Consider the following 274,280-nt stretch of genomic DNA (forward strand, 5'->3'; position numbering starts at 1 on the left):
AAGGGCGCGCAGAGTCTTGCTCTGCTCCAGCGCTGCGCTTCTCATCCCCCGCTCGCTTTCCCACCGTCGCCCCGAGGGGCGGCCAGCGCGGGAGGTAGGCGGCCCCAGAGGCAGAGAGGTGCGAAGGTGGCCCTGCCTGCCAGGTCCCTTCCCCAGCCCCGGGTGGGGTGGCGCGGGTGGTGGGGCGTGGCGCTCCCGGCCTCCGCGAGCGCCTGTTGCAGCCCAGAGCTTCCGGGCGCCACGGCAGGCACTCTCCTGCCTGCCTGCAGCCCTGGCGGCGCATTGTCGCGCTCTTGCTTGCTGTGCTGGTGGAGAGGGAAGGTGCTGCTGGAGCCCTCTCCCTGCCTTCAGGGCACGGCGGCAGGGGGGTGGGGGGCAGGCTGGCCAGCGCCCCCTCCATTTTGGCGCCCTAGGCAACTGCCTAGTTTGCCTTAATGGACGCGCCGGCCCTGGTCACAGGTGAGGGCTGAGTGGACGGGTGGGGACCAAAGGTGGACAAGCTTCCCTGGAAGGAGCACAATCTGTTCCCCACCAGAGGTGCTCCCCCCACCAACATCCTATATACCCAGGACAGTCTCTACAAACCCTCAGAAAATGGTGGAACTAGAGAAATATTAAATCCAAATGGGGAAGGGGGGGGGAAGAAAGCCCAAAATGTGTGAATGTTTTCCCCTTCTCTCTCCAAACAATCTGAAACAAGGGTCTTGAAAGCGGCAAATCCTTGCAGAAATATGGATAAGGGTGAGTTCCGTGTTGCCCAACTGGGTTCCCCAGTGGGCAAAAGAGGGTTATAACTCAGTTTGGCAGGTTTGCAAGGGAGGAAGGGATGGCCGAGACAGAGAGAGAGAAAATGCTTCTTTCTGTAAAGGACCTAACTAAAGTTGACTTAGCCTAATGGAGAAGAGAAGGATATAAAAACAGGTCCTGGTGATTTAATAAGACGTGCATGCATGCCATCTAGAGAACAATGGGTGTGGGCCATTTAGAGATCAAGGCTCCAGATAAATACCGACTTCCTGCCCACCATTAATGGAGTCGCAGGACCTCTTGGCTTCAACAGCTTCCTTGTGGGCAGAAAAGCCCCAGCTTGGGAGTCTCCCCGGCCAAATGGGATTCTTGCCTTCAAGGCAAGATTGCCACAGCTCACAGCCCTGCGGGTGAAACATCGATGCTCCATTAAAGTTTTATTTTTATTTGCATTTTGCACCTGGTTTACAACCTGCACCAACTTCCTTGTGCTCTTTTTTAAGGAGTCACTGTTTATTTTAAAACACCAAAGTTTACACAGAGAGGGCACCTCCCTCTCTCTTTTTACAGGACGAATGTGGGTGGGGTTTGCAGAAGCTGAACAAAGGTGTATAAGCACAGATTTACCGGTATGCTTTTGGAAATGTTACATAGCTTCATGCTAGCTTGGGTTGATGGAAGTTGGGCGTCCAGCAACATGGAACTGACTCCCTCAGAAAGGCTCTACTTTATTGAAGGTTTTTAAGCAGAGGTTGGATGGGGGGCCTGTCAGGGATTATTGAGCTGTGTCCTCTGTTGCTACCAGCCGAATAAAGAGCATGAAATTCACTCTCGCCTCCAAGTATATTTCACTGTGGCTCCTGGATAGCAGGGGGGTTGGACTGGAGGAGGCCCCTTCCAACTCTATTTCGGTGATTCTGTAATTCCATGATTCCATATCCTCCGACATTTCTCTGACATTCTCTTCCACATCAATTAGCTTCTCCTGCGTTTGATCTCGCTGCAAACATATACATCATATTCACATCTACATCAGTCACCTTGAGCAGCAGCGGAGCTTCATGCTCCGTCACCGGGGGCGGAGAGCAGGTGCGCTGCCCCCAGTGATGTGGCGCGTGTTCTGGGGGCGGGGGGGGGGCACCATGCGCAATGACATGGTGCACATTTTGGGGCAGGGTATGCCATGCGCAGTGACGTGGTGCACGTTTTGGGGCGGGGCGCACCACACGCAGGGGCGGAGCGCACGTTTTGTGGGCGGGGCAGGCAGCGGCGATGGCGCCCCTGGGATCACGTCACTCGGGGCGCACCACCCCCACCACCCCTATCTTCCTACACCCCTGACCTTGAGCCAATTACAACCTCTCAGTTGAACCTACCTCACAGGACTGTTGTAAAGAAAAAAATGTGCGAGCGAAGGGAATGTGTGTAATACCTTCAACATATAAATGGATTTTTTTTAAAAAATTAAGCTGTAAGCTGCCTTCAGTCCCTGTCAGCAGCTAGAATTGTATTAGCAAGGAATTGGAAATCCGAAGATATACCTACGGTGGGTGACTGGCAGATGAAGCTGATAGAATTCATGGAACTGTCTGAACTGACTGGGAGACTCCGGGACCAGGGAGAAGAATCAGTGGAAGGAGATTGGAAGAAATTGAAAGTTTATTTAGAAAAGAACTGTAAGATTAGTAATATTCAATAAAGGATTTGGAAGTATAAGGAGGTTGCAGAAGTAAGTTAGATTAATGTATTATGCGTTAAGGTTTTGATATATGATAAGATGTTATTTAGCTCTTAAGACTAAAATTAGATCATGAGGTTTTGAAAATTTTTGATTGAAAAGGGGTTAAGAGTAATATTTAGAATTGATAATTAAAAAAATAGAATGTTATTAAGATTTAGAAAGTGCTAAATAAGTGATATATAGAAACGTAGAAGGGAGGGAAAAGAGGAAGTCGACAAAGATATGGCTTATAAGATTGAGTGATGCATTTTTGTGTCTGTAATTTTCCTGTTTTTGTTGTTTGAATATGATACGTTAGTTGTTATATATACAGTATATATATATATATATATATATATATATATATACATACACATACAGAAGAAGAAGAAGAAGAAGAAGAAGAAGAAGAAGAAGAAGAAGAAGAAGAAGAAGAAGAACTGTGAGAATGATCAGGAACGTACCAGAGAGTAAATCCCATTGAACTCAATGGGACTTAGATCTGAGTAAAAATGCTTAGGATTTCAGCGTGAAGCTGCACAGTCTTTACCCAGTTACCTGAGAGTAAGCTCCATTGAATACAGTGGGACTGACTTCTCAGTAGACAGCGTAAGGCTCCATTTACAAAAAAGGAATAAACACGTTTCCTAAAAATGGCCGGCTGCCGAAGCATTGCAATTTAAAGTGGATTGGTGACATTTTCCTTCAAAATTATAGGAAAGGCTTCATACGCCAGCTTTTCACCATGTCTTTCATTTGGTGCAGGAATTTTATTTTCAGTATAAACAGGACTCTATTTTTGCAACTACACACACACGCCACTTTTAATTGTTCTCCGAGATGTGGAGGGGAGGGGAAAGGGAAATCGTGACATTGTGGGATCAAAACAGAAACTGGGACTGCTTCTGTAATTTTGGGACTGACCCTGGAAAACAGGGATACTTGGGAGGGTACGTGATTTGATCTGCCAAAGGTTGATATATATGGCTGGAGAACCGGTGGACTTCCAGATCTTGCTGGACTGACTGCAATTCCCACCATTTAGTACCAAACGCCCCCCTGAGTTTATACTCCGGCAAGGAGTGACTTGCAAGAAGCATCCTGCAACTTCTTTGTTCTCCCCGTATACGAGTCCTATAGAAGTGAGAAACCTTTCCCCTCCTGAAGTGAGAGGTGCGCCCCCCACGTAGCAGTCAAACATAGTCTTTCCGGGCATAGCTGCCTGGGGTGGAGTGCCTCCCCCCGGCCCAGTATCTCACCGGGTAAGGTTTGGTGCTCCCCTTCTGTGGGCAGTGGCAGCACAGCATGGCCCCTCCGAAGACCAGGAGGGCACTGGCTGCCCAGCCCACATAGAGCGAGATGCCCAGCTCTCGCTTCAAGGCCTCGGGCACCAGGGGGTTGTAGAAATTGCTGACGATGGTGCTGGCGGACCAGGAGATGGGGATGAGCAGAGCCAGTCCGGCCAGGATGAACCCCCCACCGGCCACTGCCGAGACTCTCCCCTTGGCCTCTGGGTCCTCCACGCAGCGGGTGCACTCGGCTCCGGTGATGGCCACGAGCAGGGCCAGGGCGGAGATGGCGATGGAGACTACCACCAGGGCGCGGGCCGCCTGAAGGTCAGCGGGGAGGTCCAGCAGGGAGTCGTATACCTTGCACTGCATCTGGCCGGTGCTCTCGTAGACGCAGTTCATCCACAGCCCTTCCCAGAAGACCTGGGCTACAATGATGTTGGAGCCAATGAAGGCCGTCACTTTCCACATGGGCATGGCACAGGCCAAGATGGTACCCAGGAAGCCCAGGACTGACAGCACCAGGCCTCCCACCTGCAAGGCCAGGACCGCCATCGTGCTCCCACCTGCTGGGGAAACAGCACAGAGGGGGGTTAGGTTGGAAGCAGGAGCCTTGGTGTCAGGAGAATGCCAGATGAAGCTTCCCAGTTTTTTTGAGGGTCTGGATTGAGGGGGTTCTGAATACAGTGGAACCTCAGTTTTGGAACATAATCCGTTCCGGAAGAACGTCCGACTTCCAAAATAAAAAATTCCTTCAGTAGCACCTTAAAGACCAACTAAGTTATTATTTTGGTATGAGCTTTCGTGTGCATGCACACTTCTTCAGATACAGTACACAGTGAAGAAGTGTGCATGCACACGAAAGCTCATACCAAAATAATAACTTAGTTGGTCTTTAAGGTGCTACTGAAGGATTTTTTTAAATTTTGCTTCGACTCAGACCAACACGGCTACCTACCTGTAACTACGACTTCCAAAATGTTTGAAAGTGGAAGCGTTTCCGTCCAGAAAACTCAATACCGAAGCTGTGTGGCATTTTTGGCTTCCGAAAAGCGTTCAAAAACAGAAGCAGTTATTGCTGGGTTTTGGGCATTCAATAGCCGAAATGTTAGACTTCCGAGACGCTCAAAAACGGAGGTTCCACTGTATATTGTCAGGAGCTGGAGTCAGGAGTAGGTCAGCAATAAAATACCTGGTTTCAGTGAAGTTGACTCTTTATTCAAAGAAGCTAAACAGCTCTAGCTGTTTACATACATACATACATACATACATACATACATACATACATGCATGCATGCATACATACATGCATACATGCATACATGCATACATACACACACACACACACAGACTGTATATATACGGTCATTTGAGCTCTGCCCTTTAGATACTTTTAGCTAATGAGATACCTTTTCAAGAAGGGCAATTTGCCAAACCCTAGAGCGCCAGCAATCATCCAAATTATTAAAGGTTTTCCAGGATTCGGCAACACAGCCCCAGGCTGCCGCCAAGAGATGAATATTAAGTTATTTACTTCTCATATCCCGCTCCATTTTTGTATACAGGTTCAAATTTGCCAGGTGGGAAGATGGAGCAATCATTTGCTGAATTATCAAAGAGATCTCAGCAAACACCTCCACCCCAAATGCCTGTTTTTCTGGCCGCCACACCTGGCAGGGAGCGGGTGCGAGGGGGTGTAGCTCAGGGGGTGTAGCTCAGCTGCTGCCGGCCCTAGGAGACCAGTCTCGGCTTCTGTCTCAGAGAGGAGGAGGCCTAAGAGCTCCCATGGAGTCTGTGTTGCATTGCCACCTCTTGAGCAATGGTGCTGGCCATGAGGGAGGAGTGCTTCTATTTGCCCTCCCCACCCTAGATGGCGGCCGATGTGAAGCCATGAGGTGGCCTGAGGCAAGAGACTGCCAGCCTGCCTGCCTCAGCCCTCTCGTGGGAACAGTGGTGTTCAAAAACATCTCCACTTAAGAAAGAAGCTGTAGGTGTGAGGAAAGAACTTGCTGTCACTCCAGAATGATGTTGCTAGACCGTGGCTCTCACCATTTCCCCTGCTGGCTGCTGGGAGTCTCCAGAAGGCCGCAGGGCCCTGCGGATAGTATGGAACTGTTTATGTGAGAAGGATGGAGACAGACTAATTGATGCATCCCAACCAGAGACTTGCCTGGCCTCCCCTCCACACAGCTCCAAATGGCTTATATTTTATAGAAACACGGACTTCTGTGGCCCCCACTATAATGCTGAAGCGAGACATCCCAACCAGTATAAGACCGGCATCTGCTGACCATGCCCCATTGACTGGTCAGGATTTCTACCGTGAATGTTTAGAGCTTCAAAAAGAGAGAGAAGGGGAGGAGAAAGTAAGAGAGAAAGCATTTCCTTTCGAGCATTTCCTTTGCTTAATTTCTCATCTGGTCTGCTGATGTGGCTTGACTGGAATGTGTAGAAACACATAATTGACTCGAGATTCGGTGAGCATCGTTAAGCTATGGAACTTGCTGCCACAGGAGGCAGTGAAAAGGGTATAGTGAAAAGGTTCAGAAAAGGGCATCTGGAATGATCCAGGGGTTGGAGTGGCTCCCCTATGAGGAAAGGCTGCTGTGTTTGGGGCATCACGGAAAAGGCGAGTGAGAGGTGGCAGGATAGACGCTTATGAAATTGTGCATGGCAAGGAGAAAGTGACGAAAGGCCATCTAATCCAACCCCATGCAATGCAGGATAGAGAAGTGGATTGAGGGGGGAAATTCTCCCTCTCTCATAATGTTGAAACTCAAGGACATGTCATGAATCTGAATGCTGGAAGATTCAGGACAAAGAAAATAAAGTCCTCCACATCACAAACAGTTAAACCATGGAACTCATTTCCACAGGAGGTGGTGATGGCCACCAACTTGGATGGCTTTAAAAAAAGGATTGGACGAATTCACGGAGGATGAGACTATTGGTGGCTACTAGCCACGGCGGCTGTGATCTGACTCCAGCAAAGCTTCTGAATGCCAGTTGCCGGAAACCCCAGGAGGGGAGAGGGCTCTTGTGTTTGGGTCCCGCTTGCTGGGTTCCCCCAGGCACTTGGATGGCCACCAGCTGGAGCTGATGGGAGCGGTTGTCTGCCAACTTTTGGAGGTTCAATCGCCAATGACATCTCCAGGGAGGGTTGTGAGAGACGACTGCAGTCTAAAATCCTGCCCATCACTTTAGACCAGGGGTGGCCAACTCCAAAGAGACTGCGATCTACTCACAGAGTTAAAAACTGGCAGTGATCTACCCCCTTTTGGGGGGTTCAGGTCAAAGTTGTTAAGCTTTTTTAGGGAGGAGGAAAGCCCCATTTTTTAGGGGTTCAGGTCAAAGTTGTTGAGATTTTTTTAGGAAGGAGGAAGGCCCATTTTTAGGGATTCAGGTCAGAGCTGTTGAGCTTTTCTGAGGTGGGAGGAAAGCCCTCTTTTGGGGGGGTGAAAGGCTAAAATGTTGAGCATTTTTTAGGGGAGCCAAAGTTGTTGAGCTTCTTTGGGGGGAGCCAGTGATCTACCACAGATGTCCAGTGATCTACCGGTAGATCACGATCTACCTGTTGGACGTGCCTGCTTTAGACCATAGACCAGGCATCCCCAAACTGCGGCCCTCCAGATGTTTTGGCCTACAACTCCCATGATCCCTAGCTAAGAGGACCAGTGATCAGGGATGATGGGAATTGGAGTCCAAAACATCTGGAGGGCTGAAGTTTGGGGATGCCTGCTTTAGACAGTGCCAAGCTAGATGAGCCCATGACCTGATTCCATACAAGGCAGCTTCTGATGTTCCTCTGGGCAGCCTGCAAACTCAAAACTTCCCCTCTTCTTGCTCAAGAGACCTATCTCAGCACTTTACCTCTCAAAACCAGTTCTATCCCCACCCCTGGCACACACGACGTGCCCCAGTCTGGTATACAGTGTCTTCTTCCTCTTCCTTGGAATTACCAATGTGCCAACACAAAGGTGGCAGAGCAATCAGGTTACTAAAAGACCCACCCGCCTCCCTGCCCGCCCACCCGCTAAGCACCCGGAAAGGTGGTTCATTCCAATTAGGAATATTTACCTGCAGTTCTTGTTGCCCCACCTAACAGAAAGGATATTGTGGAGGTGGGGGAAGTAGCTACAAAATGATTGGGGAATAATAGAATTGTAGAGTTGGTAGGAACCTCAAGGGTCATCTAGTCTAACCCTCTGCAAAGCAGGAATTGCAACCAAATAATCATTGGCCAAAGCAGGGGAGAGGGTGTTGTGGAAGGAAGAGCGAAAGTGTTTGAGGCCTATAGAGGTTCTAAACTTGATGATACAAAATGACAACTAAGGTTTATACACTCTGTGAAGAAGTAAAAAAATTCCTTCCAGTAGCACCTTAGAGACCAACTAAGTTTGCATGCACACGAAAGCTCATGCCAATGACAAACTTTGTTGGTCTCTAAGGTGCTACTGCAAGGATTTTTTTTATTTTGTTTCGACTACGGCAGACCAAAACGGCTACCTACCTGTAACTGTGAAGAAGTACTTTTGCCTAATATACACATCTTGGCAATCCACCCACCCCAATATAATGCATTTTAATATTATTTACATGAATGTTGGCATTTTTTAACGTGCCACTACACCACAGCTGGCTCCCTTAACAGGCTAAACGCCACAGCCCCAGAGGATCCTGCAACCATTAATGGGAAGGTGAATCGTTTCCCCCTCGGCACCTAAACGATGTAAAGAAATTGCATGAAAGGAGTATGTGGAATGGAGAAAGGACAGAAAGGTATATTTCTTTTTTGTTATTTATTCAAAGCATTTCTAGGCTTCTGGATGGAATTTACAATCCAATAAAAGGAAATTTGAAAATGCAAAAATAAAATACTGAAACACACACGCACACACACACCAGAATGCCTAACTTGAGACTCTCTGTCTCTCTCCCACCTCTCTCCCTCTCTTCCTAATCAGGCATCCCTGATTCAGGCAGAGGCGGAATGTTGAAAGCCTGGCTGCCAAAGGAGAGAGCAACCTCAGAGCATCGCTTGGGCCACGGAAAACAGGAGAGTTGGATGTTACCGTAGCTGATGGGAGCACACAGCCCTGCTGGCTGGGGGCACTGGTGGAAGGGTACCACACTGAGAAGGCCAGCATAGGTCAAAACACCTACTTCCCCAAAAAGATACTGATTGAATAATGGGCTAGAGCAGGCATTCCCAAATTCGGCCCTCCAGATGTTTTTGGGACTACAACTCCCATCATCCCTAGCTAACAGGACCAGTGGTCAGGGATGATGGGAATTGCAGTCCCCAAAATATCTGGAGGGCCGAGTTTGGGGATGCCTGGGCTAGAGTCACTAACCAGAGGGAAAGAGGTTCAGAAATTGACCCGGAGCATCCTTAAGAGTCTCTCTGGAGGTCCCTAGCCCCAGATACAATGTTTCTGGCAGCGACTGGTCCCTAAGCTTGCACCCTGTGAGCTTCGTGCCCAGGTGGGGATTTGAACCCTGGTCTCTCCCAGTTCCTAACCTGTCGCTCTAACCACAACGCCACAGTGCAGAGTCTTAGCACCCAAACTCTCACTGGCTTCCCCCTGCCACTCCACAGTTCCAAGCCAGGTAGCGAGATGCAGGTTCCAACGCTAGGCAAAGCCAGAAATGCTCCTGGAACACAGACACACACACACACACACACGAACCCTCAACCCCTGCCATCCCGGGGCTGTCGGTCCCATCCCTTTGCGGCTGTGAGTTGTTTCAAAGGCACAAGGAAGCTTCCCTCAAAAGCTGCAGTCCAGCTCAGCGAGCTAACATCCGCCGGATAGTTTGGAAGCTCACTCTGCTTCTGCAGCTCAAAGGCGGTGTGACGGAAGCCAGTTCCCGGCCTGCTTTGGGTAGGTGGGTGGTGGTCAACCTAGCCGCGTTCCCGTTTTAGGATTCAGTGGGCACAGCAAACAAAGGCCTGCTTCCAGAGTCAAGACACAAAAGTGTAGGGTGGGGGGAGGCTCAGGCAGCGAAGGAGGGTCCCTCTCCATCTGCAGTTGCCTTCATGGTGGAAAGGTCCCTCAGGAGAAGGGGACAGTCCTTAGACGTAGTTACTGGCAGGCCCTGACCGCGCCGCCATGTACTTTGCTGAATACGTCTTCTCGCTTTTCGGAGGGCAGTTGAGGCAAAGCAAGGCCCCGCCGATGATCAGGAGGCTGCTGGAGGCCCAGCCGATGAACAAGGAGGGTCCGAAATCCCGTCTCATGTTGACGGAGAGCAGGGGGTTGTGGAAGTCCTGGATGATGGCATGGGTGGCCCAGCAGAGGGGGATGAGGAGCAGGAATCCCGAGATGATGAAGAAGACGCCAGCTGCAACGATGACCCGGGCCTTAGGGACTTCCTCCTCCACACAGTTGGTGCACTTGCCGCCCAGGATGGCAAAGCAGGTACCCACCAGCGCCAGCACGATGGCGATGACCACCAGGGCCCGGCCGGCCTGAATGTCCTGCGGCAGGCCCAGGATGGCCTCGTACTGCGTGCACTGCATCTGCCCGGTGCTCTGCATCACGCAGTTCATCCACAGGCCCTCCCAGATGCGCTTGGAGAGCAGGATGTTGTCTTCCTGGGAGATGGCCACTTTCCACATGGGGAGAATGCAGCACACCAGGGAGCCCAGCCAGCCGATGATGGAGAGGGAGATGCCCAGGACTTGGATGCCCATGGAGGCCATGGCTTCTGGAACTCCGGTCTCCCTCGCTGCGCACCTGCAGCCGAACGGTGAGCGGGAATAATTGGGAGTGCTAGGCAGGTGGGGAAATTTGGGAAGATTATAGGCTGCAATAGTGGGTGGAGTTTCCTGGCTCCATCCTGGCTGAGAGGACCCGGAGGCTCAAACCTGTTCCCCGAGATTCCTCTGCATCATCTAGGCTGGGATCGTTGCTGCTCATCTGGGACGAGAGGGCTGAGTTTCCCTGTTCCTGTATCGCTTGGGGAAACCAGCCAGGGATAAGATGGGGCGGGACGGGGGAAAGAGGCTGGCCAGAAAAGGTGTTGCAGAGTTGGGGCATATGGCTGGCCACTGCAAGAACAGGATGCTGGATTAGATTGGCTCGATCCAGTAGGATATTCTTATGTTCTTAGGTTAACTTCTTGAATAGTTTGATTCGATACATTCGGGTCTGAATCAAGACAGCAGTTTCCTATCCCACTCCAGGGGCTGATTTACTCAGCAGTGCTAAGGTGATTCTCTTGGGTTTTGAAGGTCCACCGGGTTCATTTTACAATCATTTCAGCTCTGGCTCTATTTTCCACCACATAAAAATGATTTCTGTTGTCACAAATTACAGCTGCTTCAAATGGTCTTTTTGCTGACGTTTCGGCTCTGATCGACTTGCCACGGACCGCACCTGTTGCATGTCATTGCCATTTTGCTTCCTTATCATCCATTTGTGCATAGAGAGAGATACACCCGACAATAGAGGAACGTGTTCCTTGCCTTAGGTAAAAGTGGGCTCTAATCCACAGGAAAGCTTCTGGCAGGAGCCAGCCAGGTGTGTAGTTCAGGGGCAGAAGATTTGTTTTCAGTAAGGAAAGTCCCAGAATCGATCTCCATATCAAAAAGAATAACGTAGGAGATGATGGAAAGGCGGAGGACTGCAGCTCTGTAACTGAGCTCCTGTTTTGCATGTTGCCAGTCAGTGACTGTTGTAAGCAATACTGAACTACAGTAGATGGGAAGTTGGACTGACTCGTTCTAAGGCAGCTGCTTTCTCCATTCCTGATTGGGAAGGACTTGTGCTCTGTGACAAAAGCATCAGATTGCTTGCAAAAGCTCCCAGGTTCAATTAGGAAAAGCAGGAGCAATTTGGATGATGAAGCAGGGCGGGACAGAGCGTCTCCTTTGCATGCAAAGAGCCCAATCCCTGCTGGCATCTCTGAGTAGAACTGGGAAAAGACTCCCTAAGACCTTGGAGAGCTGCTGCCAATCAGCATAGACATAGCTGCCAAGTTTTCGCTTTTCTCGCGAGGAAGCCTATTCAGCATAAGGGAAAATCCCTGTTAATAAGGGATAACTTGGCAGCTATGAGCATAGATAATATTGAGCCAGATGGATCAGTGGTTTCACTTGGTGAAAGGCAGCTTCCTGTGTTAAACCTTTAGTCAGAATAATGAGGACTGGAGCCTTAGGCTGTTTGTAGAGGAAAGGCTGCATGCAAGAGGTCCTGGGTGCAATCCCTGCTGATATCTCTAGGTAGAGCTGGGGAATAGACTCCCTGCCTAAAACCCCAGAGGAACATTGCTGCTGCCAGCCAGTGTTACAATAGCAAGCTATCTAGGTCAATGGCCCTCCCACTTCCATGCAGGCTGCTCCAGACATCCTCTTGTCATCCTTGGAGGACGTGAGGTCCACAAGCAGCAGGGCCACGCCCCTGCCACTGAAAGCACCAAACCGGTCTGGGCAGTGAATGTTACCAGACACACCACGCAACAGCAGCAGCAGCAGCCAGCAAGCCGTCATCTCAGAGGTCTGTGGAAATACAAGCCAGGGAACACGGAGGGTGGCTCCACTCAAGGCAACCCGCTGCCATTCACTCCTTCCCTTGTAAACATCTTTAGGATCACAGCCCCCAAAGTGACACAGTGAATCGGATAAGATCTCTTTAATCAAGCGACCGCCCTAATAAGGTGAAGCACATTGTTAAGCTCACAAGCGGAGTACTGAAAAGATCTCTGCCCCCCCCCCCCCGGTATTCTCATAGGAGAAGGCTAGCAATGACTGCTACGGTAGCCCCCATGGCTCTGCTCTAGATCCACAGCTAGAGGCTTCGAACATCAGCTGCTGGGAACTGCTACGGGGGGAGAGGGCGCTTGTGCTCAGGTCCTGCTTGCGGGTTTTGAATCTGGGTCTCCACAGTCCTAGACCAACACTCTCATGCTCTAACTCTGCACATTTTCATGGAGCGACATAGACCAAGTAGATAACATTGGGGAAGGGGCTGCCCAGTATCCCCACCCACCCTCTTTGGGTTGCCTGGTTGATGTTGACCCATGACAGGGCATTTTCAGTGGTGGCTCCCTGGTTGTGAAATTATTGACTTTCAGGAGGATTTTAAAAAAAACAAAACCGTTTTACCCAGGCTTTGGCTGGCAGAAAGACACTGTCCCAGACAACACTGAAACTACTGGTTGAGTGAATGCAATTGTTTAAAGCTGTTTGCATGATGTTTTCGAACGATGTTGTTGTTGATCAGTTTCCTGCCCGCGGCTCCTTAGGGAGGAAGGGCGGGATGTACATTGAATAGATGATAAAGATAAAATAAAGGTAATGCATTCAGACGCCTGGCGAAAACAGTGTGTGGCTCACGCAGGGTGCATTAAGTGTGCCACACTCTGTTGGGGAGATTTATTTGCAAGAGCAAATGTGCGGGTGTTCCTTTCGAGGAGGCCAATTCTCAGGTATTCAAGGCACACCTATCTAGGAACATACTCCGGCAAAGGAATGTGAAGGGCAAGGGCCGAGAATGAAAAGTTCTTTGTCATGAAAGACTGGACGAGGGCCAGCGAGGGATCTGCACAGTTTGTTGGCTTCCAGAGATCTCTGCTCGGCGTTGCCTTCCATGCTTACGGCATGCAGGCGATGGAACTAAGAGCATAAGGAGAGCCTGATGGATCAGGCCAGTGGTTCATCCAGTCCAGCATCCTCTTCTCACAGTGGACATTTTCTCCGGGACCCTTGAAGGGTCTGAGGTTATCAAGGGCTACGAGCCACGATGGCTGTGCTCTGCCTTCACAGCTGGAGGCAGCAATGCTTCTGAATCCCAGTTGCTGGAAACCATAGAAGGGGAGGGGGCTCTTGTGCTGCAATCCTGCTTGTGGGTTTCCCATTGGGGCATCTGGTTGGCCCCTGTGAGAACAGGGTGCTGGACTAGATGGGCCATTGGCCTGATCCAGCAGGCTCTTCTCACATCTTTATGGGCTGTTTAGGGAGGTTCCCTCTCCCTTAGGGGTTTATTTTCTAAATATTTGTCATACTTTTGCAAAACTGGAGGTTCATGCAAGCCTGCTGATACTTCCCCGCTTGGGCTTGGGCGGTGTAGTTTTTGCTCTGAGAACCAGTTAGCAGCTAGTAGTCATCATACACCAGTAATGGTGACACCGTCCTGAGAAGGCCCATGCCGTCAGTTCTGCTTGCAAAACCACAGAGCTGAGCTAGTTATTCATTTCCATCTGTATGCAGAGTTCCCAAGGCCTTAGAACAGGCACTTTCCACAACTCAATAGGTTTTCGAAAGTTCTGCAGCACTTGTCGAGCGTGAGCTGAATCGATCCAGGCAAAGTGGTTCGCAACGCAGCTCAGGTCTAGCAAACACAGCATCTGAACAGCTTATCTTAGCAGCCAGGAAGATTGTCAACAGGAAACAGCACCAAAAGTGGAACTGTCCCACAAAAAGATAAACTGGAGAGGTCAAAGGTCAGGAAAGGAGATCAATGTGTAAGACCAGGTCACTGCCATCACTTCCACCTGACCAAGGCTAAGTCAACCAGGACAGCGCCAGGCCTAAGAGCCAGCAGCAAATCAAGGGTGCTGTCTCAGGAAAACAAAAGTGGGATTTGAGTTGGAATCTCCGTAGATCAAGAAATGTAGCTGAGCAGTAGAGCATCTGCTTTGCATTCAGAAGGACCCAGGTTCAATCCTCAGTGACATCTCAAAATAGGACTGGGAAAAAGACTCACTGCCTAAAACCTTGGAGAGCTGCTGCCAGTCAGTGCAGACAGAGGGACCAAGGGTCTGCTGAAGTATAAGGCAGATTTCTACAATCCTCTATAAAGCAGATCTTGGTTTGGAACTGGAATCTTAGCTCGGTTGTTGAGCACCTCCTTTGCACAGGTTCAATCCCTGGCATCTTCAGACAGGGCTGGGAGACCCTCCCTGGAGACACCCCTGTTCCTGAAAACCCAAGGAGCAGCTGCCAGTCGCTGTAGACAGTATTGAGCTAGATGGACCCAAGGGTCTGACTTGGTAATTCGCAGAACAAAGAAAGACTACCTGAACACACAAATGCTGATCTGGGAGAAATGACACTGGGCATTATATCAGCTGGATAGCTCAGTTGGTTAGAGCATGGTGCTGATAATGCCAAGGTTGCAGGTTCTATCCCCATAAGGGGCAGCTGCATATTCCTGCATTGCAGGGGGTTGGACTTGATGATCCTCAGGGTCCCTTCCAACTTTAAGAATCTATGTGAGCATGTGGAAATATCCCTGTGGGGTGCCAGTCTCTCTCTGGTGGGATCCCAGCCTGTCTCAGGCAGCATTTGACCCAACCCACAACAGCTGGGCCCATGGCACCAATGCCCAGAAACCTCTTCTTCCTTTGCAAAGGCAATCTGGGGTGCTTCAGGCAAACCGAAGGTTAGTCCCCTGTTTGCTGAGCCCCTGAAATGCCAAGCTGGGCCAGGACATGGCTGGGGTGGGGAACCAGGGCGAAGTCCACTCACCTGCGGAGCTCTCTGCGGCCTCCAGCGAGCGAAGGATAAAGCAATCCCAGGAGATGGCAGGGGGAGGGAGGGGACGGGAGGGAAGGGGCGGCTGCCAGGGGTCTCTCCCTGGGCATGGAGTGGAGCTGCGGAGTGAGCTCCTTGAGAGGGGAAGGCTGGGCCAGGCAGGTCGCCAGGGGAGGCGGAGAAAGCCACAGGGGATCAAGAGCAGGTGTGCGGAATGTGTGCCTGGAATCAACAGCCCGTCCTGGAGGGGAAGGGAAGGAGGCAGCTTTGGCTAAGGAGGCCCAGCGAGGACGTGAGTGCAACCAAAGACCTGCATGGCTGAGCTCCTGCTTCCCAACACATCCTGGGTTGCAACAGTGAATCCTGGAGAGAGGGGAGAGAATGTCTGTGCATGCTCAGGAATTCCTGCAGCAGCTGTCACGGAGAGTAACTCCCACCCCAGATACCTCTTTGATTATTTTGTATTTTGTGACTGATATCTTGCATTTATTTCCCACTTTGTTCTCCAAGGAGCTCAAGGTGGCATGCACGGTTCTCGCCCTCCTCGTTTAATTCCCACAACAGCCCTGTGAGGTGGGTTAGGCTGAGAGGCAGTGACTGGCCCAAGGTCACCGAGTGAGCTTCATGGACAAGTGGGGGATTTGAACCCTGGTCTCTCCCAAGTCCTAGTCTAGCACTCTAACCACTGTACCAGGCTGGCTGAAATAATAATAATGGTGAAATAATAATAATGGTGAAATAATAATAATAATAATAATAATGTTTAGAAAATAGGTAAGAGCCGGGAATGTGATATATATTGTTACATGCAGGCCAATCTCTGAGCAGCAAGAGAATCTAGGGGTTCCAGCACTTACTCAGACTTTGGTTTCTGTGGAATGAAGGTACCGTAGGTGGAGGCTGTGGTGTCATTAGGATTATACGGCTTTATTTACACATATATACATCCTGAGCATGGGATGGAAGGGCTCATACTTCCTCCTCCAGGAAACATAAGCCCACTTCTGACACCAGTGTTGCATGCTCCCCAATCTCTGAGCAGCAAGAGACTAGGACACGGGTAGGCAAACTAAGGCCCGAGGACCGGATCCAGCCCAATTGGCTTCTAGATCCGGCCCATGGTCTGTGAATCAGTGTGTTTTTACATGAGTACGTAGAATGTGTGCTTTTAGTTAAAATGCACTTCTGAGTTATTTGTGGGGCACATAGGAATTCATTCATTCCCCCCCAAAAAATATAGTCCGGTCCCCCACAAGGTCTGAGGGACAGTGGACCAACCCCCTGCTGGAAAAGTTTGCTAACCCCTGGACTAGGGGTTCTAGCACCTATCCAGGGTCAGTTTCCTTGGGGAAAGGGTCAGCAGAGACTGCAGTGTCTTTAGGATTATATAGTTTTATTTACACATATATACAACCTGAGCATAGGATGCAGGGACTCGCAGCATTAACATCCCAGCAGATCTGCCCTCCCCATTAGAGTTCTAGGGTGATCCCCAAGCCATAGCTTTTGAAAGGTCATCCAGATTGACACCCCCCCAAGCCTATAACATTATGTACAGTGGGGAGAAAGATAAGGGTTTTTTCCGCCCCTTCTCTCATATCGCTAGGATTTCAAAGGACGGTGGCATTTCGGCTTGCAAGTTATTTCACAAAACACAGATTTGCTAAGTTCTTCTTCAAATATGAGTGGGGTCAAATTTCTCCCCCATCCCTAGCAGTGACTTATAGCCCACATGGCCACTCCCCGAAAGAGAGTTCCAAAATGCTGGCAGATGTGTTGATCCTTGGTAGCCACACCCACCCACCCACCCCAAATAGCAGGTGGGCCCACTAGGAGGTCCGCTGCATACACACAATGTTGGGACAGGGCTTTTAGTGTGGTAGCACCTGCCCTCTGGAATGCCATGCAGTTACGTTTCAGACAAGTTCTTATTGTCTTTCTGGTTTCTATTCAAGACATTCCTGTTCCAACAAACTTTTCCAGTGGGGATTCTTTATCCCAGTCTGAACTCGTATTCGTTTTGAAATTGTTCTCTTATATGGAATTGTCTTGATCTGATATATGTTTGTGTGTGTATGTGAGTGTATGAAAATGTCTTAATTGCCTTTATACATAAAATTGTTTCATATATGTTTTATTTCTGAGAGTTTTTCATTGTTGAGGTGCTCCAGGATGTTTCACAAGAAGTGATTCATAAACAGATACAAACAAACAAACAAACAAACAAACAAACAGGATAATACCCAAATCAATTCAAATCTTTATTGCTGTGGTCAATGAGCAGGACCAAGCATCATATCTAATTTGTTTAGCCCAGCTGACAGTCATAAGATTGTAAACCATTCCCCTACTTCCTCTTTGATAAACTGTTTCAAACCAACTTGATAGCCTTGTTATCTCCCCAACCATTTGCCAGAGCATGGAGGGTTTCTCAGTCACCCCACTTTGGCAGAATGTTATTGTTCCTCCTCAGTAAGAATGTCTTGAACTTGCTTTCCCAAATAGCCCTCCTCCAGTAAAAGACAAAAACTGCTACTTGAGCATGTCAAGAGTGCCTTAATTGTTCGTTCAGTGACCCAGAGTTCTGCGGTGGCAATGGATTGCCACGCTCTGATGTCCTGAAATCATTTAAGCCCGCTGACGAGGAGGGATTTCCCTGCCCTCTTTCTCCTAGGCTTCTTTACCAATAAGGGAAATTACTCTCTAGACAAAACCAAACACACAAGGTGTGTCCACATGATATCTTTAACAAGTGTACAATATGTGCGCCTTTGTATACCCTAGTTGAACTGACACCTGTACAGTTATTCCCAGGTAATCGTCAATGAGTGTAGTGTCTGTGGTCCTCTGTAATCAATAGCTGAGCTGTACAACGATTTTGCACCCTTTCACACAAAAGCTTGCAGATGTGTATAGAGAAATGGCTTGTCCAGTGTCCACGAGTGAACAGGCCTACACACAAACATGCTTTTCCTCCCAGGCATGCTTTTTCCGCAGCCATCTTTCAACGGGTTGCTTTCTGCAGACCTGCCCATTTGGGTCTCCACCTCCCATAGTTACCTCCCTCGCTCAGTCCCCACATGTCACAGAACCACAGCTGGTGAGGAACACACACGGCCACGTGGGGGATGTTTGTTCTAACTGCTGCTAGTCCTCATGAATCCTCATGGGGTTCAGGGAGGTGAACCAGAACGTCCCTTTCTCTGTCCCAGTGCCTGTCTCTCTGCCATCGGTCTTAAGCAACAGCAAATCAGCCGTTACGAAAGAGTGACAGACGCAATGTTTGCAAACCAGCGCTCTAGTGAAGAAATTCGAAACCCAGGAGCAGCCGTCATGACTCAGGTCCTGGCTCTCTCATCTCCCAAATATGATACATGAAAGGAGCAGCGCTCAGAAATTCCCGTTGGGAAAACGGTGAAGTGAAACCAGGTGGGGCCTCCAGATTTCAAGAGAGGGAATGTCTTGAGTCACATTCATACTACAGATTTAAAGCCCCCTTAAAACGGTGCTGTGGGTTAAACCACAGAGTCTAGAGCTTGCCGATCAGAAGGTCGGCGGTTCGAGTCCCTGCGATGGGGTGAGCTCCCGTTGCTCGGTCCCAGCTCCTGCCAACCTAGCAGTTCGAAAGCACCTCAAAGTGCAAGTAGATAAATAGGTACCACTACAGCGGGAAGGTAAATGGCGTTTCCGTGTGCTGCTCTGGTTCGACAGAAGCGGCTTTGTCATGCTGGCCACATGACCTGGAAGCTGTACGCCGGCTCCCTCAGCCAATAATGCGAGATGAGCGCCGCAACCCCAGAGTCAGTCACGACTGGACCTAATGGTCAGGGGTCCCTTTACCTTTACCTAAAGCACTTTAACATAAAGAAAAAAGAGACTTCCCTAGGAGGAAAGGTTGCCGCATTTGGGACTTTTTAGCGTACAGAAAAGACAAGTACTGTATGAGGCAGCATGATAGAAGCTTGGCATGGTAGAACTCATGCACATCCCATGAAGCTGAATGTTGGAAGATTCAGGACAGATAAAAGAAGGGACTTCTTCACACATTGCATAGTTAATCTATGGAACTCACTCCCACAGGGGCCAGTGATGGCCACCAACTTGGATGACTTTAAAAGAGGCCTGGACAAATTCACAGAGGGTCATAGGGCTACCAGTGGCTACTAGCCATGACAGCTGTGGTCTGCCTTCACAGTCAGAAGCAGGTGAATCCCAGTTGTTGGAAACCACAGGAGGGCTCTTGTGCTCGGGTCCTGCCTGAGAGTTTCATACAGTCATGTGGTTGGCCACTGTAAGAAGAGGATGCTGGACTAGGTAGGCCACTGGCCTGATCCTGAAGGCTCTTCTTATGTTCTTAACAGTCATGGAGAATCTTGGGAACCGTGGTTTGGATACTGGGAACTGTAGGTCTGTGAAGTCGGCCCCCTTAACAAACTGCAGCTCCCGGGATTCTTTGGAGGAAGCCATAACTGCAAAATGTATGGTGTGGATGTGGCCTTAGTTTGAAGCAGCAATAAGCCACCGAGAGTCCTGTAAACACCAACAAGATGTTGCAGAAAAGGGCTTGGGAAAGGGATAGGATCACTTTAGCCTCATTTGTGCTTCTCTCCCCATCCCTTCTGGAATTCCCTGAGCTCCCATTGGTGTCTTCTAAATTTACAGAGCAAGAAGTCACCACCATGGAGGAGGAGGTTAGTTTATAAGAGACCTATGCTAAGCACACAAGATACTACTGTATTTGGAAGCTTTACTTATTTATGCATTTATTCATTTTTTAAAAAATTGATACTGCTTCAAATAATTGCAATATCTCAGCGGTTTACAATAAAATATTCGACAGCGGCAATTAAAATGCAAACAACGTCCAATGCAATTACCTTGAAAACCAGATTAATAATAAGATTAATAAACTACCACTGCATATATCTCAAATGGAAACTGAGCAATGTAGAAAAAGGAAGAGTCAGAGTCCAGGAAAGCTTGGGTAAACATACAAGTTTGTAAGAAGTGTTTAAAGGTCAGGACTGTCTCCGCCTCGTGACCCACTGAAGGGTGGGCGTTCCAGAGGGGTGTGTGCGGTGACTGAGGAGAACCGCTTCTCTTTTACCACCGAGGAATGATCCTCAGGTCATGAAACAGCCGCATGGTCTCCTCGGGAGACCTAAGGGCACACTCACTCCATAGACCAGGCATGCCCAACTTGCGGCCCTCCAGATGTTTTGGACTACAATTCCCACCATCCCTGACCACTGGTCCTGTTAGCTAGGGATAATGGGAGTTGTAGGCCAAAACATCTGGAGGGCCGCAAGTTGGGCATGCCTGCCATAGACAAACTGGCCTAATAATAATAATAATAATTATTATTTATACCCCACCCATCTGGGTGGGTTTCCCCAGCCACTCTGGGCGGTTTCCAACAGAAAAATGAAATAAAATAATCTATTAAACATTAAAAAGCCTCCCTAAACAGGGCTGCCTTCAGATGTCTTCTAAAAATCTGGTAGCTGTTTTTCTCTTTGACATCTGATGGGAGGGCATTCCACAGGACGGGTGCCACTACCGAGAAGGCCCTGTGCCTGGTTCCCTGCAACTTGGCTTCTCGCAATGAGGGAACCGCCAGAAGGCCCTCGGCACTGGACCTCAGTGTCCGGGCAGAACGATGGGGGTGGAGAAGCTCCTTCAGGTATACTGGACCGAGGCCGTTTAGTCAAGCCTTCTTCCCAGGCAACTGTGAGAATTGTAGACCTGTGAGGGAGATAGAAATCCCCTGACAATTCCTAGCACCCATAGCAGACTATAGTTCCCAGGATTCCTTGAGGGAAACCATGACTGTTCAAGTGGTATACAATTGATATAAATATATAGTGAAGCCATACACCATCTGAAGAGAGGGGGCCCATAAGACCGTTAAGTCCCAAGATGACCACATACATGGGTCTGACAAAGACCCATCCCAACCAGCGAGAACTACAACACCCAGCTGGTAATCATCGGTCCACCAGAAAAGGGCCTGGGTCCAGTTTGGCCCATGAATTAATTGTATTGAATCCCCCCCCCAAAAAAACCCACCACCATACACTTGTCCCATACATGACATAGTATATCAGGCTCTGTGGGTGAGCAGACCCTCCAAGCATCCCTGTTTTCTAGGGACGCTCCCAGATTCATCTCAGTTTCTGATCTGATGGCCCGCTTTCTCTTAGGACACACCAATTTTTACCGGAGAAATGTTGAAGGGTATGAACTAGGACGTCCCTATTTTTATCTGATAAATGTTGGCTGAAAAACACCTTTGCCCTACATTTAGAAAACTATCCCTTACGCCCCAGATTGTAAAATGTTTTTTTTTATAAGGTATCGCTCGGCCTTTCCATAAAACTCTTGGCCATGTGATGCGGAGGGTGAAACTCACTCACTTCCTGGTTCCCCACCTCAAACAAGTTGCCGTGGGGCGAGGGAACGGTTCCAGCCTCGTAAGAAAAACGGACATGGGTCATCGCCTTCTCTCCGTTTCCTGGTCCTAAGGAGGCAACGAAGCTATAGAGAAACCAAACTGTTGATAAGAAACCGCCTGGGAATATGTACTCAAGGATAGAATAAAAGCAACTGCAAACAAACAGTCTTTGCTTGGGCTGCTTTGTTAAACAAGGCTGCTGCACAGGTCATCGTTGCTTACATAAACTCCGGGGCAGAGCAGGAAAGGCTTTGTGGTCCAGTATGTTGTGACTCCAAGAATGGCCAGCCAGTTGCCTCTTAGAGCTGGGGATGGACCATAGATCACCTAGTCTCTTCCCATGGCTACCAGCCACAATGGCTATGTCCTCCCTCCATTGTCAAAGCAGGCATGCCTCTGAATACGAACCGGGAATCACAAGTAGGGAGAATTGCTGTTGTGTTCAGGTCATGCTTGTGGGCATACCATTGGGGCATCTGGTTGGTTGCTGCGAGGGTGGGATGCTGGATTAGATGGGCCACTGACCTGATCCAGCAGCCGCTTCTTATATTCCTATGCATTCCATCATGCATCTTTCTATTTCAGTTTTTATGCACTTTTTTAAAAATAAAAAATACATTTAAATTGTCTTGTGCTCATAACTAACTAAATAACTGGCAAATACGGATGCCCCGAAGTCTACCACTCGAGGTGGCAACTTCCCTTCTCCTTGTGGAGTCGGAAATGCAGCTAAATAAAAGAAAAAGAAAAATGCAACCCAATCCGGAGACCTGAAGATTGGGGAAAATCTCAGAGAAACTAAAATGGACAGATTTTGCCCATCCATACCTGGGCCTTGAATCTGGAGCCTCTTGCATGCCAAGCAGACACCCTATTGCCCTGAACTGTGGCCCTTTCCCATAGCATGCATGCGTGGGTGGGGCGGGGCGGGGGAACACCCATACTGCTGCTACCCTATTCTGTGGCATGTGGTTGCTGTTCCAGGATTTTTCTGCCCCTGCAAATGCTCCCTAGGTATGGTGTGTGAAGTAGATTGAGGGGCCAGTTGGTATTATAGAATCATAGAGTTGGAAGAAACCAAAAGGGCTATCCAGTCCAACCCCCTGCCAAGCAGGAAACACCATCAAAGCATTCCTGACAGATGGCTGTCAAGCCTCTGCTTAAAGACCTCCAAAGAAGGAGACTCCACCACACTCCTTGGCAGCAAATTCCACTGCCGAACAGCTCTTACTGTCAGGAAGTTCTTCCTAATGTTTAATGTTTTCTTGTAGTTTGAATCCATTGCTCTGTGTCCGCTTCTCTGGAGCAGCAGAAAACAACCTTTCTCCCTCCTCTATATGGCATCCTTTTATATATTTGAACTTGGCTATCATATCACCCCTTAACCTTGTCTTCTCCAGGCTAAACATGCCCAGCTCCCTAAGCCGTTCCTCATATGGCATCGTTTCCAGGCCTTTGACCATTTTGGTTGCCCTCCTCTGGACATGTTCCAGCTTTTCAGTATCCTTCTTGAATTGTGGTGCCCAGAACTGGACACAGTACTCCAGGTGAGGTCTGACCAGAGCAGAATACAGTGGTACAATTCATTCCCTTGATCTGGATGCTATACTCCTATTGATGCAGCCCAGAATTGCATTGGCTTTTTAAGCTGCTGCATCACACTGTTGACTCATGTCAATTTTGTGGTTTACCAAGACTTCTAGATCCTTTTCACATGTACTGCTCTCAAGCCAGGTATGATGCAGCCCAGAATTGCATTGGTGTTTTTAGCTGCTACATCACACTGCTGGAGGAGTTTTTTGTGGCACCCATTTGGGGTTAGCATCCATAAAGGTGTCTCATTCCCCAGGCTTTCTATAATCAGGGATTATATGTGTACGTAAGATTTCTAGCCTTTGGGAAATTCCCTTGACAGCGCTGATGCCTTTCGGTGAGTGAGTCAATCAGAGACTGACTTCTGACCTGTTTAGTTTTTTTTAAAAAAAAGAAAGTATCACTAAACGTGTGGGTGTGCATATGATGTAAATATGAACCTTTATTTATTGGCCATCTATTAAGGTCATATGCTTTGAAATCTTATTGATTCCAACGGTTTAATGTTTGAAGGCAGGGCAGGGAATACCTCTGAGCCTCTATACGGTAATTGGACTCCCATAACTCCCATCAGCCAGCATGAGCAATAGCAGGGGCATAGCTGCCAAGTTCTCCCTTTTTTTTAAGGGAAATTCCCTTATGCTGAATAGGCTTCCTCGCGAGAAAAGGGAAAACTTGGCAGCTATGAGCAGGGGATGGTGGGATATGGAGTCCAGCAACAGCTGGAGGTTCCCCATCCTTGTGCTAAATGATCTCTCAGTGCAACAGGCTCTGTAGGACAGACAAAAAGAGGATGAGGCTGGCAGTATTTATACCAGGGATGGGGGAACTTTTCAAACTCAAGGGGAACATCCCCTTGTAGGACACTTTCCATAGTCACATGCCCATGTTGGGTATGATCACCAGAGGCAATTGTGGGCAGAACAGCTCTTGTATTGTACGCAATGGTCCAGCCAGACAAAACCAGAGCTTTCTGCATCTTTCCATCGTCTATCGGGGCAAACAGGAGCTATGATTACAGTTCAAGGATGCGTTCTAGCCTGGAAAAGGTACTCAAGGGGAGCATGGAACAGGGCGGGTGAGGTAGTGGGCATGGAGAGAGTCCTGCAGGCCAGAAAGAGAAGCATGGAAGGCCAGCTTTGGCCCACGGCCTCAGGTTCCCCATCTCTGGTTTATATAGGAAGCCGAGATGAGTGAGTGGCTTCCTACTGCCTGCCAATCAGGGTGGCCAATGTGGCACCTCTCTCTATTTGCACCCATGCCTGAAGAGGGCTTCGAGTTGTTCATCTTCTAGCACAAGGCAAAAGACGTCCCTGATAGATCAGCAGCTCTGGGAGCCACATGACATGAAACAGCCCAGAAGCACACCTTTAGCAACATCCGCTTTGAAGCTGAGGTTCAACAAAGGAAGACCCACAGATGAAGAGCCGCCCCCTCCCCGACAGGTATGGCCTCTGCCTTCTGCTGCAAATGGGTCCTGCCCTTGCCTGCCAGCCAGAGCGTCACGGCAAGCAACCAGCTGGAATTCAGGGCCCGTTTCCAGCTTTGCCCTCCTTAGCAAAGCACCATCTTTCAAGCATGCCATTTCTACAAACAAACAAACGCAGAAAGAGGATGTTCACAGCATTGGAAAGGGCAGGCGGAGAGTCCGTTAGGGACGCCACGCCCCTGCCTGAGCTAACACACCCCGCCCTGGCTCCAGAACTGTTATAAATCCACCCTGATGAGCTTGGGCTCCTCAAAGGCTCTGCCCGAAACCAAGAGAGCAACAGGCCGCCGCCACCGCAACACTGTGCTTGGAGAAACAGCGACTGACTCCGCAGCAGCAACATGTCGATGGGCCTGGAGATCGGGGGCATCTCCCTCTCTTTCTTGGGCTGGGTGGGCTCCATCTTGTGCTGTGGGCTGCCCATGTGGAGAGTCACCGCCTTCCTTGGCTACAACATCGTCACCTCTCAGTACACCTGGGAGGGCCTGTGGATGAACTGCGTGGTCCAGAGCACCGGCCAGATGCAATGCAAGGTCTACGACTCCATGCTGGCTTTGGGGGCAGACATGCAAGCCGCCCGAGCCCTGATAGTCATCGCCATTGTCCTTGGGGCGTTTGGGGTGCTCCTCTTCCTTACTGGGGCTCAGTGCACCCGCTGCATCGAGGAAGAATCCGTAAAGGCCAAAGTCACCATTGTCTCCGGGGTGCTCTTCCTGCTGGCCGGCATCGTGACCCTCATCCCAGTCTGCTGGTCGGCCAACAGAATCATCCGTGAATTCTACAGCGTTTTGGTTCCCGAACCCCAGAAGCGAGAGCTGGGAGCGGCTCTCTACATCGGCTGGGCAGCCTCCGCCATGTTTCTCTTTGGGGGCGCCTTGCTTTGCTGCTCCTGCCCCCCCAAGGAGGACAAGTACAGACCCACGAATGTGGCCTACACTGCAGCACCCAGGTCAATAGCAACCAGCTACGACAAGAAGAACTACGTGTGAAGTGGAAGGGCAGCCCTGTTCGGGGGTGAAGTTTGAGGTGCCCACCGGGACTCTCCTGACCTTCACCTTTGCTTCCTCCAGGAAACAGGGAGGATAGATGTCCAGAGACATTGCTCAGCTTGCCCTTTAGGGACCGGACTTGCACCTGAGGACCTGAAAGGCGTCCTCGGGAGAGGAATGGACTTGGCTACCTCCATCGTCCTCTCCTTTTTTTGTGCGGATGTTGTTTGCTTATGAACTGAACACTCCTTGCTTCCCTTATTGGACTTCGACCCCACCCTTGGCAGACTGGACCCCCAAACCCCATGGCTCAGACTTTGCCTCTAGTCCCCATCGAGTCCAGCATGGGGCCAGGGCATAACCGTCTACGGTTTGTACAGCCTGGGAGATTCCTAGCAGATGGCTTGCCTCATGCCGTTCCACCCTCATGTTAGACCTCCATTTTCTCTACCATGGATTGTTTTGTGTGGGTTTGGGGTTTTTTTTGTTTTGTTTTCCATGGAGGGGTAACTTGAGAAACCAATCAAGGGGTGGGGGAGGGCTGTGATAATTTTCTGGCGCAGAAAGAGGACCCCCCCCCCGAAATCTGTTCCTGAGCCGACCTGTGTTGGGAAATGGTCCAATGAAGGTCGGCAGTTGTTAAGAAAACAGGCTTTGAGAAGATAAAATAGACCATCTTTGGGGCGGGCACAGGAGGAGGCTGCTGAACTGGTCTCAAAAACGGCCAGTCTTTTCCCGTAAGCAAAATGGCAGAAGGTTAGTGGCTGCAGACCTCTTCCTCTCTCTCTCTCTCCCCTTCAGGGATTAGTTTTGAAGGTGTCCACGCTGCCATCTCTTGCCCTGAGGTAATGAAGAGAAATGCAAGAGAAAACAAACAGTCCTGCTGAAGAAAAGCAGTTGCTATGAGGCAAAAAAACCAAAACAAAACAAAAAGAGAGAGGCTGCGCCTGAGCACTTGAGGCATATAGGGAAGCTCGCTGTAGGTTGCCGAGCTGAGGGGTAAAGATGGCCGGCAGCCTTTGCCTCGTCACGCCACACCCTCCTGCCCTTCACAGCGAGTTCCCTTCGGCCGCAAGGGAACAAGTGGCCCAGTAAGTCCGGCTCCTTGAGGATGCCCAGCGGTGGCCACCGTCTGCAGGGAGAGGGCAGAGGGGTGCATAAGAAGCTCCTTAAGCCAAATAAAATTCACCTTGACATGTGGTGGATCCCTGTGACCTTTCCCCCCTCAACCCTCCCCTGGAAAGGAGACGCAATGTTTTTGGTGGTGAACTTTGTTACACGTGCACGAGCGCAATTGTGCTCCCCTCTTTTGCTTTGTGATATGCTAAGTTATGTGGTATTTTCTGTCTCTCTTTCGTTCCCCCGTCCCGCTTTCTTCGCGCCAATAAAACTCTGGTGTACTTGACAATCCAGGACTGGCAAATTCCATTCTTCCGAGAACGGCGAGCTGGGCTGGCCACATTCCCAGAGCTCCCCTGTCGTTCTTTTGCTCCAACTTTGTTTTACTATTATTATTATTGCTGTTGCAGCTGTTGTCAGTGTGTTTTTATTAATTGGGTTTCTTAGCTGCCCTCCACTGTGAGATGCTAATACTAAAACCAATAATAAGAATTTAAAATCAGAAGAAAACGGTGGGTCCGCCTGGAAATATTTATTTTATTCACAAAATGTACATACCGCTTGATTGTATAAAAACAAATAACCCTCAAAGCAGTTTGCAAAAAGAATAAAGCAATGCAATGAGCAGGGAAAACCATAAATCAACTCTTTGGAACATTCAAAAGATAAAATTAGCAATAAATGCAAAACAGAATAAAACATGCATCTGCATTCTACATGTCTGGGTAGGCTTGTCTGAACAAAAATGATTTTAGCAGTCGCCGAAAAGAGTATAGTGGAGGCGTCTGCCTGATGTCAAGAGGCAAGGAGTTCCGGGGCTGCCATACTCAAATATCAATTTAATGCACATGCAGAAGGGGTCGTACGTGGCACCTGTAGCAGGGCCACCTGCGTCTCTTGGGTGTCAAAGGTCAGGGTAAAAAATGTGCATCTTCAGCTCACGATGAAAGCTATACAGTCATTGGGCCAGAGGCACTTTTATGTATGTGCGTTTGGTGAGGGGAGAATTATGCAGAAACAAACAAACAAAAATGTCCTCTATAGGGTCATCACCCCAAACTTCTGAGGGCTGTAGAACTACCAAGAGGATCTCCTCTGTCCCAAGAGGATATGTGGGGATCAGTGCTAAGCATAACTATAACTGTTGGGGAATTGAGGGAAACCAGACCCTCGCCCAATACTACTATAAGCAGAGTACAATGATGAGTTTTGAGTGTCCACAATGAAATATTCCAGTGCTAGGGATAAAAATCGGTGCACGCTGTTCACCACCTTTTACAAATGATTTAGAAATTGCAGCTTTGAGTATCCATGATGACGTATTCTGGCCCTGTTTTGCAAACAATTTAGAAATCATAAATTTGAGTGGCTATGATGAAATATTCTGATGCCGAGGAAAGAAATTGGTGTACAGTACCCACCAACTTTCACAAAGGGTTTAGAAAGTGCAGGTCTTATTTGCTATCTTGTAATCCAGCCGTAATCCAGCTCTCAATCAGGGGAGGTGGCATTGTGAGGACTTTACAGTAAGTTAAGGGTTGTAGAGTGAAAAGCCTTCAGGTCTGATCCATAGGGCATAAACCATTGCAGCCTTCCCAGCCACTGCGCCCTCCAGATGTCCATACTACAACTCCCATCGTCCCTGACCATCGACCGTGCTGACTGCGGCTAATGAGAGTTGTAATCCAAAATATCTGAGCTTCCAGAATGTCCAGTTTGAAGCAAAACTGGAGCTTTGTAAGAAGATGACCGAGGAATGTTTTCCGCCCAAAGGAAGTCAGTTTGCAAGAGGTTCAGGATAGTCATTCTCCACAGGAGGTGTAATTAACATGAGGGACTCACTGCCACATGATGGGAGGTGAGAGAAAAAGAAATTAGACAAAATACAGTGTGGGCAGGGGAAGGAAAGGGGGCTATCGGACACAACAGATAATTAAACAGATGAATGTCTCTATTTGTCAAGGATGGTTCTGAGTACCAGATGTTTGCTCATACCCTGCTTGTGGGATCCAGAACCTACCACTGGGCCAAGAGGACCCAGGATGCCAAAATGGAGCATGCATGCCCAAATGCAGTCTACCTCTGAATATTAGATGTCTGGGAATAGACACTGATGGAGGGGCCGTCACTGTCATGCTGCACTTGGAAACTTCCCAGAGGCATCTCAGTTGCCACTCTTTGGAAGACATGTTTAGTCAGAGGAGTGGAGCTTCTCAGACCCAGGGGACAAATACGGCCCCCAGGCCTCTCTATCTGGCCCTTGGGACTCTCCCCAGGCCACCACACTTCATGCCTTCCTTGAGGGTTTTGGCCTGACTGGAGTGTGTCCTTGAACTCTGACCATGCTTCTCGGTTGCCTAGAAGTAGAAAAGAGAGAGAGGTGTGCGAGTGGAAACAAGCGGAATGTACAAAGGTAAACATCTTCATTCTTTGCCCGACCCCCTTTTGCTATTGGCCACACTCTCCCCTGGAAGGTTTCTGAGGACATGAGGCCCTTGGGATTAAAAGGGTTCCCCATCCCCGAAATACCACCCCAGTCAGGCAATTCGTACATTTTGTGTGTGTGAGATGCTTTGCGGGCCAGAATCCTTAGTCTGGGTCATGGGAAGTCCCTGAATTCAAAGTTCGTTGCCTGTTGTCAGGGTGACGTGAGATATGGCTCAACTGCAGCCAACCTTTATCCTTTGAGGAGGAAGTGGCAGTGGGGTCAACGATTATATAACAAATGAAAACAGGAGCTAAATGGGTGAATTGAAGCAAGACTTGGTGGATTGGTCCCACTGTAAGTGTGAGAGGCAGAAAGGCAACTGTCTACGTCTGTTTATCATTCCAGGACTGAGCCGTGTTATATCAGAAATAGATTACAAACTGCATCCTATTAAGCCCGGGGCTTTGTTTCTCAAAATAAGAGGTTCTGGGGTGAGAGGTTGAGAGCAAGGAAATGAAAAAGGGGTGTGTGTGAAACTTTTTGAGCTCCGTACTTGTGTGTCTACAGTACACTTAGCACATGATCAGAGGCACTCTTCCCCATATTATTATTGCAATTATATCCCGCCTTTTTCTCCAAGGAACTCAAAGTGGTGTGCATGGTTCTCCTGTTTAATCCCCACACAACAACCCTGTGAGGTAGGACAGGCTGAAAGGCAAGGTCACAAATAGTGAGCTTCATGACTGATTAGGGATTCGAACCCTGGTCTCCCAGCACTCTTAAACAGCTACATCACCAGTGGCTCTATGTAATGTGATGCAATAGTATTATTTTCCCCATTCCATCCCAAATGCTGAATGCAGGTTCTCAAACAAAAGGCTCCCGCAAATGGCAATCTCGACAGCTGAACCAGGACGTGAATTGTTGGCAATATATGTCCGTTCCTTGTTTTCCTGCAGAGGGTGGCTTAAACCTGCATAGTTTCAGCCGGGACGAGGAAGAGAAGCAGCCCCTGGCCACCTTTCGCTGGTGTGTTCCCAGACGAGAGTGGGTTGAGCAAGCTTCTGTTTATATCCTTCTGTTCCTTGCGCAGGGAGATTGATGCATGATGGCTCCCACACCCTCCTCCTTGGATCAGCACACTTGCATGAGGCAATCATTGCAAGGGGGACACTGCGGAGTTGAGGGTGGGGAGAGAGAGGCAGGTGGGGCTGGGAATCCTCGGCAGAAACAGAAGCAGGGTGGAATGGTTCGGGGAGTGAAATTGCCCAGCCCCTTGTTCACTCACATTTCTTTGGGGTGGGGTGTCCATACATCACCAGTGCCAGGTTTTATTTTGGGGGGGGGGAGTGGAGTTGAGCAAGGGAGCCTCCATCAGGTTCCCCACCCCACCCCCAATCGTAGAATTGTAGAGTTGGAAGGGATCCCCCAGAGGTCATCCAGTCCAACCCCCTGCAATGCAGGAATCGCCGCTGAAGAATCCCTGGCAAATGGCTGTCTAAGCTCTCCCACGTCCCACCCTCTCTCTCACACACAAATATGCACAAAACTGTGGAGCTTCAGAGAATTCCAGTGCCCAGCCCCCCACCCCTCAAGGCAGCGGGTCTTGGCACGCACCCAGTTATGCCCACCTCTCACACCGGCCGCCTGGCATCCTTCTGCAATCTTCCCATAATTCCCCAGTGCTGCTTCTGGGGGGGCCGCCAATGTCAGCCACTCCTCAGAGGACAAACACTGATATAAATGGACTTAAGGAACTTAGCAGTCAATCAGATGATGATTTGGTAGGATAGCACCCCCTGTATTTTCTTCTTACTGTATGAAGTCTAACTTTCGGGGTTTTTTAGTTAGCCTCCATTCAGTACAGCCTGCACCAACTCCATGCCCTCCAGATGTTTTGGACTGCAATTCCCATCAGCCCCAGGTTGGCAAAGGCACTACTTTCCCTTTTTTTCTGAGAGGCCTGGTCTTTATCTGATTCTTTAGTTGCAATTTCTGCATTGCCAGGGGCTGGACTAGAGGACCTTTCTGGCCCCTTCCAGTTCTTCAATTGATTCTATGAAGTGGGCAGTGATGCTATTGGGCAATTGAACCCCTCACAGCTCAGCGTACGTTTCAAGGTGTCACCTTCATTTTTTTTAATAAAAAAAATTAATATTAAAATTAAGTCATTAATCACTTCCTAAACCACCTTCTCAATGCCCTTTACACATAAGATAATGAAACACACACACCCCCCCAAAAAAACACCACAAAAGCAAGACTAAAAACCTAAAAAGTGGACATTTGTATTTTTGGTGGAGTTTTTTTTTTACTATCACTATTTTATGAGGTCCTGAAAATACTTTTCAGGCTTTTTAAAAACAAATACAGTGGTACCTCGGTTTAAGTACACAATTGGTTCCGGAAGTCTGTACTTAACCTGAAGCGTACTTAACCTGAAGCGAACTTTCCCATTGAAAGTAATGGAAAGTGGATTAATCCGTTCCAGACGGGTCCGCGGAGTACTTAAACTGAAAGTACTCAAACTGAAGCGTATTTAAACCGAGGTATGACTGTAAAAAAATAGCAATAATTATCATACTGCTTAACCAAAGGCTCTGGAGAACTATAACAGCTAAACTCTATTTTTAAATATATATATAACTAGCTGGCCCTGCACGCGTTGCTGTGCGTTAGTCTGTCAAATGGAGGGTAATAAGCCCCCTTCAGATCCCCCTGAGCCTCAGAGTCCCCCTGTTTTACAGGATCTCGTGGCGGAGGCTGGGTTTGTGGGTGTGGCGCGTTGTTGTGGCTAATCCCTGTGACTGTCCCGTGTCCCGATCCATGATCTATTCTGTTTGTCCCTGTTTGGTATTTATTTTTGTCTTGTGGTTATTTGGGGGGGGGATTTGGGGGGGTAGTGGTGCTAAATTTTAAAGTAAAAACCCCTTGCCGTGCCCCCAAGTGCATTACTGTGGGTTATCCCCCCCCCGGGCCTAGTGGGGGCCTGGCAGGGGCCTACATAAAACAAAGGCCGTGCTGCGGCCTGCGACCCGGGCGGTTGTCCTTCCGCCCCCCCCCCCAGGCCTAGTCGGGGCCTGGCAGCCTGGCAGGGGGCTACATAAAACAAAGGCCATGCTGCGACCTGCGATCCGGGTGCTCGCCCTCTCCCCCCCCCCCGGGCCTAGTGGGGGCCCAGCAGCCTGGCAGGGGCCTAGGGGTCTGATAATGGCCGCCTTGGTGGTTTCAGTTGCTTGGTTGATGATGTCATTATTTGGTTTGTGGGTGTGGTGTAGATTTCACAGGAAGGGAGGGGGTGTAGGAGGAGGAGCTGAGGGAATAACGCCACTTGAGGGCGCTGTTTGACTTGGTGGAAAGCCAGGATTATATCTGCCCAGGTGTGAGATTTGAGGGATTTTCTTTTCCAACAACGCTTGGGGAGTGGCCTGGATCGTTGTGTCAAAATTTCAGGACAATCGGTCAAGCGGTTACGGATAAAAGTGGAACACTCACTTTCACGATCTTTACATTTTTTTATATATAGATGAAAAAATAAGGCTCGCTTATCACCATTTTAGCACCTGTTTCCCCGGCCTAATTAATATCCCTTCCAATCCAAAGCAAACATTTAACACCATGTTGTTGACATTTAACAGACAATAAAGGATGATCACTCTTAAATCAATAAGCACTTTGTGACAAATAAGTAACAGGATTTAAGTGCTTTTTGAAAAAACGAATACTCAGATTTCCCACCCACTTTACAAATATCCACTCTGGTGAATTGGATCCTCCCCATCGATCTCAGCTCCACCACAAATTACTGCTCATAGTGAGTAAAATGTACAATAAGGCACTATATCCCTAATAGTTAGGGTGACCATTATCCTAGTTCACAGAGGATAGTCCTCTATTTGAACGTGTCCTCCATTTGAGTCAGGGACGTCCTGTTTAAAGTCCTGTTTAAAGAACCCTAAGAGCGGTGGGGATAACTTGATGGAGATGTTGTTGTTTAGTCGTGTCCGACTCTTTGTGACCCCATGGACTAGAGCACGCCACTGCCAGGACTCCTGTCTGGCACTCCAGGAGTTCAAGGAAACATTCCAGCCAGGTTGTTGTTGTTGTTGTTGTTTAGTCGTTTAGTTGTGTCCGACTCTTCGTGACCCCATGGACCATAGCACGCCAGGCACTCCTGTCTTGCACTGCCTCCCGCAGTTTGGTCAAACTCATGTTCGTAGCTTCGAGAACACTGTCCAACCATCTCGTCCTCTGTCGTCCCCTTCTCCTTGTTCCCTCAATCTTTCCCAACATCAGGGTCTTTTCCAAGGATTATTCTCTTCTCATGAGGTGGCCAAAGTATTGGAGCCTCAGCTTCAGGATCTGTCCTTCCAATTAGCACTCAGGGCTGATTTCCTGAAGAATGGATAGGTTTGATCTTCTTGCAGTCCATGGGACTCTCAAGAGTCTCCTCCAGCACCATAATTCAAAAGCATCCATTCTTCGGCGATCAGCCTTCTTTATGGTCCAGCTCTCACTTCCATACATCGCTACTGGGAAAACCATAGCTTTAACTATACGGACCTTTGTCGGCAAGGTGATGTCTCTGCTTTTTAAGATGCTGTCTAGGTTTGTCATTGCTTTTCTCCCAAGAAGCAGCCGTCTTTTAATTTCGTGACTGCTGTCACCATCTGCAGTGATCATGGAGCCCAAGAAAGTAATATCTCTCACTTGATGGAGATACCCACCCCAAACATAAGAAGAGCTTGCTGGATCAGGCCAATGGCTCATCTTGTTCTCAGATCAGTTGCCTGTGGGAAGCCTGCAAGCAGGATCTCAGCACCAGAGCACTCTCCCCTCCTGTGGCTCCCAGCAACTGGTATTCAGAAGCATTGCTGCCTCCAACCATGGAGGCAGAGCGGAACCATCATGGTGAGCAGCCTCTTCTCCATGAATATGTCTAAGCTTCTTACAAGAAGGATCTACAGCGAGCACCGCCTGGGCAACAGACCAAGCAGGTACACAGCACAGCACCTGGGCACAGGTCTTCCCCACTAGGTTTGAGAGGGATGGTATTTCTATTGAAATCATAGTTGCCATTTCTAAATGTGCAGCAATTCTTACGAAGGAGGACATGCAGAATCCACGCAAATCCGAGTCTTCATGCTCGGCAAGCAGTCTGCGCAGTCACCCTACTGATGGGGCAGAAAGCTATTTGCAATTCTGCTTGCAATTCAGAGTGGAGGAGCCATAAGCTTACTAGCACTAGGAGTTGCCTGTCTGGGAAGCAGCTTAGGACGCCAGCAATCGTAGAAGTGTAGAATTGGAAGGGACCCAAAGGGTCTTCCAGCCCAACCCCCTGCAATGCAAGAATCACAGCTAAAGAGGGAATTTGTAGGCTGCAGAGGTCAGTTTGATCTTTTCTGCTCCACTCTCAAACACCCAGGGGAGCGAACTGCCCTCTGCCCTTCATGACCCCATGTTTGCTCTCAAAGCAAGCAGGGCACAGCGTGTTCCCAAAGACCTCACCCTCATCATAAAAGATCTAGTCCCTGGCTAAGCCCATTTAATGCCGATCGACAGCTAGTAAAATGCTGCAAGGTTGACCGGGAGGACTCCAGCTCAGGTTGGAAGACATGCTTTCAGTTATTCATGGCAGGTCTGCGCATCCATAAAGCACATCCTACACACACATTTAAAGCTCCTGGCTTCACCCAAAGACTCCTGGGAACTGTAGTTTGTTAAGGACACTGGGAATTGTAGCTCTGTGGGGTGTAAACTACAGTTCACAGGATTTTGAGGGGGGGGGAGTCTTGTGCTTTAAATTAGGATTTGATGGGCTTTAAATATATAGTGTGGGTCAGTTGTTCAGGGCAGAAGGTGGCCAAAAAGTCTGGAAAACGTTTTCCTGAGAATTTCTCTTAAAGTCAAGTCCTTCCCTGGAGACTATTGGGTGGCCTCAACTTCTCAGTCCTCTGAACAGAGTGGATCCAACTCACCCTGTGTGTGTGTGTGTGTGTGTGTGTGTGTGTGTGTGTGTGTGTGTGTGAAGTTGATGAAGGGTCCAGTGGTGTCCAAAAGACAAACCATTTTTATGAAGGCATGAGCTTACGTGCGTAGAATCCGTAACACGGCTCCCCTCCCCCCCAAAAAAAATATTGTTGAAGATACGCCCCCATCACACACTTTTTATTCCTCTCTTCCTTAGCCTGTCACTTTCTTCAAAGGTAGCATGGTTCAGCATTCCTCAGAAGGATTTTCTGAGGGATGTGCTGATCACCTTCTTCTTCCCTTGGAGGGCAGGATGTTCAGTGTGAAATACACACACACACACACACACACACACACACACACACACACACTCTGACCGTTCCACCACCCATAAACAGGGCAGAGAATCTGAGGAGGCCATTTTCGTCTAGCCAGATTGCACTCTGCACGTACTCAGCAAAGCTCCGTTGCTGCACACTTTTGTTAAGAGTGCTCCCCGGCAATCGCTCTTCGTCCCACGTGTTGCCTTTAAAATACAACAAGCACTTGGCTATCCTGCCTGTCTCTGCTTAGGAGCGCTTGGGTAGTGCAGGAGTTGTGGCTTTGGCCAAAAGAGCAAAGGCATCTATAGGGTGGGGGCTGCCATGTGGATGCACCCTAATAAACACACCGTAGCAGGCTAACGGCGGAGGACACAAGGACTGCTCTGTGCGACTGAGTGCAGAACAAAGAATGGGTTTGTGCGACCGTCACACCCCAAAGCACATGACCGATACCTGTGATACTGAGAGAGGTGCAAGATACTTGGCCCATTGCCACCCTCTCTGTGCATGCCGCTTCAGTTTAACCCTTTCCTGGGCCCAGCAATTCCTTCTAGGAAGAGCTGGGTGGTGCTGGCTGAAGATTAGCTGATAGTGCAGGCTACGATGCGAGGAGGAGAAAGACATCCAGCCCCCATTCTGCCCCACCTCACTGGATAAATACGCCACTGGCTTCTTTCCATAACCCAAAACACAGCAAGCTGTGGCTTACTCTGCTATTAAGAACAGAAGAAGAGCCCTACTGGCCCATTGAGCCTAGCATCCACCAGATATCTCTTCTGGAAAGCCTACAAGCAGGATCTGAGCATAAGAGCACTCTCCCACTGTGGTTTCCAGCAACTGGTATTCAGAAGCACACAATGAAGCCGGTGGAACATAGCCATTGTGGTTATTCTCTGTGCCGTGGATGATGTCCCTGGTTTTAGAACGACTGGGGGGGGGGATTTAGCCAGTTACACCAGCACAGCTTGTCACTGGTTATGCATTCCTCTTGCGCGTAAAGTTGACAGTGTGATGCAATGCCCACAAGCTGTATCTCAGCTTGACCGCCTTCCCAGTGTTGTAAAGATGGGGTGGGGGGGGGGAGGACATGTATGGTCCCTGAGCTCCTTGGATGAAACATGGAATAAATATATAAGAAATGACCTATGGCAGGTATTACACAGTGGTTTGGGACAGGCACATGGCGCATGATCAGAGGCAAACTCATTGCTCTTCACATGCCACAATGATTCTCATAGCTGAGTCTTGGCGCATATTAAGTCCCGGGAATGGGAATGGCAGAGTTTTGCGCTGAATTCATAGTTGGAGGGGACCAAATGGGAATTCAGTCAGTCCACTACTGCTCCACCCAATCCAAAGGGAAGACAGTCTACGAACCAGCCCAGACAGATCCATGTGGTCCCAACCACCAGAGTGTACAAGAAGTTGTTGCACCACAAAATAGCTCCAGGTGACTTAAGGAAGCGAGCCAAGCGGCGTTGTGAATGGGAAGATAAAAACATCCCAGACGGATCGGGCCACAGAGGTCTCTCTGGTCCAGCAGCAGCCAAATGCCTCCTGGGAGCTCACAAGCGATGGAAATGCACATTGATTGCTCCCGTCATCTGCCTTGCTGCTTCTGCACATGCAGGCTGCATTTTGCTTTTCCATCAGCTTCGGCTCACGGCCTAGCTGCGCCCCTATCTGGACAGGGATAGCCTAACTTCCATCGTGTATGCTCTGGCAATTTATAGGTTAGATTACTACAATGTGTTATATGTGGGGCTGCCTCTGAAGATGGTTTGGAAACTTCAGCTGGTGCCACATTCAGCAGCCAGGTTGCTCTCCAGGGTAAAAGGGTTTGAGCATATAGTGCCAATCCTGGCCTGACTGCACTGGCTTTCAATTACTTTCCAAGCCCAATTCAAAGTGAAGGTTTTGACCAATGAAACCTTAAATGGTTCAGGACAGCAATATGTCAAGGGCTGCCTTTCCCCATAAGGACCAACCCAGACCCTGTGATCATCATCTGAGGCCCTTCTTTGTGTGCTTCCTTTGTGGCAACAGGAGACTGGGCCTTTTCTGCATGGGCAACACAGGAAGCTGCCTCATACTGAGTCAGGCCATTGGTCCATTTAGCTCAGCATTACCTACGCACTGACTGGCAGGGAGTTTCCCAGACCTAGCAAGCAATGCAGCAGCTCTTTAGGGTTTCAGACAGGGGGACATTCCCAGTACTGCTTGGACAGGTGAAACTCGGAAAATTAGAATATCGTCGAAAAGTGCATTTATTTCAGTAATGCAACTTAAAAGGTGAAACCAATATATAAGATAGATGCATGATATGCAAAGCAAGATATGTCAAGCCTTTATTTGTTGTGATTGTAATTATTTGTCGTTAGGCAGGTCAATTATAAATGGAATGTAATTAATGAAATGTAATAGCGATGTTTATTTTTGTATTATTGTAACTACCACATTTGTTTTATTACTGTGGAACTTCCAAAAGAAAGCGTTTGTAAAAAATTTAAAGAAAAATAAAAAATAATAAGTTGCACATTACTGAAATAAATGCACTTTTTGATGATATTCTAATTTTCCGAGTTTCACCTGGAGATGCTGGGAATTGAACCTCCTTATGCAAGCCAATGCTGATCAGAAGGTCAGCGGTTCGAATCCCCGCGACGGGGTGAGTTCCCGTTGCTTGGTCCCAGCTCCTGCCAACCTAGCAGTTCGAAAGCACGTCAAAGTGCAAGTAGATAAATAGGTACCGCTTCAAGCGGGAAGGTAAAGGGCATTTCCGTGTGCTGCTCTGGTTCGCCAGAAGCGGCTTTGTCATGCTGGCCACATGACCTGGAAGCTGTACGCCGGCTCCCTCGGCCAATAACGCGAGATGAGCGCCGTAACCCCAGAGTCGGTCACGACTGGCCCTAATGGTCAGGGGTCCCTTTACCTTTACCTTTTATGCAAGCCAAGCAGATGCTCTACTACTCTGGTAGCACTCTGACTTTCCTCCCTGAAAAGCAAAAGCTGGTCTCGCTCTCCACAAGTGTGGCTGTGTTGACACTTCTTCTGAGCTTACAGGAGGTTCAGGAGAGGAAGCACTTTCTGTTCTACTTTTTTTCTGATTCGGCTACCACCTACAAAATAAAACAAAACAGAGAAAAGCTGAGTGGTGGCATGGCATCTTGCTTGGAAATTGCTTCATTCCATCAGACAGTTTTGGGAAATGATTTACAACGAGCTTAAGAAAATGTTCAAATGCTCTTTCCCTAAAAAGCCTGAAGCCTTCCTGCTAGGAATTATGGGTAACGAAATTCCAAAGAAGTTCAGGAAAGTCTTTATGTATGTTACAGTTGCTGCCAGAATTTTAAGTGCAAAAGGCTGGAAGGGGGAGGACATCCCATCTAAATCAGACTGGCAAAATAAATTAAGAGAGTATGCTGAACTGGCGAGACTATCAGCAAGGTTACGAGACGTTGCAGATGAAAAATTTATCAGAGAGTGGGACATATACAGAGATTGTCAAAATATCAATCCGTTGGCAGGTTTTGATTGAACTTCTGTGTGTAAATAGGATAATTTTATAAAATTTAAAGTAATTTAAACAACATGGAGAAAATAAAGTTAAGTGCATATTCAAGGATTCTAATTTGGGAATATAATGGGAAGAATGGAGGTCATGCCAAATTTAATTACAAAATGATGTACAAAGCAAGTACCAATTAAGGAATGAATGTTTATTTTTATTTTGTCTTTAACATCTATTGATCATTTTTATATACAGTTGTTATAAGAATTTTGAGGTCATATATATATATATAATAATTGTTCATAAAACATGTACATGAATGTACAGAAACATGTCTGAAGCAGCACAGGAAAACAGGCCTGACTGACACCATTTTGACTCTCTCTGACCAGGTGTTCCTCTGCAAGGAAGAAGGGGGGTGGGGGGAACCTTCTCATTGTCTCAGGAATTAAAGTGATAATCCCTGGCATCCTGATACCTGACTGCCAGACAAAAGGGTGTGATTAACTTGGCTGGGAAACAGGGAAATGTAAATATCTCTCAATTTTGTTGATTAGGTTCTGGGGGCAGGGGGCAGGGTCCAGGGTGCTCAGATTACTGCCACCAGACCTCCCCTTTCATGATGTACCTATGATGAATCTAGGGAGGGGGGGTCTTGGGCTACACCCCTTCTGTGACATATGGATGATGCTTCTGGGGGGTGGGCTGAAACCAATTTCAAATCTCTTTTTAAGGGCAAGACATCTTTGTTTGGGGTTCCTTCCTTGTTCTCCTGTGTGAGAGGAAGGACCCTGTTGCAACAGCAAAAATAAAAGTGCCTTGCTTCGCACGTCCTGGTTTGGTCTCTGTTATTTGGTGGGCAGGAGACGCTTAAACTTTGTCTGCTTGCCAGGATACCTGGACTCTTCCTGGGTCAAGGATCCACTTAATTCTAGGGCCGTGTAGCTCTGCAAAATTTTTACAACAGTTTGGCGACCACTTCGGGGACCCAGTTTTGCCTTGAGCTCCGGGTTCACTGAGGAAGGGGAGCCCAGCGCGCCCTTGCCTCTTTTGCAGGGGGGTAAACCAACCTCAGGACCCGAGGCACTTGGTAGTAATTGAGAGTCCAAGCGGGACCCCCAGGACGAAGCAACGTTTAAAGGGACAAGGCTGTTTTTTTTTAGGAACCAGTTGGAAGCTGGAGACAACGGGATTCGACTGAAAGGATCGGTCGTGAGTATTAAAAGGGGACACCTTGGGTGAGCTAAGAACCACAGCAACTAAAAATCTATTTCTCCACTTGGACTATCCTTTTCTACTCTCCTCTTTGGACCTTAGTTGCAGCAAGGCTGCCAGGCACAGTTACAGAGTAGAACTGAGGTCCCGGGCAACAGTCTTTACGTTAAACGCAGAGCTTAGAAAGACTGTCCCAGCTCCCTTCTGCCAAACTGAGCAGAAGTCTGAGCAAACTGTCGCTTTTCTACCAATCTGGGAATCTGGCTATCCCAGCTCTGTTTCCTATTCCTCTGCTCTTAATCTTCGGGTGAAGACGCCCCCCTGCCACGGCGACCCTTGTTGGGTAGGACCCGTGACCAGGGAATGCAAGTGCGCCTGTTCCTTTCTACTCTGTATTCCTCAGTTCCGACCTGACATTGCGTAGGCAAGCGTTCAGTAGGACCTGAGTCTAGTGTGTAAGAGGCAGGGAAGTTGCTGTGGAACCCTCAGGCAATTGATGACCAGTGGGAGGGTTCCAATAGGGTTTTAGCTGCACCAGGCCGCCTAGTAGTTAGTGCACGCGAACGGCAGGCAGGAACACCACTAGGACGTGGGGGTGAGTCATAGACTCGGGAAGTTAAGAGTGTCCAGGAACAGGGTCGGGGACCCAGAACTGCAGTATAAAAAGACAGAAGTAAAATGGGTGCAACCCACTCTAAGGAATTCCTTTCCCAGACTCCCAACCGAGGCAAAGCACAACTGAGGCTTTGCTCCGGTAAGGACTTTGAGGATGAAAGTCCACTCCAATTCGTTCTCTTAAATTGGCATGAAATCCCCGGGGCGGACAAGCTTGAAGGGAACCAATTGCAAAAACTTTGTAAGAAAAAAACATAGGGTCCGATTTACTATGGACCACCCAGATGAGGGGAAATGGCTACCAGGAGGTTCCTTTAACATACAGTGAATCTCCGCTTTAAAATTAACCCTGGTGAACTCTGAATGGGAAAAGTTTTGTGAGGAATCCTGCAAAGTATGTTATGGTATAAAATTATATATGTTTGCATGTTACATGTTGTCTGTGTTGTCTGTTACGTGTATGTGCGTCTGTTCCTTGTGTCTGCTATAGATAGTTGTTTCCTTTAAAGTAAATGAGAGATATAATCCAGGTTTAGGAAATTAGGGGTTTGTGTTTAAAATTTGGCCATGACACCCACAGACTGCCTTTTTTAAAGCATGCATAGTTTAAAATAATATAAAAATTAAGGCAAGCTTGCTTAAATAATCTTATGTAAGGGCTTGATCAACCCAAAAACATGGCAAATATTTAAAAGAGTGGAGGTAGTGTGTAAAGGTTTGTTTTAAAGAGGCTGTAGAAGGCCATTGTTTCCTCTCCAAAAGTAAAAAGAGGGGGCAGGATGAAGGAAAATAACGAGCTGTAAGTTTAAAAATGCTTGCTCAATGCTTTGAAAATATTTTAAACTTGAAAATGTTCATAAACTCCAGCTATAAGTGGATAAGAGATGTACTCAAGGTTTAGAATGTTATGGGGTGTGTTTAAATTGGCTACAACATCCATAGACTGCCTTCTTAAGTGTGCATAGTTAAAACTGCCAACTTGTTTAAATTTCTAGTATAGAAACAATGTTGAACCGATCAATCTTAAACATTATAAATATGAGAATGAGGTGTGCAAATGTTTGTTATTGAGAGAGGCTCCAAAGGGGAGTCTTTCTCCAAGTGACTAGATGAATATTGACTAAAGGAAAATTGAACAGCTATTCCAATAAAGGTGATTTGTTTGTCAAAGGTAGAGCTTCCATAGCCAGGAATTGTCTATCTGAGTCTAGTTTTAACTTCAATTGTGTTGGACAGAAGGGTTATTGTTGGGCTCCTAATATCAGTCTCTTAAGAAAAAAACAACTCATCTGCTCAAGGGTTCTGTATAAAGTTGGTATTTTCATTCAAATCTTGTGAATCCTGTATCTTAGAGGGTTAGACTAAATGACCTCAGGGTCCCTTCTAACCCCCATTTTAGAGCTATGTGAAAGGCAATGTGTCTGATGTGGTGATGGGTTGAAATTCAGCCCAGCTCTGCTTTCTGGCAAGGAAAGATTATTGGTTTTCAGAGTTGGAACAAGAGTGTAATTGTTTTTTTTTATGGAGTGATTATATAAGTTTTTATCACGTTGTCTATTAAGGTTTAAAGTTTAAGCACATATGAAAGTCTTGAACATTTCCCAATCTTTATCCAATCTTAAGGTTTGCTAAAGGCTTCTATATAACGTTGGTACTTTTAATCTTCCCCTTCCTTATTTTTCCCTTAGTACACACATGTGCTTCCGTGATAGGGCATAGCCTGTGTTTCCTTCCCAGTCAGGCGTCTGTACTCAAATGTATGTGTATCCTAAGGGCAGTGATAGTGTTGAGATCCCCATATTTCAGAAGGGGGGGACTAGATTACTCAAGATCCCTTCCAACCCTTTCCAAACTTAGAAAAAGGAGGGAGAGAAAATGTGTTTGTAAGCACTGAAAAGTGAGTTTAAACCCTGGTGGTATAGTGAAATGGCCTGAATTCAGTCAAGCATTACTCTTTGGTGGAGAAGGATGGAAAGATAGATTTTTAAAGTTTGGCATGAAGAGTTTGAGGTGCCATTCAGAAAGAGGTAGAGATGGTATATCATGCATTGAAAATGAATGTCTGGTGTTATTTTTTCCACCATATTGTCAGCTATTTTTTTTAACTGCAAAACTCCAGCCAACAGTTCAAGTAAATAAAGGGCCAGAAAATTTTGTCTGGAATTGGTAAGGCTGAAAATCAATGAGAATGCAAAGGATTTTATGAATTCTGGCTCTATGGCCATATTACCCATAGATAAAGGGGCAGAGAATTTAGTCTGCCATGGCTGTAATAAATTAATTAAAAACAAACAAACAAACGAAAACATTTGCAATTACGAATTCACCCCGAACCCTGTAGATAAAGGGGGCAAATCAAGATTTATTTTGCCTGGGGTATGAGGTGTTTATTTGGTGACTTCATTAGGACTTTAATCTGACCCAACTTTTATTGCAGCTTCCAAGTTAGTTTAAGGTTTATAAGCCTGCTTCTTAAGCAGCAAGAAACAAGAAACAATGTATCAAATTGTATTAGGACTCCAAACAAGGAAAAAGAATTTAAACTGGCTCTGAAAAAAAAAACACTGCTATGTTTCTATCTTTTGTTTGAAATCTAACCCTACTTTAAAATCTACTCTTTCCCCTTCCCTTCCTTTATTCAGATGGTAATGTTGTCAAGAGGTACAGCACTTTAAAAAAAAAAAAAGGGTATAATAGACTGCCGAATCATGAACTCTGTACATGCACAGAGGCTATGTCAGCTTGAAGAGGAAAATAGAGGAGAAAAAGGAGGTTTAAACTAAGGGGCGAAAAGGTTATAATCTGCTCATGAAATATTATTCAAATTTCTTAATGTAAAGCTTTGAACCACTGAGGGAAAACAACCTCATGTATGTTACTGGTCCATCAAAGTTAAATGGTTGCCAAGTTTCAAAATCTTAACATGCCAGATTCTTTCCACAGGTATAAATAGCAGAGTACTACTATAAGTCTGTCTCTTGAGTAGTTTATAAATTAATTAAGAGGTTCAAGGTTATGCTTTGCACATGAAACTTAAATTTAAATTTCTTTATGTAAAAATAAATAAATAGATAAAGAACCATTGAGAACCATCAACTGTTTAGAAGCTGCCAATTCCAGTTCAACATGCAAAACTCTGTACATTTTAGGAACATTTCCTGACTGATTTTCACATGAAATAATTTTCCCTTTCCAGCAGGATACTGAGATTCAGTGTGCAGAGAAATTCTTTCAGAACCTTAATGCAAAATTATCTCCCAATGGGGGGGGGGGACGCCACCTAAACAAGCCCCCTCCACACTTGGAAATTCATAGAAAATTGCTGTCTACCAGTTGACAGACTATGCAAACAAAAGGCTCCATTTCTTTCCTAGCAGGTACTCAGGATGGATACTTATCTCTCATTTGCATTTCACCCCGAAGCATTACCCTATGTTAATATAACCCTCCCTTTTCTAATGTAGCAATGATTGAGTGTTTTGCCAATTTTTTTCTTCCACAGCACAAAAAAAAAAAGAAAGAAAAAGTGAGGAGTGAGGAGATACAAACAGTAATTTCATTTCTCTTTGGCGCTTCTCTTTAGCTTATAAATAATCTGCTTCCATTTATTAAATCAGTTTTTCCATTATGTCTATGAAATTATTCTAACAATAACCAGGTATTGTTTTGTGACTGTATTTTGTCAGGTAGTCTTGCCTGAGTATTTCTTATTATGATGAATTTCAAAGCTTTTTCCGTTATTTTACCATTTTTCCATCTTAATTGGATATTTCACCTTCAGATCTTTAAGGTTCCTCTCCAATTTATAATGTCTTTGTATTATTTAATGATAATTCTTTTTTTAAAAAAATCTGATATCTTTGTGTCAAGTCCAATTTCATTTGAAAAATTGTTGTGTGAGTGGTAATCTAAATTTTATTGTTTTATTTTTGTATCTTTTTTTTGGTATTTCTACTTTTTCTTTCTGTACATACAAATGTAGCATCTAACTCATTCTTTCCTGTAAATAATAATAATAATATTAATCCCTTTCAAACAAGATACGTGAACCTCAAAGAGAATTCAGAACCACATAAGGAAAATGTTAATAACTTATCGATTGTGTCCTAATTAACAAAATTTTTGTCCTTTGTTTCCTCCACAGCCAAACTAGGTGAAGTAAATTAAACTGACTGAGCAGACAATAACAGCAGTAATTAAATATGAATGATAATAATAATATTTAGATGAATAAAATGCTTAACTATGATCTTATATTCTTTGCAGCTTCCCAAGAAGAAATTTCTAGAATATTCTCCCCTTTCTTGACTTTATCATTATTATACTATTTATTATTATTATTTTTTAACTAATTATATCTTCAGACCCCAACCCCCTGCAGGCCTATTTTCAAAAGGATGTTTTACAGGAAACCAAATTGACATTTTATCTCTTTGATCACAACCTAAGAAGGAGGACCTAGAAAGCTATAACGTTTCAGCAAGGTTTAGAAGTGCTGGCATAGAAGTACTGTTAACTTCCTCCCAGTGACTCGAAGGCAGACAAGAAAACCCCCTTGTTGGAGATACATGCAAAAGCAGCAAGAATTATCTCAAGTTCACCTGATTGCCTCAAGATATACAAGTGGCGTATAATTAATAATTTGAAGGTTTTGTGCATTATGTGTTATATAGGAACACTGAAATGTGTCAAATGACTTTGGGACAAAGGGGGAAAGTGAATTGCAAGGACATTCTCTCTCCTTGACCTCAAGACTCTGTGCCCTAGGATTTAAAAGCAGCCGGAATTGTCTCAAGATCATGATGGCCTCAAGACATACAACTGATATATGATTATGTTTTATGTTGTGTGATATTCGACAGAAACATTGAACTATGTCTGACAGTATGTTATTTCCACAAGGAGGGGGGGTGAACCAATTTTGTGTTTAATTGTTTTTTTATGTTTAATGTATAGTGTCCCAATGATTTTTTTTGTATTATTGTATGCCTTTTAAAGGATCAGGATATTGCATAGTCCAGTATTTAGATTAGATCAACTTATGACCACGTTTTCTTGTCCCACCTGGCACTCTGCAGTGTGCCAGCCTTCTTACACAATTTTAGATTGTTTTAAATCATTTTACCAAGAATAAGCCCCAAGATCCATGAAACACCAGATAAATGAAGGTATTTATGTCTTGATTTAACAGGAATGATCCCTTTTAGAGTTAAATTTGACTAATTTGGACATGTTTTATGGGGCTGTATAAATTCTAATTGGGTCAGTTCTAATTGGGCAAGTGTATCCAAGGTGCAAGTAGCTTTCTTCCTTTAAGAGCAACTGGGCAACTCCCTACAGTGCAAGGCCAGAGCCTATAATAAAGGCCCATAGGAAGCCCAAGGCAAAGGCATCTCTCTCATGACATGTCCAAACCTGTGGCAGCTATGGGGGGTGCCAGGCGACATGGTCAATATGAAAGCCCTAAGGGGATTCACCAGGGATTGTTGCTGTTGTGCCACGATGGAGGTGTGCAACCAGAGGAGAGCTAGCTTTTGACACCTGAAGAACACACAAAAGGGTAAACAAACAAACTGCACTTTCCAGTCAATATTGGTGGACCATCCTGTTAAATGAAATACGTAGACCATTTTTGAGAAATGCTTCTCCCAAAGTACTAAAACAACACATCTGGTTATTCTTTTGTGGGGCAACAATTTTTAAGAAAAATTATAGCCCCAAATGGGGGATATTGTTATAAGAATTTTGAGGTCATATATATATATATAATAATTGTTCATAAAACATGTACATGAATGTACAGAAACATGTCTGAAGCAGCACAGGAAAACAGGCCTGACTGACACCATTTTGACTCTCTCTGACCAGGTGTTCCTCTGCAAGGAAGAAGGGGGGTGGGGGGAACCTTCTCATTGTCTCAGGAATTAAAGTGATAATCCCTGGCATCCTGATACCTGACTGCCAGACAAAAGGGTGTGATTAACTTGGCTGGGAAACAGGGAAATGTAAATATCTCTCAATTTTGTTGATTAGGTTCTGGGGGCAGGGGGCAGGGTCCAGGGTGCTCAGATTACTGCCACCAGACCTCCCCTTTCATGATGTACCTATGATGAATCTAGGGAGGGGGGGTCTTGGGCTACACCCCTTCTGTGACATATGGATGATGCTTCTGGGGGGTGGGCTGAAACCAATTTCAAATCTCTTTTTAAGGGCAAGACATCTTTGTTTGGGGTTCCTTCCTTGTTCTCCTGTGTGAGAGGAAGGACCCTGTTGCAACAGCAAAAATAAAAGTGCCTTGCTTCGCACGTCCTGGTTTGGTCTCTGTTATTTGGTGGGCAGGAGACACTTAAACTTTGTCTGCTTGCCAGGATACCTGGACTCTTCCTGGGTCAAGGATCCACTTAATTCTAGGGCCGTGTAGCTCTGCAAAATTTTTACAACACAGTTTACAATCAATAAAGCATTTGAAAACTTAAAAAGGGGGGGGGAAATGCTTCATTCCACACAAACCCACTCTCTACACACCCAGATTTGTGGGCTCCTGCTTCTCAGTACTGTCTGAACAGCAGTTTGTACATGCTTGGTTGCACTGCTTGTCATAATACCCTAGGTTTGGTCCTGTATGTGGAGGAAAAGTGGAGACTGAGAGAGATTGAAAGAGGGAGATTGAAAGAGGGGTAATAGGATGGCAAAGACCCTGGTATCCAGATCTGATATTTTCCTACAACCATGCAAATCCTCTTTTCTTCTTTCCTTTGGAAAGGAAGGGCGTGAATTGCTTTAAATGTGAAATTTCCTTGCCTTTTCATTCACTACATATGTGTGTGTAGATGTATGTATGTATATATATTAGGACCCACCTTATTTTTGTAATTTTGTTTTAAGCTGTTTTTAATATTGTGCAATTTTGTCTTTTAATATTAATGTGTTTTAATTGTTGGAACTTGTCTTGGCGTTGGAGCCTTAGGGTAAAACAACAAAACAACAACAACACACACATACTGTATATTTATAATGCCCTCTGCAAGCTTTTGAATTGTGCAGCACTTTTCACGCATATATGTATAGATAAATGCCAGCTTCTGAACGACGCAGCATTCTTCTATTTAAATAGAAGCAGATCGCTGCTCGATTCTGAAAGCTGCAGATCACTCAGTCGCCAAACTGTATTAGACGCCCTCGCGCTGCTCTCTGGCTCCATCCCTTCTCGAAGCGACACTAGGGAGCGGAGCCTCCACAAAAAGCTAGAAGAGGCGGGACATCGGCCTGCCACTCTTCCCTGTAACCGTGACGACAGACCGGAAGTGATTCAGTGGCCCCGCCCCCTCCGCTTATTCGCCGCTCCTGTGTCTCCTTGGTGATCGCTAAGCCCTCCCAAGTATGCTCCGCGCTCTCTCCTTCCCGAGTTTTCCGCCCCGCTGCTCCCGGCTCCATCCTTTTCGCCGCCGCCGCACAGGCCCGGCCCGAGAAAGGAAGGGCCTCGCCAGCCACGCCGTGACGTAAGCGCTCCGGGAGGGGGAGGGGGAGGTGAAGGCAAAAGGACGCGGCGAGGGGGGAGAGAGCGGCTTTACGTTTCCCGAAATCCTCCGCGGGGGGCCTAGCCGCAGCTCGAAGCCTGCATTTGCCCGGATGTTGGGACCATAAAGTTGAAAAGCCTAGGTAGGCGCTCAGCTGTGGACCTGTAGGTTCCCGGATGGAGCCACCATATTAGAGATTAGAGCGCTCCAAAAAAAAATTCTGAATAATCTCTACTGTACAAGGAACTGAAGGACATCGCCCCCTCTTGGGCCGATGGAGGCAAGACATCCGTTTTTCGTGCTTGAGCGCGAAGGCACTCGGGATACGTATTAAAGGCTTAGGACAGGCATCCCCAAACTTGGCCCTTCAGATGTTTTGGGACTACAGCTCCCATCATCCCTAGCTAACAGGACCAGTGGTTAGGGATGATAGGAAATGTAGTCCCAAAACATCTGGAGGGCCGAGTTTGGGGGTGCCTGGCTTAGGAAATGGTGTGTTGCATAGAGAAAGCGGGTGCAGGAGAGAGATCCCCACTTTGCTTAAAACTTGCTTAATAACTTCTCCACGCTGCCTCCCGTGGCAGCGAGTTCCATAGGTTGTATGTGCTGCGTGAATAAGTCCTGTATTTTTTCTTTCCTGAATCTTCCAGCATTTTGCTTCATTGGATGTCCACGAGTTCTAATGTAATGAGAGAGGGAGGAAAAACTCTTTATCCACTTCCTCTATGGCATGCATAACTGTATAAACTGCTGTCATGTCACCTCTTACTCACATTTTCTCCAAAATAATAAGTCCCAAATGCTGCAGCCTTTTCTCATAGGGGAGTCGCTTCCCCCCTTTGATAATTTTGGTTGCCCTTTTCTGAACCAGAAGACGTCAGAATAACCTGCCACAAGTTTAGACAGATTTAAAACATGATTGAGGGGCACCTGTGGCCCTCTTCCAGCTGTTGATGGGTGGTAGCTCCCAGCAGTCCTGGCAGCCAGCATGGCCAGTGGTCAGGCTTCGTGAGAGGTGGGGTCCAGCAACATCTGAATGGCCACAAGTTTAGTCTAGGATGACTAAATTTGCTCTGATCTAAGCAGAACTCTTTTTAGAGTCCTATTCCAGTGGTGGAGCTTTTCACCTTATAGCTGTTTGCTGACCCTTGTGGCAAAGACCAGACCAGGCACCCCCAAACCGCGGCCCTCCAGCTGTTTTGGCCTACAACTCCCATGATCCCTAGCTAACAGGACCAGTGGTCAGGAATGATGGGAATTATAGTCCAAAACATCTGGAGGGCCGAAGTTTGGGGATGCCTGGTCCAGACATTCCTTTCTTGGAAGGAATGCCTTGAGGATTTTTCCTTCACATGATCTCTCTCTCTCACCTCTGTTTGCAGCCCGGTGCCCGTATCGTATGCAGTGTTTGATGGACCCTCTCCCGAGCCCCCGCTCGTTTTCCTACATGGGCTGTTTGGAAGCAAGACTAACTTTGCATCCCTGGCCAAGAAACTGGTGCTCCAAACTGGCCGCAAGGTGAGTGAGAATTGGTTTTGGGTTATATTGGGGAGGTGATTGCTGCTGGTTTGTGCTTCGGTTTGCATGCAGAAGGCCCCTGATTCAACCCCTGGCATCTCCACGTAGGCCTGAAACCCTGGAGACAGTGTTAGAAACTCAGGTATATAAGCTAGGTGCCAAATGGCACCTTAACCTAAGTTATGGTCTGCACAACAGAATGTCTTGTTCACTAGGGGGTTGGACTAAATGACTCTCAGGGTTCCTCCCAAAACTACAATTCTATGATCCCAACTACATTGTTTGACTATAGCTTGCTTTTACAACAATTCAACTGTCCTGGTATGCAAGAAGGAGAGACACACACCATGGAAATGGTATTAGCTATGAACTAAGGCAGAGATTTTTAAACTGTGGTTGCAAACCTGACACCCAGAAATCTCCATGTCGTCGTGTTTGGACCCATGCCAGTAGCAAAACGTGCCTGGTGCCTGGGGGATTTTGAACACTGCTTGGAAAACTGCTGCCAGTTGATGTAGAAGAATACTGAGCTAGAGCAGTGTTTCTCAACCAGTGTGCCTCCAGATGTTTTGGGACTACAACTCCCATCATCCCTAGCTAGCTAGCAAGACCTGTGGTCAGGAATGATGGGAGTTGTAGTCCCCAAACATCTGGAGGCACACTGGTTGAGAAACACTGAGCTAGAGGGACAGTTGCCCTGACATAGTAGCATCTTTTTGCCACCGTGCCAGGTCGGGTTGGGAGTCATTTTTATGTAGCCGGGTAGAAATCCTGGGTGCTCGGGGTGAAGCTGCAGGGCCCCCTCAAGATTTCATATTGCTTCATCCAGAGCCTATGCAAAGCCTACCCTATGCCAACCCACTGCTGTCCCTCTTCTCCTGCCCAGTTAGGTGCTGACGGTGGATGCCCGTAACCACGGCGACAGCCCCCACAGCCCGCTCATGACGTATGAAGCCATGAGTGCCGACATCCACCTCCTCCTCCGCCAGCTGAACCTCGACAGGTGTGTCTTGATCGGGCACAGCATGGGCGGCAAGACAGCCATGGTGATAGCGCTGCAGTGGGTAGGTGGAGCGTCCCTTGGTGGCCCTTCCTGTGTTCTGCTGCTAGATTCCTGTTGTGGGAGTGGGGCGGACAATGGCTTAAGGAGCAAGCGCATCTCCTGGGCTAACTGGGAACTGGTGGTGGGCACGGTGGGGACCGGTAGCTCAGAGGTGGGGAAGGTGTGGCCCACAGGCATCCCTGCTCAGACCTGCACCTGAGGCTTTCTCTGACCCCTTGGCTCCTTTGTCTTCCCTCTGCACCTTAGCCAGAGTTGGTGGAGCGCCTGGTGTGTGTCGACATCAGTCCTAGCGAGACGGCGGCCATCTCAGGCTTTCGGAACTTCATTGATGCCATGAAGGCGGTGGACATCCCCCGAGGCATCCCTCGTTCCACCGCACGCCGGCTGGCAGAAGACCAGCTGCGCCCAGCCATTCAGGTAACGCCCCACCACCACCTTGGAGGTCCAACGTCACATGGGCCGGACCAGACCCCAAGCCTTGTTTGTCTGGTGATTTGGACAGGGAAAGGGAGACAGCGAGGGCCACCAACCTAGATGGTTAAAAGAGGTTTGGGCAAATTCATGGAGGAGAGGCGTATCAGTGGCTGCTAGCCAGGCTGGCTCTGCTCTGCCTCCACAGTTGGAACAGGGTGGGGTGGCCTTTACAGGATTCTTTGGGAGCCCTGGTTTAATTTTGGCGGTGCATCATTTGTCCTGTTTTCCCAATTATATTTTTGTATTTTGTTGTTAGACCTTATTATGAATTACAAGCCAAGTGTTCAGTTTTATTGAACATTTCTTAACAAGAAGTTCTCATTAACTTACTGATTAATTTACATCTTGTTAAATTTCCTAACCTGTTAATCTCAGTGAGTCTGCTCTGAGCAGAGCTTAGTTGGGTACAGCTCTATCTAACTGCATTATATGAACTGTAACTCGAAAGATATTGTGCTTGAGCTTGCTTTCCCCTCCTCCCTCCCCTTCCTTTATCCTTGGGTGCTGTGTCTTTTTTTAGTTGTGAGCCTGGGGATGGGGACAGGAGCTGTCTTAGTAATGGATTTTGTTAGTAGCTCTGAGAGCTCTTTTTAACAGAGTGCCATAGATCATTCAGTGATGTCTACACCACTGGATAGAAACTCTCTGGGGTTTCAGGCAGGGACATTCCCAGTCCTACTGGTAGATGCTGTGGATTGGACCCAGGGCCTTCTGTGTGCAACACAGGCACTCTACCACTGAGCTACGGCCTTTCCTCCGTCCCAGGACCAAAACAGGGCAGAGTGTTCTGGTGGGTTGGGGCAGGGGTTTCTGGGGCACAGCCGAAAGGGGACTTGCAAATCCCGATCCCATGCTTAAATGGTATGTTTGCACACAGTGCCTGTTGCTGGGTCCTGTGTTTCCCCACGAGCCCCTTCCATCTTCTTTGCTCAGGATCCGACCATCCGCCAGTTTCTGCTCACCAACCTGGTGTACGCCGAGGACCGGTTTGTGTGGCGCGTGAACCTGGACGCCGTTTCCCAGCACCTGGGCGAACTGATGGGCTTCCCTCATTTCCAGGTGGACTACCCAGGACTTACTCTCTTCCTCGGGGGCTCCAGGTCTGGCTATATCAGGTGAGCTGTCGCCAGCAGAGGGTCTCCTGCGCAAACCCTTTGGAGAGTCGAAGGGGCCCTGCCAAGTCCCCATCTCAGTGTCACATGAAGCAAAATCCAGTACCCAAACTGGCTTGTTTCCTTTCCCCATCCCTCTGGCTGAGCTTTGCTTTCCCTCCCCTTCTCTGCAGCTCTGACGACTACCCTGAGATCGACCGGCTTTTCCCGGAGGCAGAGATCCAGTACGTCCCTGACGCTGGACACTGGGTTCATGCGGATCAGCCCCAAGAGTTCATTGCTGCCATTTGCAACTTCCTTCACTTTCTTCCGCTGTAGAGTTTCCAGCTGGCTTCCCAGAACAGGAAAGACAAGCGGGTCCCTCTCCTGACACTAGTCAGGATACCTTCCTTCTTTTTTTCCCAACTTTACTCCTGGGAATGGCTCCCGTTCTCCAGAACTGGCTTCCCCAACTCAAGACTGGCACGTGCTCTTTGTTAAGAGCCCTCCTGCCCCCGCCGCCTCCCGGGAGGCCTGCATAGCTGCCATGTGGAAATCCTGCGAATATGACCCTACTGGTGGCTGAGATGGCACTTAACTCCACGGAACTCCCTCACTGTACAGTATTTAATATTAAATAAAATGGTGTTCCGTTTTAAATGGGTGATCTTTGACCCTCCAGAAAGCCAGGAGAGAAACAACCAACAAGGCACCTGACCCAGAGAGGAGAGGGAGCCTGGTGAGTGCTAGTGTAGGGCGATAATACAGTGGTACCTCTACTTACGAATATTTCTACTTACGAATGGAGCTCCGTCCGCCATCTTGGATGCAGTTTAGATAGGATTTTTTCTACTTACAAATTTTCTGATAGGGTTGCTTCGACTTACAAATTTTTTCTCCCAATGCATTCCTATGGGATTCGACTTACAATTTTTTTCGACTTACGAATGTGCGTTCGAAACACACATTAAATTCGTAAGTAGAGATACCACTGTATTGATATATCATCCCAAACCGGTTTGGAGTCCATATTGTGATAACGGTTTTGCCATTTTTGACCTGGCAATATATGGCAAATTGTGTGTGTGTGTGTGCGCACTACGCAAAAATCACAATGTTGAAAAAAACCATGAAGCCAGCCAATGCTCCATCCTTATTTCAGACATCGTGATATATTGGTATATTGCTTTTTCCTTGCTTTAATGTGTCCTTGGTGATGCCTCTTGTTTGCTTGGATGGAGGAGGGAAAGGGGTCTGAGTGTGTAGAAGAGGACAGAATGCATCCTGTTCTACAAAGGTAGGCTCCACACAATTGTTCCACCCGGTACTGGCATGCGCTCTGCCCTCTGCCAGGTAGTTACCCACAAAAGAAAGTGGCCTCCATCAAGATGAATGAGCTCGTAATAGAAGTAGGAGAGAGAAGTGGAGGTTGCAGACGGCATTTATTTTTGTTCCATGGACTTTGGCCGAGTTACAGGAGGAAGGAGATGGGCACCTACCCAGCAGAAAAGGCAGCAGGTTCTTTCAAAGGAGGAGGGGTGGTGTGACTGTGGAAGGGTTCAAAGGCAAGGTAAAGCGAAGCCTCCAGATTGCTGCTGAACACGATCCCCTGTTCACAGTGGCAGACAGGGCAATGATTGCCACAGAGGACGCTGGCAGAAATGAGGAAAGAAAAAAGGAATTTAGAAATGCCTCTCTTCTCGGCCGCAGTCTTTCCCCCACATTAATACTGAAGGCGCAACATCTTATCAAGTGACCTTGAGGGTTTTACAACCCTGTACGGCACTGGCAGCTGTGGGGAGCCTCTGCCCCTCCAGATGTTGCTGCAGGCAACTCCTGTCAACCTGGGCCTTTGGCCCCGCTTGCTGGGGCTGGTGGGAGTTTTTGTTCAGCAACATCTGGAGGGCCAAAGGTCCTGCATAGCTTACAAGGACAACAAACCTGTATAGCCCATGTTGGGTGCCTTTATGGCGAGATTGGAACAGAAGGCTTCCAGATTTGTCACTCGGAATTTTAACTTAAAAGTCTTATTACCAGCAGACGGTATTGAGAGGTTTCCTACCTCTGGCAATGAAGGGATGCCCGCCCCTTTCTATCTTTTTAAAACCTTTTTTCAACCTCATAAAGCTGAATGTGCACAAGTTAAATGTGCGAAAGTTGTGGGCTTACTGTATTCCAAAAGGATCAAGACATTCCTCGCATCCATCCCATCCATGCTCTTGTTTCTGCATGGGATGGACTGGATACACAGAATAAGTCTTTGGTAGCTGGTTCACTTTTAGTGTCCACTCTCCTGTAAAAATGCCCAGTTGCAGCTAGAGTTTGAAGTGTCAGGAAAGGAGTCTTTAGCAAGGTGTGCTGGGAAGTGGGAGAGATGCCTTGGACTCCAGGGCTGCACTGCTGTGGGGGAGAAGCCCCACCTGAAATGACCATGCTGCAAGATCTGGACTTCCTCCATGCAGACTGAAGATGTAAATAGGTGAATAAAAGACACACACACACCGAAACCTGCACAGTTTAGCTAGAATTGAGTTGATTCTTTGGTTTCACATGACACAACATTTGACGCAAGTGCCAATTTGGGAAGGGAGTCTTTCACTATTTCCCTGCTTCTCCCAGATTGCTGTGGTTGAGTAACGTACTGTCAACTTAATGAACCAAGAATGCAGTTGGGAACCTCTTACCTGTTCAGGCACAGCACAGACAAAACTGCTCATTCTCCCTGGCTGGTTCAGAGAAACCAGAAGGCTCACGATTCGAGCCCACCCAGGGGCAGTTGTAGGCAAGACTCCTACACTGCAAGGGGTTGGATAAGATGACCCTTGGGCTCCCTTCCAACTCTATGATTCTATGACAGACTCACCCTTTGAAAGGATAATTTATGGAGACATTAGATGGGTTTAGCTGGAAATGGGTAGATTCCTAGCCTTCACGTTGCACAGTGTTTTGTGTGAGTGCAGATTTGGCAGACAGGATTTCACTCTTGCACAATCTACCTTTCATGGCAAAATGCTTTCAACATAAATGAAGCAAGAATGAAATGTACCTTTGGGGTTCATAACTATTAAGACATAACATGGGCAAGACTCTGCCCATTCTCCCTTGCTGGTTCTGAGGAACCTTGGAGAAGAAGATGCGCAACACTTTTCTTACTGCTTAATTAAGGAAGAATGTGTAAAACATCAAATAACTTAAATCCCAATATTAGTTTTTTTTGCAAGACCTTAGTGAGGGTACTGTACACCGTTGCCAGTACTTGTGCCCAACAACTCTTCTGTTTCAGAGGCCCAAATCCCATATTGATGGCATTTCCCCATTTGCTTCATGGTTGTGACAAATGGAATGTTGCACATGGCTCTTTCCTGCCAAGAGACCAGGGCCGTCTTAAGCATGCCCTGGCGCCGTGGTGCGACGGATCCCTCCGGTGTCCTGCCCCGTTTCTCAGTGCGGCGGGTGGGCGCCGCGTGTACTGCGCCACCCAGCCTGCCATAGGGCCAGCCCTGGGCCAGGGGGCGCTGCCTGCCCGTTGTGATGCCCCTGTGCGCGGCGGAGGCGGCCCCAGGCCCGCGCGCCTCCGGAGAGCGGCCTGAAGCCGCTGAACAGCTGAGAGGCGCGCCTGGGGCAGCCTCAGCCGCACCTCTCAGTGGGCGCAGCAGCGCTCTTGGTGGCCTGGCGCCCCGCGCCACCGGACCCGGGCCTAGAGACGGCCCTGCAAGAGACCCTATCATATTCTAACCCTTTGAAGCTTAAAGATCCACTGGAGTCAGAAAGAGCTGGACCTTCTCGTTCCATATCTAAGAAGCACCACCTGAGCTCGCATGAACCTGATCAGCAACCTGCTTACTGAAGTGCCGTATTTTTCGGACCATAACACGCACCGGACCATAACACACACACCTAATTTTTAGAGGGGGAAAGGGGGAAAGCCCCATTTTTGGGGGGACAGCTCACAGTTGTGCAGCTTCTTTTGCAAAGAGGGAAAGCTCCATTTTTTGAGGATCAGCTCAAAGTTGTTGAGCTTACTTTGCAAAGGGAAAAAATCATGTTTTTATGGTGTTCAACTCACTGTTCTGCAGCTTCTTTAGGAAAGGAAAGGGAGCCATTTCTACAGTTTCCAGACAGATAATCTAATCAGGCAGTCACATGTGCTGGGGAAACAAACAGCCTCCCTCTGCAGAACATTCAGCAATGGAGGGTGGGGCAAGGGGGCAGGCCGGGAAGGGAGCTAGCTTCCTTTATCTCCCTCCCTGATCTCTTGCAATCAGCTGTTGAGCAGCTTCCTTTAAACACACTATTTCCCTCTTGTTAGCCTTTAGCTCTTTCTTTCTTTCTTTCTTTCTTTCTTTCTTTCTTTCTTTCTTTCTTTCTTTAGCACGATCTGCTTTTCGCCCCTGGGCAATTTGGCTCCAGGGACCATGCATTCTCTCCATAACACGCACAGACACTTCATCCTACTTTTTAGGAGGAAAAAAGCGCGTGTTATGGAGCGAAAAATGCAGTAAGTTTCTCAAGGCAGAAGAGTACAATCCCACCCTTGGAATCATTGCGCACGACATGCTATATTATGGCCCTCTTTCCTTAATGCTGTTTGCAGGTCCCACAATCCAAGCACAATGTGTTCCTGAGAAATGGTTTGTTAGGCAAGCATTCACATAATGAGGTTATGATTTCCATTTATTCCAGTAGGGAAAACCACAGTGCGTTCCTCACCAAGAGGAAATGACAACATCTATAAATCCATGGCTCTCGGGTCTTGCTGCTCGCCCCTTTCCCCAATTGCTTCCTTTAAAGTTGCCATTTTCGTTGAGATTAGCGTTCCTTCCTGGGCTTATTTCCACAGTTGCAGCTCCATTTGGCTGCTGACCATTCTGCCCTTGTTGCTTCTTGGGTGCTCAATCTCTTTTTCAAGAGCGACACTGGTTGAGCCTCCATCAGGTAGGAAAAGAAGCAGAAAATCTCCCTGCCAGTTTTTCCCTTCTCTGCATCTGTTGGAATTAGCACCTTGGACTCATTTTTCACTGCCCTGAAAGGGACAGGCTCATAATGAAGCCAGCAAGCATTCAGATTTCCCCCCATCTCTCTTTAGAATCTGTTCAGCTTCATCTTCATATGGTTTTAACAGGAAGCAAAATATCCCTCTGTGTATGTATGCAATCTTGCATAATATTTGCCCTTGTGTGTGTGAGAGAGAACTTGCAAAATACCTGCTTGTGTGTGCCAGATCTCTCTCCCCCCCCCCCACGGGCAGATCCATGCACTCACATGGTGATATTTATTTTTTATTTTTTATTAATCTTTATTGAAATTTCAAACAAAATCATACAGTTAAAAAGCATACAAACAATAATTTTTAAACAATAAAATATATAAGCAAAACAAACAAATCGTACATACCTCTTTTTGCATAAATCTACTAACAAATATCAAAATCATACGTTTAAATCACATAAACCGTCTTAATGTTAATGACTTTTATTAATTTTATATAAATTCATATTCAGATCGAATTCACTTCCACTCGTCATCCTCCCGGGCTAATAAATTTACTTCTTTTTGGACTGCTTTCTTTTAATTATCATCTTGGGATCTCTACAGAATATTTGACGTAAATCCAAGTCTTTTCAAATAATCTCCGAATTTTCCCCAATTGTATTTAAGCTTTTGAATACTACCCCCTCTGATAGAATTTGTTAATTTGGCCAATTCTATATAACTAATCACCTTTTCTTGCCATTCCCTAATACTGGGAATTTCTTGTTTTTTTCAATACAGTACTTGGCGATTAATATTCTTGCTGCTGCCGTTGCAAAGAGGAAAACCTTTTCATCCTGTTTGATTATGTCTTCCTCTACCATTCCTAGTAGAATAGACTGGCTTATTTTTGATATTATATTTAAATATTTTTTTCAATTCCTCTAATACTTCATTCCAAAAGGGTTTTTATTTTATCGCAGTACCACCATATATGTGTGAAGGTCCCCACTTCCTTCTGGCATCTCCAGCAGCAATTGTCTCTGTTTTTATACATTTTATGAATTTTAACTGGCGTCAGGTACCACTTATAAAACATCTTGATCCACATGGCGATATTTAATGGGAGTAATTATTCTCTTTTTTTCTTTCATCGGTTCAGATTTTTCTCGTGTTTTTCTATAACTAGCTGTAGGTGTTTATGGTACCCTTAATCTTCTTACCTAACTTACCCCTTATTGAGTAAAATACAGGGTGACAAACCCATTATGCCATGGAACATTTGTGGTCCATCATTTGCCTTCGGGGGACAGGGGACACACCACACTGACTGTGTGGTCTGCCTTCTGAAACATCCCTATCTTGGGGATCATTACACAGTCCCCAGGCACTAAAAAATCACAAACCACAATAGCTATGCTCTGCCTTCTGCCTCTATGGTCAGATGCAGTAAATACTTCCGAATACCAGTTGCAGGAAACTGCAGGAGGAGAGAGTGCTCTTGTGTTTAGGTCATGCTTGCAGGTTTCCCAGAAGGGGCCACTGTAAGAACAGGATGCTGGGCTATATGGGCCACTGGCCTGGTACAGCAAGAGCTCTCCCCATGTCCTTATATATACTGTAGTTGTACTGTATCTGGAAAAAACTTCCTCGCCATTTAAAGGTTTTGCAAAGAGCTGCTAAATTACTGAACTGTGCTGCCACCTGGTGGACTTTTGTAACGCATTATGAACAAATAACGCTCGAAACAACTTCTTACAGTTAAAAAAAAATCACTATATAGTGGGCAATATTAATAATTTTCAACTTCACATCCTTTCCGTTATTGAGTTCCCGAGATAGTCCCTTCCTGATGTATTGCCTTGCCTTCTGCTTTAATCTTCCATGCTTATCTCCTTTCTCCTTGCCGCTGTGCGGACGGCATGTTTGTTCTTTTTGCAAATCTAAACACATTTTAAAAAATTAAGGAGGAGAGACGAGAGAGGCACACATCGCCTGCCTCTTCCTTCTGGAGCGTAGGGCGGGCATAACTATTTGCGCGGCAAGCATCCCAAAGCAAACGGCCACTCCTCGGAGTAGGCTGGCTTTGCAGGGCTTGTTTGGGCGATGCTGATGCGGATGTGCTTTCGGAGTTTGAGTGGTCAGAGCCGGCTTGCCATCGGACACTTAAGGCTAGTCTTAAGGCTCGTCACTGCGTCATGTGATCGATTATGTGGAGTGGGGCTTACCTCACCCCACCCCGCCCAATATTTTATTCAAGTTGGCACCCCTGCCACCAGCTGCGTCTTGTGCTTTGCAGTCCAGTTGGCAGCCCGGGAAGCTGCCTGGCCCCTGCTGGGCTAGAGAGAAAGGCCGGACCACGAAGAGATCTGCAGGGCTGCTTTAGCCGGGGGGGGGCAACTTGAATAAAATATTGGCGGGGGGAAGCTAAGCCCCGCCCCACAAAATCGATCACATGATGCGGCAGAAGCGTGCAGTTTGAATGGCAATGCCCATCAACTTTGGGGGTGTGTCAAACATTTGGGGGGGGGGCGAAGGGACCTCAGCCCCAGGATCTGGTTCCTATGCTTCAGCCACTCGCTTTCCCTGCGATCTCCTCCACCAGGAGGCAGCAGCTCGTCTGGGCCAGTCCCTTCCCCGCCCTTTGCTACCGTAGAAGGACTTTGTTTTACTTTCACAATCACTGTTAGAAAGAGGTGAAGTTCCTTCTCGCAGAGGCGCTGTCCCACGTGTTATGTTGAGCCTTGAGGGGCCATGGCGGGTAAGATCGCGCAAACTTTCCCCCTCTTTCCTTCTGCTAAAACGGGCGATCGGTCACTGCGGAGGGAGGCAGCTTGGGGACCAGGCTGACTCCGCTTTCTCTTTCCCTCTCTTCCTCCCTCGGCATCCTCCAAAAGATGCTCACAGCAACAGGAAGGAAACATCCACTCTCCGTTTGATCCGTTCCTTTCCAGGTCAGGCGAACGGCGGCGTTGCTCTCACCCTGGACTGACTGCTCTCTCTTACTCTGTGTGTGTGTGTGTGTGTGTGTGTGTGTGTGTGTGTGACTCCTCCCACTTGTGCACCTTGCCCCGTGTTCCTGAAACACGTTGATAACGATGCTCTGCTAGGAAGGGTCAGAAGCGTCGCACGTGTCATTTTTTTTCACTTTCTCATTTCTCCAGTCTTGGCTCACCCCATTTCTGCATACATTCTGCAAGTCAAAGCAAAAACGGGAAAAGCTTCTGCATGAAAGTGCATTTCAATGCACGCTTCCCCCTAATATTTTCTGGGGTGTTGTTGCAGCTGGCCAGGGTGGGCAATACTGAACTGGCTGGACCAGTCGTCTGACTCAGTATAATGCATTTTACTTTTAAAATCAGCCGTTGATGTGGAGTCATGAGCAGGGGGGCAGTGGGGGGAGGGCAGTGGGGGCTGTGGCCCCTGGTGCACGATTTGGGGGGAGGGGCACAAACCAGGCCCCCTCCACAGGGATCCCCATTCTGCTCTGCCTGCTGCCAGGGGTCTCTGGGTCCTGGAGCCCAGTCTGGCCTTGCCACTGCATCCTGGCCCCCTCACTGGCCAACGTTGGTGGGCCAGGGGTGCACCCATCAAGGGCTGCATCGGCCACCCAGGCCACCCCATATGCAGGCAGGCAGGCAGCGCAGCATGGCCCCGTGAACCTTCTGTGCCCCATGCCTGCCCAGTGGCAGTGAGGGTTAGCCTGGCATGGTGGGTTTTATTTACCCTCCAGCCGCTGGTCCTGCCACTGGTCATGAGGACTGGAATCTTGGCTTCATGGCGAAGGAGTTCCAGGGGAAAAGTGCCTATTTCAACCCTGGAGAGCTGCTGCAGGTCAGTGTAGTAGACATAGGTCCCTCGCTTAGTACAAGACAACTTCTTACGTTCCTGCATCTCGGTCCAAGTTTGGTGACCTGATGTTCCTTGCAGATGAGAAGCTGAAGGAAATCCGTGCTGAGTTTGTGAGCTGTGCTAACAAGACTCTCATCAGCCAGCTCCTGGATAAACTTCTCCAGGAAGGAGTCCTGAACGAGGAGGAGGCAGATGAGGTGAAGGAGAACATGAAGAAGCAGGACCAGGCAAGGATCTTGATCGACCATGTGAGGAGGAAGGGTCCCAGAGCCAGCCAGATATTCATCCATGCCCTCCAGTGCCAAGACAGCTTCTTGGCTGAAGAACTAAGGCTTCAAGTCCCTCCTCCAGGTGCTTATTTAAATAACCAGTTTAGCAGTTCATAGAATTGTAGATTTGGAAGGGTCCCCGAGGGTAATCTAGTCCATCCCCCTGCAATGGAGGAATCTTTTTGCCTACAAACATCCCTGGGTGGGCTTGAACCACCAACCTTCTGCTTAAAAACCAGACGCATGGACCAACTGTGCCACTTATTTATCTCCTTGGACTGTTTATACAGATATTTAAATTTTAAGAACTAGTCCAGCTAAATTAAAATGCAATGTTTAAACCAGTGGTTCCCAAACTGGGTGGTAGCGCCCCCTGGAGGGAGAGAGGATTACCCAGGGGGACAATAAGAGACAAGGGGGCAGCAAGGGGGAGACTATCAGATTTTGAAAAGGATCAACCGGGTCAAGTTTACTCATTTTGTTGAATTAATTAAATAGGTTAATTGGATTTTGAATAAATGCACAATTGATGGTTACTGTTTTGCATTTTATTGCAATGTTATCTAGTGGGTCATGTAAACTGCTGTCCTGCATAATGCTTTTCACAGGGCAGGAGGCACTGGGGATGAGTGTATGGAACCATCGTGGGAGGTGGTCTGAAAAAGTTTGGGAGCCACTGGTTTAAATCTATTAATAATAATAATAATAATATATATATATAAATGTAAAAGGTCCATGTTGGTTAGCAAGCAGTTTTCTCAAAAACCACTTGCCCAATTGCCTTGAAATTTTGACACAGCGTTCCATTCAAGTACCTGAGCGTTGTTAGAAACTTACATTATTTAGATGACACACCTGAGGCAGGCAAAACCCAATTTTAAGGAACTCAACTGTAATACTGTATATGACTCAGGCAGTTCATTTTCCAAGGGTGGAGGCCAAAGAATGGAGATATAGGGGGGAGGGCTCTACTCGCCAATGACTGAAATACATGACTCAGACAGTTCCTTTTCCAAGGGTGGAGGCAAAGGTATGGAGATACTGGGGGGGGCAATAATCCCCAGGGACAACAGAGAGAGGGGTATCCTACCATCCTCCACTGGAGTATGGGGCCCCTGACTGGGCCACAGCAACGCGTGGCTGGGCCAGCTAGTAGTAAATAAAGCGTGACCTGATTTTTGATCTGATGATGACATTTATACCTGAACCTTGAAGTCCAAAAGGCTCTTGGAGTAGCTTTCAAGGTCCCGATTGAAAAAGGTATGATGCATGAGGAAAAAGAGAGGAGGAGGGAGGAGGGGAAGAGCAACCTCATGCACAAGTTCATAAACTTGCAGTTCATGCAGCTGGTGCCACTGGCAGTTCTGGTTCTCTTGCCTGGGATAAAGGCCAGACATTCCCCCTTACAGTGTACTTCCCCAGCCACCCTCAAGTCCCATCCGTGCCCCAATTTTCTTTATGAGTCTGGCCAGTTTTGGGGTGGGGAAACTGATGATCAATGTGGAAAGGAAACCTCAGCACAAGTGACATTTCCTTGTGGTCTTTTCCGTACAGCACATCGCTCTTAGGAATGCACCTCTACCTGTTGAACTTTCGAGTCCCAGTCACACGAAATGCAGCCGCCTTCCCTATTTCAGTTACTTGTGACACATCGTCTCATCCTATAGGTACTCCCCTTTATTCCCCCCCCCCCGAGGCAGGAAGCAGCTCTGCATTCCCACCCACCCACCCAAAAACCCTCTAGTGTCACTGACAGGAAGAGGATCCACCTGAGTCTTGGGTGGAAAATAAACCTTGGGAAATCTGCCTGGTGTTTAAGAGTGGGGTGGTGGTGGTGGTATTCAGACTGGGCGTAAAAAAGCTCTCTCTCTCTCTCTCCACACACACACACACACACACACACACACACACACGTGTTTAGAACCAAAAACCAGGCAATGTCACACCAAAAATCGTGTTGTGGTCCACCATCTTGATCCAAAATGGCACCCAAACGTTTACAAGGACCACCTAGCTCCCACCTCAGCTGCTCTGGTGTAGAGTTTGATGACAATATCTTGAGAGGGGCCAAATCCATAGAGAACAGACGGCCAAATAGACAAACCACTTAAAAATGTATATAGTATATTATTATTATTATTATTATTATTATTATTATTATTATCATCATCATCATTATCATTATCATCACTATTACTATAATCTATATTATTATAATTACTATTGCATTCTGCCCTCCTTCCAAAAGGAAACAAATGATGTAACCAAATTCAGAATATCTACAGGTTATCTGAATATCTACTTTCCGCGATCCTCAACAGCATCCAAAGGTTTAACCCGGTACCCGAATCTCTCTTGTCTCCAGAGCAACAGGCTCGTTTGCCCCTCCAGGAAGTTGGCCCAAGGGCCGTCCCCTCAGCAAAAGCACCCCAGCTGCAGGAGACCAGCGATGGGCTCACGCTTTGCCCCCTGGACCTCTTTCAGAAAATACAAGCTGAGGAAAAGGACGAGGTGAGGAAGGACCAAGTGGGCAGTCGCAATGAGGTGTGGCCAGACCTGGCTAAATCCAGATGCCATTTCATTCTCTGCGCTCTCGCTGAAGGCGAGGGTTGTGGGGTGGGGAACTCAGGGCAGAGAGTTGAATGTGGCCCTTGAGGCCCCAGACTCTCCCCAGGCCCCTCCTGCTCTGTGCCCCTCTTGAGTGCTTTGGCCTGGCTAGAAGTGTGATAAGTCTCCTTAACCCAGATTTCAATGGACCTGACTTTTCTTCCCTGGCAGATCTACCCGATCAAGGACAAAGAGACACGCACCCGACTGGCCTTGGTAATCTGCAACATTGTTTTTGAGCACTGTAGCAAAAGGGATGGAGCCGAGGTGGATCTGGCCGAGATGAAGATTCTCCTGGAAGGGCTGGGATACAGGGTGGAAACCGAGACCAACTTATGCTCACAAGTAGGTGGTGGTGGTGGGGAGTTTTGCAAGGCGCTTTCAGTTTCCATCCTCCAAAAAGCCTGTTAACCTTCTCTTTACCCCAGAAGCCTCTGCCCTTTAAATCTAAATAGCACACCTAAATAAATAAATAGCACAGCAGTTTCATTCCTACACACACAGACACAGACACGCACACAAATCCCGAGGCCAGACGGAGAGTCAGAAACCTTGTGATGATGATACGCAGAACAGCCAGAACTGAGATGCAGAAAAAGCTCCGTAATACAGTGGAACCTTAGTTTTCGAGCGTCTCAGAAGCTGAATGATTTGGAACCCAAATGCCAAAAATCCGAAAGTAATTCTAGTTTTCAAATGCGCCTCATTTGGCTTCAAATGGCTTCCGAGGTGTGTTTCTCAATTTTTTCAATGGATTTTGCTGACCGCCCATTGATCCTCGGTTTCCGAACGTTTCGGAATAGTCTTCCAGAATGGATTACGTTCGAAAACCAAGGTTCCACTGTATATATTCTATTAATATATTCTAGTACGGTATGTCACTGAGCTGGAAAGTACCTTAGATACCACTCAGTCCAACCCCCTGTTCAATGCAGGATAAACATAGTAGAATAAGCACATTAGGTTCCCTGTGCTTAAATCCTGGCAGTGTGGTGTAGTGGTTAGTGTTGGGCAGGGCTAGGACCTGGGAGAGACCAGGGTTCAAATCCCCATTTGGCTGTGTGGCTCACTGGATGACCTTAGGGGTCAGTCACTGCTTCTCAGCCTAATCTGCCTCACAGGGTTGTTGTGAGGATAAAATGGGGGCGTGTGTGCCGCTTTGAGCTCCTTGGAGGAAGTGGGAGGGATATCGAAAACAAACAAACAAATAAATAAAGGAATAAATTTCCAATCCCACCTTTACTCCAAACATAAGGCAGGGACGACCAGTGTGGTACATTGAAGATATTATCTGATTCTCAACTCCTTGCTGTTGCCAACAGTCATCAATAGCAGTGCTAGCAGCTGGGGCTGCTGAGAGTTGGAGCCAAGCAAAGTCTGCAGGGCAGCCTTGGTCACTTCCCTGGACATGAGGGGAGTTCCAGGAGCAGAAGCCGCCCATCTTCTTCCCTTTTAGCTAAGCAAGCTGCCCTTTTGCTGCCGACCCAACATCCCCTTCTCTCTGCTTTCAGGACATGGCCAGGCGCTTAAAGAGCTTCGCAGCCCAGGAGGAACACAAGACCTCCGATAGCACCTTTGTGGTGCTCATGTCTCACGGCCTCCGGGAAGGCCTGTGCGGGGTGAAGCACGAGGACTCGTGCCGAGATCTCCTCTCCGTGGACACGGTCTTCTCCACCTTCAACAACAAGAACTGCCCGGCTCTGAGGGGGAAGCCCAAGGTCATTGTCATCCAGGCCTGCCGTGGCGGTACGTGGTGGGTGTTGAACCCGGGATTCCCTCCGCTGCCAGAGGATGTAGCGCAAGATTTAGCAGTGGTGGTCTTTGGATTGGTAGCGTGGAAAGTAGGGAGCCCAACAGTAGGGGGAGCCAGAGGAAATAATGAGCAGAGCCAATCCCTGATTGGCGGCCAGGAGGAAGGTAGTTGGCTGAGGGCAGACGGGGGTTGGTGGGACAGCGCCGTGTTTTCTCTAGCAGACCAATCCAATTGGGGGGCCCAGGCTGTTTTATTGGGTCCTGGTCAACAGGGTCGAAAGAATCGCCCCTGAATTAGTCAGTTTCTGTTTCCCCATGCAGTAATGTGGGGGAGTGGGGGCCTGTATTAACTGGATTTCATTAATTTCTAGAATAAAATAGCACCATTTCATTACAACAGAAAAGTAATGCGAGGAAGCCATTCTGAATCTCCCCTCCTGCAATAGGGAAGAGTAGTTGACGGATACCAGGGTAATTCCTCACTCGTCTCTCTGGTCTCACTAAATGGTCGCCAATAAAAGGAGCAAAACCAGCAAGCAGGAAGCTTTTGATTAAAGGCACAGCAGCCCTTCAGCACCTCAGCAGTGCTCCACGCTGCACAAGCCGGCCCCGCAATTGCATTCTGTTACAAATAAACCGCTGACAGGGCCGGTCTGCCCATGAGGCAAGATGAGATGGCTGCCTTGGGTGGCAGGATCCACAGGGACAGCTGATCTCCGGCCTTCAGGGAATGTATCGTCCGCTGCTGCTGTCGCAGTGCCAAGGACAATTGCAGCAGGTTCCTTGGAGGCTGGGTCTGCCCCCTTCCTTGGCAGCACCCCCCATGCCACCTCCACAGCAGCCTTTTGGTGCATAGGTGGCACCGCTGGTCTCCTCCCACTCCCTGTTCCTGATGTAGATCTTCACTCCCCATTTTTTTCCTGGTGGGGAGAGAACCATATTGTGGTTCCAGGTCTGGAAAGAAGTTGGGGTGTGGTCAGAACATGGAAAACACTGGGAGATGACTTCAGGATTCCCTATGAAATTTGAGCAACCGGTGGTGATGATTCCAGAAAAGAGGGGTACTGTAGAGTCCTGACAGAGGCTCGTTCCTTTTGTTTCCCCAGAGAATAAAGGATTTGCATATGTGAGCGACTCGGCAACACCTTCGGCCGCCCCCCTCAGCCCTGTCCAGTGGCCGGAAGAAGATTTTGAGAGCGATGCCATTCATAAAGTACACGTGGAAAGCGACTTCATCTGCCTCTATTCCACAACCCCAGGCAAGCTGCTCTTGTGGTCTGGTTTTTTTTAGTTTCATAAATACACTGCTTGATTGAAAAACAACACCACCTCTCACAGAGGTTTGCAAAGAATATAAAACAATACAATTATCAAGAAGAAAAATTAAGCACAATAACTTAAATGCTTTTGAAAAGTGAAAATATTCGGCATATTCACAAAATAAGAAACAAAAATTGTACTTGGAAAATGAAAAATACAACAATAAATAAGGAAGACTGTAAGAAACAGCAGAAGAATGAAGGGAAGTCGCAGATAATTTTATTTTATTTTTTTCTTATTTTTAATTTTTAATTTAATTTTTTTATTTTATTTCTCCTTTTTCTCCCAGGTTTGTTCTAGAATTGTGATATATTTGTACATTATATATATAGATTACGAAATTATATAGGTTATTATATATATTACAAGAAACAATTGAAAATGATAATTATGAATCGATTGTAAAAATGTCTGTTTTATAAAGTTAATAAAGATTATGTTGCAAAAAAAAAATGAAAATTGAAAATAACAATAGACTAAAAACAGATGAAGCTTACTAAACACCTGGGTAGATTTGTCCAAACAAAAATGTTTTTTAGCAGGCTCCGAAAAGAGTATAGTGAAGGCCCCTGCCTGATGTCAAGAGGCAGGGAGTTCCAAAGTGGAGGTGCTGCTATACTAAAAGATCAACATTTTACAAAGGGGAAAAGCACTTCTAATGGTGCCAGTTCCATCGATCAAAGCAGTGGAGTGGGCAGATAATGGGGTAAGGTAAACTGGTCGGAAGTTATCATCCAGCCCTGTTCAATGGCCACTGAATAAGCTGCCCTGGTTAGCCTGAGATGCTGTGTTAGCATTAGTCGCCCAGAGTTGCTGGCTGACAACTCTTAGAAAAATGAGGAACTGAAATAAACCAACAGTTCAGAGATTCATCTAGCCCTAAGTGTCATGTGTTTGTGTTTCCTCGCTAGATAATGTATCCTGGAGAAGCCCCAAAACTGGATCTCTCTTCATCACGCAGCTGATCAAAGATATCAAGGAACATGCCTGGAACTGCAACCTGGAGGAGATCTTCAGAAAGGTACGCCCTCCTAAGGCTGTGTCCTGCTCTGACCCCAGGCGAGGCAAAGCTCCCTTCTGCAAGGCTCAAGACGGAGAGCAAAGCTCTGATGTTGCCTCAGCCTTTCTTAATTCTTATTTTTCAGCCAACCTTATTTAATTCTTATTTAATGGAAAATAAACAAACTAGTCTTTTTACAAGAGTGCATGGAAGTTCTAGGAGCTAGTCCTTTCTTCAGCTGGATAGGGATACATTTTTTTCCCCCTTTTCATGTTTTTTCCATAAGGAATGACCTGGTGTGAACTCTCTTCTCCTCTGCATTGCAGGTCATGCAGTCCTTTGAAAAAAACCCGCGCCAGATGCCCTCTAAGGACCGAACCACCCTGACCAAAAAGCTTTACCTTTTCCCAGGGCACTAAAACTTGAGTAAGCGCCTCTGCTTCCCCTTTTCCTAACTGGATTGGCCAGGGGGTGGGTGGGTGGGGCTGGGACAGGCAAGGCTGGATGTTATATGGAAGCTTATTAGCCAGTATGGTGTAGTGGTTAGAGTGTTTGCCCTGGACCTGGGAGACCAGGGTTCAAATCCCCAGTCTGCCAAGAAGCTCACTGGGTGACCTTGGGCCAGTTACCGTCTCTTACTTAGCCTACCCTACCTCACAGGGGTGTTGTGGGACTATAATGGGGAGAACTTTGTATGCCTTAGACTTAGGGCAGGCACGTCCAACAGGTAGATCGTGATCTACCAGTAGATCACTGGACATCTGTGGTAGATCACTGGGGGCCCCCAAGAAGCTCAACAAGTTTGGCTCCCCCCAAAAAAGCTCAACATTTTTGCCCTGGACCCCTAAAAATGTGGCTTTCCCCTCCCTCCCTATAAAAAGTTCAACAATTTCAACCTGAACCCCCAAGAATGGGCCTTCCTCCTTCCTAAAAAAAAGCAAAAAAGCTCATCAACTTTGACCTGAACCCCCCAAAAGGGGGTAGATCACTGCCAGTTTTTAACTCTGTAAGTAGATCACTATCTCTTGGAAGTTGGCCACCCCTGGACTAGAGGAACGGTGAGGTATAAATGTAGAACTGAATAAAACTAAGTAAGAAACATTTCTGTAGTGTAGCAAAGAGGCAAAGGCTGTAATCCTGACCCTATTTACCCAGGAGCAAGACTCATTGTATTCAAAAGGATTAACATCCGAGTGGGCCTGGTTAGGATTGTGCTGTGTGCTGATACGTAGCATGGGGTCCCCAGTTCCAGTCTCTGCCCTGACATCATTTGGTGTATTTAGCCAAGCCCCTCTATCTCTGTCTCAGGAGTCCCCATGGGAGGATATAACACTGACCTACTTTGCAGGGTTGTTGTAACCACACAGGGCTGCTGAGCGCCCGGAATCACCTGACAAATGTCCAGCCTTCTGTATTATTGTGGAGAATGGCTGCAGAACATCAGGAGGCGTTTCTCAACTTCCTTCTCTTCTCTCTCCTGCAGGCGAAAGGGCAGCATTCTGAGTCCCTCCCAGCTGCTGTGGACAATCAAATACAGTGGGACCTCGGTTTTCAAACGTAATCCGTTCCGGAATTCCATTTTGACTTCCGAAATGTTCAGAATACGAGGATCAAAGGGCTGCCAACAAGTTCAATGGGGAAAACTGAAAAATGTGTCTCGAAAGCCGTTCGACTTCCGAGGCGTGTTCGAAAACGGAAGCATTTATCTTCTGGGTTTTCGGCGTCCGGCTTCTGAAACGTTCGGCAGCCATGATGTTCGGAAATCAAGGTTTGACTGTATTTGCAAGTTTTGACTGCAGCATTGCTTAAGCTCATTTTCAAACACCTTCCTTCCACCTCCCAAATCTCTTATTGTGGCACATCCTTGATCATGATCTCTCTCTGCACATGAGTGATGCCACCATGGCCAGCTCTAAGGCAAGCTCGGGGGGCGCAGGGCCGCCAGGGGGGCGCCGCGCGGCTGCGCCCGCCCGCCGCGGTGAGAAATGGGGCGAGGGCGCGCGCCGGAGCGATCATCGCACCATAGTGCCAGGGCACCCGACATGCTTAAGACGACCCTGGATGCCACCCACCTCTTCAGATCCCTCCTCACAGATTTAAGAAGAGCCATGCAGCTGAATCCGACCTCTAGCTCAGCTTCCACAGGCAACCAGATATCCCTTCTGGGAAGCCCCAAAGCAGGAGATAACTGCAACGGCCACACTCTTCTCACTTGCGATTCCCAGCAACTGGTATTAATCGGGGGGCATACTACCTCTGACAGAATTGCTTCGAATATATATATATTTTTTAAAGAATCTTGTAACACGGTGATCAGTGGACCTGCTTTTCCTGTGCCAGAATCTCCTACTTCCCATGCACATGATCCAAAATAAATGCATATTCTTTCCCCCTTTCCCTCTTCTCCTCCCATTGGCGCCTCTTTCCGGAGTTGTCTGCTAGTGGGAAGCACCTTAGATAATTGTGGTGGAGCCATTGCGATCCTGTTCTCAAAGTTGGCAGGGCTGCAACGAGAGAGTGACCCTCAAACTTTCATCGTGGGGTGTGTGAAACACTTCCTCGGTTTTGAGGAAGCATTTTTGATGTCGTTCCTAATGTTATGGGTCCATCATAGAACCCAAATCTGGCTCTGGTCCTTCTGTCACGTGAAACAGATCTAGACTGCCCCCTTATATCCTTGCATTGCTGCGTGTTTTAGAAATCGCTTCACAAGTTAATTGTGATCTTTTTGACCAGGTCGGGTTCCCATATCTCAGCTATGGAGACAGAAGTGATGTCAATATCAGGCTGACGTACGGAGAAGCTGTATCATGGCTAGCTGGTGATTCTTTCAATGAAGGGGTCCCTGCTCAGTTTATCTTTTTGCTTGTGTCAGGGGCTGGAGATAGGTCAGCAATAAAACACCCAGTGTAAGTGAACTCTTTATTCAAAGAAACCAAAACAGTGCAGGCCTAGTGATTGCAGCAACCTTTCCCAGTAGGTCTTGCTGCATTGAGGCAGTTGCGGGGACTTCCTAGCACTCTCTAAGTCTCCTCCCTAGGTCCTTCCCCAGCAACCTGAGGCTCCTCCGTCCTGCCTCTCTTTCTTCTGCTCTTTTCATTCCTCTCCATGTTCTGGGAGACCAGCGGGGAGGGGAGCTGGTGGCAGTAGGAGGGGGAGACTCCCTGGATTCTTCAGCTACCTCTTTAACCCTCTCCTCTCCAGCCTCTGCTTCAGCCTCAAAGTCTGAACTGCTCTCTGCCACAGTCTCTTCCTGCTCACCAAGCCCAGTTACCTCTTCAGTTTCTGATACCTCCACATCCTAGTCTGCTCCATCTTCTCCCTCCAGCACATGTGACTGATGTAAGCATGACACACACTACAGATTTTGTTGAAAATGATCAGTGTAACTATTATTAAACCAATAAAACATTCTACAAAAAAGATTTTAAAAAAACAATTTTTAAAGCACAATTAAATAATTTTTATTAAGGTTTATAAATAAAAAAACTTATTATCTTTTTCCCTTTTTTAACCAAACCGAGACTTTTCTATAGATACAATAAAAACAAAAAAGGTGTGGGAGGGGGGAGAAATAGAGAAGGAAAAAGGAAGAAATAAAAAAAAAGAAAAATAAGATTCAGAAAGTAAAGAACTTCCCATTCTTCAACTGCCTGCTATATAAAACAATATTCACTTTGTCCAATCCAATATAAAAAAAAGGTAAAGGGACCCTGACCAGTCGTGACCGACTCTGGGGTTGCTGCGCTCATCTCACATTATTGGCCGAGGGAGCCGGCGTACAGCTTCCGGGTCATGTGGCCAGCATGACAAAGCCGCTTCTGGCGAACCAGAGCAGCACATGGAAACGCCGTTTACCTTCCCGCTGTAGTGGTTCCTATTTATCTACTTGCACTTTCACGTGCTTTCAAACTGCTAGGTTGGCAGGAGCTGGGACCAAGCAATGGGAGCTCACCCCGTCACAGGGATTCGAACCGCCGACCTTCTGATCAGCAAGCCCTAGGCTCTGTGGTTTAACCCACAGCGCCACCTGCGTCCCCCCAATCCAATACCCCGCAAAGCCACTTTCTATATAAAAACAATATTCACTTTGTCCAATCCAATATAATACCCCACAAAGCCACTTTCTATAAACAAACATTATCTTCAGTCCTCAAATCCAGATGTCATTATTTTATTTTCCATGCAAAACTTCTATGAGAAGTTTCCAGTCTTTAACAAACATTAAGAATGACTTTTCTCTGATTAAACGTATGAGTTTCGCCATCTCAGCTAAGTCCGTTAGTTTCAACAGCCGTTCCTTCCATTGTTGGTAATAACGGGTCCTTCCATCTTTGTGCATACAAAAGTCCCGCAGCCGTAATTATATACTGTAACAAAGTTCCACCGCCCTTTTCTAACTGTGTATCCATAAGTCCCAGCAGGAAGTGTTCCGGTTTCAGTTGAGTATTTTCCTTATTTCTTGACAAACTCTTTGGTTTGTACCTGTGGCCATGTCTTTAAATACCTTCCATGATAATTTCATGGGACTGAATTATTCCACGTGTATTTATTTCCCACATTTATAGCCCACCCTTCACCCATAGGCCCCATGTTGGAAATGCATAACAAGAACAGCATTTTGAATTGGGCTCAGAAACTAATTGGCAGCCAGTGCAGTTGCCCCATCCCCCCCCTTGCCCCATTCTCCCTCCTCCCACTGCTATTCCCCACACTGAGCTTATCCCTAACACCACAACCCCCATCCATTAGAAGAAACACAGTTCACCTCAACTGGAAGAAGGCCTCAAGTGCCCTGGGTGCCCCCAGGATGTCCTGAAAGACCCCAAACTCCAGGCTTTGCTTTCCACAGAAATGGGCAATGGTCCTGCAAGGTCTTCGTTTCAGACAGACCCACAAAATGTTTCCCCAGTCCCATCCCTGGCCCTCCCACCCAGTGGTGGAGGGAGCGGGGTGAGCCACCCATAGGGGCGGGGTGCATCGCGGGGTCTCGGAGTCTGCCTACCTCCACCCACACAGCTGCCCTACAACTGAGGGGGAGTCAGCGGGCGGACCGTTTGGGCAGCACGGAGCCTGCGCATGCCCAATTCACCGCGTCTCTCCCAGGAGAGACACGTGACTCGGGCACGCTGCAGGCCCTGCGGTGAGTGCCGCCTGGCATTTTGCCGCCCCCCCCCCAAGTGGTGACACCCAGGGCGGACTGCATCCACCACACCCCTTCCTCTGCCCCTGCTCCCACGCCCACCTCACTGTGAGGGTAACTTACATAACTTTGCACTCACTAGAATTGCCTTGGCAGCCAGTTGTTCTGAGCTTTCTGTGCTCCAGAAGCCCCCTCTGAACATCTGCTTGACAATTCCCAATGACCCGGACCAAGAAAAGCCATGGCAGAAGTCAGGCTGACAGTTCATAGCGAGGTGACGGCTTCTCCGCATCAGAGACGGCGGAATTGGGGGCAAAGACCACGGGCAGCGGGACTGAAGGATCCAGTCCCTACACTTTTGTTTCCCCCAGTACTAACCTCAGGCTCTGGGAAAGCCTTGATGAGCTGTGGCACAACTGCAACAAGAGAAGGACATGGGGACAAGTTATTTCATCCCTTAGCAGCTTCCAAGATTATTCCAAGAGTCTTCTCCTTAATTCCCCTGCTTCTACTCTGTAGACACTATTTTTAGTGTAGACACCTGTAGACACACGATGGGCACCTGTAGTTAGTGGCTTTTAAGGGAGAAGCGAGAGATGTCACAGTGGAGGGCAAATCGTTGTTACCCACCCACTTTGACCCTGGGCCAATCTTGCCCCTCCTGATGTTTCTTCAGAACTTTGAGGCACCTGCTGTTCCGTCTGCAGGTTTGCTGAATTGTCTCTCTTCAGGGTTCATTTCTTATCATTTTTCATCCAGCCACATTTTTTAAAGGGAGACAATCCCAATACCCCTTTAAATGCAGTAGAAGACTCCTAAGTCTGGGGATGTCCATAGCACAGGATTAGACAATCTGCTTGAGCTGTGATTTCCTGCGTTGCGGGGGGTTGGATGATGACCTTTGGGTGTACATTTCTGCGATTCTATCTACCATTATAACAAGGGGAAATGATTTTTAAATGTAATGTGCTTTTTGTGGAACTATTTCAGAAGCCCTCTCAAAAGTATGGGAATAAATCGAGCATGCTTTGCTAATGATTTTACCCAGGAGCAAAATGAACTGGAGGCGTTCTAACAACATAAGGCATATTCCACCAATTTCTTCATGTTCCTGGCCAGGCTGTTGCCATATAATTATCACTGCCAAACTAATAGTGCTGAAACTTTGCTGCGAAGAAATTGCATTTTCATGAAATGAGCACACATTATTATAACAATTTGGGGATTTGCTAAGTCTTCATTACATTGATACCCAATTATTAAATGTCTTTAAGAAGCTTCAGTTTTTCATGAAAGATTCCAATACTTTGAAAAAAAATTGTTTATGAGAACTCGCATCACTTAGAAACCTGTGGTGGGCGATGGACTTCTGAACAGGAGGCAACGTGGAACTGAAAAATGAGGAATCGGAATGAGGAAGGACAAACTTAACATTTTCAGTTTCTGAAATAAGAAAGGCAGGTGCTTAGCTGACAATAGAGTGTATGTTTTATTTTAGAAAATGTCTGTTCCACATTTCAATTCAAAAAAAGCCCCCCTCTCGTGCCGTAGGTGGTTTCTAGAATCCTCCCCTACAAAAATACAGTTAAAATAAGATAAAAGTGATTAAGAATGTATAAAAACAGCTGCAAGAGGGGCATGAAACAATTGGGGGCTGTTTATGAAGACAGCAGCCTTGACAGATTTAAGGCACTACAGAATAAAAAAAGTATCTGTCAACCCCCCCAAAATCAAGAGAGAGACGATAGCCCTCTTTCAGAAAGGCCTGCCACTGCCTGGATGATGCTACCAAGAATACCCCACTTTCTGTGTCCTCATCAAGCTCATCTCCAAAGTTGATGTAACAGAGGAGGGCTTCAGATTGTTGTGAGTTTGGAGGGTCAGTCTGGATCACAGAATAATAGAATTGCAGAGTTGGAAGGGAACCCAAGGTCATCCAGACCAACCCCCTGCAATGCAGGAATCTCAACTAAAGCATCTAGGACCGATGGCCCTCCAACTTCTGCTTAAAAACCTCCAATGAAGTATACTGTCCACCATCTTCCGAGGGAATCCATTCTTCTTGCTGTCAGATGTTTAGTCAGAATCTCCTTTCTCCAAACTTGAAGCCATGAGTTTGGGACCAATTCTGGAGCAGGAGAAAATAAGCTTGCTCCACCTTCCTTGTGGCAGCCCTTTAGATAGTTGAAGATGGGTATCATATCTCAACTGTGTCTCCTCTTATCCAGGCTAAACTTAACCAGCTCTTTCATCGTTCCTCATAAGACTTGGTTTCCAGACCCTTAATAATCTTGGTCACCCTCCTCTGCACATTTTCCAGCTTGTCAATATTCTTTGCACATTGTGGTGCCCAGAACTGGACACAGGACTCCAGGTGTGGTCTGACCATGGCAGAATACAGTGATACAATTTTACTTCCCTTGATCTGGATGCTGTACTTCTGCTGATGCCCTGAATTTCTTCCAGTTCTTGGGATCCTGTATCTGGTGTGGTAGAATGTAGGAGACCAGTCCCTATGTCTAGGTAAGGGTTTTGGCTGACTAGTCCCTATGTCTAGGTAAGGGTTTTGGCTGACTAGTTAAGCACCACAATTAGCATATACAGAAAGTTACTCTGTGCCACAAAACAAATGGGTGGTGGGCCTTCTCCCAGCCACACACTGCCTCACTTAGCTGCTAGGTAGAACAATAGCCAGTGTGGGGTGTGTGAGCCGAGCTGGAAGCTGAAGACACAAGAGACATGCTTCCTCTGTCCTGGATCCAAAGCTACAACTAATGGATCTGTTGAGGGGTGTTAATGCTGTTAGCCCCTCCATGTTCTGGTTGTATATATGTGTAAATAAAAACATATATCCTAAAAATAGTCTCTACCAACCATCATTGCAAGAAAAAAAAACCTTGGTCCAGCGCCTGGAACTCCTGAACACTTTCACTGCTCAGAGATCGGGGTGGCATGCAACACCATGTTGAATGCAGTGGGATGAGCACTAGTAACGCTGCAGCCAGAGGTGCCTAGGAGGTCTGAGGACACCCCCCCCAAAAAAGTGCAGGTTTTGCTCCACCATCTTGATTCAAAGTGGCACCCAACTGTATCAAAAAATTGACAACATTCTGCTCCTTGAGCTCAGGAACCATCATGCAAAATTTGGTTATGTTACCTTAATCCAAATGCATAGACCCAGATCCTGCCCCAAATCTAGATGGAGGTCAGCCCTAATGTTTAGAATTCAGAAAAGTGCAGATTTCAAAGGCTGCTCATATTTTGGTTGATGTATTTCTTGGAAACTGTGACTTAGGTAGGTTTGCCTTTTAATTCACACTGAATTGAATTTATCCATAGAGTTGTTGTTGTTGTTTAGTCGTTTAGTCGTGTCCGACTCTTCCACTGAAATTAATGGATCAAAATTAGCCATGTATGTTAATTTCAGTGGGTCTACTCTGTGTATGACTAACAAGGGATACAACCTGAAGAAGAAGTGTGCATTCACATGAAAGCTCATACCTATGACAAACTTAATTGGTCTCTAAGGTGCTACTGGAAGGAATTTTCTTATTTTTTGTTTCAACCTGAAGATCGTCTTTGTTTTGTCAATAAATGTATACAGTGTTGTTGTTGTTTTTAAAAATGCTAGGGGTACTCTCATTTTCCTACTCATATTGAAATACTGCCCTTCAATGAGGACAAACTTCACAAAATGTTTAGGGGTATGCATACCCCCAGAAAAAGCACTGGATATATATGTTAGGGGGGGGGAAGGCAAAACTGTCCTGATGAATTAGGGAGTATCTGCATGCAAAGTGCTAAATCATCAAGCACCCGTTCCTTGCTAGGCTAATATTCATGAAATATTAGCTTATTAAGTTCCTCAATTATCATCATAATCTAATTGTTATATCAACAACAGCATTAGCATTATTTCAAAAATACAGTTACATTTCAATTATGTATATGATTTCTCTAGGGATTTTTTTAAAAAAGCGTATGAGTTAATACTATAATATTGTAAATTTATGTTTAAATTATATTGAAAGTTGCTTGGAGACCGCAGAATAACAACAAGAACAGTAATAATAATAATAATAATAATAATAATAGAAGGGTCCCCAGGGGTCATCTAGTTCAGCCCCCTGCAAGAATAATAATAATAAAGAATTAGCATTATTATTGCAATTGTTGAATACCCATTGTTATTACTGCAGTTGTTGCGTTATCTGAACTCACACCAGGGTTCATGCCTCTTATTAATATGCAAGTAAACGAGGGCACGGGGCCCCACCCACGGAGTAGCCCCACCTGGAAGGCAGAAGTGACAAAGGAGAAAGGGAGCGCCACTCTCACGCTTCCACGTGCTCCGATTGGTCCAGGCAGAGCAGCGCCCCGCCTCGTCTTTTGATTGGACTGAAAAGGAGGCGTCGTAGGGGCGTGGCGAGGAGGGCGGGCGGGCGTGGCCAATGCTCGGAGGCGCTAAAATAGTTCCGGAAGCGCCTGCCCGCCGAGCGCCTTCCAGGCGCGCCTCCCCGTTTCAGCCAATCAGCCGGCGCCTCACTTTCCTCCTCCTCCTCCTCCCCCCTTTCTTTTGACAGCGCCGAGCAGAAAACGGACGTGGGCGCGCCTTTTTCTCTTTTTCCCTGCTCCCCATTGGACAGCGGGAAGGACGCGCTGTGATTTCTCATTGGCCGCCGCGGCCCGCCCTTTCCGAGTCCTGCGCGTCCCTCCCCCTCTCTCTTCTCAGGCAAGCAGGCAGGGAGGGGCGAAGAGCTGCGCAAGGGTCGACCGACGGTGCCGGCAGACCAATCGGAGCCTTGCGCGCCGCGAACGGGCCGCCCCCTCTCTCAAGGCGGGGCGAGCGCGTGCCTCGGGATTGGCCCTCCACGGCGTTCGCTGATTGGCTGCGTGGCGGGGGGGGCGCTGCGAGGCCGGTGGGCGGGAGCGGCGCGCGGCGGCAGCTGAGGTGGGAGCAGCGCCGTCGGGAGGGAGGAGCGCAGGTGAGGAGACCCCAGCCGTCGCGCCCCCGCCCTGTCCCCGCCCTGAACTGCCCGCCCCGGTCCCTCAGTCGCAGCAGGCCCACGGGGCAGGCGGGCCGGGTGCAAAGATCGCCTGGCCCGCAGCAGGCCGCGCCTCAGGCGTAGGAGGAGGCCCAGCCCTAGCGCCGTCAGCCGCCAGTGGGCACGGAGGGAGGGAGGAAGGAAGGGGCCTCCCACACACACCTCCACACTCGCGCCAGGCCACGCCTCTCCCTGGGAACCCCCTCTCTTAAGCCCCGCCCACTTCTGCTCTCTGCACATGCTCAATGGGCGTGCGTGTGTGCGGAAGTGCTGGTCGGCACAGTAAGCTTCGTCCTGCTGCGAAACGGGTCACATTTCCCCTCCCTTAGAACATGGGCGGAGTGATTTCTCCACCCACCAACGTTTGCACTGACAGTTTCTTAATCTGCAGCCCCCTTACTCTGAGCAGGTACCCAGTGAAGTGATTTCTCTCCCTCTTGCCCCTCAACAGCCTACTACCTGTTTCTAGGAAGGATCTGTAGTCCTTACTCTGAGCATGTGCAGAGTGATTTCTTCCAGCACCCCCAGCATGTGCAGAATGATTTCTTATTTTCTCTCTCTCATCCTCCTACTAAACTGGTTATATCCCTTCCCTCTAAGCGCATGCAGAGTACTCCCCCCAACCAACTCATCCCTTGTCAGTTTGTAAGGAGCAACTGTAGCTATCCTTTTCCGAGGGAGTTTTCTGGACTCTGCAACCAGCATGGGGCAGTGATTAAGGGTGATGGGAGCTGCAGTTCAAGAACATCAGAAGAGCCTGTGTCTGGATCAGGCGAAAGGGTGTCGCTTTAGTCCAGCATCCTGTTTCCCACAGCAGCCAACCAGATGCCCCAAATGTGAAGCCTGGAGGGTCACAGGTGTTCCCTGTCCCTGTCCATGCAGAGATCAGCTAAAAGGAAAGCTGATGCTCATATGACTCAGCCTTCTGGCAGCCTGATGTGCCTTCCAGATGTTTTGGACTCCAACTTCCATCAGCCTCAGCCTGAGCGGCCTTGCTCCCATCAGCCCCATCATCACATGGCTGTGTTGGCTGCGGCTGATGGGAGTTGTAGTAAAAAAAAAGTCTTGAGAACACTAGGTTGGCAAAGGCTGATATAACTGATACACACAGAGGCATTTGCCTGTTGGTTCTAGAATGCCACCAATGCCGGGCCCCAAATTTCCAAGTGTCCCAGCTCCAGGGACTCTGCCTGTCCTGGGCATGATTCCAACATCATGGGAAAAGGAGAAGGTGCAGATATCAGCCCAGCAATGATGGAGGTTGCTCCGTGTCCTTTGGAAATGTCTGGCTGTACTTTGCTTTTAATGGCCCATAACCCCTGCCACTCTTGCCCCAAATACCACTTGGAGTGGGGTAGGGGGGAAGCAAATTTGGCAGGTGGATTCACAGTCTGGGTTTATTTGGTCTCCGAGCTTAGGATTGGTTTGGCTCCCAGCTGAAAGGAGTGCAAACATTCAAAAAATAACCCATGAGGGTTCTCTGAGTTTTGAGGTAACTCTGGGGTGGGGGACATCTGTGGCCCTCCATATCACCCCCCAGCCAGCATGGCCAAGAGTAGGGGTTGATGAGAATTGTAGTCCAGCAACATCTGGCTTCCCACCCCTGCCATAAGGTTATTTCTTAAAGCAAGCAGAGCTCATGTCTCTTTTGGTCCTAGAAGCTACACCATGTCCATGGCACACAGAATTCTGACTAAGCCCCAAGGTGGAGGGAGAAGGTATTTTGACAAGCAGGCATGGGTTCCATTGTTTGGTCTCCCCCATCCCCACGCCTCATATATTTAAATATGTTACCTCTCTCGCTCAGCATGCTCAAGGCAGTTTCGCAATGTAAAATAGTAGCTTGCGGTTAGGACTGCAAGTTTTAGGTGATCAGTCGTTAAGCAATCCATTGAGAAAACTTTCGATTGAGTCCCAGTTAACTAGACCACACTTTTAAATGCGGTAGTTAATTGTTTTTAATCATTTTCCTTAATGTTTGCGTGAAACTTGCTGATGTCTTTTTCAAAAAGAAACATTTTTCCCCTCAGAGAAGCGAAGGCCTGTTGTGATATGATTATTTGCACTCCACTGTTTAAACACAAAGGGGGTTTGTTGTTGTTCTAAACCGTTATTTTATTTGTATGCAAATTTAGGCAGATTTAATTGAACAGAAAACATTTAAATGGCAGTTCTAAGGATGTTTACTCAGAAGGCAGCCCCGCTGTGTTCAGTGGTGTGCATACAGCTTACATCCTTCATGAAAGGATGAAAATAGAAAGCTAGCATGTCAAGGTAAAGGCCTCCTTTTTCCATGGGATAGTGTTCGTTTATGCATGAAGGAGTAGTTGGCAATGTGAGCTCCCCACATTTGCTGTCTGAAGTGGTGGGGTACCAGAAAACAACATCTTGTCACTCTCCTACCGGTTTGTGAGAACTAGACAATGGCTAACTGGCTGCATGTGCCCAGTACTTCATTTTTTTGAACAAGAAATGTTCCAGTGGCTGCAAGCCTGTGTTTGAAGCCCTGCCTAAACTAAAAAAGGACAGAGTAGTCCTGCATGATACTCTATATGTGTTCAGAAGGCAGGTTGATAGTGGCTCACTTTGCATTTTACACTAGGCCACCATGGCTTAGCCCAAATGTGTGAGCATGTAGAGATCACAGCTGCTCTGCTCCTCCTTTGGTCCTGCTGCTGCAGTTCCTCTGTGAAGTAGGCCATGGTTTGTCTTAGCGTGTTGTTCAGACCCAGATGTACGGTTTGTCTCCTCCAGACAAACCCATGACATGTAAACCAAGAGCAAACCTTGGTTGAGCATTATTTTGCGAATCTGGTCATAGTAAAGTTTGTGTTCGTACCCCATGTGTGCTTCATTTTTATACTGAGAGATGGAAGAATGTACCTAAGTACAAAATTAATAATTCAGTGTGCATGTCTTCTTTATGCACCCATTTTCTTAAAACACCCACGAGCATGGACCCAGTCATTTCCCAGTTGTTGAATGTGTGTATTTTTAACAGGCAGCTACTGAAAAAAACATGCCTGTATATTTCTTACATCACCACCAGAATCACATCTATTACTGATATTATTACAATGCACACACACCCTTTCATTTCAAGAAGAAATACTTCATGGTGGAAGTACAAACAGGAGTATAAGGAACAACCAATGTCTACATTCTGCATGCACCCGGAGACTTCTTTTCACTTGTAGGGTTGAGCTGATGCTTTAATGTCACAGGAAGCTAGCTGATACCAGAGCGGCGCTCTGTCTAACCCAATAGTGTCTGCTGCTGTTGTCTGGCAGTTTTGGACTGAGTCTTTTACATCATCTCCTCCCTGGTACCTTCTCACTGGAAATCTTGGGGGGTGAATCTGGGACTTTCCACTCCCAACACTCAGCAGTGCCCCCTACCCTTGTACCCTAGTGCAGGTAAACTGTGATACACACTCACCCTTACTGGTGCAAATTATCTGTGGCTTAATGAGGGCCCTGTGGTGTAATGAGGGTGCACTGGGTGCTCACTTTCCAAAAGGAGAGGACTTGAAAGCACTCCCCCCGCCTTTCCTTCCTCAATCCTAGATGCAGCTGTGTGGGAGGGATACACTACACACTGTGAGGTGCTTCCACTTTCACTCTGCTATTTAATACACTATTGGATTGAGCTACAACATTAAAGGGAGAGGCCAAGGTTGACGCCTTCAGAGTGTGTGAGTATGAGCTTAATTTCTGAAATCTGTGTGGTAGCTGTGCGGGCCACATGCCCACGGTCCCCGAGGCATGAGGGACGTGGATTTTGTATGGTTGCCTGCTCAGTGATGATTCAGGGAAATTGCTTCATATTCTTAGAGGTGCTTTTGCTATCACTCTCGCAGCTTTCACTTCGTGCATTCCAGGTCTGATTCCATAGCGTTCAAAACAGATTCTAGGGTGGGGTCTGGCTCTGTGTGGGTGTATGCAGAACTCTGTGCTTATTTTCTAAAATGTGAAGTGCTTGGAAATGACACAGTGGAATCCTTGCCTCTAAACACAGATACGTGCCTGGGGCTAGCTGTATTTCTTGAGTTTATGAGGGAAAGGGTTCTTATGCCCTTTTATTATTAGAATTATAGAACTGGTAGACTGGAAGGTCCTGAGTAGGCAATTCACATGCATCTGATGAAGTCGGCTCTAGTCCAGTAACATTTTTGCCACAATAGATCTATTTTGTGTGTTTGCTGTAGCAGACTCTCTCTCACACCTTAATGTATTCTACATTTAAAGACTTTGTTTCAGTTTCCAGTTTCTTAGCAAAACCTTCTGAATAATCCTGATCTTGCCTTACCAGATCCTTCACTGCCACCTGATTTCCTTATCCCAACATCACTATTTATTGCCAACGTCCACCCTGTCTTGTCCAGCTGTCAGGCTGTGCTGTTTATTTTTATTTATTTATTTACTTGCACCATTTATCCCACCCAGATAATTTATCTGGATGGTAAACAATACACTCTACAAGCCATGGTGGTTTGTGTGTGGCGGTGGCAGCGGGGATTTCACAAGCAAACAAATAATCAAAATAAAAAATAGAATTAAAGCTACAAGTAACAAACTTTATAAAGAGTATTAGAAAGCACTAAAATATGAGTTTAAAATGCCTGGAAAAATAAAAAAGGACTTAACCTGGTGCAAAAAAGGGGGGGGGAGGATCATAGCATGGGTGCCAGGAGAGCATTCCTGGGAGGACATTGTGGAATGTGGCACCACAACTGAAAAGACCCTTTCTCCAATAGCCACCCATCACACTTCCTCATCTAGCGGGGTGCTCAGAGAAGGGCCTCTGAAGATTACCTCAAGGTATGGGTGGATAGATGTGGGAGGAGACAGTCTTTCAGGTAACTTGTCCCCAAGCTATTGGGGCTTTAAAGGTTAAATCCAGCAGATCGAAATGAGCTGGGCACCAGAACATCTGGAGAGGATGTTTGTCCCTTGGTATGCTTCTGTGCAGCTCTTTCTTGTCCTAATCCCCGATGGATTTGTGTGTATGATCAGGGCCGGATCTAGGGGTAGTCTGGGTGGCGTGGGGCGCCGGCCCGGTAGGGGGGCGGCATGCGGCGTAGCCGCATGGAAACTGTGCTGCACGCTGCGCCCGCCCACCAGCCACAGCAAGAAACGGAGTGGGGCAGGAGCGCCGGAGCGATCGCCGCACCACAGCGCCAGGGCGCCCGAGATGCTTGAGACGGCCCTGTGTATGATTGTGATTATTCATTGGTAAGGGGAAAGCCTGTGCTTGCAGAGGCACTCCTTCTTACTTCACATGTTCTGTTACTGAATCTGGATATTCAACCTAGATCCAGGATTGTGCACAAAATGAGTCTTGTGTGCAATTTTTTTTTACATTATTTTAAACACTTGAAAGTTTGAAATTCCCTCTCAGATAAAATCCACCTTCTATGTTTTGATAAATTATGCTGTTTTTCCACCTCACATGAATTGCCCTAAGCAGCTTACAATTCATATGTTAAAAGCAATCAAACACAATTAGAAGATAAGATATACGCAACACAAACATTCCAGGAGGAAAAGAGAAAGAGAAGGACATGTCTATTTTATCTATTGTAGTTTTCATATCCACCCTTAGTGATTGTGTTTTCATGGAATCTTCTTGAAGGAAACATAGCCACTCTTCCTTCATATTACAAATGGTTCACTAATATTCTTTAAGTGATCCAGCAAATGACCCTGCAAAAGCTACTTGCCCAGCTGCCCACCAGCCTCTGGAAATCATTCATAGCATATTGAAAACTTGAAAGAAAAAAAGGGGCATGTCTCTTTCAGTTTGCAAGTCTTAAGTTTCCACTTCCTGGTTATCTGGAGCCAATTCCTGATTGATACAGGTGACTCCTGTGGACATGCTTCAGCTTGAGAATAGCTTTTTGGTGAATCACATGTTCAGTGGGGCCTCTAAATTTCTTTTTACAGTACTGTGCCAGCGCCTGTTGATATGATGAGTATGCATGTTTCTCTACAGCAGCTGAAGTTGGTCCAGTATTCCATTTTTAATTAATAGGTTTTTGTATCATGCCGTCTACTTATAAGCTCACTTGCCTGGAAGAGCCTTATGTATCGAGGCAGTACATTTAGTATTGAGCTGAAAGTAGTGTTGACATCTCAGTCGCACATGTTTCAAATGAGCCGGCCACCACAGGTGACAGCTTGTCTCTCATAACAAGGATTTAACAGTCAAGGTATTTGAAAGGGTTTTTGTCATCCACACTGACCTGGACACATTGGGAGAGCATAATTAATCTTTGCCTATGAAGATAAGCTACGTGGCTTCTTGTGGTGGGGCCTTTCTTAGGGTGGAGTTGGTTCCACAGATGCATCAATTTTGATTTGCAATCTGGATTTTCTTTCTGCACCTTTTAATCTTCTGCTGTATCAGGAGACGAAGCAGCCATCCAGGTTTCTCCTGCATGGTTTCCCACCCCCAGGCCCCAGTCCTGTTACACTTGCCCCCTCCCACATAGCTGTATAGCACACGGAAAGTCTTGCTCCATATGGCAGGCTGAACAACACAGCCGGGGGGGGGGGGGGAGGAAAGAGATAACAGGGCTGTCTGCCTCATTTCCTTATTCAGTGGTAGATTTTAAAGATGCACAGGGAATCTCTAGGCTGCAGCCTGCCAACCCTCCCTGGCGAGCCACATTAAAAATAAAAATACACTGTGAAGCTGGTAAAGTTGCAGAAAGGCACAACCAAAATGATCATAGGGGTGTAGGCTGAAGGAGGAAGAGAGGTTGAAATGGCAGAGGCGGGGTGCAGCATTTTCAACCTCAGGGCCTCATTCCCTTCAGGACAACCTACTGAGTGATGGGCAGGGCCAGAGGCAAAAGTGAGCAGAGCAATGAATGCAGATTTTACCTTTGTGCAGCAGGCTAGTTTCTGCATACACTCCCACACCCTTCTTTGCCTTCCATTCAGGCAAGCATGATCGGAGTTCAAGGAAACATTCCAGCCAGGTAAAAACACTCAAAGAAGGGTGCAAAGCAGGGGTTCAACCTGGGGACTGTTCTGAGGGCCAAACGGGGTCAGAGGACTGCATATGGCCTCAGACCTGAAGCTCCCCACCCCTGGGCTTATGGTAATTAGCCATAATGGCTGTATGGAACCTCCATGTTTAGAGGGAGTCTTTTACTGTATGCTAGTTCTTGGGGAGCAACAGCAGGAAAGGGCTGTTGCCCTCATGCCCTGCTTCTGGACTTCCTGGAAGCATCTGACTGGTCACAGAGAAGCAAAATACATGCCTAGGCTGAACCTTTGTCTGATTCTGTTCTTATTGAATTGGAGAGTTTTGCATATTGCACTCGCACACTGATGATTGTGTACTGGGGGGGGGGGAATATCGCAATGAGAGCTCAGTAAAATGAGACTTTTAACAAACAGGCAAAATGCATCCTGACAGAGGAAGCTGTAGGTGTGAAATCTTTATTTGGCCTTAATGTTTGCTGGAGCATCAAGGCATGACCATAAAAAGTTGATGTAGCTTCAAATGAGCAGCAGCTCTTTTGTGATGCAGAGGGAAGGAACCTCAATTATAATCTTTTCTGACCCACTATTTCATTAGAAGTAATGTCAGATTTCTTATTATCGGTTCTGTAGCTTCTTATTTAAACTTCCTTGATTTTTCTTTTTCTTTTTTGGTTAACTTTGGTAAAGTTATGGACAGTTTGGTTTGAATGTTTGTGGTAACTGAGTTGCTTGGAGAGAGATTTGTGTGTGCCTATGCATCAACTAGGAATTTAAGAAGCTGCTTTATAGTGGGCGAGACCATTGGCCCATCCAAGTATAGGGCGGTATATAAATTCAATAAATAATAATAATCTAGCTCAGCACAGGGCAGCTTTACGGCATCCAGTTTGCTGCCCTCTTCTTTTCTCAAACCAGCTGGAGTGTTTCAACAGTGAAGGGAGTTGGTGTGGCATGATTTATTAGGGAGATGCAAGGATAAAGCTGTTGTTGTCCTTTGGTATTCTTCCCCACTCCCTTGATTTCCATTCACTTTTCTCTCCTCAGGAAAATGTCTATTTCCAGTACAATCGGATGCCTGCGAACTGAGGAAGACTGAGACTTTGCAAGGTACTTTTAATGGCTAATGTCTTCAGTTCTGTGTTTCATTTCTGCATTTGCCGAACAAAGACCCAGGTATAATTTCTCCTAGCATGTTGTAAATTAGCTCAATTTCCCTCGAACTAGGCATTAAGTGGCAAGCAATTATTGGTTCATCTTTTGGGGTAATATTTGAACTTCATCATTGGTAAGGGTAGAAGAAATATCCTGCTGGCAAATCCACTTAGTCCAGAGTAATCCCATTCAATGTACCATTCTATGAGGCTGAGATAGATGTGGGACTTCAAGGCCTCTCCACAGGCTTTGCTGAAACATCTGCTGCATCAGGGCCCTTCCTCATCTGTGGCTAAGGAAGTGGGAGTAATCTTCCAAACTCAAATTCCAAAGTGGATTCGTCTGATTCAATCTGGGAGAATCATGATCCGGATTGCATTGTGGGTCCACTTCAGAATATGCAGTCCTTCGGATTCCTTTATATGACAGTCCAGTGCTGCCTCTGTTCCTCAAAGATAATATTTGTCCTTTACAAAAAATACTAAAATCTGTCATCCACCCTAGAGCGGCTAGTGTGCAGGGCTCCTTTCCACCATGTATTTTGCATGCAAATCCAGCAAGTGACAAATGTCCAGAGAGTGACAGGGCCTTGCATTCCATCACTGTTAGGGGGAATTGCGCAGAAAAAACATGCCTGTCCCAATGTCTACATGGGCGTCTGTCAGATTGTTAGCCCAAGATCAGAGATTGTCTCTTCACTGATATTAATAAGCTGCTGTGGAGGTTTTTTTTGGCTGAAAAGCGGGATAAAAATGCTAATGCTCATAATAATATGACTACACTGCCAGTTTTTTATTCATTACATTTACATCTGATTTTTTCCCCACAATGGAGCTTGGGGTGTTAGAAAGCAGTTTCCCAGGCAGTCTCCCTTCCAGGCAACAACCAGACCTGGATCTGCTTAGCTTTTCACAAGGTGGCTGCATCATGTGCCTTCAAGCCACACACTGCCTTGTTGGAGTAATTTTGTGCTTCCTGCACAGCCACTTGAGAGTTCATATAGCACAGGTGAAAGTGCCCGAGTCCCTGTTTACATTTATAACCTAAATGTAGGCCAGAACTATGTCAAATTTGATTTGGCCTGTTGCAGTGTGCTGTTGTTAGCAGGACCGGTGGTCAGGGATGTTGTAGTCCAACAACAGCTGGGGACCCAAGTTTGAGAGGCACTGGCTTATATTGATTACATCCAGGAACTGGCACAGGCGCCATCAGAAGTGCCTTTTTTGTGAAATGTATCTTGTTTCCAGAGGCTGCATTTCAAAGTGTTTGAAAACTACAGCAACCATAAGAAGTGTGTAATTATTATAAAAAGGGGAGCCAGAGCCCAGCTATAAATGAAACAAGAAATCTGCTCATACACTTTCTTTCACACCATTGCATAATAGATAGATAGAGACTGCATATTTGGAGAAGGTATTGGGTGTGGTTGATACGTCAGATGGGTCCAGTCAGCCTCTCTGTGATTGATTAGGAGGCTGGGAGGCTTCCTTTCCCCCCAGCATGTTAAAAACATAAGAAGAGCCCTGCTGGATAAGGCCCGTCTGTGTTTCATCTGGTCCAGCATCCTGCTTTCAACTAGATGCTTTTATCAAGTCCACAGTCACGAAGGCAAAAGCCCTTCCTCACTGTTCCCTTGCCCCCAGAAACTGGTAGTCAGACATGCACTTCCTCAGAACATATATCCATATATACACCATGACTAATAGCCTTTGTGGAAATCTCCCCTAATTTGCCTAAAGCCCTTTGAACATAAGAAGAGAGAGAGCCCCGCAGCTGGATGAAACCAAAAGCCCTTCTTCTCCCACAGCAGCCAATAAGATGCCTCCAAGAAACTCATCGGTAGGGTAATCAGACAAGTTGCTCTTGCAGCACCAGTATTCATAGATAGCCTGCCTCTGAATGGGGGAGTTCAGTTTAGTCATTGGCAAATGATAGCTATCTCCCTGTCCATGAATTAGTCTCATTTTCCTACAACCTCACAAGGCAGCCATCTCCACACATTGTGGTGGCCATGAATTCCATGTTTTGCATAATTTGAAGAAATTTTCTTTTCATGTTGCTATTTTTCTGTAGCCCAGCCTTTCTTCTTTGGATACATTTCGGGGCTTTTTTTAAAGGTTGTATCATTGTTTTAAAGTACAGTCGTACCTTGGTTTTCAAATAGCCTAGTTCTCAAGCGTTTTGGCTCCCGAACAAGTGAAACCCAGAAGTGACTGTTCCAGTTTTCGAACGTTCCTTTGGAAGCCAAACGTCTTGACGGGGCTTCTGTGGCTTTCGATTGGCTGCAGCAGGTTCCTGCAGCCAATCGGAAGCTGTGCTTTGGTTTTCGAACACTTTGGAAGTCAAACGGACTTCCGGAACGAATTCTGCTTGGAGATTTTAAATGTATAAAACAGTTTACAACTTATTTTAAATCAACCGATAATACTGAATGTAATTGATACTGAATGTAATAACGATTCAAGATGATTAAAAAAATAGATGTGGAGGTACAATCCTCCCAGCCCCAGACTTGAACTGGTCAAGTATGAAACAATTTTCATGTTAGTAAAAACAACCCCGCATCGCTACCCTTTCCTAGCTTGGTCTCTTTCAAATGCTTTGGACTATGACTCACATCAGTTGTGACCAAAAAGCAGATGTCGAGTGCCAAGTATCTTGAAAAGAGAATCAATATTTCTCGCAAGGTTACTCCAGGTCTGCACATAACAGGCTGTATTTTCCCAGCTAATAGAATTTCCATTCTTGGCTTAATTTGTATAAAAGCCTTGCTTGATGTGGTGTCCTCCCGGTGTTTAGCAGTCCAAATCACCCTCAGCCAACATGCAGTGCAAAACATCTGGAGGTCCCAGATTGGGCAGGGCTTCGCTATGCAGATATGGAAAACTAGGATTGTTACCTCTTAAATCCTAGTTGTCAGTAGTCTGGATGGCAAGACTGGCTGAGGCAAGCATTGGGCAGGCAAGGGGTAGGGGCAGTGGTTCTCGAACTTTTTGGGGCCACTGCCCCCTTGATTTCATAAACCGAATGGGTTTGCACAAGCTGCTAAGGAAGAGAATGATGCAATAACGTTCAAAACAATTCATTGCACATTTATTGAAAATGCAATTAAAACTATTTTGTTTAATCAATTCAACAAAACTGGTGAACCTGATCCAGTGTCACCAGCTTTTCAAAGTCTGATAGTCAAATAAACCTCCAGCGCCGCACCCTCGCCTCTTAGCATTTTAGGTAATCTTATTGCCTGCTTTGGAAACCACTGGGTTAGAGTTTTCTGGGAAGCACCTCTTCATCACATCAGATTGAGACCAAAGCTTTTACATATACAAAAGGCACACAAAATGCATTCTATAGTGGACACTGATCTTCCCTTTGCTCCAAGGCACCCTCAGGTTTCCTCTAATGTTACTTATCTCTGGGCCTGCAATGTCATGTTTAGCTCTCTTATGTTTCCATACCGGAAGCACCTGCTAGGAAGATAGGCTAATATGTGGACTTTCTTCTACATGGATTATAAAACGGTGGCAGGGGTGAGGGTTGCAGGATATACATTCACTCTCCCTGGGTGCTTTCTGAGGAAGCTTTGGTACTTTGAGTCTGGGTCCAGTGCTCCTTGCCAGCTTCTTCGCATTCACACGGTTTGGCACTTTGTGTTTTTGTGTCAAGGTGCATATGAAGGAGGCCTTTGTGACAGCAGGCCCAAGCCACCATTGCTTCTGGTTGCACCCAACACATCCAGTTCCTACACAGGCTTCCTTTTCTCAAAAATATAGGTGGATCTTCAGCAGCTCCGGAGAGAGAACCGACATCTGGAGAACGACCATGGTGAGTTCTGTTTCTGTTCTGTTCTGCCTTGTCTCCATCTTGCTCTGCTGCAGATTTGTTTTGAGGTTTGCTCTGGTAGTGGCTGGAGGCTGCTGGTTCTGTGCCTGTATGGCTTCTGCAATAAGAGCTGAAGGATGCAGAAATGCTGTGCAGAGGGCTAAGGGGAAGCTGATCCGAGATCAAGTGCTGCAGAATGGAAGCGGCTGTGGCATGCTTCTCTTTGGGTAGGAAGGTCTTGCCCAGCTTTCTTGCTCCAGTCATTTATGGAGGGACATGATTCCTCTTTAAAGAGCTTGGGGGGCAGGAGGGGCAGGTCAACCTCTACCTGGTTTCATGTGGCTGGAGTCCAGAGGGAATGTCTGTGTGGTGAGGAGAAGCTGAACTGAATGGGGAGAGGAAAGAAAAAGGGGAAAGAAAAGTCCTTTGCAAGTGATCAGTTCACATGTCTTGGAAAGAGAGAGGGGTGGCCCCACCCACTGCCACCTTTGTTCTGCCCACTGCCAGTATGGTTCTCTCCACATAAAAATGACACCCCCCCAATTGCTTGACTGTCTTTTTAAGACAAGATGTAGGGAGAGACCAGGGGCTGGCGAGTAGAAGGCTTGGGAGGGACAGCTCTCTGCCCAAGGCCTTTAGAAGGAGGACCCTAGACTGTCAGCCTGTGGGCAGGACTCATTTTCTATCCTGGTACAGCCCTTCTCTAATTTATAAGTGCCGAGCCAATAATAATTCTTCTATTCTTAGGCCAGCTAGAAGCAGATGTGCTGGCTTCTTTGGTGCTATTCCCTGACCCGTACGATCGGACCCTGATTCTATGTGTTTGAATACCTTGAATTCCTGGTTTTGTTTTATAAAATATACTTTTATATTATTGTTTTATTGGTTTTTACTGTGTGTTTTAGTGATATTGTTGGTTTTTTACATTGTATGCTACTTAGAACATTTTCAAATATTAAGTGGTTTATGAATTCTTTTAAATGAAATAAAAAATGAAAATTGTTACTGTCCTGAGATCACAGGCAGGAGGGGAATAGACCAAGTTTTTCAGGGATAAGGTCCCAAGATAAGGCCCTTGGCATCTTCAGATCTTCTGTTCAAAGCTACATATGATGTTAATCCTGTGGTCTGCCTTTTAGTGGATGTGTATGGGACACGGGTGGAGGTGTATGTGGTCTAAACCACAGAGCCTAGAGCTTGCTGATCAGAAGGTTGGCGGTTTGAATCCCCGTGATGGGGTGAGCTTCCATTGCTCGGTCCCAGCTCCTACCCACCTAGCAGTTCGAAAGCACCTCAAAGTGCAAGTAGATAAATAGGTACCGCTCTGGCGGGAAGGTAAACAGTGTTTCCATGCGCTGCTCTGGTTTGCCAGAAGCGGCTTAGTCATGCTGGCCACATGACCCGGAAGCTGTACACTGGCTGCCTCGGCCAGTAAAGCGAGATGAGCGCCGCAACCCCAGAGTCGTCCATGACTGGACCTAATGGTCAGGGGTCCCTTTACCTATGCTTTCCAATAAAGTTGGGGTGGGGTAGGAGTTCTAGATCAGGAAGAGAGGGCTTTAACCCTTTGCCTTCTGCTCTTTGTCCTGAAGGGGCTCCTGTGCCTGCTATTTGCAGCTGGGGAGCTCCCATTAGAATAAATGGCAGGCAGGAGGGGAGGGATGAAAGCCCTCCCCACCCCCTATAGAGTCCTAGTCCAGACCAATGCTGGCTGTTTGTGATGAAGGAACCCACCACTCAAGGGCAAACTACCTGATGGATGCCGGGTATAGTTTGGCGTTCAGGTAGCCAAGCTGGGAGCAACCCCTGCCTCAAGGCCTCTGTGAGCCACTGATGAGTGGAGATGGCTGCAAGTGGTGAGGACAAGTGACTTGATCCCTTCTAGCTGTAGAGGAGCTAGAAGAAGCACACTAGAAGTGCCATCACACCATGCAAGTTCTTCTATGGTTGGGTTTATGAGTCGTGGGACTAACATCTGCACGGGGATGTGACGTCCCGTCTCCCCTCCCCTCCGGCCCTGTGACAATGTAGGCTAGCTGTTGTCCGGTGGAGGGTCATATTAGAAGTATGGGTGTGTTTTGATAGAACCTTAATGAAATGGCCTTCGTCTGTGTTTGGCTGGATAGCATTCACTTTCATAGCATTTGAACAACTGCTAGGCACAAGCCGCGGTTACCTCCGACATGCAGGAGCTCTGTTTCTATTGTGCTTTGGCTTGTTGTTGCTTCAAATTGTGATGGTATTATGATTCTTTGCCCACTCTTTGCCACAAGATCTCAGGGCGGGTTACAGCAATCCAGGCACCTCAAGCAGGAAGCCTCTGTCAAGGGTTCTTTAGTGAGGTAAAACGTGAATTGAGGTGAAACGACATGTCTACCTTACGTTCCTAAAGTTCCCTGAGATGTTTTATAGAAGCCTAACCTTTCCTGGGCCTAGCTGTGATCCCTGGCCCGTGCCACCCCGTCCCAGTCAGTTTCCTCCCCCACTCTGGCAAGGCTCCAGGACCTGAAATAAAAGCAGTTGGGGTGGGAGTGTTTGCAGAGAGAGCCAGTAGGCTGGTAAGAGTTCAAATGAGACAAATTGGAACTGCTTCAGAGGAGGACAAGAAAGAAGGTCACTGGCATGGAAAATAAGTCTGATGGGGGAAAGATTGAAGTGACTGGGACTGTTCAGCCTGGAGGAGGGTAGGCAGAGGAGGGAACTTGAGTATAGTTTTCAACCCCCTGAATGGCTGTCCCAGAGAAGAGGACAAGCACTTGTCCTGGTAAGAACAGCTTGAGGAGTGGTGAGCTCTCTCCTTTGTTGGAGGCCTTCAAGGAAAGGCTGGACAACTCTTGGGGATTCCCTGAAGCATCTCCAGCAAATAGGTGATTCTCCAGTTTCCCTTCTCCGGTTCTTTGATTCTAAATAACCCATTTCCCCTGCATATATATGCCCCACTCCCACCTTGAAAGAGGCAAGCAGAGAGCTGCGAATAGGATTGTTGCATAACACCTAGATTTCTCCTCAGCACCCAGCTTGCATTGCTTCATGCTTAAGCAGGACCCTACTTCCTCAGCACTGGGCTTGTGTTGCTTCATGCTTAAGCAGGACCCTACTTCCCAAGCAAGCAATGCCTGATCTAGCATGAGACCTCGAGAGGAAATAACAAGGCAGGAGCAACATAGTCCTATAGTTATGCCAGCGGAAGACTCAGGCTGCTTAGCAACATCTTGATCTTCTGCCCAAGTTCTACCATTATTCAGCATTTAACTGATTGCCGTTAAGGTAGGCTGCAATAGAATCCCTGTCCCCCAGATTGCCCCATGCAGAGTAATTGTGGTGCTTTTCAGTTTGGACAGAGTTAATCTTTGAATAGGTAAAGGTAAAGGGACCCCTGACCATTAGGTCCAGTCGTGACCGACTCTGGGGTTGCACGCTCATCTCGCATTATTGGCCGAGGGAGCCGGCGTACAGCTTCCAGGTAATGTGGCCAGCATGACAAAGCCACTTCTGGCAAACCAGAGCAGCACATGGAAACGCCGTTTACCTTCCCGCTGTAGCGGTTCCTATTTATCTACTTGCATTTTGACGTGCTTTCGAACTGCTAGGTTGGCAGGAGCTGGGACCAAGCAACGGGAGCTCACCCCGTCACAGGGATTCGAACCGCCGACCTTGTGGTCAGCAAGCCCTAGGCTCAGTGGTTTAACCACAGCGCCACCTGGGTCCCATCTTTGAATAGGTGGGGTTTAAAAAGTGTTATATTTTGCCTGGCTTTTTTTCTTTATTTGGGTTATTTTTAGATGTTTTGTAGTTATAACCTACTTGATTGCTGACAGTGTGTGCTGAGGGCTCATGGTCCCAATAAATTTAAGAAGAGGATGGTAGCATGCTGTTCTCCAGAAATGGTAGGGACATCTACTCCTGAGCACCTGACTGAGGAGCTTAAGGTGGTTTGTCACCCTCTCAGAGAATGTGGCTTTGTTAGTCCAGAAATCACCCCCCCCCCCGGCAAGGTTCAATAGATTAAGGGAGCAATTATTTGTTTGTTTAATTTATCATTGTATTTTTATCCTACCGTTTTCTCCATGGAGCTCAGGGTGACTTACTTGATTCTCCCCCTCCCCATTTAATCCCCATAACAACCCTGTGAGGTTGGTTAGGCTGAGTGGCAGGTCACCCCCATTGAGCTTCATCGCTGAGTGGGAATTTGAACCCTGATCTCCCAGGTCCTAATCCAACACTCGAACCTCTATACCCCACTTGTTCTCTCTCTTGTGCTCTCACTCCCGCAAAAGCTACTGCTTCCCCCCTAACTTGTAACAAAATAAGACTCCCCTTGTAGCCTTGCATAATAAGAGGTGGGGCTTGGGCAGCTGTCCCCTCAGCTTCCACCATCTGTCCAGAGAACCCCTCTTCTCATGCAATCAATGCAGTGATCCCTGGGGAATTCCTCCACCCATTTAGAGCTGACTTTGTTGCCCAGCCTCCCTTGGGTGCTGAAGGGGGCAGCTCCTTTGGGGCCAGAGCGAGGTCTAGGCACACTCCCTCCTTGCCTCGCTTTGGCCTGAGTCCCTTGTGTTGTTGTGCGTTATTGCGGGGTGTGCGTCTTCCTGAGATGTCAACCATGTAGTTTTTGGATCCTAGCCAGAGGAGACTGCAGGCCCCGTGTAGCCGTGCAGCAGAGCTGGCAGGCACGGCAGCGGCATGCCCCTTTTCTGCATGGACGTGAGCTCCGAGTGGAATCCTGGCCGGGTCTTTCTCCTGCCGGAACACACAAAGCCAAGCTGCCACTGCTGCTGCTGCTATTGTTCCCTGTGCATTCCAGCACATGCCTCTTGGCCTCTTTCCTTTCCGCCCCTGTAGTCCCAGGACAAAGGGGGCGGGCAAGGGTTGCGGAGCCCAGAACCCTGCTGTAAGGGACTCCATTTTCTGTGCTTGGCTGTCAGGGAGTCCCCTGGCATGGCAGAGCCTCCTTTGGCTTCTATCAGAGAGAGGTGGAGTCTCTCTCCCTCCTCCTCCTCCTCCTCCTCCTCCTCCTCCTCCTCCTCCTCCTCCTCCTCCTCCTCCCCTCCCCTCCATTGTCAGCAGCCACTGAAGCAGCCAGCGCGCACCTGCTCTGGTGGCGGCAGCGGCAGAGATGCTCTAGCCCTTTGCATGTTTTGGTGCACCTGCCCGCCTGCCTGAGTCGTTAGGGGGCAGGGGGAAGCGATGCCACTTGCCTGCCCCCGAGCCGGCGACCTCCCCGGGAAGCGACCATGACTCTACCGGGCCGTGTCTCATGCTCCATGCTCAACTGCTTTGTAAGTGGGTCTCTTTCCCTCCCCCTACCCCTTTTATTCTCTGTTCTGTCTGCCTACCTGCAAGGTTGCTTGTCAGTCTGGATTTTTCTCTTCATGTCTGATATTGTTGGGGGGGGCAGACGGGAGGGGTAGGAGGTGTCTGGAAATGGAGCATCTTGTGAACTGCCTGTCGAAGGTGTCTGGCCTTTCCGTACAGCTCTCTCTCAGCCTAGTACTTGGGGAGTGGCTCTGCTATCCCATCTCCAATTCTTCACTCTCACCTTGATCTGGTGGGCTCCCTGTCCCCCCCCCCCATAGCATTTACCTCATCCTCAGCTGGAGGTTAGAGGTCACCCTTCCAACTGGGGTTGAAAAATGGTTGTATAGACACCCCCCTGCCTCCCGCTGAGCAAAGCAATAGGAGTCAAAGATGCAGGCAGAAGTTTGATTTCCTGCCCTGCGAAATCTCTCTCTCTTGTGGCTGTGGGTCCTCTTGCTTTGTACTTCTCTCTAGGTCATAGCCACATGGTGGCTGGTGAGGGGGCCTGGCTTGCTGAGACACCGGTCTTCCCCTTAGAATCCCCCTCTTCGTGTTGATTGATACCAGGAGAGGCTCACACTGACTGCTGCTTGGTTGCAGAGGGGAAATGAGAAGGCGGCCTGCTTCACGCCCATCTTCTGCTGTCCTCTGAAAGAGATTCCCACTCCCCATCCTTCATGAGCAGCAGCTGGCTGCAGCTCCAAATGCAGTTACTCAGCATGGCGGCATGGTAACCCCCCTCCCGGCTTCCTGAGTGCATCCTCCAGCCTGCTGTCTCTTGAAGGAGGATAAGGCCTTGAGGAGCTCTGATAGAATGTCACTTGGACAGATTGTCCCCGAGAAGAGTAGAATGTGGAGCCAGCCCCAGGGGGGTGGGTGTGTATGGTGGCTCAGAAGCCAGTTATCCCCTTGTAGTATCATGCAGTACAAGTTGTACAGCAGGGGTGCCAACTTGAGTGAGATATTGTAGGGGCCGAGGCAAGCCCCACCCTGTGTAATTGATCACATGATGTAGTGCACACACACCATTTGAATGGGAGTGCCCATCAACTTTGTGGTGACCCGGCCCCCCTTAAATATTTTATTGTTGGTACTGAAGCCCCCGCGACCCCTAGGAGTTGGCTCCTATGTTGTGCAGTTTTACATGTTGTTGTCCTGACTGAATGATGCTTTGTTATCTCACACACACAGATGCCTGTAGCTTGCAGGTGTGTGTGTATATCATAGAATCATAGAATCATAGAATCATAGAATCATAGAGTTGGAAGAGACCACAAGGGCCATCCAGTCCAACCCCCTGCCAAGCAGGAAACACCATCAAAGCATTCCTGACACATGGCTGTCAAGCCTCTGCTTAAAGACCTCCAAAGAAGGAGACTCCACCACACTCCTTGGCAGCAAATTCCACTGCCGAACAGCTCTTACTGTCAGGAAGTTCTTCCTAATGTTTAGGTGGAATTTTCTTTCTTGTAGTTTGAATCCATTGCTCCGTGTCCGCTTCTCTGGAGCAGCAGAAAACAATCTTTCTCCCTCCTCTATATGACATCCTTTTATATATTTGAACATGGCTATCATATCACCCCTTAACCTTCTCTTCTCCAGGGTAAACATACCCAGCTCTCTAAGCCGTTCCTCATAAGGCATCGTTTCCAGGCCTTTGACCATTTTGGTTGCCCTCTTCTGGACACATTCCAGCTTGTCAGTATCCTTCTTGAACTGTGGTGCCCAGAACTGGACACAGTACTCCAGGTGAGGTCTGACCAGAGCAGAATACAGTGGTACTATTACTTCCCTTGATCTAGATGCTATATATGGGGAGTATATATGGGGAGGGCTGTTAGGTGTGCAAACATGTAACAGGTTAGTCCAGTAGGTCAAGTGCTTGCAGACAGGGGGGCCTGTGCAGAATTAGGTGAATCACAATGTGCCTCTTGGCATTATTATGAAAATAGTTCACAGAGCAACATGGGGGAGGGGAGAGAGGAGGAGGCATTTCCTTCCCCTGAGAAGTTTGCAGCCTAAATTTCCCAGGACATGGTCCATGAAGGCACATATTGGTGTGGATCAGGGCCTGGATGGGAGACTACCTGGGGTGCCTAGGAGCATAGGAAGCTGTATTATCAGACCATTGGTCCATCTAGTTCACTGCTGTCTATACCGCCTGACAGCAGCTCTCCAGAGTTTCAGGCGGGAGTCTCTACTAATCCTATCTTCAGATGCTGGGGATTGAATGTGGGACCTTCTGCATGCAAGGCAGATGCTCTACTATTCCTTTCTTCCTCTGTGCACTGCCTTGAGTTCTGTGATTGAAGAAAGGCAGGCTCTCAATATAACAGATGATTTCCAGCCTTTGGGAAAGGATAATGGGGAGAAGGTGAGCAAAATCAGCAAAGTGTGCTTGGACTTTAAGGCAGCCTTTACCCAACTTGGTGCCCTCCAGATATACAGGGCTACAACTCCCATTGGCCCCTGCCAGCACAGCTGTTGGATGTAGGCACTCCCATGAGTTGTATTTCAAAACAACTGGAGGACACTAGGTTAGTGAAGGCAGTGTTAGGGAGCAGAATAAGGGTTTGTACCAAAAGCTTCTCAGAAGAGGTGGTGAAGGATGGTATATACATGACCCATGTTGTGAGAGTGCACGTGCACATGTACCTATAGTTGGCAGTCGCCTAGCACTATCCATCCTGTGGTGGACATTGGTGTGTGTGCGTGCAGACAAGCAGGGATGAGGGTCATCCCAGTGCTAATTCTTAGGGATAGGGGAAGGGCAAGCTGGGGTGTGTGTGTGCAATTGCACGTATTGCTTTATATCCCACTCTTTTCTCCAAGTTGCTCAAGGTGGTGTACATTCTCCCTCCTCATTTAATCCCCAAACAACCCTGTGAGGTAGGTTAGGCTGAGATGCCCAGTGGACTTTCTTGCCAAGTGGTGATTTGAGCCCTGGTCTCTCCCAAGTCCTAGTTCAATACACTAACCACTACACAGCGCTGGCTGTATGGTTTATGGGAGCAGCCAATGTTTGCTGTTCCGTACATTGCACTTTGCACTTAGCACTGACAAGCAAATGTTGAGGCCACTTTTTTTCAAAGCCATTCAGTGGTTTGTGCCAGTGGATTAATTTTTATAAGCCTGTCTATAAAGTTGTATGTCACAGAGGGAGCCTGATTTCATTTTGGATCCCAGATTCCTTAATTTGTGGGGATAAGCTGAATTCCCATTGATATTACTACCCATGTTCAGATTTTGCTGTTATAGTCAGGTCAAAGCGCTACCCGCCACTGGAACCAAGATTGCTTGCCTGGTCAAATATGGGTGCCTAGACCACCTTCCCTCTGCTATCATGGAATGACTTATGCATGAATTTCATAACTAGGCATCCTCTCCAAATGGTGTGCTGCCCCATTGAACACGTCCACAGGTACATGGTACATGACAGGCACCCTCTGTCTTCTTCTGGCTCATGTGTGCACAATGACCATGAATGGCGCCAAGGATTGTTTGATGCTTGGTTGTGGAAAAAATTATTCTGACTCAGAAACAATATTTCCTTATTTATTTAGGTAATTTTATACTGCTTTGTACTTTAAGGAAGCTTCTGAGGGGTTTACAGCATCTGAAAAAAACACACAAATAAGATAAAATAAAAGTTCCACATTTTAGCGCAGCAGAAAACATGGAGTCATAGAATTGTAGAGTTGGAAGGGCCATCTAGTCTAACCCCCTGAAATGCAGAAATCACAGTTAAAGATAGATTTTGTTGTTGTTTAGTCTAGATAGGTTATCCTTAAATGTCAATATAAACCAAAACAATAAATAGATGGGGCCTGTAATAACTACTAGCGGAGCTGAAATGCAGCAGAGACAACCAGCCCCATCTGCCAAATACACAAGCTTTTATTTATAGGTAGCAGCAACACTCTCTGCTCGCTCCCCACCTTAAGCTGACACAAGAAAGGTGCGTGGGGGGGTGGGAATGATACACTCGCCACCCCAACCCACCCTTGGAATTCCCTGCTGTCATCAGGGAGCACCCGCGCTCTTTGAGCACCAATGAGGTGCAGTTTAGAGTGCTGGACTCTGACCTGGAAGAGCAGGATTCGAATTGCCACTTGGCCATGAAGCTCTTACTGGGTGGCTTTGGCCAGTCACTGCCTATCAGCCTAACCTACTGCACAGATGTGTTATAGGGATTATATGAGGAGAGGGAGAACCATGTACACCGTCTTAAGCTCCTTGGAAGAAAAGGTGGGATATTCATGTAAGAAATAAACAAGTTCCTACCTCGTTAAAAGCTGCGTTCAGAACTTGGGGGGAACTTCAGAGACTGGCTCCTCAGCCTCAAGACTGTAATAGCTCCATCTTGGCCTATATTTATTATGGGCTACATACACAGCCCTTTCTTTTTTTAGAATAGCAAAAAAAGAAGAAGTCATTTTCCAGGTATCTAATTTGAAGAACAGTATCTCTCTGGGAAACAAGGAATGCTCGGCCCCTGATTGAAGTTGCCTTGCAGATACCAGTCTCTGAAGAAACTGTTAGCTAGCTTCCCTAAAATATTTTTCTCCTTGTCCTATTAAACATCTCTCCCCCCTCCCGCCCAGTCACCACCACCTTCATGGGGGAAGATAAAATGTGTGCTTGATAACAGGTGAAACAGCTCATATTGTGAAGTTTGAAAGCAAGCAAAAAACCTAGTTTGGTATATTTAGAAGAACCTGCTGAACTTGAATGTCTCAGTGCTGAATTTTCAATGAGGGATGATGTCATTTTTCAAGAGAAGAAATTGTTTTAATGCATCCTAGAAATTCTGGTCTTTGTCAGTGTCTGAAGGCAGACCACAGTCATTTGGTAGATCAAGAATAGGTAAATCTAATTGGATCAGATGTTGGGGCATCCAGAATCAATATCTCCTGAGCTTAAAATGGGTTTTTGTCATGGGGCCAAAACATTTTTGGGTGGGTGGGAGAAATGCTTCAACTTCACAAGGCTTTCACATCATTAAAAAGCTTATCTCATTTTAATTAAAACTAGTTTCACTGCAGTCTTCTCGAGTATTACTGTAGGTGGGTCATAGCTGCCAAGTTTTCCCCTTTCTCACGAGGAAGCCTATTCAGCATAAGGGAATTTCCCTTTAAAAAAGGGAGAACTTGGCAGCTATGAGGTGGGTGGATTCTAGATTTGACCAATAATATTGAAACATGTGAACATATGACAGCTGCCTTTATGTGCCAGACCATCCTGATATACATCAGGCTGAAAATGCTCCCATGAACACAGAAAGCTGCTATATGCAGAGTCAGGTTAGTGGTCCACAATTTCAGCTTTTCCTGACTTGCAGTTTTGGACTACAAATCCCATCTGCCCCAACCAACCTTCATCATTCTAGCTGGGGGCCTGGGGCCAATGGGAATTGTAGTCTAACAGCTTCTGGAGAGCACCAGGTTGGGGGAACCTGATCTGGGCCAGTATGCCTTCTCTGACTATCAGTGGCTCCCCAGAGTCCTTAGTAGAGATTCATCCCGGCCCTGCTGCCTTATATCTGTAAAATGGCCCTAGAACCCGAGACCTCCCAAATGCAAAGTGCATGCTCTGCCTCTGAGCTCTGGACCCTTCCCAACATTTTAATAGGTTCAGTGCTAGGTCTAGTCAGCATAGAAAACTCGCTACAGAGTCCATGACCCCCCCCCAGTCCAAGCTTTGAAACTGTGATGTGTACATGCACCAGCCAGACCCAGGTCATGAGATAATATAAGAAAAACCTGGCTGCTGGGATCAGGCCAGAGGGCAGGCCAGAGGGGGTCAATCTAGTCCAGCATCCTGTTCTCACAGTGGCCAACAAGATGCCCCATTGTGAAGCCCACCAGCAGTGCTATCTCTACTCATGTTCCTCAGCAACTGGCATTCAGAGGTCTACCAACTCAGACAGTGACAGCAGAACACAGCCATCATGGCGAGTAGCCTTGACAGCCTTATCCACCATGAATTTGTGTAATCTCCCTTTTAAAGCCATCAAAGTTGGTGGCTATGACCACATCACATGGGAGCAAATTTCATAGCTTAGCTACGTGCAACTGTGTAAGATGCCTTGGTTTATTGGTTTCTGGGGAAGAAGTTTGATCACCCTCCTGCTTTCTTCATATTCTTCCTATGCTTCCAGTTGAGATGAGGGAACAGAACACAATCAGGAAAAGATCAGATGGGGGGAAAGGGGGGGGGAATACCCTCCATTTCTATCTGGCCTTTCAGAGTGAAAATTAACTTTTACGACTGGTCACATCATAATGGCTGGGAATTGTAGCTCTGTGACAACTTTCAGCACCCTTAACAAACTACAGTTCCCAGGCTTCTTTGGTGGGAAGCCATGACTGTTAAAGGGGTATAAGGGTGCTTTAAGTGTATGGTGTGAAAGGGGAGTCATACTGCAATTAACAAGGTTATTTCTAGTGTTAAAAAAGTAAGCTAATCCCAGGACTGGAAAGCCTGCTCTGCCCCGTTTCTTAATTTCTTGCAAGAATTTATGCTGGTTCCTAGGAATTTGAAATATTTTCCTCTTCTGGTAGTTCCTGACACTTAAAGACATGGGCATCCTTTGTGTAAAAAATGGGGTTGAAATAGAAGAGGGGTCCCTTTTCTCAAGAGACACTGAAAAAATTATTTATTGTTCAGAAAATGCTGAACAATATTCCCTATTTCTTTTGTGCAGATAATTTATGGGCAGATACTTTGAAAAAGGCTTAACCACACAACAGGCTTTATTTCATTTATTTATTTGACATGATTTATATATTGCTTAATGAATTATTATGACTTCTAAGCTGTTTAATGATCATTGCTCTGCACTGAGTGTCTGGGGCTATTGTGTTTCTGTTGATCACAGTGGCTTTGTGGAGCCTCCATGTTCAGAGGCATTCTGCTGCAGGATTCCATTTGCAGGGGACCCTTGCCTTTGTGCACTGTTTATGGCCTCCCCCAAAGTGTCTTGCTGGCCACTGAATTGTGGGGGGGGGGGAAGAGAGAGACAGAATACTGGACTTCTTTGACCTAGCTTTCCCCCCCTTATAACTCGTGATTGTTTTCAGACAATCCTCAGCATCTGAACATAACTTTGTCCCAGAGTCCCTGGTTGGGGGAGCCATGATGGGCCACTTTCAAACTGATTTAGTGAAGATGGGGCTGGAGAATTTTTAGAGACTGCACGCAGAATATGATTCTAAGAATTCTGGGATACTGAGATGAGCCTGGGAGTTGAACAGAAGCTGTCCAGACTTCAGAGGGAAATCAGGAGAGGTCTTATTTTTAAGAGAGACATCTCCCTGCTTGGTTTTAAAACAGGGGTGTGCTTAGTTTGGGAGGTGGGATTGTAGATCTGGTCCATATCTTGGGGAACACATGCTGGCTTGTGATGGAAAGCAAGGACAGTGCTTCCATACAAAGGAATTGGGATTGTTTCCTCCCCATTGCTGCTGTTAAAACCTCTTGTACATTTTTGGAATTTTTGTGCTGAGCAGCCTATTCCTGGGCAAGGCGGCAAAGGGTATTACTCTGATTTGTAGTGGTTGGTAACTGGATTGTGAGTGCTTATATTGTCAGCTGTTTGCCCCCAAACTGATTATGTTTTATTCTATACCATATTTTAGGATACATTTTAGAGAATATTAATGGATGTTTTAAAAATCTGGTACTGCATAAATCTACTAAGTAAAAAATAAATAAACAAATTAGCACTGGGCAGAATTGGGGGCAGCAGAAGGGGTTATTCCTATATATTCTGATTCCTGGACTATAGCAGATGGTTCAGTATCAGTGTGTCCTTATTATAAGCCTCCCCACAGTATGGACCCTGCCTGTCCTCTTCTTTGGCTCATCATCTGTGTCGTTTTGTGTTCTTGCAAAGTTACATGCTGTATGTAGGCAAAAGAAATATTGTTTTCCCGGGGGGGGGGGTTGCGGGGGAGGGGCAAAGTGTGACGGTGTAGCAGGAGGTGTGCAAGCAGTGTATCTGTGCTGTGTTTGGGATGTGCATCCCGTGGCGTTTTGGTCAAATGTGCTGTGCCCCTCTGAGCGTTTGCTCTTGTGTTTGGCATCCAGGGTGAAGAAGGCCCTCCCAGTCTGGAATACATCCAGGCCAAGGACTTGTTCCCCCACAAAGAGCTGATCAAGGAAGAAGATTCTTTACAGGTAAGCTACCTGGGGGACTCTGGCAGGCTGGATGGTGCTTGATGCGATTCCTTATGGCCGGGCAGGGGGGAGAGGACTGCGGGTGTGTAATAAATCTCCCTCCAGACTCCTGGAAGTGAATGTTTCCTGCAGCCTGAGTGCAAAGCTGTGTCACAGCTGCTGCTGCAAGGACACACTGTTATCACTCTGGAGCATAGCTGTCAAGTTTTCCCTTTTCTCGTGAGGAAGCCTATTCAGCATAAGGGAATTTCCCTTTAAAAAAGGGAGAGCTTGCCAGCTATGCTCTGGAGTCATTCAGACCTCTGTGAGTCCTGGTCCTTTCCCCTGCTCCTCAGAACTAGTTCTCTGTCCCTTCTAGAGCTGCACCATATTTCTTCTGCTTTTCAAGGGAGGGAACGGGGACAGTCAGAGTAGCACATACAATCTGCTGGAATGTGCAGTCTTCTGGAGACTTGTGACCAGGAAATAGAAAAGAAAAGAAATGCAGTAGTGGGAAAGAAACTGAAAATTCAAAATGTCCTTAATGACCCTGAGTTTTTATTTTTTAATGTGCCAGTCTAAGCCACTCATGGCAATGAACTGGGACAGTGAACAGCCAGAAGCAGAATCTCTTTAAATGTTGCAAATCTGTCTATCAGCTGCTGATAGCCAAGAACACAACTACCTCCCCTACCTAAGCTGTCAGGCTGGGATGGACTTTATTATTACATTACTGTATAGCTATTGTCACAGTAAAAGTCACATTGGGCTCCCAGAATGAGAAATATGTAGCAACAGAGGTCAGAACTAAACAACAATAAAAGCTTTTACATTATCAAGGGCTCAATCTTTTGGGTTACAGAGATCTTTGTGAGTGTTCAAAGCTGAAGAAAACAGCTACTGGGCTAGACTAGCATTGACCCCAGACATGTCTTGTCACTTCTTTAAATAGTTGTACAGTTTTCTGTGCATGACTTTCAAAGGGCCAACCAAGCCTTGGTTTCCTTTTGTCAAAGGCGCTTGAGAAATTTCTACATCGACCTGGGATAGTTCAGTCAGTAGATATGAGACTCTCGCAATCTCAGGGTTGTGGGTGCGAGCACCACATTGGGCAAAATTTTCCTGCATTGCAGGGTGTTGCACTTAATGTTCCTTGTGGTCCCTTCCAACTCTACAATTTCATGGTTCTAGGAGGCTGTTAATTCACTGTCCAAGTTCCCTAGACATTTATAGACTGTAGAGAAGGGAGCCTCCACAATAGAAGAGGCGAATAAATAGAGAATGTGATTGCACCCGAATTTCAACATGGGCCATGTAATTGGGCAATGTAATTGGAATGTCATATGAACAAGATCTTGTCTGGTGAACTCGATGCAGAACTAAGCAAAATCCCAAAAATACCACTGCTGAACACATTTATTATATATTAGATTAAAAAGGATGTGGGGGGGGGCAGTGATTGCTAAATATCCTGTGAAGTGACCTTAGGGAAACAGAGCCCACACAGAGAGGAATTTTCCGTGGCTCCCCTCTGATGCCGCCTCCTTTCCACCCAAATACTTGTGAGGAGGACTGTAATAATTTATTGTTTGGGCCAGCTATTGGCATGGGAGGATTACACTTCCGAATATGGGACTGAATTTTTAGCATATATTTTTCTTTGCCTTGATTTTTAAATTGTGTGCATTGACACACAGAGACTATAGATCTTAGAATATTAAATTCAAATAACCAAGTAAAATAGAAGGATGCTGCATATGGAATTGGGGCTCCCTGTCTTCTGTGTGCTCATATATATACTGTATTTTATCATGGTTATGCATGGGGGCAGTGAGAACAAATTTCAGGAGGAGGCTTTTGAGAGTATGCCCTGTGATTTGTTTCCTGTGATGTGCCGATGTGCCTTTGAGCCTTGTTCAATTTTGCTGTGTCAGTGTTGCCACAGAGTTGTAATGGGGGTGGGGGTGGGGAGACAGCCTGGGCATCCTGCTGCACGATTTCATATTCTCCTTCCCCCAGGGAATAAAATCACATTTCATAAAATCTCAGCGGTGTTTCAAAGATGCAGCCAGCCAGCTCTGAATGCTTTCTTGTTCCTTGTTGAAGCCCAGAACTTAAAAGGCCAGAGTGAGGCAGTGAGGTGTCCCTTTTTTAATGCTGCCAGCTAAATTGCACTCCAAACCCTCCCCCTCTGATTTCCACAGTCCTGTGAGAATTTCACATCCCCTGCACAATTTCACACCAGCCTTCGAGTGTTAAGCTTCCCAGTTAATCAGCAGAAAATAAAAAAGAGGAAAGGGGGAGATCTATATTTAAGCATGGGAAGAAACCCCTTGATATTTTTAGGAGGAAACAAACACAATTTAGCAGTTCAGTTCAAATGCAGTGCAGACCAACGGCTCAGAGGATCATCTCTTCCCACACCCTTGATGGGGGCAAAGTGCTGTCAACTTTCCCTTTTTCTGCGGGAAATTCCTTTATTCAGCACCCTTACTTTCATATCCGGGAGCTGACAGCCCCATAGGATTCCTTATCTTCAAATCCGGGGGTTGACAGCTATGGATGGGGGGTGGGCGAAAACTCTTAAAATGTGGTTGTATGGTATTTGTGAAGTACAGTGGTACCTCGGGTTAAGAACTTAATTTGTTCTGGAGGCCCGTTCTTAACCTGAAACTGTTCTTAACCTGAGGTACCACTTTAGCTAATGGGACTGTTGCGCCGCTGTGCGATTTCTGTTCTCATCCTAAAGCAAAACCCAAGGTACTATTTCTGGGTTAGCGGAGTCTGTAAACTGAAGCGTCTGTAACCTAAGGTACCACTGTATGTATCTTAACATAGCAGGGAGATAATTGGGAGGTAACTTTAGTTGGCTGTTCATATTAGAAACAAAGAAGCTGCCTTATATACAGAATCATCTAGTGTATCAAATGTAGACTTGTGGGGGTCTCTCTCAGCCTTCCTGAAGAAGCAGGGGCGCCATCTCACCAGATTGTAGTGCACTGCTCCAGTACCTTGAGAACTTTCCAGCTTGTTCCCAAGTGGAAGTCCTCATGGACTGAGATGTCATTATTTTTCTCTCTCTCTCAGTCGCCTGTTCAAGTGATGCTGTGGGTGGTGGCTTCCTTGGAACTTCAGCCAGAAGGTTTTAACACTCCTCCTTTCCCCTTCCAGGTTCCATTTTCAGTGCTACAGGGAGAGGGTGTGGAATATTTGGGCCATGCGAGTGACGCCATCATTGCCATTTCCAACTACCGGCTCCATATCAAGTTTAAAGACTCTGTAATCAACGTACGTCTGGGGCTACACGTTTGCTTGTCTGTTTGGGCAGAGCCTGCGATGTCTTCGATTAGGTCGCTCCCCCCCCCCTTACCATTGAAAGAGTCCTTTATTCTCTCCTTTCCAACCCTGCTGCCAAAATGGTCCTATTTGGGTGCTCCTCGCTCCCCTGTCCCCCTGCATTCCTGATCAACCCACTCAGTCTGTGCTGTTTGTTCTTCAAGCAGCCCCAGGTGACTCAAGCAAAGGGAGGGAACAACCATACCCTCTGGAGGAAGATACATGCACAAACACCCTTAGAAAGATCACTACCAATCTGGCATTTGTGGGTGAGGTGCGTGGAATTCCTTCTTGAAGGATTCATTGCAAATCGTAACACAATAAGGAAGTAAAAGAAACAATGGAAATGCAATTAAAAGTCAATATGAATGCCTCTGGACCACCTGGATGAAACTTGCAGGCAACTGGTGGTATACAGATAATCTCTGTGTTAGAATAATACAGATGTTGTTGTTGTTGTTGTTAATGTTGTGGGGCCTCTTTAATGTGACATCCCTTTGGAACTCGGCATGTCTTAATCTGGGATATTAGAAATGTGTAAAGTTTGGTTAGGTCTCTGCCCACAGAGGCTGGCATTTGCCTGCCTCATTAGTTAGTTAGTTAGTTAGTTAGTTAATTTATTTATTAATTACATTTACAGTATATCCCACGTATCCCCCAAGGAGCTCAAGGTGGTGTACATAAAGTTCTCCCTTCCCCTTTTATCCTCACAGCAACCCTGTGAAGTAGTTTAGACTGTGACTGGCCCAATGTCACCCAGTGAACTTCATGGCTGAGCAGGGATTTGAACCCTGGTCTCCAAGGTTCTTGTCTGACACTCCATAACCACTACACCACACCACCTCGCACTGATTCACTCATTTCTCGTCTTTTGTTTTAGGTGCCTTTGAGAATGATGGAAAGTGTGGAGAGTCGGGACATGTTCCAGCTTCACATTGTCTGCAAGGACTCCAAAGTAGTCAGGTAGGTGCTACCTGCCTAGGGTTACAGCAGGGGGGGGTGACTAACCTAAATGATGGGGTGGCGGAAACTCCTTCTGGCGAGGGGCCACATTCCCTTTGGAAACCTGTTGAGGTTATATATTCCAGTATTGGGTCAGGCCAGACCGACACATCTGTCTGTTGTGTCGTGACCTGCCTTGAGATCATCTACGAGAAAGGGCAGAATATTAATGTTATTGAATAAACAAAAATTAATGCACACCATCACACAAACCTATTTCCCATGGAAACAGTTGCATGTATTTAATTCTTAGCAATGCCACTCATGTTTCACGTTTTTCTTCATCAGTCTCTCTCTCTCTCTTTTTTAACACAGAGATTATAGAAAAAGCTCTTCAATACGCTTTATCTATCCTGGCTTTGAAAAAGGCAAACTCAGTAAATCCCCTTGGAAGAATGCAAATAACTTCAATGCACACAGTTGAACTACAAACTCTGCCTTACGGTTTTTGTAAACTTCAGAATGCAGCTGCATCTCAGAAATTGCACACCTGCAGTTGCAAAAAGCATGGACTCCTTTTTGCATATTTGCAAGGTCAAATGAGTCTGCCAAGACATTTCCAACATAGAAAGCCGCCTTGCACTAAGCCCAGACCTTTGGTCCATCTAGCTCAGTATTGTATACATCTGAACTGACTGGCAGAAGCCCTCCAGGGTTTCAGACAGAGATGTTCTCAGTCCTACCTGGAGCTGCCATTGGTAATTGAACCTACCGTAGGACCATCTGCACCCAAAGCAGATGCTCTACAACTGAGCTATGAGCCTTTCCACGATTTGAACTTGTAATAGACAGAGTTGCCACTGCACGCTGCATAGCATCAAAACCCTCTTCCCTCCCCAAAGGCACAGTTGAAATCTGGCTGTGAGCTGAATGCAGGGGATTCCCCACCACTCCTCTAACGTATGGTGTTGGTAGTGTGGTCTGTAAACCAGGTCCCCTCACCAGAACATAAGAATTACCTAGGTGAATTAGTCCAAGGTTAATCTTGTCCAGCTTTCTCTTTCCAACGGGGAGGAGCCCAGAAGCTGTTCGTGAAGACAGCAATGCCCCCCCTTTATTTCTCCCATCTGGAATTCAGAGGTAGACTTCCCCTATAAGTGGAAGTTCAGTTTTCTGCCCTGGCTAACAACACCTTGTAAAGACCTCTCCTCTACAAATTTGTCTTTGGGGCCATCAACCCTGATGGCTTTAAAAGAGGATGAGGCAAATTTATGGAGGAGAGGGCTAATGATGGCTACTAGCCACAATGGCTATGTTCTGCCTCCACAGTCAGAGGCAGTAATGCTTTTGAATACCAGTTGCTGGAAACCACAGGAAGGGAGAGGGCTCTTCTGCTTGGAATCTGTTTGAGGGTTTCCTACAGCCATCTGGTCGGCCACTGTGAGAACATGCTGAACTACATGGGCTTTTGGCCTGATTCAGCAGACACTTCTTGTGTTCTTAAGTGGTTTTTTAAAGTTGTATTTATATGTATGTTTTAAAAAGCAACAACACTAGGAACAAAAGTGGTTAACGGAGTGGGGGAGGTAAAGGAAAAAGGAGTTCAAACCTTGCTGTTCTTAGGTACATGTCACAGGTCCAGTAGATGTAGCATCCCATTATACAGAGTTTTTGTTTTTAAATGTTTTTATTGAGTATCTAAGCTAGTGGCCACAGGCAGTAGACATCAAAGAGATTGTGGGTGCTTATGTCTCCTTTCATTCCTGTAGTTCAGTTTGTCTGTCTTGTTCTTCTTGAGCATTACAAAGTGTGCCTGTACCCATTTATGTCTTGCAGGTGCCATTTTTCTACTTTCAAGCAATGCCAGGAGTGGCTGAAAAGGCTGAGCCGAGCCATCGCTCGCCCTACCAGGCCGGAAGACCTGTTTGCATTTGCTTACCATGCCTGGTGCTTGGGGGTTTGTGCTGATGAGGAGGACCAGCATTCCCACCTCTGCCGCCCTGGTGAGATCAAAAGGGACACCTTCTAAGGCAAATCTAAGAGGGACCTCTAGCTGCTGTTTTTCATGCCTCGCCATGCTGGGCCCCGTTAACCCCTCCTCACCAATTTAAGACAGAGCTGTGCTCTTGGACAGCCTTTGCTAACCTGGTTTCCCTCCAGAGATTTCAGATGACAGCTCCCATCAGCCCCAGCCAGCACGACTGCTCCCATCTTTTGCAGTATCATGTGGGAGTTTTGACGGGGAATGGTGGGAGCTGGAATCCGAAACTTCTGGAGGGCACTTGGTGCTTGAGTTGACTTTTAAAAAACTGCTTTTCCCTTTGCAGGAGACCACGTGAAATACCGCTTTGAAATGGAGCTGACTCGCATGGGCTTTGACTTGCAAAATGTGTGGAGGGTTTCTGACATCAATAACAACTACAAGTGAGTCATCGATTAAGGCTTCACCATCTTTAGAGGCAAAAAGAATCTGCAGCCCCTCACCCACCTTGTTACTGAAGTCCAAACTAGGCATTACATTAGCTAGGCATTTATCCCTTTAGAACAGTGGTTCCCAAAGGGTGAGATTACCTGGGGTGGTGGTGTTGGAGGTGAATATGATTATCAAACTTTGAAAAGCTGGCATCACTGGATCAAGTTCATCAGATTTGTTGAATTAATTATTTAATTGGGTTTTGAATAAATGTACAATAGATTGTTACTGCTTTGAATTTTATTGTGCTATTATCTTCCATAGTGGGTCCTCCAAACGGCTATTCTGAATAATGCTTCTTTTAGGGTGGGACATTGGGAATGAGTTTATGGAACCCAAGGGGCAGTGGTCCAAAAAAGTTTGGGAACCCCTGCTTTAGAACATAGGAACGTGAAACAAATAATATAGGAACATAGACAATGCCTCTTGCTTGTTTGGATAGAGAGAGGACGTATGTACGTGTGTGTGGTGTGTAGAAACTCGCAAAAATTCCATTTTTGTGTGATTGGAATGCATCCTGTTGTACAAAGGTGAGAGTCACATCTTTGAACCACCCACTTTTGCCTCAAGCTCCGCCCATCACTGGCATGCAGCCTTTGGACTTTCCCCAGGTCCGAAGTGCTGCCCTTGGGCTGAAAAAGGCCCCCTGCTCCTGCCCCACTTGTGACCACCTAAGATTGCCTATCCCTTTTCTTCCCCTTCTATTTCCAGTTGAAGAGCCCGTTGTTGTTGTTTGTTTGTTTGTTGTTGTTGTTGTTGTACATTTCAGAAGTTCTTCTTAGTGGCTCTCCAAACATGCATGGCCTTGCAGGTTTTTTAAAAAAATAAAGTCTGGAATTTGCTCTCATTTCTTTCACTCCTGTCCCATGGTCAGCTCCATGTGTCTTTTCTTTCTTAGGTTGTGCACCAGCTACCCGCAGAAACTCCTGGTTCCTGTTTGGATCACTGACAAGGAGCTGGAGAACGTGGCTTCCTTTCGATCGTGGAAGCGGATTCCAGCGGTTGTGTATAGGTATGAAAAAGAATGCTTCAACTATAGAAGGTTGCAAATCCAGTGGCAGCTGAGGGGAATCACTGAGATTCTGTGGGTTGAAGGCTGCAAACCATGGTCCTGCTTACATCTTACCAACCAATGATTGTTCAAATCAGATTATTCATCTGTTTTTAGTTATAGGCTGTCCTCCCTCTGACCAAGTAGACCAGACGATCTGTAGGCTCATGGCCTGATCTACAATTCTGTGTTAACCCTTACCATCCTTGTTGCTGTCTGGTTTGGTTCTAGAGTTGCTATGTTGTTGTTGTTTAGTCGTTTAGTCGTGTCCGACTCTTCGTGACCCCATGAACCAGAGCACGGCAGGCACTCCTGTCTTCCACTGCCTCCCGCAGTTTGGTCAAACTCATGTTCGTAGCTTCGGGAACACTGTCCAACCATCTCATCCTCTGTCGTCCCCTTCTCCTAGTGCCCTTCATCTTTCCCAACATCAGGGTCTTTTCCAGGGAGTCTTCTCTTCTCATGAGGTGGCCAAAGTATTGGAGCCTCAGCTTCAGGATCTGTCCTTCCAGTGAGCACTCAGGGCTAATTTCCTTCAGAATGGAGAGGTTTGATCTTCTTGCAGTCCATGGGACTCTCAAGAGTTTCCTCCAGCACCATAATTAAAAAGCATCAATTCTTCGGCGATCAGCCTTCTTTATAGTCCAGCTCTCACTTCCATACATCACTACTGGGAAAACCATAGCTTTAACTAGGTGATGTCTCTGCTTTTTAAGATGCTGTCTAGGTTTGTCATTGCTTTTCTCCCAAGAAGCAGGCGTCTTTTAATTTCGTGACTGCTGTCACCATCTGCAGGGATCAAGGAGCCCAAGAAAGTAAAATCTCTCACCGCCTCCATTTCTTCCCCTTCTATTTGCCAGGAGGTGATGGGACCAGTGGCCATGATCTTGGTTTTTTTGATGTTGAGCTTCAGACCATATTTTGTGCTCTCCTCTTTCACCCTCATGAGAGTTGCTATGGGAATTTATTTGTTATTTAGTTGGTGTTGTATGTACAGAGCCTTTGCAGAAAGAGAGTGAGTTCAGGGCTGTGTACCCTCATCTGCAGCACAAAGTCTGGTTTTTGATTCAGAACTTACCTTCTTGATAAATTTTTCATTTTCATAACTCAACTAACGGGGAGGACCTTTTCCACATGTTGCTTTGCAGATCTCTGTCCCTCTGTCCTACAACTCCCAGCATCCCCAGCCACCATAGGCAATGGACAGGGATCATGGGATTTGTAGTCCAAAACATCTGGAGGGCACGGCATTGTGGAAGGTTGCTGCAAACACTCATATAATTGTAGAATTGGAAGGGATTCTGAGGGTCATCTAGTCCAACTCAACTAGCTCATACATGCAATATGGAATAAGGCTCCATATTCCTCCACAGGATCCTGGGAAATGCTACTTCTCCCTGACCTCCCCAATCCAAAAAAATATCCTAATTATTTGACTGAGAAGCTGTGGCTTCTTGAGACAGGTCCATGTGCTCTGGGACTAGCGGGCTTCCTTGTTTTTTCTTCCAGACATTTGCGCAATGGGGCGGTGATTGCGCGCTGCAGTCAGCCAGAGATCAGCTGGTGGGGCTGGCGCAACGCTGATGACGAGTACCTCGTAACCTCCATCGCCAAAGCCTGTGCCTTGAACCCTGGACAGAGGCTGGCAGGGGGGACCCCGCACTCTGGGCTCAGCGACGGGAACGAGGCCTGTGATGCTGGTTTTGGTAAGTAAGGCAGGCATGCTCTCTTCTCTCAACTTTTGCTGCTTAAATTCTGTATCGCCCTTGGGCAGAGTTTGGTCCCTTGATCATGGTAGCATGAGCCTGGCCTTACTTCTATTGTCTTCTTGAAAAGTGTGGTTAAAATTGTGGCCCCGGAATTCTCTTTAGTCCAGTCCCTGTTCCACATAGGAATTGTGCAAATAAAGCCACAAGCTGGTTTTCTGCTGAAAGGTTCTAGGAGGGCAGCTACAGCCAGAAGCTGGAAAGAAAGACTCCAAGATTATGATCCCAGTTAGCCATCTAAAAACCAAATCATGAGAGCTGATAAGTCGTTTCCCCCCCAGCTCTGCTTTGAACACACTGCAATTGGGAGTGTTGTGAGAGCACAGAGAGAAGGCTGCAAGCCAACCTCTGATTCCCTACCAAAACAGCTAATGGCCAGTGTAACGCCATTAATGGTTGTGCCTACAGTTTTCGTTTAAAGAGTGTAGTTCATTGTCATCTCTTGTTATGCCTCTGACAGACTTGTGGAGTGCAGTTATACCCTTTCCTCATTACTTTATCCCTGAAAGCTGCTCTCTGTTTGCCATCCCCAATTACTGCTTGAATTTCTCCTCCTTGAACACTTGTTCACAAGGCCCAAACCAGAAATAGTATTCTAGATATGGCATCATGTAATGCTTCTGAGAATTATGACTGCAAAGAAGGCAAAGGCTGCTTAGTTATCATTGGGTGGTACTTTTGTTCAAGTTCACTCAGAGGCCGCTTTTTTATTTTTCTTCTGAATTCCATATTGCTGGGCAGATTGTATAGAATTAGGACATGGATCGGGAGATGGGAGACTGAACTGTCCTTTTTGCAGATTCATCTCTGACTGCGTGCTCAAGTGTGGAGAGTTCAGCGACACCTCAGAAGCTGCTGATCCTGGATGCCCGGTCCTACACTGCCGCCGTCGCCAACCGAGCTAAGGGAGGAGGCTGTGAATGTGAAGGTACGAGGGGCATTTGAGCACACAATAGGGGCACATGAGTCAAAGCCCCTAACAGAAGTGCTGGTGTTGGTTTCTGCTCCCCATCTCTGTGGTTGACTTGTCAGGAGAGGACGGGATTGGAAAGGAGTATGTGCCCAGGGTGAATCCAACCTGTTTTGCCACAGCTCAGTCACAAGGTGTCCTTTCAGAAAAGTCTCTGCTGCTATTCATTTATTCACTCACACATATGCTATTCTTTGTGAGTGGGTTGACTGTAAGGCAGGTTGGAGGGGGCATCTCATGATGTGTGGTCAGATTTTAAGCATTCCTCCCATTATTCATGCCTTGTTGTGGTTGGGTTATATAGGGTCATGTTAAAAACTTTGATATATGTAATTGCAACTCTGTAATTTGTTTTCTATGCCGAATATGTTCCGTGTATGGTTCTCTTACTGTTTACATGTTTATGTGTTAGTTTGTGACAGATCAATAACATATAGAATAAGATTTTTTTTTTGCTGTGAGATATTTCCTTTGACAGCCAGCATCAGCTTCCAGCTGACTCCCTCCCTTTCTGTGCTGTGTTTCAGAGTATTACCCAAACTGTGAAGTGGTGTTCATGGGGATGGCCAACATCCATTCCATCCGCAACAGCTTCCAGTACCTGCGGGCTGTCTGCAGTCAGATGCCGGACCCCAGCAAGTAAGTTCCAATCGATGTTTCCAGTTGGTTAATGAGACTGATAGCTTTTAACTCCAGTTTAGGGTGAGGTTTCTTCCCAGGGCCTCCTGATCAGGATGGGATAGCACAGGGGCACAGCCCAACACCTCCCCACCTGTGTTGAACCAAAGGCGAACTGTTCCAGAAGCTCTGCAAATGCCATCTTGGTAGTCAAGATGACCCCACAATTAATTGGTAGTTGTTTTAACAGTGAGCTCATATATGTTTATATTCACTTGCTTTGATACAGGTTAATTGGCTTGCTTTGATGTTCTCTTTATCTCGGGGTTTGGGGTGCTGGGCTCTGAACCCAGAAAGGGGAATTTACCTGTAAATTTTGGGTATTTGCCACCTATGCCCTCATCTGGTCAGGTGAAGCAATGGGAAGTCCTAGCCAAAGTGACGTGTTCTGCTTTGTGTATGAAGAATGCATGTGCATAAGCTTTGGCACGGGCAAGGCATATCCTTGCTGTGGTGTCTGTCCCACATTTGTAAAAGATTGGGAGACCTGGCTGGTTGATTTGCTGGAAGTCTGCACCTTCTTTAACCATTCTGATGTTTCTTGACATCCTTCTTTGGTTATCCCTGCACCCTGCCACTCCCACAAGTCCTCCTTTGGGCTTGTGGCTCAGAACATCACCCCATTCATCCTTCCAGCAACCATGAGAATTTGAGAGGAGGTGACTGTTCCAGGGTCACATGGTGAGCTTCATGGCTGAGCATGGATTTGAACCCAGGGCTTGACAGTCTCTCCACTATGTCTCAGTGTCTCTCTGGGTTGTTGTTTTTTGCAGGGCAGGGGGATCTGATCTGGCCACTCTCTTCCTAGCTGCTCTGCTTTCTCTTGCCTCCTTTCTACCCCACAGGGCAATGACCTCAATATTGATAGCTGCTCTCACTGCCCCTGCCTTTTCTGCTGTGTCTTTTTAGGCCAGCTTCATCACATCACTCTTCTTTTCCCCTGTTGCCATGGAAATGTTTCCTCCTAGCTTATTGAGGGCCAGCAGTCTGAAGAGCAGGAGGGAGCTTTCTCTGTTTCCTTGTGCTGCTGCTGGTTGCCGGCAGCTGCAGCAAGTGCCTGTCATGTCCTTGGTAGGGACCTTTCTCCTTGGAAAAAAAGGAAGGTGGCATCTGCCGTCGATCTCTCTGTGGCTTCCTTTCCAGCTGGAATTGGATCCTCACTTTCCAACCCTTGAAGCAGGGGAGGGGAGCTTGAGGTTGGAAGGTGTGCAACCTTCTAAGGGTCACATGCCAGTTGGGGGGTGGGGACGAATTGGAAAGTGGGTGGAGCAATGAATATAATTAGTACTTTTGTACAGTAGGCAAGTGTCTAAACACACTTCCACACATCTCTCCATCCTCCACCCAGGCAAGGCAAGAGGCATGAACAGGGAAGGGCAGGAGTGGGCTAGGATAGCAGTTCAGAGTGTAGGTTGGGGGGGGGGGCAGGGTAGAAGATCAAGACTGTTGGATCCGATGCAAGGCCAATCTGGTCCTGCATCTGTAAACCCACCCCTGTGGCCAACCAACTTTGTGGGCTCTGATGAGGGTGCTACTGATGGAGAGAGAAGAGGAGGCATTTCTGGACGAAGCAGGCCATGGAGGCAGCTGATAGGACAGGGATGAGGGATGGTTGTCAGCTAGAGCGCCACATTCCCTTATGAGCCACATTCCGGGGGTCACAGCCCAGTGGTGGCTGGGACCAGAGGCAGACGTGGGTAGGGCAATGGATATGGCTCTTCCCTTTCTACACCAGCGGCTTCCAGCCATGCAACAGCCACTAATTTAAACACACAGGAAAGTCCATCCAGGCAAGCCAGAAGCAGGGTCCCAGTTTGAGGACATGTTCCAGTTGGGCAAAAGCACCCAAGGAGGGAGCGAAGCTGGGCCAGTGATGAAGGGTGGCTGTGTTGGAGGGAGTGTGGCTGAGCTGAGGAGGAGAAGGTAGCATGGTGAGAGTGAGGGCTGAATTGAGGGGCCTGGAGAGCAGTTGCTCCCCCCCGCCCCGGCTGAGGTTCCCCACAGCTCCCTTAGATCTGTCAGAAGCTTAATGTTCTCCCATTCCTGTTTCCCTTTCCAGCTGGCTGTCGGCTCTGGAGAGCACCAAATGGCTACAGCACCTTTCTGTCATGCTGAAGGCAGCTGTGTTGGTCTCCAATGCTGTCGACCGAGAGGGGCGCCCTGTGCTGGTTCACTGCTCAGACGGCTGGGACAGGACCCCACAGATTGTCACCCTGGCAAAGATCCTTCTGGACCCTTACTACCGGACAATGGAGGTATCAAGTCTCTTTAGCCTGTTAACATAAGATGAAAGGGCTGTTTTCAGGAGAACCATACCTGGGTGGATGGGGCATTCTCTTGCTTTGGCCTCTTTATATAATAGTCCAAAGTGGACAAAGCACAACCTATTCTCATGCTTCTCCCAAGTCCTCTGCATCTCTTTTTTCCAACTGATAGGGCAACCCCCCACAGGAGGCAGTGAACTTTCACCTTGTTATCTCTTCCGGAACAAGCTTGTGCCTTTCTGTGAAATTAAAAAGAGCGTTCTTTTTTTATATATTTTGGAGTGTTACCTAGTCAAGAAAGTAGGACATCATCGGCCATATAAGGTTGGTCGGATAAATGGTTGTTCATTTTATTTTTAGATAGGCACATAGCACCTTACAGAATGAGAATAGTCAGGACCCTGCCCTCAAGAAGCTTACAATCTAAAACAAACAACGTGGAAGATAAAAGGAAGCTGGTGGGGGAAGGGTAGATGAGGACAGCAAGGGGGCAAATACAGTGGGCAAATATAGTAACACGGAGTTAGACTTCCTACATTTCAGGGGGTTGGACCAGATGACCCTTAGTGTCGCTCCCAACTCTACAGTTCAATGAATAGGTGACTTTTGAGTTGGGATCTGATGAGTGAGAGAAGGCACTGCACAATTTGCCCAGGAAAAGTGTTCCAAGCATACAAAGCAGCAAGGAAGAATGGATAGTGTTGTATATGGAATCAAGGGATTTTCTGGTGGCCAAGCTGGGACTAAAGATCACATGAAGCAATCTAATGGAAAGGAGAGCAGAGGAATGTGGTAGGCAAGGCTGTGGAGAACTTTCAAGGTCGGAAGCTGCTTTACACCAAGTCAGGGCACTAGTCTGTCTTCCTCAGTATTGTCCATTGGCAGTGGTGGCTCTCCAGAGTTTCAAACAGGGAGTCTCATCCAGGGGACTGAACTTGGGACTTACTGGGGATTGAACCTGGGACTTACTGTGGGTGCTCTACTGCTGAACTATAGCCGCTGAGCTAAAGCAAGGGGTTGTGCTGGAAACACCAGTGAGGGGATATGAGGAGGAATGTTACAATCTGATTAATGACTTTGGCAGCCCTAGACGCTTCCTGCCCCTTCATTGTGGCCTGCCCAGTGGGCCTCGACACTGACATTTCTCTCCTTCCTCTTGGCAGGGTTTCCAGGTGCTGGTTGAATCGGACTGGCTGGATTATGGCCACAAGTTTGGGGATCGCTGTGGACACCAGGAGAAGGCGGAGGATCAGAACGAGCAGTGCCCCGTTTTCCTGCAGTGGCTGGATTCTGTCCACCAGTTGCTCAAGCAGTTTCCCTGCCTTTTTGAGTTCAATGAAGCTTTCTTGGTAAGAGAGAGCCTGTAACAGCCTAGGGAGGGGCAAATCACAGTAGACCCATCATTTTATCACAGGCTGGTCTTTCTAATGGGAGAGTCAAGATGGCTCACAAGAGCTTAGTTTGAAGAATAAATCATGCATTCATTCATCATTTTATTTGTATAGCATCCTGCTTTTGTTGGAGAGAGAAGTTTGGAAGAGAGATTCTTACCCTTTCATAGCAGAATTAGCACAATGGCGATTGCCCCAAGGACGTTGAAACTTGGTGCCCTTATCCATTTAAATAAACATTCCCCATGAGAATACTTAGGCTAGAATAAATCAAACACCTAGCTTACAGAGTTTCCTGAAGGCCCTTCTCTAAGTCCCACCACCCTCACAGGCATGCTTGGTGGGAGGGAACTTTCTCAGTGGCAATTCCCAGGCTTTGGAACTCCCTTCCTAGAGAAGCCAGACTGACTCTGTCCTTGTCCTTCCACCAGCAGCTGAAGACTGTTCCATTCCAACAGTCCTTTGGGAACTAACTGGTTTTTCAGGAAAGGGCCTTCAACAGCGCTGTGCTCTTTTACTACCTATATTTTAAGAGATTAAATGTTTATATTCTTTTGATTCTATTAGAGTTTAATTACCTTTTAACTATAATTTTTACATGTTTTTTAGTTGCTCGTATTTTATCTGTATTCCTTTCATTTGTGTAAGCTGCCTTGAAACCCTGTCTGGGGAAAAGACAGGATAAATAATAATCAAAGAATATCAGATACTAATAATAAAAAATAATTTGAGAATGAAGAGTCCAACATTGCGTAAAATAGTACATCACAATTTTCCCTTTCTTCATGCAACACACTTTCTCCTGCCCTTGACAGTAGGTAGGCAGGTCCAGTCATTGGTTTCAGTTATACTTTGATCATGAGCATCTGAAGTGCACAGGGCCAAGAATATTCCCGGTAGTTTCCAAATATAAGTCTATAAACATTTATTTCTCATATATTTATTTCTACAGATAGTGTCCTGAGACTCTTTGCAGTGTATAATTTTTTTTTTTAATAACACAGAAGCATGAAAAGAGTTCTTCTGGAGATGGGCTCATTCAGGCTTTAACCCAAACTCCTTCCTGTCATCTCCTCCAGGTGAAATTGGTGCAGCACACCTACTCCTGCCTTTATGGGACCTTCCTGGGGAACAGTCCCTGTGAGCGCGAGATCCACAACATCGCCAAGCGCACCTGCTCAGTCTGGTCCCTCTTGAGAGCTGGCAACAAGAACTTCCACAACCTGCTCTACATGCCTGGTAGCGAACAGGTGAGTGGGATTCCCACCCCTGGTGCTAGAGGAGGGGGAGGTGTCCTGCCCTGACTGAGCTTGCTCTTCTCCACCTTACATGGCAGGTGCTGCACCCCGTATGCCATGTGCGAGCACTGCACCTCTGGACGGCTGTGTATCTCCCGGCATCCTCCCCATGCCCCCTTGGAGAAGAGGGCATGGACCTCTACCTGCCTTCTGGATCCCAAAGCCAGGAGTTTAGCAGCAGGTCTCTTGACAGGTAGGATAAAGTGACCCTCGTCTTGCGAGTTGCACCAGGGCTTCTAAGGATTAACTGTGGGTGTGGCCAGATGGCCCTTTGCGTCCCTTCAAACACTACAACTCTATGATGCTAGGTCTAGAGCAGGGGTAGGCAACCTCAGGCCCGTGGGCCGGATGCAGCCCAATCACCTTCTCAATCCAGCCCGCGGACAGTCCGGGAATCAGCATGTTTTTACATGAGTAGATTGTGTGCTTTTATTTAAAATGCATCTCTGGGTTATTTGTGGGGCCTGCCTGGTGTTTTTCCTTGAGTAGATTGTGTGCTTTTATTTAAAATGCATCTCTGGGTTATTTGTGGGGCCTGCCTGGTGTTTTTCCTTGAGTAGATTGTGTGCTTTTATTTAAAATGCATCTCTGGGTTATTTGCGGGGCATAGGAATTCATTCATTTTTTCCCTTCAAAATATAGTCCGGCCCACCGCATGGTCTGAGGATGGTGGACCGGCCCACGGCTGAAAAAGATTGCTGACCCCTGCTCTAGAGCATAGCTCAGATTTTGCCATATATTTTCCGTTTCCACTAAATACAGTGGGCCTTGTCCAAGGGAAGGTTCTGGTGCGTTCAACCTACTTTGTATTCCATCACATTATCCACTTGTATATTCTGACATTCCCCGCTGTCCTAAAAATCTTGGAAGAGTTGTTAATGTCAGTGCTTATCAAGAACCTGACATTTAAATCTAACACACCAAGAAAGGATGCTTCTATGTATGTGGTGATTTCTTTACTGGTTTTTTAAAAGCTTTGGAGAAAGGACTGTGTAAGATACGTTTTGAAATGCCAAGGTGCATTGTAAGGATTGAATGCCTCTTATCCAAATGGTTGCTGATATTCAGAGGGTCCCCTCAACCTGTTCATCCTGAAATACACAGTCTTAATTGCAGTGTACTGAGCATAAACATCTAAGAAAGAGACCATTAGAAACAGTGAGACCTCTGAAGCCCTTCCGAAAATATCTAGGTTTTTCTCCATTGGCCATAAACACTTGACGTGGGGCCAGAGATTAGTTTGGCAGACTTTCAGGTAGTGGAGACAGGCTCTGGCTACATGGCTGCTTGCGCCCATGGTGAACCCATATCCTGTTTCAGGCTCTGCAAGGGCCTCCACAGGCAGAGAAATCAATCATTCTCTCCAGTGCCTAAGATTGCCTTTTGTGGTTCCAGATTACCAAAGACCAGATCCATGGATGATCTTCTTTCTGCCTGTGATCCCAGCAGCTTGCTGACCCGCACATCAAGCGATCCAAACCTGAACAACCACTGTCAGGATGTCAGGATCAGTCTGGAGCCCAGGCATTCTGGTGCTGAGGAGACGGCAGCTGGCAAAGAGAGTGTGGGAGAGGAACTTCCCCAGGTACCTCCACAGCAGCAGGAAGAAAAAGAAGAAGAAGAAGTGCACCCCTTGCCTGTTGCCAGCGACGGGAACTCTGACAGCAACAGAATTGAGCAGCCACAGACATCACAAGACCATAGAGGGTCTCAGCAATTAAACAGTGTATCTCCCAAGGTAGAAACTGTAAGCAGAGCAAGTCCAGAAGCAGTGGAAGGTCCCTGCCCCACTCAAAACGCTTCTCAGATGAAGAAGCCTTTGGGGGACGTGACTGGAACGGAGGAGCAGCTTGGAAAATTCCTCTGCAACCAAGCAAAAGATGTTGGCTTGGAATCTAATGGCCCCTTGGACCTTGCAGAGCCCTGCTGCCCTGACACCTCCCTCCAGCCTTCAGTGGGTGGCCCCCGCTGGATTCCACCAGCTCTGAGTGTTCCAAGGCAGGATGCTCCTGGATGCCGAAACGAGGAGGAGGACAGCAAGAGTGGCCGCGTCAGGCATGGGGAAGAGGGCAGCCACACAGGGAAGACTCAGCCGGAGTTGTGGCGGAAAGGGATCTCTCAAAGCCAGACAAGCGAATTTTCTTTCCTGGGAGCCAGCTGGGACAGCTTTCAGGGAATGGGGACGTCGCTTCCCGGAGGCGATGTGGGTCCCCGGCGGCTTCTCTCTTATGGCTGCTGCAACAAGAGGCTGAGCAGCAGGCACTTCTGGGCCTCTGGACTTTGCCTCAGTGGTCAGTGGCCTTTGAAAGAGAGTGCAAAGCCCCCTGGCTGCTCCAGCCACTCCGGAACCCACTGCGCAGGCTATGCTGGGAAGTCCAGCAAGGTGTGGCTCCCTTGCCACCTGAAGCAGGCCCTCGGCTCCAAGCACGCACCACCGAGCAGCCCCTCCCCAGTGCCTCCACTCTACCTAGACGACGATGGCCTCCCCTTCCCCACAGACGTGATCCAGCACAGGCTGAGGCAGATCGAGGCCACCTACAAGCAGGAGGTTGAGCAACTACGCAGGCAAGTGCGGGAGCTGCAGCTCAGGCTGGACATCCGCCATTGCTACCCGCCTCCAGCTGAACCACAAATGGACTATGAAGATGACTTCGTAAGTGACGACTTGTGGGTGTGGTTTCTCCAGCAGCCCCTGGGGAAGGCACACAATCATTTAATTGTAGATGGGAGGAGTTGAAAGGCCATCAACTACACACCTGCCTCAGAGGCATCTCTGTCTCTTAGTGTGTTCCAAGCAGAACATAGCTACAATGCTGTGAGGTTCTGGTGGAGCAGACAAGGTCTACACGCTGCCAGATTCCATTCACATAGTTCTGAGAATCATTTATTCCTTGCTTGCGTCTTCTCTTGTGGGCGCTTTGTCTCCCCCTCTCTTCTTGTTTTCCAACAGAGGCATTTCAGAATTCCCCACTGTCTCCCACTCCTCTGTTCTGTTGGTTGAAGAGGGTCTTTAGCTCAGTGGGGGAGCTCATGATTTGTGTGTCGAAGTCCTGTCCTAGGTTCCATTTCTGGCAATTCCAGTTATAAAAAGATCAGGCAGCCATTATGGGAAGAACCCTCTGCTTAAGACTCGTCACAGTAGATACTGGGGTAGTTGGGACAGTTGGCTTGACCTGATGCAAGGCAGCTTCCGATGCCCCTGTGAGAGTAATTATTCCCAACTCACCATTAGACGATACTGAGGTTTCAGGGGGAGGTGGAAATGTGTGTGGTATGTAACAGATTAGCTAATGGCTGTTGTGGCCTTCCTTGCAGACCTGCCTCAAGGAATCGGACGGCAGTGAAAATGAGGACTTCTACTCTGATCACAGTGAAGACTGTCTATCTGAAGCAAGCTGGGAGCCTGTCGATAAAAGGGAAACTGAGGTCTGTTGCATCTCCTTAGTTGGCTAGCATGACATGGGAAGCTCAGTATTTCCATTATTTTTTTTTGTGTGTCTGCTATTGCCCCGTCCTAGATCTGGTGTTACAAACTCTCTTGCATTTCACTATATCTGGATGTATTAAGGGTTTAATGAACTGTATGTCTAGAAGTACCCCTTACTGTCTACTTTGGACTTCCTAACTGGATGTCTTTCATATGTTATGGACTGCAACTCCTATTACCTTTGACCAATGGCTGTGTTTACTGGGGCTGATGGGAGTACTAGTCCAAAACTTGTGGAGGGCACCAGGTTAGGGAAGGCTAGTCTACTCCAAGGAGCAGTTATTCTCTGACATCTTTCTGATGCTTGAAAACTCAGCATTCTTCCTATTTCTAGAGAAAACATTCATTTTATCGTTTGCCTTTTCCCCCATCTTAAACAGTCAGTGTGGCCCCTTTCCGAATTGTTTCCTGTGTGTCAAACACTTTTCTGAAACTGGAAGTGCTGGAAACACAGAACTTCAAACAAAGCTTTCAAATGTGCCAAGTACATGCTGCTCCCTGACTCTGTATACGAATATCCTTCTAACTAACAGATACACACTGTGATTTCCTCTGCAGGTCACTCGCTGGGTTCCAGACCACATGGCCTCACACTGCTTTAACTGTGACTGTGAGTTCTGGTTAGCCAAACGCAGGCACCACTGCAGGTAACAATTAGCAACTGCTATGACTTTTCCTCATCAGTTGTCTGTTTTATTTTTCTTCCCCTCAGACCCCATCAGTGTATATAGAATCATAGTACTGTAGGGTTGGAAGGGACCAAAGGATCATCTGGTGCGACCCCCTGCCATGTGTAGTTAGGATTTTTTTTTGGCCCAATGTATATAAAGTACAGGTACGTCAGCCTTACAGAAAGGGGAAAAAAGATGGAAAGGGCAAAGATGGAATTCTGTGAGGAGATAGTGGAGCACTGTAAGCAGAGCTGAAATGGAAAGCTGGGAGGACAAAATGGGAGTGGGGATGAAAGGTTTCTGAGCAGGACTTGTGGGCTAAATCAGGCGTCAGTGCTTTAGCCCAGCTTTATGTGAACATATAAAGCTGAAGGTCTTTCCCAGCCCCACTGAGATGCCAAGGACTGAACCTGGCACTTCCTGCATTCAAACATGTCTTCTGCCGCTCAGCTATGGGCACTCCCTGCAAGCAACTGCTCTTCCATTCCTACTTATAAGCCAAAAAGTAGTGCATAGCAGATGTAAGAAGCTCTGGTTAATTCATGCTATATTCCCAGTGGCCCCACAGGAGAGTCTGTTCCTTAGGCCACAGGGGCTACTGAAGAACCACTGTGCAGCAGAATACCTGGGGTTGCTTGGATGGCATTGTCTGATCCATTATTGTGCCAAACAAGATAACAGAAGCCCCTTCTCTTTAGACAAGATCCTCCCCATACCAGACCACTTTGGCTCCAGGGTCACAGCTGTCCTTGTGTTCTTTTATTCCTTGCCCAGGAATTGTGGGAACGTGTTCTGTGCCAGCTGCTGCCACCTGAAGCTGCCCATTCCCGATCAGCAGCTCTATGACCCGGTCCTTGTCTGCAACACCTGTTACGATCACATCCAGGTATCCCGTGCCAGGGAACTTATGAGCCAGCATCTGAAGAAGCCCATTGCCACCGCTTCTAGCTGAACGCCAGCAGAGGAAAACTTGTCAAGGCCTGGCCTTTTCAACTTGCAGACTGGAAGGAAAGGGGAGGGGCTGCCTCTGCTGCAGCTGAGGAGGTCGGTAGCGCAGCACTTGATCACCAAGCCTTGTATGCACTGTTGGCGATTTTCCCCACTTGGTGCCCCGTGTATTGGAGATGAGGAAATTGGATTAAAGAGTGTGATATGGCCCACCTCATGGTACTGTTTGTGGTCTGAAGACCTGAGGCTAAATCGGAGACCGCAGTGTCTTTACTTCAGAGGGCTGGCGAGGGATGTGGTGCAGATTACAACTGCCTTGTTCCCAAAAGCAATAGGAAGGTATGATCAGAACCAGACCCTCTTCTCCCCCACCTCACAAAGGCAGGCAGGTTGACTTGTGCAAGGAAGAAGACGACTGCAGCCTCAGAGTTGTACATCTGCAGGAGCTCACTCTGGCTGTGTCTGTCACGTCTCAGTTGTGTTCGGCTTGCCAACCACTTCCCTGAGTGGCTCAAGGCCAGCACTAGTACAAAGAGCAGGAGCTGGGGGGACGGGGGACTTCCACACTAAGCAGAGCATCTCTCTCTGTCCCTTCCCTGTGTCCCTTCAGGGAGTAAGACTCTTTGCCCCGGCAGCTGGGCTGTTGCTTGTGGAAAGCAGTTAAGTTTGGCTTGCTATACACTTCCTGCCCTCTGTGGGTTTTGGGCGGTCAGTTCCCGCCTAGCGTCTTCGCAGGAGACACCTCAAGCCTCCCTCTATCTACACCACAGTGTGTCATTCTCCTCCACTCCTTATTGCTGCACTTGTGTCTATTTCTGGTTGCTCTGTATCCTGAAAACCTGGTGCCTGGAGGGGGCAGTCTGTGTAGGTTTTCTTTACCTCCTGGAATGTGCTGTTTATAGTGTGCTTGAGGGTTTCAGTCCAAAATGCTGCTAATGTTATTTCTCTCTGCACTTAAAAACTGTAGTCTGGAGAACAAAAGTGGGGGGTGGGGTGGGGTGGGAGGGAAGAATGCCAATTTCACAAATGGGAGGCGGTGAACACTTGCAGACAGGGACTTCCTGTTCCTGTCACTCAAGAAGTTGCAAGGGGCAGTATAAAAGGCCATCATCATCACCACCACCACCTTCACAAAACTGCTCTCCAGCTCATTCTGACGTCAATAAACCCCCCTGTTGGAAATGTCTCTTGATTTATAGATGCTCCACTTCAGTGACTGTATCAATTACTTTTCCCTAATACTTTCTCTTCCATCCAAACGAGTACTTACATGCTTTACAAAAGGGGAGTGAGATGCGGCCAACATTTCCACAGCTTTTCATGAGCGCAATGTTCATGATCACTTTATCCTGAAGTGTAGTGCATCTGCAGGGGGGGGGCGGTGTTGTAGAGTGAACAGGGTTGTGAGGGTTTCTTCCTGCTGGTCCGAGAGCTCTCAGATGCTCCACAAATAGGCTGGGTCTTGAGACATCTTGGCTGGGTCTTGAGACATCTTGTCTCAAGAATGCAAAAATACTGCCCCCTCCACACTCAGATTGCATTCTTGCCAGCAGTCTATTCCTGGCTGATTTATATATATAAAAACTTTCAGTGAAGTTAGTGGTTCTGTCTACCTTATTCTTTCTTCCACATTTCAGCATGCTTTTGGTCATAAGCCTAAAAGCCAGCATCATCCTGACACTGGATCTCCTTGAGTTGCCCTGTGGCCTCTTTCAAGGAGCAAAAAAAAAAAAAAAAAACCAACAAAAAACCCACCATACACCTCATATTGCTAAAAGGTGGGATCTACGATTTTGCCATATTCTGACCTTTGTCCATGTGAAGTGATGGAAGTAGGAGGAAGAGTTCAGGTTTGGTTCCAACTCATTTGCACAGATGTTGAACAAAAATCCGAAAACAAAAGTAGAATAAGACCCTCCCAAGTCATGGTTAATCAAAACTGCTTTCAGCTCTCATGAATTTGTGTCACTGTCTTCAGGCAAAAAACAACTCCAAAATCAGATCAATAGCTTTGTGACAGGCAATGTGCTGTAAGAAATTCAATACAGTTGAATAAAATCTCTATATTAGTGCTGCTTTGTTGGACCGTTTTATTTAACCATGAGTGAATGAATGATCTTCCTTGAGCCGCTTTCCTAGAGGAGGATATAACCGGGGCTGCTCTGTTTCTCCTAGATGAAAAAAATGGCTGTTCAAAAGAAAAGGTTGGTGGTTAACAGCTTGGAGAGGGCCCTTAATTTAACTATGTCAAGAGCAGGCTGGGGGCACTTTGCAGAAAAATAATAATCACAGGTCCCTGGCTTGAGAAATTTCCAGCTGAATATTCAACACATGGCAGGCGATGTTGTTATATGGCTTTTCAGGCAAAACAAAGCAATTTAGATAAAATGATTCAAACAGCCTTTGGCAACCTGGTGCCCTTCAGACGTTTTGGATAATTGTTCCCACCAGCCCCAGCCAGCTGGTCCAAGGTCTACATTCACTCACAGGGCAACTTTCCAGGGGCTGTATGTATGCCAGTGTTGGGCAGGGCCACAGGCAAAAGTGGTTGGAGGAACAGTTATGACTCTTCCCTTTGGACAGAAGGGAAGCCATGTAAAAGTCAGAATTTCCACACAGACACATGCTTCCACCCTAGCAAGCAAAGCAGCAGTCACAGTTCAAGGGCGTATTCCAGACAGTCAAAAGCACTGGAAGGCCATTGCTGCAGTGACATTTTTACAGGCTTCCTAACCCATGCCACCAAGCCCGAGTTGACAAATGACTAAAGCATATTTTCGAAAAGTCATCTTAAAATGTCCCCCCCTTTTTTTTTAAATGTGGAGGCTCAGACCTACTTGGGAACCCTGCTGATTGTAAGGCCACCAAGGGGCCCTGTGCATTTCATTCATATAAAGTACCTAGTATATTTTTGGCACTTAACATAAATTGGGGTTACAATTCTAAGAACATGAGTACATTTATTACATTTAATTATTTTCAGATTTAGGTGGCAGTTACAGTTAAGGGTGGGTACCACTAGTGTGATGTTCAAACACTATGGTTTATATATATATGCGTTTTTTGCATAAGTTGGGAAAGTGTCCTGAACACATGCAGTTCTCCCTCAATCACCAAGTTTGAGAATGATGACATAAGAACTTAGGAACCCAGCTGCTGTGTTAGGCCAAAGGGGGCCCATCAAGTCCAGCATCCTGTTTATTGATGGTAACATCCTGTAGGAAAAGCCATCCAGCCACCCATTCACTGGCTCAGATCACCCTTTTTAATTTGTAAAACTTCTGGGACTCAGGCTATGTACACCACATTGAGTTCCTTGGAGGAAAGGGGATACAGTATAAAGCAGGCATCCCCAAACTTCAGCCCTCCAGATGTTTTGGACTACAATTCCCATAATCCCTGACCACTAGTCCTGTTAGCTAGGGATCGTGGGAGTTGTAGGCCAAAACATCTGGAGGGCCGCAGTTTGGGGGTGCCTGGTATAAAGGAAATACAGTAATAAAAATTGTAGATTCCGTGTCAAGTTGAGAGCCTACAGGAGTTTTATTCATGTGCTGTGTGTAGCGTATTTTAAGCCTGTTTATGAAGGTGATTCCAAGAGTGCAGAATCTTGTGCTCTTCACATGAGGACAAGGCATCCTTTGTACAGAGGCTCATTTGTTACAACCCATACCAATTTGCTGTATGTTAACTATTTCCATGATGCACATTTGTGTTTACGTAGCCAAGGTGTATATTAATTGTTTTATTTTTAATGACATTTACACATGATCTCAGGGAGGGAGTAGAAGGAAACTCTGAAAACTGAGATTATTATTTTAAAAGATGCACTTGTTCAGTTTGCAGAAATAACATGCAAACAAAACAAAGAACTGTGAGGTGCAGATTTGGGGGCGAGGGGAGGAAATGAATGAGAAAATCCAGATTTTCGCAGGTATCAGAAGACTGCAAGGGGAACTTTTTGCGAGTCGCCTATCCCAAAGATAGCCTGGCAACACACAAGGCACATGCCGCATGTGCAATACGTTATCGTGACTATTTACTTGTCAAATTATTGTTGTCGTTGTTGTGCCTATTGTCGTAAACAAAATCTGCCCTTACTCCTTTATGGGCTATACAAGAGCCCTTATAGTCTCCTTTGTATGTTCTCCATTGGTAGGAGAAAATAACAGAGGCCAACCAGAGAATATTGAGAAGCAAAGCAGCTAGTAAGCCTGGTCTTTATTAAAGCTGTTGTAACAGGGTGCTCCCCTCACATGCAGGAGAGAGGACCCAGAACAAAGGTGTGCGTGCCCTTATATAGACATTTTAAATTGCCCACCCTGGAGTCCAAGGCACCCCCCCCCCAAACCTCATACATACATCATATAAGGGGTGTAGCCCAATACTACCCAATATATCGTACTGGTCTACAGCAGAAATTTGAATTTTGTTGTTTTTCCTGTCTGCCAGGTTATCTAATAATGCCTGATCTGATTGTCTTTCCTGGTAGTCTGGTCATTCCTTTGAGATGGTAATTACTGAATTCCTGAGAAAATGGGAAGGTTTCTTTCAGCTCCTCCCTCCTTGCAGAGAAACACTTGGGTCAGCTTAGGAGTCAAAATGGTTTCAGGAATGTCTTCCTGTACTGTTTCAGACATGTGGTTTATATATTTATGTACGTGTTTGCCTTGTACATTTATGAACAGTTAACACATAGCCATAGCTGCCAAGTTCTCCCTTTTTTAAAGGGAAATTTCCTTATGCTGAATAGGCTTCCTCGCGAGAAAAGGGAAAACTTGGCAGCTATGCACATAGCTAAGACTTTAAAATTCCTATAACAATTCGACACTATATTTTTATGGGTTTGCCTAATCGCCGTTGTTGTGGGGGGTCGGTTGTGCGGTTTTGGCGGGAGAGAACGAGAGCGGCCTCGGCGCGTGCCTCGCCCGCCCGCCTCTGCCTCGACGGCGGCCCCGCGGGTGATTGACGGCGGCGGCCGTTGGGGGAGGAAAAAAAAAAAGCCGCCGGTCCCTCGCGCCGTCCGTTGGGCCGTCCTGAGGCGGGGGCCATGGGGGCAGGAAACGAGTGAAAGGAAAGGGGAAAGAAGGAGGGGTGTCTCGCTCTGAGGTGCGCGCGAGGCCTCGCCGCCCGTTTTTCCCTCCTCAGAAGCGCAATGGAGGACCCGCTGCTATCGGCGGCGCCTATCAACCCCAACAACTTCCCGGCTAAGCTGTGGCGACTGGTGAACAGCCCGCGCTTCCGCTCCATCCGCTGGGACGCCCGCGGCGAAGGGCTCCTCATCGACCAGCCCTTGTTCGAGGCGGAGCTCCTGGGCGCCGGGGGAGGAGGAGGAGCCGGGGGAGGCGCGGCGGCGGCGGCCGTTGGGGGAGGCGGCCCAGGCGGCGATGGAGGCGGCGCTTCGGCCTCGTCGTCGGGCGTCCCCTCAGGGCCGCCCGCGTCCCCGGAGCTCTTCAAGACCACCAACTTCACCAGCTTCATCCGCCAGCTCAACCTGTACGGCTTCCGAAAAGTGGTGCTGGGCCCGCCCGGAGGGGGAGGCGGAGGAGGGTCGGCCTCGTCTTCTTCGGCCTCCTCGGCCTCCTCCTCTTCCCCGGCTTCGTCGTCGTCCTCGGCCCCCGGCGGCCCTTTGCACCATTTCCACAGCCCGCACTTCCGCCGCGACCGACCCGACCTGCTGGTGCACCTCAAGCGCCTGACCAGCGCCAACAAAGCCAAGCTGGCCGCCGGGCTGGAGGTCACCAGCCGCCCGCCCAACCGCTTCCAGCGCCTCCTCAGCACTTCCCTGCACGGCGGGGATGCCCTCCTGGCGCAGCAGCACCAGCACCACCAGCAACACAACAGCCCCGCGGGGCAGGCCGCCGCCGCCGTGGCAGCAGCAGCAGCAGCCTCCGCCGCCGGGGCGGCAGCCAAGAGCAGCGACAACAAGCCCGGTGAGAGAGACGGCGCGACGCAGCAGCAGCAGCTCCTGCAAGACCAGAAGGCTCTTGAGCACGTGCAGAATAACCACAGCCTGCCAAGGGGAAGAGGGGCCGTCGAGAGAGCCTCCAGGGTTCAACCTCACATCCCCAACCACCCACAAAAAGCATTTAGTTTATTGAACAAGGGCAGCAAAAAGCTTTGTGGCACCCTTTTTATGGATCTGTTTAGGCCAGGCATTCCCAATCTTCGGTCCTCCAGATGTTTTGGACTACAATTCCCATCTTCCCCGGCCACTGGTCTTGTTAGCTAGGGATCATGAGAGTTGTAGGCCAAAACATCTGGAGGGCCGCAGTTTGGGGATGCCTGGTTTAGGCAGCAATCCTAGCTCTACTTACCTAGGAGTGAGCTCTGTGGGATTCAGTAGAGCTTACTTCTGAGTAGACATTTAAATTGCTTACAGACTGCTTCAGTAATTAAAATCCCAGTGTCCTGTGCAAAAGAATAAAAAGCATTCAATGCATGTTTTAAAATTCACCAATATAAAATAACAGCGTAAAATAAATTTTTATCTGTCACCAGTAATATATAGGTCAGGTAAATAGAAAAGGCTTAGATGGAACTAAGAAATTTTTAGTATATGTAGTTGGCATGTGCCTTATTTCCAAATATGAATTAGCGAAAGATGAGGCTTAAAATTGAAAAAGGCATAAACATTCTGCTTCAACAGAATCACCAAGTGTTCTCCACAGTTGACAGCTCTATGTGTAGATTACACATGTATATGGTCATACAGGATGGAAGTCCACAGAAGTTCATGTCATAATAAATGTACTAGTCTTTAAGATGCCACAAAACTTGGTCTGCTGCAGAAACAACACACAGTGACCCCCTGGTTCTTAGCAGCCCTTTGAAAGCTGCTGCCACTCAAAATACAGAATTGGACTGTATGTTCATGGCCCCTTACAACAAAATCCACTCATTTTTACATGGAAACTTCTAGTCCCACATAACTCTGTGAATCTGGTTGCAGTTACTCAGTGCTGATGTGGAATGCATATGACAGGCGCGCACCAGAGTTTAGTTCTAGCATTCAGATTTAAGCCCCCTATGAACACCTCCCACAAGTTGAAAGCACCTTGGTACCACCTGTGGACATGGTTCCATTCATACACATACCTCTCCCCAATTTCCTAGGGTATGAAAATAGACCCTGTTGAAATCCATCTAACCTCTTTCCAAGTAATCATGCCATTCACTTCAGTTCTAACATTCTCTGAAACAGCATTTTGCTCCAGATTAAACCTCATCCTCCCGATCTAAAATCACAAAAATGCTTGTTTGAATCTCCCACTGCATCTGTATGTACTGACTGAAAGGGCAGGAGGAAAATCCATTCTGTTCATAGCTGCCAAGTTATCCCTTTTTTACAGGGATTTTCCCTTATGCTGAATAGGCTTCCTCGCGAGAAAAGGGAAAACTTGGCAGCTATGATTCTGTTACCATCTTAAGCTATCCAGCTTCTGAGTACCATAGGAAAGTTCAGATACCTCCACAAGCATCTAATTTATATTAACTAATTTTAAACAAGCAACCTCAGAAAACAAGATCACAGGATTTTCACAAAGTCATACTCCAGAAGTTTTGTGGTGGTAACAGGTGCTCTATTTCCTTCCCTCTCCCACTCCACGTGTTTCAGCTCTGCAATGCCTTAGCTGAGAAGACTCCTCCCACCACAAACTCCATCTACGTTACTGTTGCACTCGTGATAGAGATGTGGGGCAGAATTCTCTTCTATTGCAAATCAGTGCAGAATAACTCCCCCTTCGTGATACTGTCCTATTACATAATCCATATTCTGTAAATTTCAAGTTTGCTTTCCTCAAAAGACCATGGAAAATAAAGAACCTGAGATCCTAGTCAGGGCTATAATTTATTTTAAAAAATTGAGGAGAAACAGGTGGTTAAGTGGACTGAATTTTGCTGCATAGATATGCCCACAAATACATTATCTGCTCCCTACCTTTAGGGCAAGTGTGCACCAGCTCATTTTATACATTAGTTGCTGCTATATACTGCAATTAGCAGTGCAGTTTGTACCTTGTATCATGCGGGGTCCCCCCCCCCCACAAGAGAAGGTAGAGCACCTCTAAAAAGAAGAATTGACTCCTACAATGCCCCATGAGCAAATCAGGTCTTGCTAAACAAATTGGACCATTTCTTATCCTAGCCATTGTCTCACTCTTCCTCTACTACTTTCCTCAGCACAAGGAATAATTATATTTATTTTTATAGCTGCTACAACTAAGCAACATTCACAAGCCTCTCCTCTTTTGCATACCCAGTAGGGTGCACAAATGACTACACCAGGCATCCCCAAACTGCGGCCCTCCAGATGTTTTGGCCTACAACTCCCATGATCTCTACCTAAGAGGACCAGTGGTCAGGGATGATGGGAATTTTAGTCCAAAACATCTGGAGGGCTGAAGTTTGGGGATGCCTGGACTACACAGTATTTCAAGCCCGAGCCCCAAACCCAAAGAGGATGTGTAGCTGATAGTCCTACTAGGTTAATGAGACGAAAGGAAAGGAAACAGGAGGCAAAACATTCAGTTGGAGATTGTCTTCCCTCCATTTTTAACATAATATACATTTTTATTGATATCTATCCTCCTCTCCCCCCCCCCCCAGCTCAGCCTGAGGAGGAAATGCATAAACTGCTAACCTCTGCAGGGAGATAAAGGCCCACCCTTTAGAAGAGCAGTGCATTTGCCTGAGATATACATCTTATAGACCGGGACTCTTCACACAATACACAATTCCTACACAAATGTCACATCCATACAAGAAAAGCCCACAAATACAATAGAATGTGACAAACAGGAAACTGGTCTATGCAGCACAGTATTGTCTGCGCTGACTGGCAGGGTCTCTCCAGGGTTTCAGGCAAGGAGTCTCTCCCAGCCCCTTCTGGAGATGATGTGTATTGAACCTGGGACCTTTTGCATACCACTGCGCTATGGCCCTTGTTATTTTCATTTTAAACAAATTTATTTAAAACATTAATACTCCACTTATCCTCAGTTTAGTTCAGGGAGGTGAAAAACAATGAATTAAAGCAATGTTAACTGTTGTAACTGGAAATGCTGAAGCAGCAAGTTAAAAAGCAACAGATTGACATTAAAAATATTTTAACTAGAGATCCTATAGGAATTATATAAAAATAAAAATACAAGGACAACTTCTCATGGTCAAAAAACTTTCCTGAAGAGGGTTTTATCCACCAGTAGAAGGCCATTATAAAGCAGGAAAAACTAGCCTTTCAGAGGTAGTTCCAGGGTGTGAGCGCAGCCACTAAAAAGATCCTCTCCCTGGTCACAGCTAAGCAAGCTGGGAACTTTCGGGTGAATACGAGGCTTCTGTAAGCAGGAAGGTTTTTACATGAGAAGGCAGTTGTTCAGAAATCCTGGTCCTAAATCATGAACAGCTTTAATTGTCATCACCAGCACATTGATTTGGGTCCAGAAATAAATTGGAGGCCAATGCAATTGTTTCAGTAAAGGATTTATGCCATTGGTAGGGAAACTAAGGCCCAGGGGCCATATCCAGCCCAATTGCCTTCTCAATCCGGCCCGTGGACAGTCCGGGAATCAGTGTGTTTCTCATGAGTAGAATGTGTCCTTTTATTTAAAATGCATCTCTGGGTTATTTGTGGGGCCTGCCTGGTGTTTTTACATGAGTAGAATATGTGCTTTTATTTAAAATGCATCTCTGGGTTATTTGTGAGGCATAGGAATTTGTTCATTTCCCCTCCCCCTCCCCAAATAGTCCGGCCCCCCACAAGGTCTGAGGGACAGTGGACCGGCCCCCTGCTGAAAAAGTTTGCGGGCCCCTGATTTATGCCCTCCTAACAGATGCAATCCCCTTGCACCCACCCCGGTTAACAACCTGGCCACAGACTTATGGTAGTTTCCATGCACTTCTCAAAGGCAGCTCAAATAATCTAGACATGATATAAGTAAGGTATATGTCACCATGGCCAGCTCTGCAGTATCAGCTGACAGTAATTTACCTATGGTTTAGACTACTATAATGTACTTTGTTCCCTTTGAAATAAGTTTGGAAACTCTGGTTAGTTTTAAAAAACCAAACAGCTGTGAGTCTGCTAACTGGGAGAGGGCTCTGCCTCACGAGACTGAAGGTCTATCTAGTCCAGCATCCTGTTCTCACAGTGGCCTACCAAATGCCTTTAAGAAGCCCACAAGCAGAAGATGAGTGCAACAGCACTTTATTGATTTGTGATTCCCTGGCAGCCAGCAGTTGGTATTCAGGGACATACGTACCCTGAATGGCCTGGTCTGTTTCTGGACCCAGCTCTGCATACTGGTGCTTACCTTTAGAGCCCTTCAGGGTTTGAGACTAGAATTCCTGAAAGAGCACCTATTTTCACACAGATCTGGCCATACACCGAGATCATCCTTGGAAGTCCTTCCCTGTAATATAATAATAATAATAATAATAATAATAATAATAATAATAATAATAATAATAATAATAGCAGCAAGTGGCAACCAGAAAAAGGGAAGATGATGTCCCATTTCCAAGGTATGCATGCTAGAGACGCTCTCCTGGCTTTCCACACTGATGCTGTTTAAGCATTAGTTAAAGCTCTTTCTTAGTTATTTTAATTGTGAATATTAATTTTTGGTTAAAACAAAATAAAAAAATACTTCCAGTAGCACCTTAGAGACCAACTAAGTTTGTCATAGGTATGAGCTTTCGTGTGCATGCACACTTCTTCAGATAAGTGAATTTTTGGTTAGTTTTTTATTTGCTCTTCTGTTGCTTTTAGATTTTATTGTGTTTTTATTTCTTTATTTTAAAATTTAATAACAATAGTTTGTATATTTGTTATAAACTTCCCTGAGATCTTTTTGGGCTGCAGGATTCAAATACCTTAATATATAAAGGAAAACTGTGTCCAGTTTCAATTTGCACATATAATTCAAAAGAGTTTGCAACACTGATGTAGCAGTAAAGTCAGGCTATTGCCATCATGGTCCTGCCTGCCATCTAAATGGCATCTTCTGATTCTGAACTGGAAATTCAGGCTCTAAATTCAGGCTCTAAAGTTTAAACTTTGTAGTGAGATCCTGGGCATAGTTTGATGCGAAAATTGGAAGGGCTCACAGTTAAATCCTGGATCAGGGCTGTACATATGGATGGACAAATACGTCAATTTCAGTTTCTCTGGTTCCTCATTTTTCCAATCTTAAATCCAGTTCACATTTCTGCAGCAATTTTTTTTTATAATCCTCAAGAAAATGTGTCAGCTGTTAATGTGAATTTCTCATAATAAGCACATTTCTGCATGCAGTTTTGACTATTTTTTGCAAGCAGTTTCCCAGGTGCAGAATATGTTTTTTGTATGTTATTTTCAGTAATATATGCATTTTTGTGCACACTTTCCCCAAACTCAGCAAATACAATAGAGATAAAAATCATGAAGACATTTAAATCAGAAATAACTTAAAATTCTTGCTGAAATAAAAAAAAGTCTTGCTCTCTGTAATATTTTAATTATAGCTAATATTGAGGTAGCTACTGTTTTATGCTTTTCATTAATTCAGTGAATACTTTCTTTCCCTCTCCCTATGCAGCACCACTGACTTTAGGACAGTTTCACCGGTCTTTTCGGCGAGATAATTTATCTCCATACTCATACCTGTCACCATCATCTCACAACCAAAATACCTTCCCACTCAAAGGTTCAGAACGGACTCCTCTTCCTCCAAGAACATGGCAGAACTCCCTTGGGATGCTCCCAGGGCAGGTGGAAACATCAACTTTTTCTGACAAAGGAGTTCCATTTCCTGTGCTCCAGAGGTTTCCAACTGAGGTAACTTACACTCTGCAGCCCAGCGCTACCTCAGTGCACATTCAGCAAGGACCACAGACGATTGCTGCATCATCCCAGAAGTATACCAGTTACGCAGCTTCAGCACCATACTCCCAAGCTTACTACCCAACAGGTAACATGATCTAGGTATTTCAGAAAACAACAACATACAAGTGTGCTTTAATGCAGGGTGGGCAGAAAGCAGGTGATAGATAAAGGGATTATTCAGAATAGATTGGGAAGAATTTCTGACTCCCAGTTGTTTAACAATACGTAGTGTTAACAGTAGCAATAACAGACCGCTGCCCCCCTCACCTAAAAAAAAAGGGGGGGGAGAAAAAGGCTGTTAGAAACTCTGATCTGTAGTAATTCAGATATAGAATGATATTTACGTAGGGTATTCAAGTGTAGGGCTCATGGATTATAGGGTAGACCATTTACTCTGCCCCATGGGCCACTATTTTGAATCTGGCTTCCTTCACAATTTTGTACCTTTAGCCAGTTGCAGGACATTAATTTGGTGGATTTCTCATCAAAGTAAATTCCACAGGCCTAATGTCTGTCCTGGATGAATCTATATTATATATAGTGGAAAGAAGGAAATGAAAATAAAGTAAATCCAAAACAAACCCTAAACAAATGCTTGAATTTTTTTCAAAAGATATGTCCCGTTTGAACAGTGCTTGGCCCTTTATACAAGACTTATATCACTGCAATTGAACACTGATTACAGGAGCGTTAAGTATGCTTTCTCTGTATTAAACTGGTCTGGTTATTTAGTATTGGACTGGCGTTAGTTAAAAGGCACAGGTCATTGTGGATTATTTTTTATTTCATAGTCCCATCCACTCTCCTCGTTACATATTTTGGAAGGAAACTTGTGACACTGTTGTAGGGCATTTAGTGTGGAATCACCATTCCTCATTTTCTATTTTTTTGCAGTCCATCCACACAACATTGTTACCAATCTTCTTATTTTCCTGGAGGCTTTTCGAAAAATGGTTCATAGTGCTCCTTTTCCATCTTTTCAAAAGGTGTGGTTTAATTGCTTATAGTGGGCAGAGGAATCTATCACCATTTTTCATATCTGCTGCAATTGTTTTCTGGTGTGTGGGTTGGGAACGCTGTATTGGTGCTACTTTCCCAGCAGGGAGACAAACTTCAACTGATCAATGTTACTGGATGTATTCAGAACTTACCATAATGACACACAACCAGATTCAGAAGAAGGAATATATAAAGCGAAGTGGCCTCTGAAATACAGTGGACATTATGTGAATGACGCTGTGCATATACAATATAATATGTTACATATGGGCAGAGAGACAAAAGTATGAACTTAACAAAAATATCACAACAGAAGGACAGGAAAAATTAGATACTCTAAACAAGTGTATGCCCACTAAGGAACAGGCTTGGCTTATGGCTCTTCCTTTGTTCACCTGAAAATTATGTTGCAATACTTCCCATCTTTGCCCCCCATTGTTTAATTCATTCATTCAATAATGGGGGGAAAGTTTGTATGCACAGATCAGCTCTTGTGGGAACAAAAAAAGGATGCTGCACTGGGAAGAGATTCATCTGCTAATTGGAAGCATACATGCAGAACAATCTGGCTTACACATCCTTCTCCTGCAGGCTTGTTTGGAGGAGTCCCAAGAAGAGCAGCAGGTACACAGCCGTCTCTTCTTGTGGCTTCCTCGGTAAGAGTGGGTTTTTAGGTTTTATCTGTCCCAACCATTAATGGAGCCAGGTTGGGACAGATAGATCTGACCTATTGGGACACAATTTATTGTAGAAATGTTGTGCAAACCAGCCCTGAGTCTGGTTAATCATCTTGGGCTTGGAAGCTGTTTTCCTGGGTCATATAGAGAAGTAACCCCCATGGGGTCTTTTTTGCCAATATTCAGAGCATGGTGCTTGGACTATCTACATGAGGTTTTACCTGCCGCAGGCACCTCTAGCCTAAATTAATTACTTGCCTCTTCTTTATAGTCTGCCATGCCAGCAGTGAACTTTATAGTCTGCCATGCCAGCAGTGACCTGATTTCATTTTAGTTTGGATGAGACATGCAGTTCTTTAAATTTTAGAGCTTTTGTTTACAACACAATAAGTTTGCAATTGCCACTCATTTGTTGGGCGAGTATGGATCCTGATATATCTTGAGGATTTTTCTGGTCCTAGTTAGAGTAGTAGAAAAATGTAATTCCCCCTTGAGCTGGTACCACACTTGTGAACATAAGTTGGTTGCCAAATTGCAGCAACTGCCCTGTGGGAAGGGGCCTCTGATGCCTGCTCCTGCTCCAGTGAGGCTGGTGTGGTTCTTGGGTCACCTCCAAACTGTTAGTTTTCTGAAGGGATTCAAGCACATAGCAGGAAATTTAGGTTTGCACAAGTAAAGTGGATTAAAGGGCTCTGTTTCCCCAGTGAGAGAAATCCACTTTAAAAAAAAATAAAGCTGACTTTTTGCAGTTGGAAAAGTGATGGGAAAATGTGTGGGATGAACACAGGTTTAACAGGCAACACCTCACAAGCAGATCAAAATGAATTTTCAATGTTGTATAGCCTCTCTGCAAAATCAGAACTCATGATCAATGAAGACTTGATATAGTCTAGCCTCCATGTAAGCTTTGTACTGTACAAGCAAATGTGGAAGAGCTCTGTTGTATTTTATAAGTGCTGTTAGCCACCTTGAGGACACTAGTGAAAAAGCAACTAAAAAAATAATACATGAGCGCAGCGTGGAATTTATTTATTTAACAAAATTCATGTAAAACCAAAGAAACATCAAAGTGGTTTACAAAAAAGTGGAATACGGTTGCATGATTGTTATATATCTTTTAAAGTATGCTTTGTAAGATCACTGCGAAAAGCAGTACAAATCCATACTCATCCCACTGACTGAAGTTCTAAATAAGTTTTATCATTTATGTTCATGTATGGTGTGAATGTCTTCTAAATTAAGGAAAAAAACTGGAAACAAAATAAGATAGACATTTATTCATATGTAAAAATCTAGACATTGTTCAGCAGGACCATATACTTTAAAGTAGAGCATGGGATTTTAAAAACGAAAATAGTAACAAACATCCGCAAAGCTATTCTCTCTTCTGGCAAGAGTACCCTGCTATTTTTGAAACCCTGTGTTTTTGCTTTCTATGTACGTCTTTGCCAAGCCATGCATTCCTCCTCTTTAATACCTCTCTGAAACCAGGCTCTTCCTTCTCCATTATGTGCAGATAGAATATTGCATTTTTGTGCTAGTTTGGAGCTAGTAGAACTATAGTATGTATTTAAAAATACAATCCAGAGAGGTTTCTTAATGGTTGGGAAAGTTTATTATTATTATTTTACCTTTTCTTCCCTTTTCCAGCTGTATTACAGTGTTGCTCTCCACCTACCCACATGGATCCCTTAAGTGGCTGTGCTAGTCCTACTGCCTCAACCTATACACACTGCAGTTATTTTCAGGTGAGTCAAATAAGCAAGTACATTGGCCATGATCTAATGAGCCACTTTAGGCATACCTAATGCAATATTTGACTTTGAAGAGCAGACTCTTTTGATGTGCACATCGCAAACTGTTTTTGAAGCTCTCCTCTGTTTCAAAAGTGGATTGCTATATGCCAGAGAGGAGCTGCAGATTGAGAAACACAAAACCAAAGCTTCTTTGGTCATGCAGAACAAATTGAACATGTTTTTGTATCATAGCCCATGTATCAAGAGAGTTTCATTCTAGTTCGCTACTTCGGCTACAGTACATATCAATGCATAAGAAGCGTTGTTTTGCAAAATTGAAAAATAAATGGAAAGAAAACAATTCATATAATCATAGAGCTGGAAGGGACAGTAGTAGGTTATCAAGTCAATGTAAGATCTGCAATGGAAGAGACAACTACAGCATCCTTGACAGACGTCCATCCAGTCTCTGCTTAAATAATTCGTAAATGAAAGAATAGGGTGTGAACTCTTTACATTGTTTTGGAGCCAAATGGATTGATATAAACAAGTACTCATAAATAACTAAGTTTCAAAGAGAATCAAAATTACTTTTCCTTTTAAAATCATTTTCTTCAGCGCAGGCCACAATCCTTTCCATCTGATGTGTTAATGGTATCGAAATAAAACATTTTTGTTTTTAATGAACATCAAAAATGCAGCAGCTCAGTGGTAGAACACTTCATTGAAAAGTTATCAGGTTCAATCCCCAGCTTCTCTAGCTAAATCTTTGTAAATCATCATCATCATCTAGAATGCACCAGGGTATCTGACATAGTATTAGAAGCTTTCCATGTTCATATGTTCCTAACCCAAAATGCATTAATAATGCTTCATGCCCCTTGTCTTCTCCATACTTACAAATTACACCTTATTAGACAAGGCTTATTGTTCATTTGGTTGGTCAAATGGAAGTGTTTGAAGTATTAAGCCAAACCAGAATGATAATGTTAACGTGGTTTTAATGCATGTTTGTATGTGATTTGGTGGCATTTAACATTGTTTGTGAAGGGTCCAGTTGACATTGTTGAAAGAGCATAATGTATATGCCAAAAACAAATACAGTAGATAAATGGAATAAATATATTTGTTGCTTTTACCTTGCCAGAACCCACCAATGCAATCTTCATACCCTGTTGAATTTCTGCCTTCTAACTGGTCCTGCAACACCTCTGATGAAAACAAGAAGACAGAAGTAAACTTGGAGGCTGTCTTCCAGATTGTAGATGAGATGCATTCATCCCCCAAGTTGGAAATGGTGAAGGTGGAACCAGTGGAGAGCCAGTGTCCAACTTCACAGCCAAACCGAGGCCAGCAGTTGCTAGTTAATCCAGGGAACAGTGATGCACCTTCTTCAGGCCAAGCTAGCCACCTAGAACCTCTGACACCTGTGGGCTCAGATATTACATCCTTTGTGGTGGAATCAGAGCAAGCTATAGCATGTTCCTTGCCACAGTCTCCTGAGTTTATTTATACTATCCACACCACTGAACCAGTGGAGAATACTGCAGCACAAATAGTGCAGCAGCCTGCAGCCACACAGCCAACACCAGCAAAGCTGAAAGAACAGCTGAACCAATCTTCAACACAGTCTTCCATGGTGTTTGTACAGGAGGAACTTCCCTTCAGTCAGCCGCAGGTATGGTGTAATGCAGTGCAAAGGTGTACCACATTCTGCAGTGATAACCTAGCCTGAATATTTTTATGTGACAAACCAATATTAATAATAATAATAATAATAATAATAATAATAATAATAATAATAATAATTTATTATTTATACCCCACCCATCTGGCCGGGTTCCCCCAGCCACTCTGGGCGGCTTCCAACAAAACACTAAAATACAAAATTCCATCAAACATTAAAAGCTTCCCTAAACAGGGCTGCCTTGAGATGCCTTCTAAAGGTCTGGTAATTGTTGTTCTCTTTGACCTCTGGTGGGAGGGCATTCCACAGGGTGGGCGCCACTACCGAGAAGGCCCTCTGCCTGGTTCCCTGTAACTTGGCTTCTCGTAGCGCGGGAACCGCCAGAAGGCCCTTGGAGCTGGACCTCAGTTTATTACTACCAATATAACTTATATCTACAGCATTGTTCATTTTCCAAAGTTATAAACATAAACATTCCATATTGCATGTCACATTGACTATTTAGATCAGGCACCCCCAAACTTTGGCCCTCCAGATGTTTGGACTACAATTCCCATCATCCCAAACCACTGGTCCTGTTAGCTAGGGATCATGGGAGTTGTAGGCCAAAACATCTGGAGGGCCGCAGTTTGGGGATGCCTGATTTAGATCACTGTATAGGTTTTGCCGAGAGACGTAATGCAGAAAGCTAGTGTGGTACTGGGGAGACTTAAGTTCAATTCCCCACTCATCCAGAAAGCTCTCACTGGTTGACCTTGAGACAATCCTTTTCTCTTAGTCCAATCTCACTCACAAAATTCTGAGTACATATAAGATAGGGTGTAGAGAAAACCCTAGTCACTTTCTTGGTCTCCTTAAAGTAAGGGCAGGAGATACATGTTTCAAATAAATAATATGGTGTAATCTTCAAGGGACTGTTAAAAGGACATTTATGTTAACACTTCATGGGGAATTTTTTGTGCGTTTTTTAAAGGAGGATCCCAGTATCAAGTGTCAGACAAATCCATCAGAGACAGTTGTGTCTTCAGAGCAGATAGGATTCCTCCTTTCGGAGGTGGGTCCTCTCAGCAAATGTGCCAAAGATTCAGTTTCATCCATCCAAACCAAATGCAGAGAAAGAAGGAGCAGTTCACAGAAGGGCAAATCCCCTGGTAAGAATGGCAGGTTTTAAGGATTTGTTGAAACAAATGTATTGTTTTGTGACACCCCAATCTCTGAGCTGTGTGAAATTCCTGGGTTTCCAGGTGCTTACCCAGGGGTCGTGCTTTCTTTTGGGAATGAGGCACAGCAGAGACTGAAGTGTCTTTATGATATATGGTTTATTTACACATACTGTATATACAACCAGAGCCCACAATGGAAGGGTTAACAGTATTAGCACCCCAAGAGGTTTTTGTTTCTCCCATAGCCACAGGCTTGGATTCAAACAGACATCAAACATTGCTTTTGACTCTCTTTCTAGCTTGCTGCTTTTCTTGTAGGTCACACCCCTCCTAAACTCTAAATTCTGGATTTATCTGTTGAGGGAGGGGCCCCCAAACATTTGTGTCTCCCCCGAAGCCCCCTTAAGCCTGTTTAATAGCTCATCACCCAGGCCATCACCTCACAGGAAGCTAGCTTGGCTTGATTAGATTTAAACACTTGATGGATATAGGGATTAATGGGATCTGGTACCCATAAACTCAAAGCAGTATTTATACTGAATGCTAGGAATGTGTACTAGCTATAAGATTTGACTGTTGCTTTGTGTCCCTCAGGACTGAATTAGATTTGTTAAAAATGAGGGTGTTGTGTTCTCCACATTCACTATAACGTCACCTCTAAAAATGGCTATACCTTTCCCCCTGTTTTCATAGAACCGAATAAAATTTGCAGGCATAGCAAATCATCCAGGGGTTTTGTGCAAACCACCTTTAAACTTTGATTTTTTAAAACAAAGGGAAAGTCTAAATTTTCATTTTCTGCCATAGTAGAATGCAATTTGCAGGTATGGTCACCCCTTCTGAGGGAATGGAGCCTGCCTAATTTCACAATGATGGCTGTAGTGATTCTCCTGCAAGGACAGAATTTACCATTTTGGGGCCGGTACATAGGGGATAGAATGAGGTGGTGGTGGAAGAAAGAGCATAGATCCCTAGGAATGGGGTGGGCAAAATGTATCACACCCCAGCAAGGGCTCAGTGTTAAATATGGTTAGTGCTAACAAGAGTTTATTCATAATCAAGGTGTGAAGTTGGTTAATAATCCTGGTTAGACAATGCATCCTGATTAACCTTCGTTCTAGTGTAACCTTTAACAGTGATCAGAGTGACTGAGGAAGACATTAAACATGAGAGGCGAGCAGGTAGGGGAGGGGGTGTAGGATCTGCTGACCTGCTGCTGATCTCTGGACAGTGATTAAGGGACATAGTTAAATCTCTGTTTGCCCTGTCAGTAATACATTTTTAACATGAATCACATTGTAGATGAGTAGGGCAGAACTACATGTTACATTACACTCTTGTGTTATGAAATCCTGATCCTTTGCAGAGCAAACCCTGAAAGGTGTGCACTGCACTAGACAAGAGTTTGGCGAAAAGGAAGAGCTCCATCATTCTCTGGGACTCTGTTCCTACAGAAGTTGTTGTTTAATTTATGAATCACCTTTTGCAAGTGTTTCAAGGCAGTTAACAAATATGCCATAAATACTGCTAAACAAATTTAAACCACACAAAACAACTAAATAAAGATTTTTAAATAATACAAACTGGACACCTAAGACTGAGACCTTTTCATTCAGAAACAAAAATATCTTGAAGTGCTTCTAGAATGTACAGACCCTGCGTACCTCTTGTGTGCTGTTCCACAGAACGGGCAGCCACCCTGAAAGCCCTGCTCTAAGTTACTTCTGAGTGGGCTGGCTGGATAGCTGAGCTGGTTAGAGTGTAGGCTTCTGTTACTGCTGCCAGTGCTCTGAAACCATTTTTAATTTACTGACACGGGGCTTGAACCTCCCAAGGATAAAGGCAGGTATTGGTGGGTGAGTTTCATGTGGAAAGTAACTGGCAAGGGAAGGCCTGAGCACTCATTTCTGCCTCTTAAGATGTAGTATGCATTTCCAGTGCCCTCCAAAGCAGATACTGAATTGCCCTTTCCATTCCTCCTAGATCTACATCTGCTAGTGGATGTGGCTTGCAAACAAGAACATTTTCCAAAGGAAGAAGAATTAAGGGAGTGAGAACTTGGTGGAAAGTGTGTGCAAATGCTGAGTAGTGGCCAGCTGGGGAAGAGCAGTGCCTTTCACTCCAAAAGGACTTTTGATACTTTTCCTTCGTTATTAACAAAACACTCTCCTTATCTGGTCATTTTTGTTTCACATGTAAATAGTCCCGTCATTGTTTTTATTATACCTCTTTCATAGGTTTAAATATTTTTTCTGGTCAATTTCTCCTGATTTATTTGCCCAAACTCTTTAAAAGTAGAAAACATGGTCTCTTGATAAACAGGAAAATTTAACATCCTCAGGGAGCTGTTCCAGTTGCAGAATGTTCTTTGTTTTGCACTGGAATGTCTACACTATGTTGTAGCAAACAGCAGCAGCAACACCTCCCACCCCTTAGGACTGTTTAAAATTCATTTGGAGAGCATTTAAAGGTGGAGGGTTTTCCAAAATGAACAGAACTCAAAGGAACTTGAGGTCTCAAAATCTGAGGTCCAAATCAGTCATTAATTCTAGAAAGGCATGCTCAGAATGATGAGTTCATATTCTAGGTGATTGCACAGGAAGTTTTCTTCTTTTTTGTATTTGTTCCTTTTCAACAGCAAATATTATCTTGTCTAAGAGAACAGCTGCTGCATATTTTATGTTAATGGAGCATTCTTGGGTTTTAATAATTTCCTCATTCTAGAGGCACTTTATAATAATTAGTTAAGGCAATTGTTGTTTTACCATATTGCTTTGTTTAAATATATCTTCTCAGGCTATTTCAACTTGTTTAATATAATTATATTTATTGATAATATATGTTAAAGAGCCATGTCTTTGTACTCCTATTTATTTGCGTTGTAAGTATATTGGTATATATATATGTGTGTGTATGTGTGTGTGTGTGAGAGAGAGAGAATGATGTAGCACGGTGAGAATGTGCTTTAAGCTCGTTCACTCATATTTTCAGTGTCAAAGTCTGCAACTTTGAAAAATGCACAAGAAAGTACTTGAAAAAAAGCAGAGAACAAACAGATCTGCAGCTTATTGCTCTCTTACAGTCATTATCTCCCAGTACCCGTGTGAACAGCAGGATGAACCAAGGTCAGATGTACATACTCTGCTGGAGCCTCATATTAGACAGAGATCTTAATGTTATGTCTTTTCCTTCAGAACTGCCATTGCATAGATTACCAGATATTTTGAATACTTTGAGATAGCACTCACTTAGTCTTCTGCAACCTTGTTTGTCCATCTTGAAATTCAGTATTATTTTAAGACAAGCAGGTCAAATTGAGCTGGGAAATGCCATTGTAATCAGGGACTATCTAGCAGGGTCTCTGAGATGCTGAAACTGAATGGTAAGAGTTGTAGTAGTCATGTTGCTTGAATCCAAAATAGCTTAGTGATGGGTGTTTGGCGCCAGACTAGTATTGATCCATATTAATGCAGACAAAGCTGATTTTTTGACACTCCTTCATAGGATTATTCCAAAATATCTCTAGTAGTCATTTATGAGCAATCAGTAAAGTAAGAGCTTTCACATGGGTCTGCAGTTTTAAAGCAGAATTAGGAAATTGTAGTATTCATTATCTTTCTCCTCTCCATGAGCTAATTGAAACAAAGAGGCCAAGGAGCTGGATCTCCTGCCATATTTATAGGCACAATTATTTAATTTTACTGGCTCTTGAGCATTTGTAAGATACCAAAAGAGAAAGGACATTCACACTGTCTAGAGAAATCTGCATAGAAATCTGCACAGTATCGCTGAAACTAATAGAACAGGGTTAAGTCTCCAGAACAGTCTTCTCAGTGTTTCCACAGTTTTAGCCCTAATGTATGTAGTCAATAAACAATAAAGTGCCCACTCCAAAGAAGTCTACTGTTTTGTAGTTTGTTTTAAATTGAGTAGTGAATTACAAAAACATCCCACCCACTAAGTGTGAAAGGAGACTTGCATATCCATTGAGTTGTAACCTTCTGCTGTAATGGTACAATTCTGTCTTAAAGATCCAACAGCCAAGACGCCTTAGAAAGTGATGGAAGTATTGTTCTGCCACTGAAGACGAAGCCACGCAAGTGGAATGATATGTCCACTGGCAGACCTCCCCTAGTATGTTGATGGAAGCCTCCGCCAGTGTGGATGATCTGGAGTGGACAGAAACAGGGTGCGTTGTGGGCATAAAATTGTTACCTGTATTGCTCCTCTTTATTTAAAGCAAGAAGTTAGAAACCATCGTACATAACACTTTCAACATACATAATGACAGATAATTTACTTAACAGATTACAGGTAGGTAGCTGTGTTGGTCTGGGTCGAAGTAAAATAAAAAAAATTCCTTCAGTAGCACCTTAAAGACCAACTAAGTTTTTATTTTGGTATGAGCTTTCGTGTGCATGCACACGAAAGCTCATACCAAAATAAAAACTTAGTTGGTCTTTAAGGTGCTACTGAAGGAATTTTTTTACTTAACAGAGTTCACAGAACTATAGTACAAATATCCATATTCAGCTTGCCACAATTGTACAAAAGATGAAGCTGGCTTAATGTTTGGATCTTGGCAGTTTTCCTTCTTTTATTTCAGATGATGTAGTTTTTCTCTGTACCTAAACTGATTTTATTGAAAAAAATAGATTTTGTCACAAGTTTCTGTATATCGCAGGATACTTGACTTTCTAGTAACCTGAATGCTGTAACCCAGTGGAGTATATCACATGTGAAGTTACAACTCCCACTTGCAAACTTACTCACCTCTTAGTGATGTCAGAGGAGAATAATACAGTACTGTAGTTGAATTCCAGGTCTCTGACATCACCATGACCTGAAATCTTCCTTGCAGTGGCTACAGCGGGGTGGGGTGGGGTGGCGGCAGTGGCGGAAACATCTCCTAAATCAAAATTAACAAGAGCTGAAGAAAAACTGTGGGATACACAGTTCTCCCTGCTGTGAATTGATTCTTGCTCCTGTGTGGAAGTGTCTTACAGATACTAGCCTCTGTGCTATTTAAAGTGCTACAGTGAAGCTGGTTAGTCTATGCTGGCAAACGAAGGAACCTTAACAATTTTTGTTGGACTGAACTCATTTGACTTTTAATTTCCATCTGTGCTCTTGTTGCGTGCAGTTGTTTGGAAGGGAGAAGTGAGCAAATCTGGCTTGCATAGAAGAGATGATTCGGTTGTCAGACGCGAAGTGAAGGCTGTACTTGAATGCAGTTTAGCCGTGGATCAGGAGAGGGAGTCTAGGAGCTCTGAAAACCAGATTTAGGGGGTGGGGTCGTTGCCTTTGGCTGCTCCACCCTCACTTTGTGTCAGCAGGTAGAAAGTGCTTGCAGTCCCAGGGGAGGGAGGCAGAGAGCAGAGAGCACAAGCTACGAGCCACAGGTTTTTTTTGGAAGGGTTTTTGCCTCCCAGGAGCTGATCCAGTGGTGCTGTTCGGGAAAGGAAGCTCTCCCACAACCTCTGCAGAACTGCCCAAGTCCACTCTACCCCACGGGTCCCTGCTACTCCTTTGAAGAACAAGATCACATTCTCCCTTAAAGCAACCTTCCGAAGTTTGCCGCTGGATTTCTGCTGTTTGAAGCAACTTCTTTCCTGCTCCCTGCTTAGACTTGCTTGCTGTATCTGCTGAAAGAAGGGGGGGGGTTCTGCTCAAACTCGAAAGGAGTTTTCAGAAGTGCTCCTGGATTCCTAGCAAGATTTTTTTAGCTTGCTTTGGAAGCTAGATTGTCGCCACGCCTGGCCCACGAGTCTTCAGCCTGGAGTCAATTTTTCCTTCTGATTCAGACTGGAATTTCACATTTACCTGTATAGAATGTCTCTGCAAGTCTCCTCACTCTCCCCTCACTCCCTGAAATCTGTAAGTAAGATTCAGCACACATTTTGATTGATTACTGAAATATTTTTTTGTCCAGGATTTGTAGTGAACCTTCCAGCTGTTACTTAAACCCATGGATTATCAGAAGCAAACTACATACCAGGTTTGCATGCCACTTAAAAAGAAATATTTTCCCTCCTTTTCTTGACTGAACAAACATTTTCACAGATAAATGTCTATGACTTTCTGCAGTCATGAAGATTTCCTGTGGATATTTTTTTTCTAATGTTTAGGATGCCTTTTATGTTTTCAGTAATGCACATCTAAAAGCGGATATATTAATTCCGAGATTCGCATAGGAATGGAATAAAATGCACAGGTGTCTCTCTCCGTAGTTGTTTTTCCTGTTTGGGGCCTTTTTAAATTTCCGAGATCTGAAAAACATCTAAGCAATGTCTTGTTCCTTTCGTGAATTTAGGGAGTTGCAGATTATACCATCTGGATTAAAAATGACAAACGGGTGGAAAATTCCAACCTAGAAGATTGATTTTAATACCCACAACCAGGTGACTGTGGTGTTGGCACCAGAGGCAGGTGGAGAGAAATAGATGAAGACATAGCTGATGACAGTGATCTTAATTTAACATGAAAAAAACTGGTTGACTGTTCTGACTCCTAAATGGAGCCCCTTCCCAGTCACCATTGCCTGTTCATGTGTGGCATGGAAAGGAGAGAGAGACAAGAATAGTTAACGTTCTTGGAGAGGAGTAGATGGGAAAAGTAACTCACTGGTCAGAAGTCAACAAGGGCTGCTAAGGCCATCTGATATCAGGGGATTGGCCCTGTTTGCCATCCTAGGATATAAGAGGCTAAAAGGATCTGGGAAGCAGAGATTGTCTTTCCATGGGGAACTGCCTCTCTCCAACCACCAGCTCTGACACCCTTCCCAGAAGAACCCAAGAGCTCTTTGTACCCTACGCTCCCCGAGCCCCCTTGGTTCTGCTTACAACGTCTGAGTTCATCTGGAGGAGGAGGAGGAGGAGGACGAGGACCTGACCTGATCCTTGTAATCTTGTGGAGCTTGAGGCCTTCATACACGTGGCACGGAGAAACCCTCCTAGATTGGGGAAAACCAGGAGAACCCGGAGGTAGGGACGGCAGGTAACCCTGCTCTGTTTTCTCCTCTGACCCATTGACTGCCGTCGCCACACGGAGGGCTTCTAATCCTCAACAATTTTTGCCTGTTGTTGGAACCTGCTGGTGGGGTGAGGACACATTCCTGAGCAGTATGTGTGGCCGGAGCGCACTGCTGCACCTGGGAGCATGAGTGTTGGCCCCCAGCTACAGCTGGCAGTCCTCTGGCCTTGGCTGCTAATGGCTACGCTGCAGATACGCCTGGGCTACTCAGGACTGGCTCTGGTGGCGGCCATGGAAGCTGAGCGCTCTTTGGCCCAGAAGGCAATAATCCGGGTGATCCCTCTGAAGCTGGAGCCCCTCACACTGGAAGGAGTCTTCGCAAGTGTGGCCGAGGTCACCCCAGCTGAAGGGAAACTGCTGCAGGTAAGAGGACCTTTATTCTGCTCCCCCCCCAGCCCCTCTCCCTGCCCCACTTCTGTCCAGTGGTTGGTCTGTTGAGTACAGGGGTTTTCCATTCCACCAAGAAACTAAAGCCTCAGAGCTTGCTTTCTTGTGGAGGTGCCCACCTGTCTGGTTTTCAGTGTTGTTTTTTCAGAGTGATAGATGTGCTTTGAATTAGTCCTCTTGCGGCTGCTAAGCAAGCATAAGGTTAGGGATATGTGGCTTCCGTGCAAAAGTGTGAATTCTCTTTGTGAATGAAATGTGAAGGCACCAAATACCTGAGGCTCTCTCTCTCTTTTGGATGCATCATTTTGGTCTTCCTCTATTGCGTCCAGAAACCTTTCCTTCCATTTGGTTTCTTTTGGCGGCAAGGTGCGTTTCCAAATAGTCACCTCGAAATGTGAGTGTTCTGCTCCCTTCTCCTGTCCCAAAGAGCTGTGTTCTGAAGCGATGATCATGTATCTTCTGACCATGAGTTTCTACGATGACTCAGAAACTTCAGTCATGGGTCCTCTTGTTTTGGTCATGAGAGGGAGAGATGCACGAAGGGGCTTCTTGCACATGGGAAAACCCAACGCCCCTCTTTGTGAAGCCCAGTCTATTGTGATGGAGCACAGCTGCTGCTCTGCGTTCGTGTGCCATCTTGCCTCGCAACCTGTGACTCACCTCGCAGGGTCCTCACATGACTTGAGTTCATTGTTCTCAAGGCAAGCTGTACAAAGCCCAGCCGATGCCCTGTAGTTTACAAAATCCAGTTCAGAACCCTTAATGAGTTGGAAGCTGCCGACAGTGGTTGAATTTAGCTGGGTTGAAACCAAAATTGTAAATGAGTTGGAGCAGTTGTGTTGGGTTGAACTGGTTTGAGGGGGCTACTTAGGAGACAGAGAAGAAACAAAAAGTGGCACATTTATTGGGTGGTTTATGAATGCCCATGTGAACAGAAGAAGATAAGAAGAGCCTGCTGGATCAGGACAATGGCCCATTTGGTCCAGCATCCTGTTGTTACAATGGCTGACCAGATGCCTGTGGGAAATGCACAAACATAAGAGCACCACTGTGGCTCAATGGATCAAATGGTTGAGATCCAGGAGTTGAGGGCTTAAGAATGCAACTGCCCACTAACATGAGAGAGAACATGAGTCTTCTCTTGGGTTCCTGTGTCTTCTCTTGGTGGTGTTGGTTAGAGCATCCATCTTGCATGTGGAAGGTCCTTGCTTCTTATTCTCCTAGCATCTGCATCTCAAAGGATCTGACGTGAGTAGAGCTAAGAGCCCTGTCTGTGACTTGGAGAACCTCTGCCAGTCAAAGTAGAAAATGTTAGGCGAGTTGGACCAATTTTTCAATGCAGCACCAGGCAGCTTCATATGATTAAAGGAACATGTACTTGTTTGGGGCAGGCCTATTGCTTTAAATGTGGAAGAGCCTTGCTTCATTGCTGACATCACTTATTAAAGGAACTCAAGTAACAGGCTGGGAAAAACCTCTCTCTGCATGAGATCCTGGCTGCCACTCAGAGTAAGTGATACTGGCTGCAAGGAGGAGCAGCACAAGGCAGCTTCATACATTGCATTGGATTTATTTACTTTTCGGCAATGTTCACTAGATGTCTGATGCTGACATCAGTCAATTATCATAGCTTAGATGCTAGTAGTCATAAAGTTGGCTCTGGATACTTGTTCAGAGAGCTTTGGGCAAATGATTACCTTCTGGAGATGCAGAATCTTATCTCGCAGAGCGGAATGAGATGGTTCTGGAATAGAACATCTCTGATAATTGCAAACAAAAATAAGGTTGCCTCCTGCACACTTCCAGAGCAAAAGAATATCCCATCAACTTGATCTGGCTCTCTCAATATTTTTAGAATCATAGAACTGCAGAATTGAAAGGTACCCCAAGGGTCAGTTAGTCCAACCCCCTACAATGCAGAAATTACAGCTAAAGAATCCATGCAAGAGTAATATTAATATTACTCATAGTTCTTGTATCCCACCTTATTTTGTCCAAGGCTCTCAGAGAAACCTATATGGCATACACAGTAATTTAGCTTATTTTATCTTCAGAACAACCCTATGATATAGATTATGACTGAGAGATAATAAGTGGCCCAAGGTCCCCACCCCTATTATTTATTTACTTTCATGCCACCGGTATGCTTGGAAGTCCAAGAGGACCAGTCCCTGCCTGACGAAGGAACGTAGAGGAATTTGACAACAGAGGAAGTGGAGGCAGGGAAAGAATGTCCAATTATTCAATTTATTTCTTAGATTTATTTCCTGCAACTTTCTCCAACATATATGCATATTTAGGCTTGGTGACAGACTAAGTTACAGTACAGTGGAACCTCGGTTTATGAACACCTCGGTTTATGAATTTTCGTTTTATGAACGCCGCGGACCCATCTGGAACGGATTAATTCACTTTTAATGGGAAAGTTCGCTTCAGTTTATGAACGCTTCAGTTTATGAACAGACTTCCGGAACCAATTACACCCATGCTTCAGGTTAAGTACGCTTCAGTTTAAGTACTTCACGGACCCGTCTGGAACAGATTAATCTACTTTCCATTACTTTCAATGGAAAAGTTCGCTTCAGTTTATGAACGGTTACTCCGCGGACCGTCTGGAACGGATTAATCCACTTTCCATTACTTTCAATGGGAAAGTTCGCTTCAGTTTATGAACGCTTCAGTTTATGAACAGACTTCCGGAACCAATTGTGTTCATAAACCGAGGTACCACTGTATAGCATGGCTGTGCAGAAGCTTCCTAGAAAAGTTGGGTATAAAGGGGGAATTTGAAGGAAGTGAGAGATGGCAGCCTCCATGCGTTGTGGGGGAGCAGGTCCAAGCAAAGGAAAAAAGATGGGGTCATATGAGAGAGCTGTGGGTCCCATCCATCATGTGGCTGATTCAAGGCCAATATTTATTATTCAGTCCGTGGCGCCAAGTGCATCATACCGGTTTTCAAACATCTTTTCATGAGCTGAAAGGCCCCTGCTGGGACCCAGTGCTGGAGAGAGCATGATTTTGCAACTGTTATTTGTGCCTTTCATAACTAACAGGTTAGGGTTGCTGCTATGTGCTCTGTGTGGAACTGCCTTTAAAAATGGCAGTGGCTCACATAATGATGGTCAACAGCCACAATTGCACTCTGTGTGTTCAGTATGAATTGTTTATTGTTGTTGATGCTGCAGGCAAAGTTAATAAAAACTTTTTTTTTTTAGAATAAGCTGCCAGAATGTTATCTGAGCCTATCATATGGAGCCTACAATTTAGAGGGCTGGCTTTCGCCTTTTGAACTGCCAGACCCAAAGTGGCCTATATTGCCCCTTCCGGAGGGGGCAGTGTGATTCCCTAGGGGACTTAAATTAACTAAACTACATACAGTAGTGTTAACTGGATTTTGAATATGCGTGCATTGAATTGTTGCCATTTCACGTTTTACTGTACTGTGTTTATTCTCTTCCTTAGTGTGTCATGCAAACTGCTATTCTGAATAATTCTTTTTATGTGCCTCATCCACACTATATCTTTATATCGATTTCATACCAATTTAACAGTCATGGTTTCCCCCAAGGAATCCTGGGAACTGTAGTTTGTTATGGGTGCTAGAAACTGTGAAGAGACTCCTGTCTCTCTCCCAGGACTATAATTCCCAGAGTTCCCCGGGAAGAGGGACTGACTGTTAAACCAGTTTGGCATGGATGTGTCCTATAGTGTGTGGTAAGGGACATTGCAGATGAGTGTATGGAACCAAGGGGATGGTGCCCCCCCCCAATTGGGAACCACAGATTTAGAAATCTACTCTGAGTGGGACTAACATTAGATACAATCCATAAGCTTTTCCATTGTTTGCACTGACATTATGCAACACTCTCCCAAGGGACACCAGTCTCCATCACTGTTCACCTTCTGGCTGGCAATAAAATTCCAGTTATTCATTGAGGACAGGGAGGCATTGAGATAGGGCAGGCTGATTGTGAGTAGCTTCCTTTTGACCCATCTGTTGGCTGCTGCTATTCGTTATTCCTGCTGTGTTGATTTGACCTCCTGCCCGTTATAAATTGCTTTATAATCTTTTTATTGTGGTAGTCCACCCCGGGAGGTCTTTTATTTGGAAAGTGTTTGAAGTCAATAAACAACAAGGAACTTGGGAGCACACTGATACCTGGAGGCCAATTGCCACAAATAACTTCTAGGTCAAAAGCTCAAAATCCGACAGCTACACATCTGGTAAGGCCACCTCTGAATCCATTGTCCAAGCAAGGCAAGGATTTGGTGGTGACTCAGTGGCACCTCTCAGCACCTCTCTTCTGCATGTGCCCAGGACTTCAAACAGTCTGATACCTTCTGTGCATCCTTAGAATCCAACAGGGCCTTGGGTGGCTGCACCACATGTACCAGCAATCTTCACTATTTATTTTTGAATGGATGTACCCATGTTCCCTTGAGAGAAAGTGGGTACTGAAATGGCAATAATAAAACCAATTTTTAAAGAAAGAAAATAACTATATGCCAACATATCAACTAATAAAAAAGGAAGTCACAAAAAAACACACAAAATGTTTCTTAGCTTTAACAAAGGGTGAGCAAAGAGGCGTAATTCCTCTGATCCACAGGAATGTCCTTGTTCCACAGTATCAGGGCCATGGCTGCTAAGGATGTGCTTCTAATTCTCAAACTGCACAGGTAGATGGTAGCTAAAACAAGGCCCTGTTTTTATGAATAACAATGGCAGGAGGGTTGATGCATTGACATTTCATAGGAGGTAGGCTGCAGCTTCTTGTGCTACCTGAAGCACTTCCGACATCTTCAAGGACAATCCAATAGCAAGCACACTGCAGCAGTCCATCCTGAAGACTTACACATTATGTTGCACAGATCTGTTTCAAGGGACAGGCACTTGATCTTCTGAGGGATCCCTTCCACACTGGGGGTGGGGGTGGGAGGGGAAGCTGCCATTCAGACATCCTGTCTGATTGGCAAAAGATGCACAAATCCAGGGCAGAACCTGCCAGGTTGAGCTTCTGCGACATCTGCTCAATGACAGAACAGTGTTTTAGAAAATCAAAAGCTGGTTTGGGATGGATGCCCATGCAGCTTGGGGAAAGGAGAGGCCTTTAGGTCGTTCTGAGTTGGAATTGAAGGTGTGGGCAACATGGAGTAATGCCCTGACTCTCATATTCAGGAGGGTCAAGGAGCGGAAATCAAGGACAGTGTAAATGCAAAGGGCTGATATGAGATGAAGCAGGCCAGGAGCCAAAGGAGGTCCCTTTCAGGAGGGAGGAGCCAGAGAAAACCCTGCTCCGCATGTAGATCTGCTACTCTAAGCCCCAATCCTGTGCCAAAGGGTCTGTGTGGAGAGACTGAGGTGTGTAGGTCTGTAAACCTGGGGTTTGCCTGGTCAGGTGAGGGAGCGGGGACGGGGACGACTACGACTTGCTTGTCATCCTCCACTGGCCTTGCTCTGTGTGCTGTGAGCAGGAAGGAGCATGGCGCTGGGAGGGGGTCAAAGGAAACAAGCAGGAGGCGAGGGGGTCAGAAAGGGGCTCAGTTTCAAGCCAGAGTTCTCAAAGTGAGTTTGGTAGTGCTCAACCCCCCCCACCCAATCATTGCATTTTAATCTGGGTTGTTGATGGTCCCGTGTAACACTAGATTGGACAAGTGGGGGGTGGGGGGTGGGAGAGGCTATGTGATGCCTAAACCCCAATTGTGGCCATGATTCAGAAGAGAACCCAATCCCATCCCCCCTTTTGATTTCACAAATGCCAGCCCCATTGTCCTAAATAGTTTTGGATTAAGAGTGCTTAACCAGATAGGAAGCTTCCAAGACTGGAGGCTCACTTCCTCCTTACATTAATGCAACCTGAGAGCGAATTAGAAACCTACAAAGGTTTAAACTCAGATCACTCCCAGCTTGGCTTTTGCATGTGTTATGGAAAAGTACCTGTATTCACATATATTTTACATTTATAAATTGCGTACTCTAAAGGGCCTCAGTGCTACAGTAACCTCAGAAAAAAAACACACTTTCTGCCACAGTCTTAACCTAGTGTTTTCATTTTAACCCCTTTGAACTCTCTCATTTTCTCTCGGTACCGCATTTCATTTCAGTACCCCATCTCTGTTGACCCCCTTGCATGCTGTAACATTTGCATTCTCCATCTTCCAGTAGCCTCTTTTTTTTCTTCAATCAGGTTTTCTTGTTGTCTTTCTTTTCCTTAATCCCCATCTCTTTCCCCTCCCTGCCTTCGCATCTTTCTCCTCCTCCTTGCACAGCTCTAAGGCAGAAGCACACAAGCCTTTCACTCTCCCAGCAAGTCACACTGTAGGAAGGCTAGGGTGTCTTGTATGGCAGGTTGGTTGGTTGCATTTGGCTAAAAATATTTAGTTCCGCCTCACTTTTAAAGAAAAGCACAATTTCTCCATTTTGGCTGTAAAAAGTAGGTGCCTTACCTGGTGCAGACCTTGCTTAATTAAGTGATATTATTCTAGAGGATTTGTTCTGGACTAACCAATGCTTTTTCTTTTCTTTTTTTTCAATGGGAAAGGGAATGAAACCTCATCCGGATCAACATTCCTTTGCAATATCTATAGCTGTGAAGGAAGTGGCTTGTTCACTGTGCTCTTGAATTTAGCAAGAAATTTAAGCGCGTAGTGAACACCCAGCTTCCTTCATGGCTATAGATATACCACCTGCTTGCTTTAAAGAAAATAACATGAGCAAGACAGGGGACGCCTGATCGAAATGCGCAAAACTCAGGTGCGGCTGCATTGCCACAAGTTTCACATCTGGAACTTTCCCCTCTCTTTGCTGCTGTAATATACATTTCAGTCTTTCAGTTGTGCTCTATCTTGAAACATTTAGACATGATGAGCCCCCAGCATGTACCTGCATTTCTGCCACCACAGAGGAGTGATCAGTGACTTGTGAGGCATGTTCACAGTTCATGCACAACAACCCCAAGACCTGTCCGGCACCCTGTTTGTGAGCTAAGGGTGTGCCCTAGAAATGCTCACATCCCCATAATTCTTTGCAGTGTATAAGGACTCAAACACAAAGCTCATTGGCAGCTGAAAACATTTTGACAGTTTTTCCTGAAGGCAGGAGGACTGATCTCTAACACCAGGGTAATAATAAGCAGGGCTGCTATATGTTCTCCTGCTTGGCACTGGCATGGAGAGAGAAAAGTGTAGGATGTAGAACTGGGTAAGTAAACTTGCTTTCTTTTTGTTAAAGGTTCTAGTCCTCATGGGTGCAAAACTCCATATTTGGGAGGATGATACTTAGCACTAGGGAGCACTGGATGCAGTGACCAAATTCAGGGTGTGTGTGTGTGTGTGTGTGTGTGTGTGTGTGACACAATTGTATTAGTACAGGAAATTTCACTGAATTTGGGAGTGAGGAGGCAAGTAGGAGACACCATACATTTTTTTGCTTTTTAAATGTTCATTGGCATTCATTTCCTGCATAGTCCATGTCCTTTGTGCTAAACATCCAGTTCCTTTGATGATCCATGTGTGTCGTGAGTTGACATTCCTGCTGCCCGATAAGATCACCCCTAGTTTCTTAACTCATGAAAAGATTGGTTAACCACAGTCCCATGACTGGTTTAGCATGAAATGCTACCCTTCAGTGGCTCCTGGCTGTAGGAGGAGAGCAGCAGTGAACATGGTACATTTGGGTGAACTCAAGTCTCTGGGTACCTGGCAACTCCTTGCTCCAGAACTGATGAATGAACTTCCCCAGAGGCTGAGTACAGGTGTTAAACAGCACCAGGGACAAGATCTTATCTTCCGGTGGTAAAATAATTCCTAGGGGCACAGCAGCAGTTGCCCAACACTGCCTTTGAGGACCGAACCCCTCAGGTAGGAACAGATGGGAGTACTCAGCAGTTTCCCAATATCCTTTAAGATGGTTCAGGATGAGTTGATGGTCAGCATCAATCACTATTAAGGGAGGCCAGGAGAATAATCAGATTAACATTCCCCTCCAGACACGGGTCGTTGCTTGATGTGGGTCCAGGGGCCCACGTTTATCTTTTTATTTATTTCATAAAATTTATACACTATGTGACTGTAGAAAACAGCCTCAAAGTGGTTTATAGAGCGAATTAAACAGTAAAATTATCAGTAAAAGCAACTGTTTAAAACATTCAAAAGATAAAATAAGCAAGAAACTAAAAAAGAAACATACATACACATTCTATGTATCTGGGGAGACTTGTCTAAACAAAAATGTTCTTAGCAATTGACAAAAAGACTACAGTGAAGGTGCCTGCCTGATATCGAGGCAAGGAGTTCCTGAGCATAGGTACTGCCACACTAACACATCAGTTTCTTATAAATGTGGAATGGGTATGACGTGACACCTGCAGCATTGCTTATTTAGCCTCAGAAAACAGGATCCCTTCTTTCAAAGAAGACTTTAAACTGGTTCACCTCCACACACTCAGCTTGCCTTGCCTACAAATGGTTAGATGAGCTAGTTGAGAGTTCCCTACAAGAACTGGAATGAATATACCTGGGGCTGAAGATCCTGCCACCTCCTGACTCATCCCAGGGAAGCCAAGAGCAGAGGTGTCTGGCCAATCCTGAACCGTGACTGATGCCTGTTGTGACACCCAAAATGGACACTTTAATTTGGCAGTGAAGAAGACCTGTCCTTCTCCATCTCTCTGTTTTGCACACACTCATGCGCTAAGGAAATAATCACCCACCACAATAGTTGTCGTAAAACAGGGGTACGGGAGGAAATTGGTTCAGCCTTTTAATGCAACACTACCCAATTTGCACTTTCTGAAGTGATAGACAAGCCAATGTTTAGCCTGGAGAAGAGAAGAGAAGGCTGAGAAGTGATACCGGAAGATGGAGCAGGCTTGTTGGTTTTTTTTTGCTGCTCCAGAGGTAAGGACCCAGAACCAATGGATTCGAATGACATAAAAAGGAGATTCCAGCTCAACAGTTGGAAGAACTTCCTGATAGTAAGAGCTGTTTGACAGTGGAACGTATTCCCTCAGATGTTTGTGGAAGGTTTTTAAATAGAGGTTGGATTGCCATTTGTCAAGGATTCCTTGCATGTGATTCCTGCATTGCAGCGGGTTGGGCTAGGCTACTAGCAGCTACTACTACTCTGCCTGGAGTTGGAGGCAGTGATGCTTCTGAAAACCAGTTGCTGGAAACCAAAGGAGGTGGGAGAGCTCTTGTGTTCAAATCCTGCTTGTGGTTTTCTCATTGGAGTATCTGGTTGGCCAATGTGAGAACAGGATGCTGAACTAGATGGGCCACTCGCCTGATCCAGGAGCCCCCTTTCCTGTGGTCTCATATTAGCATGACCATATAATGCTCTGGAACAGAAGGGAGCACAGGGGAGTTGTAGTCCAACACATCTGGAAGTCTGCGGACACCAGGCCGTCAACAGCACCACCCCAAAATTACCATTGTAACCTGATGGCACTGCGAAATTGACCACTGCTACTTATGAAATCTCCTTTTGCCCGATATTGAAATACATCCCGATTGCCCTGAAAGCAACACAGGCCATAAGCTTTCAAATGGGTATCTTTGGCTTCCCTTGTCCACATTTCCTTACTGCTGATTTGTATAATTATTAACGAATCAGTGGGCTTTGGGGCACAAAGTGCAATTGGCCTATGGGGAAAGTGCTTTGAAATGATGCCGCCGTGAGGCCAGACCCTCCATTTTCCAGCACACGCACACAATATATTTATAGCGATTGTATACCATTAACAGTCATGGTTTCCACCAAAGAATTCTGGGAACGGTAGTTTTTTAGGAGTGCCGGGGATTGTTGGACACTCCTATATCCTTCACAGAGCTACAATTCCCAGAATTCCATGGGGAGACGGATTGACTGCTAGACCAGATTAAGTCTGCGGTGTGGATCTTCCCTGATATGAATGTATTTGGCGTCAGTGCAGCAATCGCTGGCAAACATCCTCTATCTTACATAATAACTACGGATGCAAGGCATTGCGGCGGCTGATAGGCCACTTAAAAGCATACAGAAAAGCAGGTGAGATGTCCTCACTCTCCCAAGTTAAAGGTGTGCAATTGCAGAACGTTTCCCTCAAGCTTATTTCTTATTCTATTTATTACATTTATATCCCACCTTTTTCTCTAAGGAGCTCGAGGTGGTGTACATTGCTCACCCCCTCATTAAATCCTCACAACAACCCTATGAGGTAGGCTAGGCTGAGAGGCAGTGACTGGCCCCCGAGGTCACCCAGTGAGTTTTTGTAGCCGAGTGGAGATGGGAACCCTGATCTCCTAGGGGCTTCTTCAACAGACTAAAAACACTATGCCACACTGACTCTCTGAGTTATGGGAACAAAGCACTTTCCTGGCCTCTTGAGAGATGCAAAGCACAGTGGGAAGCTCTTGTTCATTTTACCGGGGAGCCTTTCCACCAGATTGTCCCCAAAGTGACTGGGTTAGAGAACAGCAGAGGAAAGGGAAATGTGGCTTTCTTATGCTTGCATTCTGCCCCGCACCCTCCCACTCCATAAAATCCAGGTGTACACACACACACTGTACACTATGAGCTCTTATCTTAGTTTTTCCAACAGTACTACAAGAGTAAACATGGAGCCTTGTTTCCACCTCTTGCTTCTCTTCGCTGTTCAAAGCGGCAAAAGACTCAGCCTTGGATCTGAACTGTGCCTGAGCACGTATCCTGAACAGGCCTCTAGGCTGTTGTTGTTATCCTCATCCTCATCATGAACGTAAGAAGAGTCCGCTGGATCAGACCAGTAGCCCATCTAGTCCAGCATCCTGTTCTCACAGTGGCTGACCCCAGATGCCTCTTCCTGGGAAGGCTGCAAGCAGGACCAGAGCCCAAGAGCACTCTCCCCTCCTGTGGTTTCTAGCCATCGATAGCTCTCTCCTCCATGAATTTGTCTAATCCTCTTTAAACGTCATCCAAGTTGGTGCCTCCTGTGGGAGCAAGTTCTGCAGTTTAACTATGCACTGTGTTGCTGCTGTTGTTATATTTATTTTTAAACTCACCTTTTCCCCATGGCGGCTTACAAAGCTACCCAAATAAAATGCAAAAAGCTAAAAAGCACATAAAAGAGCATCACTTAGTTCTAACTAGTAGAATTAAAAAAGCAGATATATTAAAATACAGATAATTAAAACAGCCCAGCCCTAATTAAAAGCCCTTTCCTTAAAAAAACAACCAGTCTGTTCCCAAAGGCCTATTGGAACAAAACTGTCTTCACCTGCCAGTAGAAGGACAGCAGGGAGGGACACAGTCTGGTTTCTCTAGGGTGAGAGTGCCAGAGTCTGGGAACAGCCACCGAGAAGGCCCTCTCTTGCATCTCCACCAAGTGTGCCTGGGGGCAGGCGTCCCTCAACTCATAAAAAAACAGCCTTTTAAATGTTATTATTTTATTCTTATATTTATATCCCAAGGAGCTCAAGGGGGGCACATGTACCTTTTCCTCTTCCCGTTTTATTCTCACAACAACCTGGTGAGGTAGGTTAGGCTGAGAGGCAGTGGCTGGCCCAAGGCCACCCAGTCAGCTATATGGCTGAGTGGGGATTTGAACCCAGATCTCCTAGTCCAACACTCTAACCACTACAGCACACTGGCTCTTGATGTGAGGATCGAACCTTAGGTGGTATCAAGGTTCTTTTTATTTGTGCACCCCACCAAAAGAGTCTCGATAACAACTGTATAACAACCATATCTGCTGCACACTAGGGTTGCCATATTTCAAGCTTTATGGGGTGAAGTTGTCAAGCTTTTCTTGTTTTTGGCAAAATTGCAAAAAACAATAATGCTGTTTTTGACCTGTTTCTATGAAAAATTGGCAAAAACAACACTGTCAACATGGGCTCCCATACATCTGTATTTCCCCGGATATTTGTTTTGGCTAATTTCTGCCCGGATACTGCTGCCAACTGCAGTATTTTGGATATGTCCAGGAAATTCCGGACATATGGCAACCCTACGCACACCCCCAGCCTGGTACTTTCTGCACGTTTTAGACTACAGCTCCAAATTCTAGGACTGATAGGAGTCGTAGTCCAAGATATCTGGAGGGCACTAGCTTGGGGAAGACTGGCTATGGAAATGTGGCAAGAGTTGTTGTTTTGCAGAGTTTTGTGCTTCACGTGCTGATAGCTGTTTATAAAATTACTCATGGCATGGAGAAATTTGATAGAGAACACTAGAACACCACTGGTAGACATGCAATGAAGCTGAATGTTGGAAGATTCAGGGCAGATGAAAAAGGAAGCACATTTTCATGCAGTTCATAGTTAAACTGTGGAACTCCCTCCCCCTGGAGACAGTGATGTTCACCGACTTGGGTGGCTTTAAAAGAAGATTAGGCAAATTCATGGAAACGAGGGCTATCGAAGGCTACTAGCCATGATGGCTCAGCTCTGCCTCCATAGTCTGAAGCAGCAATGCTTTTGGAGTGCCAGTTGCTGGGAGCCACAGGGGAGGGCTCTTGTGCTGAGGTCCTGCTTGTGGGCTCTTAGAATAATAGAATTGTAGAGTTGGAAGGGACCAGAAGGGTCATCTATAGCTCAACCCCCTGCAATGCAGGAATCTTTTGCCCAATGTGTGGCTGGAACCCATAACTCTGAGATTGAGAGTGTCATACTCTACCAACTGGGCTATCCCTGCTCTGGTGTTCTTAAGGTAGCAGATGCAAAGGAGTCTCAAGCTACAGATTTCGGAGCTTAAAAAATGGAAACGTTGGGAATTCCTAATGCTTGCTTGCCATTTTGGAAGCGAAGGCAGGTGAGCAGGAACTCCCAGATCGGCAGAGGAATCCAGGAAGATTTATAGAAGCATCCCTTGGTGCAGAACATGAGAGCGAGTTTTCAAAGGATGGTGCCGCCGCCGCTGTTACAAAAACATGAACAGGCACGCACAAATATTCCTCACATTTTTCTTCTCCCTCTAACAATTATTTCTTTTTCTTTTTTAAAAAAAGGCATAGGGGTCTCCAAATTAGATTTCCATCTTCTTTGAAGTTCCCAGAGATGCCTCCTTGCTAGAAACATGCTTGAGGTTGGAAGGTCAGCAAGGGGGACCGTGGTGACTGCTTAAGAAAGCTGGGGAGAGCAGGTCAAGAGTGTTTTCTGCATCTTGGGCTGCGACCCTAAACACGCACGGGTTGGGAGAGAGAACCTTGTAGAGTTCAGTGAGACTCGCTCGCAAGTTAAGACGCATAGGGTCCTCCTGGGTACGGGATTATAAACACAGAGAACACAAGAAGAGCCAGCTGGATCAGGCCAATGGCCTCTCTGGTCCAGTATCCTGTTCTCACAGTGGCTGACCAGATGCCTCTTCTGGGAAACCCTCAAGGAAGAGCACCAGAGCCCTCTCCCCTCCTGCGGTTTCCAGCAACTGGTGTTCAGAAGCATTACTGCCTCTTGACTATGGAGGCAGACCAGAGCCAGGATGGCTAGTAGCCATTGACAGCATTACCTTCCATGAATTGATCCAACCCTCCTTTTCAGCCATCCAAGTTAGTGTCCATCACTGCCTCCTGTGGGAGCAAGTGCCATAGTTTTAACTACGCACTGTGTAAAGAGGAATTTCCTTTTATCTGTCCAGAATCTCCCAATGTTCATTTTTATTGGATGTCCCTGACGTCTAGCCACTGGTGTGTGATGAATTTTTTCATAGGGGAACATATAGGGCCACAGGCGCAAGCTTGCAAGGGCGATTGGAGGGGATGATGTCATGTGCGTGAGCATTGCGCCTCCTTCCCTAAGCTGGGCAGAAGTTTCCCGGGCTTTGGGAAGGAGGTGCCAGGGGATAATTTAGGGGACTAGCCTAGTCCCCCTCCCCCCAGTCCACTGACCATACACTAGCACTATGAGAGAGGGAGAAAAACTTTCTTGCTGCATCACCTAGTCCTGGGCATATATAACCACCCTCATGAGCATGAAGCATAAGAGCACAAGAAGAGCTTTGCTGGATCAGGCCAGTGGCCCATCTAGTCCCACATCCTGTTCTCACAGGGGCCAACCAGATGCCCCACTGGAAAATCTGTATGCAGGACTCAAGCACCAGAGCATTCTCTCCTCCTGTGGTTTCCAGCAACTGGTATTCAGAAGCATCACTGTCTCCAGCTGTGGAGGCAGAGCAAAGCCAAAGGTGGAAGGGACCTTATGGAGTGCACTAGTCCAGCACACAGCTCAGTGCAGGGTCCACAATATACTGATGAGCTGCAACTTCCTTGGCAGGTCCATCCTCTGCTTTAATACCCCCAAGGAAGGAGAGACCACCTCCCAAGAGTTGGTCCTGCTGTTGGACAGGTTTCAATGTTAATAAATGCCTCCAGATGTTTAGCTGCCCCCTTCCTCTTTGCAATCCCCCCCCAAATGCTCCCAGCCATGTGGCAACAGAGAGCAAGCCTGATCCATCTTCTGTATGACAAAAATCCACCAGATACTTAAAGGTCCTTATTATCCCATCCTAGCCATGTCTTCTCCAGGTCTTTTGGTTTCCAGACTCCCTGGCTTCCTGGACACACTCAACTGGGTGTGCTCCAGTTTAGGAGTGTCAGGTGCTGCCCTAGGCTGAGTTAGACCGTTGGTCCATCTACCTCAGTGTTGTCTGCACTGACTGGCAGCAATGGCTGTGCAAGGTTTCGGGCTGGGGACATTCCCAGCCCTCCCTGGAGATAACTAGTGAATTAAGCTTTCATAGAATCATCAAGTTGGAGGTGACCCTGAGGTCAACCCCCTAGTCCAATCGCCTGCAATGCAGGAATATGCAGCCGTCCCATATGGGAATCAAACTTGCGGTCTTGGCATTATCAGCACCACGCTCTAGCCAACTGAGCTAAGCCAGAGATTGAACTTGGAAACCTTGTGCATGCAGAGGACATGCTCTCCCGGTACAGCCCTTCCTCTAAAACCAGTCTAAGGCTCCAGTCCTCATTGTTATGAATAAAGCTCTGGTTTAAATAGGAGTCTAGGAAGCTGATCTATACAGAATCAGGCCATTGGGGTCCATTCCGCTCAATATATGCTAAGAGGGGGGACATTCCCAGCCTTCCTGGAGATGCTGGGAATTAAACCTGGATGTAAAAACAGATGCTCTGTCACTAAGATACAGCCTTGTCCCTTTGTATAAAGCAAGGGTTGTGGTTTGGAAGAAAGGGCTGGTTTAAGCAGAAATATGGGAAGCTGCCTAATACCGAGTCAGGCCGGTGGTTGATTGAACCCAGTGTTGTCTACACTGACTGGCAGCAGCTCTCCAGGATTTCAGACAGGGAGGGAATCTCAGCCCTAGCAGGCGATGCTGTTGGATAACTTCTGGATGCAAAGCAGGTGTTCCTCCACCTTCCCCAACAGTCTGACAACTTCCTTAAAGAACTGGGCATCATCCTGAGCAGGTCACCCTCCTTTGCAGAAAATAGGCTGCATCCCAAAAGCAATGGTTGGAACCTGTGCTGTGCCTGCACAGGTGGAAATAAAGGACAGCTAAAATGATCAGAGGCTTGGACCGGAGCAAATCCTCTGCCAAGGAAGGTTGCAGCATTTGGTAATGTGGAAGGGAGGATGACACAGGTGTATAAAATAGTGCCCAGTGTGAAGGAAACTTGGGAGATTTTTCTCCCTTGTAATGCTAGAACTTTGGGTCATTTGCAGAAATTGCCCCGCAGTAGATTCAGGGCAGATCAGAGAAAAGACTCCTTCACGCAATGTGTGACTGGTTTACGGAACTGGCTTCCACAAGATGGTGAGGGGCTGGGATTATTGCATTGCAGGGGGTTGGGCTAGATGACCCTTGGAGCCCCTTTCAACTCTACAATTCTATGACGCTTTTAAAAGGGGATGGCAGATTCATGGAGGAGAAGGAGACAATGCCTACTGGGAAGTGCAAGGGTGCTGGATTCGATGGAGGGCATAACATATTAAATAACGGAAGACCAAGAACTGGGCTTCACATCGATTTCACAGACCAGCTGGCAACTCTGATTTTGCTGTGCCTTATTGTAAGAAGGGACTCGTCTTCTAGAACCTGTTTAATCCCATTTTTGAAGTTTGCTGGGAACATAAAAACACAAGAGCACAAGAGCCTTCTGAACCAAGACAATGACCCACCTAGTTCAGCGCCCTCTTTTCACATTAGCCACCAAGATGCCTCTTCTGGGAAACCCTGCAAGCAGGATCCAAGAACTCCCTTCCTGGGGTTTCCAGCAACTGGCATTCAGAACCATCACTTCCTCCTACTATGGAGGTAGAACATAATCATCAAGAAGGGGAGAGTTCCTGCTTGCAGGTTCCCCACTGGGGCATCTCGTTGGCCACTGTGCAAAGATATTGGACTCTTCTTCTGTTCTTAAGAAGGCATGCGCGAGGTCTTGGATCGGTCCCAGGGCTTGTACTCCAAATGAGTGAAGCAAAGATGCAAACAACCAATAAATTGAGCACGTGCAGAGTGCCTCTCCCTCTGATGCTGAATTGGCACATGTGGGATTAAGGGCAACAGGGTGTGATTGGCAGGGTGTGGCGGTGATGACGGCTACCGGCTTAGACAGCTTTGAAACGGGGATTAGACAAATGCATCGAGGAGGAGGAGGAGGAGGAGGAAGAGGAGAGGTCCATCGCCAGGTAATTAGGTTGCATAGAACTTCCATGTTCAGGAGCAGCCTAGCTCCAAATATATCACACAAGGCAAGGTGGGTGCCTTCATGCCCCAGAGAGCCCTCTGGTTGGCCACTGATGCAGCTGGCCTCTGTGGGCCACCACCCAATCTTCCTTGTGGTTTTTCGATCCCTGGAGAGCGAGCGCAACATCTCTGCCCCCCACCCCAGGCTCCCCCTGGGTGTGTGCTGGGCCCTTCCTTCCTTCATCAGGGCTGGGGAGAGAGAGAGAGACATTCCAATCCCTTCCTTTGCCTATAAAACCATTTCTTTTGTCGGTGGGAAATTTTTGCAGGGTGTGATCACCCAGGCAAAATAAAGAGCTCCTTTGAAGTGCGGGCAAGTTACTTAGTGAGCGCCTGGGGGTGAGAATCAGATTCCTCCCTCTCTGGAGCAGGGCAGGCCTGTCTGTACAAGCTGGAAGGCGAAGAGCAGCGAGCGAATGGCCCACAGCGAAAGAGAGAGAGAGGCCTGCCAAGAGTGAGCTAGCAGGGTTTCCAGTGTGTGTGTGAGAGCACCTCAACGCACCTGCCCCCGGACTCCTTTAAAAGACCCTTCCCGACCTTTGCTGCATGTGATGTTCAGAGCTAGACTGCCCCTACACAAGGAGGTTCAGTTGGAGCTTAATAATCTGATGATAAGATCTCCCCCTCCATGCATTTGTCTAGTCCCAGGTTGCTGGAGAAGCCCTGTGCAATCCCAGAGGACCATCAGAAGAATCCCGTGCAGCTGGATCGGGGCAAAGGTGGGGGACCATGTAGTCCCCCAGTATACCTGAAGGTCCAGTATACCTGAAGGAGTGTCTCCACCCCCATCGTTCTGCCCGGACACTGAGGTCCAGTACCGAGGGCCTTCTGGCGGTTCCCTCATTGCGAGAAGCCAAGTTGCAGGGAACCAGGCAGAGGGCCTTCTCGGTAGTGGCACCCGCCCTGTGGAATGCCCTCCCATCAGATGCCAAAGAGAAAACAGCTACCAGAAACCCACAAGCAGGACACGAGTGCAGCAGCGCTCTCCCTGCTTGCAATTCCCAGCGACTGGTGTGATTCAGAAGCCCAGGACACAGGCATTGTTGCTAGAAGCTAGCCAAGGATTTGCCTTATTATCTGCCATGAAATTGTCTAATTGGCTTTTAAAGCCATCCAAGCTGGTGGCCTTCGTGTGGGAGGAAACGATACCATGGTTTCAACTATGTGCTGTGCAGAGAATCACTTTTCTTTTGTCTGACCTGAATCTTTCTTCTTCTTCTTCTTCTTCTTCTTCTTCTTCTTCTTCTTCTTCTTCTTCTTCTTCTTCTTCTTCTTCTTCTTCTTCTTCTTCTTCTTCTTGACTGTTTAGTTTGGAGAAAAGGCAAGGAAGAGGCCACACGGTAGAAATGTATAAAATTATGTGTGGCATGCATACAGGAGCTAGTGGAAAGCCTTTTCTCCCCCTCTCACAACACTAGAACTTGTGGATATACAACGAAGCTGAATGTTGGAAGATTCAGGTCAAAAAGAAAAGAAAAGAAAAGAAAAGAAAAGAAAAGAAAATGACTTTTTTACGCAGCTCAGAGTTAAACTGTGGAACTCCCTCCCACAGGAGGCAGTGATGGCCACCAACTTGGATGGCTTTAAAAACGGTTTGGGCAGATTCATGTATAAGGCTGTCCTTGCTTACTGGCTCTGCTCTGCCTCCACAGTTGGTGGAAGTCATGCCACTGAATACCAGTTGCTGGAAATAGGAGGGGAGAGTGCTCTTGCATTCAAATCCTGCTTTCTAGTTTACTTATTTACTTATTTCCTAAAACGTATATACTGCCCGAGTGGTTGGCCACTGTGAGAACAGCATGCTGGACTAGATGGACCATGGGCCTGATCCAGAAGGCCCCTCATAGAATCATAGAGGATCATCTAGTCCAACCCCCTGCAATGCAGGATTATACAGTTGTCCCATACAGGGATCAAACCTGCAACCTTGGCATTATCAGAACATGCTGTTGCTGTTATTTATTAATTTTATCGGTAGCTTTTCTTGCTACCGCAACTCAACACATGCAAAATAACACATGCATATATTAAAACCAGAAATAGCAGTCTAAAAGACATACCCAAATTCAAACATCCCACCCATGTAAAAACATCATAGAGAGTTAAAAGCCCAAAAGTCTGATGAAAAAGGAATGTTTTCACCTGGGGCCTAAAGATAGGGAGAAATCGTTCCCGGCGAGGCTCCTAGGTCAGAGCATTCCACAAGCAGGGAAGCCAACACAGAAAAGGCCCTGTTCTTTTGGAACCACCCTCCATTGAGTTCTAGAATTTTGAGGGGGTGGGGAAATCTCCCTAATTTGATAATTTACACTGACCCATTTTGTATGCCTCCCTTACTTGCCTTTTATCTAAACTAAAAAAACAAAACTCCACATGTAGTGACTATTCCTTGGAGGGAAGTTGCTTCAGCCCCATAGACGTATAGAATTGTTGAGCTGAAAGGAACCCCAAGCGCCATCTAGTCCAGCCCCCCGCAATGCAGTTCCATTTACTGGGCGCTCCACTATGTTCCCAGTGTTGGGTTTTTAATCCACGTTTACATGGGCTCATCCTAAATTCAGGTTTATCCTGTCCTTTGTTATAAGGATACACCTGTATGATGCTGATCTTTCTCAAGCCCAGCTGGATCCGCCCAAAAGGGGCCCATCCAGTCCAGCAATCCTGTTCTCCCCGTGGCCAACCAGATGCCTCAATGGGGAAACCCACAATTAGGACCCGAGTGCAACAGCAACTCTCCTCCATGCATTTTCCAGCAACCGGTATTCAGAAGCATCGCTGCCTCCGACCCACCTAGGTCGGTGGCCATCCCTTCCTCCTGCGGAAGCGAGTTCCACAGTTTTGACTACTTGGTTACCCCTCTTCCAGTGATTGCAACTAAACAACAGGAAGAACTTTCTGATGGGAAGAGCTGTTCGACAGCAGGACAGGCTCCCTTGGAAAACGGTGGACTCTCCTTCACTGCGGCCCTTTGAGCAGAGGTTAATCTGTCAGGAATCCTGTAGCTCTGATCCCTGCATTGCAGGGGGTTGGGCTGGAGGACCTTTGGGGCTCCCTCCCAACTCCATGATTCGACTAGGTCCCCAGTGGCAACTGGGCACTCCTTTCCCCCTCCTGCCTAGGCGCTCCAGCCTCTGCCAAACCCCCCCCCCCAAATGCCCATCCCTGGGCCTCTGGAAAGAGAGAGAGACAGAGAGACAGAGAGACAGAGGGCCAGCCAGTGGCTCCTCCCTGCGCCCAGGCGGCATCTCTCTGAGGTGTGTTGGACAGGCTCCAGGCAAGCATCGAAAGGCTCTTTAATAATATCTGACGGCCGGGTAAGAATTCGGGCAGGCGGCCAAAGCACACAGAGCTTGTAATCGTTAACTCGGTCTGTAAACAGTTCAAAACGGCACTGTAGAGGCCATCAGTTATTACATGAGCCAGGCGGCTTTTCATCTCTCCCGCTCAACCAGGCAGGCTCAGGGCTCCCCCCCCTTTTCCTTTCTTGTTGCTCCTGCCTCCCTGCCGCAATGGCTGTAGGACCTGCTGTGGGCAGGGGTGGCGTGCAGCACTCAGGTAGGCACAGCAGCCAGACAAAGGAGCTCCAACTCCGAATGGCTGACCTTCAAGGCTGCGCCGAGCCGAGTGCAAGTTCTGAACCCGGTGGCGGGCCTAGAGGAAGCAGACAGGGCCCCTGGTGCTGAATCAGGCCCTCAGGGTCCATGTGGCTCAGTGTTGCCAACACCAGCTGGCAGCAGCTCTCCAGGATTTGAGAGGCAGGGTTCTCTCCCATCCCTACACTACCTGACGTGAGCCAGTGTGGTGTTGTGGTTAGTCTTGGACTAAGGCCCAGGAGAGACCAGGGTTCAAATCCCCACTTGGCCATGAAGCACACTTCCTGACAAGTTTTTTTGTGGAGTGACAGAACCACATATGCCCCTTTGAGCTCCTTGGAGGAAAAGGTGGGATATAAACACAATATTTATTTATTTTTAAAGATGCTGCCAGGGTTTGAACTGCGTGCCTGAAATGGCTGCTGAGGCTTAGGTCCAGCACCTATTTTCAGTGACTATGTATAATGGAACTTCATTATACTTGTTAATTCCATCCATTGTGTGCTATTATTGTTGTAGTTACCGGTATTGTTACTGTAACCATCCTGGAACTTTGTTACTTTCCTGATTAATCCCCCCAATGCAATATCCTAAAAATTAGTACTAAGCTCATTCCACAGGTTCAAGCATTGCAAACGTTTCTGCTGGCCAGATGGAACGACTTCCCCCCTGCCCACCCCCAAGTACACAGTTCTGGGGGTTCTCCTGACCCCCCCAGCTGATTAGGGAAACCCCTTGCCCCAATGGGACTTGTTGCATGGGCTTACGGTGCTCTCCCCAATTTGCGAAAGGACCAGAGCCCTAGAAACCCTATAGCGCCGAAAGAGGAGTTAAGAAAGAGCATCACTTTTCTAACTTCCACCTTCAGCCCTTATATACTTTTCTCTTTCAGCAAGCCTTTTTAATGAGAGATCTTTCCCAGTCCGCACCTGTCCTATGGTTACAGCCTCCTTTAAGGGACGCAGGTGGCGCTGTGGGTTAAACCACAGAGCCTAGGGCGACTGGGTCGAATCCCCGTGACAGGGTGAGCTCCCGTTGTTCAGTCCCTGCTCCTCCCAACCTAGCAGTTCAAAAGCACGTCAAAGTTCAAGTACGGTAGATAAATAGGTACCACTCCGGCGGGAAGATAAATGGCGTTTCCATGTGCTGCTCTGTTTTGCCAGAAGTGGCTTAGACATGCTGGCCACATGACCTTGAAGCTGTACGCCGGCTCCCTCGGCCAATAGAGCGAGATGAGTGCCGCAACCCCAGAGTCGGTCACGACTGGACCTAATGGTCAGGGGTCCGCTTTACCCTTTACAGCCTCCTTTAGCCATCCTTCCTCCATCTTTGACAATTCTACGTCCTGATTCTTTTCACTTACTGACACGTTACTGATTGACCTCCCTGGCCCAATCCTGTGGGCTTCAGTGCCAAGGTGGCTGCTGATAATATTAGATGGAATTTGTCCCCTCATGGTACAACTGGATTTTGATTTTGACATAATTCCCCCGACCCATTGTCTGGCCTCATGCATGTCTTCCCAACCTCAGTTTCCCCTCCATGAAAATGAGCACTCTCAGCTCTGAAGTGCACTCTGTATCTGGAAGGGTGAAATTCGAAAAATTCAATCTCTGTGAATTCTGATGCAATCTGACTGGATTTGGACTCATGTGAAGATTGGGATGTCATTACATTTTCACACTCCTGCAAATGTTGCAATAATAATAGTAATAACAATGCGTTTTTAGTGTTAGCCACTCTACGTTCTCTTGAGTGTATCTTTGTAATTACCCTTTCACACTTCTGCAAATTTGGCATTATGATTATTATTAGTAGTAATGATGCTGCATTTTTACTATTAACCACTCTGGCCTCTCATAAGCCGAAGGGAAAGGAAAAATAAACTATTATAATTCCTTTTACTCGGTCTGCCCTTCCTCTCATGAGAGCCCAGGGTGGCTAGCAGTAAAAAAATGTGTCATTAAAACAAAAGTAGAATAATCACAACATACACACAGCATACTTTAAGAATCTGCACTGCATTGTTCAAATGGGTTAATTCCTATTAAGTCCACATGTGAAAGAGGAATTAAAGAACCTTTTAATGAGGGTGAAAGAGGAGAGCGCAAAATATGGTCTGAAGCTCAACATCAAAGAAACCAAGATCACGGCCACTGGTCCCATCACCTCCTGGCAAATAGAAGGGGAAGAAATGGAGGCAGTGAGAGATTTTACTTTCTTGGGCTCCTTGATCACTGCAGATGGTGACAGAAGTCACGAAATTAAAAGACGCCTGCTTCTTGGGAGAAAAGCAATGACAAACCTAGACGGCATCTTAAAAAGCAGAGACATCACCTTGCCAACAAAGGTCCGTATAGTTAAAGCTATGGTTTTCCCAGTAGTGATGTATGGAAGTGAGAGCTGGACCATAAAGAAGGCTGATCGCCGAAGAATTGATGCTTTTGAATTATGGTGCTGGAGGAGACTCTTAAGAGTCCCATGGACTGCAAGAAGATCCAATCTATCCATCTTCAGATCCTGAAGCTGAGGCTCCAATACTTTGGCCACCTCATGAGAAGAGAAGACTCCCTGGAAAAGACCCTGATGTTGGGAAAGATGGAGGGCACAAGGAGAAGGGGACGACAGAGGACGAGATGGTTGGACAGTGTTCTCGAAGCTATGAACATGAGTTTGACCAAACTGCGGGAGGCAGTGGAAGACAGGAGTGTCTGGCGTGCTCTGGTCCATGGGGTCACGAAGAGTCGGACATGACTAAACGACTAAACAACAACAACAACAATGTTAGGGTGAAATACATTTAGGAAGGCATACACTGAGGTAAAATATATAAATGTGGGTTGAAATACATATTTCAATACAGATTTTGGTGCAATGTTTGCACCAAACTGATTTTTTTTTTGTTAAAATCAGATTGATGTAGAAATGGAACAGGGGAGGGAGCAATTTTTTAATGAACACATGTGGAAATGAGAGCCAGCGTGGCACAGTGGTTGGACCAGACCAGACCAGGGAGAGACCAGGGTTTGAATCCCTCCCTCGGCCACAAATCTCACTGGGTGACATTTGAGGCCAGTCAGCCTACCTCACAGGATTGTTGTGAGGCTAAACATGAGGACGAGAACATTGTTCACCACCTTGATCTCATCAGAGGAAAAGGGCATATATATATATATATATATATATATATATATATATATATATGCACGAAATAAGTAAATAAATAAATGGAGACCTGTTGGTTCATCGACCCCAGCATCTTGCTGTTAGAGCGGCCTCTCCCACTGAGGGGCACCAACTTTCCCCCCACATTGAGGGGGCATGGCATCATGTGATGGGTCCTACCCCCACCTGCCACACCAGCAATCTCCCAGCAACGGCAGGGGGTGGGGAGCGCGGAGCGTGATCGTTTCCCTCCATGCCACCCTTGCCTGGCGCATGAGCGCTCTCCTGGCAGTGGCGGGGCATGACGTCCCCCTCAATATTGGGGGGGGGGAGCTCTACCTCCCTGCCCACAAATATTGAGGGGGCTGAAGCCCCTTCCACCCCCTATAGTTGTTGGCACTCCTGGGCCTGCCAGATGTCTATGGGAAACCTGGAAGCAGGATTCGAGCATCAGAGCCCTCTCCCCTTCTGCGGTTTTCAGCTACAGTGGTACCTCTACTTATGAATTTAATGCATTCGGAACACACATTTGTATGTCGAAAAAAATTGTAAGTCGAATCCCATAGGAATGCATTGGGAGAAAAAATTCGTAAGTCGAAGCAACCCTATCTAAAAATTCGTAAGTAGAAAAAATCCTATCTAAACTGCATCCAAGATGGCGGACGGAGCTCTGTTCATAAGTAGAAAAATCCGTAAGTAGAGCTATTCATAAGTAGAGGTACCACTGTACTAGCATCCAGAAGCATGGCTGCAGCCTTCTCCTGTGTTCATGTTGTATATGCAGCCTGGATCCAGCCCCTTCATGTTGCAGATTGCATCCTCACTCCCCCTGGGAGTGCAAGATAAGCTGTCTGCCCCACTCGGAAGAGCTCCTCTATAAAAGCGTGTGCCAGTATCCCCTTAACCAACCATGGAGGGAGGCGGGAGAAGAGAGCGATGCTATCAAGCTTCCAGTGGAAGAGAGATATCCCTTGATCCTTTGCCAAGGTCCTGGAAGCAGGTGTGAGCTCACCTTTGGTCTAACAGACAAGGCTGCCCAGGAAAGCAGATGTGAGGCAGATGGCCCCTGCCGCCTGCATTCATTCATTCATTCATTCATTCATTCATTGAGAGTGTTTGTACCCAACTCCAAAAAGTCTTTGAGAGCAACTTACGTACAATAAAAACAAGAGTCCCTACTCTGCAGGCTTACAATATAATAATAATAATAATAATAATAATAATAATAATAATAATAATACATGGCACACGAGGGAAGAGGGACAGGGAGGGAAGAGGAAAAACCAAAACTTGAGCACTGGTTTCTAAATAGTTGCTATAATGGCTAGCTGGCACAGTTTGGGGGCCAGGAGGTGCCTGATGGGAGCTGTGTCTCCAGCAAAGTTGGTGGAGTGGGACTCTTGCTTCCCATCTCTCCCACTGAGGCAGCAAGATGGACTGACTTCCCCCAGGTGACAGGTGAGGGAGAGGAGGTCTGATGAGACTGGCATCTTCTGCAAATATTTGGGGCTTGGGGGGAGGTGAACGATGGAGCATCCTTTCTGCCCACCCATTTCCAACTTCTTGGTTTTGTTTCCTTTCTGGACTCCAGATACCCCAGTGAAGACAGAATTGACTCACTGACTGATCAATGGATTGCATTGATTGATTGATAGATAGACTGGTTGTGTTGGTTTCCTGGATTTCCCCCCCCCCCCAGCAAATTCAGGGAATTTGTGTTGGGGAGGGGGTTTCCCATGTTCTAGCCAGCAATCTAAATTAGTGTGTTTATTTTACTTGCGTTTAGTAAACAAAGGGGGAACCTTTGAACGTGGCCACACTTGCCTCAGATTGAATTTGCAGCTGGCGTTTTGCGAATGGTTGAGCTAAAGAACTTGTGAAATGGAAGATTTTCTGTGGAAAAAAATAAAGTGCCGGGAAGAGGTTCCATTTCGGAAAGGTTTCTGCCCTACATTACTGGATACCTGTAGTTGTTCCACCCTGAAGGGGCTCGGCATCCTATGTCCATACTGAAGATTTTGCATTTTCAACCCCCACCTCCAAAAAGAGTAGAGTTGTACAACATCTCAGCAGCCCTGGGTCTTCCGGACAACTTGGATTCTGGACCCAGCTCTCCTTCCACAGGGCAAGTAAATCACTTTGAGGGTGGTTGTTGTTTTACAATCAACCTTAAAATCTATGAAATAAATAAGTAAGTGCAATTCGGGATGAACTTGCAAGCCCTGAGGTGCTTAGTCAAAGCAGTCTCTGTCCAAGGAAGGATGGGACGAGAAATTCCAAAGTGTCCATTATGAGCTCTTGGAATAAACTTGCACAACCAATGGCTTCGAGTTGCACGAAAGGAGATTCCAACTAAACATCAGGAAGAACTATTTGACAGAGCAGTTCGATAGTGGAATGGTCTCCCTTGGGAGGTTGCGGACATGCCTTCCTTAGAGGTTTCTCAGCAGAGGTTGGATGGCCACCTGTCAGGGGCGCTTTAGTTGCGATTCCTGCATTGCAGGGGGTTTGGTGTTAAATCTGCAAGTCTATGATTCTAACCTGAGCTGCTTAGTCAAAAAACCATAACCATGAGATGAAGTCGTCCTTGTCGTCTGGGTGGGTGGGTGACTTGCAAACAGTTACCTCATCTGCAAAAACAATTCTCTGTGTGGGCTCTGTCAAGAAAATTCCCGTAAACTGGATTATTTTGTTCATCTATCAAAAAATATTTGTGTTCCACCCTTCATCCATTACTAGGATCAGTTAAACTGGAAGTGAGTTCACTCTTTTTCTCCCTCAGGCTTTTGATGATGACCAACTGTTACCAGATGGTGTTTGGATTCCCAGCTGCAATTTTCCCCTATAAGAGTGGTTTTGGTGCCCCGCCCTCAAAGGCGGATGGAAACCATAGAATCATAGAATTGTAGGGACCCCAGGGGATGCTCCTGCAAGGCAGAAATTGTTACTCACTAATCCTTGGCAGATAGCCATGCAACTGCAAGAGCGCCCGCCACCTTCTCAGGTATCCCACTGTCGAACGGCTCTTGCTATCAGAAGGTTATTCCTGATGTTTAGTCAGAATCTCCCTTCTTGTCATTTGAACCCATTTGCTCAGGAGCAGCGCTAAACAATCCGCCTCCATCTTTCGTGGGACAGCCATTTTAATATTTGAAAATGGCTATCTTTGTCATATCAAACCGAGCCGTTCCTGGGAGAAAGCTGATGATCGAGTCCTGCTTTTGCTATGGAACGGAGAGATGAAACAGGCAGCTGACACAATTGCCCCTGAGCACTCTCTGCAGCGTGGCGAAAGCCCAAGTGGCTTAAATTTGGTATTATGGAGAGCTCTGGGCGATGAAGCAAATGGCTCAAGTTGTGCTTCAAAGCTGACCAAACACTGATTAGCACACATAAAACCGTTCCTGCCATTTGACAGTGCAGGCTGTGAAAATGGCTCATTTCGTGGCTTGCATTGCATCCTTGCCAGCAGAGTTATTTTGGGCGGCCTTGAGGTTTACTGACTCCCAATGTGAGGGAGGGACCTCTGGAGCCTCCGAGGACCTGCTGTGACCAGCTAGCTAGGCATTTCGGGGCTAAAGTAACTCACCATTGGAGTGACCTTGAGTCCTCGGTCATTGATTCCAGCACACAGTGAAACAATGGAACAGTGAAACTCTCTCCTGCAGGTGACAGTAATGGCCGCACTCTTGGATGGCTTTAAAAGAGGATAAATTAATGGAGGCTGTTGGTGGCTAATAGCTCTAATGGCAGGAAATGCTCCTGAATACCAGCTGCTGGAAGCCACAAGAGATTGGAATAGTGGAATCCCCTCTTATGTGAGGCCTTCCTTGCACGATCTGGAAGCTGCAGTTAGTGCAGAATGCTGCAGCGCGATTGCTGAAGAGACTGAGATCCTATCAGCGTATAGCACCTCTGCTCAGAGATCTGCCCTGGGTGCCAATTTGCTAATGGGTCAAGTTCAAGGTTTTACTATTGGTATGTAAAGTGCATAACAACACGGGACCAGTTTGCCTGTGAGATCGTCTTACCCCATTTACACCCAGTCGACCGCTTCAATCCGCGGAACTGGCACTGCTGCAGGTGCCACATAATACCCGTTCTGCCTTTGTAAGAAACCCATCTTTTAGTGTGGCAGCACTTATACTTTGGAACTCCCTGCCTCTTGATATCAGGCAGGTGCCTTCATTGTACACATTTTGGTGCCTGCCAAAAACACTTTTGTTAGGGCAAGCCTACCCAGATGTTTAGAAAGTTGATGCAAGTTTTAAACTGCTTTTAGTCTATAATTATTTTAATTATTTTAATTAATTTGTTATTAATTATTCCTATTGATAATTTTATTGCTTTACCTTTTTTGTAAACCATGGTGAGGGCTTTTTTCCAATCAAGTGAAGTATATATTTTACGAAACAAATAAGACAAGTCTAGCTAGTGCCCTCCAGACGTTGTTGTACTACAACTCCCATCACCCCATATCATTCGCCATGCTAACTGCTGGAGCTTCTGGGAGTTGGATTCCAGTAATGCCAAGAAGGCGCAGGTATATAAACCAAGCTATGGTAGACATTTTGACAAAGCTCTAGGTCAAGTCTGTTACATTGTATACTTAGTTGCCTTTGAAGTGTTGCTGCGTACCTCGCGGCTTCACCTAATACAGTACAGTACTGTACTGCAATGCAGTTTTTCCTGCCGCATCTCCATGGTGATTCCCCCTTCCTTTCTCTCTCCGCAGTTCCACCCCCTGTCTCTGTGCAACACCAGCGAGGATGAGCACACGGTCCCAGGATTTGTCTCCATTGTCAAACTGGAAGGGCCCAACCGAGATCCCCACCCCTGCCTGTCCTTGGCCAACAAGGTATGTGTGTGCACGTCCTTGCAATCAGAGCAGACCTGACAATCTCCTTTCCTCCTACTTTGCAAAACTTCGTGATCAGCTTCCCACACAGCGGCTTCAATCTGCATTCCATTTGCATCTGCTAAATTTATATGCATAGATGGTAAGTTAAGAGGGCAGAGGCCCAGGGTCCCTCCAGCACTGCCCTTTGTTGCATATCCGGCTTCCCTGTAAGCAAGGTAAAATAGCTCTCCAATTCTTCATAGGCTCTGTTTCCTTGGGATTTCGGCTGTGAAAAGGCAGCGCAGTTTGCAGCACCATTCCTGATGGAGTCCCTGATCAGTCCCTGGTTTCCAGTTCACTGCCAGTCGCTGGAAATCGCAGGATGGGAGAGATGTTGCTGCTGCACCCAGGGCCCTCTCGCGGGTTTCCCATGGGCATCTGTTGGACCACTGTGAGAACAGGATGTTGGGCCAGATGGGCCCTTGGCCTGATCCAATGAACTTAAGGGACTCCCTCCCACTGGAGGCAGTGGTGGCTACCACCTTGCATGGCTTTCAAGCAGGATAGGATAAATTCATGGAGGGCAATAAGGCTATCAATGGCTACGATGGCTATGCTCTGCCTCCCTGCTTGGAGGGAATAATGCTTCTGAATGCCAGTTGCTGGAAGTTACAGAAAAAGGAGAGTTGCTTTTGCAGGGTTTGGCCGCTGTGAGAACAGGATGCTGGCCTAGATGGGCCCCTTTGGCTCAGTCCAGCAGGCTTTTCTTATATTCAGTAGAACAATCTCTTACGAACTTTGCACCTGCAAAAAGGCTCCGCGTAATGTTCTACAGGAATGCTGCCTCTTTCTTCTCCTGCTAAGCCCCGAGAGCGGAGCTTAGTGGATCAAAGGGAATGTGCTAACCAGCCTACCTCATGCAATTCGGCGCAGTTCCTCCGAAAGGCCTATTACCCCGTGCTTTGCAACACTTTGCAACAGCCCTTTCCCTCGCCCCCACTGCCTGCACAAGCAAGGGTAAGAGTTCCTCTCCTATTAAACCGAGCACAGGATCGATCCTGCGGCCAGGAAAGGAAGCTGTGGGCAACCAGTTGCGCCCCCGGCGGCTTGAGATGAGAAGTGGGAGACCTGTTTTCAGCAGCAAGCTCGTTTCTCGGATGCCTGCAGGACCTCACCTGCCCGAATCCGCGAATCTGGAGCTGCAGGATAGCTCGGCTCGAAGGTCTTGCCAGTTGCAAGCTGGCCAAAAGATTTACCTGCACCGCAGGGGATTCTTTAAGCATTGCTGTATGAAGAGACTGTTTGGGGCGAAGGCAATTTGGATGTAAGAGTGGAGATGGGGAGTGGAGACTTTCAGAGAAGTGTTAATCCACCCTTTGGGGTTTTTTTAGTAGCTGGCAGGAAAGGGCCGTGTTCGTGTGGGTCGCTTCATGGCAACCTTGAGCCCTCCGGTTCGGTGTGGCTCTTTCTCCGAGGGTAACCCTGGAGCCCGAAAGTGCCGCCTCCACCTTTGATCTCCCAGCTGGGAAACTCTGCTGCTGACCTCTGACCCCTCCGCTCGAGGCAGGCTCTGCAACTGCCAAGCCAGCTTGCTGGAGCGATTCTGGCAGGTACCTGCTTGCACACGCACTCCAAGGAAGCCCAGATCAAAGGCAGCCGGCAGAGGCATGAGCTAAGATCGTTCAGGCCCTGCACTTTGCTAATCAGACTTCCTCTCTTCCTTCCTAACCAGGCAGCAGTTAACTACTTCCTTGCCGGGATTTGGGCACAGGGACTGTGTGGAGCTTAGAAAGGGTGAGGGGGTCTCTCTCTCTCTCTCTCTCTCTCTCTCTCTCTCTCTCTCTCTCTCTCTCTCTCTCTCTCTCTCTCTCTCTCTCTCTCACACACACACTCCACTGGCTGAGAGAAAGCTTTCTGTACTATGCATCGTTCTGGCTGCCTCGCCTCAAAGAGGATATGGCAGAGTTGGAAAAGGTTCCGAAAAGGGCCAGCAAAAAATGATCCAGGGGATGGAGAGACGAGGGGATGAGGAATGGCTGCAGCATTCAGGACTTTTTAGTTTAGAGATAAGGAGAGCACGAGGCGGCGTGGCAGAAGCTTATAAAATGACAGGTGGCATTGGGGGGGGGGGAAGGCCAGTCACTGTTTCTCAAACTAACTTACCTCACAGGGTTGTTGTTGTTGTGGGTATTAAATGAGAAAGGAGAGAACCATGTATATGCAGCAAGTAAGTAAGTAAGTAAGTAAGTAAGTAAGTAAGTAATAAATTGGAGTGGAGTGGGTTATTTATTTGCTATTTGTTTCCACAACACCCTGGGAGAGTCACCTGGACAGGCTGCAAAACCCAATTCATTGCATTTTTTAATTGCATTCATATCTCACCTTTTTCTCTCCCGGGAGCTCAAAGTGGAATACATTGTTCTCTCACCTCTTCCTTTAACACCTCCTCACAACAACCCTGTGAGGTAGGTCATGGTGAGAAGCAGTGACCGTCTCCCAAAATCACACACAGTGAGCTGTCAACTGGGTATGTTATGGGATTTGAACCCTTGTCTCTCCCAGGTCCTAACCACTGGCTCTTTCCTAACTCTGGCAGCAGAAAAGTTTCTGGGGAATCAAGGCTGGAGGTGGGGGTGGGGTGGGGAGAAAGAGATCCCAAATTGGGAGGCCCTTCTGGGCTTCAGAGTTCTCCGGCTTTGGGAAGAGAGAGGAGCTGTTGGGTTAGCTGCGGTGTGTGTCTAATTGCAGGGAGGGCGTAAGCCAGGAGTGCCACCCGCCAGCCTCTCTCTCTCTGCCTCCTTCTCAGATGGGTCTGGCACAGCCCAGGAGTGGCCCTCTCTCTCTGCCAGCATTTCTTAGCAACAAGATCTGGGCTGCTCAGTTCCTCCTCACCCTCCTTCCGAACCCCCACCCCTTTCCATCTGCAGAAGAATGTAGATTACAGGCTGCCCTTTGCATTAAATTTCCCCAGCGGAGAGGAGGAGTTGCCACGTGTCGTCCCACGGAAGAGAAGGCCCCTTTCAAACCACCAGTTGTCAAGGGCTGGGAACGCCGTTCCTGATCTGAAACCCCATCCCTGTAATTCCCCCCCCCCCAAAGGAACAGCTCTGAGCCTTGCAGCAGCATGGTCTCCATCAGTACTCCTGAGCATGTGCAGAGAGCATCAGCTCTAGTATCAGCACCGGGCACTTCCATCAGGGCTTGGATGCTGGATTTAAATGTGTGTTTCATGCCTTTTTAACTATTGATTCTACTGCTTCGTGTTTAGTAGTGATGCCTCGGAGGTTTGCCAGCTGCCTCAAATCCTAATTTGGGAGACGGATGGGCTATAAATGCATTAAATTTATTTATTATTGCATTTATACCACCCCACCTTTTTCTCTCCAAGGCGCTCAAGGCGGCCTGCACACTGTTCTCCCTCTTCCTCATTTTAATCTGCACGACAACCCTGTGAGGTTGGTTAGGCTGAGAGGCACCTAGCAAGCATCACTTCTGAGCAGGGATTCAAACCCTGGTCTCTCCGGAGTCGTGGCCTGACGCTGTAACCACTACACCGCACCGCTATTAATAACAATGATAACAACCGTAACCTGCTGCGACCATGTGCGGAGTGCCCTATGCCTTGAGACACGGCTCTGCTCCAGAGCTAACTTCTCTGGCCCCGGAGAACCTAGAGTGAGCAAAAGAAAGCGAGTGCCTCTGAGGACGTGCAGAGGTTCCCTTTGGTGGGCCCTGAGAAGGAGGCGCGAGGCGGAGTTGGGGTTCTGCGACAGGGCTCTGTTTTGTTTGCTGCCTCCGTCTGAAAGCAGGTCTCCCGCCCCGGCTCCCTCTCCGCACCACGGCTGGCGAGAGGCCCTGGCGGAACGGCTCAGGCTGCCCCGGGCTGCAGCGAGGCTGGCCTACGCTTCCCAATCCCCGGCTTTGATGTGGAGCCAAGCGGGTGGTTTCTCTGGGGCCTGGCGAGGATCCAGTGCCAATGGGAGGCGGGGGAGGGAGGCAGGTGAGCCGGCTGGCCAGGGAGGGCGGAAGGGGACTTGAGGTAGGCCCGGGAGTGCCAGGCGTTTGCAGGGTGAGGGCGCTTTGCTCCACCAAAGGCAGGAGCAGCACAGAGCAGCCCTTTGTTCCTGCAGACAGGGCAGGGCAGGGAGCGGAGGGGAGGGGAGGGGGCCGGCCGACTGGCTGGCTGGCTGGCTGGCATCAACAGCCCTCCTTGGAACACCGTTGTCCTAGCCACACCTGGCTAGCCCTCAGCGAGGGGTGGCAGGGCTCTGGCCCACCAGGAGGCAGGGAAACGGGGACCGCTTTCTCCCTCTTGGGGTCTGCTTCGTGCATTGCACAGAGATTGGTGGTTTTCCTGCCTTTGTCCTGCCAAATGAGAACCAGAAAATCGTAGAGTGGGAAGGGATTCCCCCCCAGGGTCATCTAGCGCAGGCAAGGAGAGAATCGCAGCAAAGTCTTTCTCTCAGCCCAGGTTTGCTGGGTTCGGCTTGCTCCCCAGGGGGGTAACAGCTGGGGTGGGAGTCAAGTTCAACCGCCGACCGCACGGCTCTCCCTTTTTCCCATTTGAACATTTTAAACCAGCTAGCACGGGGAGGCTTATTCATTAGCCCGTCGAGCAATTCTGCGGTTGTATTATGTATATGCAAAACAAAGCAAATGACTTTATTAGCCTGGGAGAATCAAAGAACCGACTTGCTGGGTTTCACCAAAGCCCAGTGTCTTGTTCCCAAGAAAGGACAGTATCTGGGAAGCCCATCATGAGCAGGGCAGGGAGTCAAGAGCCCCCCCCCCCCATGGTTAAAACCACGCTCAAGGAGCCTTGCAACATGAAAAGCTTTCAGCGACTGCCAAAATATTTAAAAAGTAGCCGCGGGCGATAAATAAAAGCACTTCAAAATGTACGCGGCAAAATTAAACCACCCCCACTTATAAGTCAAAATGAGATCTAAAATTAAGGAGACCAAAAATTAATATCCGTGCAAAATCAACACCTCCCAAATTAAATCTTGACCCCAACGGAAAAGAATTCCTAAGCTATACACTGCTCCAAGAGTCTGCAGGCATCCTGAGAGGCAGGGCTTGAAGGACTTTGAGCAAAGATGGCGTCTTTCACCCAGCTGGCTGCCCTCAGGCATGGCAGGGGATGCTGCCCTGTTGCCGGCATTGAAGGAAGAGGCAACATGGAGTCTGGCTGGCTTCTGTATGTGGAGTGCTGCTGGGAATGCGGCTGCCTCAGGGGACAAAATGTCTTGGGCTGGCCCAGGTTCTGTCTGACACCAGAAGAGCATTGTGGGTGGGTGGGGGGAAATGTCAGGCCCTTCAGGACTTTGTATACGGCCCTCAGGGATCTCTCCAGGCTACACCCTCCTTGAGTGCTTTTGCCTGCTTGGGATGTGTCCTTCAACTCTGGCTTGCTTGGAAGGAGGACACAGAGGGTGGGTGGGTGTGAGAGAGGGAAAACACACCTGCTGTGCAAAAGTAAACTTCACATTCGCTGCTCCACCCATGGTTGCCTCCGGCGCCATCCATTCCTGGCATGCGGCCCCCATAAGGCTGCCAAGAAGGGAATATGGCCCTCGGGCTGGAAACGTTCCTGCTGCTCAGGCCGTGATAGAGTTGCCCAGGGGACCACAACCACTCAGCAGGCTACCTGTGCCCTCCCTGTGATTCCTGCACTACAGAGGGTTGGACTAGATGCCCCTTTGGACCCCTTCCAACTCTTCCATTCTATGATTCCCTGATTCCCCTTTGCTCTCTTTGGACAGGCCAAGCTGGCAGGGGAGAGAGGAGCTCGCGCCGTCCTGTTTGACATCACGGACGACCAAAGTGCTGTCGACCAGGTAAGGAGTCAGCTGTCCCCCCCTCTTTCTTTTTATGTTGTTCTCTCATTTTTTACAATTTTGCCAGGAGGCCAACAGCAGGTGGCGCCAGAGCCAATGGCAGGCAGAGCCAACTAAGTCTAGTGTTGTCCCCATCCTTCTCTCTGGAGGAAGAGAGGCTGGATGAGGGCTGGATGAGAGCAGGTTGTGCTTGATGAGCAGCTCCCTGTTCCTCCTGATGAACCTTCCCTCACTGCTGCTCACCAAGGCAAGAGTCAATGAATAGGGGGTTTTGTGTTTGCAAAAATGTCCCTGTTGTTAATCTTCTGTATTATTTAGGGCAGATCCAGACTAGCTATGTACTGTATATTCAGCACATGTTTAAAGCACATTGCTTCCCCCAAAGAAACCTGGGAAATGTAGTAATAATAATAATAATAATAATAATAATAATAATAATAATATATTTGTACCCCGCCCATTTGGCTGAGTCTCCTCAGCCACTCTGGGGGGCTCCCAATCGAATGTTAAAACAATACAGCATTAAATATGCCGTAGTTTGCCTTTCATAGAGCTGGTGCTTTGCAGCAGAAAAAGAAAAGAAAAATACAATTCTCAGGACTGGTGGGGTGTCACGTGCTTAAACCATAGGATTTCAGAGCTGGAAGGGACCCTGACAATCATCTAGTCCACGGGTAGGCAAACTAAGGCCCGGGGGCTGGATCCGGCCCAATCGCCTTCTCAATCCGGCCCGCGGATGGTCCCGGGAATCAGCGTGTTTTTACATGAGTAGAATGTGTCCTTATATTTAAAATGCATCTCTGGGTTATTTGTGGGGCATAGGAATTTGTTCACCCCCCCCAACAAAAATATAGTCTGCCCCCCCCCCCACAAGGTCTGACGGACAGTAGACTGTCCCTCTGCTGAAAAAGTTTGCTGGCCCCTGATTTCTAGTCCAACCCCCTGCAATGCAAGAATACACACTCTCCCATATGTGGGCTGAACCTCCAACCTCGGCATCATCTGCATCACACTCTAACCCAGGGGTCAGCAAACTTTTTCAGCAGGGGGCCAGTCCACTGTCCCTCAGACCTTGTGGGGGGCCAGACTATATTTTGAAAAAAAATGAATGAATTCCTATGCCCCACAAATAACCCAGAGATGCATTTTAAATAAAAGGACACATTCTACTCATGTAAATACATGCTGATTCCCGGACCGTCTGCGGGCCGGATTTAGAAGGTGATTGGGCCGCATCCGGGCCCCGGGCCTTAGTTTGGGTACCCCTGCTCTAACCAACTGAGCTACCAGCGCTGACGCAAAAGAAGCCCCGACTTTTCAAACCGCTTGGCTTCCCACAAGCTCTTTTGTTCCTGCCTTCAGACCTGGTATCTTCCTTAGCTCAGGCCTCTGTTGTGTCGCTGCAGTCTACCTGTCCAGGTGGCCGCTCACCTTCTCAGCTCCTTCGCTTCTGGGCCACTTTGCCCTGAGATTCTTTGCCCTTTCCCGTGTGCGTTGTTATTATCAGTGTATTTATTTATCGCATTTATATCGCACCTTTCCCTCTGTGAGTTCTCCTCATGTAATGCCCACAAGAACCCTGTGAGGTAGGTTAGGCTGAGAGGCGGTGACTGGCCCAAGGTCACCTAGTAAGCTTCGTGGCCAAGTGGGGATTCGAACCCTGGCCTCCAAGATCCTAGTCTCACACACTAACCACTACACCACACTGACTCCCAGTTCCTAAGGAGAGGGAGTGTTTCTCCTGGATGATGGGTGACTGGTTTTCCAAGCTCAGCCTTTTAAACTTCTGCCTGTGTGAGCAATGAGGATCCAGAGGAGATGGTAGGCAGACCTGCCCAAAACATTTCACTGCCCGAGGCACAGAAGTCCCTATCCACGGCTTTCTCACCCCCCAGGCAGGGAAAATGTAAATGAAACCACTGACTCTGTGCTGCCCCCACATGGCAGTGCCCAAATTATTCCACCTGAGGCAAGCGGCTTCATTTAGGTCTGGTGTTTTGGCCTGGCGTTTTCCTGTAATGAAACCCGGCGGTGTGTGCAAAGCACAATCTCCTGCGCTGCAAGAAGTGCCGGGGCTCAAATATCTCTAGGTAACCACCAGGGAATCTGCACTCCAGATCCAGATTGTGTGGAAGATTCCAGACAGACAGACAGACAGAGAGAAACCTGACTTCTTCACTCAACACTTAGTTAACTTGTGGAACACCCTGCCGCAGGAGGCAGTGATGGCCACCAACTTGGATGGCTTTCAAAAACTGGACAAGTTTATGGAAGAGGAGAGGACTATTGGTGGCTATTAGCTCTGCCTCCATGGTCAGAGGCAGCAATGCTTCTGAATGTCAGTTGCTGGAAACCGCAGGAGGGGAGAGGGCTCTTTTGCTCGGATCCTGCTTGCTTCCCAATGGGACATCTGCTTCACCGCTGTGAAAATAGGAGGCTGGACTAGATGGGCCTCCCCTTGGCCTGATCCAGCAGGCACTTCTTATGTTCTTAATTCTCAGCCTTGGGCATCAAAATACATCGAGCCGTCCATGGCCGCTGTGCTTCTTCTCACAAAAAAACTCCCAGGTTACCTGTGCAAGCATTTTTTTTTTTTGCTAGGTTGGGCAAGGCCACAGCAGAGCTGCGAATCTCGAACCCAGGCCTTGCCTGGGCAGTTGGCTGGATGGGATTCCTGGAGTTGTCCTCAAGCAGGTCACCTGGGGTGTGGAGTGGGGTCCCCAGCGCCCAACACTTCGATCTGTGGCACCTGGTGACATGCAGCTCTCACCGCAAAGGTTGTCTCTCCACAGCTGAGAAATCCGCGAGGGCTCAGTCACCCCGTTGTTCTGATTTGGGGCCACGATGCCGAGCAGCTGATGGGCGTGGTGAACAACAACCGAGAAGCCCACGTGAAGATTGAGGTGAAAGAGATGGCGGCCTGGGTGAGTTCTTACTGCTGCACCTCTCTCGACCCCTCTCTGTGCAATAAGAGGCGCCCTCTTGTGGGCTCCAGGTGCATGAGAGTTCCAAAGCTTGGGAGCAGCCACCAAGAAGGCCCTCTCCTGCGTCCCCACCAAGTCCCCCAAAGATCCCAGAGCCTGGGCAGGTTTAAATGGGAGAAGACAGTCCTTAAGATAGCCTGGAGCTAAGCCAGGTAGTGTTTATCTAACCTCTTCTCTCTCCAACAGCCTGACTATGATGTTTGGATACTCCTCACCGTCATGAGCACCGTTCTGGTGATCGTTTTAATCTTCATTGTCCGTACTCGTTGTCAGCCAAGCAGAGATCGGGTAAGAGCCCTCGGACAGAGGCCAGTCCTATTCTGGACACCCCAAACGGCTTCTCAAGAGCCCCTATCTATCTGTGCCAATATTCTTCATGCCTTGCTCAGATCAGTGACCGGTAGAGTCCCAGACCCACCTGCCCACCTGCCGTTGGAATAGGTATCTGTTTGTCCAGGCTTTTGAGACATGAATGTTTACAGAAATTTCTGCAGCTGGTATTGCTTTGTATTTTTTTATTTTAGAAATGCATTTTTAAAGGTTTTATTTTAATACTGTTCCCTGCTCGGAGCTCCCATGGGAGGAAGGGCAGTAAAGAAATGGAATCACTCAATCAACCAGCATATTTTCAACAAGGCAAGAGTCAATGAAGAGGGGATTTTGTGTTTGCAAAATGTTCCTGTTGTTAATCTTGTGTATTATTTAGGGCAGATCCACACTAGCTATGTACTGTATATTCAGCACACATTTAAAGCGCATGGCTTCCCCCCCAAGTATCCTGGGAAATGTAGTTTGCCTTTCGCAGAGTTGGTGTTTTGCAGCAACCTTAAAAAAAAAAGTACAATTCCCAGGACTGCTGGGGTGTCATGTGCTTAAATGTGCAGTGGTCCTATTAGTATAATATAGATGCTATTTGTATATATTGGAGTTATGTAGCTTGCTGTTGTAAAACTCCTGGAGTATGTATCTTTGACCCGAAACAAGAACATGCACATACATTTCTGCAAACTTCGTCAGCGAAACTGCTTTTGTCATTCTGCCTGTACCCGGGATGGCAAACCATTGGGCCCTAGAGATGCCACTGGACTCCCATCATCCCCCACTGAGGACCAGTCAGGCTGACCACTGGGAATTAGCATTCAACAACATCTGGACAGCAACGGCTACCCGCTCCCTGTTACGATCCATCATCTCCTAGCCTGGTGCCATATGTCATGGCACCAGCTTGTCAAAGAGGGCACCCTCCAAATTCTTGCAGTATGTCATTGTTGTGAGCCTGGCTCCTAGTAAAAGGTGACTTATTAGCGATTTGAGCAGTAGGTTGGTGTTATCTCCCCTAACAAGATTGTGCAGAGCCAGCTCTCATTGAATCATAGGTCCCTTGAGTTGGAAGGGTCCTTTAGCCCACCTTCTGCAATGCAGGAATCCCAGCTAAAGAATCTCTGGCAGATGGCCACCCAACCTCTGTTTAAAAACCTCGGTGGAAGGAGGTTCTTGGCATTTTGTCTTGCAATTACTTGGATTTCAACAAATACTTCCAGAACTGAGCCACTTTCCTGCCTGTCCACCAGGTAGATTCATAAAATCGTAGAGTTGGAAGGAATCCCGAGGGTCAACTAATCTGACCCCCCTGCGTATGTTGGCTCTCTTCCATTTCCACTCCCTCAACTGTCCGATTTGCCCCCGCAGACTAACGTGCAGGAAGAGACCCTGCAAGCCATCAACCAGCTGGCCACGCGGAGGTATCAAGCCCGCTGCCGGCAAGCCCCCACGGGGGACTCTGTCAGCACCTGCAGCTCGGCCCCCGTCTGCGCCATCTGCCTGGAGGAGTTCTCCGAGGGCCAGGTAAACACCAGCTCTTCCGCTCTCTGTGGGATAAATGGCCCCGGTGGGTTCTTGCAAATGAGCTTTTTTCCCACGGGGATCAGCAGAAGATGAGCTCCCAGTCATCTCCTTGGGGAGGCCCAGTTTAAGCAGTTTTGCAGTGGTGGCGCCCGACTCAGGTGGCTTTAAAAGGGGATTGGGCAAATTCTTGGAAGAGAGGGCTATCGCCGACCACCAGCCATGATGGCTTGCTCTACCCTCTATGGCCGGAGCAGTTATGCTTCGGAATACAGATTGCTGGAATTCTGTTGTGCTGGAATTCAGCTTGCTGGTTTCCCATGGCTGGCTACTTGTGAGAACAGGATGCTAGACTAGATGCCCCATTGGCCTGATCCAGCAGGCTCTTGCTAGGTTCTTGTGTGAGGTTTCCGATCATCACTTCCCAGGCAAGGCAGAAAGAATTCCAGTGGGATGTGCCACTGGAAACCAGGCAGTTGTACGACTCAGATCAGAACAACTGGTACTGCATTTCCCCTTGGAACTGGCAGCATTCCTCCCCTCTCCCACTGACTTCCCTTTCTCTGCAGGAACTCCGCATCATCACCTGCTTCCACGAGTTCCACCGGCACTGCGTTGACCGCTGGCTCCTTGAGCGCCAAACGTGTCCACTGTGCATGTTCAACATCATTGGTAAGATGGGGCAGGGGAAATGCAACCTCTGTGATTGCTGATGTAAGAATACAGGAGGACACTTGCCTGATCAGGCCAAAGGTCCAAGCAGCCCAGCATGCTGTGGCTGACCAGAGGTGTCTGGGAAGGCCAAAAGGAAATCAGGAGGCAGGAGCCAACACTGGCCCACTAATGCTCCCCAACAACTGGTATTCAGAGGTATACCTCCTCTGAACAGAGAGGTTCTAGTTTTGCCCAGTGAGCCCTTTCAAAGCAGCATAAGGAGATGTTTCAGCCATTGGTTCAGCCACAGAGCCAAGGTCTCAGCCATTGGTTCAGCCATAGACACGCACAGGCATATACATTGCCCCCAAAATGATCAAAGGGGTGGAGCAAGTCTCCTACGAGGAAAGGTTGCAGCATTTTGGGCTTTTCCATTTAGAGAAAAGGCAAGTAAGCAGTGACTTGATATAATGTTGTAAAATTATGCAATGACATGGAGAAAGTGAATGGAGGAAAGTTTTTCTCCCTCTCTCATCAGGGACATGCAATGAAGCAGAATGTTAGAACATTCAGGACAGATAAAAGCAAGCGGGGAACTTGAATGGCCTTCAAGGGGATTGGACAGATATTTGGCGGAGAAGGCTTTTGGTGGCTACGAGCCATGATGGTTATGTTCTGCCTCCATGGGTGGAGACAGTAATGCTTCTAAATATCAGTGGCTGGAAACCACAGGAAAGGAGAATGCTCTTGTGCTCAAATCCTGCTTGCTGGTTTCCCAGAAGAGGCATCTGGTTGGCCACTGTGAGAACAAGATGCTGGGCTAAATGGGCCATTGGCCTGATCCAGCAGGCTCTTCTTATGTCCCTAGGCTGGAAATGAGGTGCTGGATTTGTCAGGCTGGTTTATTCCCATAACATGGCTTTTCTGCTTAAGGCTATGTTTCACTGGTCTGTCTCCATGGGGAGAAACTGACCTCCCCATGCAGCCTGGGTGAAATGTATCAGCTGTTCCCAGTATATCCCGAGGGCTGGAATGCATCATGGGGGGGGGAGTTAACTAGTGGTGGTGTCCCCTCCCTTGGTTACGGATTCCCATGGAATCACTTCAAGAAAATTCGCCATGGTAAAACCTCAAATTCCAAGTGGGTGAGTGGGTGGAAATTCTTCTTGGTCTGAGCACAGAGCACATCCCTTCCTTTAAATGAGAGTCACACAGACATATCTAAAGATAACAGTCCCAGAAGCAAATACAGCTATGCAGAATATATTATTATTATTATTATTATTATTATTATTATATTAAATGTATTAGTTTTTTTGCTATGGCAACTCAAAACAACTTACAAAAGAGCATACATGCATTAAAACCAGGGAGGTGGAAATACTTAAAACATCCCACCCACTCTAAAAGGTCATAGATAGTTAAAAGCAAAGGTAAAGGTAAAGGGACCCCTGACCATTAGGTCCAGTCGTGACCGACTCTGGGGTTGCGCGCTCATCTCGCATTATTGGCCAAGGGAGCCGGCGTACAGCTTCCAGGTCATGTGGCCAGCATGACAAAGCCGCTTCTGGCAAACCAGAGCAGCACACGGAAACGCCGTTTACCTTCCCGCTGTAGCGGTTCCTATTTATCTACTTGCATTTTGACGTGCTTTCGAACTGCTAGGTTGGCAGGAGCAGGGACCGAACAACGGGAGCTCACCCTGTCACAGGGATTCGAACCGCCGACCTTCTGATCAGCAAGCCCTAGGCTCAGTGGTTTAACCCACAGCGCCACCTGGGTCCCAAGTTAAAAGCAAAAGGGCGGGTTAAAAAGGAATGTTTTTGCCTGATGCCTGAAGATATGTAATGATAGTGCCAGGCAAGCCTCCCTTGGGCAGCATTTCACAAACAGGGAACCACCCATGGAAGGGGCACAAGGGCCTCAGATGATAATCTCATGGTCCGGGTAGGTTCATATGGATAGAGGCAGAGAAGAGTGTTTATATATACATGTACTGTATGTATTTTTACATGTATGAGCTTACTTTTCCTTCAGTTTGCTCAAAGCCCCCCACTTCACCCTCACAACAACCCTGTGAGGTACGTTAAGCTGATAGAGAATGACTGGCTCCAAGGTCACCCAGTTGAGCTTCACGGCAAAGCAGGGATTTGAATCCTGGTCTCCAAGGCCCTACATACATGCATACCTTTATCTGTATGATGAGTTTCCATGGTTAAAACCATGCTGAAGGTGACTTACAACATAACAAAACACATAATTACAAACATAACAAAAGTAAAGGTAAAGGGACCCCTGATCATTAAGTCCAGTTGTGACCGACTCTGGGATTGCGGCACTCACCTCGCTTTACTGGCCAAGGGAGCCGGCGTACAGCTTCCGGGTGACGTGGCCAGCATGACAAAGCCGCTTCTGGCGAACCAGAGCAGCACACGGAAACGCCGTTTACCTTCCCGCTGGAGCGGTACCTATTTATCTACTTGCACTTTGACGTGCTTTTGAACTGCTAGGTTGGCAGGAGCAGGGACCGAACAACGGGAGCTCACCCTGTTGCGGGGATTTGAACCACCGACCTTCTGATCGGCAAGCCCTAGGCTCTGTGGTTTAACCCACAGCGGCACCCGCCACAAACAATAAATCAAACATCAAAAAGTACACCACCAAATTAAACAATTTACACAGAAATCATAAGATCTAAAATAAACATTCAAAAAATGATATCGAGAACAGCAGCAGCAGCAAAAAACAACACACACACACACACACACACACACACACACACACACACACACACAACACCGGCAACAAAAACCCCTAAACAACACCCCAGCCCTTGCTTGTGAAGAGATCCCATTAGAGCAGGGATGGGGAACATGCAATCCTTTGGATGTTGTCATGTTCAGATGTATTCACTCCTGTGAACCCCAACCAGGGATGGGGGGAGCTGGAGTCCAACAACATCCGAGGAAACAGTGTTTCCCCCATCACTGCCTTACAGCAGTATGGGAACTGGGAAGACAGTGCACCCTTCCTGTATTCCTGCCCAGCCCTTCCCCTTCTGCTTAGCCATGGGATGGAAGTTCTGGCCTAACTGCTGCAGCACATCGGAGGCATTCCGTGTGGGTATAGAAGGGCTTGATGGCCAGGCACCTGGGGGAGAAGTAGGTGGAGAAGTGAGAATGAAGCTGCTTGGCATCCCTTGTTTCCTGGGAGAAGGAACTTCTTGGTGGGATTACCCAGTTGTAAGGAGAGGGTTTGTTGGCGCTTAGAATCCCTGATTGAAATGGTTTCCTTCTCTCCCTCCCTAGACCGGGGTCCTTCCGCCTTGCCCAGGCATACCCACGAGGAGCCCCCTAACTCAGGACTGGGGCAGAGGCCCCGCTTCTTCCGGCAACACCCTGGGCGCGCCTTGTACCACTTCCCGCGGACGATCCCTCAGATGCCCCCTGGGAGCTGCTCTTCGACGCTCCCCCATGGGCACCCTTTCTTCCACTCCCCGGAGCTCTCCCAGCTGGATTTGGGCACCATGCATTACTTGCCCTATCGGCCGGTGGGCTTTGAGCCTCCTTGGTGTAGCCGCCAGCCCCCCCTCACCCGAGGCCTGCTGGTTCCTCAGCGCCAGGACTCTCTGGGCTGTGAGCCGGGCCTGCCCTCCCGCCGGACCTGCCTGCTGCAGCACCAGCCTTCCTGCCGAGGCCTCCGGGGGCCCCTCATGGCCAAGCCGAGCCGTGCCATTCCTCCGCACCGGGGTATCCGCCACGGGCGGCACCATCACCACCACCACAGCAGTGGCTCCGGGGAGAGTTACCTCACGGAGCCCAGCGGCTACCTCCCTGATGGACCCGGGAGTGACTCCAGCTCAGGTCCTTGCCATGGATCCTCCAGCGATTCCATGGTGAATTGCACGGACGTGAGCCTCCAGGCCATCCACGGAAGCTGCTCCACTTTCCGCAGCTCCCTGAGCAGCGATTACGACCCATTCGCCTTCTGTGGCTCCGAGAAGTCGGCCGCAGAAAGCTGCCCCACGCCCTCTCCGTCGTGGAGAGACCCACGGCCTCCGCCGGTAGACTCGGTGGCAGCAGGCCGGCCGCCGGTGGCCAGTAGCCATGTCCATTACCACCACCACCTCCACAGGCACCACCATTACGGACGGTGCCCCCCAGACTGTGCAAATGGCCAAGAACCCGGTTCGCGGAAGGCAAAACCTCCAAGGGCCAAGACAGGATCTCATGGCGCCCAGGCGCAAAAACGGACAGAGAAAATGCCTTCGTCAGAAGGCGGATCTGCCTCCCTGGAGGCCTCTTCAGCCAGACAGCCCACTTGCTTGCCGCAAAGACAGCCAGAGTTTTCCATAGCAGACAGGTCAAACCTCAAAGCAGCAGACAGTGGTGCTCTTGGGCCATGGACGTCTCAGAAACGCTGTTTGCAAATCCATCCCAGTAGAAGGAGATGGAAGTGCCCCCTCAAGGCTTCCCCATCCTCTTTGCCTGAAGACTCAAATGTGCCCCCTGTCTGCAGCGTCCCCCACCCTCCTGGTCCTGCTGCTGGAAGCTCCTCCTCCTCTGCAGAGGTCCAACCTCTCTTAGAAACTGGTCCCTCCGGGCATCATTTTGCAACCTCGTCACACTCGGCCACGGAGCCTCAGGAGCAGGCGGACAGGCTGGAATGCAAGGCCACGAGTCCTAGGGAATATCCGAGGCTGGACACCATGGGAAATGATGCCAGCTTTTACCTCAGCTGCCAAATTCTGCCAGAGCTTCGGGGTAAGTCTCAGGTCTGGGGGCTGGGCTGGGGAACCTGTTGGACTCCAACTCCCATCAGCATTACCCAGTACAGACAGTGGTCAGGAATGATGGGAGTTGGAGTCCAGCAATGTCTGGAGGGGCACAGGTTTGCTATCCTACTCCTTTAGGGTCACCTGCAATCTTGTCTTCCATCAGCAGTTGTAAACTTGACCCGACAGAAAACTGGTTTAGGGCCTCAAATATCTGAAAGACCACTTTCTTCCCTGCATAGCTTATTGGGTGATAAGAGGAGGGATTATTAGTAGTTTCTCCCCTCTCAGAAGCTTTGAGTGAGGGAGGTATGGTGACCCTGGAGAGGGCAGTCTCTGGGGCAACCCCTAAGTTGTGGAATTCCCTCCCCACAGAGGTGTGTCTGCTACCTGTACTATGCAGTTTCTGTCAGCTGCTGAAGTTGCGCCTCTTTACCTTGGCCTTTGAACACCTGAGAAGTATATATTAAAAGCACTCTTATCTTTATTGTAATCTCATTTTAACTGTCTTAATATTGTTGAAATCTGCCCTGGGACCTCATGCTGGAGGGTGGCTAAGAAATAATAATTTTTAAAAAATCACCACCACCATCTAGCATACAAATTGAGCAAATTCAGTGAAGATGATAGCATCACAGTACAACAATGAAAACTGATCCATCAAAGATAAACAATGTGGCGCATTCTAGTCTGGTTGCTCACCTTAATTTTCTAATTGCAGGATCTAAAGACGATATCCCAGATGTTTATGAACATTCGGTTTGACACGAGGTGAACTTATTTGCTGCGTTAGGCAGCTGCAGAAAATTCAAAAAACGGCGCAGAAACTCGGCGAAGAGAATGGACTTTCTGACTTTCCTTTCCTGCCCGCAGTGTGGTTGTCAGTCGTAAGAAGCTCCTTGTCCACGCAGCCCCTGCCTCATCCACTGTTAATATCATGGTTATGCATCTTGCTCCCTGCCTGCCTAACCTGTATGCAACATTTGACAAACATAAGCTGCCAAGATCACTTGCCCATTTTCAAAAAAGTTGCCATCTTTCTGGGGTAGGAGGAGGCTTGGTCCTTTTGTTCCTGGTGTCAGGAGGAGCCAAATCATTCTGAAGTTCAAGGGCGGAGGGGGGAAAAGCTGCTTTCCGCCCCTTCACTCTGCAGCTCTTTGTAAGTTTGGTAATCTGTGTACTGCTGAACACCAAAATGAAAACCCCAGGTAAATCCACTCCCCGCACAAATCAGGCACGATGCAGTGCAGTTTTGAGGTCATGCAGAGAGATCAGCCCATCCTGGGTCCCTCTTTCTGCCATTGTGTGGGGTGGGGCACCCAATGAGGTTTGGGTTCAAAGCAAATGTAATTTGTAAGGATCAAGCACATAATTCCCTCTCGCCAACCTGACTTAGCATCCTGTTGGGAATCCCCCTGCTCCTGCCCACTTAAGAATGTTCTTCATCTTTTCAGTTTTGCACCAGATTCAGATGCATGGGAGGAACTCACACAAGCTGCCCTGCCAACACCCTGGAAAGCGCAATGGTGGCACAGGAGAATTTCAAACCTGCATTATACTTTTGAGTTATGTGGGACTCTCATCAGCCTCATTGTGGCTGAGCCAGTCTCTGCTCAGAGTTTCTTTGAGTTGCAAATATCATCAGATGCACTAACTGTGCGTCATCTTTAGGGAGGCTGGATCCATATACCGCTCAAAGGTTGAGCCAGCGATACCCAGGCGCTTCCTAGCTGACTTTGCAATTGCCCCAAGACTTCAGTTCTTCACATGGTAGTCCCACACCAAAGATTTAAATCCTGTTAATTTTGCCTTTCTACCAAAATATTATGCAAGCTCCCTCTTATACTATTGCCCACGTGGAGGAGCTTTTATTTCTTGATATCCAAGCACACATTGGTGAAAAATCCAAACCCCTGCAGAGTATTTCTATTCTGCTTTAACTGAGGAAGATAAGGAGTTGAGCTTGGTAGTTAGAGCAAAAGTTTGCATGTTTATGTTTTTTTACATGAGGACTTATTGCAGCTACGAGGGAATACAAACTGGTATTTAGCAAGCAGTAACACATCCCCATGCAAACAGCTGCTTGGCTGGAAGGCTCTCATCTCGACACAACCTGCTTACTCAGTGGCACAAAAATGCTGTGGTATTTTACCAGTTTATAAATGATTGTCTGCGTTCACACAGAATGTTTGGGAATGTGGACAACATTGTTATGAATAATCTAATGTGTGGCAAAGAGAGGCACAGCTATGGGTTTTTCGTCACTGAGAAATGAAACCTGAAAGGTAATATATCTGTGGTCACACCTCAGGGCATGTCCACACCACGGAATTAAACCAGTTTAACAGTTACTAACACTGTGGACTGTGATTCTGCAATTTTGTTTGCTATACTACCATTTTGCTGGATTCTCTGGATTCTTCATTCCTGAGATGTATTTAAAAGCATCATCTCGTGCAATAAGGGCTTGAGTTTCTTTTGGCTGAGGGCATCTGAATTTTTTGGCTAGGAGACAAGAAGAGGGTGGCCTGATCAACATTTCAAAAACAAAGGAGCACCCTAGAGCAGCAGGGCATGTGGTCTAAGGATCAATCACTGCCTTAATAGTGAAGTTATTTGAAAACAATTGCCAACCTGGTGCCCTCCAGCTGTGGCTGATGGGAGCCATGGTCCAGAACATTTAGAGGGTGCCAGGTTAGCAAAGCCCATTCTATGGGGTGGCTTCCATTTTTCCCATGCTAGGAGTACCTGTTGAATGGAGCACAATTTATCTCACGTGTAAGAGGGAAGTTAAAATGAGTACATCTTTCCTTTCCTTTCTGTTAGGGTTACTGGAAAATATCTTCAGAGCCAAAATGTGGCAATACAAAACGGCAGAGCTCCTTTTGATGTTTTGAAATCTTCTCTCAAAGGAGTTGCAAAGCATGGGTGTCATTTTGACTTCAGTTCTGTTTCAGTCAAAATCAAAACACACATTGTTATTAAGGGGGGATAAAACTACAGGATACAGTCCAGGGCCGATAGCTCCAAAGTTAAAGTTATTACAAATGGGCAACCAGCAAAGGGGTTGGATGTTGGCACCGTTCCCCCAAGATGCTCCTGGAGGTCTGCTCCTGGTGGTCTGCTCCTTCCTCCTGGAAACCTCAGACCCTTTGAAATGTGAACGAGGAATTTATTTTTGTACTTTTTAATTACATTTCCTGAGTCTACATTGCAGGCACTTGGGTACTTTTGTAAACCAAAAAAAGAGAGGAAGAAATAATGTTTATGTACATACGTATGCAAAACGATATATTTATGTTTAAGAGATAGAGATTGTTTGAATATGGGGATGTGCTCAAACCTATTTATTTTGCTAATATATTTATCCACATGTGAAGCTCTTCATGTGGCCGTTATTTTTTTCCTGTATAAAGTCACTGGGTGCCTATGTTCAAGAAGATGCCTCTTCCTCATTCCTCAGAAATAAATTATTTTTAATCTCTGTACATTGGCGTCTAAGTTGCATGAGATAAAGGGCTAAAAATGGATCTGGGATTGGTTTGGTCTTGTGTGAAAAGGGCAGGGGGACAGTAAGAAAGTCCTTCTAAGGATTCCTGTGTTAGCAGCACACTGAAACAGCCCCACCTCTGCTAAATATCCTGTTCTGCTGGGGATTTGGGGCCTGGAGGGCAAGTGGTCAAAGATAACAGAGCCTCATTCAGGGTGAAGCTATCCATCAGGACCTTTGCCTGTTCCCAATGGGCCCTCCTAGCTGGGAAGAGTTGTAGGGACCCCAAGGATGATGGAAGAAGCACCATGCTCTGTAGAAGTGCTGAGGATTCCTCCTCAAGTGGGGCATCATCTACATCGGAGTCCACCTCAGGCCAACAATGGGGATGCTGGGAGGCAGAGGACATGACTCTATAAACAGCACACAGCTAAATCTCATGGTGCACAGGGTTGCACAGTGGTGTAACACCTCCGTTTGCATTATTGGGCCATAAAGGATCATATAGTAAGCTGCCTTATACTGAATCAGACCATTGGTCCATCTAGACTAGGTCACTATTGTCTGCACTGATTGGCAGCAGCTCTTCAGGGTCTCAGATGGAGATCTCTCCCAACCCTACCTGGAGGTGCCAGGGATTGAACTTGGGACCTTCTGCACACAAAGCAGACGCTCTGCCACTGAGCTACAGCCCTTCCCATTCAACCACATAGGTCAGATCTGGCCCTCTTCTAGCCTGGTGTTAAGGAACACCCCAAATTCTCCATCTAAAACCTTGCCTCTCCTGCCTCAGCTATTGGGCCGTCTTATTCTTCCAGTCCAGCCCATGTGTCTTTATTCAGGAGTAGGTTCCACTCTGTTCAGTTTAGTACAGGGGTCCCCAAACTTACATCGCCGAGGGCCAGTGCCACCAGCGCCGATTGCGCTGCGGGTCGGAGCGTGCGGGAGCGTGCACCCATACGTGTGCACGCACGCGATTTCCAGTGCACTTCTGGGTCGCTGGAATACCGGAAATAGCTTGTGCGCATGCGCATGGGCCTCCTCCGGCATGGAAGTGTGCCAGAAATGATGCTTGCACATGCGCACAAGCTATTTCTGACACTCCGGCAACCCGGAAGTGGGCAGCCGTGCTGCACCGCGCCGTTAAGAGCAGGCGGTGGCAGCGGGCAGTGGGGGTCGTCGGGGGCCACATTAAAAAGCCTCGTGGGCCGCATCTGGCCCCCGAGCCTTAGTTTGGGGAAACCTGGTTTAGTATTACAGCTAGGTATCCCCTATTTATCTTTCCAAGCCCCAAGAAAGTGCGTGCATGGAATCCATCTGCTTAATTAGAAGTAAGCACCACTGAACACTGTGGAGTGTTTAAGTGAATATGTACAGGGGTTCTTTATGTGTGTGAGAGATATATATGCATCAAACCATTTTCTGTTTTCTGAGATAAATGTTTTGTGGGGAAAGCTGTTTCAATTTTATCACAAAATATCAATGTACAAAGTAGGGGCCAATAACAAATTCAAATATTTTTTTAAAAAAATAGCGTTAAAACCCTTCTCCATTCTATTTTTTTTTTACAATTTGCTTCAGAACGTCCTTAAATAAGCTGGTCTGGAGTTCTTAATGCACCTTTAATATATGCATACATATTATATATGCATAATGTACATATTTCTAATTTCTGAGTTATGCGGGGAAATATTTTTTTAATCTCAAAACGTTAAGTTTCTCAACATACAAAAAGTGGAAAAAGCCAACGTGAAGTTATTTTTTAATAATAAATAAATAAATACAGTAATGGGGATAAGAGGGTTCCCCTCCTCCCCCCACAAATTCCAATCAGGACCATTTCTGGTGTTCTTTTGTTTTTAAACTGATTTCGAATAACCTACAAAATAGAATTTAAAAACAGGTTCTAGCCTGTCCTTTAATTTTTAAGACGATACAGTTTCTGTGAGGAAACTTCCGCGGAGGATACACTCCCGAAGGGTTTTTATTTTATTTGGGCGCGAATCTCCTGTCCCCGCCTCCGCCCCCGCCTCCTCCTCACTTTACAACCACAACGGTTGCTACACCCAAGAAGGCGCACGCGCGAGAGCCGGCGTCGGATTAAACGACAGTCGCGCGCCGTCGCCAAGACAACAAGGGAGGAGCGATTCGCCGAAGCCTTCCAGCTCGCGCGAGTTGCGCGCGCACACACAGAGAGATTATGCAGGCGAGAGTGTGTGCAGGATGGGAAAGCGATGGAACCATAGAGCTTTCGTTGGTTGAGCAGAGGGGCCGGAAGTCGTGTGTCGTCGCAGCAGAAGTGACACGTTCCGTCACTCCACCCATTTGTTTATTTCTTCCTTTCTAAAGCCGGACCCGTTCGCCGCTGGTCGATCGGTCGCCGCCATGGCTCTGGAGACGGTGCCCAAAGACCTGCGTCACTTGCGAGCCTGCCTGCTCTGCTCGCTTGTGAAGGTGTGTGAGCGTGTATTGTCCGGTTCCACTTCCGGATAAACCGGAAGTCCCTGTTTTTGATTACGGGGAGCCACCCTGGAGGAAGCCAGTGTGGGTCCTTTGCAACCCTGGGGACCCCCTACAAAGCAGGGTGGGGGAGCTCTGAAGGTAGTAGCCCTTTCTGTTCCCTTACCCTCGTTGCCTGTTCACGGTGTGCTTCCAGACCATGGAGGTTCTGATTTAGCCATTGTGGCTCATGGCAGAAGTTTCTGGAGTTATTACTCTGCTGCATTTAATTATTTATTGTGTTGAATGTATATGTCACCTTCTCTTCCAAAGTTCCGTACATGGTTCTGCCCCTCCTCATTTAATCCCCACAACAACCCTGTGAGGTGAGCTAGGGTGAGAGGCACTGACCGCCTCCCAAGGTTACCCAGCGAGCTTCATGGCTGAGTCAGGGATTCTAACCCTTGTCTCCAAGGCCCTAGTCAGACACTCTGACCATGACAGCACTACTGGGTCTCAGACAACACTATGTGAAGGATCCCTTCTGAGACTCTTTGGAGGCCAGTTCCCCAGTCCTGTCAGCACCTATCACTATCGGGCAAAGATTTTGAAAATTTTATTTTGACAGGTCTTTAGCCTGACTTGACTTTATTTATAACTCACCTAATAAGTGAATAGATGTATGAGAGGTGTGTGCCATTCATTATTTATTTACTTATCAATAAAACAATCACAATAAACCAAGCACCCATATAATACATTTTGATTTGGCCACAGTGTTAGTGTCTGGATTGGTTTCATGTGCTTAAATTTTTGTGGTTTTTTCTACTAGTTTTAGAAATGAATTTATTTATAATAACTCATTGGTTGCCTTGTGAGGAAATTATGGAATGATTCCTTGAAAAGGTTGTGCTCCAGCAGGTTTTTTTGTTTGCTTTATTCAACCTCTAGTTGTAGAAGCTTCCTTTTGAGTTCCTTTTCCTGATTTAATTTCATCTTGCTCTTCAGACCATTGACCAGTTTGAGTTTGATGGTTGTGACAACTGTGACTCCTACCTGCAGATGAAGGGGAACCGTGAGATGGTTTACGATTGCACCAGCTCTTCCTTTGATGGGTGAGTCTGTTTACTAATATTATTTATTGGATTTCTTACTCCTGCTTGACCAGAAGGTCCCAGTGCAGCATACAACAATACAGTCGTACCTTGGAAGTTGAATGGAATCCATTCCGGAAGTCCGTTCAACTTCAAAAGATTCAGAATCCAAATTGCGGCTTCTGATTTGCTGTAGGAATCAGCCTGCAGCCAATCAGAAGCCGTGGAAGCCCCATCGGATGTTTGGGTTCCAAAAGAACGTTTGCAAACCGGAACAATCACTTCTGGGTTTGCGGTGTTCGGAAACCAAAACGTCCGAGTTCCAGGGCATTCGGGATCCGAGGTATGACTGAATAAAAATGTAATATTTACTCAGTTAAAAGAACATACAGAAATCCCTCCCCCCAAAAAGAGCAGGGGCCACCCATGTGCCTGCAGTTTTCTCTGGCATTCACATCATACTGCAGTGGATTTTTTTCAGTTAACCACACCCAGTTGTGATGCTTTAAGACAGCTTTGCTTGGTTAGAACAACAGCAGCTGCTTGGGAACCCAAAGAAGTGGAGTCCATAGGCCTATAAGTAACATGGGCTTATACAGAGGCATTATGTTTACACATGTGTAGAAATTAAGTCATGTAATAAGCGGAGGTTACAGTTAGCTAACAACCCTATCAAAAGAGCAAAAGCAACATTGCAGAACAAGGTAATAGATTCATCTATTAGTATCAACAAATTCCTTCATACCTCTTCACAGACACCTTGGCTCTTATAACATCCTTTCACCCAATATCTTCTTCACACTTCATGCTGCCTTTACATCTTAGGCTATCTAGCAATACCTTTTTCTACCACACTACCCACCCCTTGCTGATATTAGCTTTGGGGCAAGCATTAAACACACTAGGTTGCAATGTGTGCTTGGCTGTGGTGTGGCACCCACAGCCATTTTTCCAGCAGGGTTTCTTGGTCATTTGAGTGTAAGCCGCCAGTGACAAGACCAAGGTTTTTTTGACTGGTGTCTCTATCCAGCTGAATGATCATGGAAATGATAGCAGGGCAATTATCTATGGTATGCAGTGTTAAGTAGGAAGCTGAGTTCCTTGGAGATGCAAGATGTTGGAATGAGCTGGGCTCATGTGCAAGGGGAGGCAACTGACACAGGCAAGTGACACATTAGGAAGAACTTCCTGACAGTAAGAGCTGTTTGGCAGTGGAATTTGCTACCAAGGAGTGTGGTGGAGTCTCCTTCTTTGGAGGTCTTTAAGCAGAGGCTTGACAGCCATATGTGAAGAATACTTTGATGGTGTTTCCTGCTTGGCAGGGGGTTGGACTGGATGGCCCTTGTGGTCTCTTCCAACTCTATGATTCTATGAAAGAGGAGCAGTTGCCTGCCTCTCAGCCTAATAATTCTCCCCACATCTGGATTGTGTAACTGAGCCCCGTGGCCTCTTGTATGGAACAGGAAAAGACACATAATATAGCAGTAACCCTGTTAGTATATTAGCCCCAAGAAGGCTGGAATACTGGTTGCTTTTGATCATTCTGGGTGCCTTTGTGGGCATTGGATGTATGCAGTGAGGAGAGGCCCCATTCACTGGCAAAGCATGTGCTGCTATGAAAATCTCCAGATTATGAGCAGGGAATTACTTTTGTTTAAGACTTCCTGAGAGTTGCTGCCAGTCAAAATAAATAGTGCTGGGTTAGATGGGCCCATAGTATAAAGCAGCCTTGCACATTCAAGGTGAACAAGCAGTGTTCTCTGTGGATGAGTGAGGTGAGGGTCCCCTTCAGGCTGAAACCCACAAGTGCATCGTCCTCAGAGTAAGCGTAGTTGGTGTGACGTGTTCCTGCAGTTCTAACTCTCCTTGTCCTCTTGCAGCATTATTGCCATGATGAGCCCTGAGGACAGCTGGGTCTCCAAGTGGCAGAGAATCAGTAAGTCCGCCCCCTTATGTCCTTTCGCACTCCGCCTTCAGCATAATTATGGCAAATGAAAAGGCAGATCAACCCAATTTCTCTGGAACTGGCTGTAAATCTTCAAGCGGTTTGCTGTTTCCTCTGTGTGTCCCTTTTGGTCTGCTACCATTTGCAATTGAAGCAGCTTTTAATAACTTCTTCCATTGTTTTGTCCCACACACCTGGGGACCTTCCACCCCACCCCATCCCCATCCTGTTACTTTCTTTAAACCCTTTTTGCAGCTGTTTGATTCTCAGTTTTCCTCACTGCAACTCTGCAGGCTTACCAAGGTGGGGAATAAGACTGTTTTTGTCCGTCTTTCTTCACTGCTGTTCAGGATGGCCCAGGCTCCCCTTTCTTAAAGTTGTTGGTTTAAGGAGTGATAACCAGAACATGTTCTCTTCCCCCAGGTAATTTCAAGCCCGGTGTGTATGCAGTGTCTGTGACTGGCCGCCTACCCCAAGGTAACTTACCAGGCTTTTAGTAAGAATTAAAAGTTTTTCCTTGCTCTCAAAGTTGAGAACCTTGCTGCTCAATCAGGCCCAAGAGGACCCTTTTAGTCCAGCATCCTCTTCTGGCCACCTAGATCCCCTTACGAGAAGCCAACAAGCTGGACATGAGATCAACCTAGGTTGATAACTTCAGACATTTCCATCTTTTTTGCTACTGAGCCTGTGCTCATCTGGGCATTTCTGTCTTGAAGGGAAGAGCTTGCACAATATCACTAGAACTCATGGACATCTAATGAAGCTGAATTTTAGAAGTTTCAGGCCAGGCAAAAGAAAGTCCTCGTGCAGTGCATAGTTAAACTATGGAACTCACTCCCACAGGAGGTAATGATAGCCAGCAACTGGATGGCTTTTAAAAAAGCATTGAGGAGAGGGCAATCAATGTCTACCATCCATGATGCCTATTCTCTGCTTTCACAGTTTGGGGCAGCAATGCTTCTGGATACCAGTTGCTGGAAACTGCAGGAGTGCTCTGGTGCCCAAATCCTACTGAGGGTTTCCCAGAAAATGTGTCTGCTTGACTTTGTGCGAACAGGATACTGATCTCGATGGGCCATTGGTCTGATCCAGCAGGCTCTTATCTTACTTTATGTATGTAATGGGGGAGGAAAAGGAAGAACTAGGCTCACAGAAAGAGTATAATCGGTCACCATGATTAACCTTGCAGCTGGTTAGGAAATTTGCAGTTTCAGGATGTGATGCGTGCACACAGAGATGTAGATAAAACCCACTATGACAAAGCTTTGGGAATAATCTTTTTCTTGGATTTTGCTAATTAGCTAGCTGCAGGCTTGCTAATGCCACATATCTTTTCCTTTTACTTCCTTGCCTCTTCTCCCCACCCCTTAAACATACGTAATACTTTTCTTATTGCTGCAGGCATCGTTCGGGAACTGAAGAGTCGCGGTGTGGCCTACAAGTCTCGGGACACAGCTATAAAGACCTAAGGAGGAGACGTTCCACCCACCCCTCAATTGACGCCCACACAGGCCTCCATTTCAGAAGAGACTCCCTCTCAGAACTGGCCTAACGTTAAGAAACAAAGATCTCTTTGTGGGTGTGGGGTCTTTGTCTGGGGATCAAGAGTGGACTGACTGCACCATCCTCCTCCCTGCTAGCTGAGCTAGAGAGGGGCCTTCCTGAGAGGCTGTAAGTAGGAGCTACAGCAGTTTTAAGTGTTGATGATTTCTGTAAATATTCCTAATAAATTTGGTTATGGTGTCAGAAATTCACATCCTGAGGTTGGCTGTTTTCCTTGCAATCTGCAAAACATATAGAGCTGAAAGTCATGTGTGTGTGTGTGTGTGTGGACGACTGCTGTTAAGCATGTACCTTAGGCTGCAGGTTTTGTTCTGATATGGATGTGTTATTTTCTGGGCCGGGTGTGTGTGGAATGTGGCCCTCACAGATTGCTGGACTGCACTCCCATCAGCTGCAGGCAGGATGGCCCGTGGTCACAGAGAATGCAGTGTTGTCCAGCAGCACCAGGAGCATCTACTTAGTTAAGGTGTGCTGGGGAGGGTGACCAACAATAATTAAGGGCCTGGAAACCAAGCCTTATGAGGCAGGGTTGAGGGAGCTGTGTATGTTTAGCCTGGGGAAGAGGTGAGAGGAGAGCCATCTTCAGTTATCTGAAAGGGTTTCACGTTTCTGCTATTCCGGACGAGAGAACCCAAACCAGTGGGTTCAAATGACAAGAAAGGAGATTCCGATGAAACATTAGGAAGAACTTTCTGACGGAGCTGCTTGGCCATGGAACAGGACCACCTCAGAAGTTAGCGGAATCTGCTTCATTAGAAGTTTTTTTTAACAGAGATTGGATGTTCACGTGTTAAAGATTCTTTAGCTGTGATTCCTCCATTGTAGGGGGCTGGACTAGATGACCCCTGGGGGTACCTCCACCTCTACAATTCTATGATTCCAAGGTTTTAGTCTTGTTTTAAATGTATTTGCTGTTTTTGTGTTTTTAGTTATTTAGTGTGCAAATCGCCGTAAGACAGTTGCTTATAGAAGGTGATAAATCAATTGGTGATGATGATGATAATGATTTAGGAATATTGAACACGGCAAGAGACATTGGGAAATGTGAATAAATTGGAATACAGTGGTACCTCTGTTTACAAACACAATTGGTTCCAGAAATCTATACTTAACCTGAAGCGAACTTTCCTATTGAAAGTAATGGAAAGTGGATTAATCCATTCCAGACGGTCCGTGGAGTACTTAAACTGAAGCGTACTTAACCTGAAGCGAACTTTCCCATTGAAAGTATTGGAAAGTGGATTAATCTGTTCCAGATGGGTCCGCGGAGTACTTAACCCGAGGTATGAGTGTAATTGGTTCCGGAAGTCCGTACTTAACCTGAAGCGTACTTAACCTGAAGCAAACTTTCCCATTGAAAGTAATGGGAAGTGGATTAATCCGTTCCAGACAGGTCCGCGGAGTACTTAAACTGAAAGTACTCAAACCGAGGCGTACTAAAAACCGAGGTATGACTGTAGTTTGGGTAGAAATGAATGCATGACCAGCCCTGTATTTCTAATGATGGCCACTAGGAGGCAGTGCAGGACTGTTCCTTGGAGCAACTCCTTGTAGCCTTCCAACCATAAACCCATTTTATATCTTTATCACCCACAGTGACCCTTGGCTCTTGAATTCTTCTGGTTTTTGAAGAAGTGATTGCGGTCATTGCATCGCACAACTTCCAGCCAAATATGTGTAACAGGAGTGGGGAGTATTGCGGCCCTGCAGCAGTTACCAGACTCTTAACTCCCACCAGCCCCTTCAACCAGCATGGTCAGGAATGATGGGAGTTGTTGTCCAGCAACATATAGAGAGCCCCAGATGTTTCCTCCACCTGCCATAGAACTCTTTTCCTTTTCCTTTTGTAGCCACTTGGGGAGGTGATCATTGCTAAACTCGCTTTACAGAGCGAGACTTGGCCAAGGCCACAGAGTTTCATTTATTTCTAAAAATATGTATATACTGGTACGCCATCAAAAATATGTATCAAAGTGGTTTACAATATTAAAATGCAAAAACCATACAATAAACCAGGCATCCCCAAACTGCGGCCCTCCAGATGTTTTGGCCTACAACTCCCATGATCCCTTGCTAACAGGACCAGTGGTCAGGGATGATGGGAATTGTAGTCCAAAACATCTGGAGGGCTGAAGTTTGGGGATGCCTGCAATAAACCCTTAAAAAGAGTTGAAAATGCACACCGATTAATTAATGTGGAAGGATGTATTCTTAAATTGCCTGCTTATGCCTGGAGGAAAGAGAAGTTTTCATCAAGTGCTGAATCTTTGTTCGCAGTGTGTTCCACAGGACTCAGTTCCTTGTTACTGTCAAATGAGCCTCACCAACTCAGGAAACAGGCCAATGGTGCTCCTGCAGATAATCTGAATGATCAAGCTCTGGGGTATGAGGGGTTCAGGCAATCCCTGAGGTATTGAGGAATACAAGTCTGTGGGGAGGTGGGACTTGGACCTTGAACCCTGGCTCTTACGATCATGCACCCTTTCCCCCACTGGTGTCCCCAAATTGGTCCTCCTGAGCTCTGGAGCCTTTCTTTGCCCCTGTTCTCTCTCAGTCCAGGCACTTAATCTACCCTGGTGATTCAGCGAGGTCCCAGATGTTGCTGAACCCCAGCTTCCATCATGCCTGGCCATTGGTCATAGGGACTGAGGCTGATGGGAGTTGGGAGTCCAGCAGCATTGCCCACTTCTGCTTAAAAAGAGAAGAGGGGGAAAGGAATTGAGAAATGGATATACAGTGGTACCTTGGTTCTCAAACTTAATCCATTCCGGGCATCCGTTCGACTCCTGAAACGGTTCGAAAACCAAGGCGCAGCCCAATGGGCTGCAGGAGCTTCCTGCACTCAATTGAAAGCCACATTGGATGTTCGGCTTCCAAAAAATGTTCGCAAACCGGAACATTCACTTCCGGGCTTGCAGTGTTCGGGAGCTAATTTGTTCAGGAGCCAAGCCATTTGAATACCAAAGTACCACTGTATTCCCTGGACCATCCTCTGGACTGGTGACAGATCAGAAAGATCCACACTGCTATGGGGGAAGAGGTGCATGGATCAAGGAACTCCACCCACTTAGCAGCATGTTGGTGGCAATATCTGTCCACGCACCAAGGCACTCTCCATCTAAGTCAGGCACTGGTCCATCTAACTCAGTTTTGTCCACACTGACTGGCAGCAGCTCTCGGGATTCAGGCAAGAGCCTCCAGCTCAGGTGTGTTGAAACCCAGGACAGAGGAATAGGGGTCCTTCCACATTTGAGTTCCTGGAAATTCATTCCAAACACTATCCTGGTTCTCATGGAGTGCAAATGGAGGTGGTAAAAAAATTATCGTCCTGGACTGGTCTGCTTCATGGCACAGAGCATGTCTTGACTGCTCCCTCATGCAAAATGAATCCTAGTATATGTGAACTCCAGGCTGGCTAGAAAGGTATTTTGAAAGCTAGTGTGGTGTAATGGTTAGATCAGGCATCCCCAAACTTCAGCCCTCCAGATGTTTTGGCCTACAATTCCCATCATCCCCGACCACTCGTCCTGTTAGCTAGGGATCATGGGAATTGTAGGCCAAAACATCTGGAGGGCCACAGTTTGGGGGTGCCTGGGTTAGTGCATCAGACTAGGACCATAAAGACCAGGGGCTCAAATCTCCACTCAGCTATGAAGTTCACCAGGTGGCCTTAGGTCTGTCACTGTCTCTCAGCCTAACCTACCTCACAGGGTTGTTGTGGGGATTAAGTGAGGAGTGGGGGGGGGAGAACCAGGGACACCCCCTTTTGCTCCTTGAAGGAAAAGATGGGATAGAAATTGAATGAATAAAATATTTTGTGTGGAGGAGCTCCCAGCCGCTGTACGAGGTGCTGGGAATCCAAAAGAGGTTTTTTTAAAAAACCACTTCATTAAATAAAACTGTGACCTAATTCCATGACACAGGTGAGTGTTGCTGAACTACAACTCGCATCATTGCTGACTATTGACCATACTGGCTGCTGGGAGTCGGAGTCCAGCAATCTCCAGTGGGAGCATCAGGTTCACTTTCCCTGCTGTAGACAGGGATGGTGGAATCCTCAAAAGAGGAATCATAAAATTGTAGAGATGGGAGGGACCACATGGGCCAGCTTGTTTGACCCACTGCCATGCAGGAATCACAGCCAAATGAACCCTGACACCCAGCTATCCAACCTCTGTTTAAAAACCTCCAGTGAAGGAGAGCCCAAGACCTTCTGAGAGAGTCCCTTCCTCTGTCAAACAGCTCTTATTATCAGAAGGGAGTTTGATCTAACAACATATACAGAACCTAGGGATGTGGGTGCCGCTGTGGTCTAAGCCAGTGAGCCACTTGGGCTTGCCAATCAGAAGGTCGGCATTTCAAATCCCCATGGCTGGGTGAGCTCCCGTTGCTCTGTCCCAGCTCCTGCCAACCTAGCAGTTTGAAAGCACGCCAGTGCAAGTAGATAAATAGGTACTGCTGCAGCAGGAAGGTAAACGGCGTTTCTGTGCGCTCTGGTTCCCGTCACGGTGTCCCATTGCGCCAGAAGCGGTTTTAGTCATGCTGGCCACATGACTCGGAAAGCTGTCTGTGGACAAACGCCGGCTTCCTCGGCCTGAAAGCGAGATGAGCGCCACAACACCATAGTCACCTTTGACTGGATCCAGGGGTCCTTTACCTTTACTTTTACCTTTAAACGGAACCCATAAGGCCAAAGTAGGAGATACTGTTGGGAGGGTAATCTTCTTCTTCTTCTTCTTCTTCTTCTTCTTCTTCTTCTTCTTCTTCTTCTTCTTCTTCTTCTTCTTCTTCTTCTTCTTCTTCTTCTTCTGCGATCAATCGTATCCGAGTAAGATTGTCTTCCATAAACACGGCTTTAACAATGGGTCCGTAAGTGACTGTGGAGGCCAGTTCTGGATCCACACGTCCTTCCACAGTGGGGACATTGGTTTCCGGGCGGGAGTTGATCACGGTGTGGATTTGCCAAGCGCACCTTCCTCTTAGCACATTTCTCCAACTCGAGCACTCACAGGCCAGTGTTTCCCAGTTGTCAGTGTTTATGCTACATTTTTAAAGATTTGCCTTGAGACAGTCTTTAAACCTCTTTTGTTGACCACCAGCATTATGCTTTCCATTTTTAAGTTCGGAATAGAGTAGTTGCTTTGGAAGACGATCATCAGGCATCCGCACAACATGACCAATCCAACGAAGTTGATGTTGAAGAATCATTGCTTCAACACTGGTGATCTTTGCTTCTTCCAGTATACTGATATTAGTTCGCCTGTCTTCCCAAGTGATGTGTAAAAATTTTCGGAGACACCGTTGATGGAATCTTTCGAGGAGTTGGAGATGGCGTTTATAATTGGTCCATGTTTCAAAAGTATATAGTAAGGTTGGTAGTACAAACAAGCATTTTGGTTTCCCTGCGAATGTTCCGGTTCTCAAACACTCTGCACTTCAACCGGGAGAAAGCTGCACTCGCAGAGCCCAGGCGATGCTGGATTTCGGCATCAATGTTGGCCCTTGTGGAAAGGTAACTGCCTAGGTAGGAGAAGTGATCAACATTTTCCAACGTTACACCACTGAGTTAGATTTGTGGCGCTGCAGAGGGGTTGTTTTGTACTTGTTGGTGCAGCACTTTGGTTTTTTGGATGCTGAACGATAGGCCAAGCTTCTCGTAAGCTTCTGCAAAGATATTTAGGATGGTTTGGAGGTCATCCTCTGAGCGTGCGCACACTATATTGTCATCAGCATACGGAAGCTCTATGATGGAAGTTACGGTAACCTTACTTTTTTGCTTTTAGCCTGCTCAGATGGAATAGCTTTCCATCTGTTCGATATATGATTTCTACTCTGGTGGGGAGTTTCCCACCGACAAAGTGTAGGATCATGGCAATGAAAATAATGAATAGAGTTGGGGCAATAGCACAACCCTGTTTAACACCTGATCCCACTGTGAATGGTTCACTTTGAGAGCCATTGTTATCTGCAATTGTTGCTGTCATATTATCATGGAGGAGCCGAATGATGTTTACAAATTTATCTGGGCAGCCAATTTTCAGAAGGACAGTCCACAGGGCATTACGATTTTCAGTGTCGAAAGCCTTAGTCAGGTCAATAAACGCCATATACAGGGGTTGGTTTTGCTCTCTGCATTTTTCTTGAAACTGTCAAGTGGTGAAAATCATGTCCACTGTCCCCCTAGAAGGCCGAAAACCATTTTGGGTTTCAGGAAGGGTCACCTCGGATATTGTTACCAGACGGTTTGCTAAGATCCTTGCAATAATTTTGTCGGCCGCAGCTAATAGAGAGATGCCTCGATAGTTTCCACAATCAGTTCTGTCACCTTTTTAAAAGAGATTGATAATTTTGGCATCCGTAAAGTCTGCTGGGATCTCTTCTCTTTCCCAGATTTTTTCGATGAGCTTGTGAAGTTGTTGTGTAAGTTCAATTCCGCTCACTTTGAAGATTTCAGCAGGTATCCCATCAGGTCCACTGGCTTTGTTGTTTTTCATTTGGTTAATCGCTGTACACAACTCTCGAATTTGGAGATACTGCAAGCTCATCTCTAACTTGTTTTTGCGGAAAAGTAACTCTAAAGTATCTCTACCTTTTGTTTTTGCCAAAGTAGGAGATACTGTTGGGAGGGCAATATTCAGTGTGTGTATGTGTACACTGCTACCTCTTGGTCATCCCACCTAACTCAGAGGATGGAGAGGGTGGCCCAGGAGGGGGCATTCTCTGTGGTGGCCCCTGAATTGTGGAACTCCTTGGAGAGCTGAGCCTGGTACCTTCACTATACAGCTTTGGGCAAATGTCACCGTTCTGCCCCAGCCTTTGAAAGTTGAGATGTGTGTTTCAAGACCCACCCTGCTCTTGCAAATCTAATATACTTCAACTGTTTTTAATCCTAAATTACATATTGTAAGATGCCCTGGGACATGTTGGTGAAGGGCAGGTAATTAACTTAATCATAATATAATATAATTAATATAATATAATAATCATCTCGTAATGTAATGTAATGTGATATAGAAATGTTTTCACTTCCAATTATTGTAGTTTCCAAATCTCAGGTACCTAATACGTACCACCTGACTTCCCTGTTTTGCGAGGAAAGTAGATCAATGATACATATTCCATGACCCGGTAGTTGCAATTTTATATTTCTTGGTTTCCTGTGTCTGTGTTTGCCCAGGAACACTCCCCTTGCTAATCATTTTTTGGACACTGCCTGCAATGGACTCAAGCATTCTTCTGTTACCATAAGTACTGGTGTCTTGTTTTTGCAAAGGAGGAACAGCAAGCTGATATTACAAGATGCTGCATTGTGCAATTATCGTAACCGGAGGGCAAATACCATCAGGATACTAAGTGCTCATTCTTATACTTTGAAGGCAGCAAGCCGAGCACTTCAGGTGCCAGATCTGTGGCTTGTGTGATCTTGCACATGAGCAAGGCATTGGTGCGTCTCGTTTGCTCATGAGCCATTGTCATTTCCCCCTTCTTCATCCTGTGGCCTCCTTTCCCCCCTTGGAGGTGAAGCAGACAAGCTTAATTACTGGATGCTGTCTCTCTGTGTTCTTGTGCCAGGTTGTGGCTGGCTTTTAATTTTGCAAAAGGCGGGCGTGAAGGTTTGGTTGTCTCTGGCTCATCCTTGGCTGCTAAGATGCACATTTAACTCTTGCCTCCTTGACAAGGCTGGCCTGAGGGGCCTGTCATGTCAGCGCTTTCACGCCGGACTGGTTCTGAGGGTTGACTGCGTCACTTCCCATTTGGCTCTCTGCTTTTCTTCGAGAACTTAATTCCCTTCACCCTGCAGGTGATGGCTTGAAGTGAAAAGGCGCTGTCATGTAGTGGGGGCTTGGCAGGTGTGTCTTCCCCCCCGGACCCGTTTATCAGGGGATCTGCCCTGATTTCCTGGAATCCAATCCTGGTAATTCATTTTATCCTTTCTCTCCATTTTACCTTTTGAAAGCAGAGCTTCTATTTAAAATAGAGCTTGTATTGCAGCTGCTACCCAGGATGGCTAGGCTCTGCCTCCATGGTCAGAGGCAGTAATGCTTCTAAATACCACTTGCTGGGAACCACAGGAGGGGAGAGAGCTGCTCAGGGGCTTGGATCCTGCTTGCTGGTTTCCCACATGTATCTGGTTAGCCACTATGAGAACACAATGTTGGACTGGGTGGGCCACTGGCCTGATCCAGCAGAGCTCTTGCATGCTTTACTTCATTGAATTTTTACCCCACTATTTCCTCCAAGGAGCATGAAGTGGTGTGTTCCACTCAGGTCTCCTTTGAATGCTAAATCCCAGGTGTGTGCATTTTGTGGCTGATGCACCATTTTCAAAATTGTGTGTGCTTTTTGTTTGTTTGTTTGTATAATATTATTGCTTTCATCATGCAAGAGCTTCTCTTTGCAAAACCACCCCTTTTTATTTTTGCCAGCAGCGATCCTCTCTCTCTCTCTCTCTCTCTCTCTCTCTCTCTCTCTCTCTCTCTCTCTCTCTCTCTCGGCCAAAGTATTCAGGGAAGGGAAAAGGAGCACGTTTTAAACGCACATCACCTAATGCGTCTGCATGTCAGAATAGCAGGGAGCATGTGACCTATTTTACCGCAGTGTTTGAACTGGAGGCTTCTTCCACCCGCCTGCTTGCCTTCACAGATCCAGCCCGGCACAGCTACCTGGGGCTTAGGCATGCAGTCAGTGTTTCTGAGAACGAGCAGAGTGTTTCTCAGGCCACTGCAATCAGTCTACACACTGGCAGGGTCGGAGTTCTGATGACCTCTAGGCTGCTTTTGAGCCCATCTCGTTTTTTTTTTAAAAGTGGAAATGTTGCCAACTTAAAAGAAATAACAATTCTGCTCTTCTATCTTTTAACAGCTATCTGGCACACCAAAATTTAGCAGATGAGTCTTTTTCCCATCGGTCATATCTTCACAACTGGCAAAGTGTAACCTGCTTAGTTTCTGTGTCAGGCAGCTGGTAAAAGGCACAGTTTCAGGGTAATAAAAAATAAAAAATACAACCACGTGGCAATGCTATTTATAGGAAATCTGGGTGCAGGGTAGAGCAGCTAAATTGCTGCCCTTATTTTTCTGCTTTTGGGGATGTCTTGTTCTAGCTTTGTCCTTTTGCTGTTCTCTTTCTTCTCAATCCAGATGGCTTCCCTGAGACTATCTCTAACAAAGAGGGTTAAGCAAATTTCTCCCCACCCCCCCCAAAAGACCCTACCAATTCAGCCAAGGAATCATGCAAGGAAATAGAGAATGCAAAGTAAAAAAATGCAAAGTTAAATGCTGGATAAATCATGGGGATTTTCTGTGATGGCCTATTTGACACATCTTAGATTTGGTGCACAATAGATTTATTCTCTCTTATCACATGAAATTGTCATAAAAACTAACATATAGGAACTTCACAGTAAGGCGTAGTGGTTAAGAGTGTTGGACTGGGGCCTGGGAGAACAGGGTTCCTAGCCTACCTCACAGGGTTGTTGTAGGGATAAAATGAGGGTGAGAATGATATACGGCACCTGGAGCGCCAATGGAGGAAAAAGCTGGGATATAAATGCAACAAATAAACAATCTATTGAAGAATATAGTAAAAGAAATGGGCTTTTTGCCAAGCTTAAACTATGGGTTTACAATGCTTTAAGAATATGTAAAAATCAATGTGAGGTAAGGTAGGTTGTAAAAACTAGGTCATAGTCGGAGTAAACTCATTGAAATGGATAGACCTATTGTTGTTTAGTCGTTTAGTCGTGTCCGACTCTTCTCGACCCCATGGACCATAGCATGCCAGGCACTCCTGTCTCCCACTGCCTCCCGCAGTTTGGTCAAACTCATGTTCGTAGCTTCGAGAACACTGTCCAACCATCTCGTCCTCTGTTGTCCCCTTCTCCTAGTGCCCTCAATCTTTCCCAACATCAGGGTCTTTTCCAGGATAGACCTATTAAGCATGTCCAAAAATTTCAATGGTTCCACACTGTGTAGGACTAACATTGGATCGACCCTAGCTTATTCTAAATTGGAACATTAACAGCACATTTTGGACCTCTTTTATATTCCTACTTAAGTTCATACTTGGTGCTATATGTCGTTGTTGTCATCGTCATCCACCTGTTTTAAGAGACAATGGAGTGCGCCTCTGGGGGTGAAATTGAACTGCTGCGTTAGCAGCACCACCAAAGCCTGGGCAACGTGAATGGAGGTCCTGGGCTGCCCAGACAACAAGACCCCGCTCTCGGCCTCACTGATGTGGCCCAAAGGATAGCAGAGCAAGATGTTTGGCACCAGCTTGGCTGCAGGAGTTGCCGGAAGGAGGCATACAAGGCGCCATCCAACCATCTCAGGGACTCCACTCCAAATTGGTGCAGGGTTTACTGCTTAATATGAGTTTCTGTTAAAACAGTCATTGACTGTTAATTTAGCACTAGGAAAAAAAATGCCCCATCTGAAACCCTGGGGAGCTGTTGCCAGCCATTGTAGACGGTACTAAGATAGATGGGTCTGACTTGGTATAAGGCCACTTCTTATGATCTGCACAAATTAGTGGGTGGTGTCTCTAGCTTCTGGGCACACCTGCCATGTGGCCTTCAGAATGTTGATACGGCTGAATGTGGCCCTCAGTCCCAAGAAGATTAGCCAGCCCTACTCTTAAAGTTAAATCCCTGAGGGGTGTGTGTGTGTGTGTGTGTGTGTGTGTGTGTCTGTGTGTGTGTTGCAACACATCTCTAATTTTGAATGCGGAAAGACTTGGAAGCCTAAATATTAACAACTGGTTACTTTTTACTATATGTTATTGTTGTATTTATTAGATGTTTATTTTCTGTGATTGCATTTTTTATAATTGCATTTAAGTTGTTAAAATTGCTTTTTTGAAATAAATATCATTAGAGTTTATACAGAAAAATACAATGATTATTGTCACCCCTTTTTTTTGTCCAGACTGAAACATTAATCCAGAGGCAAAAATGAGAGAGAAGAGAAAAAGACAGACAGACAGACAGACAGAAAGAGGAGAGGAATAATAATAATAGTAATAGTAATAATAATAATAATAATAATAATAATAATAATAATAATAAATATATTATTTATACCCCACCCATCTGGCTGGGTTTCCCCAGCCACTCTGGGCGGCTTCCAACAGAAAAATGAAATAAAATAATCTATTAAACATTAAAAGCCTCCCTAAACAGGGCTGCCTTCAGATGTCTTCTAAAAGTCTGGTAGTTGTTTTTCTCTTTGACATCTGATGGGAGGGCGTTCCACAGGGCGGGTGCCACCACCGAGAAGGCCCTCTGCCTGGTTCCCTGCAACTTGGCTTCTCGCAATGAGGGAACTGCCAGAAGGCCCTCAGTACTGGACAAGGGCGTACCCACCACGGGGCAAGTTAGGGCAGCTGCCCTACTCTAGAAGCAGGGCTGGTGGGCAGAGGTGGAGCACAGCCCAGCGGAGCGCGAGTTCGCCATTCCCGCCGCGCCGCACCCTCCCTCCAGCTCCCCGGCGCGCCCTCAGGCAAGGCCAAGCGCGGCGGGGAACCAGGGAGCGCGGCGTGGTGGGCCGGAACGCCGAACTCGCGCTCCGCTGGGCTGGGCTCCGCCTCCGCCCACCAGCCCTGCTGCTAGGGAGGGGCACAGCCCCGCGGAGCGCGAGTTCACCGTTCCCGCCCACTTTGTGGCCCCTCCCCTTCCGTGCCTTGGCCCCTCCCCTTGCCCCCCCCCAGTTTTGATCCTGGGTACGCCCATGGTACTGGACCTCAGTGTCCGGGCAGAATGATGGGGGTGGAGACGCTCCTTCAGGTATACTGGACCGAGGCCATTTAGGGCTTTAAAGGTCAGCACCAACACTTTGAACTGTGCTCGGAAACATACTGGGAGCCAATGTAGATCTTTCAAGACCGGTGTTATGTGGTCTCGGCGGCCACTCCCAGTCACCAGTCTATCTGCCGCATTCTGGATTAGTAGTAGTTTCCGGGTCACCTTCAAAGGTAGCCCCATGTAGAGCGCATTGCAGTAGTCCAAGCGGGAGATAACTAGAGCATGCACCACTCTGGCGAGACAGTCTGCAGGCAGGTAGGGTCTCAGCCTGCGTACCAGATGGAGCTGATACACAGATGCCCCGGACACAGAATTGACCTGCACCTCCATGGACAGCTGTGAGTCCAGAATGACTCCCAGGCTGTGCACCCCCAGGAATTAAAAGAGAGAAAGTGAAAAGAGAGAGAGAGAAAGGAAAAAGAGAGAGGTTAAGAAGCTTCTTAAAAATCTTTTAAAAATGTTTTTAATGCTGTATCTTAAATAGCTGTAGCCCGCCCTGGGAACTAGGGTGATGGGCAGGTGATAAATTAAAATACAAAAAGCACAAACAACAAGGCACCACCCAGCACCTATCATTTCATGTGCTGGGAAGACTTTGTTTTGGACTCGCTCACAGACTCACTGTGCTGTTGTTGTTTTTCTCTCCTTTTCTGGCGATCTTTTAATAATGGACTGCAAGAGCCCAAGCACCTTGGGGAGAGAATTGGCTGCCCTTAATTTCACCTGGGAAATGTTGGACAGGATGCAGAGCCTGTCATTTCCACCAGATAAAATTGGGGCACTCTTGGAACACCCCCCTCTGTCCTTACCTTGAGGCTCACAGCTGCTTCCTGACAGCAAGCTGGGCGCTTCAGTGTACCTGCGTGTGCATTTATGATGTGCCAGTTTACAGCCAAGATACAAACTGGTGGTTTGACTTCAAATGTGAGGGAGGTGGAATCTAAAGTTCATAGAGTCTCCCCAAGGGCCATCTAGTCTAGTACAACCCCCTGCAGTGCAGGAATCACAGCGGAAGAATCCCTGACAGATGGACACCCAAGCTCTGTTGAAAAATCTCCAACGAAGGGGAGGGTGTTCGTTCCACAGTCAAACAGCTCCCACCATCAAAAGTTCTTCCTGAGGTTTACACGGAATCTCCTTTCTTGCCATTTTAATCTCCATTTCTCCGGGTCCTACAGAAGAAAACAAGCTTTCTCCATCTTCCGTGTGTCAGTCCCTAGAGATATTTGAAGATGGCTATCACGTCTCCTTTCAGTCTCCTCCAGGCTAAACATACCCAACTCCCTCAACCGTTCCTCATAAGGCTTGGTTCTCAGACCCTTGATCGTCTTGGTCACCGCTCCTCTGCACATGTTCCAGTTATTAAACTGTGGTGCCTAGAACTGGATGCATGACTCCAGGTGGGGATCTGACCAAGGCAGAATAGAGCAGTGCTATGACTTATCCATCTCTGCACACAAAAAAGCATGTTTTTAAAAGTCCTGCCAAATTTCTGCAAAAGGCTTTAAGAAGAGTCAGAATACAGACTGTCATGGCTTCTGTCCCCAAAAGGATTCTGGGAATTTTTCAGCAGCATGCCCCCCTAAGGCCTGCCTCACAGAATGTTTTTGCGAGTCTGCAATGGCGGTGTATGTGTGTGTGGGGGTTGGCGTTTTACAAACAGCTCTCTTTGTACTGTGATTGGGATTGAACCCGATGCGTCGTCAAGAGCGGATCTTGGAGATTATGATGGGATGCAGGAAAGTCTCTTGGGTATGTCGAACAGAACCTTTACACATCAAAGCTCAGCACCTCAAATTATTGCCTTTAAAGAAGTCGGCGCAGCAGTGGAATAACAGAACGTGCCCCGGGGCATGTGCAGAGTGCCTACTCTTCCACGCTGCAGCTGAGATGAAAGGGAAATGGAGATGTGTGTGGCTTCTAGATATTAATGAATTATGATATGGGAGGGGGGAGGGGGGAGGGAAAAGGGTTACGGTGCTTTCCACTAAAGCTTCAGAGCTGATCAGCAAAGCTGTCTGTCTGGAGAGGAGTACCCCCAGGCGCCTCCACAGCAGCGTGTGTGTATCTGACTGGCTGGAACTGCAACTGCTCCACAACACAGACACCCCTTTGTTCATCTAGCTAGGTGTCATTCCTGCCTTATTTTTCCCTCTTCAAAGCAGAGGATCGAAGAGTTGGAAGGGACACCAAGGGTCATCTAGTCCAACCCATCGAAGCTCAGTGTTCTTGACACTGACTGGCAGTGAATGGCACTCCTCGGCTTCAGGAGATGCCACCAGAGATTGAACCTGGGACCTTCTGCATGCAAAGCATGGGCTGCAGTCCTTTGAAATTAAAGGAAGATTCTAGTCCTCAAGGTTCTGAGTAAAGACTGAAAGAGGAATATAGGAATCTTCCTCATTCTGAGTCAGGCCACTGGTCCATCTAGCTCAGGCATCCTCAAACTGCGGCCCTCCAGATGTTTTGGCCTACAACTCCCATGATCCCTAGCTATGAGAACCAGTGGTCAGGGATGATGAGAATTGTAGTCCAAAACATCTGGAGGGCCGAAGTTTGGGGATGCCTGATCTAGCTCATTAATGTCTACACTAGTTGGCAGCAGCGGCACTCCAGGTTTCAGGAAGAGGATATTCCCAGCTCTCTCTGCAGAGGCCTCTGGGGAATGACCCTGGAAGCTTCTGCATGGGAAGCAAGTGCTCCGCCACAGAGCTACGTTCAGAACATGGCTCCATCTAGCTCAGTATTGTCTACACTGACTGGCAGCAGCTCTCCAGGGTTTCAGGCTCCATACCTGGAGGTGATGCTCCACGGGATTGAATCTGGGACCTTCTGCACTCAAGGCAGGGGCTCTACCACAGCTGCAGCCCTTCCCCAAGCAGAAGTAAAGGCTGGCCCTTCAAACTGCCTTTAGCACCCTCAACTCCTTTAAGCCTTTGCTAATGGCAGGGCCAGCCCTGGGAAATGAGGATGTCAGGTGCTCCAGAGAAGAGTGAGAGAGAGAACAGAGGGGGGGGAGCGGTGGGCGGTGGCAGGAGAGGGGAAGGAGGGTGATGGACGAAGAGGAGGAAAGGAAGAAGAAGAAGGGGGGGCTCTTGCAAAACTACCCATCGCAGCAGCCGGGGGGTGGGCGGGTGGGTTATAGGCTTCCTGCAAGGGGAAGAGGGGCGTAAACCTGCCAAGTCTCCAGGAGGAAGGAGAGGTGGTCCCTTAGTGAGCAGGGCACGGATGCCCATTTCTTGGGCCAGCGCTGCACTGCGGTGTCTGTGCCACCCCCCACCCCACCCCCGATTCCTAACCTCGAATCAATAGGCAGGCAGCACCCACCGCACTTGTCTCCCTCCCCGTCACCGAAGCACCATTTCCATGGAAACAGCCTGAGAGCGCTTTGCTTATTGGAGGGCTGGCTCCATCGCTGCAGCTCCGTGGCCGACGGGAGTCTTTCTCTCTCTTTCATCCCCCCCTCTAAAAAAATAATATCCGATTATTATTGCAGATCGGGGAAGGGGAGGGGGCGGCGGCTCCCTCCCCACCCTCAGCCCTTCTTCTGAGCCAGGATCGGGCCCAGCTGCCTCTTTGGAGAGGGGGGATCCCGTCCCCCCCAATATCCTCGCCTGGTGACAGCAGCGCCCGCCCTAGCCAGCCGGATTCGCTGCCCGCATCTCCTTTTGTATGCGGTGAGGGGCGGGGAGGCGCCAGCCTCCTCCTCCTCCTCCCTCCTCCCTCCTCCTCCGCCTTCCTCCTATGCTAAGCCAGCGCCAGCCAAGAGCCGCTCGCCAGCATCTCCGGCTGGCCAGTCCTCTCTTGCCATCCCTGCAGTGAAAGGGCCGCCCAGGGATGCCTTTTCAGCTGTGATGCCCTCCAGCAAGCGGGTGGTGGAGCCCCCTGGTCCAATCCTGGCAGCAGCATCAGACACCCCCGGATTGGTCCCTTGGGTGCTACCGCTGTCTTCTCCCCGCCACCCAAAGGGATGAAGAGGCGGGAGGAGCCCTCTGCAGAGAGCCAGCAGGGAGCCATGCCGGGCAGCGGGGGTCCTGGCAGGGGGGAAGGCGTCCGGGCAGCCCTCCAGGAGGAGGACGAGGACGAGGAGGTCCCAAGCTGGGGGTCCTTGGAGCAAGCCCCTCCAGATAGCGCCGCGCTCGGGCACTGCCAGATGCCCGCATCACCCCAGGTAAGATCAGCCGACATTTGGGAAGGAGGGTCTAGCGTGAGTTGTGATTCTTTGAGGATCCATGGAAGAGCCTCCTCCTTCCAAGGCAGTCTATCTCTATTTTCCTGAAGCCAGTGAGAAACCTGGGAAGGGTGCGTTCCGTAAGCACCTGGCTGTCCAGCATTGGAAACAAGTTACTGGGTCTTTGACATGCCTATGGAGTGATAACATCTACCGGTAGCTGAGTCTTGGGAATGAAGAGTTACCGTAGGTGTGCTGGTAGTTGCTTGCTTAGATTCCCAAGGGTTAGACAAATTCACGGAGGATTTAACTCCCCATCCCAGGGCAGTATACCTTCATGCCAGGTGCTGGGAGGCAAAGAGGAAGAAGAGGAGGGTGTTGCATTTTTTTTTTTCCTTCTGAATTTCCTTAAAGGATCTGGCTGGTGACGAAGCTTTGCGTCTTGGTTTCCACAGACAGTCTCTTCCTTATTCACTCCCTTTATGGATTCTTGATTTTCCTGACCAGGCTGCAAAATTAAAAGCATGCCATTTTAAAATGAACTTATTGGCATGCATTTAACTCAGAGATCACCCCCCCTTTTAAATGAAATTACTGGCATGCATGTAACTCAGAGATCACCCATATTTTATTTTTTAAAAATGGAATGAATGGCTTGCATTTAACTCAGAGATCACCTAGATAGATCGATAGATTCCCCATCGGGAATATCTTTCTCACCACAAACCTGTAGCTGTCGAACGAGGGATGCAGTAAAGTCTCCTTCTTCACAGCCATGAAGGAGGAACCATGTTTTTCCCACATTGTAGCTGAGCTGTAGAGACACTGACGGTTTTAAAAATCCTGTTGAAAACGCAGACACCCCCCCACTTCCCAGTTGGGGTTCACAGCCAAGCAGGAAGGAGCTCTTGGTTGAAGGCTCTGTGGTTCTGGGTTCCCTTCCCTTCCCTTCCCTTCCCTTCCCTTCCCTTCCATGGAAGCAAAGCAGAAATCTGCAAGCCATGCTACCTCAGTGGAACACCCATCTCCAGCGGCAGTATACCTGTGAATCCCAGTTGCTGACGGCCAAATAGGAACCTAAGAAGGGACTTCTGGATCAGGCCAGTGTCCCATCTAGTCCAGCATCCTGTTCTCACCTTGGCCAACTAGATGCCCAAATGGGAAATCTGCAAGCAGGACCTGAGGCCCCCCCCCTTGTGGTTTCCAGCAACTGGTTTTCAGAAGCAATTGCTGCCTTTGACTGTGGAGGCAGAGCATGGCCATTGTGGCCATCAGCCATTTGTGGGCTCGGCCCCACATCTCCTATGTGTGGGCTTCCCAGAATAGGCATCTTTGTGGCTACTGTGAGAATAGAGCGCTGCACCGGACAGACCTTTCACCTGGGCTCTTTTTATCTGGGGGCTGATCATAGCTAGGTATCGTTGGACTCCAAGCTCTCGTCAGCCCCAGTCAGCAGGGCCAATGGTCAGATGTGATGGTAGGAGGGGCTCACAGCTTCCGGATGGCACCATGTTGACTATCCCAGACCTGCTAAGTGTCCACACAGGTCCATACGAGCCTAATAATCACTGGTTTGGGGCAAGCAAATAGCCAGGGTTTGTGCATAAGGCTATAATGTTCCTGGCCCCCCAGCTGTTGACGTTGAAATGCACCCGTCTTTGATAGAAGCCAGCTGATGCTCTTAGAGTCGTAGACTTGTAGAGTTGAAAGGGATTCCAAGGATCATCTAGTACAACCCCTTGCAGAGCCGGAATCACAGCTAAAGAATCCCTGACAAGTGATTGTCCAACCTCTGCTAGGAGACCTCCAATGAAGGAGAGTCTACCACCTTCTGAAGTTATCTTGCTGTCTGCTAATGGAACTCGGGGCACAGAGTCTTCAGAGGACAGTGGCTGATTTAAGGCCAGCTAGTCAAGCTGAGGTGGAGAGGCCAAACAAGGTCCCTTTGCAGCTCTGGGTGTGTAGCTCAGTGGCAGATCATCTGCCTTGCATGCAGAAGGTCCCAGGTTCAATCCCCAGTGGCATCTCCAGATAGGGCTGGAAATATCCCCTGACTGAAACCCTGGAGAGCTGCTGCAGGTCAGTGTTGGCAGTGCTGAGCAAGATGGACCTGGCTGGGGATGGGCCACAGCTAAGTGGCAGAGCATCTGCTAGACATGCAGAAGGCCCCATTCAATCTGTTGTATTTCTAGATAGGCCCCCCTGCTTGCAACTCTGGAGAGCCATTGCCAGTCAGTTTCAACAATACTGAGCTAGATGGGCTGACTATAAGGCAATGTCTGATGTTCCGCATACCCATAACCATTATACAACACTTCCTTCAGGTTGTTGCCTGAAGTTTTTGTTTGCGGTTGCCACTATCCTGGTAGATTGTTAGGGGGGGGGGTAAGGGGCCTTGACCTCCCCCAGTCAAAACAGTAGTCCTGCCCTTTCAGCATTTGAGAGAACTCCAAATTGTTTATGAGGGGCAGCAACACTCTGGGGTCTCTAGGGCAGAGAATGGTCTTTCCTGGGGGAACCCCCCCCATTTTTTTAAAAAGACCAGGAGCCAAGGTTTGAATCTGAGACATTCTGCATGCAGAGCAGGTGCTCCGACACTGAGCTACAGCTTAAGAATAAATTAAGGGATCCACTTTAAGGTTGGGCTCTTCTCTGAAATAAATTAAAATCATGGCTGCTGGATCAGATGGGGGGTCATCTAGTTTGGCAGCCTGTCCTCGCAGTGGCCAACCAGAGGCTTATTCTCCCAGAGCCCCCAAGCAGGAAACTGAGGGCATCAGCATCCCCTCCCCACTTTGAAATCCCAGGAGAGGTAAGGATTTAATACGCCATTCGGCCAGGAAGCTCACTGGATGACTCTTGCCTGGGCTAGTCAGCATCTCTCAGCCTAGCCCACCTCCCAGGGTTGTTGTGAGGGTAAAAGGAGGAGGGGAAGAGCCATAGGTGGTGTATAAATTTAAGTTGTTGCTGCTGCTGTTGCTTCTGACAGTGGAAGGAGTACGCAGCCGTCATGGCTAATAGCCATCAGCAGCTTCCGTTATGAATTTGATTCGTAGCATTACGTGGAGAGTTGGACGGGACCCAAATGGCCATCTAGTCCAACCCGCTGCAAAGCAGGAATCACAACTAAGGAATGGTTTCAGGGCTGTCCAAAATGAGGAAAGGGTGACTGTGGCTACTAGCCATGATGGTTCTTCTCTGCCTCCACAGTCGGAGGCGGCAATGCTTCTGAATACCAGTTGCTGGGAAACACAGGAGGGGAGAGGGCTCTGGTGCTCGAATCCTGCTTGCTAGTTTCCCAGAAGACGCATCTGGTTCACTGCTGTGAGAGCAGGATGCTGGATTCGATGGGCCCTTGGCTCTTCTTCTTAATGCCTTTTTCATCATTCATTGGTGACTTTGACCCTTTGCAATGGGGAGTTCGGACAGAACCAAGGAGCTTCCTATCTCAGGCTAAGCTCCTTCTGCTGCTGTTGCAGTTCTGCAAAGCTATACAGCTAAGCTGCCATTCCCCACCCTGGAGAGGCAAGGAGATGACAGCCTGTTCTTTCACCCTGCTGGCTGGCAAAATCTCCGCTCCACCAGGTCCTGTTTTTTGGGGAGAAATTGGGCTGGTTCTTTCCCGCTGCATCCCTGCGTCACAGCGAAGGAGGCAGGGCCTGCATTGCTCTTTCCAGAACAGACGCTTCTCCCTCACCTTAGAATGGGGTGATCTTGCAAGGAACCTATCAGCTGTATGGGAAGAGCGCCCCACTTCCCCAGACATCTGATTCTTATTATGTTAAAATCTTCACACACACACACACCCACCCACCCATACAAATCCAGGAGAAAAAATGAATATTTTTACTGCTGAAAAGCTGGTCTTCTAGAAGGTCCAGGTAGGGGATAACCTTGCCACAGGTTTTGAGGACCTCTGGTCTTAGGAGCAGGGTCAGCCACCCCCTCTCTGAACTGCTGCCAAGTCTCATTTTGCAGGAAGTTCTTTCCCTCTTCCATATCCCAGGGGTTGCTTGAATGGGGCCAAACTGGTCATAGGCACATAGCAGACCCTCCAAGTGTCCCTATTTTCCAGGGACAGTCCCGGATTTACAGAAGCCATCCCGGTTTCTGATTTGATCCCAGAATGTCCCACTTTTCCATGGGACATCCCTGTTTTCACCAGAGAAATGTTGGAGGGTATGGAGATATCCAACATCTGCACCACCTGAAGGCAGTTTTTTTTTAACGATTAATGTTTTAATATGTATTTCTATATGTTGGAAGCTGCCCAGAGTGGCTGGGGCAAACTAGTCAGATTGTAAATTGTAAAATAAATTGTAAAATAGTGATAGTAATAGAAGTAGTAGCAGACACTCCAAGTGTCTCTATTTTCCAGGGACGTCCCTGATTTAGTGAAACTGTCCTGGTTTCTGATTTGGTCCTGAAATGTCCCACTTTTCCTTAGGATGTCCCTATTTTCATTGGAGAAATGTTGGAGGATATGGAGTTATGACACCCCGTGAACAAAGAAGTAACTATGTAAACTTTAGAAGACATCTGAAAACAGCCCTGTATAGGGAAGGTTTTTTTCTTTTAAATATTTAATGTTTTATTATGTTTTTATATATGTTGGAAGCTGCCCAGAGTGGCTGGGGCAACCCTGTAAGATGTGTGGGGTATAAACAGTATGGAATGGGACGTCCCTGTTTTCATCAGAGAAATGTTGGAGGGTATGGCATAGGAAGATGCCAGGTGCTTGGCTCATCTAGTTCAGCATTGTCTACACTGACTGGCAGCAGCTCTCCAGAATTTCAGGCAGGGGACACCCCCAGCCTTACCTGGAGACGCTGGGGATGGAAGCTGAGGTCTTCTGCATGCAAAGCAGCTGCTCTGGCAGTGAGCTGAGAACTAAGTAAGATTCCAGTCATCCTGGTTCTGGAGAAAAGACTTTAAATGGGAAGCTGCCTTCTACTCTGAGGACCATGCTGGTCGTCCATTTTTATCGTGTATTCATGGTTAATTCTACTCATCATGGTGTGATGGTATTGGGGTGGTTAGCACTATAGGATCCCACTTTCAATACTGTGAAGTTTCCGGCGTAAAGCTGAATATTTTTGTTTGTTTTTTTAAGGGAATGTGGGGGGGTCTGCCACTGTTTCAGATTTCTGCATCTCTTCAGCTTATATAATACAGGCTGGGTTGATGATGGGAGCTGGGAGGGGTGTGTGTGTGTGTGTGTGTGTGTTGGAGCTTCTCTTAAGATATGCTTGCAGAGAAGGCAAGCCGGCTTAAAGCAGTGTGCATTTCAGTGCTTCTGGGTGTTGCAAATCGGAGGGGAAGAAGGGAGGAGAGGTGATTTGACCTCATTTTCTAGGGAAATGGTGTGAACAAGCAATTGTGTTTGTATGTCTCCCTTGAGCATTAAAACTCTCAGAACTGCCTTTCTGGTTGTGGCTACTGAGCCTACTACTTTGCCTGATGATGCTCAATCAAGGATACCCAAGTCAAAGCTGTTTTGCCTGTGCCTTTGGTTTTATCAAGGAGATATTATTACCACTCATTTATTAATTGCCTTCTACACAATCATCTCAAGGTGCTGTATGATGCAAACAGAGACACCAAAGACACAACTTTTAGTGTGGCAGCACCTACATTTTGGAACTCCCTGCTTATTGATATCAGACAGATATCTTCACTATACTATTTTTTGGTGCCTGATAAAAAATTCTTGTTTAGAGATGCCTCCTACCCAGATATTTAGAAAGCTGGTGCTATTTCTGATCTGTCGGTTGTCGTTTTAACTTTTTGAAATTTTTAGATTATTGTTGTTATTTTTTCCTATGGTTATTTTATCCTTTAATTTGTTTGTTTTTCTATTACAATCCAGTGGCATATAAATTTTTATCAAATAAATAAATAAATAAATTTGTTCTTGATGTGTGTTTATCTACCAGCCATCTCCAATCCTGTTGCCCTTCTCCTGGTGTTTTGGACATAACACTTTCCATCGAGCCCCCCAGGCAGTATGTATTGCCCCAATTTTCACAAATGTTGGGAATTATAGTCCAGCAACATCTGGAGAGCCACAGATGTTCCTCATCTCTGATACCTAGCCACTCCGTAGATGGTATCCCGACTGCTATTATGACAGCTGCCGTGCTGATACAAACTTGTGTGGTTTGATCAATGTGGAACTCCTTGCTACAAGATGTGGCAATATCCGAAAGGAGATTAGGCAAGTTAGTGGACGAGGTGAGGCCTGCCAACTGCTGTGAGTCGTGATGGCTGTATGGAAGCAGCTTCTGAGGCAGTCTATCCCTCAATAGGAATTGTGGAGGAATAGCAGCAGGAAAAGGCTGCTGGCTTTTATGCATTGCTTGTGGTCTACCCAGAGGCAGCATATCCAAATTTAGCAATAAAAGCCAGAGAAATGAAGGAGTTAAATGATGACAGAACGGATAAAGATTGGAAAATGTTAAAGCAATATTTAATGAAACAGGTAGAAAGAGTCAATCTCATAGCAGATGTGTGAAGGGCCCCAAAAATATCTAAAGGAAAAGAAAAGCCTAGTAAAGAGTATGCATTGTAACAAAGATATATAAACCGGAATATAGGGAAGGCTGGGAATCATATGAGGTGGAGGGGGTGGGGTGGAGGTGTTATTTTTGTATGTGTGTTTCCTTTTTTTTCTGTTCGTTTTTTTGTTTTTCAAATGTGATTATTTTGTTTTTGGAGGAAATTCTATTTGTTCCATTTGTTTTCTTTTGATTTCTGTTTATGTAAGAAAATATGTTATGTTTTGAGTTGTTTGATTAGTTTTGTTTGATTTGTAATTTGTAATTTATAATTTCAATAAAGTTTCTTTAATATATATATATTTTAAAAAAAACACCCAAAAAACAACAACAGAGGCATCTGCCTGCCTTGGGGAGCTGGATGTTGGGTTAGAATTAGATCAAGGATCCCCAAACTTCGGCCCTCCAGATGTTTTGGACTACAATTCCCATCATCCCTGACCACTAGTCCTGTTAGCTAGGGATCATGGGAGTTGTAGGCCAAAACATCTGGAAGGCCGCAGTTTGGGGATGCCTGGGCTAGATGTATCCCCCTTAATCTGATCTAACTGGACCATATGGGATAAAGAAAACTAAAATGAGTTGTTGTTGTTTTCAGATTTGCAACACTCAAACACCTTGTTCTCTGCAAAATAAAAAAATTCCTTCAGTAGCACCTTAAAGACCAACTAAGTTTATATTTTGGTATGAGCTTTGAAGAAGTGTGCATGCACACGAAAGCTCATACCAAAATATAAACTTAGTTGGTCTTTAAGGTGCTACTGAAGGAATTTTTTTATTTTGCTTCGACTCAGACCAACACGGCTACCTACCTGTACTTTGTTCTCTATCAGCCAGGAATATTGGGAGGGGGGAGGATCCTGTCTAACATCACCATAGGAGTAGGAAGGGAGTCTAGCTCATTGGGTACAGCACCTGCCTTGCATGCAGAAGGTCCCAAGTTCAGGCCCCAACATCTCCAATTAGGACTGGGAATGTCCCTTAAGTAAAACCCCGGAGAGAGGTGCTGGCAGCCAGTGTAGGCAATCCTGAGCTAGCTGGATCAATGGTCTGATTTTGCACAAGGAGCTCCTTGTGTCTTTTCCGCAGGACATTGAGAACTAGCATCTTACATTGGTTTTAGAGGAAGAGGGCACATGGCTCAATGTGCAGAGCATCTGCCTTGTATGGCAGAAGGTCCCAGGTTTAGCCCCCTAGGTAACCCCACCTCCCCCGGGAGTGGTACCACCCACTCTGGGAATCTAATGGGCTTACATGGCTTGGAAAGAGATCACGCCCACACCATACATGGAGAACACGTTACTTTCCTCCAAAGAATCCCAGGAGCTGGAGTTTTGAAAGGTTGCTAGGAATTGTAGTTCTGTGAGGAGAAAACAACTCTCCATCTTGCCCCAGCGTGCATAAATAAATGCATTTTGGGACACATTTCTTGGCTGGAGAGCTGCGTTGCAAAATGTAGACAAGTGCAGATTTTGAAGAACGGATGTTTCTCGCTCTACATATGTGTGAATTAGGTAGGTCCGCCCTTAAATGTGAACTAACTCAAACTTCCCCCCTCTCCCTCAGTTTCTCCCTTCGTAGTTGAGGATCTGAGGGCAAGGATGAGCCGCTTGAGCTCTCTGCCTTGTGCAACCCAGATAGACCTGCTGCATTTCCACGGAGGCCCTGCTCCACTTTCAAAGGTTACCTTGCCCTCCTCGTTAAACGTTTGCGCCAGATTTGTAGTCTGTGTCTGTCACTTCGACTCATTATCCTCGGGATGCCTTCTGGTGTCACCGCTTCCCGGAATCAAATGGTCCGTCCTGTCACAGGAGCCTGCGCCAATTAGTTTTCATTCGGTGAGGTTCGACCTTGAGCGCCGGAGATAAGCACTCAGTCATTTCACAGGAAGATCGTCTCTCACTAGTTTAAAAAGATTTCAAAGAGGCAGCTAAGTGCAAGAGAGAAGTTGCAGATGGCAGAAGCTGTTAGGGCAGCCTTTCTTGGAGTGGCACATTATTTCCCATTATTTGAGGCGGCTGCTGGGTTTTTGGTTTTTGGTTTAATAAAGGTAATAGAGTCTTAGAATTGGAAGGGATCCCCAAGGGTCAACTAGTCCAACCCCCTGCAACGCAGCAGGAATTGAAGCCCAAGGATCCCTGCCAGATGGCTATCCAACGTCTGCTTAAGAACTTCCAGTGAAGGAGAGCCCAGCACAGGCATCCCCAAACTTTGGCCCTCCAGATGTTTTGGACTACAATCCCCATCTTCCCCGACCACTGGTCCTGTTAGCTAGGGATCATGGGAGTTGTAGGCCAAAACATCTGGAGGGCCGCAGTTTGGGGATGCCTGGTCCAGCACCTAGTGAGGGAGTTTGCTCCATGGTCGCACAGCTCATAATCTCCTGTTTGCAACTGGAATCCATTGGGTTGGCTCCTCCACTCTGGAGCAGCAGAAAGCAAGCTTGCTCTGTCTTCTCTGTGATGGCCCCTCAGATATTTGAAGATGACTGTAATAACTCCATTCAGTCTTCTCTATATGGGGTTTTCTTATCCCAACCCCCAGTTTGCCAGCGGATTACAACAGTAAGCAGAATCTTACAGCAGCCTCCCCACCATGATCCTCCAGAGGTTGTGGACTTCAATTCCCATCAGCCCTGGTCATTGGGGGGGGGTGAATACCTGTCACTCAGCAGCAGAACATCTGCTTCATATGCAGAAGGTCCCAAGTTCAGACCTCAATCTCCAGTTAGGGCTGGGAATATCCCCTGTCTGAAACTCTGGAGAGCCACTGCTAGTCAGTGTAGTAGACAAAACTGGATTAGGTGGATTAATGATCTGACTTGGTGCAAGGTAAGGATGATGGGAATTGTAGTCCAACACGTCTGGAATGCATCAGTTTGGAACCAGGTGCCATATTGGAATTCATATATGTCTGTCTTGCATTCCAGCAGGGTGAATGAATTATGTGCTGTTCTCTCAGCAACTGCCCAGATTATGATCTGCTTTCCTTCCCTTGGATTACCAACTGTTAGGTGCTTGAATTGAAGATCATTCGGTAGCCTGTTTAATAAACCTGCCGTGCTAACAAGATCTGGGTGGAACCTCAAGTTTAGACAGGCAACAGCTGTTTTATTATTTATGCACATACAATTTTGTAACAAGAAAAATAAATAAAGTCAGATATTTTTTTTGTAAACTGTTTAGAGGTCTTTTGTTCAAGGAAACAGTAAATACATTTTGTTAAATAAACTATAAACTGGAAAACTGGGGGGGGGGGATTCTGCGACAATCTGACGTTTGACAACAGGACGGTTACTGCGTGTCGTTCCTTTGATTTATTAAATGCCCTTCAGCAAAAGGTCCCAGAAATTCTAAAAGACAACACTAAAAACATTTTAAGACATATTACAGCCACAAGAATAAGGCAGGTTCTAAAATATGTATATCATTGTCAGGTGTCAAAGTCCAGGGTAAAAAGGTTCCCTGTCTCAGTGTGAAATGGGTGTGGCCAAAGGAAGGTGGGTGTGGCTAAAGAAAAGGGGTGTGGTGGAGAAAGGGGTGTGGCCAAATGAATTAGGGTGTGGCTAAAGATGTGGGTGTGGCTAGAAGAGGGTGTGTGGCTAAAAGACAAGCAAAAGTATCGTACATTCAAGAGATCTTTTAAAAACATGTCTGCCACACTCTCTCTCTCTCACTTTCCAGTACGGTGTGAGTTACCGTTGTCTCCTGCGGCAGAACCAAGTCCTCCTTACAGCGCTGGAGGAGCTGCAGTCCCGCTGTGCCACCCTGAAGAAGGAGAACAGCTTGCTGGTGAGGAGGAGCTTGGGCATTGGAAACCTTCCAACGAGATTAGGCAACACCAGTCTTCCCCAACCTAGTGGCTTCCAGAGGTTGTTGGACTACAGTTCCCATCAGCCCAAGCCAGCATGGCCATGTGATGCTGAGGATGATGGGATCTCTTGTCTGGGAGCCACCAGGCATGTATAGGAGAACTTCCTCCTGGCTGGCTGGCATCCCACAGTCCAGATCTTCCCCATTTTTCTGACTTAAAATACTTCCACCCCACTTTATAGCAAGCTTTCTTCCAGTTGGGTGGTCATATGTAATCTGTCCATGGTGGCCAGGGCCAGGGCCAAAAGGAAACACCATCTATATGCTCCTTAGGCTCACTCAGCTGGGAACTGCTGCCTGTCAGTGTAGACAGTATTGGGTCAGACAATGACCTGTCACCTGACTCAAGTTTAAGGCAGCTTCCTTGAACCATGAGGACTGGAATCTTAGCTCAGTGGTAGAACATCTGCTTTTCAGGGGCTGGGAATGTCTGAAACCCTGGAGAGTCGCTGCCAGCCAGGGTCAATGAGCTAAGCAGGCTAAGGGTCTGTCACCTCTGCCTCATGGCAGGGACAGCCCCAGCAATTGCTGCAGAGGACTCAAACCTCTTTCTTTCCTTCCTTCCTTCCTTCCTTCCTTCCTTCCTTCCTTCCTTCCTTCCTTCCTTCCTTCCTTCCTTCCCCTTTCCACTTCCCCCCTCTCAGCACAAGAGCTGCTTCCCAGAGACTCAGGAGAAAGTGAGGCACCTGAAGAGGAAAAATGCTGAGCTGGCTGTCATCGCCAAGCGCCTGGAGGAAAGGGCACGGAAGCTCCAGGAAGCCAACCTCAAAGTAGTAAGTGCGGGAGAAGGTGCCTTGTGGCAGACATTGCCCACTCCTGGTGTAGAAAACATTCAGGAGGGCGGAACAGAGATTTGGTTTAGTAAAAGGCAGCCTCTTGTGCCTGTATCTAGAATCTTGTAGAAATTGGAGTTCTTGGTGAAGTCCAGAAATAAACAGTAAATTGCAAGAACTCGGGCCAGGAGGAAGATGAATTTCAAGTAAGTCTTCAAAAGGTTTTATTTATGTAATGATAAGATGAATTCAAATAGGAATCAATTCCAGTATGATAGTGAGGCAAATAAGGATAAATTCCAGTGAAAAAATCCCAGGACAAGGCCCTGTTTCGACAAGTCTTCATCAGCAATGTTTTAATGGTTAGAGTGTACCAAGTATGTTTCCTATTTGAATTCATCTTATTATTACATAAATAAAACCTTTTGAAGACTTCCTTGAAATTCATCTTCCTCCTGGCATGAGTTCTTGCAATTTACTGTTTATTTCTGTATCTAGAATCTTAGCATAGCAGAGTGGGAAGGTACCCCAGGGGTCATCTAGCCCAACCCCCTGCATTGCAGCTAAGGAATCCCCTGCAGACTCCAAACCCTGCTTAAAAGCCTCAAACAATTGAGAACCCACCACCTTCCCAGGTAGTCTGCTCGACTGTCTTGTTCTTTTTCTGCTGCAGGTCAACACCCCGGTTGCGGTGAAGGGCTCCTGTGCGGGACTCTGCAAGAAAGCACTGGCCCGACAGCGGGCTATGGACCTGCGCGAGCAAGCCAGTGTGCTGCTGGCAAAGGACAAGCAGATCAACGCCCTGCACCAGGAATGCCAAGACCTGCAGGCCAAAATCATGTCGGGAAAGGTGAAGGTTCCATGCCGAGATATCTTGGGTTTTGGAGAGGGGTGTGTTAGTGTTTGCGGAAACCGGCCTGGTGCATGGAGGCAAAATTCCCATTCGTGGCTTTGCAAACATTTGCCTCTGCCACGAGGCCCCCAGAAAGTTGGGCCAAAAATGGTTCTGTATCCCTGGCCTGTACACTGACAGAAAGCAGGCTCTCTGCGGTTTCAGACCAGGGGACTTTGCAGCCCTTTGTAGAGAGATGCTGCCAGAATTGGGCTTTCTGCATACAAAACAGGTACCCTACCCCTTTCCCAAACTTGACTTAATTCCTTTAAAAAGAGTTAATATTATTTTTTATACAAAGTACTGAACAGCAGGCAGCAAGCGCTGCCTTTACCGTCCTTTAATGTGGAGAGGGATGCTTATCATACTGTGTGCAGTTCTGGTTGCCTCACCTCGAAAAGGATATTGGAAAAGGTTCATAAAAGGGCCACCCAAATGACCGAGGGGGTGGAGTGACTCCCCTATGAAGAAAAGTTGCAGTGTTTGTGACTTTTTGGTGTAGAGAAAAGGCGAGTTAGAGGTGACATAGAAGTTTTTTAAAATTATGCATAGCATGGAGGAAGTGGATTGAAAGAAGTTTTTCTTCCTCCCTCATAACACCAGAACTCATGGGCACTCAATGAAGCTGGACATGGGAAGATTCAGGACTGATAAAATACTTCTTCATGCAGTGTGTGGTTAAACTATGGAACTGCCTCTCACAGGAGCCAGGGATGGCCAACGACCTAGACACCTTTGAAAGAGGATTAGACACATTCATGGAGGAGAGAGTTTTCGATGGCTATTAGCTCCAATATTGATGCTCTGCCTCCACCAATTACCAATTTCTGGAAACCACAGGATGGGAGAGTTGCTCTTGTGTTTGGATCCTGCTTGCTAGCTCCCCACAATGGGTATCTGGTTGGTCACTGTGAGAACAGGATGCCGAATTAGATGGGCCATTGGCCTGATGTAGCAATCTCTTATTATCTATCTATCTATCTATAAATGTAAACCGCCATGTTTGCGTGTCTCCACTTTTTACCGAACCCGCTTGACCGATTGCGTTGAAATTTTGACACATCACATGCGAATACACAAAGGATCTTATACAGTTTGCTTAGACAGATGTCACACCTGAGGCAGGTAAAAACCAATTTTAAGGAACTCAACACATCGCCATCTACTGGCCACGACTATAATACATGACTCAGACAGCTCCTTTTCCATGGGTGGGGGCCAAGGTATGGAGATACAGGGCGGAGGGGGCCAACACTCCCTGGGGACAACAGAGGGAGGGGTATTCAACCGTCCTCCACAGGGGTACGGGGTGGGCCACAGCAATGCATGGCCGGGTCCTGCTAGTATTCTCACATTCATTGAGGAACTGATTAAACAGCTGAGATTTCTTCAAATCTGGAAGCAACCCTTAAGGTGATGGTGATTATTTGTGTCTTCCTAGGAAGCTTCTTCTCCTTGCCTCCCCCTCCTGGACTTCCGCCACCTGCTCCAAGAGTCGCAGAAGGAGGTGCTGCGTCTACAGAGGCAGATCGCCCTGAAGAATTTCAAGGCATCCCTGGGCTCTCACAGCCAGGGGTCAGGGGACACTTCCTTGGCATCAGTAATGGGCATGGGGTCCCCTGCACCAGCCCTGCCAAACGGCTTTTCTCCTTCAAGGGTTTCACGGCAGAGAAATGTGCTGTCCTCTGCAGTGGAGGCAGTGAAAAAGGTAAACTGCTTAGACTTGCACTTCAAAGCTTTGTGCTTTTTGTTAAGTCCTGCTCATTACCAGCATATTAGATGAAAGTGCATGTACCTTCTGCTTTGCTTTGTAAATAAGACATTGGGCCAGGTTTCTTGCAGGGGGACATACATCAAGCACGTACATCAAGCATGCAATGAACGCTGGACGATTAATTAATTAAATTTGTATACCGCCCTATACCCGCAGGTCTCAGGCAGTTCACAAGATAAAATCATAATGTAAAAACATATAATACGTAATAAAAACAAAACAAAAACAACCCAATAATTTCTCCCCCGCCCCAATCCCCAACACATTTTAAAAGGGCGTTGGGTGTCAGTCAGCCAAAAGCCTGGTTAAAGAGGAATGTTTTTGCCTGGCGCCTAAAGGTGTATAATGAAGGTGCAGCTGAACCCCTCTGAGTTTTTATGTAGTTGTGGCTTCCACCCTGAACTGCTAGATTCAGTGGGTGCTATTCAACTAAGTTGCACTCAGAGTAGATGCATTGAAATTAATGAACGTGACCAGGTTAGGCCCATTAATTTCAGCAGGTCTACTCTGAGTAAAACCGAGTTGAAGGCTGCCCAGTATGAAAACAAAAGGTACCCTCATCAGGTCTCTGTCTTGCATAAATCTAAACATGGTGATCATTATCACAACAAGAGCAGGAATTTATTGTTCTTATTACAATTAATTTATTAAGCCACCGCCTCAAGGCAATTTACACACGAAACCATGAAAAACAGTTAGATTTCACCATTGCTTTACCCTAAGGTAGAGTCTAAAGATGCTATCGGTGGTTGCTCGGTGTGCCTGGGAACTCTGAGACACGTGAAGCCGCTTGAAGAACGTGCGAATGCTAACAAGGGAGGGAGGTTTCATTGTGGGGTGGAGAAAGGGCTGCCAACCTCTCCTACTAGCTCCTCTCATGCCCTCGCACGACCCTTTCCAACCCCAGCCCGGACCCTGCAGGGCCGGGATGTCCCACTGCCGGCGGAGGGGTGGAAGTAAACGCGGATGCTCACCCTCCCGCTTGCAGCCTCCCGAGAGCGGCTCCTCCTCCCCCTCCCTTGGCGGCGAAGTGGTTCAGCCCAGCCGACCAATCCGCCTGCGGAGGCCGACCCAACGAGGAGCTCTCCGTGGTGCTGAAATTGGGAGCAGCAGGTAGGAGCCCGGCGCTGTCCGGCGGGCCAGGCCGCAGCGCCCGCTTAGCCGAGCAGGGAGGGGAGATGGGGCTGGAAAAGGACCCCGGAGGGAGGAGGGTGGCTGCTGCCGGCCCTCCTGGCCTTGCGGGCCGGCTCCTTCGGGATTCTGCCTGACTTTCAGTGCCGTGGGACGTCATCATGGAGTCCTCTGAGCGTTTGCAGAGTGCTTCCCGCAGCCACCGGGAGGAGGCGGGAGTCAGAGAGGGGCGGTTTCCAGGCGTTCGATGGGTGGGGTGGGTGGAAGAAACTTTTAATAGCGCTATGGTGTTTTTATTGATATTTTTAACTGTGTTTTGTATTGAGGACGTGGTCTGGTGGAGAAGGTAGGGCATAGCAACAGCAGCAAAACAGCAGCAGCAGCAACAAGGAAACGTACTGCAACTCCAATTTTGCCTCTGGGTTACCCTCTCCCCTGCAGCTACCAAGGGCTTTGCTCGCCTTTGACTTGCTTCTCCATCAGGTCCCTGGCAGAATCGGGGCCTTTGCTGCTGCCCCTAGCCCAGATCAGAGCTTTAGATTAGAGAAGCGGCAGGGCAACCCCATTTTTTTCATGCAGAAGGGCCTGCAGCAGGTTCAGTCCTAGCACTGCCCATTTATTTTATTTATTTAGCAGAATTTATATACATCTTGATTGTAGCAGTTACATCCAACGCTACTATGCTATTATTTGAAAGATAATAAAATTCAGCAGAACACTAGAAAGAGATTAAAACACACACCAGCATTCTACATATCTGGATAGACTTGCCTGAACAAAAAGTGTTTTTCCCTTCCCTCTGAATCCCTTTTCTTTTTGTATTGTATCTTTTAGATTGTACTATTGGCATTTGTAAGCTGCTCTAAGAGCCTTTTTATGAATACATAACCACATAGCTCAATTCCTTAGCCACTACACTATGCCAGTGCATAAGAGAGACTTAGCTTTATCCCTGAAAGATAAAAGTGCTCTGTTCTTGTTGTTGTTGTCTGTCAGAGTAGGACATGGGAGACCGGGGTTTAAATCCCCACTCAGCCATGTCTTGGGGCCCGTCTCTCTCTGTCTCTGTCTGTCTGTCACTCTCTCTCTCACACACACAAACAACTTAATCTACCTCGCAGGGTTGATGTGGAGATCAAAAGAGGAGGAAGAAAACTACGCAAGCCTCCTTGAGCTCCTTGGAGAAAAGGGTGGGGTAGAAATGTAATAAAATAAATAAATAAATTCACCTTCCACACATTACCCTGGGCGATGTACAGAAGATAATAAAAACAGTTAGAAAAACAGAAGAAGATGAGTTTTAAACCCATGACAGAGACTTATTCAGTCAGCTGGGAAAGCTTGCATGGAGTTATAGCCTTTGAAGCTCCACTCAGGGTAGACCCCTTCAAATATTTATTTATTTATTTGCAGGAATAAATCATACCACTCATTAAATAGAATACCATTAAATAGAACACCTGAGAGTGTTATACAATCCAGAAATAAACGAACCTGAGTTAGTCATGTCCATTAGTTCAATTGGTCTACACTAAGCATGGCTATAACATTAGATACAGCCCTATTTTGGGGTGGGGGTGTTAGGTACCACTTTCAAAGATATCCCTGATACCCACCCACCTAACCTCAGAGGGGTGTGGACACTGAGAGCAGCTCTTGTACAACCTATCTGTTCCAGGATCCTGCTCTCAGTGCCCACACAGACTACCTAAAAGATGGTACCCCAGGGGAGCCCAGGGGAGCACCTTTATATAATCATTACCTTTATATCCCACCTTTCCTCCAAAGAGCTCAAGGTGGCATACATTGTTCTCCCACCTCCATTTTATCCCCATGACAGCCCTGCGAGGTAGGTTAGGCCGAGAGTTTGTGACTGGCCCCTGGGCTGCTGTCAGGGCAAACTGGATTTTAATTTCTGGTTCTGAATGTGTTTTGATGCCTTTGCTTTTAGCAAGTTTGTTTTTATTGCTTCATATTTTATAATGATGCTTTTAAATGTTGGAAGCTGACTTGAACCCCACTTGGGAGAAAGGTGGACTATGAATACAGTGGTGCCTCGACTTATGAATTTAATCTGTTCCGAAAGCACCTTCGTAGGTCGAAAAATTCGTAAGTCGAAAAGCGCCATTGGAAACGTGATTTCCCATAGGAATGCATTGGAAATGGAAAAATACGTAAGTCGAAGCAACTCCATCTAAAAATTGGTAAGTTGAAAAAACCCTATCTAAAACCGCCACGGTTTCCATTCGGATGTCGAGAAATTCGTAAGCGTGCGGCCATTTGCCCCATTCATAAGTCGAAAAATTCAGTTGTCGAAAAATTCGTAAGTTGAGGTACCACTGTACATTAAATAACAACCACCACCACCACCAGGTTCTTAGCTATGTAGAGCTTTATATGTTAAGGGGAGCCCTTTGGCTGCAGAATGGGTGGTTGCCCGTGGCCACACTTCCCCCTTGAGCCTGGCTGAGATTTCTCTCCTTTGCAGAGGGGCCCCAGAGCCCATCCTCTGGCACAAGTGAATGATGGGTATGAAACCCTTCCTGTGAAGAAGGGGGTCGCAACCGCTCCCGAGACCAAACGGCAGATCCAGCAATTGGTGGGTTCCCCTTGCTGTTACTTTGAATCTAGCTTCTAAGCAGTCGGCAAAGTACTGTATAAGAATCCCACTACTGCCACAAGAATGGTAAAAATCAGTTGGGGGGGAGTTTCTGGGAATGGGGGACAGTCAATGGGCAACATCTTTTGGGTTTCAAATCTCCTTGGAACTATGATGCCCTGGCATGGAATGTGTGGGGTGGTGATGATCAATCTGGCCTAGCGCGTTTCTCCACCTCACCTCCTTTCCTCCCCCCTTTTTTCGGTAGGAGTCTGAGCTCAGAAGAAAGCGGAAACAATGTGAAAACCTTGAACATGAAGTGAGGAAGAAGCACAAGAGATGTGCAGAGCTCGTGAGTAACATCCTGCCCCCAGAAGCACTGTCAGAGGTGCACCTCCGCCTCCATGCTAACCTCCGAGGCCAAATTCTGAGAGGCAGATCAGCCGAGAGCATACAAAGTGTTATGGATGATGGGAATCGTAGTCCAGTAGCATTCTGAGAGTTGTGGATGATGGGAGTTGTAGTACAGCAACACACAGAGGGCCACAGATTTCCTATTCCTGCAATTAAAGAATGGATTGTGTGATGCCTGCTCCTGTCCGAACCCCTTGGTCACCTCTACATGTTCCTACAGATTCCTGGTTTCTCTGTCAAAGGAGGCAAATCTCCTTTTATTCCCCAGAAAAATCTGCCTTTTTTTGTCCCTGTGCAGGAAATCCAACTGCAGGAGGTGCAAAGCAATAATGTCCGGCTGTGTGAGGAGAACACTCTGCTTCATGGGCAATTGGAGTGGACAGAAAAGGTAAGTAGGGATCTCTCGCCCCACCAATGCCTGATAACCATTGAGGGAGTGCAAGTGAGCTCGTGGGCAGCAACTGCCCCCAACCCGAAATGGGGAACTTTCAGTGCAACTGAAATGGAAATCGATCCACAGGAAGTTCAGGGCAGACAGAAGAAAATAATTTTTCAGGCAGGGGCTTCAAGTTGGGACAGCAGAATAGAACTGTAGAGTTGGAAGAGACATCAAGGACCATCTAGTCTGACCTCATGCAATGCAGGATGCATGTGCTTTGCCACTGAGCAACCTTCCTTCTCTCCCTGGGCAGGTTGAATCTGAAAATGCTGACTTGAAGTTGCAGGTGGCTGTGGTGACCGAGGAACGGGATTCTGCTCTCCAGAAAACCCAGGAGCTCCAGAACAGGCTGGAGAGTCTCGGGCAGGCGCTGAAGGTTGGTCAGAGCCAGGGTTGTGATTGAAAAGAGGCATCTTTTTGAGCAGCTCCCTGCCCTGAGCATCCTTGTTAGGAAGCTGGGATAACAGAGGAGGCAGATTTGGGAAATGGGTTCCTGGTTCCCAGTTCAAAAATTGGTAGGGTGTGCATGTGTGTAGATGCCATCTCCTTATTCTGGCTGGCTGTGTTGTTGAAAAAGGGAGCTGGAATCAGGAATGGGGAAGTGGCTTCTGTTTCAGGGGTTTGTAGCAGGGAAGTGGAATACCCTTTTATGAACAGTCTGAGCAAATAATAATAATAATAATAATAATAATAATAATAATAATAATAATTTATTATTTGTACCCCGCCCTTCCGGCTGGGTTTCCCCAGCCACTCTGGGCAGCTTCCAACAAAGATTAAAATACATTAAAATGTCACACATTAAAAACTTCCCTTCAGATGTTTTCTAAATGTCAGGTAGTTGTTTATCTCTTTAGCATCTGATGGGAGGGCATTCCACAGGCCAGGCGCCACTACCGAGAAGGCCAGACATCAAAGAAATAGAAGTCAGCATAGAGATAAAGGTACAGGAAAGTCTGCACAGCTGGAGGTCTCTTCCTCCCTGTCTTAATCCCATGCAGACCTTCTAAGCCAGGGGTGGTCAACTTCCAAGAGACTGCAATCTACTCACAGTTAAAAACTGGGAGTGATCTACCCCCTTTTTGGGGGTTCAGGTCAAAGTTGTTGAGCTTTTCATAGGGAGGAAAGCCCAGTTTTTTAGGGGTGCAGGGCAAAGATGTTAAGCTTTTTTAGGGGAGCCAGTTTTTTAGCTTCTTTGGGGGGGACCCACTGATCTACCAGTGATCTACCACAAACACCCAGTGATCTACTGGTAGATCACGGTCTATCTGTTGGACATGCCTGTTCTAAGCAAACAGAAACTGCACTGTAAGTGAAACCACAAGGTGGTTTTTTTAAAAAATAAAATAAAAAATATACTCTTTCCCCTCCATGGGCCAAAAGATGTTTTCCTTTTGTCTGGATGGCATGGGCTGCCTCTCAGTTGTCAGAAGCTGCTATACCCCCTTCTTGAGAAGAGGGTCCCCATAGCTTGGAAGGAAAACCCTGAGGTGCTTGGAGGGGGTCATCATCACTCAGCTCTGTGCTCATGCACTTCTGGTTTCCCCAGCACATGAGAGATGTTGCGGAACGAAGGCAGCAGCTGGAACAGGAGCATGAGAGGGCCCTGCAGGCCTTGCAGAAGAAACAGGAGGAAGTCAGGCAACTGCAGCAGGTGAGAGATCCACCAATGAGGCCACTTGCACCCTTCCCTTCTCGGTTAGTGCACCCTTGAGAGAGCTCTTCCATTTGCTAGTAACCTCCTGATTAAAGCAGGGGTGGCTAAACTATGGTCTTCTACTTCCATAATTCCCTGGTGGCTGGTCGTGCTGGCTGACAGGTGTGTTAGGCACCCAAGACCTCAAGAAATAGGATTGGTGACCCCTTAACCTCTCTTTTTTTCCTCCTCTTGCCTTCAGGCCCAGGCTGAAGCAAGGAAGGAGCACGAAGGAGCCGTCCAGCTCTTGGAGGTAAAGCGGGGAGAAAATCAAGGAATGCCAGACAGAGCGAAGGCATGCGTTTCAAGCACAGGTCTTGCCCTCTAAAAGAACCCTGAGAACTGTAGTTTGAGAAGGGTGCTGGGAATTGAACCTTTGTCGGATGATAAGCCACGGTTCTCAGGATTCTTCAGGGGGAACCCATGGGCTAGGTGTCAGCAGCCAGGAAAACAGTCAATTGTGTGGTTTTGTTTATTAAAGGGATTTTTCAGCAGAGCTGATGTGTTGCAGGATTCCATAGAACCATGGAATTGTAGGGTTGGAAGGAATTGTAGAGTTGCCTTGGAAAAGCAGTTCCTGGGAAACACCAGTAAGGGAGAGTTTCTGTTGAACTTGGGTCCTGCTTCTGGGCTTCCTATTGGGGCATCTGGTTCGCCAATGTGAGGACATGCATGTTCTGGAGAAAGTGGAGGAGAAAGGTTCCCCCCCCATCTCATAACAGTAGGACAGTGGGCATACAATGAAGGAGGCAGTGATGCCCACCAACTTGGAGGGCTTTAAAAGAGGATCAGACAACTTTATGGAGGAAGGGAAGGCGATTGATGTCTACTAGCCACTATGCTCTTCCTCTCCAGTTGGAGGCAGCAACGCTCCTGAATACCAGTTGCTGGAAACCACAGGAGGGGAGAGGGCTCTTGTGCTCGGGTCCTGTTTGCAGGTTTACCACAGGCATCTGGTCAGTCACTGTGAGAACAGGATGCTGGGTTAGATGGGCCCCCTGTGGCCTGATCCAGCAAGTTCTTATTAAGTTCTTAACAGGATGCTGGCCTAGATGGGCCTTTGGCCTGATCCAGCTGCAGGACCCTTACGTTCATCCTCACACCTGTTTCCTAGCCATTTCTCTGAAATCTAGATTCCGCATCAGGATTATTGTTTCAGGAAGATGCCAGGGTGCGGGTTAACCACAATTTCTCTGCTCATTTCCTCCTTCTTTCCTGACAGAATTCCTTGGATTGCATGCAGGTACTGCTGATCTCACCGTGTTTAGGAAAATGTCCTTCCCAACCAAACCTGGACTGCTTCCCAGAAGGAGTTTGGAATGGAGAAATACCAGATTTCAACCAATTTTGGACCAGGGTGGGGAGAGAGCCAGAGAAGAACAAAAGGGAATTCAGGGTTTATTGGGCTCTCCATTCCAAATGAGCAGCTGTGCTCATCCTGCAAAACAAGAGCAAGCTTTCAGGCCCCAAAAGGCTGTTCCTCAAGTTAAACAGCCAGAGGTTATATAGTTACAGAATTGTAGAAATTGTAGAGACTCATCTGGCCCAACCCCCTGCAATGCAAGAACCACTGCTAAATATACACACAAGCCCTTGGTGACACAGCAATAAATGCAGGTGTTGGGGAGAGAGAATAAATTTTTTCCTTCTAGGGAGATTGGCTGGTCGTTTTGGAGCTTCCCCCCTGCAATTATGACGACATGCAAATTGGATCACCTACATAAGTGCCCTACATTGCTCGCTGATGCAATCTTCCTTTGGCCAGGCACCTCTTACTGGGAATGTCTTGCTTGCTCTTGATCTTTGTGGCACAAAGGGATAGCAGTGTCATGCATTTGCTGTGCTGGCAAATAGAAGTGTGCTGTGGATGTTGTTATGTGTGCAAGGATCTGGGCGTGTGATGACACCCGTCCGCTTTCCCCTCTGGTGGCTTGTTTGGTTGTAGCTGCACTAGTTCTAACAGAGCCATCCCTACCCTTAGGCAGGTCGAAGCAGCTGCCACAGGCTGGAGATGCTGAGGTTGGGGGGCAGTCAGGTGCTGGAGGGCAGACATCATGCCTAAATGGCTGCTCTCACTCAACAGCCTTGTTTTGCTGTTGGGGGGGGGGAATGATGTCTCAGTGGGGCATCCAGCTTGAGAGGCAGTCTACCAGATTCCGCAGGAGTCACCTTGGACTGATCCATCAAGTTCCTTCTGACATTCTTCTAGAATCAAAGGGTCATAGAATTGTAGAGTTGGAAGGTGCCCATTAGATCATTTGTCCATTGCAGGAGTCACATCCAAATTACCCATCTTCCTTAACTTTTCCCCACCCCACCCCCCACCCCACGCAGGCCCGCGTGAGAGAGCTGGAGGATCAGTGCCATAGCCACACGGAACAGTTCAACTTCCTCTCTCAAGAGCTCAAGCAGTTTCGCCTCCAAACTGAGAAAATCGGTCTTCCGCCCTCCTCCCAGGTGACATCCGAGGTCACCTTCACCACTTGCCAGACTTCTCTGCAGCTCCTGGAGGGACTCAAGGAGAAAGGTGACTATGGAGGGGGAGGAAGCCCGCTCTTTGCTTTCATTTGTGCCATTAGAAGAATCCAGATGCCATGGCGTTCCCAGATTCAGTAACTGTAGAGTATGATTTGCTTCTTTTTTGGTGGTGGCAGAGAAAACAGTACCAAACAATGCAATATAACAATCCAATTATAAAAACACAGTAATTAAAACAGGGACCTGGGGGTAAACCTGGGTCAAACCTGTTGCCCGAGGTGGGCCTTGAAGGTAAGCAGTGTACCTTTCTTGGCTGTCATTCAAGCTCCCCAGTTCCAGAGTGTTCCACTGTCCCTGCACCCACCACTTTGCTTGGCGTCTCTGCCTGGCGTAATGTACATACTGTTCGGTTTCAGATCCAGAAATTGCCACCATCTCTCCCCGGTGCAGCCAGAAAGCTCAAGATGGAGGGCTGGAAGGATCTCCTCGCCTTGCCGACCCTGTGGTGCCCACTGTGGTCAGAAGCCCAGATGCAAATACCCCTCCGCTTGCCTCGAAGAAAATGGTCAGGAAACTGGAGTCCCAGTCCAGCTCCTCTAGATCCGAGTCCATGCAGAACAGCCCCAAATCCTGCCCAACCCCTGAGGTTAGTCCTGGGCCAGGCTGCTTCTTCTTTTCTTTTTTTTAAGCAGACACCCAAGAGTACAGCGAAGGCGTCTGCCTGATGTCAATAGGCAGGGAGTTCCAAGGTGTAGGTCCTTATGTGGCACCCATAACAGGGCTTCAAACGGAGACCAAAATTGGTGACTGGGTTCAGATGGACTAGATCCTTTGCTCTGTCCTTCACACAGCGGGGGTGTCCTTATTTCACTGTCTTCTGTTGTTTTCGTTAGGTGGACACAGCCAGTGAAATGGAAGAGCTGGAAATCGACATGATCTCATTAATCCCAGAACCAGAGAACCAGGGTCCAGTGAAGCTCCGAGTCTTCTTAGCTCGTTACAGGTAGGGTCTCTGTGTTGGTGGGATCTGAATTCACTTCTCTCACATTCTTAAGGTCACTGAGGTCTGCCACAACTTAAGGCAGGGTGGAGCTATTCCAAACAGCTGTGTGGCTTTTGCCTCATAAGAAAACAACATGCCTTCCAACACACCAAAGGCAAAAACTATGATGCCATCTTCTGAGACCCCTTCTTCCCCATTTTTTCTTGCATCTCATGCAGTTTCACACTGTGATTCTCCCCCCCCCCAAAAAATAAGCACTTTGTTGTGGCATGGAGGCCAAAAACACGTGCTTTGGGGTGCCACATGAGATCATGGCTCAGGGAGAAGTGTTTTGGGGTGTTTTTTTTTTAGGGGGGGAGATCATGGCGTGAAATTGCATGAGATCACAGTGCCCAAAATGACTGCTGTCCTTTTGGGAGAAAAAAGGGGATGTCCCCTTTTGGGGGGGGGACACTTGTGGTGTATGACATAAGACCAGCCCTGCTGGACCAGACCAATGGCTCATTTAGTCCAGCATCCTGTTCTCACAGTGGCCAACCAGATGCATTTAACAGGAACATAAGAAATGGATGAAGCCAATGGCCCATCATGCTCCCACAGTGGTACAAGCACGACAGCAACTCTTCCCACTTGCGGCTCCCAGTAACTAGCACTCAGAGTCATAATATATGTGTTTCATAGCTATTGGTAACCTCAAGGCTTGATTCCTGCTATGCAGTCTGTGTGGGGCTGCCTTTGGGGCCTGGTCTGGATAGATGCTGCAAAATGCTGTGGCTAGACTGTTAATAGGGACAGACTATAGTACAGCAATGAGACTTTAGAGCTTGTCCTGGCTGCCTATATATCCAGTGTCTTGTTAATTTTGAAACAGCACTGCCAGCTCCCGAGCATCACTCTTGACTTTTCCGTGTAAAAACAATTCCTGTTGTTCCCATTTCAGCTACAATCCATTTGCCGGTCCCAACGAGAACCCCGAAGCAGAACTCCCGCTGACGGCCGGTGAGTACATTTACGTCTACGGAGAAATGGACGAAGATGGCTTCTTTGAAGGTACGACATCATCATCTTATGAAGATTACTAGTAACGTTCTTGCTTATTGAAATAATTTTTGGTGGGGAGTCCAAGAATTCTGGGGAGCAAGCAGTGCCAACCCAAAGAACAGAAGATTATCACATCATTAACACCACCAACATCCTCATTGCCATAGTTAAAACCATGCTGTTCGGCACATTGCTAATTACTGCGGTGTTTTCTTTTTTCAAACATGTAGAAGTATTTGTTAAACCTCAACAATATTTTGCTGTGCTCGCGTTCCATTTCTGCTCTGATGCTGCACAATACAATTTCCTGTTCTTTTTTCTGGTATCTTCTCTCCCTCTCTCCTTTCTTTCTCATTTTCCCTTCTGTACATTTTTTCTTACGGTTTTAAAACTTCAGTAATTATTATAGGGGACACACACACACACTGTGCTGGAGGTGCCTTACAGCATCAAGAGATTTACAGAGTGTCAAAAATATAACGATGGCAGTCATATATAAAAATGCATCGAAGCACACACAACAAAATTTAGCATCATTTCTATCCTGTCCCCTCTTGACCTTCACTTCCAGGGGAGCTGATGGATGGGCGGAGAGGCCTGGTCCCCTCCAACTTCGTAGAGCGAGTTTCGGATGAGGACCTTGTGACGTTCCTGCCTCAGGAGCTCCACGATCTCTCCCGGAGCTCCCCTCTGGAAAGGAGCTCCCTCAGCACCACCCTCAGCAGTGCGGAAAGGAGCGACTGCTCCACTGAGGAGCTCAGCGCCAGCACAGCACCCTCCAGGCTGGAAGAGGACGAGGGAGCCATACCCACGGTAGTGCCTCCCCCCCCCCAAAAAAACCATTAAATTGAATTTTTTGTTGCATACAGAAACGTGTAGGCCCCAATGAAACAGGCAAGCAAGAGGGGGAAAGAGAAATTAAAACTGTCAGGGGGACTCCCTACAGGGACCCTCCCCCAGCCATCCCGACCAGCACTTCGCCCAGTGACAGCGCTAGCAGTGGGTCAGGAGGAGGGAATGAGGAATGGAGCAGGGTGGAGAGAGGGCTCTCAGACGTGTCAGAGCCTAGGCACCGACCCAGCTGGCCAGAGGAGGAAGGGCAGCGCAGGATGGTGTCGGAGCCCCTGCAACGCTCCAGCCAAGGGACAGGAGAAGGAACGCAGCCCCTTCTGACACCCAGTTCCAGACGCAGGGGAAGGGGGCGGCGTTTTGGGGTTCCCAGACTATTATGCTGGCGTAAAGCAGACAAGCGCCATTGCCGGGTTCTGAATCAGACTAGGCAGCCATGTTTTCTGACATCTCCGCCCTGTAAATAATATGCACAATAAAGCTCTTAAAGACAGAGCGGACTGGAGCGTCTTTACTCGAGAGTAGCCGCAACAATCCCCTGACAAATGCAGTACAGGGAAATGAAATAAGTATACCAATAATCAGTATACCAATCATGTTTCACTGAGGTAGTATTTAAATTATTATTATAATCAGAGCTGTTTTTCTAGAAAAAATAGGTGTTGGAACTTCTCCCTTGTTCTCTTAGAATGGCAATGGTGCACAGCTGAGAGGTGCTGGAGCTGAGCTCCGGAAAAAAGCCCCGATTATAATATTTATTTATATCCTGTCTTTCTTCCCAGTTGGGGACTCAGGCAGCTTACACAGATAAAACAGAGCAAAAACATAGAAGAGGCAATAATTAAAATGTAATTAAACAGGAATAGAATTAAAATGATATCTGTGTGATATTTATATGTGGTAGAGGGGTCAGTATGGCTCTTTAAAGAGAAGAACGCCTAAGAAGGGTTCAGGAAGCAAGTTTTGTCGAGTGACGTTTGAGATCATAGAAAACATCCAGGGCCAAAATGGGTTAACCACCTTGCACTCCCACCACATGTGCAGGAACGAGCCTCGCTAGTAGTGCCTTACCCCAGGAAGGTGAACCTCATCAAGCAGTTTGGCAGCAGCCTCTTGGTGGGATGGGAGCCCCCCCTGCCGACCCCAGGCTCCTCGGAGATCCAGAGCTACAACCTCTACGTGGATTCAGAGCTGCGGCAAACCGTGAAGGCCGGATCGCAGACGAAGGCTGTCGTTGAGAGGCTGGACTTGAAATCGAGAACCTACCGCCTCTCTGTGCAAAGCGTCTCGGAGGCCGGGAGCTCTGACCGGCTGCGGTGCACTTTCCTTGCCGGGGGCGGGTTTGCCGTGGCCCCCACCCAGCTGAGGGTGCGGAGCATAGCGGCCACTTCAGCGCAAATTTCTTGGGTGCCGAGCAACAGCAATTTCCCACACACCGTGTACCTTAATGGGAAGGAGCACGAGGCCACCAAGGCGGGAGTGTACTGGTACACCTTCCGGAACTTGAACCCGAGCTCTTCCTACGTGGCCACGGTGGAAGTCCAGCCGCAGCAGCAGGTGCTCGGGGAACCGGCCCCGGAGAAACAGGATCAGCCGCTTTCCGCAGAGATCCAGTTCACAACGGCATCAGCAGGTGAGTTTCAGTGAAGCAAAAGCATCTTCATGTGGCGCAGTACAGTTAAAGTATGGAACTCCCTGCTGCAGGAGACAGTGATGGCTGCCAACTTGGATGGTTTTCAAAAAGGGTTAGACATATTCATGGAGAAGAAGGCTGTCAAAGACTTCTAGCTATGATGCCTATACTTTAGAATCCCCTGCCTATTAATTATCAGGCAGGTGCCTTTCCTGTACTTGCTTGCTAAAAACATTTTTGTTTAGGCAAGCCTGTCCCGGTATCTTGAATGCTGATTTGTTTTTAAATCTGTTTTTAGCTTACTGCTGATTTTAAATTATTATTAAATTATTAATTTCTTTACTTATTACAACATTGTTCATACTGCCTATCAACAAAGTCCTCTGGGACATTTTAAACAAAAAATTGTGAATCACTAGAATACAACGTTACAATCCCTTTAAATATATATATCATTGATGTTTTAAATTTTTGAAAGTTTTAAATCATTGTTAATGGTTTTCACGGATAATTTTATTGTTTTTCCTTTTTTGTAACTCGCTTTGAGGGTTTCAACAATCAAGCGGGATATAAATTTAACGAAATAAATAGGGGGGGATTAAATTAAAGAGTGAGAATAAAAGCTGTTGAATCTTAGCGTTCATTGGTTATCAGTTAAGAGTTCCTGAACTGCGGAGCTTTGTGACGAGGCTTGTCTTGTAAGTGTTGTCTATGTAACAAAGTAATGCCAAATCATATAAAAAGTGCCTAGACGTTTGAGTCCTTGTCGAAATCTCAAATTATGACGCATTTTCTCCGTTATAGCTATATTCTAGAGTGGGTGATACCAATTGTCCAGGATAAGATTCTGACTGAGCTGCTACAATCATGTGTAACTTTCCAGCGGCTATTTGCCTTGTTTTTATGATGTTAAGCCACAAAATAATAATAATAAAAAAATAACCAAGAGCAGAAAACTAGACATTACAAATGGCTTGGGGCTGCTGCTCCTAACATGTGCCCTCTTTGCCTTCTAAGCAGCACAGATTCCCCTGCGGTATCACCAGTGCAGTGAATTTTGTCACTTCTCCAGCAGCATGCACAGGGCAAGCTCAAGAGACTAAACAGAGTGCAATTCATTTGAAACTCATCCCTTGCAGGGTCTCCGGATGCTCCCCTGGATGTCCGAGTGGAGGCTGGTCCCAGCCCTGGGATTCTGGTGATCAGCTGGCTGCCTGTCACCATCGACGCAGAAGGATCATCCAACGGGGTGCGAGTCACCGGCTACGCCGTGTACGCAGATGGGCAAAAGGTACGTACCCGCTTTGTGTTGGACGCAGATGAAACGCCCTGGGCAGAAGCATTGTTTTGTTGATATTATCATTGTTAGCTTGGGTATCCAACTTTAGTCATACTCAAAGTAGACCTGTCGAAATCCACGAACTGTCACCCATTGTTAGCTCCCGAGGAAGGGTGGGATTTAAATTCAACAAGTCACGATCTAACTTTATATACAATTCATTTTTATTAAGTGCTAGTCTTGACCTATAAAGTTACTTCGTCTCCCTTTGTTGAATTTCTTTTGTGACAGCAGGGAGCAGGCCTTCCCTCAGATCTTCAACATCCATTATGGGCTGATACTATACCTAAATAAAATTGACCTTTAGCCAAAAAAATTATAAATTACTGTCTTCGGTTTTCCAGATTGCTGTTTCTACAGCTTACCTGTTTTTGTGTAATTCCAGGACTGAGTTCACTGTCAACTTTTGTTTTGTATGATGTGTTCTTCGTTGTGTGTTTCTGATGTGTCTGGGGGGGAATTCATTAAAAATAAACTAAAAAAGAAAATAAATGCTGTTTTTAATGCAAGTATGTGTTTATCATTTGTTTAAAACAGGCACCCCCAAACTCCGGCCCTCCAGATGTTTTGGACTACAATTCCCATCATCCCTGATCACTGGTCCTGTTAGCTAGGGATCATGGGAGTTGTAGGCCAAAACATCTGGAGGGCTGCAGTTTGGGGATGCCTGGTTTAAAACATTGTAAGTTACTTTGGGATGCCATGACAAAATAAGCATCTAATATAATTAATAATAATCATAACAATGGTTTTAAACCACCTTATATCATGGGTCACCACCAATAACAAATTTGGTGTTGGATTTGCTCCTCTTACTGCCGGTTCATGTCTGTCCCCCTGGTGACCCCTTTCTGTAGGTGATGGAAGTGACCTCTCCGACAGCTGGCAGCGTCCTGGCTGAGATTTCCCAGCTCCAGATCCTTCAGGTCTGCCAGGAAGTCTCCGTAAGAACTGTGTCCCTTTACGGCGAGTCAGTGGATTCGGTGCCGGCTCAGATCCCCTTGGCTCTGTTGGGAGACGCCGGCTGTTCCTCTCCTTTGGAGTTTGGCCGTCCTGCCGTGCAGCTTCCGGGCATGGAGGGGCAGAACGTCCTTGCCGCCCAGACCTCCCAGGTATGCGGGACGGAGGACACTCCTGCAGCCACTGCCTCCGATTCCTTTGCCAAATCCACCTCCCAACCTAGCACCAGCAGAAAGAAGTCTGGGAGCGCCTTGCTGGTGGAGACCTCCTCCCTTGGGTCCACCTCTCCCACCGGGGCTGCCTTGACACCTCCAGAAATGGGTCCTCTGCCGAGAGGCGAAGGCAATGCTTTTGTGCCAGTGACTGAGGACAATCCAGCCATGCTCAGGAAGGCTGCCCAGAAGGAATCTGAAGAGGGCGACCAGGTCAGTGTGCATTCTATGAGTGTTGGGGCCTTTCTTTTTGGGGAGGCTGGGGAAAGGAAGGAAGGCTTCAGAAGGGACTGTATCTAGGGCAACAGTGTGTAAGGGCAGCCTCCTTTTGTGGGGGGAACTTTTGGGGGCCGCATACCAGTGGTGGGCAGGACTCAAAGATACAACTGTGCAAGACAGAGGATGTGACTCTTACCTTAGTTTTTTCAGCCATGGAAAAGGCAGATGTTTCTACACTCCCTGCTCCCCTACCCATCCTCCTCCCAGGCAAGCAAGAGGCATTGCCCCGGTTCAAGGACACAGTTGGTTAGAGCATAGTGTTGATAATGCCAAGGCTGCAGGTTCGATCCCCATATGGGACAGCTGCAAACTGCAGAAGTTTGGGCTAGATCAGGCATCCCTAAACTCGGCCCTCCAGATGTTTTGGGACTACAGCTCCCACCATCCCTGGCCACTGGTCCTGTTAGCTAGGGATGATGGGAGTTGTAGTCCCAAAACATCTGGAGGGCCGAGTTTGGGGGTGCCTGGGCTAGAAGATCCTGAGGATCCCTTCCAACTCTACAATTCTATGCTTTTATGATTCCAGTCCGGCAAAAGTACTTGGGGAGGGTGTGGCCTCTGGGAGAGGGAGTGGCTTGAAGAGAGTCCCAAGGGCCAAATACAGATGCCTCAGGGGTCACATCTGACCCCCTGAGTTTCCCCATTTCCTGGCACAGTGACTTGTGTGCATCTGTGGGAAGAAGGTTGGAGTTTGGACAGGGAGGCGAACTGGGGTTGGATTCTCCTTCACCCATGAAGGTAGCCTTGGGCCAGTCATAGAATCATAGAATTGTAGAGTCCAAGAGGAACCTGAGGGTCATCTAGTCCACCCCCTGCCATGCAGGAATCTCAACTAAAGCATCCATGACAGTCATTCTTTCTTACTCTATAAGAACCTTGCAGGGTTGCTGTGAAGATTATGTGGGACCTTGAGCTTCATGGCGGAAGTGGGGTGCAGCATGATACATGACGCGTGAAAAGGAAGCACCTTCACGCAGCACAAAGTTGAACTATGGAACTCCCTCCCACAGGAGGCAATGATGGCCACCAACTTGGGTGGTGTTAAAAGAGGATTAGGCCAATTCATGGAGGTCAATAAGGCCACGATGGCTCGGCTCTGCCTCACAGGCAGAGGCTTCTGAATAACAGTTGCTGGAAGCCACAGGAGGGGAGAGGGCTCTTGTGTTCGAATCCTGATTGGGGGTTTCCCACTGGGGCATCTGGTTGGCCACTGGGAGAGCAAGATGCTGTTCCAGCTGGACCAGTGGCCTGATCCAGCAGCTGCTTCTTATCTACTTCTATATCCCTGACTCTTTTTTTAAAAAACGGCTCAGCCAAAATGCAGTGCAAGCTCATTTTAATTCTGTTTTTGTAAGTTCAGCCATTTGCATCCGCCCATCGGACGTGTTCCCTGGTGAAAAAACAAGGCAGTCAGGGGTGAGGAGGAGAAGGAGGAGGAGGAGGAAGGAAGGAATCAGCCTGGGATCTATTGGATCTGTAACCTTCCTGCTGCCATTGAGTGTCAGCCCCATTGCTGCACCGGCTCGGGGTAGATGCCTCAGTCTACCTAGCTAGCATGCTGACCCAGTGGCCCCTCTCTGTTAAGCCCTGCTGACAGCTGTTGGGTTTAGGATCAGGGCCCTGATTAGATCATAAGTGATAGCTATCCGTGTCAAAGGAAAGCCAAGCACACCGTTGCGAATGTTGCTCTTCTTGGTGTCTGATCTTTCTTGCTGCAACCATTTCCTTCCCAAAAGCCCCTGCTGGTGTCTAGAGCTCAGGAGGCAGCGAGCCGAGGGGAAGCCTGCTCTGCCGATCTGGGGGCGAAAGAGCCCCCACCCGAAAAGGGGGCAGAAAGCGATCAAAGTTGCCTGGGAATGAAGCTGTTGCCACCCAGCAGATCTTCCCTGCAATGCGAGGACAGGTCTGGCGACTCAGGGCAAAGCGAGAGGCGAGCCCCAGAATCTGCGGCTGGATCTTCCGGGAGACTGAAGATGCTGAAGGATGATTCCTTGCTGGCGCCCAGGGTCAGAAGAGAGGTCCGTCTCCTTTGTTCAAAGGGTTTTGAATGGATTTGGTTAACTTGGGGGCCAGTCAATTCCCACAAAGTGCTTTGGGACACAGTTGAGCTGAAATGAATCTGTGCTGTGAAAATCCATCTTTCGGTTACAAAAGTTCATATGCCAAATGTTCAGGTGTGTGTGTGTGTGTGTTTTGATGTTATTATCAGATGTCAACATACACACAGAGATTTTGTGTATGAACTTTTGGCACCGAATGATAGATTTTCACAGCACAGATGCATGCCAATGTTTGATGAATAGTCTTTGATAATTGACATGCAATGGTAGACAGCATTTGACTATGCTTGAAAGTTGACATTCAGCGGTAGCTCGCACTTGATTCTATCAGGTTGTTCACCAGCAGTTGTGTTAGTATTTTATTTCAGTTGGGAATTGGCATGCAATGGCAGTTTGTTTTTGTGCCGGACAGCTGACATGCAACAGTGGTTACCTTTCGATAGATGACACACAAATGGTATTTAGAATGGGACAACTAACATTTTATGAGATTTCATAACTGTTGCTTGCTAAAAAACAACAACCCAGAATGCTCAAGACTAAAGCATCCCAGTTTGCAAGGTTAAGATCAATGTAGATTAGAACCTGAAACGTGAATGTAGATTTGGAAACTGGGCAGGCTTCAAGTGTTCCGATATTCAGTTTGGCTCCTGGCTGAATTTTGTGGGGCTTAATTCTTCACTGACAGCAATATCTTTTTAAATTTCTAAATTTTCAAATTATCGCAGGGAGAGAAAAGGTCTGATGCAGGAAATCGTCCAGTGACTCTTCTGACTGACCACAGCCGCGGGTCGGACCTGTCTGATATCATGGAGGAAGAGGAGGAGGAGGAAGAAGAGGAAGCGAATCAGCAGTCTGGCAAGGCAGGAGAATCAAAATGGGCTCCAAGTGAATGCCCTGGCAGAGAAAATGGAGAGAAGGTATTCTGTTGGTTCCCTTAACCGCATGAGTGGGGAACCTTTGACTCTCCAGGTGTTGCTGATCTACAACTCACATTAACCCCTAGCAATCTTGGCCAATGGCCGGGGCTGATGGGATTTGTAGCCCAGCAACACCTGGTGGTCTACAGGTGCCCCACACCTGCTTGGAGAAGCTAGAGGTGTGGTCAGTCAATTGGGTTCACCCAGAATAGCATTTGTTAATAACAAAGTATATCACGATCTCCTTCTCCAAATGATGGGGTTCAAGGCAGCAGCCTCTGGGGTTCCTTGGTGGTCCTTGTCCCCATCTAGATGCTGACCATGCCTAGATCTGATTAGCTTCAGCAGACTGGTTCACCCCAAAACAGGAATGAAATGGGGTGCATTGATCACTTGGTTCAGGAGGTTCCCCCTTGTTTGGGAGAGTCCCTAGCCATGTCCCCCAGAGAGAGCCCCAAAATGGAAGCAGCTCTGTTGATCTGGGACCATATTCATCCCACCCCACAGCACATAGCAAAATATCAGTTTTATTAAGTACAGAATAACGACAATCTTATGCATAGTTTCTTCCTGGGAATATGTTCCACTGAACTCGAGGGCGTTCACTACTGACCTCACAGGATCAACATGTCAAATCCCTTTTCCCCCAAAGATCTTCAGCCACCTGAAACACAAACTTTAGCTTTTCAACTTTAGCTATGGCAAGCCATCTCATTAGGAATGGCAAACCAATGAGTTGGGGAGGAGTTGGCACCCAGGAGAAGATCTGTTTAGTTCAGGCATCCCCAAACTGTGGCCCTCCAGATGTTTTGGCCTACAACTCCCATGATCCCTAGCTAACAGGACCAGTGGTTGGGGAAGATGGGAATTGTAGTCCAAAACATCTGGAGAGCCGAAGTTTGGGGATGCCTGGTTTAGTTGATTGCAGCCACTGGGAGCTCATGACCAGGACTTGAAAACAGGAGCATTTGTGAGGGTCTTTTGACTTCTGTCTCATGGTGTGTGTAGGACCAAGAGACATGGACGGCGAAGGAGTTACTCAAGTGACCTGCAATACCTGTGCCATGTTTCTTTTCCTGCCTGAAAACGTGCAGAGCTACATCTGTAGCAAGTGCAAACTGGTTGCCTTGCTGGAGAAGAAGGTACGGTACAGCAATTTGAGGCCTGCCTATCCATACTACTGAGCTACTAGGCAAGATCCAGAATTTCCTGATAGAGCAGAATGGACTGTGTTGGAACAGCAACACAGGTGGGATCCCCCTACAGAGGAGGAAGATTGCCCACTGCAGGAGACGAACCCCTGGAGGAAGGCGACACACAGAAGCAGGACTCTGTCAGGAGCCATGCTGTGTCACTGGAGCTGCTTGCCTTCATGATACAATGGTTAATTCGAAGCAAGAGTCCACAGCAAATTAATTCTAAGGAGGAAGAGCTTACACATGTTGAGACATGGGAAACCATAGAAGTGGATGGAGAAATGGACAGACAGACAGATATGGATTCCTAGGGGCGGCCATCCCTGCTCACACTGCACACAGCTTCCCCCCCCTTTCCCCCCAGCCTCTTGCTACAAATCCTCCAATAGGGTCTGCGTTCCGACTTCATGCAAATCCAGGATTGTCATGTGGCACTGCAAACCCTCCTGCGGGGTCTATGTGATGACAGCCTTACATTTATATATATATAGGAAGATACCCCATTAAGAGCTGTTTGGAGGAAGACAAGCCTTGTGTTTTGCTAGATGCCTGCAACACTTATTCAGCCTGACTGCAAAGATCATTGAGAGAGGATAGATCAGGTAGACAGGCCTAAGGAAGAAGACTTGAAGAGCCAAGCAGGAAAAAAAGAAAAATCCCTTCTGCTAAAGTTGCAAGATGTTTAAGCAGGATGAAAATGCTGGTGTTTGATCCATCACTGAGCCAGTGTCCTGGGCCCACTGGGCAGTTCTTCCATTTGGATGTTCACACACATGCACAAACCCCTCCATATCCCAAACGTCTTTCTATGCAGCTGGACTCCTCTAACTTCATAATGTTGGGCTTCGCAATGGATTTTGGCACAAGAAGAGCCCTGCAGCTGCAGGATCAGACCAAAGGTTCATCTAGTCCAGCACTCCATTTGCTACAGTGGCCAATCAGATGCCACTGGGAAGCCCATGGGCAGGGCAACAAAGGCAACTACCCATTCCTGCTCTTCCTCAACCCTCCCCAATAACTGGTGTTCTGTGGTAGATTGCCTCTGGCTGTGGAGGCTCCATTGAGCGACCACAGTTAATATAGCCACTGATAGATGTAGCCAGCCTCCTCCACGAACTTGCCTAGCCCTCTTTTATTGCCATCTGAAGGATTGGTGGTAGGTAGGCGTTGTTTCCCCCATCCCTTTTAACACCTATTTCCTCTTTCTCTCTCCTTCTCCCTTGCTGGCCTGTTCTCCGGGGCTGGGACACAGCTGGACCTTGGCGACACTGACAGCGATGAAGAGATCCTGGAACGGATCCTGGAGATGCCATTGCAAAAAAACTGCAGCAAAGCCCTTTTCAGCATCCCAGAAGTAACGGAAGAAGAAGAGGAGGAGGAAGATTGGGATCGTGGCCTGAGCAGGCCAGTTTCACCCCCTCTGGCAAGGAAGTCTTCTGGTGACTTCCGGGATAGGTCTCCCTACAAAAGAACAGAAGCTCCTCCGCTTCCTGTGGATGCTCCACCGAAGAGGAACCAGGTTCCGTCAGAGGAGGAAGTCTTGCCGGATGTCCCCGGGAAGTTCAGGAAAGAGGGTGTGAGTGAAGTGCCAACTTACCCTGGGGGCTGGGAGTGGGATTGCCCTGAGATTGCTGTGGAGAGGAAGTCTTCCCAGTGGGGAAGGCCTAGCCGTTGCAGAGAGAAAGGACTCAGTCCATCCCAGGGAAACAGGAAGAGGAAGGTGGATATACAAGAGCGATCTGCCCGTTCCATGCTGAGCAATTCCCACCAAGGCGGAGGAGGAGGCCTCTACAGGGCCCGGAGCCTGAAGGAAAACTTGGACGTGATCACCAGCCTTGGGGTGGAGGACGAGTCGGAACTGTGCAGCTGGGCGAGGCAGAGACCCCGCCAAAGGAGGACGGTGCCCCTCAAGGCGGCGGGAGAGGAAGATGGCCCCGGAGGCCTCTCCCGCTGCCTCAGCCCAGAGAGCTTGGAGATCAACGTCGAGTACGACTCCGACGAGGACATGACGATCACATCCACCCCAGCCAGCCAGCTCAGTTTGGACGGGAGGCCCGACGGATCCCCCACAGACTGTGAAGAGGGGTGGAGCGACTCCTCCAGTCGCTCGGGGTCGGTCCAGTCCAGCGGGCCGAGGGAGCTGAAGAGGTGCAGCAGTTGGGAAGAGGAGAGTGGGGAATGGAGCACGTCCCCCAGCCGTTCACCCGGGAGGCTCTGCTGGAGGAGGAGGGTCTTTGAGGGTGCCTCCGAGGAGCGGAGCCGGAGCCTGGAGAGGAGCCCCTCTCTCTGGAGAGGCGGGCTGGAGCGGCCATGGAAGGATGTCCTTCCACCGTCACACCCGCGGGTCTGTGAGCTGCCCCCTTCCCCTACCGCCATTGCTGCAGCTTGCCGCAACCCTGACCGTGCTTCCTCTCCCCAGCTCCTGAGCTTGCTTGCTTTCTGATTCTTGTGCTGGGTGCTTTGCTGCAAACAGAGGCGCCTCCTATTGTTCTAACAGCTGGAGCTTGCGGTGCATCTGCGATGCTCCTTCGTGTGGCTTTTCTTTTGTCTCACTCCAAAATCAGCTTGGCTGGCTGGAGGCTCCCCATGCAGTATTCCTCTTCCCAAAGGGAAACCCTGCTGAAGAATTAAATGTTTTCAGAATTCAAGGACACATTCCAGCCCTCTCAGCGAAGGGTCAAAGCTGGGTTAGCGAGGGGTGTGGCCTAAGGTGAGGGGGTGTGGCTGAGGAAGGGGGTGTGGCTTGTGGAGAGCCCCCAAGGCCTTAGGGGGCTCTCCACATTTGGCCCACAGACCTGATCTTCCCTCCCACTGCATCATGGGTTTGGGGACACGTCAGAGGTCACTTGTACCACAACGCCAAACACAATGGACTTTCCCAAAATCTTCTTGGGGTCCAGATTCCAGAAATTTCCAGAAGAGGAATATTGCATCTTGTAGCTTTGCTTTTGCATATGTGCGTGTATGTGTGATTCTGCCCTGGCCATAAATTTTCAGATCTCGTGGTGATGGATCAGGGACTAATTCTGCCAAGGGATCTCTTCCAGGTGTCGGGCAATGGCAACCTTGAGCTGCTGAACTCAGCCTCTTGGCAGGTCCCTACCAGGAGAGGCAGGCGTCCCCGAAGGAGGTGTCAAGATGTAGCAGAACCTCCCGACACAAATTCCGGTAAGCTGCTTAGAAGTATAGAAAAAATAGAATTGTAGAGTTGGAAGGAACTCGGAGGATCATCTCTAGTCCAATCCTATGCAATGCAGGAATATGCAGCTGTCCCATACAGGGATAGATCCTGCAACCTTGGCATGATCAGCACCACTCTCTAACCAACTGAATTATCCTAGAAGGTTTTTTTTTTTGTGAGCGAGGAAATCTACAAGGAGAGATCCAGTACCAGTCTTACGCGCTTCTGGGGAGGAGGGAATAATCAGGGCCTAGGGATCAATCCAGTGCTTTGCTGGGTCCAGGACCTGGGCCAAGTGCTCTGCGCTGGGAGACAGACTTAGAACCATCTTTGGTCTAATTCATGGTTTCCCAAACTTGGATCTTCAGCTGTTTTTGGACTACAACTCCCATCCCCCCTGACCACTGGTCCTGCTAGCTAGGGATGATGGGTGTTGTAGTCCAAAAACAGCTGGAGACCCATGTCTAATTGTACCCTTTTTGTGTGTCTCGGACAGATTCTTGGAGAAGCCCTTCTCCTGAACCAATGGACTCTGGGGGCTCAGCCCGACTCTTTGTGGCCCTCTTTGACTATGACCCTCCCTCGATGTCCCCGAACCCCGATGCAGCCGAGGAAGAGCTCCCCTTTCAGGAGGGACAGATCTTGAAGGTAAGAGCAGAGCTAAGGAGAAGGTGGACAGTTCCATTTCCCCCAGGTGGGAATTTATGTGGGAATGTTCAGGGAGGCAGGAGAGGCTATATTGTTTAATGATATCCTTCCTAACTTGCGTTAGCAAGTTCTATATCTTAGCAGAGTTTAAACATTCCCCTTTAAACACACAGCGGTTTGCTTGTGCAGGCTTGTCTGAGTCTCTCTATAAGATTCCTGGTAAGATCCCTTCTTGTCCCTCTTAAAAAGAATAGACACGACAATCTTATTAAAGTCAATATAATAGTAATTTACTCACATTCATTCAGTTCACAGTTGGATCCCTGAAGGCAGACTTAGGTTACAAAAGTATATATACATGTGGAACTATCCCATAAGGGAGTTACAGTAGTCCCAAGTGACTGCTAACATGTAAAAAAACAAAATGGAGAAAAAGAGCAAAAGAAGAACATGTGCTCCCCTACCCAAATTAGGCCACGCCCACATCTAGTCACATGCAGAGTAAGTTTGTCCCAGCTCAGGAGGGAAAATGAAGTTTTCTCTTGGCTGGTACAAAGCATCCCCTAGCTTGTCCATTCTAGGAATGTTGTACTTGACTGCTGTGTGTTTCACATCCCACAATTCAGACCTGCAGTCAGAAGCCTTCAGCCCTCAGGCCTATTCAGGCCTACCAGAACCCTCCCCATTTGGACCATGAGGCCATTACACACAAGCCACACCCACCTGACGTCAGATGTGGAGCAGGTATAGGTGGAGAAGGGCTTGCCCACCTATCAAACTTGGTCAATGGGGTGCAGGATATCTGTCCCATGGATTTAGTTCCTGATTTGGGTAGGGAACGCTTCTCCCAACCCTTTTGCTTGTTGCTTTTATTTTTTAAAATAAACCTTTTTTATTTTCTTAAGTTGCATAACAACTATGATGAATTAAAATTTTAGCAAAACAATATCGCAAAATCAAGATTGTAACCTTTCAAATGAAAATCCCAAGAGCCTTCTTTGTGCAAACTCTTGCAGAGAAATTGACAATAAATGTAGAGGTGCAGTATTTATAGTCATAAAGAAGAGAAACCAAACATTCAACAAACCCATATATATTTGAGCATACCCCTTTTGTTGTCTGAAATATTTGTACTAGTGATAAAGCTCCACTTACCTTGCCCAAATGCATGTTTTTGTTTACTTCCTCTAGATATTCTTAACTTACATGTTATGCTTCTCCACAAGGGCTATCTGCCAAATCTTTTTGTATCAGGCTGTTAAATTAGCTCCTTTAAGATCCTCCCCCAAAATGGCAATGGTCACACATGGAGTGACCATTAAGTATCCTGTCAGGATTGATCTTTCGTCCGTATTACCACCTGCAAATAAATTTAGAAGAGCTAAATCTGGAGTCTTCCTAATGGAACAGTGCTTCCCAAAGTCGACAGTATCACACCCAGGTGGGGAGTGGGATTAGCTAGGGGGGCACCAGAAAGCAAGGGGGCTGCAAGGCAGCCTCTGGCTTGACCAGGCTAAAGCCTAGAGGAAAACATATTTCTCACTTTCTATTTAAAGTTTTACTAATCACTCTCAATACTTATTTCCTTTGGCCACGGTTGTTTGTATTTATGATTCCGAGTTGTCACAAGATAGCCAATTATCGGTAATAGCTGGTATTGATGAATCAAGTTCATCAATTTGATGATGAATCAAGTTCATCAATTTGATGATGAATCAATTTTGTTGAATTAAACAAAATACTTTAAATTGAATACAGTGGTACCTCGGTTTGCGAATGCAATCCGTTCCTCGGAGGCGTTCGCTCGCCGAGGCATTCGCTCGCTGAAGGCACGCTTCTGCGCATGCCAAAGTGCCAATAGAGTGCTTCTGTGCACACCCATGCTGCGCAGATCGCGCCTGCGCATCCGACGCCGTGGAACCCGGATGTAAACACTTCCGGGTCCCCGGCTTTCATAAACGGAGGTAGGCGTGAACCGAGGTTCCACTGTATTGAATAAACATTCAATTAATTGTTACTGTTTTCAATTTTATAGTGTTACTATCTTACTTGGTGGGTTGTGCAAACCACTCTTCTGAATGGAGTTTATGGAACCAAGGGGACAGTGGCCTGAAAACTGCTGTAACAGATGACAGAATCATTTTATCCACTGCACTGAAAATGTGATCCCAAGACAGTGATAGCTTGGTGCATTTCCACCACACATGCTTGTAGTTACCTTTCTCATTTCACCCCTGTTAAAAAGCTGCTGACGCTTTCCTTCCTCCAAATTTCTTTTTGCCTCAATGGAGACTCAGGTTTTGTTTCATTAAGGCAATCATAAAAATATATGGCGCATCTGCATCTGGAATGCTGCGTAGCGTTCTGGTCACCTCATCTCAAAATGGGTATGGTGGAGTTGGAAAAGGTTCAGAAAAGTGCAAGTCAAATGATCGAGGGGATGGAGCAAGTCCTCTTGGGAGAAAGGTTGCTGCATTTGACTTTTCAGTTCAGAGAAGAGGAGAGAAGAAGAGAGTTCTATGGATGACTGCCATGATGGCTCTGCTCTGCCTCCACAGTCAGAGCCAGCAATGCTTCTGAATAGCAGTTGCTGGAAGCCACAGGAGGGAAGAGAGCTCAAGTCCTGCTTGCAGGCTTCCCCTTTGGGCATCTGGTTGGCCACTGTGAGAACAGCATGCTGGGCTAGATCAGGCATCCCCAAACTTGGCCCTCCAGATGTTTTGGGACTACAACTCCCATCATCCCCAGCTAACAGGACCAATGGTCAGGGATGATGGGAGTTGTAGTCCCAAAACATCTGGAGGGCTAAGTTTGGGGATGCCTGGGCTAGATGGTCCTCATTTGGCCTGACTCTTCTTCTGTTCTCATGTTCGTTTGCTGGTTTTATCACATCGATATCACACTTTTCTCTTCCCATCAGCCGAAGGTGCCATTCTGGTCAAAGGTCATCCAGAGAGCTTGAGTCACTTAGGTCACCTTGGGAGGAGCTTTTTCACTCTCTCCCCCTCCCCCTCTGAGAAACTCTGCTTTGCTGGTGATGATAACAAGAGGAAGTTTGATTCCGCAACGTTCCTAAATTAAGCAACAGTTTGGGGGCCCGCAGTGGCTTCCCTTCTGTATCAAGACTCATTACGAAATTTTGACCACTTTGCTTTTCTAATTCTGCTTATGGGAAGAGGCGAAAAGCTGTGCTGCTTCCCAAGCCCTTGTCACCATCCTTCGCTGTAAACCCTTTCCAGGACCCTTGTGCACAAGTTTTAAGAGAGGGAGAGAGAACTGTTTGCGAGATTTCCAGATACAAATACGCATTTCCACGGTGTGCTCCCTAGGAAATCTAAATACTTAAAATGCCTCTTTGCATATATGGTTTGAAGACCTAGCAAGGCTCTTTTTATGTTCTTAATATCTCTCTGCTTCCCCCCCAAAAAATCTCTTGCAAATTATTGTCCATCTTTCTCCTTGATTCCTCCTCCTCCAGGTTTATGGCCACAAGGATGCTGACGGATTCTACAGAGGAAAATGTGGGGGGAGAACGGGCTATGTCCCCTGCAACATGGTCTCTGAGGTCCAGGTGGACAGCGAGGCCACCAGGAAGCAGCTCCTAGAGGAAGGACGGATCCCTACGGACATGCTGGTGGAAAGTCTAGGTGCTGCTCCACTCTGTCCTGTGACCTCGGGTGGGATGGGGAACCCTGGGGCCAGGCCCAGATGTGACCCACCAGAACACTCTGGCCCACAGCACTCTCCCCAGGCCATTCAATAATAATAATAATAATAATAATAATAATAATAATAATAATAATAATAATTTATACCCCACCCATCTGGCCGGGTTCCCCCAGCCACTCTGGGCGGCTTCCAACAAAACATTAAATACAGAAATCAAACATTAAAAGCTTCCCTAAACAGGGCTGCCTTGAGATGCCTTCTAAAGGTCTGGTAATTGTTGTTCTCTTTGACCTCTGGTGGGAGTGCATTCCACAGGGTGGGTGCCACTACCGAGAAGGCCCTCTGCCTGGTTCCCTGTAACTTGGCTTCTCGTAGCGAGGGAACCGCCAGAAGACCCTCGGCGCTGGACCTCAGTGTCCGGGCAGACCGATGGGAGTGGAGACGCTCCTTCAGGTATACTGGACCGAGGCCGTTTAGGGCTTTAAAGTTCAACACCAACACTTTGAATTGTGCTCAGAAACGTACTGGGAGCCACTGTAGGTCTTTCAGGACCGGTGTTATGTGGTCTCGGCGGCCACTCCCAGTCACCAGTCTAGCTGCCGCATTCTGGGTTAGTTGTAGTTTCCGGGTCACCTTCAAAGGTAGCCCCACGTAGAGCGCATTGCAGTAGTCCAAGCGAGAGATAACTAGAGCATGCACCACTCTGGCGAGACAGTCTGCGGGCAGGTAGGGTAGGGACTCAGCCTGCGTACCAGATGGAGCTGATAAACAGCTGCCCTGGACACAGAATTGACCTGTGCCTCCATGGACAGCTGTGGGTCCAAAATGACTCCCAGGCTGCGCACCTGGTCCTTCAGGGGCACAGTTACCTCATTCAGGACCAGGGAGTCCTCCACACCCGCCCGCCTCCTGTCCCCCACAAACAGTACCTCTGTGTTGTCAGGATTCAATCTCAATCTGTTAGCCGCCATCCATTGTTCATTCAATCCGCAGCTCACCCTCCCCTCAAATGCCTTTGCCTGCCTGGAAGGTATCGATGAATTGTGGTCATGCCCCTTGCAAGCCAGGATGCAAAGAGTTGTGTACCCCCAATCCTCTATACCACAGTGATTGAGAGCTGAATCCACCAACTGAAATTAATATTGCAAAAAGATTGACTTGTAAGAATGTCTTCTTACTTACATTTCATTATCTTGCAGATTGCTAATTTGCTTGGGGGTGATTTGTTTTTTTATTTAAAAAATGCAGATAACGGTGTGTTTTCCCCGCCTCCTCGTCGCCTTACAGTTCGCCCTCCGAAGCCTCGGCGGTCCAAAAAAGGTCTGTATCTTGTCCGGGGCATTGATTGTCTCTTACAGCCCTCTCAAGTCCCATTTTAAGAGCTGATCACAAAGCTGAGAAACAAAAACATAATCCATGCACAAGATGTGGGGAAGGGCTTAGCTCAGTGTTAGAGCACCTGTTTTGCCAATAGAAGCTCCCGTGTTTGATCCCCAGCATCTCCAGCACACGGGGAAAGACCTGAAATCTTGGAAAGCCACTGCCAGTCAGTGAAAATGGTCCTCCTGAACTAGGCAACTCAAGGTTTTGATTCAAGAAAAGGTGCCTCCCTATGTTCCTACTTAAATCAGCCGCTTTATTCAGAACAATGAGGACTAGACTCTTGCTTGATTTTTAAAGGAAGAGCCACTGCTCAGTGGTTGGCCACATGCATTGCCTGCAGAAGGTCCCAGGTTCAGTTGGGAACAACTTCTGCCAGCTAGTGTAGATCAGCAATGGAGAACCTCCATTCCAGGGGCCAAATCCAGCCCTCCAGGTTTCTCTGTCTGGTCCTTGGGACTGTCTCTAGGAAACACACTCTTCTGGGGGGTCAGACAGAGAGGCCTGGAGGGCTGGATTTGACCCCAGGGCTACACCCCTCACCAGCCTTGCTTTGAACCCTATGCGAGTAATTTTACCGGGTTTCTTGCTTCTATAGATGGAGGAGGATGCTTTTCCACAATGGCTTTGTGTGTGCTCTGGGAATCTAGGTTTCTTAGAGCTGGCAAACAAACACGGTCCATTCACAGGGTTGTACCTCAGGGCCAGGACACCTGCTTGGCAGGTAGAAGGTCCCAGGTTCAATCTGTAGCATTTCCAGCTGTGGAACAGAAAAGATCCGAAACTCTGGAGGATACCTACAGGCTGGAAGGGGGTTCCTCACCCCTGGTGTATGGACCATCTTGAACTAGGTGGGCCAAGGATCTAACTTTGTAACAGACAGCTTCCTGTGTCTCACGGGCTGGTTAGGGTGATGCCTATGGAGGCACTTGTTGCTAGCCAGCGCATAGTTAAACCATAGCTGTCAAGTCTCCTATTTTTCGCAGGAAACCCCCAGCTTTAAATCCGTTTCCCGCTGGTCTCCTGAATTGAAAAATATCCCGTAAATCCCCCGGATTTGCAGCTCCTGCCAGCGCCGACAGCCATGTCCCGGCTCCCGGCTGGCTGCTCGCTCACTTGGCTTCGGAAATCGCCTTTGCGCATGCCCAATCATGCACAGAAGCGATTTCTGGTGCCCAGACATGCGGACACAGGCAGCCCGGCACCGGAAGTCACTTCTGCGCATGTCTGGACATGTGCAGAAGCGACTTCCAGTGCCGCGCCGCCGCTGATCCCTTATTTTTCCTTATTTTCCTATCCGGAAGTTGACGCCTATGTAGTTAAGCTATGGAACTCCCTCCCACAGGAGGCAATGATAGCCAACAACCCAGGTGGCTTTAAATGAGGATTAGACGAATTCATAGAGGAGGAGGATACTAGCCACCACTGGCTCGGCTCTGCCTCCACAGTCAGAGGCAGCAATGCTTGTGAATACCAGTTGCTGGAAACCACAGGAGAGGAGAGGACTTAAACCCTGCTTGTGGTTTCTCACATGCATCTGCTTGGCCACTGTGAGAAGAGGATGCTAGACAAGATGGGCCACTGGCATGATCCCGCAGGCACTTAAGTTATTATGAGGATGGCTGAGGTCTCTACAACATTGTTTTTGAGGTGAGGTGACCAACAGAGGTGTCCTGAGCAAGGACAAAACTTGACATCCCCTACCTCCCAAGTGGGACCCAGGTGGCGCTGTGGTTAAACCACTGAGCCTAGGGCTTGCTGGTCAGAAGGTTGGCAGTTCGAATCCCTGTGACGGGGTGAGCTCCCGTTGCTTGGTCCCAGCTCCTGCCAACCTAGCAGTTCGAAAGCACGTCAAAATGCAAGTAGATAAATAAGAACCGCTACAGCGGGGAGGTAAACGGCGTTTCCATGTGCTGCTCTGGTTTGCCAGAAGTGGCTTTGTCATGCTGGCCACATGGCCTGGAACAGGCATCCCCAAACTGCGGCCCTCCAGATGTTTTGGCCTACAACTCCCATGATCCCTAGCTAACAGGACCAGTGGTCAGGGACGATGGGAATTGTAGTCCAAAACATCTGGAGGGCCGAAGTTTGGGGATGCCTGGCCTGGAAGCTATACGCCGGCTCCCTCGGCCAATAATGCGAGATGAGCGCGCAACCCCAGAGTCGGTCACGACTGGACCTAATGGTCAGGGGTCCCTTTACCTTTACCTTTACCTCCCAAGTATTTCTTATTTCCACAGTAATTCCTTTTTTATTTCTTATCATTTTGAGCCCCCCTCAGCTCAGCAACAGATCAACACCCAAAGCTCTGCCAATTAGAGCACCTGCTTCTGTTATAGCTGCATTGAAGGTTAACCATCTGCTCTGCCTGTAGGGCCTCAAACCAGCAATTTGGAAATAACTCTTGGCCAAGTCTTTGGGGGGATGGACACACTGTGCTTCTATTTAAACTGGCTCTTCTGTTTTTCATCCCCACAGTGGAGCAGGAGAAGCAAGAAGAAAAGAACCCTTGCTTTGGTGAGCATTGCTTCGTCTTCAGTTAGTTCAGCGATTCCCAAACTATGTGCGGCGCATAGTTAAAACTATGGAAATCCCTCCCACAGGAGACAGTGATGGCCACCAACCTAGATGGCTTTAAAAGACGATTAGGCAAATTCATGGCGAAGGAGAGGGCTATGGATGACTACAGTACTAGCTGCGATGGCTAGGTTCTGCCTCCACAGCTGAAGGCAGCAACACTTCTGAAAACCACAGGAGCGGAGAGAGCTCTTGTGCTCAAATCCTGCTTGCGGGTTTCCCACAAGCATCTGGTTGGCCACCATAAGAACAGAATGTTGGACTAGATGGGCCATTGGCCTGATCCAGCAGGCTCTTCTTGTGTTCTTCTGCTCAGGGCTGCAGGCTGAAATAAGGAGCTGTGACCGTATACTTCCTTTTCTCTGCTAGATGCACACGAAGGTCAGGATCTGAGCTCTGAGGATGATGCCCCAAGGACTATGGTGGCCATCTTTGACTACAACCCCAAAGAGAGTTCTCCCAACCTGGATACGGAGGTGAGCAAGAGCGGCTGGTCACCTGGTATTTCCTGGGCTAGGAAAGCACTTGAAGGTTCTTTGGTGATGATAAAGATCTAGGCAAGTAATAGTACCACTGTATTCTGCTCTGGTCAGACCTCACCTGGAGTACTGTGTCCAGTTCTGGGCACCACAGTTCAAGAAGGATACTGACAAGCTGGAACGTGTCCAGAAGAAGGCAACCAAAATGGTCAAAGGCCTGGAAACGATGCCTTATGAGGAACGGCTTAGGGAGCTGGGTATGTTTAGCCTGGAGAAGAGAAGGTTAAGGGGTGATATGATAGCCATGTTCAAATATATGAAAGGATGTCATATGGAGGAGGGAGAAAGATTGTTTTCTGCTGCTCCAGAGAAGTGGACACGGAGCAATGGATTCAAACTTCAAGAAAGAAAATTCCACCTAAACATTAGGAAGAACTTCCTGACAGTAAAAGCTGTTCGACAATGGAATTTGCTACCAAGGAGTGTGGTGGAGTCTCCTTCTTTGGAGGTCTTTAAGCAGAGGCTTGACAGCCATATGTCAAGAATGCTTTGATGGTGTTTGCTGCTTGGCAGGGGGTTGGACTGGATGGCCCTTGTGGTTTCTTCCAACTCTATGATTCTATGATTCTATAAGCAAAGGCTAGTCAATTTTAATAGCATTTGGGGCAATTCTGTCTCACCCTGGTGCCCTGGAAAGCCTCTGAGTCTCCCACTCACTCTACCTACAGTCATGAGGTGGCAAGAGGGCTTCTCTTAACAGCGTATTTTGCCTGATACTATATTCACCCTTCAAAGTAGGTCAGGCCAGCCTTCCTCAGATACTTCTGAAGATCAGCCCTGTCTTCACACACATTTCCAAGGTCACTCTCCCACCCAGCCCCCAACTTTCTCATTGTCTTCGCTGTTTTTCTTCTAGGCAGAGCTAAGGTTTTGCGCTGGGGATATTGTCACTGTGCTCAGTTCCATGGACGACGACGGGTTCTATTACGTAAGTACAGAATCCTTCCTTTTTATCCAAACTGTTCAGGCACTAAATGTTGTATCTGAATAAAATCAGAGGGGCTGCTGCATCGATACGGGGTTTTTGCCAACTCTCCCGCTTAGTCTTAATCACCCTCCACCACTTTGAAAGCTCTGCCATCGTTGACCTTCGGCGGGTTTCCTTATAAAGAGTTGTTGGCAATTAAGAGCTGCGGAGCCGTCATTTTTTTCAAGGCAGCTGAGCTGGTCTGCCACTTAATTAAAATAAGCTTTGGGGAATCCGATTGGTTAGATCAGAGATGGGTGAAAACTGGTTGGCTGCTAAGACAAGACATTTGCACAAGGTGCAATGGAACATGAGGCACACACTGCCACAAAGCAAGACAGTGGTCACCAGTGGTTTGGGTGGTTATCGAAGGATGTGATGCGGTCAGAGAGGACTGACTGAGCAAGGCCCATCAAGGATGACAGCTATAGGTAGAACCTCCATGTACAGGGGCAGTCTATCTCCAGCATCTGGTACTCTGAGGTTTAGCGAACACTAAACGAAAGAGGATGCTGGACTAGATGGGCCCCTTTTGCCTGATCCGTAGAATCACAGAATTGTAGAGTTGAAAGGGTAATCTAGTCCAACCCCCTGTAATGCAAGACTCACAGCTGGGTTCAGGAGGGTTCTCTCTTGCGTGCACGAAACCTCCTATGCCAATCTCTGATTCGCCAGTCCCAGACTTGTATATAGAGCAGAGCAGAGCTACCCACCAGATGTGCACAGCTCCAGATTATCTTGCCATGCACTCTTGGTTCAAAACCGTGCATGTGTGTTTTGTAGATAGAATGTGCCCAAAATTCATACAGTTCAAATACACGTTTTTCTTGCACTTTTTTAAATCTGTGAAAGATGGGATGGAGCAGACATATGGCTGAGCCCCAATGAAACCGAGGCACAATGCAAATAGCCTGAACCATCCACCTTCTGTGTCAAGAAATTTGTCTTTATATCTGTTCCCTAATACTATGGGTGGGGGCAGGGAGATCTCACGGTTCCCTTTTACCATTGGTTTGTCCAACTTTCTTCTGACAGTTCATCGTTAAACTATGGAACTGACTCTCACAGGATGCAGTATGTCTCACAACAAATAATAATAATAATAATAATAATAATAATAATAATAATAATAATAATTTATTATTTATACCCTGCCCATCTGGCTGGGTTACCCCAGCCACTCTGGGCAGCTTCCAACAGACATTAAAATACAATAATCTATTAAACATTAAAAGCCTCCCTAAACAGGGCTGCCTTAAGATGTCTCCTAAAAGTCTGGTAGTTGTTTATCTCTTTGACATCTGGTGGGAAGGCGTGCCACTACTGAGAAGGCCCTCTGCCTGGTTCCCGTTAGCTTGGCTATAGAAAACACAACTTGAAAAAAGAGACAAGACACGTGTTTTTGCACAATAAGAAATCTTTAATAGTTTTTTTTAAAAAACAAAAGCCCCACTAACTTGGAAGGTTTTACAAGAGGAATAGACAAACTCATGAAGGAGAGGGCTATTGGTGGCTACTAACCATGACGCGGGTGGCGCTGTGGGTTAAACCACAGAACCTAGGGCTTGCCGATCAGAAGGTCAGTGGTTCAAATCCCCACAACGGGGTGAGCTCCCGTTGCTCGGTCCCTGCTTCTACCAACCTAGCAGTTCGAAATCACATCAAAGTGCAAGTAGATAAATAGGTACCACTCCGGTGGGAAGGTAAATGGCGTTTCCGTGTGCTGCTCTGGTTCGCCAGAAGCGGCTTAGCTATGCTGGCCACATGACCCGGAAGCTGTATGCCAGCTCACTCAGCCAGTAAAGCGAGATGAGCGCCGCAACCCCAGAGTCGTTCGCGACTGGACCTAACGGTCAGGGGTCCCTTTACCTTTTTAACCATGATGATAGCTATTTCCTGCCTTCACAGCTGGAGGCGGAAATGAATACTAGTTGCTGGAAGCCGCAGGAGGGGAGAGGGCTCTTGTGTTCGAATCCTGCTTTCAGGCTTCCCTTAATGGGCATGTGTTTGGCTGCTACGAGAACAGGATGCTGGAATAGATGGGCCACTGGCCTGATCCAGGAGGCTCTTTTATGTTCTTATAAAGCTCCTGTGCTTTATACATGTGTGTGACCGGCAGAAATTCAACAGGGAGTGTCTTTGTCATGGCTACATCTCCTTGCCGGGGAACAACTGCCACTGAAGTTTTGGCATCAAGCACAACAGCCTCTCACTCTGAATGACTTTTAGGTGTCCACCAGGGAGTTTCATATACCTTGTGGGCTATATAGAGGCATCTCTCTTCTTTCTCTGCAGGGGGAGGTGAATGGGAAGAAGGGCCTTGCACCATCTAACTTCCTGGAAGCAATGTCCTTGGATGGAGAGCTACCTGGGGAGCCAAGCCTTGGCAGGCAGGTAAGGGGGGTGCCTTGCTGGATTGGGGCCTAGCTGCAAATGCAGGCTTTGATCACGGCTTTAGAATAGTGGTTCCCAAGCACTTTTGGGCCACCACAACCTTAGACCCATAAATTCATCCCCACTGCCCCCTACCCTATAAGCATTATTCAGGATCGCAGTTTGCACAACCCACTAAGTAAGATAATAACACAGCAACGTTCAAAAGAGGAACAATTAATTGTGCATTTGTTCAAAATCCAATTAAAACTCTTCAACGGATGAACTTGGCCCAGTGATACCAGCTTTTCAAAGCCGCTTGATGGTCGTTGACACCCCCAGCACCCCCCTGCTGCCCCCCCATGGCTCTTAGCGCCCCCTAGGTAATCCCACCAGTACCACCCACTGCTCTATAGAGAACATCAGGAAATGGGCATGCTGCTTCCTACCCAAGCACCCCACAACCTGGATTTCAGCAGGCAATTTGTGGCATGCTCCCAACTGCCCCAGTTTAACCAGAGACAGTCCAAAATGATCTCAGTCCCCATTTGGGGAGTTCAGAGTTTGACCCATTGCCCACTGGCTCAGCCTCCTTCCTTAGAGAGTGTCTAGAGCAGTGCTTTCCAAACTTTTCATGTTGGTGACAACACTTTGTAAACATGCGTCACTTCATGACACAGTGATTCAGTTTTACTAGGGTTGCCTGGTTTCCAAAAGTAAAAACCAGGACACCAGCTGATCCACTAGGATCAGCTGCCTGTGGGAGTTCCCAATGGGAATTTTGGCTGGCTTTGCACATTCCCAATGGGGAACTCCCAAGGGCAGTAGACATGGCTCAGTCTAAGTGTCGATCAGCTGATTGGTGCTGGGAGAAAGTCCCTTTGAAGCCGTCATAATGTCAAAAGACTAGCAGATGGCCCACTTATCAAAATTGCCCCTTCGGGCAGAGAGAGGTAAGGATCCAAGCTACAGGCTGGATCTAGTGCTCCATACTTGATACAAATGCACACCCACATAGCCGTTAAGACAGCATTGCAGTTCACATCCTGAACCACTGGCAACCAACTATAGGACAATTATATTTTTCTAGTGAATCTGCAGCGAAATGAACTGCTTTTTCAATCAGTGGGGAACGGGCAGTGAGCAGGTTTATTTATTTTTATCTCTATAATGTTGGACAGCATATTCTCACCATCACAGAATCGTACAATCACAGAATTGTAGAGTTGAAGGGACCCACGGGTCATCTAGACCAACCCCCTGCAATGCAAGAGTCACAGCTAAAGAATCCCTGACTGACATTGTTTTATTTTGACCCGCTTTCCCATTTGTTGTAAACTAATTCTTTATTTGCCTGGCTTTGCACGTCCAATGGTTGGTTGCGTCCCTCAGAGAATGAGAAAGCGGAGAGTCCAGTGACACACACCAGGCAGGCAGAGGGAGACAAAACGACGGAGAGAAACCATGTAAGCAGCCTTTTCAGAAAATTCACAAGAGCAGCATTTCGGCTTAGGTGTTGCATTCAGCAGCTGGCAGCCACCAGCCATCATGGGCCGTTCAGCAAGTATCTTCAGCTAGCGAAACGGAAGGTCAAAATCACTTCCTCTTAATGCCAAACTTGGGCAGTGGGTGGAGACAGAAATAGAGGGGAAATGGGTCTATTGAGAAACAAGAGGGCAGGAATCAACATGCTCTTGAGGGAATTCCAAGGTTTACAGAAGTACATGTGTGTTGGTGGAGGCTAAACAAAAGAACTGCCAAGCAGCCGCATTGGCTCCCAGTACGTTTCCGAGCACAATTCAAAGTGTTGGTACTGACCTTTAAAGCCCTAAACGGCCTCAGTCCAGTATACCTGAAGGAGCGTCTCCACCTCCATCGTTCTGCCTGGACACTGAGGTCCAGTGCCGAGGGCCTTCTGGCAGTTCCCTCACTGCGAGAAGCCAAGTGACAGGGAACCAGGCAGAGGGCCTTCTCGGTAGTGGCACCCGTCCTGTGGAACGCCCTCCCACCAGATGTCAAAGAGAAAAACAGCTACCAGATTTTTAGAAGACATCTGAAGGCAGCCCTGTTTAGGGAGGCTTTTAATGTTTAATAGATTATTTTATTTTAATATTTCTGTTGGAAGCCGCCCAGATTGGCTGGGAAAACCCAGCCAGATGGGTGGGGTATAAATATATTATTATTATTATTATTATTATTATTATTATTATTATTATTATTATTATTATTATTCCAGTGAGGACTGAGCATGCTCAGTAAGCATGGAATGTTGAGTGTCAGTTGGAAAAGAAAACAAGGAAACTGGGAGAAGGGGTGGAACAGGATCAATCGAAGGGGGGCAGCTGTCTAGAACCCTGAAAAAGGAACAAAGCAGTGAGGGCATACTTGTGCATCCCTACAGATAACATCATCTGCCTTTTCTTTTCCTTTGCTGCCATCTTCCCTTTCGTTTCCTTCAGCAGCGGCATTCACCAGATTATGAGGCACAGCCTTCTGTCTTGGAGTAGCAGCTAGATAGTCCCACTGCAACACGCCATCTCAGTCAGATGAGAGCCTTTGACCCATGGCCTCTCGTGCTTCGGACGTATCAGCTTGGAAGAAGGAGAAGATAAGCTTCTGTGGGTCTGAGCGGGGCTGCCGATGACGCAGAGCTGAGACGCTGCAGTGCAAGATGAATTCTCATTACCAGAAACTTAAGCCTTGCTGGCATTTTACTTCCAGGAACTGAGGATGTGCTGGTCGCTCTGTGAAGCGCTCTAGAAAGGGACTCCGACAGGAACATTTGCCATTTAGTTTACCTTTTCTCCGGTGTGTGGTTTTGGCCGTGTTGTTGTCCGATGGATGTTTCCCATCTCCATTATCTGAGAAAACGTTCCCCTTGGTTAGGAACCGAAGCTCCTTTCCCCCTAGGCCTGCATGGGGTGGGGTGGGGACTCTTGGCAGCTCACTCCTCCATTCCACCAGTCCAGGATTTTCCTTGAGGCCTCCCACTGGTCTGTTGGGGATAGATTTTTACAGCAGGGGCATCCTCCACGGTGCCATCTGAGAAAAAGACGGACAATGATCCCACCAGGTTGCAAGGTGTATGTGTGTCACGTTTTCTGAAAGCTGAAATAGATTTTACTTGGGATTCCCAGAGACTTCCGGGTTAAGC

The 274,280-nt window shown here is 47.2% G+C and overlaps 10 protein-coding genes, 1 long non-coding RNA gene and 1 other non-coding gene across 17 annotated transcripts; 9 read left to right on the top strand and 3 right to left on the bottom strand.

The window, feature by feature from the left end:
* Window positions 1-442: 442 nt before the first annotated feature.
* Window positions 443-15,514, bottom strand: LOC118096705 (claudin-4-like). 3 transcript variants are annotated; one of them, XM_035138767.2, is made up of 3 exons: window positions 15,230-15,514; window positions 3,727-4,325; window positions 443-1,151 (listed from the first exon to the last, which is right to left on the bottom strand). In XM_035138767.2, the coding sequence occupies exons 2-3, from the start codon at window positions 4,309-4,311 to the stop codon at window positions 990-992; spliced, it is 747 nt and encodes a 248-aa protein (XP_034994658.2). In that variant the 5' UTR covers window positions 4,312-4,325; window positions 15,230-15,514; the 3' UTR covers window positions 443-989. The 3 variants fall into 3 exon arrangements, with proteins under 3 accessions (XP_034994658.2, XP_060124362.1, XP_060124361.1); XM_060268379.1 differs by having other exon boundaries at window positions 1,028-1,747; window positions 3,727-4,322; window positions 15,230-15,513; XM_060268378.1 differs by having other exon boundaries at window positions 1,028-1,747; window positions 15,230-15,511.
* Window positions 8,783-11,728, bottom strand: LOC118096706 (claudin-4-like). Its single transcript, XM_035138770.2, has one exon. It carries the CDS (start codon window positions 10,460-10,462, stop codon window positions 9,833-9,835), a length of 630 nt encoding a protein of 209 aa, XP_034994661.1. The 5' UTR covers window positions 10,463-11,728; the 3' UTR covers window positions 8,783-9,832.
* A 9,483-nt stretch (window positions 15,515-24,997) lies between the features above and the next one.
* Window positions 24,998-27,389, top strand: LOC118097338 (claudin-3-like). The gene has a single exon (XM_035140099.2). It carries the CDS (start codon window positions 25,113-25,115, stop codon window positions 25,758-25,760), a length of 648 nt encoding a protein of 215 aa, XP_034995990.1. The 5' UTR covers window positions 24,998-25,112; the 3' UTR covers window positions 25,761-27,389.
* A 20,896-nt stretch (window positions 27,390-48,285) lies between these two features.
* Window positions 48,286-55,779, top strand: ABHD11 (abhydrolase domain containing 11). The gene is made up of 6 exons (XM_035140147.2): window positions 48,286-48,440; window positions 49,841-49,976; window positions 50,867-51,040; window positions 51,286-51,456; window positions 52,447-52,628; window positions 52,799-55,779. The coding sequence occupies exons 1-6, from the start codon at window positions 48,322-48,324 to the stop codon at window positions 52,941-52,943; spliced, it is 927 nt and encodes a 308-aa protein (XP_034996038.2). The 5' UTR covers window positions 48,286-48,321; the 3' UTR covers window positions 52,944-55,779.
* Window positions 55,780-60,165: 4,386 nt separating this feature from the next.
* On the top strand, window positions 60,166-70,647 carry CASP4 (caspase 4). 3 transcript variants are annotated; one of them, XM_035140100.2, is made up of 10 exons: window positions 60,166-60,336; window positions 60,473-60,529; window positions 61,506-61,778; window positions 64,062-64,207; window positions 64,475-64,648; window positions 65,815-66,049; window positions 67,162-67,314; window positions 68,287-68,396; window positions 68,702-68,801; window positions 69,859-70,647. In XM_035140100.2, the coding sequence occupies exons 1-9, from the start codon at window positions 60,330-60,332 to the stop codon at window positions 68,792-68,794; spliced, it is 1,248 nt and encodes a 415-aa protein (XP_034995991.2). In that variant the 5' UTR covers window positions 60,166-60,329; the 3' UTR covers window positions 68,795-68,801; window positions 69,859-70,647. The 3 variants fall into 3 exon arrangements, with proteins under 3 accessions (XP_034995991.2, XP_034995992.2, XP_034995993.2); XM_035140101.2 differs by lacking the exon at window positions 60,473-60,529; XM_035140102.2 differs by lacking the exons at window positions 60,166-60,336; window positions 60,473-60,529 and adding an exon at window positions 63,251-63,363 and having other exon boundaries at window positions 61,657-61,778.
* A 7,784-nt stretch (window positions 70,648-78,431) lies between these two features.
* Window positions 78,432-127,339, top strand: MTMR4 (myotubularin related protein 4). 2 transcript variants are annotated; one of them, XM_035139125.2, is made up of 20 exons: window positions 78,432-78,503; window positions 86,603-86,665; window positions 90,484-90,535; window positions 103,925-104,014; window positions 107,165-107,281; window positions 108,210-108,292; window positions 110,108-110,274; window positions 110,599-110,695; window positions 111,643-111,756; window positions 113,305-113,501; window positions 114,361-114,489; window positions 115,059-115,170; window positions 117,269-117,464; window positions 118,637-118,822; window positions 119,944-120,114; window positions 120,201-120,355; window positions 121,558-122,815; window positions 123,478-123,588; window positions 124,208-124,296; window positions 125,095-127,339. In XM_035139125.2, exons 3-20 carry the CDS (start codon window positions 90,533-90,535, stop codon window positions 125,270-125,272), a joined length of 3,453 nt encoding a protein of 1,150 aa, XP_034995016.2. In that variant the 5' UTR covers window positions 78,432-78,503; window positions 86,603-86,665; window positions 90,484-90,532; the 3' UTR covers window positions 125,273-127,339. The 2 variants fall into 2 exon arrangements, with proteins under 2 accessions (XP_034995016.2, XP_034995015.2); XM_035139124.2 differs by lacking the exon at window positions 78,432-78,503 and adding an exon at window positions 78,535-82,257.
* On the top strand, window positions 97,397-102,036 carry LOC132591200 (uncharacterized). Its single transcript, XR_009556819.1, has 2 exons — window positions 97,397-100,899; window positions 100,998-102,036. It is a non-coding gene; the product is annotated as an uncharacterized LOC132591200 (long non-coding RNA).
* Window positions 127,340-130,341: 3,002 nt separating the features above from the next.
* On the top strand, window positions 130,342-146,186 carry HSF5 (heat shock transcription factor 5). Its single transcript, XM_060268580.1, has 7 exons — window positions 130,342-131,497; window positions 132,887-132,986; window positions 136,848-137,219; window positions 140,461-140,558; window positions 141,694-142,224; window positions 143,207-143,384; window positions 145,380-146,186. Exons 1-7 carry the CDS (start codon window positions 130,424-130,426, stop codon window positions 145,448-145,450), a joined length of 2,424 nt encoding a protein of 807 aa, XP_060124563.1. The 5' UTR covers window positions 130,342-130,423; the 3' UTR covers window positions 145,451-146,186.
* Window positions 146,187-148,702: 2,516 nt separating this feature from the next.
* On the top strand, window positions 148,703-198,658 carry RNF43 (ring finger protein 43). Its single transcript, XM_035139371.2, has 9 exons — window positions 148,703-150,791; window positions 178,972-179,094; window positions 184,842-184,916; window positions 187,709-187,840; window positions 188,087-188,188; window positions 189,590-189,745; window positions 190,312-190,414; window positions 193,705-195,159; window positions 195,892-198,658. The coding sequence occupies exons 1-9, from the start codon at window positions 150,555-150,557 to the stop codon at window positions 195,933-195,935; spliced, it is 2,427 nt and encodes an 808-aa protein (XP_034995262.1). The 5' UTR covers window positions 148,703-150,554; the 3' UTR covers window positions 195,936-198,658.
* A 625-nt stretch (window positions 198,659-199,283) lies between these two features.
* Window positions 199,284-199,358, bottom strand: TRNAT-UGU (transfer RNA threonine (anticodon UGU)). Its single transcript has one exon. It is a non-coding gene; the product is annotated as a tRNA-Thr (tRNA).
* A 1,598-nt stretch (window positions 199,359-200,956) lies between these two features.
* Window positions 200,957-205,892, top strand: SUPT4H1 (SPT4 homolog, DSIF elongation factor subunit). Its single transcript, XM_035140163.2, has 5 exons — window positions 200,957-201,114; window positions 202,108-202,214; window positions 204,074-204,129; window positions 204,562-204,615; window positions 205,540-205,892. The coding sequence occupies exons 1-5, from the start codon at window positions 201,046-201,048 to the stop codon at window positions 205,605-205,607; spliced, it is 354 nt and encodes a 117-aa protein (XP_034996054.1). The 5' UTR covers window positions 200,957-201,045; the 3' UTR covers window positions 205,608-205,892.
* Window positions 205,893-221,626: 15,734 nt separating this feature from the next.
* Window positions 221,627-271,256, top strand: TSPOAP1 (TSPO associated protein 1). Its single transcript, XM_060268581.1, has 34 exons — window positions 221,627-221,675; window positions 231,916-232,023; window positions 232,749-232,877; window positions 233,551-233,727; window positions 235,211-235,477; window positions 236,532-236,656; window positions 237,169-237,268; window positions 239,163-239,273; window positions 239,542-239,625; window positions 239,986-240,075; window positions 240,380-240,502; window positions 241,676-241,780; window positions 242,025-242,075; window positions 243,045-243,065; window positions 244,157-244,349; window positions 244,717-244,946; window positions 245,194-245,303; window positions 246,244-246,353; window positions 246,916-247,157; window positions 248,238-248,826; window positions 249,966-250,117; window positions 251,023-251,550; window positions 253,353-253,634; window positions 254,405-254,596; window positions 255,691-255,738; window positions 257,045-258,140; window positions 258,790-258,960; window positions 259,470-259,621; window positions 263,100-263,268; window positions 264,539-264,610; window positions 267,149-267,187; window positions 267,617-267,723; window positions 268,643-268,714; window positions 271,049-271,256. The coding sequence occupies exons 1-34, from the start codon at window positions 221,658-221,660 to the stop codon at window positions 271,178-271,180; spliced, it is 6,195 nt and encodes a 2,064-aa protein (XP_060124564.1). The 5' UTR covers window positions 221,627-221,657; the 3' UTR covers window positions 271,181-271,256.
* Window positions 271,257-274,280: the final 3,024 nt, after the last annotated feature.

This window comes from Zootoca vivipara, chromosome 15 (assembly GCF_963506605.1).
Source record: "Zootoca vivipara chromosome 15, rZooViv1.1, whole genome shotgun sequence".
NCBI classification, from domain to species: Eukaryota; Metazoa; Chordata; class Lepidosauria; order Squamata; family Lacertidae; genus Zootoca; species Zootoca vivipara.

Excerpts from the sequence above, each read along its gene's own strand:
- LOC118096705 (XM_060268379.1), bottom strand. The coding sequence starts at position 4,311 with ATGGCGGTCCTGGCCTTGCAGGTGGGAGGCCTGGTGCTGTCAGTCCTG. Across the intron at positions 1,748-3,726 it reads GGAGCACCAAACCTTACCCG|CGAGATCAAACGCAGGAGAA; the intron begins GTGAGATACTGG and ends ATATGTTTGCAG.
- LOC118096706 (XM_035138770.2), bottom strand. The coding sequence starts at position 10,462 with ATGGCCTCCATGGGCATCCAAGTCCTGGGCATCTCCCTCTCCATCATC.
- LOC118097338 (XM_035140099.2), top strand. The coding sequence starts at position 25,113 with ATGTCGATGGGCCTGGAGATCGGGGGCATCTCCCTCTCTTTCTTGGGC.
- ABHD11 (XM_035140147.2), top strand. The coding sequence starts at position 48,322 with ATGCTCCGCGCTCTCTCCTTCCCGAGTTTTCCGCCCCGCTGCTCCCGG. Across the intron at positions 51,457-52,446 it reads AGCTGCGCCCAGCCATTCAG|GATCCGACCATCCGCCAGTT; the intron begins GTAACGCCCCAC and ends TTCTTTGCTCAG. Across the intron at positions 52,629-52,798 it reads TCCAGGTCTGGCTATATCAG|CTCTGACGACTACCCTGAGA; the intron begins GTGAGCTGTCGC and ends CCTTCTCTGCAG.
- CASP4 (XM_035140100.2), top strand. Across the intron at positions 61,779-64,061 it reads GCTTCAAGTCCCTCCTCCAG|AGCAACAGGCTCGTTTGCCC; the intron begins GTGCTTATTTAA and ends TCTTGTCTCCAG. Across the intron at positions 64,208-64,474 it reads AAGCTGAGGAAAAGGACGAG|ATCTACCCGATCAAGGACAA; the intron begins GTGAGGAAGGAC and ends CTTCCCTGGCAG.
- MTMR4 (XM_035139125.2), top strand. Across the intron at positions 110,275-110,598 it reads TTCCCACCTCTGCCGCCCTG|GAGACCACGTGAAATACCGC; the intron begins GTGAGATCAAAA and ends TTCCCTTTGCAG. Across the intron at positions 114,490-115,058 it reads AGGAGGCTGTGAATGTGAAG|AGTATTACCCAAACTGTGAA; the intron begins GTACGAGGGGCA and ends GCTGTGTTTCAG.
- HSF5 (XM_060268580.1), top strand. The coding sequence starts at position 130,424 with ATGGAGGACCCGCTGCTATCGGCGGCGCCTATCAACCCCAACAACTTC. Across the intron at positions 132,987-136,847 it reads GGGCAGAATTCTCTTCTATT|CACCACTGACTTTAGGACAG; the intron begins GCAAATCAGTGC and ends CTCCCTATGCAG. Across the intron at positions 137,220-140,460 it reads CCAAGCTTACTACCCAACAG|CTGTATTACAGTGTTGCTCT; the intron begins GTAACATGATCT and ends TCCCTTTTCCAG.
- RNF43 (XM_035139371.2), top strand. The coding sequence starts at position 150,555 with ATGAGTGTTGGCCCCCAGCTACAGCTGGCAGTCCTCTGGCCTTGGCTG. Across the intron at positions 184,917-187,708 it reads ACCAAAGTGCTGTCGACCAG|CTGAGAAATCCGCGAGGGCT; the intron begins GTAAGGAGTCAG and ends GTCTCTCCACAG. Across the intron at positions 188,189-189,589 it reads GTCAGCCAAGCAGAGATCGG|ACTAACGTGCAGGAAGAGAC; the intron begins GTAAGAGCCCTC and ends TTGCCCCCGCAG.
- SUPT4H1 (XM_035140163.2), top strand. The coding sequence starts at position 201,046 with ATGGCTCTGGAGACGGTGCCCAAAGACCTGCGTCACTTGCGAGCCTGC. Across the intron at positions 201,115-202,107 it reads TGCTCTGCTCGCTTGTGAAG|ACCATTGACCAGTTTGAGTT; the intron begins GTGTGTGAGCGT and ends CTTGCTCTTCAG. Across the intron at positions 202,215-204,073 it reads ACCAGCTCTTCCTTTGATGG|CATTATTGCCATGATGAGCC; the intron begins GTGAGTCTGTTT and ends GTCCTCTTGCAG.
- TSPOAP1 (XM_060268581.1), top strand. Across the intron at positions 255,739-257,044 it reads TTGCCTTGCTGGAGAAGAAG|CTGGACCTTGGCGACACTGA; the intron begins GTACGGTACAGC and ends GCTGGGACACAG. Across the intron at positions 263,269-264,538 it reads CATGCTGGTGGAAAGTCTAG|ATAACGGTGTGTTTTCCCCG; the intron begins GTGCTGCTCCAC and ends TAAAAAATGCAG.